Source organism: Miniopterus schreibersii (genome assembly GCF_964146895.1).
Source record: "Miniopterus schreibersii genome assembly, chromosome: 12".
NCBI lineage: Eukaryota > Metazoa > Chordata > Mammalia > Chiroptera > Miniopteridae > Miniopterus > Miniopterus schreibersii.
This window is the reverse complement of record NC_138112.1, coordinates 38,392,753-38,681,110: the sequence shown is the minus strand read 5'-3', so window position 1 is coordinate 38,681,110 and position 288,358 is coordinate 38,392,753. Positions and strand designations below refer to the sequence as shown.

Below are 288,358 nucleotides of genomic sequence, written 5' to 3'. Positions count from 1 at the left end.
ACAGGAACTTGATTATGAAAGGCCTGTGTGTATGCTAAGTGATGGGGATTTTATCTTGAGGACAGTGGGAGGCCACTTGAAGGGCTCTGGTCAGGGGCAGGATTAGATAGGCATTTGAAAAAGCTAATTTTGAATAGGAAGGCATAAAATAAGGAGAGAAAAACCAATTAAGAGTATTGTAATACTCCAGGCAAGACATGGTGAACCCCTCAAATAAAGTAACGGGAAGATATTTAGGTTATAGAATTAGTAGAACTTGGTCTCTTAAGGAGTGTGGGGAAAAGGAATCCTCAAGGATTATTCTTAGGTGATTGGTTAGATGGGCGATGTCATTAGCCAAGAATGGGTATACAAAAATAGGTTTGGAATGCCCACTCTCACACTGTGTCTATCACCCCTTAATATACACCTCTGCCCTAGCTGTAGGGGGTGGCTCTTTTAGGGCTTTGAGGCCTCATCTTTTTAATGCTACTTCTAATATGCTTTTAGGGATTGTAGTTCCTCTGAGTTTTGTCCTTTTTTGTCTTGTCTTTTTTGGGTTTGGTAACCCAATTCTGGAAAGTTTAACCTCATGAACACTAGGAAAACCTGTAAGATCCTCTCTTGTAATTGTAGTTAGGTATGATAACAACTCATCCAGGATATTGTTGGAGGAGACTTCTGGCTCCATGTTCTGCTAGGGAGCATACAAAATTCTTTTTTGGGCCCCTTTCATGTTAGAGCCCTATCCTTCAAGTGCTGTGTGCTCTACTCTCCTCCCTCAGCCCCCAAATCCACATCTGTGACCCTACTGATGGCATTGTCCACTTGGCTGGCCTTCCCCTGTAATTCACCAACGGTCCCTTAAGGCTGGTCTGTGTTTTTTTTGTTTTTTTTTTGTTTTTTTTCTGTGCTGTCCCCAGGCATAAGAGGAGGGTAGCTAACTGGTGGAGTTGTGTCTACTTTGGACAAGCTGAGGTAGCTTGAAGATTACTGTCTTTTGTCACCTAGCCAAGGAAATAACTGGTGTTCTTTCTTGGTGGAAATTCTACATGGAAGAATTTCCCAGCATTTCTTCCTTGCTTCACTGAGACATATAACAGTTACTTTTGGGTGGGGGTACCAGGCAGAAGTACAGGGCTCTGAGAAAGGCTGGTTGAGTTTCCAGGGGTGAGAATAGAGCACTGATGGGTTGGCATTTCTGTATAGAATGCTCTGCCTCATGACAATGAAAGCATGTCACCAAGCATAACTTAAGAATCTTACCCTAGCTGCTCCATTGGTGCCTAGGAGTGTATACAAGTAAGACAAATGGGAGTGTCTCTGGAAGCAGTCCCTCTAATGGGTGGACATTTAAAACACCTGGTTCTTATCGTCCAGGTTTCTGCTAAAAGGTGAATCCCTGAATTAGCTGGAGACTCTCAGAATATAGACATGAATTTGCCATGGAGATTTATTAGGTCCTTTTTCTTACCCTTGAGGGCCTCAGTAGTTATCCTAAACTAGGAAAAATAAGGTGCTCAGTTCTATGCTAGGGTTACTGTGTTCTTGGTAGAATCACCATTTGAGACCACTACCTGTTCCCATTGCACTTTTACTTCTAGGCGGAAGTTCTATGGAACTTAGAGGCCCGCAAATTTAGATTTCCCAGGGCCAGCCCAGGAGAGTGATGGTGGATGATTATCTTCCTGGATGTAACTTGGCTCGTTTGAATTCTAAATGGGGAGCTCTTAGGGCACATCTGTTTAGCCAGATGTTCTACAAAGTGCTCAATAAACTTAGCAGTTCTGGAGAGAGGGAACTGGGTCTCTCAAAGGTGTCCTACTCCTTGAATTTGTCCTACCTCCAGTGATTTATCCTGTGTGTCTCTACTCTGACTTCCCTGACAGTTTTCTGTTTAAATAAGATTGGGAGTTTTTCTTATACTCAGAGATGGTGTAGCTTTCGAATAGTTGAAGACCCCATTTACTTTCACCCTAATTTTGATCGATCTAGTCCAGGACTAACTTTTTACACTGCTGAAACCAGTTGCTCCAATACTTGGGAGGACCTTGGCTCTCATGCTTCTTCTTCCCTGGGAAGATGACCTTTGTGGTGAGCAGCCAGTCCATTTCCAATGGGGGCTATGTGCCATTAAGGCTGCTTCGAGTATGGTAGGTACTACTTTAAGATGGTCATTTTAAACTTGGTGGGCTGCCTTTTACAGGTGCTTTAAATTCACTCTCCTTCAGATCACATAATCAGAACCTGATCCTAAATTCTCGCCTCAGAAATCTGTGGCCATCTAGATTTGGTGGGATTTGTTGGATATCTGCAACTCAGATATAGTTGAGATCTGCTTGCTCCTTGAAATCTACATATTTGGCTCAAACCCCAAATTTCTCATTCTGTGGATGGAATATCCATGAAGAGGTCAAAGGTAAAGTTCAGGTTCTTTAGAAAGCTTAAAAAGCCTTTCATGATTAGCCCCTGTAACTCTTTGACCTTATTTTTACCACTAATCATTTGAACTCTGCTCTAGAGGGTATTTGCAGTTCATAAATCCTCATTTTTCATTTTCCTATCCTGCCTTTGCATATGTTCTGCCTTTAATTAGCACACTGTTCTCTCACCTACCCCACTGCTCATGAACTCACTCAGTGTTTATTAAGCACTGTTTATGTGCTAGGTATTCCTCTTCCCTCAATGTGTGAATAACTCCTACTTGCCCAGCTAGAATGTCACTCTCTTCAGGAGTGATCACCTAAGTCCTGCCTCTGACTTAGCACTTCTCTCTGCTCTCGCAGCTCTCTATACATTCAAGGAAACTTTCTTATTGCTTTCGCAATTGTGATTCTATTAGACAGTTTGTGCAAAGCACTTAACTCAGTGCCTGGCCCATAAGTAAGCACTGAATAAATGTTAGTTATTATTCTCTTTATGCTCCCATACTCATAAGCTACTCAGACCCATCTAGGTCACACTTTGTTATTTCCTCTTTAGCCCTCTTACTTTACCTACTTTGTCTTTGATGAGGGTCCAGCTGGCATCAGCTTCATCCAGTGTTAGCAGTTGGGGGGTACCAACCAACATGGTGGGATATGGGAGGGGTTGGGCAGGGCAGTGGCTGCTGCAGGAACCCCAAGCTACCCAGGGAGGTGAGGCCTGGCCTTAGGCTCTGACCTACTATCACATGAGGTCATAGAGGTCCTGCTGGGTGATGGGGCCTTTGAGTGGGGAGAGGGCAATCACTTTCCTAGCCTTACTGTCCTCTCAGCCTGAGTCCGTTCGCTTGAGTCGCCTATCCTGCTTTAGGGTAGGAAAATGCAGGTACCATTAGGGTGTGTGTGTGTGCGTGCTCGTGCCCGTGCGTGCACATGTGTAGTTCTTTAAGGAAACAGGATGAGGTCTCTCCTCCCTTCAGTAGCCTCCTTGAAACAATTTGATATGTTCTCTTGTCACCTACAGATGACTTCTTTGTGAGGTTGCATTGGGGGCCTTAAGCACATTGGAGAAGAAAAGATCAGGACTGAAACTAAGAATCCAGTAGTGGTTCTCAATCTTGGCCATACTTTGGAATTACCTGAGAACTTTAAAAATTACTGATGCCTGGCCGGGCCAGGCCACTGTGGCTCAGCTGGTTCGGCATTGTCCTGTGCACTGAAGGGTTGCTGATTTGATTCCTGGTCGGGGCACATGCCCGGGTCCTAGGCTCGATCGCCAGTGTGGGACGTGCGGGAAGCAGCCGATCAATGCTTTGCTCTCTCGCATTCATGTTTCTCTCTCTCTCCCCCTCTCCCTTCCTCTCTCTCTTAAAACATTCAATAAAAAAATTAAAAAAAAAATTACTCATGCCTGGATCCTACCCTCAGAAATTCTGATTTAATTGATCTGGGGTGTGCTTGGGCATCAGGATTTCTAAAAGCTCCTCAGGAAATTTTAATGCGCAGTCAGGGTTGAAACCTATTAACGCGTGGGTTACAGTTGCAATGAAAACCAGGTGTGTGTGTAGGAGAGTGCCATGCTGAACTGTGACAGTGTGGAGGATAAGAATCTAATTGGGGTACTGTTGCCTTAGTAACTGGAGAGAACTTTTAGGAGCCAGAATTACCCAGGTAAATTTGTGGAAATTTTTATTCGTGCTTCACTCCCTGTCTTAGCCTAATCCGTGTCTAGTAAGCACTCTCCTACGACAGCCCTAAACTGTGTATTTTCCCCTTGTGTCTCTGACTAGACATCTTAACCTGCCCTTTTGCTGGAAGAGTGGTATTTCCTAAGAAGAACCATTCTAGAGAGTCTTTCTGGTAGCTGCTCTCCCTCTCTACCCCTTATCTATCCAAAGAGCTCTCTTGAGTCCCTCTGTAGAGTCTCCTGTATGCCCAGAAAGACCCCTCATGTATGGGGTCTTCCCTGTCCTGGCTCAGCACGTGGAGCTATCCCACAAAGTCAGTAATGTCCGAGCTGGCCAAGGTAGTATGAGTGTGGAGCACAGGAAAATGTCCTACAATGGTAGCAGAGAGTGTTGCCAAGAAAAGTTTCCTAAAGGAGATGTAACTGGGCAGATATCCCTAGACAGAGCTAAGGGTGTGGGTGCCAGGTACTGGAGCAAAGGTTTGACAGTGGGCTTGAGCCGATGCTCCAGGGGAGGAATTAATATAAAATATTTGTTGAACTCTTACATGTTGGGGGCTGTGCCAAGCACTTCGAGTGCATTATCTTAGTTAATCCTTTTAGTAACCCCTTGAAGTAGGCACTATTATTTCCCCATTTTATAAGTGAATGAACAGGCTCAGAGTGGTTAAATAAATTAGTGCAAGTCTACCTGATTCCAGCTTTTACCATCAAGTGGTAAGTAGTTCCTTTTAGTGAAGGGAGAAACCAACATGTTCCTTCTGCTTGCCTGGATGTGTGATGGGAGGGGTACATGCTAGATGGAAGTGCAAAGTGGTGGAGTGAAGAGGAAATGAGTAGGATGAGAGAAGAGTTGCAATAGACCAAACCAGAAACTCCACGTTTCCTGTTGAGACAAGTGAAACCAAGTCTCTTCCTCCTAATGCCCCATTAGCACATTTTTTGTTATGGTTGACAAGGAGAGGTCATCTGGTATAGTATGGTTAGTACCTCTGTTCCCTGCAGAAAGGAATTCTGAGAGAGATACACAAGGACAAGACACAGACATGGAGCAAAACTAACAGTGGAAGGGGACAGAGATGCAGAAGTACAGAGACAATGAGAATTATTGATAAACAGGGGCAGAGAATGGAGCACATCCATATATTGAGGAAATTCCAGAATGAGAAGGGCCTGGATGAGGTAGGTGCAGAGATGATAGGCTGTTGGTAAAATTGATTGAGGATCTCTTTCGGATTTTTGTTCAAAGAGGAGGCTGAGGGGAAACTGAGTACTGATGAACTCTACACCCAGAAGCCTATATCTGTCTTGTTTTTTTGCTGTCTGATTACCATAATTCTTCAGGCTTCCTAAATTCCATACTGCCCTACCCTGACATTAAATAAGTTTGTCTTTCCTTTTGGCTCATAAAGTCTGAGACTGAAAGTTGCTGAAGGAAAACAGATGACAATTGATTTCTGAATGGAGTTGATGAGCCCAAAGGCTGGGCTGTGTGGGCCATTTTCTGCTCATGGGGTTTGCCTCCTGTGTGGCATGTTCTGGGGCTTCCCTGGGGAAAAACACAGATCATCTGCAGCATATGGAGTGACCAACTGGTAGGGACTGATTATCCAGAGAACATAAGGTTCTCAGCAACCTCTAGGGTAGGATAGAATGGTGTGGATAGCAAAGACTTTAGAGTGATAAAGAACCCTAACACATCTCTCAGGCTACAGGGGTAACTGTGTAAGTTTCTAACCCATCCCTCATTTGAAAACTTTAGGGATAGATGTGTTTTGTAATTCAGAATTTTTTAGATTTTAGAAAGGGAAAATAGTATCCTTATGTAAGACACAAAGACATGAGGCAAAACGGACTGAGAGTGCAAGGAGGAGACAGAGATGCAGAGGTATGGAGACATACCCCAGTGCCCTGTAATCAAACACATCAGTATTTCTGTAGCTAATATATGAATAGTCACACTAAGATAAATATAAATACAACTGTGAACAGTTTAGGTGACATTCTGGGCCAAAGTTATGAAAAAACTTGTTTGTTCAGAGATTTTTAAATTTTGTAATTGTAGATAAGGGGTTGTGGGTTTATAATTCTCAGATTGCTATGAGGAGCAAGAGAGTGCTGGTAAAGCCTTCTAAACGTCACATGGTAGGTAAGTATACAGTCTCAATCCAAAACAAAATACAGTGTCCAAGGGAGTGGATTTTTAGCTTGCAAGGAAGAAAGTTCTTACAATGAACAATGCACAGCTTTGGAATCAGCTGCCTTGGGGAGTTGTGCACAACCAGGGGGCGAAAGTGCCTTAGAAGAGAGGCTTCCTAAAGTGCCTTAGAAGAGAGGGTGGCAGAATTCATTGCTTACAAACATTGGCTGCCTATGATTTCCCTTTTCATGCACCAGAGGGGAAAGGCAAAAAATGGTGTGCGTGCATGTGTGACATAGGACTGTCACACACATTGTTTTACAATGTAATAAATATTGCATACATCTTTGTTCACATCTCTAATTATTTTGTCAGGATAGATTTATTGAAGAGAAACCCCGAAGAGAAGGATATGGACATCTTAAAGACCTGTGTCCCATTAAGATTAGAATTTTGTCACAATTATCTACACAGTTATTGTCTGGAGGGCTTTTTAACTCAGAACTTCGTGAAAATTACTGAGCTCACACTTGGGTTGAGGAAAAGTGTAGATTTCTTCTTCCACGTGGTTGCAGTATGACAACGCCTCTGAAAATCGTAGCTTCTGGACTATCCTTCAGTTCCTTGAAATGAGGGCCTGATGTGACCCCACATGGTCCTGTAGTTGGTGTCTACCTGCTTTTCAGCTCTGCGACCTTCTTTGTGGTATCCCATGGTGTGTGGTCCAGCTTTCTGCTGAGAGGTCAGCGTTGCATCTGAATTCAGGTCTTTATGGCTAACTCCAATACTTGTGATTGTGATAGTTTTTCTGGAGCACTTGGGTCTGCTTGTGCAGCCTGCAGCTTTTTATGACCTCATAACAGTGGCTCCCCACTTTGTGTCTGAGATTAATCTCATTCTGGACTCCATGCTGGTGTGAAAGATATTTTGTGCAATGTCCATCCTAGTGTGGAGTGGAAAGTGAATCTGCTGTTGGGCAACACCATGGCACATCCTGTTAGCATCTCTCTTCTCTGGCAGCCACAGCTATGTGAAATATTCCTATTTCATCACATTGCACCAGCACCACGTACTTCTGAGATGTTGGCCAGGACAAATGGGGTCGTCAATGAGGCTTTTATTTGGGAATCTACGTTCTTGACTGAGAATGCACAAAAGAGCAGGTTGGTAAGATACCATAGTGATTCTGAACCTCAGGCAAGCAGGCGACATGGTTACAATGATTTTCTGGGATATCAAAATTCATTTCAGTTCGACTCCTGACCCACGAAGGTACAAGCCCAGGGAGAGAACTTCTAGCCATTAACTCTTAAGACTTTGGCAGTGGAGGGGTGGGGTTAGGGGAGAAAGTGATTACACACAAGACCAAGAGGATTCTCTGATCTAAGAATATCTTAGTTTCATCAGTGTCCTGGTGAAACGGGGATCCCAGGACACATTATCCAGATCCTCAGGGTGGGGGATATGCCTGTATGACTTCTTTCCTATAGACTGGCTGAAACAGAATCTGGTCTCCAGAGTCACTGTCCCTCTTCGCGGATCCCTAGATTCAGGACCCATAGAGGGGCTTTCGTGAAGGAACATGGGCAGAATTAAGTTAAAATTATGGGGAGAGGCAAGGAGGGGAGTTTTCTTTAAGTTAAATCTTGTGTACTAGGATCCTATGATAATTCCTGATCTTATTTTCCCTGCATGGTAACACATAGCACCCTGCCTCCTGCCTCCCCTCAGGCAGGATATGTGGCTTGACTAAACGACACATTCCAGAGGTACATAGTAGGGGCTTCACAGCAAATATCTGTTGAGTGATTATGACAGTCATATGCTGATAATGGGACCAATAACATAATCCATACCTCCAGACACCAGATTCTCTGAAAGCCCTCCAGCTCCACCTCTAGGCTCCATTGTTTTCACTGCCCATTAGAACTGGCTTTTTCTGAATGTGAAGGTTTCCAGGAGCCGGTCCCTGATCTGCTTGGTGCGGGCCCCATAGATGAGAGGGTTGAGGGCAGGTGGCAGCAGCAAATAGATGTTAGAGAGAAGGATGTGCACGGGCTTGGGGACAGTGTGATGACCAAAGCGGTGTGCAAGGTAGGAGAAGAGACCAGGCACGTAGAAAGCCAGAATGACACAGATGTGGGAACTACATGTACCAAAGGCCTTAGCGCGGGCCTCCTTGGTAGGCAGCCGCAGCACAGCGTGGGCAATGAGCCCATAAGAGCCAGTGATGCCCAGAATATCCACACCTGACACTGCCAGTGAGAGCGCCAGCCCATACAAGTTGTTGGCCCGTGTGTTACCCACCACCAGCTCCACCACCGCCATATGTGCACAGTAGGCATGGTCTATAGTCTTGGCTCTGAAGTGTTCAAATCGTGCCACCAGCAAAGGGAAAGGCACAACAATAGTCACAGCTTTCAGTGCCAGTGCCAGGGCTGCGCAGCCCACACGAGCTTTGGTGACCAGGATAGGGTAGTGCAGTGGACGCCCGACTGCCACAGCACGATCACAGGCCATGGCCAGCAGCACACCAGATTCCATGGCAGTCAGCGCATGAACAAAGAACATCTGGACCAGGCAGGCAGCGTAGGGCATTGGGCGGGGCCCGAGCCACAGCACAGCCAGCAACCCTGGGGCTACTGACGTGGCCAAGCCCAGGTCTGTGGCTGCCAGTGTGGCCAGGAGTAGAAACATGGGCTGGTGCAGTGTGGAATCTACCTGTACCACTGCCAGCATTGTCCCATTGCCCAGCAGGGCCAGCAGATACATGGGCCCAAAGACTAGTGTCAGCCAGGCCTGGGCACTCCCTAGCCCTGGAATGCCAGTCAGTAGAAAGAAGGCTGGGCGTAGGAAGGTGGTGTTGAGCTGTGGAGCTTCTGCCATCCTGTGTGGGGCAAAGCTTTAAGAGTCATGGGGGCATGACTCTTGAGAGGGGAAGGACAAAGGGAGGGATTTTTGGGGTGTCACAGTGGCACAGACCTATCCATATAATATGAGGGGTGGTGCAGGGATGGGAAGATCACAGGATTATAATCTTTAGTTGGGGATTTGAATGGATAATCAAGATCATAACCCTAGCTAGGATGGGAGAATACTTTGCACCTGAAAGTTCATGAGGGTGAGGGAGAAATGGGATAGTGGTATGGGGAAGGGGGTGGTCACTGCTGTAGTGGCTGGGACAGTTAGAGCTCTTCGGTTGGAGGCCAGCTGAAAGTGGAGCTGAGATGAATGTTTTTCTTCCCCAGCATCCAAATAGTCAGTCTCAGTCTCTGGCGATGGGGAGAAAGCCAGTGCTGGGTGGGGATCAGGCCTCAGGCTGGTCCTGTCCCTGACTGTGGATCCTTAGGCACAACTCCTGGGCCTCAGCTTCCTCATGTCTACAATGGGGGTGGGCTAAAGTGTTGCTCAGCTTTAACATTCTGGGCACTAACCCTCCAAGAAGAAAGGGGAGAGTAGAGAGAAAGGGCGAACAGAAGAGGAGGTAGATGGAACCTGGAGTGAAGCTGGAAGTCTGGTGTGACAGAAGACCGTAGGTTTTGGGGATGTGGGGTGCTTACATTTTCTTTAACTTGATGCTGAAATAGTGAACTTGAACATCAGCTGGAGAGTTGAAGTTGAGCCTGGGAAGCAATGGAGAAAGGGAGAGATGGTAGCAAAAAAGGAACTTCTCTCTTTTCCTTCTTTATCATCCAGAAGGGGGTCCCACTAGAGTCTCATTCCTGGTGTGCCAGAGGGAGTGGTGACAGGGAGGAGGGAATGGCACTCAACCTGGAGAAGCAGCCATAAGAGGAAGAAGCACCTCTGGGGCTGGAGGAGTCAGGCTGAGCAGAACCGATTCCTCCAGAGCGGAGCCCACGGCAGAGGCTTATCACTGCTGAATGAACAAACAGAGGAAAAAAACAGCAGGAGACATGACCGGGGGAAAGTTCCCCTGCACAGTATGTTGGCATCTCTTTCTCGCCTAGACCGGTGCCTGTGGGGCCCTTTATGTGACTGTTCTACCTGCTTCCCTCAGGGCCCTTACCCCTCCCACCTGTGCCACATTAACTCTTCCCTGTCCTGTCTTTGCTCAGTGCCGATAGGGAGGCAGAGAAGGGGCGACAAGGAGAGAGACTGACTTAGGGGAGTAGGAAGATCTGGGAAAGGGGAACACGTCCCCTGGGAGGTCTTTGCTGCAGGGAAGACCTTGCTTTATTCTTTAATAGCATCCCCTTCGTTGTAATTACTTGTCTATCTTTTCCCTGCTAGACTGAAAGAGTTAGAGGCAGTGCTTCCTATTAGCCCCAGCATCTCCACAGTGCTCACCACAATGCCTGGCAAGCAGTTGTCTATGAATAAACATCTATTGCTTTTAATTGTGGGGCAGAAGTGCTGACCCAAACAGCATTTGCTGACTAACAGGGGCTCCTACAGTTTCGGCAGCCTTAGTGTCCATGGAGATGAGAAAGAAAGAATTAGTCGCCATCAACCACAAGTCCACTGAGTATGATTCGTTCTGTTATAACAAAACGTATCCTAAAAATCATCACCCTATGCAAGATAATGCAATAAAGAACACAGGGCTTGCAGGAAAAATGGGAGGAGGGGAACAACATTCACAAACTTCATCAGTGACATGTTTAAAAAGGAGAGTAACCTAACAAAAATGGTAGCACATGTTAAATGATTAGAAAGTACATAAATGCACCAGTAAATATGACATGTCACCTTGAAAAGACCTGGAGTTTTCCCTGTGGAAGTGAGTGTTGGAAGCAGCTTGTGAACTGTTTTTGCTAGTTGGTGCTTTTAAAGATGTTTTTAAAATTGATTTTTAGAGAGAGAGGAAGAGAGAGGGAGAGAAACTTTTTCTTTCTTTCTTTCTTTCTTTCTTTCTTTCTTTCTTTCTTTCTTTCTTTCTTTCTTTCTTTCTTTCTTTCTTTCTTTCTTTCTTTCTTTCTTTCTTTCTTTCTTTCTTTCTTTCTTTCTTTCTTTCTTTCTTTCTTTCTTTCTTTCTTTCTTTCTTTCTTTCTTTCTTTCTTTCTTTCTTTCTTTCTTTCTTTCTTTCTTTCTTTCTTTCTTCCTTCCTTCCTTCCTTCCTTCCTTCCTTCCTTCCTTCCTTCCTTCCTTCCCTCCCTCCCTCCCTCCCTCCCTCCCTCCCTCCCTCCCTCCCTCCCTCCCTCCCTCCCTCCCTCCCTCCCTCCCTTCCTTCCTTCCTTCCTTCTCTCTCTCTCTCTCTTGTTTTTTTAAATCAGGATATTTTTCCCATTGCTTTTCAGAGAGAGTGGGGGGAGTGGGGGGGGAGATCAATGTGAGAGAGACACATCAATTGGTTACCTCCCACACGTGCCCCAACTGGGGTCAGGGACTGAGCCTGCAACTGAGGTACATGCCCTTGATTGGAATCAAACCCAAAATCCTTCAGTCTAAGGGCCAACGCTCTAACCACTGAGCAAACCCAGCTCCGGCCATAGTATTTTCTTTTAATTTCTTGCATTTCTGTGGTATCAGTTGTCACTTCTCTTTCATTTCTGATTTTATTTATTTGGCTCCTCTCTTTTTCCCCCCTGATGAGTCTAGTTACAGTTTTATCAACTTTGTTTATCTTTTCAAAGAACCAGCTTGAAGAGGCATTTTTTTGACTAAGTCACTCTGATCAATATTGACTGGGGAGACCAGTGCTGAGATGATCTTCCAAAGACTTTCCTTGCAGAAGATGAGTAGTTTCCTCTAAAGGTTCTGTAGCATTTAGAAGGGACTTCTGAATTGACTACCTTTTAGAAGGTGGGGCCACCTTTCAAGAAATTAATTCCAGGAAATTCTTTTCTGAGATAATAGGTAGAGCTTTTATCTTCTCCCATTATTACCCCCCTTCCTCCAAGCTTATATTACACGGATGACTCTTATAACCAGGAAAAGTACTAATGTCATTCACAGAATCCAGAAAATATTATTAAGAACTCATTATATGCCAAGCACAGTATTCTGAATGGGGAAACAGCCTTTCTTACCATTAAATTTAAACAGCAACTAAGGGCCAGGTCCTTGAGTTTGTGTATCTGTCTCCTCTCTCCCCCACACTGGAGTATATCCTATTTTCTATCCCACAGTCTTAGAACATTGCAGCAGCCTGTAACTGATACCCTTGACTCTAATATACCTCTGTAATTTTTGTCATTTTATTTGAGAAATGGCTAATATATATACACAAAGAATAAGAACAAATGCACATGTATCAACACATCCAGAACTGACAGTTACTAACATTTTGTCCCATTTGTTTTACTTTCTTTTTAAAATAAAGGCAGTAAAAATTATAGATAAAATTCAGGTCTCTTTTATCTCCTATACTGTTCCATTTTCACCTGGAGATAATAATTATCATGACATTAGTGTATATTTCTAATTCAGTTTTTAATGTTTTTGTTAGTTGGTGCTTTTAAAGATTTTTAAAAATTGATTTTTAGAGAGAGGGAGAGAGAGAGAAACATTGATGTGAGAATGAAACATCGATTGGCTGCCTCCTGCATCCCCCTACTGGGGATGGGGCCGGAAACGGGGGCATATGCTCTGGTGGGGAATGGAACCAGCAACCTGTTGATGCACAGGAGGGCACCCAACCAACTGAGCCACACCAGCCAGGGTAAGTTGGTGCTTTTAAATATTTATATAAATTATTTCTTACTGTATACCGAAAATTGTTAAAGTTCTATTTAGGCAGAGACATAAATCTTTATCATCCCTTTAAATAGCCACATAGTTTTACAGCATGTGATAATGCCAAATCATATTTATTTACTTATTGATGGACTTAAAATTGTTTCTGTTTTTTTTTTGTTTTGTTATGTATACTTCTATTAGCATCTTTATACATGCCTTCATTTTCACATGTACGGAAGCTTCTCTAGAGTATACATCTAGAGAGGTGGAATTGTTAGGTCATAAAATGTACAAATTTTCACCGTTAGCAGATATTGTCAAATTGTTCTTCAAAATACTTGTTCCAGTTTGTATTTCCACTACCAGTTTATGACAGATCCTGTTTTTTAACACCCTTGACAACACTTTATGTTATCAGACTGTTACATTTTTGTGAATCTGATTAGTAAGAAATATTAGCCCATCATTTTAATTTACATTTTTCATATAGTTATTGGTCATTTAGATTTCCTCTTCTATAAATTGTCCGATCATTTCTTTTGCTTGTTTTTCTGTTTAGTTGCTTTTTTTCCCCTCTTGTATTTTTTGTAGACTTTCTCTGTATATTCTATATTCTAATGCTTCCTGTTGGTAATATAATTATCCAGTCTATTAATTATCTTTTAATTTTGTTTATGATGTCATTTACCTTATAGAAAATTTGAATTTTAATAAAAAGCACATCTAGGCCATATGCTTTTTGTGTGTTATTTAATAAGTCTTTTCCTTCCCTGAGGTTGTAAAAATATTATTATGTGTTTTCTTTTTATAGTGTATAGATTTTTAACATTTTTTTTTAATCCATTTGAAATTTATTTTTGTGTGTATGACATGAGGCGAGGATCTAAATTTATTTATTTTTCTTCTAAGGACACTCAGTTATTTCAGCACTTTTCTTCACTGATATGCAATTATTATACACGAAGTTCCCATATGTAACAGTTGATGGTCTATGTAGCCTCGGCATGAACTAACTATCTCTTGAGTCTAGATAATATGTTGTCACTTAGTAAAGTTTCTCATTCTGATGTTAGCTTCTTGTGCTTAGTTTGTTGTCAGTGAACCTCTCAGCTTTCTTATCTTCTTGGGGCCTCACCACAATTTCCTTGCATTTGCTTCACTTATGGTTCTAAAACATAAACTTCAAAATTTTTGTAATATAAATCATGTACTCTTGTAGAAAATATTAGAATGTAGAAACAAGGGGAAAATAAACAACACTCCTGATATCACCTCGTAGAGAGCCTACTCATTGTTAACATTTTGGTATCCATATTTCCACCTTTCTTTTTTTTTTTTTTTAAATATATCTTTATTGACTTCAGAGAGAGGACAGGAGAGGAAGAGAGAGAGAGAAACCTCAATGATGAGAGAGTCATTGATCCAGCCCACAACCTGGGCATGTGCCCTGACTGGGAATCGAACCCCGATCGCCTGGATCCTAGGTCGATGCTCAACTGCTGAGCCACTCCTGGCCGGGCTCCACGTTTCTGCTATATGTCAGCTACTTAGAGAAAAGACCAAATTATAAACTCTGTTTTTTTAAGCATTTGTCCTAACTATATATGTATCTAAAATGATATATATTAGACCTCTGCCTTAATTTTTTTTTTTTTTTTGCTGCAGGGGTTTGTTTTATGGCCCAGGATAAGGTCTGTCTTAGTAAATGTCTATGGGTGCTTGGATATAAAAAGTATATTCTGCTGTTGTTGGGTGGAGTCTTCTAGATGTTAACCAGATCCTGTTGGTTGATGGTGTTGGTCAGTGCTTCTACATCCCTGTTGATATTCTGCTTAGTAGTTCTATCAGTTGCTTATCTAGAATTTCAGCCCCCAGGAGGCTGTTGAAGTCCTAAATTATAATCATGATTTGATTTGTCTATTTTTCCTTTCAGTTCTTTCGGTTTTTTTCCTCATGTGTTTTGAGGCTCTGTTCTTTGGGGTGTACATACTTAGGATCATTATATCTTCCTGGTGAATTCATCCTTTTATCAGTATGTAATGTGTCTCCTTGTTACTAGTAATTTTGTTTGCTTTGAAGTCTACTTTAGCTAATATTAATATAGCCACTTCTGCTTTTTTTGGATGAATGTTTGCATGATATATATTTTCCCCCACCCTTTTATTTTCAACCTACTTGTATTATTTGATTTTAGGTGAATTTCCTATAAACAGCATATAGTTGGGTTATTATTATTATTATCTAATTTCTTTTAAAAAAATTAATGATATTTATTTACAAATTTTTTGAAGATCAAAGAAATATTAACCAGGACTCACACTTGGATTAAAGTAGACAGCAAAAATTAATCTCACAGATTAATTCCTTACTCTACAAAATAATCAAAATTTGAATCATGATTTTTTTCTTTACAGCAGAACTTCCTTCAACCCCTCCTTATAACAATTAGAAGAGTTAAATCTCTTCTATTTTATTAGTAACAAAGTAATAAAATATTAAAAAAATATGTTAAATATCTTATTTTACATTTTTATTATTTAAAGTGATATACAAATCATTAAAATGAAAATAGTGATTTTAGGTATCTTTTAAATCAAATAAATATAATTTTTATAAGTAGTGTTGCTAAGTTAGAGTCCCATCTCAGAGGCCACATTTATTTTTATTTTTATTTTTTGTTAATTCTCACCTGAGGATATTTTTTCCATTGCTCTTTTCAGAGAGAGTAGAAGGGAGGGAGGAGTGGGGGAGAGAGAGAAACATAGACATGAGAGAGACACATTGACTGGTTGCCTCCCTCATGCACCCTGACCTGGAGGCAGGGAGTGAACCCACAACTGAGGCAGTGTTCTTGCTGGGCAATCAAACCTGCAACCCTTTGGTGCACAGGCCCCAGAATCTCACCACTGAGTCACATCGGCCAGGGCCAGAGGCCATATTTTACAGTTTTTATGTACTATCCTGCACTGATATGTTGGAGGAAAGGGAGGAATATAGAAATTGCTCACTGCTCCAAAAAATTACCAGTTGGTTTACCCAGGGAAGCTCACTTCATTTTCAAGAAATTTCAGGTTCGTTTTTTTCATTTTTACTTTGAAATGTTAGGACTTGTTGCTTATTTAAGTCAGTCCCAGTTGGAGAACCATGTAAAAGTCTTTTAGTCACAGAGCCAAGTCAGCATGACTGTGTCACATAAATGTTGGGTATTCATTAAACACATAATGAAATTAAAACTCAAGTTATGTGACAGAGACCAGAGACCAATAAATCAACAATGTGACAGTTGGTATGAAGGAGACTGCCAGCAGTTCACCAAAATCATTCTTTCCTTCTTCTTGGGCAACTGAACAGTAATCTCTGCTTTTTAATTGGTCTATTTAGACCACTTCCAGTTAAAGTAATTATTAATATGTCAGGGCTGAAGTCTACCATTTTATTTGTTTTCTGTTTCTTCTGTGTCTCATTCCTCATATTCTGATTTCTTGCCTTTCTGTGGGTTATTTGAACATGTTTAGGATTCCTTCTTGATTTAATTATAGAGTTTTCTTTTAAATTGATTTCAGAGAGAGGAAGGGGGAGGGAGAGAGAGAGAGAAACATCAATGATGAGAGAGAGTCCTGCACACCCTGTACTGGGGATCGAGCCTGCAACCCTGGCATGTGCCCTGGCCGGGAATCAAATCGTGACCTTCAAGTTCATGGGTCAATTATCAACCACTGAGCCACACCGGCTGGATTTTCAAATATATAGTTTTTATAGTTCTCTTTGAAGTTGCTCTATTAAAATATATACATGTAACTCATAGTCCAGTTTTAGAAAAATGTGGAAACCTTGGTTCCATTTAGTTACCTTTACTCTTCTCACTTTTAAATATCATTATCTTGGTATCAGATAAGGTTATAACTTTTGTTTTAATCATTGCATGTGATATAAAAAACCATGAGAAGAATTTACCCATATTTCTGCTCCTTTCATTTCTCTTTCTTTCTGATGCTCCAAAAAAAAAATATTTTTTTTTTTTTGACAAATGCAGACAGCATGTAACTGACACTTCTTTCAAAACATAGACTATTTCCATCAAAGAAACTCCCTTCTGCTTCCTCCTACCCCAGAAGCAATCACTATTCTGATTTCTATCACCACAGGCTAGTTTTTGTCTGTTGTAGAACCTCATATAAGTAGAATCAGCCAGCTCAGCCAGCGTGGCTCAGTGGTTAAGCATCAGCCTAGGATCCAGGAGACTGAGGTTTGATTTCCGGTCAGGACACATGCCCGGGTTGCAGGCTTGATCCCCGGGGGGAGGGGGGGGTGCGGTGCAGGAGGCAGCCAGTCAATGACTCTCTCATCATTGATGTTTCTGTCTCTCTCCCTCTCCCTTCTTCTCTCTGAAATCAATAAAAATATATTAAAAACAAAAAGAATCATCCAATATGTAGCCTTTTTGTATCTGGCCTCTTTCATACACATAATAATCTTGAGTTTCATCTGTGTTGTTGCATGTTCTAGTAGTTTGTTTAATTGCTGAATAGTATTCCATTGTATGAATATATCCTATTTTATTTATCCATTTTTCTTTTATTGGACATTTGGGTTGTTTCCAGTTTTTGGCTACTATGAATTAAGCTGCTGTAATGTAAACTAATAGTGGAATTTCTGGGTTAATGTTTCTTTTTTTTTGGCCTTATTGGGTTCCTAACAACATTTTTGCTCCAAAGTTTACAAGATGAGTGGGGAAGAGTCACTCTCCTTCCAATGGTGCTAGAGCACTTTAAGTGATCACACAAAGTGTAATTTGTTTTTAATAGTGTAAACAGTTTAACCAGCCATTCATTTACTCTGTCCCTTTTTTGTTCTTGAATTTACCTTGAGTGACTGAGCTGCAGGTTTGCTTCAAAATGATCCCTCTCATCTCCCTGAGTCACAGTCCCGGACTGAACGTGAACACTTTGATATACTCACCTGCGGGCTTTTGTCTTCCCTCCTTACCAGCTACCTAGTCTCTCTAACCCTCTGTTTTCTCATCTGCCAAATGAAAAGATTAATAGAATCTTACCTCATTCGGGTGTTCTGAGAAATAAATTGAACAATTTATGTTAAACCCTAGCACAGTGACAGGGACATAGTAAAGGCTCAACAAATGTTAGCTGTTATTATTATTTTGTTGGTAGGATTTCTGCCACTGCTCCTATGCCTTGTTTTCAAATGCATTTTGTCCGGAGCTACTAATTTCCCCTAGAGTTAGTGCTCCCTCTTGGCATCAGAGGAAGGGTTTTCATTTCTCCTTTTGGTTCATTGACCCAATGCTCAGTGATCCCAGGGGTGACCCTGGCACCTGCCTCCAGAAGAAGGAAGCATGTGACTTCTCTGTCTTTAAATATAAGCACCCTCTGCGGGGCAGGAATAGTGACGCTCCTCATGCCATCATGGTCAGTCCAGTCTTCTTTCTTCTCGATCCGCTCCCCTCAGAATGAGCAAAGTTTTCAGCTCTCCTGCACCACTTCCTCGGTCCTTCAGCTCATACTGTGATGTAGGTGAGTTGAAGGGCGTTGATGGTATCAGGGGAAGGGCTTGGCAGGAGTGTGTGTGTGTGCGTGTGTGTGTGTATTTAGACATCTATATAAAGGAAAAAGCTTAGAGCTGGGAGAGAGGAAGTGGATATGTGGGAGAAAGACAGAGGATCAGTGAGACAGAGGATGAGGGAGGGATTGCAACATAACAGAACCGGGTGGGGGTATGGGCGCTGGGCGAGATGTCAGCGGGACTAGGAGGATGACACTGGTTAGAGATAGAAATGGGAATGCAGGGGGCGTCAGGAAAAGCACCAGGAAAGAGGCTTTTTAATAAAATGTCTGAGCGCATTTTAAAGAGCAGTCCAAATCCGACTGTTCCAGGACAGGAGCTATCAGTGGGGGCTGTTCATGAAAATGGCTCAGGTTTTGATCACCACCTTGATGCAACAAACAAATCTAGTAAAATATTAATTGACCAGTCCCATGGTTCATTTGTTCAAATAGTTTCTATCTACCTACAATGTGCCAGACTCTCTGCTTAGCGCTGTGAACTCCTCAGTCCCAAAGTGGGGACTCTTGAGGAAACTTTCTCTTGTTAATCTGAATTTCAGGTGTGTCTAAACTGGAAAAACCTTCCTCACACCATCTCCCGCCCTGCATACTATAGAACAGATATTGGGAAAGGAGAGGTTGTGCCTTGAAGCTGGGGTTCTCCATCATGTTTTGCCAACACATCATAAAACTATGCAGGTTATATTTACACGATACACCACCATATGCTTACTCAAATTTTGACAAAATCCCAAAACTGTTTATAGGGGGTGAAACAAATGGGTAGGTGGGAATTTTTCTTGAGATGTTTATTAATAAACTATTAAGGGTGCATCAGTGAATTAAGGGTGTCTCAGTGCCTCTGCAGTGTAGAGAAGACTGGTTTTAGATTATGAAAATATTTTACATGCTGGCTTTAAGTGCATGTGAGCAAGAGTAAGGTTATTAGAGGTATAAATTTGAATTAGCTTCAATTTATGAAAAGGGTAAACCATTTACAAATTTTGATACCTTATTTTTTGTTAGAAATAAATTTCATGTGATACATCTCACAATGAATCCTCCTACATATTGTGCTGCAAACAGAGGCCACCCTTATGGTCAGCCCATGGTAGGGGACAGGCTGTTTTATCCACTAGGGACATGGCTTCAGGGTGTGGAGCCTGCACATTTGTGGAACCTAAGAATGGTGCAAAACATGAGACCACAAGCACATGTACAAGAAAAAGGGCAAAATAAAAATAACACTTGTTGCCCAGCCGGGCGTGGCTCAGCGGTTGAGCATCGACCTAGGATCCAGACGATCGGAGTTCGATTCCCTGTCAGGGCACATGCCCGGGTTGCGGGCTGCAGCCGATCAATGACTCTCTCATCATTGATGTTTCTCTCTCTCTCTCTCCCTCTCCTTTCCTCTCTCTGAAATCATTAATATATATTAAAAAAAAAAGAATCTAAAAATAACACTTGTTTAGTTAAATGTCTAAATAATACAACTACACACACAAAAAATGTAACTGGCTCCACTCCCATGTAGTTATCTAACAATTGTATTTGATGTGGGTTGTGGGTATAATTTAATATGTTGTTTATAATGTCAAGAGAGTCTTTCAAAATTAACATTGTATAAAGACATAAAGGACCTTCCCCTAAAGAGGGAATGGACATAACCGAATAATAGGGCTGGAACTCACAGGAGGAAAAGACACTCGGTAGAAAAAGGGAAAGAAGAAAATTGAAGAAGTGACTCCATTTCTCCTTAGCCTGGACTGAATCTCTTCCTGCCATCAGTGTCTTCACTACTGAGGTTATAAAACATCATTAGAATTGTAAGCAGAGCCAGAGTTGTTTTTATGAGGATTTATATTAGGTATCTTGCATTGAGAAGTGATATGTAAAAGGAAAATGAATTTGATTTCTGATGAAGTTTTGTTTATATAAATTTGGGGCCAAGGCTTTAGAATAGAGGCAGAACAATGCTACCCATGGCCCTTCTCCATGCTTATCCCAGTAAAGCTCAGCCCCTCCTATAAATAGAAGATAAATGAATATTTAAAATATATTGTCTGGAAGAGTGCCAAATTATTAGCCCACCTGGGACCCTTACTTGTCTGAATCTGGCCCTGTCCCCTTTCCTGTACCTACCTGGAGACTCACTGCTCCCTTCCCACAGCCCATCATGCTCTGAACAAGTGCATCTGCATCGAGGCAGAAGGATGGGCTCATAATTGGGGCTTTCATTCCTTTGGATGCCTTCCTCCATGGGACCCTCTGAAAACCATTATCAGTAGGTCCATCTAGTATTTACCTGGTACCTTTATACTCCTGATTCTCTCCTATTCTCTCCATGGTCCCTTTTCTCCATGTTCCCTTCCAGATTCTTAATCACTCATTCTTTGCCTAGTCCTGGTAGCTGACAGATATTCTAGAGCTTCAGAAGCATGAAGATCTTACCTGAGTGGTGGGAAGAGCCAAGGCAGGAAGGTCTCTAGGATTAACCCTTCATAGCAGCAGGGAAACCTCAATCTTTTTGAGGGTTAAGGAACAAGTAGGCAGGGGAGGAGGGCTATGTTAATGGAGCTAGAGCGGTGTGTATTGATTTCCTATATTCAGAATAGGTTTCCTGGTGGCTCTTAAGGAAAAGGAGATCTAAACACAACCTTTAAGGAACCATCTGGGGAAGAGCCTGAGAAGTTCATGAAGAGCAGGCAACGAGTAAGGTCCTTCTCAATTTCAGTGGCTGCCCCACTCCTCACTGCCTTTAGAGCAGGTCTGAATCTGGATCAGTGTGGAGAAACATCCCTTAGGCTCCTTCTGGATTTCTACTTTGTGCTCCGCTTCCATGCACAGGGAGCCACAAGTGACAACTTATTAGGCAAGTCTCATGTGAAATGTTCAAGGAAATAGCCGGATAAATTTAATGCGATTAAGTATAATCAAGTTAAAATACAGTTTGCCTAATAGGTCTCCAGGAAGGAGATATATTGTTATGGACACAGGGCATTACAAAGTGGTTTGTCTTAAGGAAGTATTTTAAGGTTAAAATTTGAATAAGCAGAAATGGAAGGGAAGGGAAATTCCTGTAAACACAGAAGGAGCAAAGTCTTAGAGGGAGGAAAAGGGCAGCATGGGTAATGGGGCAAATGCTGCTTGTGTGGAAATGGTACAATGAGGTCAGAAAAGTAGGGTTGGGCCAAACTTTGGGGGTAGGGTGACTGGAGGCAGGTGAAGCATGGTTGATGCCGAAGTTCTACCTGCAAATGAACACGAAGGGCCAGAGGTTATTCCTACACCCAAGTGAGCGTTCTCTGGAAGGACTTTCCCCTGGAGAATCTCACAATTTAGAAATCCGTGCTGCCTTTGTGTTCTCAGCACACACTCAGAGATGCTTTCTGTTCCTGTCATTTTCAGCAGATTCATCAACTTCTAAGTCATTATAGAGGGGATCCTAAAGTTCGTCATGACCCACATCAACCTTACCATCTCCCACCCAGCAGTTTTCGTCCTACTTGGCATCCCTGGGTTGGAGGCGTATCACCATTGGCTGTCCATACCCCTCTGCCTCATGTATATCACTGCGGTCCTGGGGAACAGCATCCTGATAACGGTCATCATCAAGAGTGTTAACCTGCATGAGCCCATGTACTTTTTCCTTTCCATGCTGGCCGTCACAGACATCCTGCTGTCCACCACCACTGTACCCAAGGCCCTAGCCATCTTTTGGCTCCATGACCATGACATTGCCTTTGATGCCTGTGTCACCCAAGTTTTCTTTGTCCATGTGATGTTTGTGGGGGAGTCAGCCATCCTATTAGCTATGGCCTTTGACCGCTTTGTGGCCATTTGTGCTCCTCTGCATTATTCAACAGTGCTAACATGGCCTGTTGTGGGAAGAATCACTCTGGCCATTGTCACCCGAAGCTTCTGTATCATCTTCCCAGTGATTTTCTTGCTGAAGCGGCTGCCCTTCTGCCGGGCCAACATCATCCCCCATTCCTACTGTGAGCATATTGGAGTAGCCCGCTTAGCCTGTGCCGACATCACCGTTAATATCTGGTATGGCTTCTCAGTGCCCATTGTCATGGTCATCTTGGATGTAATCCTCATCACTGTGTCTTACTCACTGATCCTCCGAGCAGTGTTTCGTTTACCCTCCCAGGAGGCCCGGCACAAGGCTCTCAGCACTTGTGGCTCCCATCTCTGTGTCATCCTCATGTTTTATGTTCCATCCTTCTTTACCTTACTGACCCACCGCTTTGGACATAACATTCCTCGACATGTGCATATCCTGCTGGCCAATCTTTATGTGGTGGTACCACCAATGCTCAACCCCATTGTCTATGGTGTGAAGACTAAGCAGATCCGGGAGGCTGTAGCCCACCGACTCTCTGACCTCAAGGCTTGTTGCTGTGCTTCCCCTCTGGGCTGATGGCTCCCCATGAATCCCTACTCCTGGCTTCACCAAGGAGACTATGTGTGAAATATATAGATTTCCCAAGCTGAGAGGGTTTTTCCTTCTCTTCCCCATTCTCTTCCCACTTCTTCATCCTATTTCTCCTCCATTTCTCTTTTTTTCCTCTCTTCTGGCTCTTTCTCTGCCCCCTTCTCCTATTCTTTGTTTTCCTCTTCTCTTCTTGTATTCCTCCCCCACAACCCACAAATAACAACTAAGTGTTCATGCCTCCGATCGGAACATTTGGTATCCTCAGTAGACCAGATGTACTCCAGAAACACAGGGAGATGAATAGCACATAAAGTAAGTTATGCACAAATGGGTAAAAATAATTTTATATTCAATATCTGAAGGGGTTCCAGTTTTTATCCCCAAATGTGCATTTATTATTTATATAGATTCAAGTAGCTCTCCACCTGCTTCTAACAGTGGAAGGTGTTTTTGAAAAATAGCCATGCGTGCATGCCATTTAGCCACCTGGAAAAGTCCTGTTATTTCTTCAAATTTCAGTTCAAGAATTACCTTCCCTGAGAAGTGCTTCCTAATTTTTTCTAGCCAATCCAAGACTCCTATCTTTGTATGTCTATTGCATCTTGTACAAATCTCCAAATATATGTAATGAATTATAATGGGTTATTTATTTATTTGTATCCCCAATGGACTATAAACTCTTTGAAACCTGAATAGTGTGTGTCATTCATATTTGTACTCATAGTGTATTACAAAATACCTGGTACATAACAAATGTTTGAGAAGTGAATGAGAGCACAATTACCTCCCTGAAGTTAGAACATGCGTCTCTATCATGCACTGAAGTGATAATGCCAGAAGGGGAAGAGAATAAGCAAGGAATAGAGAATTTGTTTGAAGAAATAATGGCAGAAAACTTCCCTAACTTGGTGAAGGAAAAAGTCACACAAGTTCAGGAGGCACAGACAGTCCCAGGTAAGAAGAATCCAAAGAAGCCCGTGCCCACACATCATAATTAAAATGCCATGAATTCAAGACAGAGAGAGAATCTTAAAGGCAACTAGAGAAAAGCAATCTGTTACCTACAAAAGAACTCCCATAAGGCTATCAGATGAATTCTCATTAGCAACTCTACAGGCCAGAAGGGAATGGTATGAAGTATTCAAGGTAATGCAAAACAAGGATCTGAACCAAGACTACTCTATCCGGTACTCAGTTTCCTGGACCACTTAGGACATGTGAAGAGTCTGGTGTCTGTTCTTCCTGAACGTATGTACAACCTTCCTGTCAGCCAGCCTACTGTGGAGAGATTAATAACCCCTCTATGCTTATCTCATCTGTATTATCTCCCTGAAAACCTCTAGTTAGTCTACAGTCTTCTACTCGCACTGACCAGTACTATAGCCTCTGGTTAGGATGGCTGCAGGACTTTCCCATCTAGCACTGGGTATGGCTTTTCCACTCTTCCTTCCAAATCAAGAGCCCCTTCTGGCAGTGAAGCTATTGGTTTTACACCCAATATTTCCCCGGTAAAACTATCACACTGACCAAACTGCAGCTGGAGGAGGTTGTACAGGAGCAGCCTCAGGCAAGGAAGACAGAATACTATGCATCCTACCTGAAGTTTAGTAGCTGTTCATGAAAAAATGCCTCTCAATTTGTGGTTTTCCACTGGTTCATTTCTAGAGCCATGAAATGAGTATTTCTGATCATTTTCCTAATTTTACAGTTGTTTCCTGTGCAAAGGATTTATGATCTGCTCACACTGCCATATCATATTGTATTGCCTAAATTTTTTTTTTGAGGGAGGATGAGTTCATTTCTTCAACATTATGTTTAGTCAAGCATGCTCCATACTTGGGCTCCAAAGTTTATAGCCCTTTGGCTTGGAGTTAGATGCTTAGTTACTCTTCCCAGAGTATTCCCATAGAGTCAGAGGTGTGCCATCCTTAGCCATATGGAGGCCCGGAAGCAATTTACTCCTTGTAGGGTTTCCAGATAAAATATAGGACATCAAGTTAAGTTTGAATTTCAGATAAACAATGAATACTTTGTAGTATGAGTAGGTACCAAATATTGCATGACACGTAATTTTACTAAAAAATTATTTGCTATTTATGTGAAATTAAAATTTAACTGACATCTTGTATTTTTATTTGCTAATCTGGCAACTCTTCCTGTTCTTCTTTGCCATTGGGCCCAGGACGTCAGTCCTACTTCTTCCCAACGCATGCGCATACACACACACACACACACACACACACACACACACACACACACACTTTACTTACGGTGAGATTTTCCTTTAAGGGATCTTTTATGATCTTTGATGTAGATAAACCTATACTCTGTTGGGGTCACTTTCATCTACTCATCAGGGGAGGTCATATTATATTAAACTCCAAAATGAAGAGATTATGGGGCAGGTGATCTCATTACCTTTCTTCCAGAAGGCTCCTTGGCTCCAATACAAATTAGCTCCATATATAATGAGAGAGGTCAGCCTTTATCAAGCCACAAAGTAATTTATGTTACATTTATTTATGACATTCTTGTCATACACAATTTTTACTATGCTAATTATCTAGACAAAACAAAATATGCTGTCTTCACTGTTAAACAAGCCTCTGGCAATATTTAAAAAAAAAGCACAACTTGAAACTATTATGATATTTAATGTCAACTGTAATTGAAAAAATTAACTTAACTTACATACTATATATTTAACATTTTAAAGCATACAACTCAATGGTTTTTAGTACATTTATAGAGTTGTGCAACTATTACCATGACGTAATTCCAGAATATTTCCATTACCATAAAAATAAACTGTTACCCGTTAGCAGTCATTGTCATTCCCCCATGCCCAACATCCCCAGCCCCTGACAAACACTAGTCTACTTTCTGTTTCTATAGACTTGTCTTTTGTGCACACTTGATATAAATCAATTATACATGACCTTTTTTGTCTGGCTTTTTTCAATTAGCATAATGTTTTTAAGGTTCATCCATGTGTCAGTACTTATAGCATGTATCAGTACTTCATTCAGTTTTACCGCTGAATAATATTCCAGTATATGGATCTACCTCATTTTGTTTATCCATTCATCAGCTGATGGATGTTTGAGGTATTTCCATGCTTGAAACTTTTATTTATTTATTTATTTAATTTTAAAAAATTTTAATTTTAATTAAAAATATTACAAATGTCCCTTTATCTCCCCAATGACCCATTCCACCCCATCCCACCCCCCTTCCCAGTCCCCCTCTCCACCATTGTCCATGTCCTTGGGTTGAGCATATATGCATATAAATTCTTTGGTTACTCTCTCCCCCTCCACCCACCCGCCCTCCTCCCTCCCTCTGACATTCCTCAGTCTCATCTATGCTTCCATGTCATTGAATCTATTCTGTTCATCAGTTTATTAAGTTCTTTAGATTCCGCATATAAGTGAGATCATGTGATGTTTGTCTTTCTCTGCCTGGCTTATTTCACTTAGTGTAATTTTCTCCAGGTCCATCCATACTGTCCCAAAGGGTACAAGAACCTTCTTTACACATGCTTGAAACTTTTAAATGTCTATTGCTCCCATTAAAAACAATGTACATAATTCCACTTAGGCTGGAACTACCTCTCACTTATTTTCATTTACAATATTTTTATTTCTAGAGAATGTGAATGCTTGTTTATGTGTTAGCTAATACATTTTATTTCCTAATGAAAGAGGGAAACCAAATCCCAACGGGGTCTGCTGGGTTTCAAAACCAGTGCTCTTTTACAGTATCACATATTCCATGCTTTGAGTTTGTGTCACTTCTGGGACACATTCCCATCTAACCTAAACACCCTCTGGAAGCCCACTCTGAGCTCCTGGGCCCTAAGAGCATATACCATGGGGTTAAGGGCTGGGGGGATGACAATATTAAGCACATTAAGAAGAACAGGGAAGATGGGAACTGCTTTTTCTGCCAGGTGGGCTATAGACACTACAACAATGGTTATGTAGAAGAAGAAGATGATGATGAGATGGGAACTGCAGGTGCTCAGAGCTTTGACTATGGCCTCAGCAGAGTTCAGCCTCATCACAGAGTGAAAGATCAGAACATAGGAAATAAGGACCAGAGTCATGTCACTTCCACCAATGACCCAAGCCAAAGCCAACTGATAAAACTTATTAATGGTGGTGTCATCACAGGCCAAGCCAGTGACTGCTGGGTTAGAACACAGGCAGTGGTCAATTTCATTCTTGGAGCAGTAGTGTCTCTGGGCAGCCAGTACTGGCACTGGGACGGTCAACAGGACATTCCTAAACACCATGAATACTACGGCTTTGACCACAAAAGCTTTAGTAACTATGGAGGAGTATTGAAGTGGGTGGCAGATGGCTACATATCTATCCACAGCCATACAAAGAAAGATACCAGACTCCATGCTAACAAAACAGTGAATAGCATAGATTTGAGCAAAGCACTCAGGGAGGCTGATGGCCTTGGCATCCAACCAGAAGATGGCCAGAATCTTGGGCATGATGGTGGTAGCCAAGCCAATGTCCACTATAGCCAGGATACTAAGGAATTGGTACATGGGCTGGTGTAGGTTAAGCTCATGGTGAATGGTGATCACGATGAGGAGATTGGCACCAAGAGCTAAGAGGTAGAGCAGAGCCAGGGGCAGGGAGAGCCAGTGCTGCCACTCGTGAATGCCTGGGAGTCCCATCAGGATGAACCTAGACACGTGAAGTCTTGAGCTATTAGTTATACTCTGGGAGATATCCATATCTTGGGGTATCTTAATCCTTAGTGTCTGTCTGTAGATAAAGGGAAACAAGAAGGAAGCTTGGTTAAGTATTCAGCTGAGATTCATATTTAATGTAAAGATATAAGATCGACTCATAGTCCCTTTGATCATGATATTCCCCCATGTCCCTTTTGTCTGGAAAATGATCCAAAAAGAGCACTAAGCCAAAAGAAGCCTTAAAAGGAAGATTACAGCAGAAACAAAGAGAGTCAGAGAAGAGTCGTTTACTGGCTTCATGTCACTCAATGGTGTTTTCTTACATGGAGAGAGGGGGCATGGACACAAGCAGGAGACATGTTCAATCATCGTGAACAGTCTGATTTCTCCAGAGGTAAATCCTAAGGGCAGAATAGATATATTCCTTTTTGGAAGTCTTCCAGAGAAGATCAGAAGTCAGATCAGAAGTCATGATAATGGCTTTGTTTTGTATAGGGCCTCAATGTTTTCCCAAAAAACACCTTTGAAAACCTTTTTCAAATTTGAGGAAATTGAGATTCACAGAAGTTAAATGGCTTATCTGAGGTTAGAGTTTTAAGTGACGAAAGAGCTGGAGCTAAAATCTTAGTATTCTGTGTTTAGTTACTGTGTATTTTCTGTTAAACTATTGCTGATGGCTTAATACAAATGGCTCTTTTAAGGGGTAAGCTTTCCCCCCTTTTTGATGACAAAAGTTAAATTGAAAACATATTAAAATCTATATTTTTCAGTTTATTGATTTTTCACCTCTGGATTTTAGTAAGACTTCCCTAAGGGAATTATTTAAAATACATAATACTGTATTTTTAAAAAGAAATTTTAACATGTACTAGATTTAATTACCATAGAGATTTTGACATTTACATATTTAGATATTTATACTTGGGTGAAATCAATGTTCACCATATATCTTTTCATGATAGTACCTCCCCATTTGTGAAGTTTTTATTTTGATTCAGATCTTGCATGGCTGTAGAACATGTTTGAGTTATTTTATCAGAAAGAGCAAATGGGCAATATACCATGAATGAATTAGAAAATTGTCTTCAACTCAAAATCTTAATTAATATTCATTTTTCATTACTTTTAAAAAAGTTAATGGTTATTTCCAAAGAGGTAACTAATTTTATCTTTGTTCTATAGAGGAGAGAATATATTTGTATTTTTTTAAAAAAGTAAAACAATAGTTTTAGTTTCTTTTTCTATTGACTGCTGATGCTTCCTTTTGTATACAGTAAGTTCTTCTATGCACTGGGTCTAATTTATTGTTTCGTTTTCTGTCTGTGCATTGTGATGAGAGTACCATAGTGAGTAAAACACTTCTAGATTTATGAGATTTAACACACAATAGATCTTTTTTCCACTTATTATTTTACATTTAAGTTTTTAAAGCTTTTGCTAATGTTTAGACTGCAAAGATCATCTTAAATTATTTTGTGAATTTCCAAAATTTCTAAATTTAATTGGGATCCTATGAAATATAAAAATTAATTTATAAAAATTACATAAAAACATTTTTCTTTTTATTCAGCAAATCGGTGCATCTCTTCCATTTCTTAAATTTTCTTTTACATCTGTCACTAAAGAACATTATATGTTCAACATTTCACATTTTTTTTTTTTTTTTTACTACATTTAAAGTTTTTTGAGTGGAGTATTTTTCTAGAGTACAATTTCTAATTAATTGTTGCTAGTACCTAGGAAATCTGCTGATTTCTGTTATTTTGCTTTGGATTCACTTTATTATTTTATTGTCAGTTATAATAATTTTTTAGTTCATTTATTCTCTCTGATTTTTTAAAAAATAAAAATGTCAATTTGGAGCTCTCTTTTCCAAATATTATAACTCTTATGTATATTTTTATGTTGTATTTTAATCAGAAAAATGTAAAACAGTAATGATAGTAACCCATCTGATTTCTCTGTTGGTTCATTTAATAAAAATCTATTAAGTTTTACATGGAGAATGTTGTTGGCTTTGTGTTTTACAAAACAAGTTAACAATGTATTTTATATACTACAAGAGTTCCAAATCATGAAAGAACTGAGCTTCATGATTCATAAAATCCTCTTATTCTGGGAATCTTTGCTTCATAATTTAGTATGTGAGAAACATTTAGTTTGGTCATTTACTCACCAAATTTTACTGAGAGCCTCCTGTGTGCCTGATACTGTGAGAGGCAAGAGGGTTTCTTTGCACATTCCTCTGGCTGGAGAGCCCCATCTTCTCCAACGTGGCCAAGGCAGAGCTCAGCCTCATCTCTTCGGTCTCGTTCCCAGATACAGCTCTTAACCCTTGCACAGGTGAAGAGCCTGATGGAAAGTGAAGAAAGGCAAGCTGAGAGACCAAGGATAGCGAGCCAGATTCATAGACTGGACAGAGTTCGAGGGAGGTGGACGGCCTCCACGGATTCTCTCCAGTGTCCATGATGTTGGCTGGTTTACTTACTACTGTGGGAGGAGTCATGAGGCTGGTGCTTCCTTCTGGGATGCTTCTTCTCTTCTGGCTGTTGCTGTCTATGCTAGGCCTTTGGCTAAGAGCATATCCATCCCTTTCTCTACACCTCCTGGGTTTTTATTTATAAACCATATCCGTGAAATGACCTGGTCGAGGTCTGACCCTCCCTGGGCCCATCCCATGTCACTCCTCTCTCATCCAACTACCTCTAAGGCAGGTTGTTATCTCACTCCAGCAGGAAAGGTCCCCAGTGACTTTGGAGGTTTGTCTTAGTCACTTCTGGGAACACTCCTATTCAAACCTAGTCCCAGGGGGCAGGCTCACCAGACAGACAGCTCTGCCAGGTTGAAACATTGGATGAAGGTGTGTTCTCCCTTCTGACTAAGCTTGGTTTCCTCCCCACTCACTCTAGCAAGTACAGTCAGTTCTGTTACAATGTGAAACATGAGTTCTTAAAAGTTGCTGTGCTATGCAACATCCCACGTGAAAAACCACAGGATTTATGGAAAAATGGAGTTAGTCAGTGACACAGCTTGGTCAGTGATACATAAAAAGGTAGAAAACTAGTATAAACAGTAGCAGACTTTTACAATTTTAAATGGTTAAGAAACACTACTACTACAAATACTGTAATACATATAACATTTTACTTTGAAGAAGATATGCAGTTTAGCTGTGGAACCACAGAGGGTTTGCAGCTTGTAAGTTATTGTGAAGTGGTAGAAGGACCTTTATCTGAAATTAGAAAGTTGTGAAGTGAAGGAAGGTAGCTGATCAGTACTTGGAGTATGTGTGTGTGTGTGTGTGTGTGTGTATTGTATATTCCTATGCAACCTGTTTTTTTTCTTCTTCTTTTTTTCCTTTTTTTAAATTTATCTTTATTGTTGAGAGTATTACAGGTATCCCTTTTTCCCCCCCAATTGATCCCCTCCACTTCCCTCCCACCCCCTTCCCAGGCCTTCACCCCATTATTAACTGTGTCCATGGGTTATGCATATAACTTCTTTGGTTAATCTCTTCCCACCCTCCACCCCCCTTCCCTCTTTCCTCTGAAATATGACCGTCTGTTACATGCGTCAGTGTCTCTGGATCTATTTAGTTCGTCAGATTCTTTTGTTCATTAGCTTCTTCTTAAAGAAGACCCTTCAACTTTTCCTGTAGTGCTGGTCTGGTGGTGATGAACTCCTTTAGCTTTTCCTTGTCTGTGAAGCTCTTTATCTGACCTTCAGTTCTAAATGATAGCTTTGCTGAGTAGAGCAATCTTGGTTGTAGTTCCACGTTTTTCATCACTTTGAATATTTCTTGCCACTCCTTTCTGGCCTGCAAGGTTTCTGTTGAGAAATCAGCTGACAGTCGTATGGGTGCTCCCTTGTAGGTAACTGCTTTTCTCTTGCTGCTTTTAAGATTCTCTCTTTGTCTTTAACCTTTGGCATTTTAATTATGATGTGTCTTGCTGTGGGCCTCTTTGGGTTCCTCTTGTTTGGGACCCTCTGTGCTTCCTGGACTTGGAAGTCTATTTCTTTCCCCAGGTAGGGGAAGTTTTCTGTAATTATTTTTTCAAATAGGCTTTCAATTTCTTGCTCTATCTCTTCCCCTTCTGGCACCCCAATAATACGAGTGTAGGGCCTCCTGAAGTTGTCCCAGAGGCTCCTTATACTATTTTCATATTTCTGGGTTCTTTTTTCTTTTTGCTCTTCTGGTTGGGTGTTTTTTGTTTCCTCATGTTCCAAATTGCTGATTTGATTCTCAGCATCCTCTACTCTACTGTTGATTCCCTGTAAATTATTCTTCATTTCAGTTCCTGTAGCCTTCATTTGAAATTGGTACTTTATTATGTTATCGATTTTCTCAGTTCTTTCCCTAACAATCTGCTTAAACATCCTTATAACCATTATTCTGAACTCTCTATCTGTTAGCTTGCTTGGATCTATTTCATTTAGTTCCTCTTCTAGAGATTTCTTCTGTTCTTTCCTTTGTGACATTTTGGCTGCTTCCAGGTGTTTGTTTCTATGTATTAGGTAGAGCTGCTATGTCTCCTGGAATTGGTAGAGTGGCTTTGTGTAGTAGGTGTCCTGTAGGGTCCAGTGGCTCAGTCTCCCCAGTCACCTGAGCTGGGCCTTCTAGGTGCCCCCCTGTGTGGGCTGTGTGCACTGTCCTGTGGTAGTTGAGCCTTGGTTGCTGTTGGTGTCCCTGGGAGGAACTGACCCCCAGACCAGTCAGCTGTGAGGACCAGCTGCAACTACAGCCAGAGAGCTGCTGTGCTGAAGACACCCCTATGGAGCAGGATTTACTTCAGTGGAGCTTTGGTGTTCACCAAGTGCGCCCCTTGAGTGTCACTGGTGGATGTGGTAGGGTTGTAATCCAGCGTGGTCGGGTCTGACCACCAGGTGCACTGTCTCTGGGGCCTCCCGGGAGGTGCAGAATCAGCCTGTGCCAGTGCCTTGCCCAGGGCCACCCAGCCTGAGCTACTCAGCAAACCGTAGTTGGCTGCTACTTGTGCTGGGCTTGGAGGTGTCCAGGAGAGGCCAAGCTATGAGCCAGTGCAGGCTGCCCTAGTGCCAGGCCTGGGGCCACTTATCAAGCTGTATGGGGCCCGCTGCTGCTTGTTTGAGAGATTTTAGGAAAGTCCTAAGCCTGAGGCTCAAAAAGCCACTTGCATAGAAAAGCCCCTGGAAATGGCCCGGATGAGCTGCAGGTGGGGAGGGGCGGGGCCTCCGGGAATCACGGGGCGGGGCCAAAGGTGAGAGTCAGGTGCTGGCGATTCAAACATGGCGCCCGCCTGCCGGCTGTGTGCGGGGAGGACTCGCCACAGGAGCCATGGCCTCCGCCAGCTCTTCTGCCTGGGAGGAAGCCGCCCCTCCAGCTCTCGCCCAGATCTCAGGCAGGTTAGTTCCTCCCCGAGTGTCCCGGGTCCTTTCAGGCTGCTGCCCGGCGCTGGGCTCGGAGGGAGCGTCCGAGTGAGTCCGTGCCGGGCCCTTTAGAGGAGCTGCTGGGGCTCCCGCAGCCTCCGCAACCCTCAGGGACAGTCCCCGCTGGTTTCAGAGCCCGAAGGTGTGGGGACATCTCTTCCCGGTCCTGGAGCCCAGGGCTGGGGGCCTGCTGTGGGGCTGGGACCCCTCCCTCCTCTGGGAAACCTCCGCCGCCGAGATTCCCTTCCAGGTTTCAACCGCGGCACCGGGTGTCGGCCGGGGGCCTCGTCTCCCTGATTCAGCCCCGATCCGCCCGCGTCTCCGCCCCTCCTCCTGCTCTCGGTGCTTCTTCAGCTCCCTGGATGTGGGGCTTCTGTGCAGCTGGATTTCAGGAGGTTCTGAGTGATGGTGGTTCTGTGTTTTAGTTGTGATTTTGATGTGGCTGCGGGAGGCGGCGGCGGGTGCAGCTGCTATCTACGCCGCCACCTTGTTTCTCCCTATGCAACCTGTTTTGAGCTTGATGCAGTTTTCTATGTTCAGTCAGTGTTTCTACTGGCCAGAAGTGCCCAAAGGCAAATGTGAAGTTCAGTTGTGCTCAAATTGTTTCATAATATATCGGTGGTGTTGGAACATGTTTGTATGTTCAAAACAAGTGACATAGCAGAACCATCTTTTTCCTATGTCAACAGTCTTCCTCTCTCCGGTATCATGCACCTCAATATATAAAGAGTCCAAGGACTACCAACTTCAAAAATTATCTGGACTCCACACACTTCTGCCTAGGTCTTACTACAGCACTTCCCAGTTTCACTCCTATGTCCTCAGGCTCTGCCTTTCACTGACTCATCCTCTTGAAAGAGTTATCTTTCAATATAATATTTCCTTCCTCACCTTTTTAACCTATGGCATCTAAAATCTGTCCTATCAGGATGTTGAAACTGCTCTTGCTAATGACTTCCGTAATACCTAATCGAATGAGCATTGTAGTAGCTAGAGTGCCAATAGGGAACAGATGGCCCATTCAAATTAGAATAGTTAAAAAAATTCTCTTTATTGAGGTATAATTGGCATGTAATGTTATATTAGTTTCAGGTGTACAACATAATGATTCAGTATTTGTACATATTGCAAAATGACCACCAAAATAAGTCTAGTTAACATCCATCATCACATATAGTTATAAAATTTTTTTTCTTGTGATGACAACTATTAAGAATTACCCTCTCTCAGCAGATTTCAAATATGCAATGCAGTACAGTTGACCCTTGAACAACGTGGGGGTTTAAGGGTCCCAACCCCAGGGAAGTTGAAAGTCTGTGTATAACTTTTCATTCCCCCAAAACTTAAATACAGTTGTCCTTCAGTGTCCATGGGGGATTGGTTCTAGGACTCCTCCTGCCCCATAACAAAACTCTGTGGCTGCTCAGGTGCCTTATATGAAATGGAATAAAACAATGTATACAGTCAACCCTCTGCATCTTCGGATTCCCAACTGTGGATCAAAAATAGTATTTCCCTTGGATGGGAAAGCTGGGGATCTGGAGGACACACTGTATATTTATTGAAAAAAATCAGCATATAAGTGGACCCCTGCAGTTCAAATACTGCATTGTTCAAGGATCACCTGTATTATTAATGATAGCCACTGTGCCATATAATACAATCCATGACTTATTTATTTTATAACTGGAACTTTGTACCTCTTGACTCCCTTCACTTATTCCCACCTCTGCCCCTGCCTCTGGCAACCACCAATTTGTTCTCAGTATCCACAAACATGATTTTAAAAATCCCACATATAAATGAGATCATACAGTATTTATCTTTCTCTGTCTGACTTATTTCACTTAGCACAATGCCCTCAGGTCCATCCATGTTGTCACAAATGGCAAAATTTCACTCTTTTTTAAGGGTGAATAGTATTCCATTATATATACATCTCTCACATTTCCTTTATCCACTCATCTATCAATGGACACTTAATTTGTGAACATGGGGATGTGTATATATTTTCAAATTAGTGTTTTATTTTCTTTGGATAAATACCCAGAAGTGGAATTGCTGGATCATATGGTAATTCTATTTTTAATTTTTTGAAGAAACTTCATACTGTTTTTCATAGTGGCTGCATCAATTTCCATTCCTACCAACAGAGCACAAGAGTTCCCTTTATCTACAACCTTGTCAACACTGCTTATTTCTCAAATTATAATAATTTGAGAAGGGATTACTTATAAGGATGTGGTCAGTAAGAGATCCCACGTGATAGTGAAATTACCTAGGGCTAATAAGAGCACTTGTCATCGCCTCTAGACCTGAAAGGATGAGTGACTGAAATCCTGAAGTAGAGTTGGCATAGAGAGGGTTACCTTGAAAAGAGCTTGAGTTGTGAGTTGTGCTTATTCACGTCGATGCCACTATTTGTGTTGGTTTTGCTAAAATAGATGGTTGTATTTGGTGTTAAAGAAACATTGCACTAAGCAGTACGAGCAAATGGAAGTTGATTTTATTCTGACATTACTGCCAGCAATGGGGAAGAGAACACAGACCAACTGGATACCCAGTTCTGCTAAAACAAAAGGCCCAATAGGACTAAGGTAAGATGTCAGGTGCAGTGGGTTTAAGCCCTGGGGTGACCAAGTGGAAAAGTACTAAAGGACTCTAGAGGGAGGTTGATCAATGAGATGTGTCAAGCACATTGACTTATTCCTGAGATTGCACATCTCTTTGTCTATGATGAGGCCATCTGTGTTTGCTAATTGGCGCCCAAGGAAGCTAGGCTCCTACTCTCCACAGAGACTGAGAGATGGGGTATCTCCTTCAATGTTTGCGTTTCAGGAGATGGTTTCCAGGTCCTTGGGAAAGACATTTCCTGGGTTGTATAACTGGCAAGAGGTTAGGAGATGATTTACATACACTACAAAGGTCCAGAGAAACAATTTATAGTTATACATTTTCTGAAGGAAATGCTATAAGAATAGAGAGGCCAGGGGCCTATGGTCAGGACAAAACCTGTCTTAGACCAAGCCAACTTGGTCATTGGTTGGCTGATTTCCTTTCTAGTAGGCAATCTGGGGATGCTGTTGTATTTGCTTGATGCAACCTGTTGTAGGGAAGGTGTAAGGTATGCCAATAGCTTGATTTATGGTTCAAGCTTGTTCGCCATACCTCACGGGGCATGGTTGTTTTTAGCCATGTGTGTCACTGCCCTGTTTTCTGACCCAATCGCCAATATTCTGAGAACACCCGCTACTGTTGCGTCACTTTTAACCCACTTAGGACCCAGTGCTCTTAGGGGTTAGCTAAGTAATTTCTGGGAGCAGACCCGCAGAACTCTAGCTGCAGGGCCTCCTGCCAGGTGGCCACTCCTCGCCCCAGCGTCCTCAGGGATGAATTCTCGCTTGTTTGCTGAATGGGGCCCCTCCTCGGGATGCTTTTGAAGTCTCCCGATCTCCACACGTATCTTTACTCCATATGCTTTGTGAAGAGTGCCCCTGTTACCTGCCTCAGGAATGCCGCAAGCCACCCCTTTATGTGGCTTCCTCACCGTCACCTCCTACATACCTCTTACTGTCCTGCAGAGTAATTCTGTCAGCATCACACAGAAACCGCCAATGACTTCAAAATGCAAAAAATAATGGGATAATTTTAGAGCTTAATCTTACCTGAGCCCTCTCCATGTTTGTCTGTGTTTGTCAGTTCCTTCTTCTAGAACCACTTGCCTCTCTTGCCTTTCATTACATTATATTTCGGTGTTAATTTAACGGGAATAAAAAAGTAATATTGAATTTGTGTTCAGATTAAATGCTCCTTAGTGAGAGAAGTCTTCTCCGATCAGCCAACCTGAAACGGCAATCTCTGACTCTATCATTCTCTGCTTTAGTTATTGCCATGGCACAAATTGGGACATGCCATATTATGAAGTCATTTATTTGTTTTTCTTTTCTTTCGCTCACACTAAAATGTAAGCTCCCTGAGAACGTGGTTTTTGTCACTTTTGTTCACAGCACCTAGACTAGCGCTGAGCCTTAGTGGCTGTTTGCTGAAGATCAAACAGATGAGTGAATATTGAGGAGGTTGAGTTGGGGAGAAGCCTAGAGGAATTTCAAAGTGTGATGCAGGTGATCATACCCAGCGACTTTTTACCCTTTCTCATGAGTGTTGTTGTGTTCCCAGTAGTATCTGACTGTCAGAATTTCTGGCATCACTCTTTAAGCAACATGCAGGTAAATGGGAATTTTTTGAAAGCTAACTTCAAAAAATGAAATTGAAAATAAAAGTCTTGTTAATAATAATTTATGGAGATTGAATACATTATATATTTTGATCAATATGTGAAATCTATATTTTTCCCACAGCAAATACACCTACTATTTCAGCAATTTTGTAAAATAGAATATAAAGTAGATTGGGTTTTGTAATATGATGCAAGGTGAGCTGTAGTTTGCTAAAATTAAGACATATTGAGTCATAAGTTATTGTCAAGTTATAGCCAAAGAAAGTCAGAGATTTGTCAGAACATTTTAGAAATTTGCTTCTTGATTGTAAAAGAACATTTTCAGGAAAATAAGCAGTTCTGTTTGAACAGTGATTATTTACGTTCTTAAGTTTAGTAACAATACATATTTATGTACTGATAAAAAAATGTGAAATTTCAATCAAGAAGGATTTGGGAGTAATAGTGTGTTGTTCAGGACACTGAAAAAGTCTATGGAGAGAAAGAATATAGATTTCCAACGGAAGATCACTGGCAAGCATTTCTCAAGTAGGCTTCTTCTCTACAGCTGATGTTACAAGGTAGCCCAGAAAATCTATAGATACCTAAAATTACCTTCTGAAACAGAATGTCAGTCTGCTCTGGGAAAGACTGTTCTCTGTGATAGCTTTCACAAATCACCTTTTCCAAAGGAATGGTGAATCTTCTCAATGGGTTTCTTCCTGGCATTAAAAGAACTTAATGACATTGACAATATAATGGGATGAAATTTTACCTATTTTTGACTACAGACAATAAATTGGTGATGTGGTCTAAAATGGATCTTACATGATTGAGTAATAAAGGACATCTTAGTGTGGCGAGCAAAATAAAGTGGAACATTATGAACTCAGAAAAGGAGAGTTGAAAGAGGTGCGTATTGATGCTCATCAGAAAAACCCTCTTCTGAATTCAGAAGTGGACTAGAACCAACAGGTAGATGTTCTAATCCATTTCTTGAAGGAGTCTTCCTAGGTAGGTGAGATGAGTGGTTATGAGATTATTCTTGTGATGCTATGATGGGCAATAAGTAAATAAATAGATAAGTAGTCAGTGAAATCCTCTGACTTCCTTTGAATAAGCTCAAAAAATATATCTGTTTGTCAGTTGAAACAACCAGAAACATAAGACCATTGTGGGCCACTATCCAGACTGACATGAAGCTAGCAAGTGAATTCCATTGGCCCAGGAGGGTACTGATGTGTCCTGATTGATGAAATAGGCACATATTCTAGATTTTGATTTGCATTGTTGGTAATGGAAACAAATGCTTCAAATATCATCAGAGGATTAGAACAGAAAATATTTTAATTTGGACTCTGTGTTTATATATCCTCATATCAAGGGACCCATTTTACTGTTTTATACCATGAATAAAAAAGGGATTAATAAATAATCTGGAGTGATTAATCCCAATTACCCAAAGAGAAATTAAATTGCTTCTATAGAATGGAAACAAGTAGACTGTGTTGGAAACACAGGGTATTCTCTGAAGGACCTCTAAGTATTTCCATGTCCAATAGTAAAGGTTGATAGAAAACTATACCAATGAAAAAAGATGCTAAATCCTTAGCAGGATGCTAAATCTTTAGCAGGATGAGTGAGAATTCAGAGCCTTTAGGAATAAAGGTTTTGAATACTCTACCAAGCTTTGACAGAGTTGGAAGATATATAGTAGATATCAATCATGAACTTGTGAACAATTATAGACATTAAAGCTAGTAGCTATGAATGTTTTTGCTTTTTATATTTAAGCTTTTATTTCTTATGCTAACCATTTCCTTTTCTCCCTTTTCCATTGTAATTTTATAAATAAATTATTAGAAAGTGACTTTACAATTTAGTCTTTCGGTAACAGAAGATTCAGTGGGACCATGACTGAATTTAAGGAATAGGTAATACATCCAGCAATGCATACAATGACTGTTGGGACTGTGCATCTTGTTATTTTGGGAAAAAGTGAGAATTCATTTTTGTACAAAGAACAGCTTTTAAAATAGAAATGTGGAGTTGTTTTACTGTTGTATGAGAATTCAGATGTGTAGAAAAGGGTATATATGGAAGTTGAGTAGTCAAAGGTGTGAACTGTGCTGGTGATCAACTTATTGTGACTAAGCTAAAAACTCATGCTTTTTGCCTTGCTCTGTGAAAGGGGATCTGGGCCCTTTAAAAGCCTTTGTCAGCTGGAATGATGCTCAACTTTGTTAGTGGAAAAGACTGGAGAGACATTGCAAGAAGAAAGTGATGTTTTTTGTTTTTTTTTTTAAATTGAGGTGAAATTTCACATAACCTAACATTCATCATTTTAACCATTTTGAAGTGGCTTCCAGTACATTCACAATGTTGTGCAGCTCTCACTTCTAGTTACAGAAATTTTCAACACCCTCAAAAGAAGCCCTGTACCCATTAAGCAGTTGTTCCCCATTTTTCCATTCCCTTCTCCCATGGCTATCACTTATCTGCTTTCTGTCCTTATGGATTTGCCTATTTTGGACATTTAATATAAATGGAATCATAAAATATGTGTCTTTTTCTGTCTGGCTTCTCTCAGCACAATATTTTCAAGGCTCACCCCTGTTGGAGCATGTGTCAGTTCTCCTTTACTTTTCCTGGCTGGATACTATTTCATTGTATGTATACATCACGTTTGTCAATCTATTCATCAGGAGATGCACGTTTGGGTTGCTTTCATTTTTGGTATTATAATGTTGTTATTAACGTCCATGTGCAGATTTTTGTGTGGAATATGTTTTCAATTTATTTTGGGTATCTACCCCAAATTGCTGGGTATATGTAACTCTTGTTCAATCACTTAAGAAGCTGCCAGACTGTTTTCTAAACAGCTGCACCAGTTGACATTCCCACCAGCAGTGTAGAAGCTCACGGTTTCTGCTGTTGCTTTGGTCCCAGTGCTGCTTCTAAGAGGTTGTTCTCCAAGGTGAAGTCATATGCAAACCTCCTGAGGTCATTTTTCAGACCATGGTCTGGGACATTTCTGTGATATACAGGATTCAGCAGACCTATGCGTCCTGACTGACTGTCTCATGAGTGAAGTGTTTATTAAGCATCTGTTATGTGCAGAATTGTGTACTCGGCTAAGAGAAGGGACAATATGAACATGATTAAGTGTCTTTCTACTCAGAAGTGTGCATTTTTGTTAGATGTGCAAATGATAAACATTAACTTAGATTTATTTAATTGGTTATTTGAAACAACTTTCTAGGGCATTTTCTAGGGCCTTTTTCTTCTTTTCCTAGGAAGAAAGTTTACCAGCCAATTAGATGAATTTTCCCATGTGTATGTCATATCCCAAAGCACGGTAGCTGTGTATGAGAGTGTCAATGTCTGGTGGCAACCATGGCTATAGATACTTCTTTTTTACCCTCACTTACTTCTACTTATAGGAAATTCCATTATAATTTTCATATTCCTATTTCTATTAGTGAAGCTATATAGTTTTAGAGATGTTATTGGCTATGTTTTTCAAAGTTTACAATCCAAATCTACTCAGAGCTACAGCCTCTTTCTTCTTAATATTTATATGGCCTTATGAAGCTGAGGTTACTCGGTGGACAATTCTTCAGCCATCCAAGTAGCCTCTGGAAGCCCATTCTGAGCTCGTGCATCCTGAGAGCGTAGACCATGGGGTTGAGAGCAGGGGGGATGACATTGTGCAGCACGTTAAGGAGCACAGGGATAAGGGGAATCTTTTCTTCTACAAGGTGTGTGACAGATAGCACAAGGAGACCTGTGTAGAAGAAGAAGATGAGGATGAGGTGGGAGCTACAGGTGCTCAGGGCCTTGGACATCGCCTCTGCTGAGTTCAGCCTCAGCACAGTGCGAAGGATTAGAGCATAGGAAGAAAACACCAAAACCATATCACTCCCAACTACAATCCACCCTAAGAACAGTTGGTAAAATTTGTTCACAGTGATGTCATCACAAGCCAGGCTGATAACCCCCAAGTTAGAGCACAGGCAGTGGTCAATTTTGTTCTTGGAGCAGTAGAGTCTTTGGGCAGCCAGTACAGGCACTGGGATGGTCAGCAAGCCATTTCTGAGCACCATGAATCCTGTGACTTTGACCATAAAAGCTTCAGTGACTATGGAGGGATACTGAAGAGGGTGACAGATGGCTATGTATCTGTCCACTGCCATGCAGAGGAAGATACCAGATTCCATGCCAAAGAAGCAGTGGATGACATACATCTGAGTAAAACATTCAGGGAGACTGATGGCCTTGGCATCAAACCAGAAGATAGCCATAATCTTGGGCATGATGGTGGTGGCCAAGCCAATATCCACGAGTGCCAGTATGCCCAGGAAATGGTACATAGGCTCATGAAGTGTGGGCTCATGTTGGATGGTGGTCAAGATGAGGAGATTGGCAGCAAGAGCTGATAAGTATAGCAGAGCCAGGGGCAGGGAGAGCCAGTGCTGCCAGTTGTGAATGCCTGGGAGTCCCATCAAGATGAACTGTGAGACCTGGAGGCTGGAACTGTTGGTAACACTGGTGGAGGTGTCCATGGCCGAGGTTCCCTGTTCTCAGTGTCTGTCCATAAACCTGAAAAAGGAAGGAGGTTACATTTGAAAGTTCAGCTGAGGGTCCTAATTAGAGTCTCCCACCAATAAACCAGTTTCTTTTAATATGAATGACCCTCAACTTTTTTTTTTTTTTTTTTTTGGCTCCGGGAAATATTACACAGTGAAGCAATAAAGACAGCCAAAATTATTTCTAAATAGAAAGGTTAGAATAGCTATTTGTCATCACCACTTGTATGCCTAATAAGCACATCCAAATACATAAACAATAATCTAATCACCAACAGATAACAGGTATTAAGATTTGTTTTACTCACTTCCATTTTTCTGTTTTATTAAGCAGTTTTCATCATACAGAGATAATATTGTATCTGGCCTTTTTCTTCAAGCAATATGTTTTAAGACATAAAATTAGTACTCAGCAAAAATTTACTGAATGAATAAATAAGTAAACCATGACTTTCCAGTATGATTAAAAGCAATGTGGAGTCTTAATTTTAATGACTACTTTATAATCCTATATTTGACTATTTCATAAATTATTAACCAATATTTTACTTTTCAGATTATTCCCTTTGAGTAGAATTTGAAAAATGATACAAAAGTGATACATACAAAGCTCATAGCCATCTTAACATTTTTAGTAGTATTTTGATATTATTTTAAATATCATACATGTACATGTTAGAAATGTAAACATAATAAAAAATATAATCCCATGCTTTAGATCCCCAAATTCCTTTTTTTTCACTGAAGACAGCCAGTAACAATTTCTTGGGAATCCTCCCAGAGATAATTTTTGCATGGACAAGAATATATATACTAACTATTTTCCCATAAAAGACAAAATCAAATGTTAGCATACCAATCATACCTCTCTTAGCCTTTGTTTCCTTGGCTTTTCTTTTCTAGCTTCATTCTCTTGAAGACTCTTCCATATCACTATATAGATATACCTCATTGTTGTTAAGTTGCATGGTTTTCTCCCACATGGATGTCCAATATTTTTATGAGAACTTTGAGGAACATTGGTATTTCCAGTATTTCCTACTGTAAAAAAAAATTCAAAAATGCATTTGTTCATATATCTTTAAGGATATGTTTAAGTTTATCTATAGGATAATTGCCAAGAAGTGAATTGCTGGATGAAATGGCAAAAATGATTTTTACTGATTTTTTCAAATATTCTTTCCAAGAGGTTTTTCTGGTTCTGTATGATAGTAGGGCATTTCTAATACTCTTGACGTACAATGAAACGCTGCTTCATAGGTACATTCTAGTACTTTACACACCCAGAATTTGTTCATGAGGATGTCTATTTCATCATATCTACTCAATGATTGGAAATTTTAATTTAAAAAATTCGTTAACAGAATAAGTAAAAATTGAAATTTCAATTTTGGTTCACTTTTCCCTTTATTATTTATTAAACACTTTCAAAAGTTTATTTTTCTCATTTATATACTTAGTCAGTATTCTCTTCTTGCTTTATATTCAACTCTTAGTGTAGTATTAAATGAAATAATGTTTTGCAAGGGCTTAGCATGGACTCTGGCAGTATACCTTATTAATTTGCATGAGTTTCATTGTGTCTTAGAAATATTGCCTTTATCTGTTGAATTTTCTGGAAATAGTTTCTCCTATTCATTTCCATTAAAAATGTATCCTTAAAAAATTGCACATGTGGGTACACTTAAACTTTTACTTATTCATAACAAGGACACTCTTAAAATCAATTATTTCATGATTTTTAAGCTTTACATAATGTAAATAGCAGCATTTTAATAAATATTTACTTGCATTTTCTTTAAAAATTTTATTTTAAAATCAATTTTGTAACTAATTTGAGATTAGACATGGAGTGAGAAAAATCCCTAAATCAATTTCACCCACAAATAGCTAAACGATTGTTCCAGCACCATTTAGTAAAAAAGGCTTCCCCTCCCCATTAATTCACAATGTGCTTTTTTGTCAAATATTAAATACAAATACATATTCAAGGTTTATTGCTGACTGGACAGTCTTCTCTGTTTTTAGTTCCAGTACCAATTGAGTGAGTGTATTTACCTTTGGCAGGGAAGAGTCTTACTAATAATTTCAAATTATTTTTTAAATAAAAGGACTGGTTGTCATAGTTTTGAGTATAAATGTAAAACATAAATTAATTGTGTGATAACTCATTTTTACCCCACTGAATCTTTCCCTTTAGAGGTGTGTTATGCCTTTCTGTCATGGGCATTTTTGGAATTTTTTCATTACTATTACTTTTTTATCTTATTATATTTCCTGATTGGCTATTATTACTTTAAAACACCTTCTGATGATGATTATTTTTTAAAACATTTCACAAAATATGGCTATTTTATACTACCCAAAGCACACTGCTTTTTAGAAAATTCTCAGAATTTCTTTCGGTAAAAAAATGTACTATCTGTTATGAGGAGAATTTTGAGTAGAGTAAGCTCTGATTTTTATTTTCATCTTATTAAAGTGTTTATAATTTTCTAAACTACATAAAGAAGCACCGATAGACTCATAGATACAAAGAACAGACTGATAGTTGCCATGGGATTTGGGGGATGAGTGAAAAATGTGATGGGACTGAGAAGTACAGATTGGTAGTTACAAAATAGTCATGGGAATGTAAAGTAAGCATAGAATATAGGCAGTAATGTTCTAATAACTATGTATGGTACCAGGAGGGTACTGGAAATATCAGGGGGAATCTTTGTAAGTATGATTGTCTAACCACTATGCTGTACACCTGAAACTAATACAAAATAATATTGAATGTAAATGTAATCGAAAATGTTAAAAAATTAAAAAGAGAAAAAAAGAGCACTGATTGTCAACATCCTTGTCTGGGCTGGATTTTCAGTAGAGTGCCTCTCGAGCTCTCTCCAGTGGGGTGCTGGGTAATGCTTTTCAGATAAATGGTCTTCATTAGTGTTGGTGATTTGATGTCTAGTTTTAGTTCTTGATTTTATTTTTGAATCAGAAATGAGTGGCTTCAATCACTATCACTTCTCTGGGTCTTGGATCTATAATTTAAACAGAGGCTATGATGCTTCCACCATTCTGTCAGCCAACTGCCTCCCTGCTTCAGGCTTTATGACAGTTGCTTTTTCCTCTGGTAGAATTTTCTGTTCTTTCTAACTTGGCCAGAGGAGAGCTCTGTCTCATTTTCCTACTTGTTCTCCAGATCTTGGGCCTTTGTCTCTGTATAGGTGAAGATCTTGAGGGAAATGAGAGCCGGTGCTCAAAGGTTTAAACTAAGGAAGCTGACTGAGAAAGCCCAGGCTGGGGGAGAGAACCAGGACCCAGAGCCAGGAACACAGAGCAAGGAGACTGCCTCTTCCACTCACCTGGGGCCCTGGTGACCCCCTACTGGGAGGTCCTGGAGAGATCCTCTGCGAACGGAGGGAACTGCCTCTGCGGCTGCTTCTACTCTCTTGGCTGCACCTCTCTTTTATTCCATTGCTGCTGAGAATACATCTTCTCCTCTACCCCAGGGCTTGGGCTGTTGCACAGATTGGAGCCCGAGTTACCCTGGACCTTCTCTGCCACTTTCCAATACCTCCAGGAGGCTCTCTTTAATCTTTTTTCCTGTGTGCATCAAGGCTTGTTGTTTTTGTATCTCAGCTCCAAAAGGCCCCCAGTGATCTCAGGGGTGTATCCACCTCAGCTCAGGGAACAGAAGTCCTCAGCCCCAGACCCATGGGAACCACTATTAGATGGTCATCTCTGTCTTGATGAAGGCTTAGGAAGACATGTCCCTCCTCTAGTGTGAATCCCTGAACTCCTGCCCCTCCCCCCAACACATATACTTTTCTTTAGCCTTTTCAGGAACTATTTTCCTCAGTTGTGTCCTCTGTGCTTTATCTTTTACCGCTTCCTTTTCCATGAGTTCTCTCTCCCATATATAAACATAAAATGCAGATGCCTCTGCTGCTCGAAACCTATTTGTTCCTTTAGATGAACTTTGCACCCTGCTCTGTACCCATAGATGTTAAAGTCTATGTCGTCTGGCTTATGGTTGGATTTGGCTAATGGGAGGCACTGGTGGGAGTTCAGAGGGCAACAAGAAAGACAAGTTGAGGGATTTATTTCTCTGAACCTTTCCCTATCAGCCCCAGTGCCTGTGTTCCTCTCCTGAATGCCTCCTGCCCCTATCAGTTGGTTCCCTTACAGCTCTTGTCAATACAGGTCAATACTGGTAGCTGTTTCTTTCCATCGCTCCTCAGATCTGTGGGATGGCAATGGCTTTTGGAGTTGCCAGCCCAGGTATATTTCACCTTCCCCTTTTTGGTTATTATTATTATTAAACTCTTCCCATATTTTTGGAATATTCTTAATTTTACTCTCCTCTATGTCCCCTTTTGCATGTGCCATCTGTTTCTTGCTGGGACTTTGACCAAGATGCCTCCTCATCTCAAATGTCGTTCCCCCCCCCCCCCCCCCCCCCCGGTACCTTACTCCTGAATCTGCTCCTTCTCTTTCTATTCTTTTACAACTTCCTGAAACATTTCTGTATATATACAGCTCCCAACTCTTTTCCTCTTCTAAACCTATGTGAGACTCATGTGGTCCTACTAAAGCAAAATATTCCCTCTTCCGCTCTTAAATGTTTGCTAGAATTCACCAGTAAAGACTTGATCCAATTTCTTCCTTTTTACCCATTGCCACTGCTTTCTCCCAGGATTTCAGCAAGTCTTACCCACTCTAATATCACATCCTTCTTCTATGTGCAGAATACTATGAAATAACTCTGTTAAAGCTCTCGTCTATCATTGCCACTGCCCTGCTTAAACACCTGTCTTGCTATTGATTGTTGTCCTTGATCTCTTATTAACATATAGTGCTGTTTGGAAGAGTATTTAAGGCCTGTTGCAGTCTGTGTCCATCCTCCCTCTCAAACCCTGCCCTCTCCACTGCTACCTCAACATTGATTTTTTAGCTGCTTATCAACAATTCCCTACTTTTGGAATTTCAGTGTCCTTTTTAATGCTAGTGAGTCATTCTGGAATATTCTATTCCCACTCTTCAACTTTCCTCTCTAATGTTGCCTCTTTTGTGAAGCCTTCCCTGATCCCCATGGGCATAATTACATGCTCTCTCTCCAAGATGTTTCCATATTTTAAGGTGTGGCTCCAGGTCTGTGCATGTACCTCTGCTTGTCTTTTTGGTGGTGCTTTGTCTTATTTGATGTGTATCTTCCATCTTATCCTGTTTAAAATCTTTGTATTTCTTCCCACAACCTTAAGAGGAACTCAGGAGATATTTTTCCTTTGGTCTAAATGATTGATTCAAAGCCTCATTTTTTATTTATTTTTTGGTTAATCTTCACCTGAGGATATTTTTTCCACTGTGTGGAGGGGAGAGAGGGAGAAAGAGAGAGAGAGAGAGAGAGAGAGAGAGAGAGAAACATCTATGGTTACCTCCACATGTGCCCCAACCAGGGCTGGGGAAGGATCCTGGAACCCAGATATGTGTCCTTGACTGGGAATTGAACCCGTGACCCTCTGGTGAGAAGGCTGACACTCTCACCATTAAGTCACAATAGCCAGGGCAATCCAAAGCCTCTAGACAGTTTTTGGAGCTTCAGTCTCCTTTCAATCTCTTAATGTTTTGCACAATTTCTGACTTTAGAGGAGGCTTGTAGAATGTCAGTCAAGTGGTCCACATTCACACTAATGTCCCAGTTCTAGGACTTTCTTATTTTGGGGGCTTAAGTTCCTGTTTCAATGACCAGTTAACTCCCTCATTTCCTCTTGGGATGGCCTTTGTATTACTCTTGCTACCTGTATTGCCTACTTCTTCTTTCTCCACTGGGGTTCTTCATGTTAGGGTTTATAACACGAAATCAGGGTAAGGTACATAATCTTGGTTTTATGTGAAATCACACCTGCTATGTCTTCTTCCCTCTAGAACTGGGCCAGTAACCTTAGAACATGGCTCTTCTAAAAGGATGACCTGATTTTGGGTACTGACTATTCCCAATAAACCTTGTGCTATTTTCTTCCAACATCGCCCATGTTGACCTCTGTCTTTCTGATAAGGAATTGTCATTGTGAAGACACACAGGTATGACTGAGTCCTGAACTATATGAATTTGCATGTTTTTGTTCTTGTTTTCCCTTTGGCTTTATAAAACTAATCACTGGGAGTTTTTTCCTCACTGAGAGTGTCTTCCTGGATTTGAAGAGACCATGAGAAGTCATGCGTGCCACCAGTGTTTTCCTATATAAGCTGTATACACTCAATTTCTGCAATCCCTCTCAATCCAAATGCAATGTCCAGACTCTTCAGACTCTTGAATGTCCTCTCATAGATTAATCTGACACCATTTTCAAGAGTGATTTCGGTGGCTGAGATGCAAGTTAAATGTAGAGATATTGATTAAAAAGGGGAGGACTTGTGAGTTATTCACTAAGGTGAGGTAACATATGGATGACAATACCTACAAGACTCAGCCTACCATTTTGAATGACAGGGGACATTTGCTATTTTCTCCAGCCTTATTCCTCTGCCAGGTTCTCCTCACAAAGGCTCCTACTTATTAACCCACTCTTCCTCTCATGGTTTCGTCTAAGTCACAGGGGTCATTGTGGTAATGTTGTATCCTGGTTCTGGTCTTGCTGCTCCCCATCTTCTGCTTTTTCCTTCACTTTTCCTGGATCAGATCGTGGTTGGCCATCAAACCATGAGGTACCATTCCTCATTGTAGGGATCCTCTCCTTGCTTCTGGCTCTAGGATGTTGGCCCTCTCTTGACATGGCACCCTAGAGTATGCTGTTCAAAATATTCCCTGCTGGGGTTGTTCCCTGTGGCCCAATAAGAGGAACAGACCTTGTTAAACCTTTGAAGAGGAGGCAGAAGTGCTAATTGGTGTCTGGGTGATAGAAGCTTTACTTTGGATCCCTATAGGCAATGCCTGAAAAGGTGCCTATTAAATACCCCGTTTTTGAGATCTGACTGGTGGCTTAATTTCTCATCCACCTATTTATAGATCAACCAATACAGCTCTTTGGTGAGTAAAGGCTAAGAATAGGCCCAAAGAAGAGAGATACATACAGGCTCCATTGCAAATAGCTTTCCTCCAACCTTTACTGATCTGGATAATCTTATAGGTTATTTGGGGTGGAAATACATAGTCTTGATATCACTATGGAATATCAGAAATGCTGCCAATACTCTGCACATCATCGGAGGTCTATCTGGACCTTTCATGTTATACAGATCCAGGCAAGGTAGGGTTGAGGTGTGTGAGAATTCCTTTCTCCTAAGCAGGCAAACATCCTTCTAGGCCCTGCTCAGCAGTTAGTTATTTGTAAATCTGCTCCTCTTTGAAGCCCACAGGGTGAGTTATAGGGAAACATTTATGGAGGTGCCTAAATCAGTGTCCCAGACACCTTACCTCTCTTTACCCACTTCTCTGACGGAGGTAGAGGAGCTGAGCTTACTGGGGCAGACTTTTCCTTAGTATATAAGGTTATAATGAGGAACATTTGCTGGGTCCTGAGAGAATAGGTGGGACATCAGGTATAATTATTGTTTACATTGTTCTGAAGACAGTTTCCACAAGGTGGGCTGAGGCTTAAGGTCAGTCAGCTTTGAAGATAATTTGAAGCAGATGCTCAGGTGATCAGAGCCACATTTCTTGACACCCTTCACCTCCCCACCCAATTCTACATTCTGGGGGTGCTAGAGGAAATGTGTGATTGGGAGGGAAGATGGGAGCAGTGTTAGGGAGGACATAGTATTTTTGACTGGTTGCTCCAGGTTACTACTATACAGACATCTGCCCATAGGATGAATCTATCATGTTTTGTTAAATCAAATGCATTGTTTCTGAATCTCTAAATTTTCTGTTTTTCTTAAACAGGTTTCTCCTAATGCATCATTTATTTCTTATATTTAAGTGAAAAATAATACCATTTTCAGCATTTGAGAAAGAGTCGACACATTTATATCTCATGGGATTCTCACAATGATCCTGTGAAGTAGGTTTTGGTATGCTCATTTCACCTGTGAGGAAACTAAGGCTTGAAAATGGTCAGATGCCTTGCTAAAGTTGCACAGCTGACATATGGCAGAAATATTACCTGAATCAGGATCTTGACTCCTAGTCCAGAGTTTGTTCCATCACACCAGAGCTGTGGGTCCACTCAATTCTCCCATCTTCCCAGCCCTCATGCCTTCTGTCATCACAGGTCTCCTCAGTAGCTGTGGTTGAGGGTATGGGCAATAATCCCATCGTATCTTTTGGAGAGAAAAGCAAAAGGTTCTTGGCTATTTTAAAGCTGTGCTGTTTCTTTTTTCTTGGACTATGCTTCTGGACCGACTTCTGCTTCTTTCCCTCATGTCTAGAAACCTTTTCTTGTTATGGAAAGTGTGAGATCAACCCGGCTGCATCTTTTCTGCCTGGAATATAAATCACTTATGTTATGATCCAAAGTCCTCTCAGACCCTGGCTCAGGTCTCTGTGTGTCCTTGTGTTTTCCTTTCACATGAGAGAATTGTGGTCTTGGAGGTATTAGGGGGTGCTAGGTAGACATGTTAGCTATTTGATTCCTCTACTGCCTACCCTTGGCCAGAGGCCCTGAATGTTCTTCCTTGGCCCTGCAGCAGTCACTGCCAACACGGAGACAAGATGATGACTTTCTAGCTCAGGGATCAGTGGGTGTAAGTTCTTGTCTGATCCTGCTACAATATAAATCTGGGACCCTGGTCATGAATTCTTTCTAGAGTTTAGTTTTCTAACCTGCAAAATGATAATTTGGGCAGAATATGTTGGGAATCTGAATAATTTCATACATGTGGTGTAATTACTGGAGAATGGAACTAGACGAAATATCTGCCCATTTTCTCTACTGTTCTCAATAATGTGCCTGTGATACAAAATTCTTCGGTGTTTACGTAGTTTTTATTACCACAGTGCCTTGAAGGAGAGGGAGATATTGAAGTTATAAGGGACCCTGTATTCTGTAACCTGGCAGTCAAGTGAAGTTTGGAGAAGTGGGATGCCTCCAAATTAAGGAATTTTCCAGATGTTAAGATTTTGGGCAGTTTCTGATGAAGGTTAGTGATATAATACTAGGGGGCCAATGTTGATTAAATCTAGCATCAGTGTTCAGAACTTGGGAATATGAGCATGACAGGAAATATATATATATTTTTTTTATTTAACATCAGTTCCTGAGCATTTACTTAAATCTGGTTATGTGAATTGCTCCAGGTCACAAATATATTAGGATATCTAATACTGGAACTTGGTTTCTGAACTTTTTATCCAATGCTTTTCCACTGGACCAAGTTGTTTTGCCTCTTTTGTGTTTTAAGATCTTGCAGAAATATTGAACAAACTGAAAGTTATTTTTGACAACTATGGGGGAAGAGTGATGGTGACGGTGGTGTTTGTGAGACCACATATCCTGAGCTTCCAACCCTCATATCATTGAATTTAACCTGCCTTTTTCCCTTCTTTTTTTGCAGTGGCCCTTTATTCTTCTAAGTGAGATGATCACCATGATTCTTTCCAATAATTCTTATCTCTTCCCGCATACTTTCTTCTTGGCTGGCATTCCAGGACTGACTGCTGCCCACATTTGGATCTCGCTTCCCTTTTGCTTCATGTTTTTCCTGGCAGTGACTGGGAATGGTGTTCTGCTTTTTCTTATTCGAACAGAACGCTGCCTTCACCAGCCCATGTTTTTCTTTCTTGCCATGCTCTCCTTCGTTGACCTGGTTCTCTCCCTCTCCACTCTGCCCAAGATGCTGGCCATTTTCTGGTTTGGTGCTACAGCCATCAGTTCCCACTCCTGTCTTTCCCAGATGTTCTTCATCCATGCATTCTCCGCCATGGAGTCAGGGGTGCTGGTGGCCATGGCCCTGGACCGCTTTGTGGCCATCTGTAACCCGCTGCGTTATGCAACCATTCTCACCCCGGTGGCTGTGGCCAAGATCGGGGGCCTGGTGGTGCTGCGAGGTGTGGGGTTGACCATTTCCTTTCCAAGCCTGGCCCATCGGCTGCCCTACTGTGGCTCCCACACGATTGCCTATACCTACTGTGAACATATGGCGGTGGTGAAACTGGCCTGTGGGGCCACCACCGTGGATAACCTCTATGCCTTTGCAGTGGCAATCTTCCTTGGTGTGGGGGATGTGGCCTTTATTGCCTACACCTATGGGCAGATTGTGAGGACGGTAATTCATTTCTCTTCCCCTGAGGCACGTGCTAAAGCGAGCAGCACATGCACGGCTCATGTCTGTGTCATACTTTTCTTCTACGGACCAGGCTTTCTTTCTGTGGTCATGCAGCGCTTTGGCCCACCCACGGCCTCTGCTGCCAAGGTCATCCTTGCCAATCTCTACTTGCTCTTTCCCCCTGCGCTGGACCCCATTGTCTACGGGGTCAAGACCAAGCAGATCCGGGAGCGACTGTTTAAAATTCTAACCCCCAGGAGAATTGATCCCACCTGAGTATAGTTCTCATTCTCGAGACCCCAGGGGCCAGGGTGACCACCCTCTGTGGGGTGGGAGCCCCACAACTCGTGTAATTTACCTGGTGGGGACAGTGAAGGGAAAGCAAGTAAAGTTGTCCTGAGCATTTGGAAGCTGGGAACCCTCTTCTGAGGCCTGTGGTATTTAGATATTTAGATATTGTGATGGAAAATGGAGAAGGGCTGGGTATCTCAACTGATCAATCAACAAATTATTTTTTTATATTCTTTTCTTTTAAAAGCATATGATTTACTTGTGTTGACACAATAAATGTAACATGCAATGAAGAAACAATTAGGGCTTTGACCAACATGAGTCAAACAACTTAGGGGTTCAGGAAGAGATGGGGCTGGGTGCCCATTTTAAACATACGAGAACATGAGCTGCTTCCCACCACCATGAGACTGACACACAGCAAGTTTGTGGGAGCAGAGAGGTCCTCTCATCGGAAAGAATTTGGCATCACAGAAAAAGGACTCGAACACTAGGGAGATGCTTTAGAGTTTCCAGTTCATGTGAGAAACTCCTTATACAGTCATGTTCCTTCTCACTCCAGAATGGCAGCTGAATCTTTTATTTATTCCAAGCACTTTTTCAGCCTGTTTTTGAGATGAATGAGCCTCTATGTATTATGTAGTTTTATGCTCTGAGAGTAGTAATATTTCTTTTATTTCCTCACTTTTAGTCTCAGGCACAGAGACTTGAGTTCAAGTTTCTTGCGCACAACAATTATTGTTTTAACTTTTGCTTGTTTTTTGTCTTCATTCCTAACTCTTGCCCATTTTCTTCTGGTATCTACCATTGGCCCTCATTTTAATATGTTTATTCTTAAGTATTTACATGTCCTTGCAATATATGTACTGTTGATTGAGTGTGATGGATTCCTAATATAAATAAATACCCTTCTTCAGTTCCTCAGGTGTTCATGCTTCCTCTAGCCATGGGTATTTTGGGTTGTTCCTAATGGAAATGCATATTGCTATCCTTACCCTCGACATGCCTACTCATTTTGAACTTCAGTGCAAATCTTACCTCCCTGAAGATTTTCATAACTAGATCAGTCACTTGTTTTCTGAACTGAGAGCTCTGGGTATATTTATTTTATATTTGTTTTCTGAACTGAGAGCTCTGGGTATATTTGTTTTATGTAATTAATTATAAACTATGATGAAATTATTCATCATAATTTATAATTACACATGTCATGATTGGTTGAAAGATCTCTGTCTTCCGTTTCTACTAGATGGTGAGTTGTATTCTTAGTCTGCTACCTGGCACATAGTAGTCTCTCGATAAATGCTTGTTCCATAAATAGATTTCATTATTTAATGGACTGTGTCATTGTAGCTTATTTCCTCACCAGTCACATTGACATATGTGAATATGAATAAATGAATATGTAAATTTCCAAAGGGTAACACAGTAGGCACTCAATAAATTTTTATTGAGGAAATGAAATAATTTGCCACAAAATTGCTGTTGCAAAATTTGTCACAAAATTGCTGTTGCAATCACAATCACTATTAAAAACTCTTGTCGTCACTGCTGTCATCATGGCTAATACCACCTTAGTTTAGTCTTTTCAAATGGTGTAACTTCAACTGGTGGTATTTTGGACACTGCAGGTATACTAGAGGTCATGGTTACTCACAATGTAGACTCACTCTCTGTGTAGGCATAGAACAAACAGAAAACTAGCACATGTCTTCCTTTTTATTGTTTACTTGTTCTCCTTCATTATTTTCTTCCTTACCATGAGCATTTATCAGGCTCTCAGTGTGACGATGAAATGAACTTGAAAATACAGAAATTATGATAAAATGTGACAGTGCTGTGGTAGAGATTGGTTCCAAATCTTAGAGGACTAGTTCCCTATAGGAAGTAATGGGCAGGAATGAGACATGGGTTGGGTCAGGTTGAAGCGATATTATAAATGATCAGGGCTTAGAAGACAATGGGTCTGGGTTATTGGCAGGGTAGGAGGAGGGTCAGGGCTAAACTTATGGTCCTTAAGGGGAGTCTGCCTTGATCTTTCCCTAAGTAGCTCCTGCTCTGTGCCATACTCTATGATCCCATTTTTCCTCTGTTAAATATTAATCTTCAAAATTAGTAGTAAGAGGATAGCTCTTCAAAGAAAAGTCAAAAGTGGACACTTTTCAACATTTGTCTGTGCTTCATGGGTTGAAGTGGAAGAAAAATATTCAGGAGAGGGGGAGCAGCAACAAGATTGCAGAGGAAGGTTCCTCAGTGTGTGGAGGATGAGTGGTGGTTACCACCACCGGGCTTAGAGGTGTATAGGTGCTTCTGGCCAAACTAGTTTTAAATAATCTTAGTCTGAATATGTCTATTAGCATAAAATCCTGATGACGTGAGCTGCTCCTGTTGTTCAGCTCTTATTCCATGGTACTGGGAGAACTTGAAAAGAAAATGCTGCACATAAACTCTCATTTAATGCCCACAAATGCAAATGAAGCTGATGTTCTCATTATTTCCAATTATTTTTCCGATGAAAATCTTATATTCTCTACTAACAGGGGACCATTCATTTTATCACACCTCTTCTACCTCTGTTTTAGTAGTAAGTTCACTGTTTTGTTCCCAAATGTAATTTTCATTTTTTTCTTATAAAAACAGATAAGCAAACAAACAAACACAGACTAGTGCTTTTGGGGTTCATGTTATTCATATATTTTATCCACTACCTCTCCCACTTATGGATGGATATATCTCCTGGTTGCTCTCCATTAAATGATGACTTGGTCAGTATCTTGTACTGTATTTTTTGGCCACCCATGATCCTGGTGGGGACTTCAGTATGTATTCACATGAGTGACCCATTGATATTTTTAAATTCTTGATTTCTTTTCCCCCAAAGACCTCTACCTCATACCTATTCCCATGGCATATCTTTGAACCTCCTGAGAGATCACTGTATTTGTTTCACACAGGGTTCCCAGCATCTGTGCTTCACTCTTTTCTGTCCATACTCCCACTGTGGTATTTGATAATGAGATTCTGATTGTGTCTCACTCTTCTGCTTAAAATCTTCACAACTTTCCACTGCCCTTTAACATGACTTACAATGTGCATGCTAAATTTTCTGCTTACACACCAAGCTCAGTTCCTGAGTCCTGCAATCCCCAATTTCATGATGCTATCAAGTCTTTGACAATATCAAGCTCCCTTCTCTGCTGCACCAGGAGTTTTGTGTCCTCAGCACACTCCCACATCTCTCTTCACTTTTAACCCATTCTTCTATCACTGACTTAAGTTAGGGAGGGCTTCCTTGAACTCCCCAGATGGAGAAGGTTCTTCTTTTATGTGCTTTAACACATTGTAGTTTTAATTTATAACACTTATAATTGTTATTAGGTATCTATGATTACATACTTAACGTATATCATGCCATGAGCTATGATGACAAGGATCCTTTATCATATTAATTGTTTGTTTTCTCTGACATTTAGCAGAGTACTGTATAGAACAGTCAGTGACTGAGAACTACACTCAGAAAGAAAAATTTCTCAGATGATGCAGCTCTGTTTGTCCAAAAGAGAGTGACTCAGTTATAAGCTTTTGGTGGCCAACACTCAGAGCAGATGGAACAATGAACACATTTAACCACAGAGTACACTAGAATAAATTTTGGGAAGAAAAAGTAAGACTGTCACTATTTGCAGATGACATGATACTGTCTGGAAAGAACTCTAATGATTCCACCAAATAAAACTACTAGAAATCATAAATGAATTCAATAAAGTAGAAAGATACAAAATAAATATCTAGAAATAAATTGCATTTTTACTCTAATAATGAACTATCAGAAAGGGAAACAAAGAAAATAATCTCATTTACAATTGCATCAAAAAAGACCTAAGAATAAATTTAACCAAGGACATAAAAGACCTGTCCTTGGAAAATTATAAGACACTGAAGAAAGACATTGACAAAGATACAAATAAGTGGAGGCATATACCATGTTCATGGATAGGAAAAGTGAATATTATTAAAATGTCCATACTACCCAAAGCAATCTATAGATTGAATGCAATTCTTATCAAAATACCAATGGCACATTTCACTAGAACAAATATTTCAAAAATTTATATGAAATCACAAAAGACCCCGAATAGCCATAGCAATCTTGAGAAAGATGAACAAAGTTGGAGGAGCCATGCTACCTGAAATCAAACTATAGTGCAAGTTTATAGTTATCAAAACAGCGTGATACTGGTGTAAAAGCAGACATAGATCAATGGAACAGAATAGGGAGGCAAGAAATAAACTCACACCTTTATGATCCATCAATATTTGACAAAGGGGATAAGAACATACAAGGGGTAATGACAGTCTATTCAATAAATAGTGTTGGAAAAATTGTAAAGATACACGGGAAAAAAATGAAATTAGACCACCTTCTTATACCATACCCAACAATTGACTCAAAATGGATTAAAGACTTAAAAATGTTAGAATAGAAGAAAAATCCTAGAAGAAAACATAGACAGTAAAATATCAAATATTTCTTGTAGCAATATTTTTTTCTGATATATTGCCTTGGGCAAGGGAAACAACCACAAAAAATAAACAATGGGACCACATCAAACTAAAAAGTTTTTGCACAGCAAAGGAAACCATCAACAAAATGAAAAAATAATCCACTGAATGGGAGAACATATTTACCAATGATAAGGGGAACATAAGAGATTAATGTGCAAAATTATAAAGAACTTATAAAACTCAACACCAAAACATCCAATTAAAAATGGGCAAAGGACCTAAATAGATACTTCTCCAAAGAGGACATACAGATAGCCAAAAGATATATGAAAGGATCCTTAACATCACTAATCATCAGATAAATGCAAATTAAAACCATAACAAGTTATCACTTCACACCTGTCAGAATGACTATCATCAATAAATCAACAAACAAGTGTTGGTGAGGATGTGGAGAAAAGGGAACCCTAGTGCACTGTTGGTGGGAATGCAAATTGGTGCAGCCACTGTGGAAAACAGTATTGAGTTTCCTCAAAAAAATTAAAAATGGAACTTTTCTTATGCCCCAGTATATATTCTTATAAAAAAAGTTTTGGGTCTGAGTTTCACCTGTGAGAATGAGAAGTATGAGCTTATAGAGCAATGTGAGTTTTTCTAACTTGCTGAGTATAGGGTTTCCTAAGACAACCATCAGGATGTACAGGCTTAAGGGTGATGATCAATACTGGACAGATGTGGGCCTCTTGAGAAGGTGCAGGTGCCATTCCCTGCTCTGCCTATCTGCCCAATTAGCTATCCCTGGGGCAGTAGACTTAGCTCTGTGGGCCTCCAGCCAATCTGGAGGCTATGTCCAGGTGTATCTGTGTGTCCTCTGGGACCCACCATTTGGTGATAACATCTTGCCTGCCTAGTGCTTTGCCTACAGTCACCAGCCCTGATTTGGCGAAGTATTGAGAATAAACTTGCTTTTCAGAGTGAAGATGACAGAACCGGCTAGACGTTCATTATGAGATTTCAGGTGCGGAAAATGAGGTCAGGTTTGGGGCTTATGGTTTTAGGAAAGACGACTGATGGCTCACTTTCTCTGCTTATCCTATCACCCTTGTGAGGTTTGGGGTTTATGGTTTTAGGAAAGACGACTGATGGCTCACTTTCTCTGCTTATCTTATCACCCTTGTGATAAGTATTGTTTTTTGGTTATATTTTGGCTATTATGGCTCCGAGTCTTCCAATACCTCTGGTATGACACCTCTAGTGGTCTTAAGTTATGATCTCTTGTTTCAGAGTAGCTGTACTCTCCAGGTCTGACTCCTCAAAACTAACTATGTTCCATTCCCCTTAGCTTCTGCCCTTCAGATCACACATTACTGCAAGCTAACTCATGTGTCCCTGCATCTCCCGTTTATCACTGTCATAAAGTCCATGGCATTGTTAAGAAGGAGATTAAGGAGACAGGTACAGGTCACAGCCCATAGAGGAGCATCCCTGCCTGCAGTGACAGAGCCAGTGACAGAAGCGGTTAGTGGTGACCTCAGGAATCCCTAATTTCTGACACACACCCAGGATTCTGTGATAACCTCTATGGCAGAGAGATTTAACAGGGTTCTTTCAGCAGTAAGCACCCAGAATATCCCTTCAGGTGAGAAGAACTGAGAAATCAGTCCATTCCTCAGGGTCACCCTGCTGTCTGCTATGTCCTTCTCATCCCATAAGTTCAGTCAGTGTGTTTTGTAAAGTTCCCACGATTCCTGGTTGTTTCATATACTCACCTATTTATTTAAAAAAATAATCATATAGTTATTTATTTATTCAGCAAACATTACTGAGTACCAATTAGATTCCAGCACTTCTGGAACTTGCCCTGTGACTGCTGCCATAAGCAAGGCACAGTCTCTGCTCTTCAAGGACGGACACATTGATGGGTTTTCAGCACCAGGTAATCAGCGCAATGACAGGCTGGCTAAGAGATTTGATAGGAAAGAAAAGAACACATGCCATACTGCATTGCAGAATGTGGGGGCAGCTTTATAGAAGATAGCTCACTTGAACTGAATTTTTTCATGGACAAATAGGAAGGCACACCAGTTCTTTGCTAATCGTTCTTTATATTCTGTTCAGAATGCTAAATATATCTTCACTTTTTGGTCCCTGGGAATAAAGTCCCTTCTTCTTTCCTCTGAGAATCACAGAGGGATCTCTTGTTTACTTTAGTAGTTAATGCTTATTAAGCAGCTCTAGGCTTTCCCCCTAGACTCACATACACGCAGCACAGGCACTTCTGCTGCTCCCCTTCTCCCACTGTCACTTGGCTTCATTCTTCACTGCTCCTCGGACGGGGCTTCCATCAAAGCGATGAGTGGCCTGCCACAGATGCACAGCTGCTCTCTGACTTGTAAGCTGAAGAAGGAGAAGTGGCCTGAACCTTGCAATAGAAGGGGAGTAGTTAAGGAGAATTAACTTTCTCACTCTGAAGAATGTTAAGCACTAAAATGTGAATTTTTTGTAAGATTATGAGATTCTCCTGGGGTGGGGGGGTCTCAATAAAACAATTTCACTGTTACTTGGAGCTAATAGTGGTTCTGAATCTGGAAGGAAAACAAAGACTGAAGGACATATGCCTACCAGGTGTTTCAGATTTTGTAAGTGCACATTCAGAATTTTGGGGTGCTATTGTAGTTATTATTGATTTATAAAAAAGACAATTGGAGTGATCTAGTCATGCATAATTCTCAAGAACTGAGTCACTCCTGACTCTTTTTATATAAACATATATAGGTGCACTGCCCCTTTAGGTAACATGTAATTATTGCAGACTGTGCCCATCTTTTAAGACAATCATACAGAAACAAATATATTGTCTCAAGCTTTTTGTTTCAATGCCCAGGAGGTGGCTCATATGGAGAAAGCTAATCGGAGCACCTATTTAATTGGTAGTTTTTGTTAACATAGGGGTGTCAGAAACACTGAATGATCATCACATCATGATGAGACAGACATAGTAAAAGTTTGAAACAGAGATGCAGACTCATGGAGCCAAGGAGAAAAGGAAAGAGGCCAGTGATTTCATACTCAGTGACCTTTTATTATTAATGTTAATAATAGTAAGTATATTGACATAAGTTAATTGATATAAGTCTTAAAAACTTTGTATGCCAATCTCAAATGTATACTTTTCCATGAATTAAACTCACTAAAGAATTTTAACCTCAGATGTGACATGATGACATCTGCATTTCAGGAAAAACCCTCTGACTTCAGGATGGAGCATGATTGGGAAAGTAAAACAGCAAAGGCAGGGAGACCTAGGGAAACAACCCAGGTGAGAGGAGTTGGGAGTATGAACTTAGCAGTAACCTTTGGGGTTAAGAAAAAGGCGTAGATATAAGAGGGGTTAAAAATAAATTCAACAGGAACTGGTGAATAGGTTAAAGGGATGAGAGATAATTAGTTAGAATAGTTTCAAGTTTCTACATTGGGTTGGAGAGGAAGATGGTGATGTCATGCACAGACATATGGACCAAAGGAAGGGAGAGCAGGTTTGGGAAGAATAGGTGAGTTAATGCAGTTTGAATATATTGAGTGTGTAGTATAGCTATCTAGAAAGCAAATGAAAAAGTGGATTTGTGTTTCAGAAAGCTATTTGACTTAGTACATGGACATGGAAGAAATTCAAGTATATAAATAAAACCATGTGAAAGGTTGAACTTAATAAGACATAATATACAGAATGGGGAAGAGAGGGGAAGATGGAGCCCTGGAATCAATAGCATATAATGGATAGGCAGATGGAGAAGGTGCTGGGACTGGGGATACAGGAGAAACAACTGTAGAGTGCTGTATTCTGAAAACTAAGGGAGACATTTGGGGAATAACAGAATGATTTATAGTGTTGAGTAATGCCAAGAGTTAACACAGAAAATCCTTTCAAGTAGACAGTTCCAAGTTAGAAGTAATTGAATGGTAGACTTTAAACATTTCTCTAATAGCAGCATGTGCTCACTCATACCTCTAAATGAAACTAGGCCTATTCTAATCACACATGTGGGTGTCTCATCTTTAAAAAATTATCTCAAGAAAAGGAGATTTTCTTCCTTGTATCTTTATTCCCTTTATTCCCTTGTGTTGCAGTTTAAACCCCTTTCTTCTCATGAAGACGGCAGCCAGGTCTGGACAATGTGATAACCCATCAGGAATGGAGAGGTCACGATTTTGGTTTCTTTTCTCTCTTCCCTCTCTGAGCCATTCATGACGGCCCTTAGTAACTCCAGCTGGAGTCTCCTCCCTCCTTCTTTTTTCCTAATCGGCATCCCAGGTTTAGAGGAAATCCAGCACTGGATAGCACTGCCACTGGGTACCCTTTACCTCTTTGCTCTAGTGGGCAATGTCACCATCTTTTCGATCATCTGGACTGACCCATCCTTGCACCAGCCTATGTACATCTTTCTGGCTATGCTATCTGGCATTGACCTGGTCCTGGCCTCCTCCACTGCACCCAAAACGCTTGCCGTGCTCCTGGTTGGTGCCCATGAGATTGGATATACTGTCTGTCTAATCCAGATGTTCTTCATCCATGCATTCTCTTCTATGGAGTCAGGTGTACTTGTGGCCATGGCTCTGGATCGCTATGTAGCCATATGCCACCCTCTGCACCACTCTACCATCTTGCATCCAGGGGTTATAGGACGCATTGGAATGGCGGTGCTGCTGCGGGGACTAGGTCTCCTCCTCCCCTTCCCCATCCTGTTGGGGAGACTTATCTTCTGTCAGGCCACCGTCATAGACCATGTATATTGTGAACATATGGCTGTGATAAAACTTGCTTGCTCAGAAACCACAATAAACCAAACCTATGGGTTGGTAGTGGCGCTTCTTGTGGTTGGACTAGATGTGTTGGCCATTGGTTTTTCCTATGCCCTTATCCTCCAGGCAGTGCTGAAGATACCAGGGGTCGAGGCCCGATTAAAAGCCTTTAATACATGTGGGTCTCACATTTGTGTCATCCTGGTCTTCTACGTTCCTGGAATGTTTTCTTTCCTCACTCACCGTTTTGGCCACCATGTACCCCATCACGTCCATGTTCTTCTGGCCACATTCTACCTCCTTGTGCCTCCTGCACTCAATCCAATTGTCTATGGGGTGAAGACTGGGCAGATCCGCCAGCGGGTACTCAAGGTGTTCTACATAAAGGGGTAGATATTAATACATCTTAGTTATTTTTTCAGAAGCTCCTGCCAAAGACACTGCCCCTGGCTGTTCTAGGCCATATGGGTAGAAGCCACTCCACAGTGAGAAGTCCTTCTAGCCTTATTAGTCTCATGGAAAAGTAGTTCTGGGTACTTGGTTCCATGGTGAGTTAGGATGGACCTGGATAGCTGGATTTGTGAATATTTTCCGCATTCATTTTTTGCTCCTGATCCCAACATTTCCCTATTCCTTGTGATGAAGAAACTTGTGGATAGGATACATTGACTCTGTATATAGTATTTTTTTGCCTTTGTTCAGTGACTATGCAACATCATCCAGAATAAGAATGAGAATTCCCAAGCTTCGTGTGGTTTTGGTTTTAGAGTGTCCTCGAACCCTTGAATTGCTGTGAGCTCTAGGTCACTGGACTTCCTGTGTAGCAAGTGTCTCTCTCAAAGCATTTGAGATGTCCACAATGTGAGAAAACACCTTTCATTGCAATATGGCTGTAACTCATGTATTTATAATAAATTTAAGTGAGGCAAGTACTATAATAGGTTCTAGGAATAATATGTTATAATCTCTAGTTTCAAAAAAGTAAAATAAGTCTGTATTTTTAATTCATTATATTTTACTTTGTTTATATTTTTGCTTAGAGTAAAGAGAGAATAAGACCAAGTATTGAGTATATGTGTGCTTTATAAATATTAATTTAACAAAGCAAAAGTAACCATTCCATGGTTATCTAATAGCTATAAAATGGTCTACAGTCTGGTGTTTGTAAACATAGCTTTATTAATAAATGTGGAATTAGTTATGTCACTTGAAAATGGAATTTTTCTTTCTGAAATGTGGATATGGAGTGAGGTCAATTAGACCTTCCATTGCTGCTAACAGGTACTGGGTGAAAGCTTACAAGAGGATTGTCACAATTGGTGTACTGCCTCCTGTTTGTTGAATATTGCCCTAAGATTTGCCTTAACTCTTTTATGTGCCTTAAAAAACACACATTTTATTCAGTCCTGGGCCACCAACCCTGACTTAAATCTGAGACAGAAGTAAACTTGTATCTGGTTTACAACACTATAAGGGGTTGGCAAAAGTACGTTTATAGTTGTGAGTAGGCAAAACACAGAGTTTATTCTTTTTTAAAAATATATGTTTTATTGATTTTTAGAGAGAGAGGAAGGGAGAGGGATAGAGGGAAACATCAATGAGAGAGAATCATCATCGATTGGCTGCCTTCTGCACGCCCCCCACTGAGGATCAAGCCCACAACCTGGGCATCTGCCCTGACCAGGAATCGAACCAGTGACCTCTTGGTTCCTGGGTCAGTGTTCAACCTCTGAGCCACCCTGTCCGGGTCAGAGTTTATTCTTGTATTATTATTCTAATCATAACCTGTGAGACTTTTTTCATACAACTGTAAACTGACTTTTGCCCATCCATGTATTTTTTGTATTATTTGTTGCAGCCGAGCAAGCTTATAGCCTAATAAGTATATGTTTATCATCTCAGATCTTTCACATAGGCTATGTACTCTGCCTGAAGTATGTTTTTAAAATTTCCTTTTGAAAAGGTTTGTAGTTTTTGTCTAAGAATCTCTTTATTTTACCTTTATTCAAATTTACTATCAGAAGATTTGTTTTGCATCATTTTCTTACTGTTTCATTTTCTGTGTCTGCTATACATCTCATATTTCATTATATTTGTGTCTTTTCTGTTTTCCTTTGTCACTCATGCCAAACATTTATCAATATTATAAAAACATTTAAGTATTTAAACTGTATAGTCATTCCACTAAATGTTAGCACTGGCTCTTTGGATTAACCTTTTCTTGTCTTTTCTGCCAACTGAGATTTCTTTAGTTTCCACCACCTCAAAGATCCATTAAAGAGGCCATTTGAAAATATTATTACATATTTTACAAATGTCCCATTTTCCTCCATGCACTCTTCTCTCTAATGGATTAGCTTTTCTGCTTATTTAGTGGGGTCTTTCCTTTTCATTCCATTTCCCTCAAATATCATAGATTCAGACTCTTATCTATTTGTTCATATATGAGAATAAGTTTGAGTATTTGGGGTGAGTTTCCTCAGGGGCTGTGAAGGTCACATCTTCTGTGCCCAGATTGCAGGACTCTGTAGGTCATTGTTCAGGGATTTGCTGACAGGCAGAATTCCCTGCAGGCTGTCAAGAGGGAAATGAAGAAGTGGGCTGGGTTCCTTCTCTTTTGCTAAAAAAGAGAAACTTTTATACAGAGATGCTACAGTATGTTTTGTGGATCTGTGGGGCTGGCTTCCCATGTTTTTTCTCTGTTTCTAATCTGGAGAACCAACCTACTTTGGAATTGACTCTAATTCTCTCTATCTGGTCCCACTGTAATGACAGGGTTTGGAGATACAGAAGCACCTCTTTCAATTTACATAGGGAGCTGATTTCCTTGTTACTGAGTGTGAAACTGACCCAGCTTCTCTGGCAATATAAGAGCAATTACCTCCTCAATTTGCTAATGGATTTCTCTCCATTTCTGTTATTTTTTCTGTTGATTGATTCTTAGCTTGGAGTGTTCCCTGGATCTCTTAATAATATTTCCCATCTTTGCATCAAGCTTTAACTTCTCCAATTACTCTTTTGCTAGCTCATAATTCTACTTAATACCCATACGTATACATACCTATGTTGATTTGCATATTACTTCCTTTTGATTTTTCTATAAATCCAACCCAATTTTACTTATGAGTTCCAGAAATATCTGAAAGTATCTGATCCAATCTTACTATACCTCTTTATATTCTATAACTGTTATTGAATTATTCTCATTTCATTTTTTTAGTCATTAGATTTCAAACTATAATACAAAACTATAGTAATCAAAATGGTATGGTACTGGCATAAAAACAGACACATAAGTCAATGAAAAAAAAAAAAAAAAAAGAAACTCCAGAAATAAACCCATGAATATATGAATAGTTAATGACAAAGGAACCAAAAATATGCAATGGGGAAAGGACAGTCTCTTCAATGATGGTGTTTGGAAAACTGGATATCCATCTATAAAAGAATGACACTGGATCCTTATCTCATACCATAAATAATAATCAACTCAAAATGGATTCAATTCTTAAATATAAGACTTGAAATAATAAAACTCTTAAAAGAAAACATAGAGGGTAAATGTACCCGTATTATTGGCAATACTTTTTTGGATTTGACACCAAAAGCAAAGGCAACAAAGGCCAAAGTAAACAAGTGGGATTACATCAAATTAAGAACTTTCTGTCCAGTGAAGGAAACGTCAACAAAATGAAAAGGCAACCTATGGAATTAGAGAAAATATTTGCAAATCACATAACTGATGAAGGATTAATATCCAAATTATGTAAAGCAACAAACAAACAAAACCAACCAATCAAACAATCAATTGAAAGATGGGCAGAGGATCTGAATAGACATTTTTTTCCAAGGAGGCCATACAAGTGGCCAATGGGTACATGAAAAAATGCTCAACATCACCAATCATCAAGGAAATGCAACTTGAAACCACAATGAGATATCACCTCACAGCTGTTAGAATGGCTGTCATCAAGAAGAGAAAAGATAACAAGTGTTGGTGAGAATGTGGAGAAAAGTGAACCCTTTGTGAAGTGTTAGTGGGAATGTAAATCAGTGTAGTCACTATAGAAACAGTATAGAGTTTCCTTAAAACATTAAAAATAGAAATACCATGTGATTTAGCAATCCTACTTCTAGGTACACTTACAAAGGAAACAAAATCACTATCTGGACGAGATATCTGCTCCCCCATGTTCATTGCAGCATGATTTACAATAGGCATGGCCTAGAAACAACCTGTTTATCAACAAATGAATGAATAAAGAAAATATGATATATATAAAAATATTATTCAGCAATAAAAAGGAAATTCTGCCATTTATGACAACATAGGTGGACCTTAAGGGCATTTTGCTAAGTGAAATAAGTCAGACAGAGAGAGACAAATACTGCATGTTATCATTTATATGTGGAATTAAAAAAACACACAAATTCATAGAAATGGTGAACAAATTGGTGGTTGCCAGAGGTGGGGTGAGGGGGAAATGTGTGAAGGTGATCAAAAGGTATAAACTTCCAGTTAAAAGATAAAGAAGTTCTGAAGATGTTAAAAAATGATAACTTGGAGAGAGAGAGGAAGAAAATCATTTTTTCAGTCCAACATTTGAATCAGAATTATCACCGTTTTAGTTAACTTTTGCGATGTTACTTACATCGTATATATCTTCCATGCTAGACTTCAGGCTCCAGGAAAGTAGGAGTCTTACACATTTCACTTATTTCTCAATACTACATGCCTGAGTTATTGCCCAATGCAACAAACACCAGCAATAATTATTTGTGATACTGACTTCAATTGTTGCACAAACTTGATACTTCTACAGTGAGTGCTCCTTTTTCCCTTTTATTAATTTTTAGTGTGATTTTCTGTTTGGGCTAGGAGGTCAGATCTTCAATCTTAGAATTAGATGCTCCTCATTGGACAGAGACAGGGTGTTTCTTTGAGAGAATGCTCAGGAGTGTTGTTGGAGATTAAAAGTGCAGAGTCTCACTCTTTATCTTGTCTGCATCCCTGGCAGTAGAGAATACCCACAAGGAATTAAAGAGGGATCAAAGTAATAATGGTTCAAACCTAATAAATTTCATAGGCACAGAGATAAGTCGTGATTGGAAAATATAGGTGGGACCAGAGGACAAAGAGGAGGCCTTCAATTTTATCCCCTAAATTTTAGGTCTTAGGATACCGTCCTTTCCCCAGCCTAACTGGATATGGTAAGATTTGATTTGAAAATTCTGCTCCAAGTACACATACCCATCATCTGCAGGCAGGATGCCGGATCCCCCAAAGGGAAGCGGTAGTAGAATGGAAAATGCAAAAAAGAGAATGGTGGTCTCCAGGTTCTTCTCTAGGGAAAAGATTATGGGCAGGTGACTTTATGATATTTGAAAACGAAGCAAAAGCGACTCCACTGGTATTCTTACAGATCCTCCAGGGAGGAAGTGAAATAGAAAGGTTGGAACATTTTTCCTACTCTTGATCTGCAATAACCCCACCCGCTGCTCCCAACAACCCCTGAGCAATTGTATTAGTGACCCTTCTTCCCATATGAAGAAGCAAGGAAGGGAGAAAAGCCTCCCTCTGCGGAAGTGGGAGTGAAAGGAACCAGATTCTTTTCTAATAGGCAGCATGCAGGCTCCTCTCACAGCCTGAGGATGAGATTGACAGTGTTACTTGGGGGTTGAAAAATATGGGGAGGGACAGGGCACTTTTCTGAATGTTTATGCATCCAGTGCCACCCTTCATGGCTTCTTGAGTAGCATGCTGGGTCTTGAGTAGTTCATATTAAGAAAGCAAGTTTTATTTAATTAACAATGGGAAGCTACCGATACCATAATGTAATGTAATTACTATAGTGGAATCTTGGTAAGGGCAGGGACCTTAACCACTTTATTCACCTTTTTATCTCTGGGACTATTCTAGTGCTGAACATATGGTTGATAATAAATATTTATTAAATGACTGGGGTTTGCATAGGGTTAATCAGCTGCCCAAATTCATGCAGATATCAAATAGCTGAGTTGAATTCAGGCTTCGTAAAGAAATTCTGGAAAGGTTCAATACAACATTTTGGGATGTTGAAAGAGTTATGTCATGTTTGAGAGGATGTTCTGTTGAGTCAAGCAGAAAAAGTCAGTTTCGAATCCTGTTCCCCACTTCTCAACTACTAGCCCCCAGCAGCACCAGGACATAAGGTAAGATGGAAGTTCCCATGAGATCCAGCTCATCAGCAGCCACGTCCCAGTATCCCAAACTACTACTGTTCCCAGCTGGTGTGAAGATGGGGGTGGGGCAGTCTGAGGAACTGGCTGCAGATTACAAAACCCTCTAGATTTTTTTCATCAGAGCCAAGGAAGCAGTTCAGGTTCTGGTTTCTGGGTGCAGGCAGCTGACTCCTTGGGCAGGGACCCAATCTGTTGCATCCTCGGTGAGTTCCAGGGCTAAGGGTGGGAAGTGACCCTGTGCTGAGCCCAAGGCAGCCAGGTCACTAGGACACTCATTCTTATATTGGTCACCCCAGGATTAAAGAAGAAAGAGGCCATGAGGGGTGGCACTGGATGATGAACATTCAGAAATCCTAGTTTCCTCCTAGAAGAAAATGATTTATAATTTCAAAAACTTCATATATTTAAATACAAGGGGTCCCATATTTTCTATGGCTGGGAGTTTCATGCAAGTACATGACTGAAATCCATCTGGCTTGCCCAGAAAACATGTCTAGGGATTCCAGAGAGAGAAAGGATGGTGATGGAACAGGGACAGTTTTGGAGTTTAATATAACCTTGTACACCAAGGCCCATGGGACTCAGGGAGAGAGCTGGTGAGGAAATTTGGTTATTGCCTTTCCCCAACATGTTCCAGCAGAGTAGTGTTAATGAGAGAGAAAGTCTCTTCTGATTATTATACAGGACTCATGTTCAACAGAAACACATTTTTTTCCCTGTGATTGTCTCTTAGTGGTCTTAGTTTTTATCTCTTCCTCTTGAAAGTACTCATACATGTGGAAGGCATCACATGCCCTTACTTTACCAAATTGTTTCTCATGATTAGTTTTTTTTTTAAAAATATGTTTTTATTAAGTTCAAAGAGAGGAAGGGAGAGGGAGAGAGAGAGATAGAAACATCGATAAGAGAGAAACATCAATCAGCTGCCTCCTGCGGGCTCGCTACTGGGGATGGAGCTCGAAACCTGGGCATGTGCCCTGTCTGGGAGTCAAACCATGACCTCCTTGTTCATGAAATGATGCTCAACCAACTTAGCCACACCGGTGGGGCCTCAGGATGAGTTTTGAGGTCCTGTTTATCCTGGCCACCTTCTTCTATGACATACAGTTTCAAAAATGTTCCTTAAATGAAAGTGCAGCAGTGAACTGGACACAATATTCTAAGCATGGTTGAATCTCAGAAAGGCAGAATAGAAGAGTCACCACTTTCTCTCTAATCCTCATTGCATCTTTTAGTAGAAAGCAAGTCCCTAATAGTTCTTATTAACAGAATGTACAAAAACTTTGCCTCATAGTCATGCCAGTACTTCCACCTGACACTACATCCAGGCACCTGACCCCTTTTTCGCTGAACCTAACTTTTAATACTCTTCTTTCTTATCTTGTATCACACACACTCTCCTTAGTGAGATCCGGGTAGCAGAAGGATGAGCTTAATTAGAATAGTTTTCTGCAATGCCAGGAAGAAATGAGGACAGAGGAGGGTTGGATGGGTTGGAGGCTGGAATCTGTGAAGCATGATCATGGATAGGCACTACTTACGGGCTGGAAAAAGAACAAAGAGCTAAGAAAGAGATCTTCTGGGGATGGTAGAATAGAACAAAGAAAGACAGTGAGTAAAAGGTAAGAAATAAGGACAGGAATGGTTGAAAGTATAATCTATGCCCTGATCGTTTCCAATTCTTTACCTTTGACTTCAGGTTTTCAAATAAATCCCAGCACTTTTCTGCAACAATTCATAAACTCAATATATCAAAATTGAATGAATCATCTCTGCCTTTACAACGAATACCAAGTCTTTTCAAAGCCTGTTTTCTATGTTGTAAAGTTTATTTAGTCATTTCATCCAGAAGAGACAATATAATTTTAAAATTTCTACCCTCTTTATATAAAACTACTCAGTGTAATGTCTGTTTATATGCCAGTATATTTATGCCTCTAAAAGATGGCCCTTTTCTACACCCTCAGATCCATTCCAGAGCCATCTATTTACACACTGATCACTTCTCAACTGAACTATTGAACCTCCCTGTTGTTTGTATCCTCTTAGATATCCTTTGCCTCTTTCGGTTTCTTAAGTTTTTAGTGTAAAAAGAAGAGGAAGAAGAGATAGAGATTTGTTATCTTTGTTTGAAACCACAATTAGGGTATTTACACCAAATGGAGATGTGGGATAGATGTAGAAATGTTTTAAGATTTGAGACACTTGAGCATCTTGAATATCCATAGGAAGGACCTAGGAAAGGATAGCTTGAATACATAGAAAATTGACTGGATAGCCCTGGCTAGTGTGGTCAGTGGATTGAGCATTGTCCTGTGCACCAGAAGGTCATCTGTTAGATTCTTGGTCAGAGCACATACCTGGTTTGCAGGATTGATCCCCAGTAGGGGGCTTGCAGGAGGCAGCCGATCCATGTTTCTTTTTCACATCGATGTTTCTCTCTCTCTCCCTTCCTCTCTCTCTCAAAACTCAATTAAAAAAAAATATTAGAAAATTGACTGGATAATTACTAGGTCAAAATTCCTGAGAAGATCAGGGTAGGCTCCAAACCAGAGGTGGAGGGATTGGAATTAAGAGGAGGGGTAGAACCTCAAGTTGACAAGATGCAAAGAAGAGAGTGAGGGTAGAGGTACCAATGAACTTATGAGTGTGTTATTGGAAATGGAGGAACTTGCATCTGTAGCCTCCCCTGTCTTTGTGGAGCAGTTGGAGAGGTCATCTACTTAGAGGGTTTAGCATTTGAAAAAAATTTATAAAATTAGAAAAATTGATTAGAATGGGTGGATCAATTAGAGGTTGTTATATTGAATATGCCTATTAAGTGCTTGTTTAAGGTTCATGGTCATCAGTGTTAATGAAAACAGCTTGCCTGTGAACATAACTTTCTATAGGACCTTTGAACTACAACTTGTGCAGGCCTGAATGAAGTATGTCCAGGATGGTCTGTGCTAGAGGTACAATAAGTCAGAATGAGAGGGGAGCTTGGGGGACCCTCTTTATATTTAATTAATGTTTACATCTATTTTTTAAGTTTTTATCATAGGATTGAGAATATCATTTATATAATAAATTTCCCATCTCAATTTTACTTTGGTGTATAATAAAAAGTGAGGAAAAACTAACTTTTGCCACCATCTAAGAAATTATGCCAGCAAAACTTACTGAATAACATACAAATACAGGTTTATGACATATTTATTAATTCTGATTTATTCTGTAACTAGTGAGCATTTCTGGTCTATGAGATCTATAATTAGTCATTTTGCTTTGTCACTATCACAGGTCAGTATCCCTGCTGATGGACCTGAGGCCAAACCAGCTACAAAATGTTATAGCTTTACAGTATATTTTAATAAAGTAATTCTTCTCATTACTTTTTTTCTAAACCTTGTGGCTAGTCTGTACTTTTCATTTTTCCAAATTAAAATTTGAAACCATTAGCCAAGCCCTCCACCATCATATTTATCTTCACTCAAGTTGGCCTTTGCTTGGGATTGTTGATCTAGATTTCATCAGTTTTCTGGATGAGTATGTGTTAGCAAATATTTTCATATCTTTATTTCCTACTGACCTAATTCATGTATCTCATCATACATAAACCCAGGTGACAGGTCCTCATCTTAGGATTTATCTCATGACATTATCCAGCAACTACTCCACTGCTCCAGTCTCCGAATTCCTCCTCATCTGCTTCCCTAACTACCAGAGCTGGCAGCACTGGCTGTCCCTGCCCCTCAGCCTCCTCTTCCTCCTGGCCATGGTGGCCAACACCACCATCCTGATCACCATTTGGCTGGAGGCCTCCCTGCACGAGCCCATGTACTACCTGCTCAGCCTCCTCTCTCTGCTGGACATCGTGCTCTGCCTCACTGTCATCCCCAAGGTCCTGGCCATCTTCTGGTTTGACCTCAGGTCCATCAGCTTCTCCGCCTGCTTCCTCCAGATGTTCATCATGAACAGTTTCCTCCCAATGGAGTCCTGCACTTTCATGGTCATGGCCTATGACCGCTATGTGGCCATCTGCCACCCATTACGATACCCATCCATCATCACTAACGGATTTGTGGTCAAGGCTGGTATCTTCATTGTCACACGAAATACTGTTCTCTGTGCACCCATTCCTATTCTCACTGCCCAGCTGCGTTACTGTGGAAAAAATGTCATTGAGAACTGCATCTGTGCCAACCTGTCTGTGTCCAGGCTCTCCTGTGACAATTTCACCCTGAACAGACTCTACCAGTTTGTGGCTGGTTGGACCTTACTGGGCTCAGATTTCACCCTCATCTTCCTCTCTTACACCTTCATTCTAAGAGCTGTGCTTAGGTTCAAGGCTGAGGGTGCCGCAGTCAAAGCCCTGAGCACGTGTGGCTCCCACTTCACCCTCACCCTCTTCTTCAGCAGCATCCTGCTGGTGGTGGTGTTGACAAATGTGTCCAGAGAGAGGGTCCCCATGGACATCCTGATCCTGCTCAATGTCCTTCATCACCTCATACCCCCTGCCTTGAACCCTATTGTTTATGGGTTTCGAACCAAAGAGTTAAAGAAAGGGTTTCTGAAGTTGCTACAGAGGAGGCATTAAATACACAGAGGGGACTCTCTACAGAAACACCTATTACTATTTCCTCTGTTTCTATTTCAGCATTTATGATTTCAGACAGTAAAATAATGCTTGGGTAGTGAATATTTTCTACCTTCTTTCTGTCCCTCCTATATCAGGAATTACTATAGATCTCTTAGTACCCAACCGAAATTCATTTTCCTAGTTCAGGTAACTAGCATTCTTAGATATCTAACTTTGTGTCTAGACACTTATGAATGTAAATCATCTTACCGTCATAATTCTGTAGGGTGGGGATTAGTATTCTATTTTATACATTAGAAAACAAAACCTTATGGAGAAATGTTAACAAAAGCTCCATGTGGTGGGTGCTGGGCATCAACTCAAATGCAAGTGTCTCTGACTGCCCAGCCTTTCCACGACACAGTGCTCCTTCCTCAGGCACAGTTGAAACCAGCTCTGCTCTTCAGGCCATGATCTCTGTGTTGTCTTTGTGAACCTGTTGCTGTCACTAGGCATCTTCTCTCTAGACCTTCCCTCTTCAGAGTCAGGAAGAACTAAGCAGAGAGATCACCACCTTTTCCCAGTCATGAATGTTCAGGCTTCTTTTACAAATAATAATATTCATAATAGTACCAGTCTATGCCCAGCAGATGCCACACACATCTTAAAACTCTTTATAGTAAAACCAGGACACTGAGGACCCAAGTGGAGGTAGAGGTGGGGAATGAGAAGACCAGTAATGTGGGAGGCTGTAAAACTGACTGTGGTGGTATAAGAGACATTCTCTTTACTCAAAATTGTGCCCCATATGGCCTGGAGCTTCATTCAAGAGCCTCAGATAAGGGGAGGATAAGTATGGCATGTAGTTAAACTTCTGGATGTCACAATCTGGTGAACATGGATGAGGAAACATAATATATTATTACAGCTGGTCGGCAGTGGTGTCATTATTTATATCAGCATGTCAACAAAAGAACATTCAAACCTATAGAAAAATTTTATGAGTTTGAGCCAAAATTTTGAGGACATGCCAGAAGCAAGATCTCAAGGGACTGAGAAAATACTCTGAAGGATGGCGGTTTTGCAATTTATTTTATACATTTAGAATCAAAGGAGTGGATGTAAGGAAGGTGCATGAAATCCATTGGTGGTAGGTTAAGGAGGTGGGAGAAAACAAAGCAGGGACATTTCTAGGATTGGATAGAAAGTAAAATGGAGAGATTTTCTTTCTTACATTGGTGGGTACAGAGTAGTTAACATTTAACATTTACAGTAAATAGAGTATGTGAGCAACAAGAAAATGAGGAATTTCAGGGCCATAGTGTTCCACCAGGTACCTTGCCAGGTGGTTATGCCCACCAGGGGTTTGGAAAAGATAACGCTGGCATTTCAAAGGCCTGTTATCCTAGATGCATAAGAACAATGGCCAGGGTTCTCTTAAGGTAAAGGTTGACCTTTGCTAAGGAAGCTATGGGCCTGGGATGTGACTACCCAACCATGACCTGCCCAGTTAGGAATTTGTGATCAGACCATCCCGTGTGGTTACTTTTGGCCGCTGCACTTGTTGGGCTTGCCATGTAGCCCGTTGAGCTTCTCAGGCTTATTATAGAGCCTCTTTTTTTTTGTTCACAGGTAGGAAATTTAGGGCTCAGGCTCATCTAGTAACCTAACCTAGCCATAATTTTTACTTCCAAAATTCCATGGACAAAAGCAAGGGCCACCCTATTAAGAGGTCCTTAAACACTGATTCTGGTGAGTAGATTCCACAATTACAAAAGTCATTTGGAATGTAAGAGTACTAATTTTTTGTTTTCAACAAATATGATCTTCTTTGTTTTTGAAATGCTTCTTGACTGGTAAATTGCAAATACTGGATGAAAAGTTACATACTATATGGCATTAGAGCATAACAAAAGTGTAGGGAAAAGTGTAAACCTGGGGAGCTGCTTAATTCCTTTAATTGCAAAAGGCACAAAAGAGTGATTAGGAAGTATTTTAAAGGAATTTCTTTGAAGAATGAGAGAGAGGGAGAGAAAGATGACTATATTTTCATGCCGACACTCTGTGGGTTTGTCATCTCCAGTCTTTGATAACTCAAGTAATGTTGGCATAAAGCTCTCTTCTTATGGGTGAAGACAGAGACTGGGTTTCCCAGAGCTAAGCATAATTAACCTGGAGGCCTGGTCATGCCACTGTCCTTGCTTAACCCTGTGAAAAAAACTGTCTTAGTTACATGTTCTTCCCTGAGAACACTCATATTAATTCTAAGAACACATCTTAATGTCACCACACACAAGGAGGAAAACTTAGATAGACTCTTCACTTAAAAATAAACCTAGGTGCTGTCTTAATCTTGAAGATGCTGAAGAAGTCACATCTCACTTGATTTTCCATTTCTGTATAGCACTGCCTTTCTCCACTCCTAAAATTTATTTTCTTCAAATTCCTTAGATATATTCTGGAGTCCCCAAATCACTCTGACCTCAGGTTCCCCTAGAGGTGTATTTCCTTTTATTGTAGTGCATAGTCCTCCTAAGATACTGAGACTTCAACTGTAAATAAGATCTCTCCTGTTTTACTGTGAGGAGGGTAGGGGGCTTGTGCAGTCACAAGTCCAACCCTGAGCCCAGGGAGGAGTCAGAGTTGGATGGTGCTTTCATCTGCTTGTCCAGTATAAAGTTTGTCAAGATGGAACAACAGAAGTAGGTATATCCTCTCACTTGAAACAACAGCAAAATTACAGGACAAAATGTAAAACAATGATTCTGAAGATAGTGGATAGGAGGCAATAGAGGACAATGATCCCTGAGAGATGAGAAACAAATGAGGTGAGATCATATGGTATTTGTCTTTCTCTGACTAGCTTATTTCACTTAGCACAATAATCTCCAGACCCACCCATGCTGTTGCAAAGGGTAAGATTTCCTTCTTTTTTACAGCTGCATAGTATTCCCTGAGTGTCTCAGGGAAGAACATGTAACTAAGACAGTTTTTTATCTACTCATCTACTGATGGGCACTTGGGCTGTTTCCAAATCTTAGCTATTATAAATAATCCTGCAGTGAACATAAGGATGCATATATTCTTCCTGATTGGTATTTCGGGATTCTTAGTATATATTTCCAGAAGTGAGATCACTGGGTCAAAAGTAGTTCCATTTTTAATTTTTTGAGAAAACTCCATACTGTTTTCCACAGTGGCTGCACCAGTCTGCACCAACAGTGCACTAGGGTTGCCTTTTCTCCATATCCTCACTAGCACTTGTTTGTTGAATCTAATGAACAAAACAAACTGATGAACAAAATAGAAATAGAGGCATAGATACATGGAACAGACTGACAGCTGTTAGAGGGAGGGGGGTAGAGGAGCTAGATGGAAGAAGGTGAAGGCATGAAGCAAAAAACCATTTATATATAACACATGGACACAGACAACAGTGTGGTGATAGCCAGAGGGACAGGGGAGGGGGAGGATTGTTGGAGGTGGGCAAAGTTGGGGGGGGAATGGAAACAGAAAGCGACTTTTCTTGGGGCGATGGGCGCATGATGTAATGTGCAGATGATGTTTTGTTTAGTTGTACACTTGAAATCTGTATGGTTTTGTGAACCAATGTCACCTCAATACATTCAATAAAAAAAGAAGCAAATGAAGTGAGTCCTGTTTACTGAAGAAAGATTGTTGCAGCTTATTGGAGAGATTCCAGGCCATGTGAAAGGCAAGGAGAACTCAGTTACAGCCTGAGAGTCCTACTGTGGTAAGGAGATGGACATGGGGGTCAGGGGGGCCAAGGCAGCTAGAGTTCAGAGAGGATAGAGTATTGATAAAAAGAAGTTTCCAAAGATCTGCAGAGGGGCCTCCGGTATTCAGCATAGTACAGGCTGGTGCTTGCATTTGCAAAACTATTCAAAAATATTTGAGGAAACAAAACCAAAAACAATAACTCACTTAATCACATAAGGAGCTCTGGAATGGCCCTTGTCAGAGTTGTCTAAATTGAAGCATGCCAGACAGGCCTTTTTTCTGTCTAGTGAGCTAGCCTTTGGATGGGAATTGCCTCAGGGAGGAAGTGTAACTTTGGAGGAGGCACTCCCCTTTGCCGAGGGCAATGCACCAAGAGGACTGCAGTTGAATACCTGTATCAATGTAAAGTGGAAAGTCCTGACCAACACAGTAAGTCAAAAAAGAAAGGAGAGTTTTAAGGATCAGAATAAAAATGGTTAAACTGTCGTTATCTTCATATGATATAATCATAAAAAATAAGTAGATTTTTAAAATTAGTTACATGTTCAGTAAGATGTTCAGCTATAAGATGAACTTAAAAAAATCAAGTTTTCTTTATACCAGCAAAAATTATCTAAAGATATTAGAAATTAACATATCATTTGCAGTAGGAAAAAACTTCTTAATATGTAGAAATTGGCATCATAACAAACACACAAGATCTTCAAGGAACTACTTTAAAATTATACTTAAAGTATTTAAGTAAAGATCTGCTTAAATGCAGAGATAAACCGTGTACATAAAAAGGAAAGAACATTTTAGAGACATCAGTTCTCCCTGATTTAATTGACAAATTCAATGTACTTTCAAGAAACATTCCAGCAAGATTTTCAGAGGAACATTTGTTACAGTTATCCTAAAATGTATACGGAAGGTGAAAGTTTCACCAAATGGAAGAGAGTTTTTAAAAAGATTTGAGTCACACCATAGCAGATAATAAAACATACTGTGAACTCATAGTATATAAAGCAGTGGTGCTTAGCATACAGGTCTGGGACATAATGAAAAGTTTATAACAGACAAATGTATATGAGTTAAATTGATTTGGGATAATGTCATTTACATATATATGCATAACTCCATTGAGGCAGCAGACTGCTGCAATTACACAATCCCAATCTTGATATATATGTAAAAAGCATAGATGAAAAGTACACAACAGATTGTTTATACCAGTCCTTTCTGGTGGGTGAGATTTTGTTGGACTTCAAATGACAATATATAATTTGAATGTTAGCCTGTCATTGTATTATTTTATAATCAGAGGAAAAAATTAAAAGCTTCTATTCATCGGCCTGTATTGTTCAGAGTGAGAATTCAAAAGATGAGTATTAGACTGGTGAGAAAAACACATCAGTGTTTATGAGAAGAAAACCAATGTAAGAAGTCAATGAATTCAGGTGCACGTTTAAAGGTCACCAGCTAGGAACTCACGGAGAAACAAAAAGTAAGGATGGAAGGAGCAGGCACTACAAAGCAGTCCTTTCACTCCCTATTGGCTTGATTGTAGCATCCCTTTTGAAATTTCAGTTTTGGCCACCAGTCTGCTCTGGGGCTATCTTCATACAGCCCTATTGCTTTCCAGGGGCATCACTCCCAGCACAAGTGAATAGAGCTGTGTTACTAAGTTCCAGCAGAAAAGGCTCCTGTCCAGCTTGCCCACTGAGTTGTTATCTCTTTGTTCTCCTCGTATCCATTACGGATGGGCCCAATTCCCCCTTGCAGTATAAAGGGACAGGAAGCTCCAGCGAGGCAGCAGACAGCTACAGTTACACCAACCCCAAACACATTTATAAAAGGGCACCAGGAAAATAAGTTTCTGCCCATAAGTTTTTAATGTAAGGTAGCTTTCAGGCAGTAACGTCTGCAGGTGGATCAGATGAGACAAAGAAATTAAATTATTACCTAAGCAAAAAATTTCATATATCAAATTATTTCTCTGTTAAACGTATTTTTTGCCTGAAGTCTAAACCTCTCCCAGATTCCTCTCAGATTAATTCTTTATTTAAGTAATTATACTATATGTATCTCCTCCTATAATTATTAATTCATCTATATGCTTTTACTTCTCATTAGAATGTCATTTACAATGGAAGTCTCATTGCTGGGAAAACTGGAATTGGTTGAATACTTAGTTCAGCCTGTTCTCAAAACTTAACTTGTCTTGTGTAAACTCCCGTTTTCTGACTTGTCTAATTTTTGTGGTTGATGCACTTCTAGACTTTAGATTTGAAAATCCTCTTTTCTGACTAACTTCCTGCTCAAATTTTCAACTATTCTTAGTAAAGTACAATTGTTGGGCATCAAGACTACAAGGCTGTTGACAGAACCCACTCTATACCCTATTCATCTCTGTTGTCCTGACTTCATTCCTTGTCTAGCTTAGGTTCTATCAAGCACCTTTCTTTCAACTCCCCATCCTCTTGTCTCCAGCCAGGTTAAATATTACATAGAATTTCCTTCCAAAGTTTTCCTACAACTCATTGCCATGCTTTTATATAATCCATTTCATAAACCTGAAATACACCACCCACAGTTATAAGTCTTCCACATGCATCAAAACTCAACTAAGGTGTTGGCAGCTTTAGGAAGTCTTTTCTTTTCTTCTCAGGCTGATTTAGGAAATTTTATTTTGTACCCCCTTATCACTCTGCTCATAAGACTATCAATTAATTTATCTTACAAATATTATTGGACAAGACTTCATGCCAAGCACTGTGCCAATGGCCCTTACTGTCATGGCATGGAATGTCTAATTGAACTTGGGGGGAAACATATTTAACTAAATTATCACACTAATGTATAATTCTAAACTGTGAGGGTGAAACAAAATACTATAAAAATATAAAATAGGAGACCTTGATGTTGTCTGGAGAGGGTTAGAGGAAACCTCCCAGAGAAGACAATATTTGAACTGAGATGTAAAGGAAGAATAGAAAGTAAGTGGGTGCATGTGAGGAAGCATAAGGTGCACAGTCTTCCAGGAGAAGTGGGAGCAGAAGAGCTGAAAGGACAGTATGACTGGAGCTCAAGAGGCAAGAGAGAGAGGGGTGTCAGATGAGGAAGGAGTTTAATGACATATGACCTTCTAGTCATTCACTCATTTACTTATTTATTAAGTAATTTATTCAATGACCCAGGAACACCTACGAAGGAATCTACTTATACACTGTTCCTATTGTGATGAAAAACCCCCAACAGGCATAGTTTCTTCTCTCATGAACTTGTGATCTAATGTAGTTCAAGTTAAGCCTTCTGTTTTATTCCATCAACAATGGGGAACCAGTGACATATTTTAAGCAGATGAGTGGCAAGACCAGATTTATATTTTAAAATGTTTCTCTAATTTCAATGTAGAGAATGATTTTATAATGAAACCTAGAGTGCATTAAAAGGCAATTTCATTATTTCATTCAAGAGATAATGGTACTTTAGTCTTGGATGGTGATTGTGGAGAAAGAGAAGTGAGTAGACTCAAGAGATAATTAAAAGGAAAATTTGACTGGTCTGGATGGTGGGTTTGTAATGGGTGGTAGGTGAAGGATATGTTCAAATTTCTAGTCTTTAGCTTGTGGAATAGTCCAGATCTATATGCTATTCACTGAGATAGGAGAAAAAGACCAGGTTTGGCAGAAAAATCTTGAGTTAATTTTGGACTCGGTGAGTTTTGGATATCTTTGAGAGACCCAAGTTGATATGTCAAGTAGGCTTTTAAAGAATTCTAGGTTAGAGGTATAATTTAGTAATCATCAGCATAGAGATGGTAATTGTCTGCAGATACAGAGCAGAGAAAAGAGGTGGAAGAAAGAGCAGAACAGACTAGCGCAGATGAGAAAAGAAAATCACAGAGAACTCAGGGTTGAATCTCGAAACTGAAGTCAAGGTAGTAGGTGAAAAACAAGTCAGAGAAAATTGTAATGTCAATTAAACAGAAGAGAATGTTTCAAGAAAGAGGAGTTGATCAGTTGTTTCAGCGAAATTCAACAATCTACACATAATTGTTTGAGAGCAATTCTGTGGAAACTAATAGAGAAGGAAGCCACATAGAAGTGAGCTGTGGAACGGACACGCACTGAGACAACGGAGACCGTAAATATAACAGTGTTTGTGAGAAGTCTGGGTGTGGAGGAAAGGAGAGGAAGAAAGAGCTGAAAGGCAAAAAAGGCTTTAAAGTTTTTATATTTAAAGATGAAAGATACTGGAGAATGTTTGAAAGACAGGGCAGGTTCAACAAGGAAGGAATTATGACTCAAACTCGGGGAGCTAGAACGCACCACTGATGGCACAAATACAGGCTAAGCGGGCTAGGGTTCAACGTAGAGATGGGAGGCTTGACATTTTGAGGATGGACAGATTCTGTTTTAATGGGAGTAAACAAGGAAAGGATGGGGAAATGTGCAAGTAGGGTTGTAAGTTTTTTCTTAGGAAGCTGAAGAAAATATCACCGGGCACATTCTCCTTTCTCTGTGAGACAGTAGGTGATGTCACCTCCCAACAGGAGGATTCAAAGGCTGAAAAGAATGAAGATGTTTTGAAAAGGGCCTTGGCCAGAGGGGGGACTTGATCAGGAAAGCTTTGCAGGATGGACAGGCAATATTGAGGACCCACTTAAAGTTGGTAACCATACATTTAAAGTAAAATCAGCCTTTCTTGTTTTAGGCTTATTCCAAGAGCACTGGGGTAGTCAGGTGCGGGTCTTGAAAAAGAAATGGTTATATTAAAATAAAATTGAGATTTTAGCTAAGGATGGATTTAATCAATTTTATATTCTGTTCTCTTCTAGAATACCGTGAGTTTGGGGAAGGGATCCAACAAAATTATCCATCTCAACTTATATTGGTGTAGGGTAGTAGGTGAGGACCTAAATAGATCTGTCCCCACCCCCGAAATGTCAAAAATGATCTCAAATCATCTATTAAAAAATTTAAAAGAACACCCATCAGAACACTGCTTCTTATTCACCATAGGTGAGATGCCTCCTTCATCAGATATGAGATTACTGTAAAAACTAGATGTGTTTTTAGCTGAACTCCTTTATACTCTAACACTGTGTGTTCTTTACACTGGTACCATGCAGACCTAACTTGTTGCACATTTTTAATGTTGTGAGATTACCCTTTATTATCCTTTTTTAAATCTAGTTTTTCTTTTTTCACTGATTCAGTTTTATTCATGGACCATAGCATTATTTGTCAAGTCTCACCACTCTCCTGAAAGGAAAAAGAAAAAATTCTTTTGAGAGGAAGTGACATACCTTTTTGTCTATATTCAGATCTCTCAAAAGGGTAAACTGTCTTCACCTTCCTTTTAAACTACTCACTCTTTGTCTAATTTAAATGGCATATTTCCAAAAAGATATGTAGGTGGATGTGCAGATAACATTTTGAATATTAAACATTCCTGATTACTTCATTAAAAACAAAATAAAATAAAATAAAATATTGACTGGAATTGGCCTTATTTGGGAAGTCTCCTATATATAATTAGCTTTCTAAAAAGTAAGTGAGAAGGATATTTTTGAAGCCAATTAAAAAAAATTACCTCTTATATCTGCCCATACAAATAGTTAAGAGAAGCTTTCTCAGCTTAATATGCATTCAGTGGCCTCACCCAGCAACTGCTCCACTGCTCCAGTCTCCGAATTCCTCCTCATCTGCTTCCCTAACTACCAGAGCTGGTAGCACTGGCTGTCCCTGCCCCTCAGACTCCCCTTCCTGCTGGCCATGGCGGCCAACACTACTGTCCCGATCACCATCCGGCTGGAGGCCTCCCTGCACGAGCCCATGTACTACCTGCTCAGCCTCCTCTCTCTGCTGGACATCGTGCTCTGCCTCACTGTCATCCCCAAGGTCCTGGCCATCTTCTGGTTTGACCTCAGGTCCATCAGCTTCTCCGCCTGCTTCCTCCAGATGTTCATCATGAACAGTTTCCTCCCCATGGAGTCCTGCACTTTCATGGTCATGGCCTATGACCGCTATGTGGCCATCTGCCACCCATTACGATACCCATCCATCATCACTAATGGATTTGTGGTCAAGGCTGGTGTCTTCATTGTCACACGAAATACTGTTCTCTGTGCACCCATTCCTATTCTCACTGCCCAGCTCCGTTACTGTGGAAAAAATGTCATTGAGAACTGCATCTGTGCCAACCTGTCTGTGTCCAGGCTCTCCTGTGACAATTTCACCCTGAACAGACTCTACCAGTTTGTGGCTGGTTGGACCTTACTGGGCTCAGATTTCACCCTCATCTTCCTCTCTTACACCTTCATTCTAAGAGCTGTGCTTAGGTTCAAGGCCGAGGGGGCTGCAGTCAAAGCCCTGAGCATGTGTGGCTCCCACTTCACCCTCACCCTCTTCTTCAGCAGCATCCTGCTGGTGGTGATGTTGACAAATGTGTCCAGAGAGAGGGTCCCCATGGACATCCTGATCCTGCTCAATGTCCTTTCATCACCTCATACCCCCTGCCTTGAACCCTATTGCTTATGGGGCCCAGACCAAAGAGATAAAACAAGGAATTCAGAGACTGCTGCACAGAGGGATGGGAATATGTAGCAAAGGTTTCTAAGTCCTTTCCCCTTTCTTCTCAGTGACTTTGCCCAGGCAGCAATGTAGAGAGATGCCTGTGAGGAATATTTATTACATACATGAAGGCTCACTTCATAACTGTCCCAGACACCTTCCTTTTTTTGTCTTTGCCTGGTTCAGGTGGAGGTAGGCATGAGGGAGAAACACATATTTCTTGAGTAACTGCTTTGAGCCTAGGCAATTATATTTAGTTAATTTAATCTTCACAACATCCCTGCAGGCATCATTACTCACATTTAATGTAGTGAAAAAAATGCTTTTAAGAGAGGTAACCAACAAAGATCACATATCTGGAAAGCAATAGAGATAAAAATCCAGCTATTGAGTCTCGGCTATTTCTACAGAAATGTTCCTTCAAGTACAAATAAAGCTGGGGACCAGGCTTCCACCTTATTGTCCTCCGGCCTGTGATTATCCTTCTGGCTGTTGATATGTATTTCTTGCCTGTATGTACCTCCTTGAGGGTCAGGGTGTTCTCAGAGAAAGCAGAGTCCTGCCCCACAAAGCACCTGCAGGACAGCAGGAGAAGAGTGTTTGCAATAATATAGGGCAATGACAGCTTCTAATCTACCCTATATAACCTCATCACTTTCAGGGAGTCTTGGAAATTAGGATACAGGTGGAGAGAGAGGATACCAATGGGGTGGAAAATGGAGAAACTGACCAGTACAGTGGGTTGGCCACTTCCCCTATATGCTTGAGCTACACATGCAGTGAACTGAACATCAAGTCTCATTTGATCGGTTGACTCTGCCCAAGAGCTCCAGCTGAAGGTGGGAAGACATGGCATAGTGTCTGGTTTCTGGACAACAGTGGGCAAGTCAGGAGAAAATATATCGCACCATTATCTTTAGAAAATTTAATGTAAGCCATTGGCTAAGTGGGTATTAGAGACTTGAAACCAAATAAAGGGGGATGGAGCAACACAAAGATAGTACCTGCAGGAAGAACCTTACATTTAGGAAGAGATTGGGTCATTAGAACATAGGATCCATTGAACTGACTGGGTCTCAGTACTCTGAGGATGGGCTCTGACCCTACTGGTACTGAGTCACAGGAACTCAGAAAAGGTACCCTTAGAGCTGGGGCTGCAGCCTCTGAGGAGAAACTCTATCCTGCTGCCGTTGGTACCTCCGAGGGAGTTCAGTGAGGCTGATTTGATTCTGGGAGTTCTAAAACTCAAACCCAAACCCAAACCAAACCCAAACTCGTTCAACTAACCAGGCAACCACCAGCCAGCTAAACAACCAACCAACAAATCCTGGAGACTGCAATCTACCCCACTTCCAGTATGATGAGTCATTGCTAAGGGATACTGACAAGACAGGAACAGACAGGAAAGAACAAGTGTCCCCTCCCCTACTTCAACCTTCCAGTTTTTTTCTGTTGCTCTCTGTGGGTGCAAACTAAGGGGGGTTAGGCTGACAGAGAAGAGTCTCAGAGTTGAACCTTAGCATCACAAAGCAGAGTGTGGATGGAGGGTTTAGGGCTGAGAGATAGGAGTTAATGACAGCACAGCTCCTCTGGGTTGAATCTGAAAGCTTATGATGACAGGAGGGACAGCTGTAGCAGCACCCGGCAGTGCAGGATGCCTCCCAGAGAACTGGAGACAGAATCAGGTCCTCCAGTGAAGGTAGGTGAAGAGGCATGATGTAATGTCACAGGGGCAACTTTCATAGCTATGAAAAAATTTTGCATTAAGGTCGCAGTAGGAATAGAGATTGACTACCCCACACTAGCAGTTAGGTAGAGTAACTGCAACTCCCTGCTGGTGTGGGCTCTAGGTATTCCAAAGCCACACTCAATAACAGCAGGGAAGAAAATGACACCCATTCACCTACAAGAAGGGCTTCTTAATATTCTTACATTCTTGGTATTGGCTCTCATTTCCTCAAGCCAGAGCCACAGGTGTGACTTGGTGTTTGTCTTTTAAAGAAGAGATTTCTCTAGTAGGGTTTCTCTCCGTTTCCTGGCTGCTAGAAGAGTTTTACCCACCACCATCTTCCTATTGTCCTTCAGAGGACAGGATGGTCAACTTCAACACTCATTGTCTAAAATGATACTAATAATCTGTGTCCTCATATACTGATATAATGATAGTAATTGTAATGAAATAAAAAGCTCAAAAATGTCTTGAGTACTTGCAAACTATCAGTGTCTGTGCATGATAATCTTTAATTTTCATAAGAGCCTTCTGTGGATGATTATAAAGTGAATTTTTAAAAAAATCTAGCAGAAAGGATTGAATTAATAGAAATATGATACATACAGTCAGATGATATTTTCAAACATTTGGTCCGCTCTGCTGGTCTCTCTAGGAGTGCTTTCTCTAACTCTGCTGTGGTTTCACCCAGGTACAAACCCAGAAGGGGCTCGAAGAGGAGTCTAGATCTAACATCTAGATCTTAGTTCCTGAACCAGGCTTCTCTAGATTAATGCAACTGGTCAACATAATTATGAGAAGTTTACTCAAAGTGGGTATACACAGGAATAGAAACTACCAACTTTGCCTGGGTCCAGCCCCAGTGGTCCAGGGGTCCCCAAAGGTGTGGATGGCGTGGGAGAAAAATGACAGAAGGACACGGAGACAGCGTTCAGAGCATCAGGACAATCAGCTTCTCCCTTTATTGCCTTGTTACAACTATATTTATACTATTTGGTTTTATTGCTGGGTAAACAACATGACATCGTGCTATGTTCCGGTTTCTGTTTTGGCCTTTCACAGTTAATGAATATACCTTCTTATCTGACCTTTTAAAGAATTTACATCTGTTTAGGTATGTTAATTTTAGTCTTACCTATTGTTTATATTTCTACAGGCTATTCTACAGGTTAATCTCTAGTTTGTTATTTATATTCTGAAGTTACTATTTTATTGCTCTACCACATAGCTAAGAGGAGAATAACTAAGCCAGCTTTCCTATGTGAAGGTTATGCGAGTCCTAAGGAAGGGCTCTGGAGCTTGCGCGTGACTGTTTTCAGCCATGGTGACTGACCGCCTGCCTGGCACCTGCCTTGGTCTCTCGCTCACATTCCCTGCAGCAGTCCGTCCTCACTGTAATATCCTGTGTATGATAAGGGTTCAGGTGTAGATTGAAATAATCTCTTTCCTAGGCTGCTCTTTCCTTGTGGGGATTCCCAGAGTTTTCCATTAATATAAACATCCCCCAGTAATACATTCCTTGTAGGAACTCCCTGGTGGCCTCCCTGTGGAATCCCCTGCATCGCGAGTCAGCAGGGCTCGGACCCAGGCCTCTCCCCCCATGGGGAACTTCCTGTGGTAATGGGCCTAACAAGTCCTAAGCTTTCTGCTGACAGTCTGGGTTCCTCATGAGCGGCACATGATTTTCCTGTACTCCTTGAGGCTTTTACTGAATCATTGTCTTTTCCAATTCTATCCTACTCCCCTGCTAGGGAAAAGTTTCCAGCGAGGGCAGTGTCCTTTTCTGGTGCAGTGACTCGGGTAAGGACACAGAGTGTCAGGAAGGGGAACAAGCATGGGAAGAGGGACCTGCCATACGCCAAGTCCCATGGAGACTGGCTGTGCAGATGTTTCCTCCTTGAAGGACTGTGTCAAGCAGCAAGGATGGAACGGCTTCCGGCACAACTTGGAATTTGTAAAGGATGTGAAGACCAACACACCAGTTGTCATTCCTCATAGTAACTAGCACAATTGTGGCTCATCGAGGGGGCTCAGCAAACACTCCCTTACTTAGGATCTTGAAGTGGCTAAATGAAGACCTGACAAATAATGTTTGCAATGGATCTCTTGTTCCATAGTTGTAGAGCCTTAAATATAAGGGACAAGCCACATACATAAGTTTCTGCTCTGGTTCTGAGGATAGAGGTTAAGAGGACCACTGGTTTTCACAGAATGGTTAAGCCCAGTGCAGGTGGTTCAAAAAACTGATCATGATGGTCCTAAGACAGGTTTTGGGGTGGGTCCATACCAGGTAAAGTTGATGGGGGAACAGGATTACTCAAAGAGCCAGATATTGAAGGGCAAACACACTCTGCCATAAAGTTCACATCGCATTAAAAAATAAGCTTAGTAGAAATCTTTGAACACTGTCTTGAGTATACAATGAACTATAATAAACTACAGGCATTTTAAATTGGTGGGGTATGAAAGGTACAAACTGCCAGTTAGAAGACAACTATTGAGGATGTAATTTACAACATGATGACCATAGTTAGTGCTGCTGTATGGTATATTTGTAAGCTGAGTAAATCCTAAAAGTTCTTATCACAAGGAAAAAAACATTTTTCTTTTTCTTTTTTGTATCTATATGAAATGCTGGATATTAACTAAACTAATTGTGGTAATCATTTCACAATAAATGTAAGTCAAGTCATTATGCTGTGCACCTTAAACTTATAAAATGTGGTATATCAGTTACATCTCAATGAAACTGAAAGAAAAAAATAAATTGAAGGGGTACAGATGTTTTGTCAGTTAAACTAAGAAAATCTGTAGAGTCACTTTGCTAATAAAGGCTGAACATGGTCCATTTGTACTAATTGGGTGTGTTAAGAACATGAGGAAGGGGGGAGGAGTGGCTTACTAATAGCCACTCACCTCACTGGCTGGTTTGCAAGCTAGTCACATTTATATGAGTAATTTGCAATGAACATAGAGGCTTTTGAGAAAGAATATCTGTAACCACTGTACGCTGCTATTCAGGAACAGAGAAGATTTAAATCAAGACTCAGTGGGAAGAGAGAGCAACAAGTCCCCCAGAATTAAATATCTGGAGGAAAAAGGGAGTTTGTGTTGGTGACCATTGCTCAAAACAAAGGCCTAAATATCATTGAGAGAACAAAGCTATGTTTTCTACGTATCAGAAAATAGAATCAGGGAGCCTCTTAGTACATAGTCATTCTGGAACTCTATTCTGCTTTGGGATGTATTCTAAACATATGGAATTAGAGAGTCAGTGTTGAACATCAAGGCTGTGCAGCAGAAACACCAAGGCTTTGCTGCCAGGACGGAATAAAAACCTCATTGCTGGGAAGTTAACAGTGCCCCCTTGGGGCTACCAGTGGGAATAGCAGCACTGGAGGGAAGGCAGTTCTCAGCCTCTGCCTGGTATTTGAAAGGGTCTGACAACTCTATTGAGAAAACTCCTGAGAGCTCCAATACTTAGGGGAAGGGGGAGTGGGTAACTTCAAGAAGAACGTGCTGTACTTCCTGCACATAAGGCACAAAGGGGTCTGAATGATTAATTTAAAAATAAAAGGGATACAACAATTCACACTTTGATTTTCTTTTCTTCAGTGACATTGAAGAGTCAATACCAGCAATGGTATGAATCAAGTACTCGTAAAGGTAGAAAGCATCTTGGTATTTAATAAGATGCTGTATTAGTATTTGGCTAAGGACTATATACAGTAATAACATTTATTTATTTTTTTTTTTACCTACTCAACCAAAAATAAGTCATCGAGTGTTTTATGTGTGAACATAGTAGTGATCAGCATAGGTAGTTACCAAGAGGTAAACTACTTTCAGAAAGATTATGGTCAAAATAGCCCATGAAGGATCATCATTCCCAATTTTGCAGATTAGGCAATTCAGCAAAAGATAAATTACTAATGGTCATTCAAACTATTAGGGACTAGAGTCAAGAGTGAGAAATTAGGCATGTTTGCTAGCTGAATCCATTTTTCTTATTACATTGTCTAGGGTTTGAGCTACATTTTTAGACTTCAGCTGGGTAGCTTTGTAGTTTTCTGAAGTTGTACATACTACAGATTACAGATAGCAAAAGCACTGCACATAAAAACTCATCATATATTGAATTAGACACTGCAAATGAAGTTAGTTACTACAAGGAAGATATCACAGTACATTAACTTGATAAAAGTTCACTACTCATCCATACCCTATTCCAATGCATGGGGGCTTTGCTTCCCATCAACATTTAGAGACCTGTGCTTCTTCCATATGTGGGTCCTCCATGTCCAACGGTGCTTCTGAATCTGGCTTCATACAAGCAAAGGGAGGGAATGTGTAGAAAATTTTAAGGGCTCAATCTGCAGAGATTTATATCGTTTTATCTATCATTCCACTTGCCACACTCTTCATGTAGATCCAACTGCCTACAGGAGAGGCTAGGTCACTGAATATTCCTTAAGAGAAATAATCAGAGAGACTCTTGCATGTAAAATATATGTAACTGCTTCCCAAGCAGACTATCCGAGTTCTCATCTAGTCCCTGTGGGCAGCACATAGTCCAAGGTCTCTGGGGGTGCGTTGTCTTCTCTACCAGGTCCAGATGCGATTCTTCTTGGACCAGTCATCTTCTCCCTCCCACCACATATTTTATGGTAAAGCAGACACTGGGGACCAGCCATAAAGGTTCCCAGGTGGAAGTGAAGCTTGGAATTCATTTAGGAATCATTTGTTAATGGAAATGCTGGAATACTTTGGGGGCAGGCATCACAACATTTTTACTTTGTGATAGTCTGGTAAGTTCCCTGATTAGACACTGATTATGTTCTCTGGGAGGAACTCTCCTGGCCATTGTTTTCTTTGTTCCTCTGTTCTGCCTTTGTGGGGGATGTACCTTCTTCAAAGTCCCTGATTGACATTAGTGAATCAGGCATTGCAGCACGTGACTTCATTTGCAGACACAACAATGGGAGCCCGCTTCCTGTTGTAAAATATTAGGATCAATGATTGTTTCGACTCTTAATCAAAAACCTTCTTTAAAAACCAAGCCCATGTTTCTTTGGCAACGAATCCCCTCAAAAAACCTAACAGGTTTCGATCTATTTATGTTAGGTCAGTTCCACGTGCAGTAATCACGCTGTAGTGTAAACACTTGACAGTTACCTTTTGTGATTGTAATATAAGTGCTTGTCATTAAGCTTTTGATTGCTAAGGCATCCACTTCAAAGACAAAAGACGTCCATCTCAAACTCATTGGTACTTACACAACTAGATAAAGAACCATCCATTAAACTAGCCATTTTAGAAAGCTCTGGTTGACCTAGTTGACTGACCTTTTGCTTGATCCCACGTTTTCTTTCCTGCACCTAATTTCCACTCCTGTGTTTTAAAGTCACCAATAAAGAGTGATACAGTGAAACCTTGGGCAGGCTCCTCACCCTCAATTCCAATAAAGGCAGAACCCCAGGATTGTTCTCTTTCTCTTTTTTCCTGTACCCTTGACCTCGCTGTGTGGCCCTGGGTGTACTCTGTAGCCTGCAAGACTTGTGAGTAATAAACCTTATTTTTTCAGTTTCCTGGTGATTGTAGCTGAGGTGCATCTTGTAATCAGAATAAGAACTACAAGGGCTGCTCCAGCCTCAATAGTGGCCCCAGCTGGTGAAATGTCTGTGGGCTTTCTGCACAGGTGAGTGTCCCTGGGCATTTCTAGCCAATAACATTGCTATCTGTAGGCTGAGAGTCACACAAAACACACACCAGAAAAATTTTCTTAGGCATAATTAAAAAAAAAAAATTATTGTCTTTTTTCTTTCCCCGTGCCACTTCTTTCCTATATAATGGCCTCTATCTGAGGCTATCAGACTTGAGTTGGACAGCTATGCATGTAATGTCATCTCTTCTCAGGGCTGATTTCTGAGTCTTTGTTACTCAAAGACATTCTGGATCTTTCTCTTAACCTTTGATCTCCCAAGCAGTAGGACCATTCTTTGAGACTCCATATTATGGACTTTGTTATCGTTAATTTCTGCTTGAAAACTTTCTGCTGAGCTCATCTATTCATCACAAAAACTTGTCAAATGGAATCAGCAATTGCAAACACACATGATTTTTTTGAATTTTTCCCATCATTTCCCCTGGGGCTACCACTTAGCAGGTATGTCAGCTTTCTTAGTTATGTGATCTTTCTAGTATTGGATGCCAGTTTTCTGACTGTCTGCAGCCTTAGTCATGATAACTTGCCAGTTGTTGAAACAAACAATTCCAATTTGTCAGTTGTTCAACACACTACAATTTTACTTTTTAATGACATCCAGTCCAATGCATGTGGAAAGGGGAAGCTCTCCTCCATGCAGTCATTCAGGGACCTAGCCTCCTTCGTTTTGTGGTTCCACCATTCTCTAGGGCTTCGTGTCTTCCAGTGGATTATCTGTAATTTCCCAAAGGTGGGGGAAGAGAGAGAGAGTGTGTGTAGAGGACATCAAGGAGGTTGTAAAAACCATATGCCTGAAAGAGGAGAATGCCATTTCCTTGACCAGGCTTAGATTTATAGCCCCACCTAATTGCAGGTGAGCCTGGAAAATGTAATTTTTTCTCTGTGTCTGGTAACCTTAGCCTTTCTATATCACTTGTATACATTGATTGTCAACTGAAATCCAAGTTGTAAAGTGGGAAGAGTGAGAAGTGGAAGGAGGACCTCTGGAGATTTGGTGGCTCTCCTGGTCTCTCTGAGAGACACTGTCAACCCTGGATCCTGGTCAGCTTCTTGTTTGCCTCCTCCAGATGCCTTATTAAGTAGCTCATCAGGTTTTATTTTAGATTCATAAGAGAGAGAGGCAGGGGCCCCTTTTAGATCCCTCCTCTGTTTTCCAGTCCTCCTCCTCATCTGTAGTAGAAGGAAGAGGGAGCCACTGTGTGGAGCATTGATAAGCTGCATCTCAGGCATAGAAGTTCAGTGGGTGAGGTGCAGGGATTTGAATTCCTCCCCAGAGCCAGTCCTTAGCTCAAGACTGTCCAAATATATTCCTGAAAACTTCTTTGACATTCTGATGTGATGATGTCAGGAGTCTGGTATTTGATTCAAACAAGCAATGATTTTCTGCACAGCCTTTGAGTTTATGCAGAATTAGTGGTGTGTCAGGAGATACTATCCCTAATGTGGCTGGGAAGAGGGACTCAGTACTCTAGGGAAAAACAGAACTTGGTGGATTTTCTCAACAAAGTTGCTATATTTATTGCATTTACTTAGGTGTCTATAATAGGAAAACACCTCGTACTGTTTCAGAAAGAGATGTTTTTCTTAGACCTACACTTACCCTTGAAAAGTAAATATTGATTTGTCTGTAGATTGAGCCAAAAGAGGGATTCTTATGGGTCCATGTATCTTGTGTCCTTACAGCTGAGGTGAGACCAGTCTCCTTGATTGCTCAGCTAAGCTGCTGACTTAAGGGAAGTCTGAGGAACTCTGTACATTACATTTATCTGGTCAATTAATATGTCAACTACAACTTACTTCTGAGATTATAAGAATTTTTTTCTTTTCATTTCTTTTTCCTGTTGCTGGTTAAATACTGCCTTGCTTCGTATCATCAACTTCACTTTCCTTTTGTACCATAGTCCGTTTTCTTAGGGAAAATGGATTGCCTAGTACACCAACATAATAAACACATTGCAATCACCACTATGCTTCATTCTTCCTGGTCTCCACTGACTGATAGTTTGATCAATATGCTTAAATGCTTTACTTGATAAGTAGACATTAAATCTATTGCTGTAATGGGAATATTTATCAGTTTCTACAACAAAGTGGTTTTCATTTTAAATGCTCACATGAGTGGATCTTCGGCATCCTGCCCAAATGCACTCAGGCTCCCTGCCTGGGCTGCCTGAGCACCTGTCAGAAGGGCTGACAAGACTTCCTGCTGGATGTCATCAAAGCCTGTCCTCAGTGCCGTCTATTCCAGCTACATTATCCCCCACAAATCCTGGGTGAGCAAGGGGGCTGAGAAGGAGCAACTCATCAGGAACTTCAAGGCTCGGACCAGCCAGCCGATGCCGGTTCTTCATGCAGGAGAATGGTGGCTGTCACTTCAAGTCTGACTGCATTTACCTGCACCAGCTCCTGGATAAGGCCCATCCTCTAATCTTCCTTGCCCTGAGAGTATGCAGCTGGCCTCTGGGAATTAGGTGCTAGGCACAACAGGGTTGCTAAGGGACTCTGAGCTAGAGGACTAAGGTTCAGGGATTGTGCCCTGGTCATGGCCTTCTGGAGTTTAGAAATCTTGCTGGATCCCAGCAGTTCTTACCTTGGCTTCCTGTAACCAGGATCAACTCTATGGGTGATGGGGAGGAGGGTCAGGGTTTGCTAGGTGGTAGGTCCTTTTCCCTTTGAGGTTTGGCGGGGGGTGAAAATAGCCAAAGCCCTCCACCTTTTCCCCAGAGGTGGAGGGCTCTGGGGAAAGAGGAAGGGTTCTCACCCTCTTGCTAGGGACTTGAATTTTAGCTTTGCCCTTTGGTAGAAGGATTCTGAAAGAAAACCAATAAAATGGACCTATGCCAAAAAAATTGTCTGATATAAGTTATAACAACTATGTTTACAGTGGTTAAAGAAACAAAAGATGGAGTCCAAAAGCATGAGAAAGGAGCTTTATTTGCAGGTAATACAATTTTCTTCCTAAAATATTGACAAAATAGTCTGAAAAAAATTGCTATTAACAAAACCTTCAGTGTTGGCAACTAAAATCCCAGATATATCTTAGACAATAAAAACCAGTTAAGGACATAATATCTAAAACACACAGAGTAACAGTCACAAGCATACATATATGTATGCACTATTGAGGATTATCGAGAAAACATGATCACAGGTTGACCAACAAGCTCGACCTGGGCAGTCAAAGGCTCCTCATCCCTCCTTCTGTCCTTGGGATGTACATTCCGCCCACCATTCACACACTAAAAGCTGTTTCAAGGACACAGCCTTAAGAGTAAAGTGCTGTCGAGATCATCCGGACAGTGTATGTCCAGTGGAGGACTCTATAAGAACATTTTAAGATTCTAGCAGGCAATGCAGAGTTCTATTTATCTAGTGGTCACCCAAGTATGTAAGTTCCCTTGCTTATTAAACCTACCACCTGCAAATCTGCAGTGGTCTGTCTCTTTCTTTGTTCTCTCCTTGACCTCCATATAAGGGACCAGTTTCAGATTTCACCCAGAGAAGTCCTGAGGTTGCAAACTAATACATACATACACATATACATATATACATACATATAGATATAAATGTGTGTATGTATATATATATATTCTCATTGGCTGTAGGAAAATAATGGCTGCCTGAGTCTGAGTCTCACTCCCAAAGAAGCCATAATATCAGAAGGAATGTAAATAAAACCACATTGGCCCACTCTCTCGACATTAATGGAAGACAGAGACTGGCACAAATTCTTTTAAGGAGAGAAAAGGAATTACAGTTGTCACTAACTGTAGGTTCAGAGTGTAGGTAGAGGGAAGTTTAAAAGGTTAAGTGGAAAAGAGGAGAGGGTGTGGAAGAAAGATACATAGCACAAATAAAATCTCCAGAAATAAAAAATCTACACTAAATTCTAAAATATCAAACAAAGGTCAGGGATGTCATTGAAACAACACTGGCTCCAAGAAAGTGGCTTCAAAGTGAAGTGGACCAGAGGTGATGACATTGCTTCTGGGGAAGTAGGAGATAACTGAGGAAAAAGATTCCTCTTTAGAGATGTGGTAATAAAAAGAAAAGAGGAAATGAAGGGAGGGGGGGGACTCAAGATCCTAAAGAAATAAAAGAAGATCACAGACAGGGCAACCTCTCCTGCTCTCCCAGCAGTGTTATTAGTCTTTAAATAAACTGATCTTCATGGTGACAGGAAAAGGGTATACTTGAACTGGGAACTCGATCAGCAAAACTGTGAGAAATAGGAAAAGTCAGTTCAAATCTATACAATGCTACAATAAGGAGTAAATGAAATCACACTATATACAAAAATTAGCTCAAGATATATTTAAAACCTAAATGTGAGAGAGAAAACTCTTGGGAGAAAACATAGGGGTAAGTCTTTATGACTTTGGATTAGGCGATGATTTCTCAATTACAAGAAACTAATAAAACAGAATAATGCATTACAAAAGACTGACAAAGCTGAGTCGAGAATTGGTCAAATGGAGCTAAAGTTGAAGAAGGCCCAGTATACCCCTAACTGGAATATAGAAAATAGGGGAAGAGGAATATTCAAAGGGATAATTGCTAAATTATATTCAGATTCAAGAAGCTTAATTAATCATAGGCAGAATAATTTTTTAAAAAATCTACACACACCTGCTAACATTCTAAAACCCCAAAGGCAAAATGTTCTGAAAAGACCCAGAGAGGTGATAAATCACTTACAAAGAAAGAGCAATTTTACTGACAACATTCTCAACAGCAACAATAGATGCGAGATAGCTGTGGAGATCCATACATATGCACAAAAATACATGTGTGTGTGTATTTTTATATATTACATGTTACATATATATTATATATGAAATATACAGCAGGTCCTTAAGTAACGTCATTTTTTTCAACATTGTTTCATTATAATGGTGATGAGGGAAATATTTGCTCTGGCCTAGGCCACTGTCTGTGTGGAGTTGGTACACTCTCCCCATGTCTGCATGAAAATGTTTTCTCCGGGTATTCCAGCTTCCTCTCACATTCCCAAGATGTGCATGTTAGATGCATTGATGTGCCTAAATTGTCCCATCAGTGTGTGTGTGTGTGTGTGTGTGTGTGTGTGTGTGTGTGTGTGTGTGTGTGTGAGTGTGCCCATGAGCTGCTGAGGCAAGCTCTGGTACCCCCGACCCTGAACTGGAATAAGTGGGTTGGAAAAGAACGATCTTACTTGTTTCTGTTAATCTTTCTTAAAGGTATGTATAGCTCATATTTATTTCAATGTTTAATATAAGTAGCATTTTGGGTCTTTATTTAAAAAGTCTGGTCATTTTTTTGTGACCGGAAATATGCTGTAGAAACTTGTCTCTTGTTTATATCAATTAGCCCGTGGTAAAATTAGTTTTGTTATATGTCATTTCACTTGAGCCTCCAGTTGTTCCTTTGCCACATCCCCATGATCTGAGAGTGGAGAGGGGTTGTTTATTTATAAGAAACCCTGAGGACCAGAATATTTTGCCCAGTGTAAACTACATGTTCTAGCAGCATACATTTATTGAATGATGATTGACTCATGTAATAGTTTTCTTCACTGAGCATGTTGATCGACTTTATTTGATGCTGCCAAGGTCTTTGCTGCTTTACTCAGAACCTCCAGGTAGCAAGGTAGAGGTAAGGCAGGAGGGGAGTTAGTACTTGGAGGGAGTGGGATTACAGCTGTGAGTAGGAAAGTGTAAGACCTAGAGTCAGACTCCACTTGCTCTCCTCTCTCCAGGATTCCTGTGCCCAAAGCACAAAATATCTTAACTTTAGCATAAATACCTCTGTCCTAAGAATCATCTGGAGACCTTCACAGGCGAGGCTATTTTCCAGGTCCTACTGTGCATCAATGCACAGTGGTGGTTATATGGCTGACAATCCCACTGTTTTCCCAAGGAATCAATGTTTTAAGTGTTGCTCTGTGGAAGGTGAGTATTGTTAACAGTTGCATTTTCTACAACTCAACTTAGGAAACAGAATTTAGACAAAAAACAGCAATAAGGGTTAAATTTAGACATGAGATCATGTGTGTAAACAAGGCCACTCCCAGGGATTTGCTTGGGTCTGGACTAATGACGTTCCCATTGCAGGAGAATGTTCCCTGCCACCCTCAGTTGTCCTTTGAGATGTATGCTCCTTTGATTGCTGGAAATGTTCCCCTACCACCTCCCTCTACAGACTTACAGGGCTGAGGATAGTTTATTCCGTTCTTACCCACAGGTCTACCCAGAGAAACTCTTCCTGAGGAGATCCTCATCACTCAATTTCCCCCATTCTTTTCCCAGAGTTTCTTTTTCTTTATTTAGACTCCCCAGAGCCTTTGATCTCTTCCCTCACACTATTCACAATGCTGAATTTAGCTTTTTATAATATATTCTCTTGAGAAATAGACCACAGAGATTCAGGGTACAGGTGCCTAACAAGGGCACATGTCCTGTGAGTAATGGGGAGGGAAAGGGGGCATAGTAGAGCCAGGGCCCATAAAAACAGCCTCTAGAGCCCTTGGAGGGTCCGGTTTAGGTGCTTTTTCCAACAGCCAGAAACAGCAGTGGTGCAGTCTTCTGAAGATGGTGAGACTGAAGTTAGGTCCAGGAAAATTATGAAGAAGGGGAATTAGGGAGCCTGGTATATACAGGAGATGGAACTCTTTCAATAGGGTGTAAATGCCAAAGCTGCCAAGATACTTAGATCCTTGTATAAGAGTGAGTGGCACAGACTGACCTAAAACTGTTATTTTGTTCAGAGCTGAGACTGTGGTAATAAAGGGTTGTGGGTCAAAAACTCCTGTAAGCTCAAAGATTCCCACCCATATCATGGCTAGGAGGTCAAGGCTCTGTGTCTGGTTGGGTCAGAATCCTTCTTTCTGCACTAGTCTAAATTCATCTGTGAGCCAAGGTGATCACTCCTTTTCTAGGCCATCATAGCTGGGCTTAGATCTTCTGTTGTAATTTTGGTTAATTCAGTACTTGTCTGACCTTCCCAGACTGTCAATATTTTATAATAAGAGACTATGCTTTGCTCATTAGTGCTTAGAACAAGGGACCATTACAACAACTTCTTTGTGACTATCAGCCTGTGAATGCAAACGAATGCATTGGAGTATTGTCGGTCAAAACAATGCCCAGGTAGCCAACAATCCCTCATTTCCCAGATCAGGAGGCCTCAGTTTTACTGAGTAGAATGTAGTCAGAGAGGAAAAGATGTCCTAGCTATAAAGGAATTTAAAAGTGACTATAAAATAGAGCTGGAAATGTATTACTGCCCAAGAGAATATATCTGTGCTATGGGTGGCCCGAAAAGGACATTTCTTCTCTATATCAGTGAAAGGATCTCTTTTAAAGATCTTTAAAACACGGTTTAAAGATCCTCGGTGACATTCTTGCTTCCAGTCTCTCTCTGCCCCCTCAACCTTTCTTACTTTAAATTCTATAGTCCTCCCACCCCTCAAATACACTCTTTCTTCCCAGCTTGCATGGCCTTTGTTCAGATTGTAATCACTTCTCCTTTGGACTATTCAGGACTCTACAAAAAGTGAGTCCCTACCTTCTGTGTGATTCCCCTTAGTCCCATCTATAAGACATCACCTCCCTGTTTCAAATCTTCTGTGGTCCCTTACAGTGAACAAGACATCTACTGCTACCAGGTGGACCTCACATGGCTGCATGTACCACTACGTACCTCGGATCATTGTCTCCTGACACTCTGCCCACCTACTTCCTTCCACCAAAGAACTAGGATCAACCAGCCCCTACACTTCATAACTAACCACTACTGAACGTCTGACTAGGCAGGCCTTTCTTCTCTTACCATCCCCTATAAGGATAGTTCTTTTCCCTCAGGTGAATGTTGCCTCTTTTTCCCCCCTTCTTTGATGCTCTCAGCTTGCTATGTCTCCAAGCCTAACAGGACCTCAAAATCGGATAGCCCTTTTCCCTCCCAACAACACTACCTTAAACTTAAATATCAAGTATTTATTTTATAAAGGGGAAAACTAGGTATTGTGGAGTTTGAGTGGATATCAGGGCCGTAAAATAAGTTTAAGAGCAAGATTTGGAATTTATCTCAGGCAAACTTTTTAACCACAGCACATTGCTTTATTTAACTGTACTTCTGTCCCTTTCCCACTGTTTGTAAGATCATCTTTATGAGACCCACATCTACACTGCAGAATAAGTGTCTCTTTTTCAATTTTTCTCTATTTAGTTCTCAGAAGAATTTTGCTAAACCCAGACTGCACATTAGTATGCCTAACATTACGACCAGGTACAGGGAAGGCACTGACTATTTTCTCTCTTGTTCAAGTAGATCAGGTCACTCTGAGGAGCCAGAATTTGAGATTATTGGAAAGGAGGGTATGTTTTCAGAAAGGTAGGTACGTTTTTATCCCTATTTCTCTGATTCACAGTAAGGGTTATTTTTCTAATAACATATAAAACTGCAAGACAGAACTGATATATACTTGTCCCTTCTCCAGTTTTAACCACTAAAACTTGGTTTCTTAAAGCCCCACAATGGGTGGAAAGGTGTGTGTGTGTGTGTGCACTTGCACTGTTTTAGAAGTATGGGATATTCAAAATGAAAGTCGTTGAAGGTAAGAAGGATCTTACTTTCTTTGGCACCTGGAGTCTGACACTTTCTCACACACACTTCACCCTCCTAGAGGGGACCATCAGAGGGAATGGGTGAGCAGGACCAGTAATCCCAACTATACTGATTATATGCCTCCTAGGCTCACTCTCCACCTGCCATGAATCCTTGGCCTTTTCCTGATTCTTTGATGTGACAGCCATAATAACTGTGATGCTTCTTAGTACTTGGCCATGCTGCGCTTTGTTTAGCAGCGAGGGAAATAAGACAATACTAACTAGAGAAACACCTTGAATCAAGGCCGATGGGTTTACAGAACATAGATTCCACAGGCTAGGAAAACTAGATCCTGGCCACAAGGAATCATAGGTAATTTTGCTTACCAGGTACACTAAATGGGTTCCTATGTAGGTTTATAAACCTACACTCATGCACTAGCTTCCATTCTGCCTCTGGTGAACCTCCTTCTGTATCTCTCAGTACTGACTGTGTCTGTCACCACAATAGGAAATTCACAGTCCCCTTTAAAGGATCCAAACTGAAAGAGACACTCTTGAACCTTCACAGAGATAAACAACAGAAAATAATCCAGTGAGAGAATGAGAAACACCATGTCTTTAAACTGAAATCTTCTTTTTAAAGAAAGAAATCACTGTCTTTGGGTGGGGTCAAGGGCTGCTCTACCTCCAACCCAGTATTTCCTGATGAGTGAAAATATAGAATCCTCATGTCGGACTCTGCCCAATTGTATGGAGTCAGGTAACAGAGCTCTCTATACAGCTATCCTTTTTTACACTGAAGGAAGGGCTCAGTTAGGTAATTGTTCCGGTTGAGTCTAAATCTTGTGTGGTGGCTGGAAGCACAGATACTGGAGTCAGATTCCCTGGTTCTTCACCACTTATTGGCTCTCTGACTTTGTTCAAACTACTCTGCTCCCGTTTTCCTGTATCTTTTCATTATCTATGAAATTAGTATAACAGTACTAATTATGCCTAAGGATTTTTTAAAACTATAAAGTGAGATTGTGAAGATAAACAGTCTGCATAATGCCTAGCACATGACAAGTGTTCAGTTAAATGTCAGAGATGACTGTTGATGATTTAATACTCTGTTGGAGCAGGGATATTCTGAAAACAAACTAAATGTATAACAAGGGTATTGGTTAAATAAATTTGGCACATTTGTCAGAAAAAAATGAAATAAAAAGTAAATAAAATCTCCAGTGTGACAGGTTAAGAGCCCCAGTGGAAACTGAGCTCTACTGCACCTAGAACATATACTTTCAACACTGATATATTCTGTTCTACCGTTCAAGGGACTCCTAATTTCTAGTTTGTACAGGATTCTTTACATGACATCACCCAGCAACTACTCCACTGTTCCAGTCTCCGAATTCCTCCTCATCTGCTTCCCTAACTACCAGAGCTGGCAGCACTGGCTGTCCCTGCCCCTCAGCCTCCTCTTCCTCCTGGCCATGGTGGCCAATGTCACCCTCCTGATCACCATCCGGCTGGAGGCCTCTCTGCACCAGCCCATGTACTACCTGCTCAGCCTCCTCTCTCTGCTGGACATCGTGCTCTGCCTCACTGTCATCCCCAAGGTCCTGGCCATCTTCTGGTTTGACCTCAGGTCCATCAGCTTCTCCGCCTGCTTCCTCCAGATGTTCATCATGAACAGTTTCCTGACCATGGAGTCCTGCACTTTCATGGTCATGGCCTATGACCGCTATGTGGCCATCTGCCACCCACTACGATACCCATCCATCATCACGGATCAGTTTGTGGCTGGGGCTGCCATGTTCGTTGTAGCCCGAAATGCCCTCTTTTCTCTTCCTGTTCCAATCCTTTCTTCCAGACTCAGATACTGTGCAGAGAACATCATCAAGAACTGCATCTGCACTAACCTGTCTGTGTCCAACCTCTCCTGTGATGACATCACCTTCAACCGGCTCTACCAGTTTGTGGCTGGCTGGACCTTACTGGGCTCTGACCTCATCCTTATTGTCCTCTCCTACTCCTTCATCCTGAAGGCTGTGCTCAGGATCAAGGCCGAGGGGGCTGCGGCCAAGGCCCTGAGCACCTGTGGTTCCCACTTAACACTCACCCTCTTCTTCAGCACAGTCCTGCTGGTTCTGGTCATCACCAACCTGGCCAGAAAGAGAATCCCCCCGGATGTCCCCATCCTGCTCAACATCCTGCACCACCTGATCCCCCCAGCTCTGAACCCCATTGTTTATGGTGTGAGAACCAAGGAGATCAAGCAGGGAATCCAGAAATTGCTGAGGAGGTTGTAAGAGGTAAAAAGGATCAGGTCCATCTTTAGAATTGTTAATGAAGTTCAGGAATTATTTTTATGTTGAAAAGGAAATTTCACTTATAATCGTGGAATGAGTTCTGATTCTTCTTTTCCATAATACCTCAGACAATATGGAAACATTCTTCTGTGACTCTTTGTTTCCTGTTGCTTCAAAGGAAACCTCCCTTTCCTGGATTTTCTGGCTACTTGGGGGAATATCCTAGACCAAGTCCTCAACCAAGGTCTTGCCGAGCCTTAGCAAAACGGAGTGGGAATGGAGTGTTTGGCGGCTAAGGAAAGAAACTTTATTCAATGGCTTTAAAAGATCTGCCTGTTCTCTGAATTGCAAAGGACACAGATACCACTTCTGTCTCCTGATTCAGCATGGCCTTTGTGTTGTGAATTGTTTCTTGGGCTGAAGTATACACATTTACCCCAAAACTTAGGCTCTTGAGGTTGCATGTTTTCCCCTTGAACATCTCTGACTCTTTCTCCAGCTCCTATGGCAGACATGCCATCTTCTGGTTCCTGGAGACTCCCAGATTCTGCTAAGATTTTCTGTCTGTGAAAAGTTTCTAGGTACAGCATTTCCTAATTTTTCTTTCTTTCTACTAGGATGTTCTTTCTTCAGTTTTTTGTCTGTTAAGGAGATTGACAGCTTTTTAGCTTTTTGGGGAGATCGGTGAAGGGGTTGTATCCTTTAAGTGTTATATGTTTGCTTTTTTTCATTATCTTCATCTTCATGACTTTAAAATCTTTACTTTGTTCCATCTCATCAGCCTATAAGGACCTTAGAACTTTTGATACAATTTTTAACAATGACTCTGACCTGTCCTTTCTAGACACACATCAGCTGTCCTTTTCATCCCCTCTATTGCTCTCTTTGTTTCAGCCTCCTTCCCAAGCTGTGGCTTGTTGTCAACAGTGCTTCAGGCAAGGAAGCCCTATGGTTTGATTTTCACAGATAAGTGTGTTTCACTCTTTTTCAATTCCTTTTGTAATAATGTCACACATTAGTCCAATATTTCCAAGATATATTTTGCAGTAGCAACCTGTCTCCTTTGAAGATGATAATTGTTTCCTGTTCAGCATTTTTCCAAACATCATTTGAATAATTTTTCCAATTGGATTATCCTACTTTTTTTTTTTGTATTGAAGCTTATGTTTGTTGGATGACTTTAATTGAAATTTGATGTTTCTATAGTATTTTTCCTTTTGTGTGTCATTTTATTTTTTATTTTTCTAGTTTTATTAAATATAATTGACACACAGCATTGTATTAGTTTAAGGTACATGTGCCCTGGCCAGGAATCAAACCCCAATCATCCTGGATCCTAGGTCGATGCTCAATCGCTAAGCCATGCCTGGCTGGGCAGAAATGATTCTTAATTAATCTTGATAATAGAGGGGGAAAAAGTGGCATGGAATATTCCCAATTTTTATGAAGACCCGTCTGTGATCCTGTTACATCCTATATTCAATGACCCGTAATCTCTCAATCTCTCTCTCTCTCTCTCTCTCTCTCTCTCTCTCTCTCTCACACACACACACACACACACACACACACACACTTCAAATAGAGTTGAGCCCAGCCTGCGTGGCTCAGCGGTTGAGCTTTGGCACAGGAACCAAGAGGTCACTGGTTTTTTTCCAGGTCAGGGGACATGCCCAAGTTGCAGGCTCGATCCCCAGTCTACATTCAGAATGTAGCCGATCGATGATGTTTCTCTCCCATTGATGTGTCTGTCTTTCTACCCCTCTCCCTCTCTTTCTCTCTAAAAATCAATAAAAACATATTTAAAAAAACAAATAGAGTTAAATTACCAACCACATTCCTATATGTTTTTTATTATCAACAGTGGACCATAAAATATTGATCAGAAGAACAATAAATAATATTTATTGCCAATTTTCATTTTTCCTCTTCATTCTTCCACCCATATATACAACGCAGATGTTATGTATCAAACACATCATACACTGATGACTCCCAAATATTTATAAGCAGCCTATCTGGCCTTTCCTGAGTTTCAGGCATATATATCTAATTATGTATTTGACATGGCCACTGGATATTAATTTGCTTTGGTGAATATCTAGGAGTGGAATTGTTGAATAACAGTGGAGATGTATTTTTCACGTCATAAGAAATATGCCAGCCCGACCGGGCATGGCTCAGCAGTTGAGCATCGACCTAGGATCCAGGCGATCAGGGTTCGATTCCCAGTCAGGGAACATGCCCAGGTTGTGGGCTCGATCCCCAGTCGGGGGCATGCAGGAGGCAGCCGATCAATGACTCTCATCATTGATGTTTCTGTCTCTCTCCCTCTCCTTTCCTCTGTCTGAAATCAATAAAGATATATTTAAAAAATATATATATATATATGCCAAAGAGTGTTCCAGAGCAGTTGTAGATTTCGCATACCTACCACCGATGTAGGAGAGTTTCAGTTATTCCACATCTTCTTTAGTATATTAAAATGTCATTCATTTTCCCTTTAGTCATTCAAAGAGAATAAAATGAACTCATTTGGGGATATTCATTTTCATTTCTCTGCTAACTAATGTTGAGAATCTTTTCATTTGCTATTGATCACTTGTATATCTCCTATAAAAGTGTCTGTTCATCTTTTTTTTTCTCTTTCTAATTGGCTTTTTGTATTCTTATTGCTGATTTTTAAATTCTATTTAACTTTATTTTCATAACACATTATCTGGAGTAACCTAATTATTTTTGCAAGCTTATTATTTCTTGCTAATTTAGAATGTGAGTTATGAAAAAAAAAAGACTGTTTCTTTAGCATCACCATGTATCTTAGGTATTCCCACATGTAACACCAGCTATAAAGTAAATAGTAAATATTAAATAAATAAACACTTGAAACATTTCTGCCTCAGAAAGACTTAGAGGACACAAGACACCTGGACTTTCATTAGAATAACATTGTGTTCCCCTAAGAACTAAATTTTAGCTGTTTAATTAAATGGATTTCTTGCTATCATAATTTAAGGACATGCTGCACTTATTTCAATATTTAATTATAATTTATTATTTAATATTTTAATTACAAACATCTTATTTCTTAGAGTCTGAATACTTGCATGTGTACATTTAAAGGCTATAATAAGACCTATAGAAAAACATCTTTTCAATTTTGTTCACTCTATTCTTTGCAAAAGTGTTTAACCTCTAGAACCCTCAATTTTAGTATCATCTATGAACAACTTCTACATTTGAGAGCTTTTCTGATACACTAATGATGTCCATTTGGGAGGCTTTGCTAAATGTCATTTAGCCCAGAAAGTGAGCAATCTAAATGGAAATGAGTGACAGAGTGAGGTCAGTGAGACTGTAATTTCTAAGTAGCATAGAAGAAAATACATAAGAGAAAAACCCCATTAGTCACCAAGTGCATGTTCCAGGCCTGTACCATGAGGGACATGCTTGGAAACAGCGCGATGTGCTGACAGATTTCCAAGGAAGGCAAATTTGCTTAGGGATATCATCAATCTCTAGAGCTTTTTTCATGGTGGATTTATACAAGTCATAAACCCTACATGGCTCAGAACAAGTTGCTCTGCTGCTCTGTTCCAAATGCCCTGTTACGTGTTGGATATTAGTTATCTTGGTTATTGGTCATCTTGATTGAGTTCCATGTCTGTGAAGCATTAGCATACTTCAAGTCAATCTAAAAGGACTCAACTTGGCTATCATCTCAAAATTTGGGGCAACTGAACGTTGGGTCCCTGCACATAATCACCATTTTTGCTAGCTGAATATTTTCATCGGGGGCAACTCTGATGCTCACTGAACATTTATTTGTACAAGAATAAGAGTCTCAACAATTTTATCTTAGAACATAGCTAAACAAGCAGAATTCACATCAGCACAGCTGCATGAAATGAGGTGCCTCTTTAGCAGTATTTAGTATTCTCTCAAGACCCATGTATGGGCTAATGTTGCTCTCATTCCTGTGTTTATGTGATTAAACAACCCTTCCCCATCTGTGTGAATATTTTTATAACTAGGTATAATTGAGTAACACTCAAGTCCTGCTTTCTTTCCTAAGGGTTCTTCTACCTCTTATAGGTGTCTTTGTTGTTGTTTATATTCCCCCCCCCATTGGTTTTTAAAGAGAGTGGAAGGGAGTGAGGAGGGGAAGAGAGAGAGGGAGAAACATCGATGTATATTGATGTGAGAGAGACACCTTGATTGCTTTCCTTCCACACACACCTGGGGTGGGCATCAAACCTGCAACTGAGGTACGTGCCCTGGACCAGAAATCAAACCTGAGAACCTTCAGTTGAGGGTTGATGCTCTAACCATTGAGCCAAACCAGTCAGGGCTCTTGTAGGTGTCTTTGGATACTTCTATTCTAATCATGACATTCATGGAATGTTTGTTATTCGGATGTCAACATATTTCCCCTTTTCAAATGTTGTACTTGGATAAAAGTAACATCTATAAAAGAGATTTGTTGAAGTTCATTATGGGTGTTTTTCATACTAAAAGTGAGAAAATAAGAGCACCTGTCACTATTTTTAGGTAGCAAATAAACACTGAAAAAAGGAACTAATATGAACAGATTTACCTCTGACAATCATTAATAATCATCTAAATGTTTTAAATCTCACTGTGATGAAATTTTACTTTAACATACAAAACAAAGCATTTAAACCCATAAGATTTAGATCCCCTTTGAGGTCAATTGTTTTTAGGAGTATGTATGTCAATGAGAAGTAAACTCCTGCTTTTGATGTAGAAACCTTGGGAGAGATAAACTGGTGAGAAACAAATCCCCTTCTATGGTGGCAGGAGAGCGGGAAAAGCACTCTAAGAAGCTTGACACTGTTGTTGTTTTGTGTTCTGCTTATTTATGTGACACTTTGGGACTGAGTTTGACTTCTCAGATTTTATATTGTACAGGCAACTGAACTGCTGAGTCATGATTGAAGAAACACAATTATAATTTCCATGTGATGACATCCATCCCAAGGAAAAACACCAAGACATTGTGATGAAGAGAGGGATTTGGAGGACATGAGTGATATGGGTAATGACATCACTACACTTTTCTTTGCATAAGGACCAATAAATTAGGCTCTTTTAAAAGGCCAGTGTTGAGTGCTTATTTGGATCTCAGCCTATAATGGTAACTTACAGAAGAAAGAATTACAACAGATTTGTTTGACAGAATAATGCCCACCCTAAATTATGTTCATGCCCCAGTCCCATTGACAACATCCAAACTGCTTAATTACTTTGTTTTAATTAAATTAAATTAAATATTTTATAATAAATTTTAATGTAGTTGGGCATAAATATAGAGCATATAGGAGCATAAACATATAGAAAATCTATGACTCCCTGTACAACACATTTATGAGATATTCGTTTTCACCTAAAGACATTTGATATGTTACCTCTGAGACAGGCTCTTTTCTCTATCTCTGCTTCTTTAGTTACCTGAGAAAGCTTTGAGAGCAGAGAGACTCATTCACTGTTATGGTATTTATCACAACATAGCTCTTCAGAGATTGTAAATATTTTTAACATGAAATAAAACAAAATATGATATTGTCTTAATGACAGTAAGGATCCTGTTATTTGTAGAGTCACATGCATGGAAGTTTTAGTGTTTTATAAACTCACTGATGTCCAAAAACTGGGCTTCAGTGGGAATGGGAGCTTAACGCATGTTCTTCCTGCTAAGAATTTGTGTTTGATTCAATATGAGCTTCATATCTACTCCTTGCAGAACTGATGCCAACAACCTTATTCATCAATTAAGATAAACAAATAAAATTCTCTCGTATTATGTTCCATATCTCAGTGAATAGCACCAACATTCACTTATTTGCCATCCACAGAATCTGGAAATTACACATGACTTATTACTCTCTTTCATCCCCCAAATCACATCAAATAGTGTTCCCTGCCAATTTATGTTATATACCATTGCCTTGCCATCTCCATTATCATTTATTTAGATCAGGCTAGCAATATCTCTCTCAGCTTACTTCAAACTCTTACCTGCCTCTTCAATCCATTCTCCATTGTAACATTACAAAAGTCCCTCTAAAATGTCACTAAAATCACACGATTGCTGAGACTGTAGTAGAACATCAAGTTTGAAATGTATGTTGGATAGGAAAACAAGATGTCAGGAATCTGGTGAGTTCTGTATCTGGAGCTTTATAAACCTTTTATAATTTTTCACTCCAGGGTCTTCTGCTGAGTATTAAGTCAGAGAAGTGATGCCGTGTATCTCCGTCACCTGAAAAAATGACATGAATGGGATTGGAGTCTTGAGTTGAATGGAAAAATTGGCCAGCAACCATGATGATGGCCTATCACAACACCACCCAATTCCATCCTTCCTCCTTTGTCCTTTTGGGGATTCCAGGCCTGGAAAACCTTCATATCTAGATTGGTTTTCCCTTTTGTGCTGTATATCTGATTGCCCTCCTGGGGAACGTTATAATCCTGTTTATAATTCAGGCTGAGCCTAGTCTCCATCAGCTCATGTTTTACTTCCTGGCCATGTTGGCCTTCACTGACATAAGCCTGTCCACTGCCACCATCCCCAAGATGCCGGGTATCTTCTGGTTCAATTTAAGGGAAATTCTTTTTGGTGCCTGTCTTGCACAGATGTTCATGATTCATCTGTGCACTGGCCTGGAGTCTGGGGTATTGACAGCCATGGCCATAGACCCCTATGCTGCTATATGCAATCCCCTTAGATATACCATGACCCTCACCAACAAGGTGGTGGCCACTCTAGGTATAGTCATGATAGTGAGATCTTTGGTCTTTGTCATCCCTTTTGTGTTTCTCATCTTGCTCTTGCCATTCTGTGGTGCCCGGATCATTCCCCACACTTACTGTGAGCACATGGGCCTTGCCCGTCTTTCCTGTGCCAGTATCAGGGCCAACAATCTGTTTGGAATGGTTGCCTTATCTGTGGGATTCATTGACCTTATTGTAATTGGTTTCTCCTATGGGAAGATACTCCACACAGTGTTCCGTGTACCGTCGTGGAATGCCCGGTTCAAGGCTCTCAACACCTGTGGTTCCCATGTCTGTGTCATGCTCATCTTCTACATTCCAGCGTTTTTCTCTTTTCTTACCCATCGCTTTGGTCATAACATCCCTGGCTATATTCATATATTTCTGGTCAATCGATATATGGTTGTTCCACCTGCACTCAACCCTGTTATCTGTGGGGTCAGGACAAAGCAGATCCGGGAGCAGAGTCCTAAGAATTCTTAACCCTAAAAATGTTTGATCCTCAGCTGCCCCAGTCATGGTGATATGTATGATATTGATAAATATTATATATGCGTGTATTTGTGTTTGGAATGTTTGTATTCTAAACACTCAAGCACTTTGCATTATACCTGTGCTTTAGCCCTACTGACTTTCTGAACCAACTTGAAAAAAGCTTTGCTAGAGACACCAATTACTACCTTCCCGCCCTCATCACATGTCCATAGCCACTGCCCCACTATACAGCGGTGGCGTATGTGTCATTCAACCCTACTTTCCACACCTGATTAAACTTGCCAAAGGTTGGCTTGATTTAACAAGATTAGCTGGATTTTTAAATTTCTATAAGGCCATTTGAAATTTGAAATCTAAGAGAATTAATAAGTTCTTTAGTGCCAAAAGACTTGTCATGTATAAATTATGTTATGTGTGATTTCTGTACAAAAAAATTCTCTATTGAGGGGACTTAGGGTGTCTGTACAACTTTCTAAAAGAAAATAACTAGGAAGGTAACCTCATTCCCTTAGCAAGTATGTCTTACCTTAATATTCTTTTAAGTCTGGCCTCTAGTGCTCCTGGAATACTGCCTAATGATCCACATACCTCGATAACCATAGAGGTAAATTTTAAATCAAAAGAGACCCCCAAAATATCTCAGATGTCTCTCCAGCATATTTGCAGGGATTTTATGTAATGTAACCTGCTTCTGGCACCATTATTAAAATGATGGCCTCCGAATCAAATCAGGAGATAACTGGAGTAGTAGACAGATCCAGGTGATGATCAAAACGATTGGAAAGATATTGTCATAACTTCTGTCCCTCATTGTTTGAAAACTTTCTCAAGGCTTTCATTCCCTGACCCTTGAGCCCTGCCCCAACCACAAGTCTAGCAGGCTCCCACCGCCAGAGGGCGCTCCCGGGCACTCTCCCAGGTGCTGGCAGCAGGAATGTGCCGGTGTGTCATCCAAGTGCAGAAGGGACAGCGACAGGGCACTGCCCGCGTCTGTCTGCTACAGCCTGTCCCTGTATTGGTAATGTCTTCTCATTCTCTGTGTTTGTTAGCTCTGTCCTGTCACTAGTTCTTTAAGATGTGGCCTGTCACAATTCCTAAGGAAGCATTTAAGATAGGAAGACACATTCCTGCAGTTTGTGCAGAGACTCTAATAACTTTCTTTCCCTCTCTCCTTTATCGTCGTCTAGATTCTGCTCAGAGGCAGTCAGCACTTTCAGAAGTCACTGCTTCTAGCTGCCTCCTCTTCCCTCACTCATGCTCTGAGCGGGGCATTAATGCGAACCACTCAGGTCTGCATGTGCTAAATGCCTTGGGGGGAATTCATGTGCTTTCTCCCCAGACTTTGCCTCCGATGTTCCAGTCCTCCTAACTTTCTTTATACCAAGCTAATGGCCAGATGCACTGCTCAGAGCTCTGTCTCCATCTTTGTGGTTCTCCCAGGATTAAGGCTATATTGCGCAAACTGCCTTTTTAGTTTGTGCATAGTGAGCTGATTCATTCATTACCAGGACTGAGCTTTTCCCTCTCCCTTTATTTGGTCATAGGGAGCCTCCCTGAGGCCATCGTGTGAGGAGAGAGAAAGGTATTCATGCAAATGAGTTAGGCAAAATGAGGTCTGGGACAACTGATTATGTTACTCTAGGCAACCCCCCAATACTAGTCTCTTGACAGAATGGGTTGCTGCTTTGCCTGCGCAGCTCCACTGCTTCTTGCTTCAGACAGTTGGAGCTGTGCTTTGAATGGTGGCTGGTTCTCTGCTGCATTCTTTGCTGCAGACTCTATGGATTTACTCTGGGGCTCATATTTTGACTTGTCAGAGACTCTCCCCCAGCCAGTTTCTTCATCTACCGCTAAGGCCAGGAGCACCACTGTATCTCCCACATCCTGTAGTCTGAGAAACAGGATGCCTGACCCTCAGCTTAAACTTGCTACAGAGTTCTCCCTTGCTCTTGGTCCCAATAAAAATTGTCAGCCTTCAATGCCACCAGATAAATAAAACATGCATTAGACCAGAATTCTCAAGGGCGTCAAAATGATCCAGGTTGTTTCAGTAGTATTGTGACAAAGAGAATAAAGGTAAAAGTAGCCTATAAAAAGACCTTGTATGCCTGCTGCTGCCTACCCTAGTTGACTGAAAACTGTTTTCTTGATAGGGTTAACTGAAAAGAACACATCAGCGAGAACAATATTCATGTAGTAAATACTAGACACCTTGAGTGTTTTAGTAAAGATGCCCCATTTGGCACAGCAGTTGCTATTGGGGCTACAATATTTTTGATTGAATACATGAACGTATAACCAAACATAACAAAATAGAGCCTAGTGTATTGTTTGAAAATTGGGACGGACATTAAAACTGTTAGGACGTTCACACAGCAAAAGGTGTATGTTTTGTAGTAAGCAGCTAGAAATAAGCAGTCATCTTGAATTTTTATATTAAAAGTGTCACAAGAATAGGGCTTCTTGAAGACATTTCACTTAAGTAGAACTATTGGTCATTGACATTAAGAGATTAGGGAGCTGACCGGAGTGTTTTATAGTTACCACAAACTATCAGTATAAAAGTGCACATAATTGGTTTATGTATGTTTTTTATTAATATGTTCCTGGAAAATTAGAGCTTGGTACCCATTGACATTTTGCTTAAACCCTCTTACCCTAAGGCTTTGCTTTTGTATAATTAATAAATAATAATTAATACTTTTGTTTCCTAAGTATCACATTCTACTCATTCAACTGGCACAGGGATGATCAACTCTGAGACTCTACCTATCCTTCAGGGGCAATATTGACCTCTTAAGGATCGCAGAATGTGAAGAGCTAAGAGGAAAGCTTTCTCCTTCAGGGATACAAAAATGCTGGGCTTTTGAGTCTCTGGCCCCATTAGGGCCAGTGAGGCAGTCTTTCCCTGGGGAAGCTCAAGCATAAACTCTACTTTCTGAAAGCCAGAGTGTAACAGATTCAGACAGAGCCAGAAATAGCCCTTCCTGGCTGAGATCACTGTCTCCGTCGAGTAAGTCTGACTCCATCAGAATAGGAAGGCACTAAGCCACCACTATGACGTTGGCACCTGGCTGGAGCAGGGACTGTGGTGGGACTAAAGCTGGGGTTGCAACTGGAAAAGCTGTAGGGTTGAAGTTGAGGATAGGAGCTTGAAGGGAAAGTGGGGGAGAGAAATAGCATAGGGCCAGATGGAGATGATGCTGAAGCTGAGCCCAGACTTCTGTGTGCTCTGGGGAGGGTCTGCAGCAGAGTGTCAAGAGGGAGATCTCTTGAAGAGCCTTTGTTGAACTCTTATGGGAATATGGGGGAGAATGCAGGTTTGGAAGGGACAGAGGGTTCCCAGTCACACACCTTTGGTTATCATTACTAAGAAATTTTCACTGGTCTGCTTTTACTGCCTTCCTTTATTTCCTAAAAGTACCTGTTTCCCTTTCTGCTCCTTACTTCCTATTTACATCCAATCTCTTCTGTTTTGATTTCAGTTTTCTCTTTTTCTATCTTCTCTCCACCATCTGTTTTCTGGGCATGTTTGCTTCTGTTCTCCCCACTCTCCACTCACTGTCTCAGTCTGTCTTCCACTGGTTAGGTTTAGATTCACTCCACTGTGCACAGCTTCCTCCAGACCAACAGAGGTCCCCAGGGCAAGCAAGCTTAGAGCACTGTGTTCCACTCAATCACTTTCTCTGCTCCTTTCATCATTATTACCACTCCTTACCCTTCTCTTGCCTCCAGGTCCTATTGAACAGGTTGAACATCAGACCCAATAATTTTTCAAGACTAACACAAATTCCTATTCACCTTCTCTATACTTTTAATTTAGTGTCCAAATAGGTTTTTGAGAAAAGTCTCTGCACAGATGTGGCTCCTGTAGACACCAGAAGCAACAATCTTTATAGGTCAGATCACTGAGAAGGTCTGCTTGTGAAATAGCCCCTTAGGGATAATGATTTTTGCCTCAGGAAGGCCATATGCAGACTCCCTGTAACAATAAAACATTTTGTTAAGCTGGACAAAGAAACTTAACAATTGAGGAAAAGAAGGCAGAATGTTATAAATATAGGGTGTTAGGAGAAGCATGAGGCTACTGTGAGATAAAGGTACCCACCAAAAAAGTGGCCAAGAATTCTATGGCTAGTGTGCAGCTTTTACCAGGGCCCTGGCACACACTGATTCTTCTGATTGTAACAGTCATGTTGACCTTTAAGGTCTTCTCCTTGACTTTGGTATCTGAAGTTAGACCATGAAATCAAGGTTACACACTTAGATATACCTAAGTATGCATTTATTTTTATTTATCTCATTGAGATTCATTGGAATTCTTGAATTTAGTTATTGATGAAGAGTTAGGAACTCTTCTGCAAAGTTCCTAAATCTCTACCCCATTCTCTCTCCCCTTCCATCTGGAACTCTGACCATATATAAATTAGACATCAGCACCCTATCCTCTATTTCTGTTATACTTTCTTCAGTATTTCCATTGTAAAATTTTCTCTCCACCTTCATTCTGAGTAGATTCTTCTGAGTCAGATTCTGTTATCTATTGTGTTTGTGAACTTTTACTCATGATGTTTTTCTTAAAAAAATTTTTTTTTTCCTGCAAGTAACCCTACATTCAGAAGTGTCTATGTCGAAGATCTCTGAGGCCTGAGATAAAAGTTAGTTGCTTCAAAAAGGATAAGGTTTGCTTCTTTCATCTGTGTTTCATCTTATATTTTTCTGGGGCCACTACAATTTAAGATAACTTTGAATTCCTCTTGGAGCCAAACAGTTGATGTGAACTCAAGCTACAAAGTCACATGAGGACCAGGTTTTACAGGGATAAATTCTCTTCTATATAACAAATTTTGAGGCAGTAAGTTTTCTTTGAATTCAGGTGGTGGTGAGGGGTGGAGATGAAAAAGTGGGTTTATTTCTATCACCTTCATTCAAGATACAGTGCTGTAAAGTCTTATCTAGGTGGGGATCACCTAATAGATATGGCACCTGCTGAAGTCTGGATTTTATCTCCTGTCCTTGGGCTCTATTAGGTAATGAAAACTGGTGCTTCAGTTCATATAATGCCACAAATACCCTCAGGTTGAAAGCCAACATTAATGTTTGATTTTCCTGTCTGGATGTCACTCAATCTGTAGCCCAGTGATTCTTGCTTTTGCCTGCTTGTGGATGCATTCAAGGCATTCAATTATACATATTAGTATAGCTATAGGTAAGGCTATTGGTTGCATAGAGACATAGACTAACCATAGATATATGATTGTTATTTATCTTCATCAGGAGATTTGCTGTATGTACCCAGTTCATCATGCCTCTGGGGGCCTTCATCTTTTACTTCCTTAAAAACTTGGTTGTGGATGCCATAGCCTTTAAAATGTATATCTGCACATTTAATAAATTTAAACTGGGGTGTTCTCTTTGATTTTATGTTTCATTAAAATAACATTTGATCCTTAAATAATTTTTGATCCATTAAATATTCACCAAGCAAACACATTAAAAAAATATACTCACACAGGAGAAACTATAAGATGAAACATGGATGAAAGAACAATAAGAAAACATTATTTTACATATTCGACAAATATTTTTTAGCCACCTCTTATGTGTTAAAAATGTGCTAGGCACAAGGGACGTGGGGTAGATGAGACGGGTAGTGTCCTTTATCCTCATGGATCGTACAAGCTAAGTACGTAGAATTCAGAATCTACAGGAGAATTAACTTCTTTCTTCTTCAGCTGCTCACAGACATCTACCTCACTAAAGTCGCTGCCAATGCTGCCTGATAGCAACAGCTCTCTCTCTGCTGAAGTCTCTGACTTCCTCCTGAGTTGTTTTGTCAGGTCCCCCAGCTGGCAGCTCTGGCTGTCCCTGCCCCTCAGCCTCCTCTTCCTCCTGGCCATGGGGGCCAATGGTATTCTTCTGATCACCATCTGGCTGGAGACCTCTCTTCACGAGCCCATGTACTACCTGCTCAGCCTCCTCTCTCTGCTGGACATCGTGCTCTGTCTCACCGTCATCCCCAAGGTCCTGGCCATCTTCTGGTTTGACCTCAGGCCCATCAGCTTCTTTGCCTGCTTCCTCCAGATGTTCATCATGAATTGCTTCCTTGCCATGGAGTCCTGCACATTCATGATCATGGCCTATGACCGCTATGTGGCCATCTGCCACCCACTACAATATGCATCCATCGTCACGGATCAGTTTGTAGCTAAGGCTGCCATTTTTATTTTGGCCAGGAGTGTCCTTATGACAGTGCCTATCCCCATTCTCTCTGCCCAACTCCATTCTTGTGGGAGAACTGTCATTGAGAACTGCATCTGTGCCAATATGTCAGTCTCCAGGCTCTCCTGTGATGACATCACCATCAATCGTCTCTACCAGTTTGCTGGAGGCTGGACACTGCTGGGGTCTGACCTCATCCTCATCTTCCTCTCCTACACCTTCATACTTCGAGCTGTGCTGAGACTCAAGGCAGTGGGTGCTGTGGCCAAGGCCCTAAGCACATGTGGCTCCCACTTCATTCTTATCCTGTTCTTCAGCACCATCCTTCTGGTCTTCGTGCTCACTCATGTGGCCAAGAAGAAAGTCTCCCCTAATGTTCCAGTCTTGCTCAATGTCCTTCACCATGTCATTCCTGCAGCCCTCAACCCCATTGTCTATGGGGTGCGAACCCGGGAGATCAAGCAAGGAATCCAGAGGCTACTGAAGAAAGGATGGTAATAAGGACAACTAGATCTCTGAACTCTTAAAAGAGAAAGACTTAAAAATCAGGGAATGGGAAATTAGGTTGAAACTCCTAGCTCAGAGACATAAGTTCCAGGAGAAAAGTAATTTTAATTCTGAAACAACTTCTTGACTCTATTCCTCCCTTTTAAACTCCAATGCTTCCCTCTAAAAGTCTGATATTTCTATAACTTAAAATTTTCCCCAATCTTTATACTCTGTTTAGTCTAAAATGTGAGAACTCAAGAGTATGAATTCTATAGTGGAGAAGTAAACTACACTTAATATTGTATTTACTATTTCTCTACATATAATTAAAAATAACTATAGATATAAATGTCTATGCCTGCAACTTACTATTATTATTGTTGTTGTTGCTGTTGTTATTAATCTAGTTGCATAATGTAGTTGTGAAAAACCACAGTATTTTAAATGTCAGGCCTGAATACTGAAAAGTTGCTGAAGTCCATAAGATCTCTTTCACTTACCATCAACCAAACCAATAACTTTTTTCTCCTATTCTTGATGAAACAAACTTGCATCTTGTCAGGTACAACTCTCAAAAGGGTATAGCTCTTGCAAGAATTGCTCACATGTGGAGAAATGAGATTTACTGGGTATAGGAGATGGAATTATAGAAAGTCTGTTCCTCAATGTCTTCACAGCATTGTCTGCGTTGGAAACCTCCCCTTCAGTACTCAGTGTGTGATGTGTATATGTAGGGCTCTGCTTTGGTGTACTAATGTCACAGTATCAGAAGATGACATTGAAATATACTAGGACATATTATTAACTAAAGAAAGACTTTCTAAGCAACTTCTCTGGTACAGGAACTTGGTTAGAGCCCCAGGGCATGAAGAGGCACAGAACAAAATTTCAATTATTGAGGAACTCATGTGCTATTTAGGCAGATTATAAAGCAATCTAGACCCTTTAATATTGAAAGAGTGTTTTCCTACACATAGAAGAAAGTATAAAGAAATGAGGTACAAATAAATACAGGGAGTGACTTGCAAAAGAGAAAAGGCCCGATATGGTGAGTTACAAGTTCTGCAGTCTAGGCCCTGCACAACCACAAATAAGATGCATGACAGGAAGAAATCAGCAGCCTCGCTGAGTTTCAGAGTCTTCATCTGTTACATGAAGACAGTCAACTAGTTATTTTAAAGCATATTTCTAGTTTCAAGGTCTATAAAACCATGTCCTTCCTCAAGACGGGCATCACGCACATTGAGTCTCTTTTTCATACTTCTCTTTTTTAAAAATAATTTTTTATTTTTAAATTACAGTTTGCATACAATATTATATTAGTTTCAGGTGTACAATGCAGCAATTGGACATTTATACAATTTACAACATGATCACTCCAATAAATCTAGTACTCATCTGACACCATACATAATTATTACCATATTATTGACTATATTCCCTATGCTGTACTTTAGATCCCCATGACTATTTTGTAACTACCAATTTGTACTTCTGAATCCCTTCCCCCTTTTCACACATCTCTCAACCCCCTCTCATCTGGCAGCCATCAAAATGTTCTCTGTATCTATGAGCTTTTTTCTGTTTTATTTGTTTGTTTATTTTGTTTTTATTTTATTTTTTAATTGATTTTAGAGATAGAGAGAAAAGGAGAGGGAGAGAGAGAAACATCAATCAGTTGTCTCTTGTAGGTGTTTCGGGGATCGAACCCACAACCTGGGCATGTGCCCTGATTGGAAAATCAAACCTCGACCTTTCAGTGCACAGGATGACACTCCAACCACCTGAGCAACACTGGCCAGGCCATTTTTATCTTGTTTTTTAGATACCACATGTAAGTGAAATCCTATGATATTTGTCTTTCTATGACTGATTTATTTAACTTAACATAGCACCCTCTAGGTCTATTTGTTTGTTGCAGATGGCAAGATTTCATTCTTTTTTATGGCTGAGTCATATTCCTTATTTATATGTACCACATTTTCTTTATCCATTGGCCTATTGATGGGCACTTATGTTACTTCCACATCTTGGCTATTGTAAATAATGCTCCAGTGAATATATGGATGCATGTGTGTTTTCAAATTAGTGTTCTGGGTTTCTTTGGATACATACCCAGAAGTGGAATTGCTGGATTCTTCTTTGTCTCTGTTATAGCCTTTGTTTTAAAGTCTAGTTTGCCACAACAGCTTTTTTTGTTTTGTTTCCATTTTCATGAAATGTCTTATTTTTATCTCTTTACTTTCAATCTGTGTGTGTCTGTCAGTCTGAACCATACTTTTCCCCTTTAAGCACAGGTGTAGACACTTCTCACATTCTCTCATGACAGGTGAAACTAAATGGGAAATTTGAACAGTGTATCAAGGTCAACTTCTAAATACCACAATTTATGACTTTGTTCACAGGCCAAACTCCAAGTATACCTGAAAGATGATTTACACATTCACATCATGTATGGGTCTCAGCCTATATTCACCTGCCCAGAATAAGCTAATGGTCCTTCCTAATGGAGGGCTCCACATATGTTTACTTCTTGGCCCAACAGATGGGAGGCCCAATAGTCAAAACATTTCCCTCTTAAAAATCTAAGTTACTCTATTTGAGTCTTCATCTTGTCTTTAGGATTGACATGTTCCTGAGGATTACTGATGTGGGAAATATCAGTTTCATACAAGGGAAGTCTTACTAGACTCCAAATTATGGGTTCCTGCCTTCTGACCTCAAAACAAAAACGAGTCAAAGTCCACTATCAGTAGTTTCCAAAGTCTGTGCCATTTAACTTGAGTTAAAATATTAGTTAAATCACTGATCTGTTTAAGGTATAGTGTTCTATGCTTTGTGTTTCTTTAATCCTCTATCCAGTAATGAAAATAATTCAATCTTGAACTTCTGATGGTCTTTAGTTTCATAACTGTTGGACTCCTATTATTATCTGCTTGAAAATAAAAATGCATTTGTATCATCCTAATAATAAACAATAATGTCAGGTAATATTATGTTCAAATTTTGTTTATATGATACACTATGACATAGACCAGTATAATCAACTAAAATCTCACTCTTGCAAATAACAATATTTCAGAAGGTCTTAATTCCCCATACTTATAACTAAGTATCAGTGAGAAGGATTCTCACAATAAAAATATGATATAGTTCTAAAGCAAATTTAATCAACTACTGTTATAAAATAGATAATGCTTGCAACTTCTAAATGGTATTTACCAGCATCTTTCCATTAATGCTCTAAAAATTATGAGGTTTAATAGTGACTCACATCAACTTATCTCAAAACAAACACATATTTTTACAAATAAAAAGGCGGAATGAAACTTACATGAAATGACTTCCTAGAGCTGAGGAACTTATCACAAGCTATTTTTACTAAAAGATAATTTTGAAATTTTTTGCATTATAAACATGTCTGCATTGTTTGTCTACTAATTTTTAAAGTGTAGTGAGATAAATTCTGGCTTACTTATAAATTGTATGCCCCATTTCTATGTGAAAAACACAATAAAGAACAATAGTGGCTATATCCCACTCATGATATGTGATAAAAATTAAGATTTTCTTCAGATTGATATAAAACTCAGGAAAATGGATAGAAAAAGCAAGTTAGCCCTGGCCAGTGGCTTAGTTGGTTGGAGTGCCATCCTCTACACTAAAAGGTTGTGGGTTTGATTCCCCATCAGGGCACATACAGGAGGCAACCAGTCTATGTTTCTCTCTCTCTCTCTCCCTTCCTCTCTCTCTAAAATGAATAAAAACATATCCTTGGGTGAGGATTTAAAAAAAGAAAAGAACAAGCAAGTTAAATGAACAAAAAAGTTGACTCTAAAAGAATGAACCGTAATAATAAATAAAATCTCTCATTTGTGTCTGCTTAACCAGAAAGAGAAAAGGAAACCAGAGAATTTGGGTGAATTATGACTTCTTTGCATTAAAATAATGAGAGTGCAGAATATAAAATATTAGAAAACAAGGCAAAAAGATTAAAATAGCAAAAGTCTTATTGATTAGCTTTATGCATGTCAAAAAGACCCAAGTCCTGTAGTGACCGGACTGAGGCTAAAGATGAGCCATATGTCCAGGAAGGTGTTATTTTTAATTAGCTTTTATTAGTGAATAAAAAATAATAGTAACATTATGGTAAGCAATGGTTGTTTGTGTTAAGAAATTAAGTTTAAATCTTACCTTAAACAGATTTCCTAATTTTATACATCAGTATTTAAAATTGCTGATTTTAATTTTTAAGAAAAATTTAGAGAAGACATAAGATATATAGACTGCTTTAGAATCTAACTTTCAAAAAGAAACAAAAATAGGGAATATGACCCTTTGAAGTATGGAACAACTATCCAGATATTGTTAAAATGAAGAATTTGTTGGTAATTTTCACATTACTAGGAATTAGGAACTTGTCTCCTATCACTATTAAGTGCATCAGGTGGATATCTTAGAAGACATTCCAACCAATACTGGAGATTGATGTAAGAATATATTTCAGTATGTCCACAGGGCATAGCAGTGGCTCTGCACACTAAACTTTGGAACCATTTTTTTTTTCTTTATTTAATATGTATTCAACACCTAATATGTGCCAGATACATTAAGATCTAGGAATTGAAGATAGGGTCATGAGCAAAAAAGACAAGATGCTTGCAATCCAGGTACTTTTTAAGGGGAACTCAATTTTAGGGAAATTTAATTATTAAATGGGTAAATAAATAATAAATAAAAAAAGAAAAAGAGATGGCATAATGTGTTTGAGTGATCTGAAATAGGAGAAGGCCATTTTGGATGTAATTATAGGGGAGGTGCTCTCTACAGAGGTGACTTTTGAATTGAGATTATGAATGCTGAGAAGTTTGAACTATAGGGTAAGACTTTCCAATCAGATGGAGCAATAAATACAGAGGCCTTAGCTGAGGACAAAAAGAAGCCCAAGAAGTAGTGGACATTCCTGTAGTGGGTGGGAAACAACCTTGGGGAGACAAAATCAGAAGTCAAGCCCATGGCCATGGAGAGATCTGACTGCAAGTAGCAGAACCTCAGGTTCCAAACAGGCAAAGAATTGGCTATCATCCTAGAACTGGCGGAGGACTGCAGGTTAATGTAGAGCAATAGAATGGGAACTCAGGCCAGAATCAAAGCAGGGACTGAATCTTACAAACTAGAGACATAGAAAAGAAGAGGCTGGGGTTTAAAGGCCAGACCCTATCATCATAATGTTACTAGAGAGGAAATGATACAACACAAAGATGTTATATCTTGGATACGTTTAATTGGAATGATGCTCAACACTAAAGCATTCCCTTCAAGTATTGGTTGATTGCATAATTGCATCGGCATTACTCCTACGCTGGATGTCCCTGGAGGCAGGTCTGAGCCAAATGGTAGAAGATCATTGAATATGGCTGGGGTAGCTGTAAATAAAGGAGAGCTAAAGCAATTACCCCTCTCGATATACTTTACCAGGGATTCAAAGGTCTTGGATAAAGCAGGGTGGGTAGGGTGGGGTAGGGCAAATTCAGCCTGGGTTTTGTTTTTTCTATAGACTAAATATTTAATATTTAATAAAAATGCATTCATCTTTTTATTTTTTATTGGAGTATAATTGACATATAAAATTATATTAGTTTCATGTGTGCAACATAATGATTAGATAATTGCATATATTGTGAAACAACACAATAAGACTAGTTAACATCCATTATTATACATGGTTACAATTGTGTTTTTTATGATGAGAACTTTTAAGATCTACTCTCTTAACAACTATCAAATATGCAATGCAGTATTTAACTATAGTCACCATGCTGTACATTACATTCCATGCCTTATTTTTTTAATAACTGAAAGTTTATACCTTTTGAACTCTTAAATCATTTTGCCCACCTCCCACCTCCTGCCTCTGGCAACCAACAATCCAATCCATTCTCTGTACCTGTGAGCTCAGTGTTTGGTTTTCATTTTGTTTTTCAGATTCCACATGTAAGTGAGATCGTATGGCATTTGTTTTTCCCTGACTTATTTTACTTAACAAAATGACCACACGCTCCATCAATATTGTTGCAAATGGCAAGATTTCCTTCTTTCTATCGTTGAAGGATATTCCATTGGGGTGGTAAGGGTCAGCATTGTGACAGTGGCTGAGAAAGGTTTAAGTTCTAGATGAGGGTAACAGCATGGATGCCATGCTATGTTCCTTGTGGCATTCAGATGAAACCGTCACTAATACATGCCCAGACTTCTATAATCCCGGATCTTTAGCTCTCACCTCTTAATAGTGGTACTTGAGTAGCTTGATAATTCCTTGCTTGATTTCCTGGGTTCGTACTCCATAAACAATGGGGTTCAGGGCTGGTGGGATAAGGTGATGCAAGACATTGAGAAGAATGGGTACCTCTGAGGGCACCTTCTGTCCCGCCTTGTTTGTGAAGATGAAGACCAGCAGCAATGTATAGAAGAACAGTATAAGAATGAGATGGGAACCGCAAGTACTCAGAGCCTTGGTGGCCGCACCCGCTGACTGCAGACGCATAACCGCACTCAGGATGCAGCAGTAAGACAGCAAGGTGAGCACCAGGTCGGAGCCCAGGAGGCACCAAACACTCACAAACTGGTAGAGCTTGTTTAGGTGAATATCCCCACAGGAGAGCTGTGCCACGGAAATGTTGGCACAGATGCAGTTCTCCACCACATTGCTGGCACAGTAGTTGAGCCTGGCAGCCAGAACTGGTGTGGGCAGTGTAGCCAGAAAATTTCGCAAGACAATAAAAATGGCTGCCTTAATGACGAATTGTTCAGTGATGAGGGACTGGTAGCGCAGCGGGTGGCAGATGGCCACGTAGCGGTCATAGGCCATGACCAGAAAGGTGGAGGACTCCATGGGAAGGAATGTATTCATGATGAACATCTGCAGGAAGCAGCCGGCGAAGCTGATGGGCTTCATGTTGAACCAGAAGATGAGCAGGACCTGCCAGAATCATTATTCTCAAAAACTGTGCAAACATTTCTACCCTAGGGTGCGTATCCTTGGAAAGCCCTCAGATGGTTTCAACCATCCGTATTCCCAAACCACAGCCCCATAAACCCAACTGAGACAGTATCCTTTCTTCAAGTACCTTCTTTGTGAGCCCCAATCTTCAGAATCTGATTTTATACCCTTTTCTATCCATCTATAGAGCACACTTTTTGCTTAAAAATGTTTATTTATACCCTGTCTTGTCTTCATCTTTAAAGTTTTTACCTAAACCTCAGCTGACACATCTGCCCACCTAAATGTATCACAAGACATTAAACCCAGTAATCCAATATTTATATTTAAACACCCTCAACCTCTCCATACTCATAAGAAACATTTTCCAATTATGTTTCTTATTTCAGTATATGACATAAACATACAACCAGTTACATCTTAGAAAGTAAATTCTAGAGGCCTTGGGTGTAAGGGTGGGATCATTCATAGTCAAGAAGAATCACACTAGAAGTTAAAAGAAGGACAAAAGTTGGAATATCACAGATTCAGACACTGAGAGAGGGCCTGTCATTTGGGAAATAATAAAACCTTAGAAAAACATGGACAGTGAGAATGAGAGGGGGCATATCTTAGCTTTGATAGACCTAATGTGATGGTGCAGGCTATTCACTGAGTATTTTCCTTTAGGTGTAAGAGGATTTACAGCAGACAAGAAACAAAAACCAAAAACAGGAAAGATGATTGCCTGCCTGAGAGTGAACTATGGGAGCACTGACCTTGGGGATGACCGTGAGGCAGAGGATGACATCCAGCAGGGAGAGGATGGCAAGCAGGTAGTACATGGGCTCATGCAGTGATGCTTCCTGCCAGATTGCTAGTAATAACATAAAGTTGGCCCCAAGGGCCAAAACCAGGAGGGGAGCCAGGGCTACGGATAGCCAGTGCTGTGTGTCCTGCATTCCTGGGAAGCAGATCATCAAGAATTCATTCACCTGGGTCCCTGTGTTGTTGAGAGATAATACCATGACTGGCAGGGGGCCTGGAACTGGCTGAAAGAAAAGACACATGAACTTAGGATTTGATTATTTCATTAAAAACCTCTTAACAAGCTATCTACTTCCATTCTAGGCTGTAAAGTTCATCCACAATTCTATTGGCACAAAATCTGTCTAACATGTAAATTGCATCACATCAGTCCATGTTAAAACAATATTTCCTTAGTATTCATAACTTTACGAATAAAGAATAAGTTCCTTCATGTGAGTATGTTCCAACTGCACAAACATAGACTCAGCCACCTATTGAACATACTTTGCTTGGCCTCATCTCTGTGTTTTTGCATGTGTCATATCCTTTTTATAGAATCAACTCTCTTGCCCTCCAGTAACTAAGTTCTGCTTGTCCCATTCTATCTGTACCAGGAGTTACACCTCTTACAAATGTTTTTTCTTCTTACACTTATATACATACATACTTTCTTTATGATCCTTAAATACCCTGATCATGCTGTTATCAAAGCATTAATAAAACTTTCTATACTCATTGTTTTCTAATTGTTTCCCAAAATGTCTGTGCTCCATCTGCCAGCAATGGAATCTTACCTTTATATTACAGCACAGAGAAAAACACACTGCACATGGTGCCATAATAGGCACTCAATAAGTATAGTGCAGATACATGGGCTGACAGATTGTTGAAAGCATCATAAGGCCCTTGACAAATTTAATTTAGCATCTCCATATCTTGCTCTACTATAAACCTTCAGCATTCTTGCTTAATACTCGGTAAAAAGCTGAACAAAGCAGAATTGGATAAAAAATAATTTAGCGATGAGAAAAAAATGTGACCTTGTGGTAGAACAATAAATACAAAAGACACCTGTGCAGTATCTTATTTGCATTTGTATATGTATTTGGTAAGTAACTGCTTAAAAAAATAAAACTCACTATGTGTCCCTGGAAAAGGAGGAAAAATAAGGAAGGGAGGGTTCTAAGACAAGGGGAGAACAGAAGGAATACTTAGGCATGCCCGAAGCAATGATGCCACACAGACAGCAGCGTCAGTTCTCTGAGCATCTTCTTAACCACCCAGGGTCCTGTGGGGAAGAGGCTGCCAGGTTCTTCTGTGCTCTCCTGAGGCAGAGGGAAGAGCATCTCCTACAGATGGAAGTTTTGGACATACGGTTGGGGCACACCTGGACACAGAAAGTGTCCCAATCAAGGTGGAGAGTTGTTTCATTTTTCCCCTCAAATGTGTACTGTGGGCTTCTCATCAGGATTTTCTTTTACCTAGACCAGTGAGGGGTTAGGAAGCGTGAGGATGCATCGAATCACCTGGAATTCTTGTTGAAACACAGGCTGCTGAACACAACCCTCAGTTACTAATTTTGAACATCTGGAGGGCAAGCTCAAAAATTTGCCTTTCTAACAAATTCCCAGTAATGCTGATGTTGCTTTTCTGGGAATAATACTTTGAGAATGACAGAGCTACACCCAACTATGATTATTAACCTAACCACTGACTTAGACTAACCCTAATTCAAGACTGCTACCACATTTCAGCCAGGCCTTGCCACAGCTCTGCTCAGCTTCAGATACCACATGCTTTTCTCATGATCTGTAGTTATTTAAGCACATTTTTGGCCAATCTCTGGTGTCCCAATTTAAAAGTTATCTTCCACACATGGACTCTGGGAATTCTGTAGGTTCCTTTTGTAGGGGTTCATCTCTCTGCCTGGATCCATAGTTCTTAACCACCTCTCCTAGGAGGACCAAAGCACATTAAGGTCTAGGACAAGGTTTCATTCATTTTTCTTTGTGACAGTTGGCACAAATTCAGACACTTACAATATGTCTATATCAATCAAAATAGGAATACTCTCTGGTCAACCTTCCTGCCAGAGACAGACCTGAGCTGACCTACTGTGAGCTCAGCTGACCCACACTCTAATTGGCTCATGCTCTTTTGATATCAGTTGTCTTCAGGGTCTTCATAAACTCACATCTGAGGGTCCAATAACATTCTCTAAAATAAACAAAGAATTAAGTCAGGGACCAAACATAAAGTGTAACTTATGCTTGGCTTTCCACTGTATTGTTCCCAAAATACTTACAGAGAAAGTCTGCTCAAACAGCAGTTTGGTCATCCAACTGCTTTCAGGCAATGTGTGCCTCCTCACTGGCCTTTTATTGGTGGCTTTAGTCCCTGGACAACTTTATGAAGATGCCATCTCTTTAAAAGCCACTCTCCTGTGGCTGAAAACATGAAGAATTGGTTTGGGAATCCTGCTCCCACGAGCTCTGGTGTCCCTACAGGCACATACACGTTTCCAATGGAAAAAGATAGATTTCTGCGTCTAAACTGAGGTGAAGTGAAAGAGAGTTGATCAGATTATTGTTTCTCTTCAGATGTCTGAGAGTTATGTAAACAGATATATTATTTGTAATAAAAATGAATACCACTCAGAGACTTGGAGAATGTATTTAAAGAGATCCTTTAAGAAGACAAATGTCATTAGACTTATGGAATGACTTCAACTTACATATTAGCCGCATTCTAGAAGAACTGTTTTTAAAATAAGTACTTTATGATGATTTATCACTAATTTTTATTAAGTTTTAGAAATATATTCACATATAGAAAATATGTCACTTAAGGAAAACAGTTATATGGAATCCTGAGCAGTAATTTAAAGTGCATACATTTAAAGGGGTTGAAATATAGGTGAAAGAAGGAGACAAAATGTCAGGTGGTGAGCACACTATAGAGTAGACAGATGCTATATTATGAAGCTGTACACCTGAAATTTATATAATGTTAATGTCACCCCAATAAGTTTTTTTAGCAAAGGAAGAAATAATACAGTTTATAAAGATACCAAATTTCTTGAAAAATAAATTATTTTGAACAAAGCACTTATTAAAAATAAATCTATTTTATGTTTTAATAGTTTGTTTTTCATAATCATTTGCTTTGCTACAGCATTATTTATTAAACCGATTTGTGCAAATGGTGGAGGTTTTATTGAATGATATACTAAGAAAAAGAATTTTTTTTTCTAGAAAACCACAATTGAAGAATATATTTTTGACCTCAAGGAAAACAGAACTCTAAAATTTTATTTGTTTCTGTGACTAAGACGTCCGTACTGACTATAAGAACACCTCTAACTACATTTATATTAAAGAAATATTACATAAAACATCCCTTTCTGATTATTAGAATAACTGCTCTATATTTTTAAAAGAAGAGGCACGTTTCGACGCGAAAAAAAGGGTCATTGTTACACTTTTTCTGTGCCTTTTGTTTCAGCAGGCTTGGCCAGCTGGAATTAGGTGTCCGCTGCAGAATGCTGAGGCCCGCTCGCAGTCAACAGTCGATCTCCCTCCTGCAGCCCTTCCCCAGCTCCCCGCCCGTTCCCACCCCGTTTCTCCGATTCTGCCAGCGCGTCCTATTCTTGAGGTTCCCGCTGCGGCTCTTTCCCCCCCCTTCTGGCCCGGCTGTCGCCTCCCGTTGTTTGTCAAGCGCCGGTGGCTCCCTGCCCTTCCTCGGACCCTGCTGATCTGAGCTGGGCTCAGAGGCACCGCTGACCAGCCCGGGCGCCCCCGGGCAGGCCTCCCGGTCCGGCGCCTCCCGCTGAGGGTCCACCAGCTCGGGGGGCTGGGGGGGCTGGGGCCCCGCTGCCCGGGCGGGCGGCCGCGCATCCCCTGGGCCAGGCTCCCCTCTTTTTCCCGAGGCCTGCGCTGGCGGCCGGGCCCCGTCAGGGCCACGCGGTAAAAGCGGCCCCTCCCCAAACGCTCCTTCCCCGCGAGCGGAGCAGCGGCGCCGGCCTCCTGCTGCGCGGCGGGGCCCGGGGCGGGGCCCGGGGCTGCCGAGTCCGGCCGGGGCTGCGCGCGGGCCGGGCGTCGCCAAGGGCGGGCCTCCCCGCGGATCCGGCCCGAAGGTGTCGCCGAATTGTGTCTTTATCACCGCGGCCAACCCGCAGGGGGGCACGGCTGCTCAACAATTTTTTTCTGTTGCTTATGAAAAATCTCCTGTAAGGGTCTTAGCGAGGATGGCATCTGCGTTTCCCTCTTCTACGGATCTTTACCGACTGTGCCGTTTCAGCGACGGATCCCGTTTTCCTTGGGGCAGCGGCAGCCGCCAAGTTCAAGAGCGGGCGGCGCCGAGGCCCCGGGCGGGTGGAGGAGCCGCGGGCGCCCGCGGACCGGCGACACCGCGCCCTCCCGACGCCGCAGGAACGCCCCGCCGAGAAAACGTTCCAGGAATCCATAATAAAATAGTCACAAAATCTCTAAGAAGTGCGCACATTTAGTTAGACTGCAATGCGTCAAGGTTCCAAGTGTTTATTCTACGGTTATCACCAAAATAATAGTAAAAAAAGTTGGCATAAAAATTGGATACATCCTAAATAAGGCAAGAAGCCAGAGGGAGGGAATGTAAAGTAGGTGAGTTAAAATACAAATAATAGGCGGGTGTGGAAGAGGGCATAGAGGAATCAATGATGGCGGAAAAAATAAAATAAAATAATACAAATAATAAGATGGTAGCTATAAGGCAATCAGCGGCTGCATTATGTAAATAGGCCAAGTGTTCCAAGTAAAAGACAAAGGCTAGCAGATGGAATATGTTCATGCTGCTTACAGAAGGTACGCTTTAAATATAAGCACCTAGGACGGCTGAAAACAAATAGGAAAAAAATATATGATGGAAAGACTAACCAGGGAAATATCAGGTATACTACTCCGAATGCAAATGTGAAGGCGGGAAGCATGACTCGGGATAGAGACATTTTATAATGATGAAGTGATCATAAAAACTTTAGTGCTATCAAGTCTGCATGCTCTTAAATGAAGCGTGGCTAAAATTATTAAAGCTGATACTGGAATTTTAATTCACCATAAAGTGCTTCCACATGGGCCTTGGGACAAAACTGCAAAGTGAGAGGAACTTTTTATTCTTTATCTTTAGGCATGGTTGTATTTTTTTAACTTAGATTTATTGGGGTAACAATGGTTAATATAAACATATAAGTTTCGGGTGTGAGTTTCTGTGTTACAAGATCTGTATATTGCTCTGTGTGCCCACCACCCAAAGTCGTATCTTCTCCCGAGAGGAACTTTATAAAAATCCTGAACAGAAGCAGAGGTTTTTTCTCTCCCAGGTGCAAGATGCTACTTCTTTGTCGTTGGTGGAATTTGAGCAAATGTTGGATGCCTATTTACCAAATATTTTTTAGTGGGAATTCCAAGAGGACAAGAGATTTGAAAAGACTCAGAATCCCTACTGATATGAAATCCTAGGTATCCAGAAACAATAAAAGTGATGGCTAATGTGGACAATCTACCAAGTATTTTCATGTGCTTCAAGAAGTAAATTGTAGAGAACCAAAACTTTCTAATTAAAAAATGAAATAGCAAATAGTAGCATGACAAATTATAGAGATAAGTGTAGTGAATCTACACACATGTGCCCCTCACTGGCTGACATGAGAGTCTATTTTTTTCTGTTCTCTGTTCAGGGACAGCCTGTACTCTTTCATTGTGAACAGCAGTGTTTTAGTCTAAATCGATTTCAACTGGTCTGCTAGCCAGCTGCCAACATCTGAAATGAGGCAACAGCACTAAGATTTTAATAGGTGACTTAGGACAAGAAACAACTGAGGAAGCCACAGCATAACACTATGAGCTTCAAATAAGGGAAGGGTTTTATGAGAGAGTGATGAGCAATAATCAAGAAATTGCACTGGGGACTGAGAATGACACACGGGGCAGGGCATCTCTGAAGTGCACTGTGTATAAAATAATGAAGAACATCTTCTGAAGATGTTAGAGAGGAGGTGCACATAGGAAAATAATAGGATTAATTTCCACGTATAAGTTATTTGCATGGGTTAAGCTCTGGTTGAAAAGCTTTTCATAAATTAGTTTATCCAACACTCTGATAAATCACATAATAACATGGCAATCGTAACTCTTCTTTAATGAGAAAACTAGAGCTCAGATTGGTGTGTCAAAAGCGTCAAAAGTTACACATCTAATCAGTGGCCAAATTGGTGTATCTGGGATCTCAATAAAAGTAATTTTTACCTCATTCCAAGATAAGCAGTCTTAGGTTTTATGGTATATGAAATCGCACTGAACTGCGACTTATACAAGACTTTTTGTAAGGTGCTTTGCAGAATACATTATATTAACGACTTGATCTTTTCCCTAAGAAGTTTTCAGGGGAAATAAGAAACAAGTTGTGCATGTATGAATTACTCACTTTTATTAAACAAAAAGCTACAATATATAAATAATTGTATTCACAACTCTAAAGTATGTAAAGTTAAGAAGACAAATGAAACTCCTCATCTCAGAGGTATTTATAATATAGTATCAGAAGGAGATGTATACACATAACTCAATATGGTCAGATTGATTCCAGTGGGGTGAACAAAGGAAGGGGTTTTGGAGCAGGTAGACTTTAAATTGAGGCTTGTAGAATAAACATAGCTTGCCAAATAAAGTCGCTGGCATTGGTTTTTTATGTGGAAGAAGATACTTGAGCATAGAGTTTAAGAAAAAAATATTGAAGGACCTAATCTGAACATAATGAGCTAGGAGCAACTGGGGCGTGGTTGACTAGAAGAGCGTTGAAGAAGAGTGTTTTGTACTTCGGTTAGGATCAGTCTGTAGAGTTGTAAAACAGAGAAGAGAGTGAGTAGAGCAAAGTTATTACTTTGATGAAAGGCAATATCATAAAAATGATGTTATTTTATAAGTTCCCCAAGAATGGCTAGCTTCATCATAGATTAGCTACATTAGAGGACATTCTCAAATGACTCTCACATATGAAGCTCTCAGTATCCAAAAAGGGGCCTAGTTACCAATGTAAATTGATTTCAGGAAATATTGGTCAATAGCCAAGTCTCCACCATTTTCAGGGCATGGTCAGTAAGGGAGCTGCAAAAAATAAAACAAACTGATCTTCATTCAAATAAGCCACCAATCCAAAGGCCCAGAGGTCATAGAAATTATGTTGTCACCAGCACAGGATATGAAGATTGACACAATAGGGATGAAAATAGGCTAAGAAGTAAATTTAAGTATATATATATAAGATAAGCAGGACAGAGTGGGATGCAGATGATGACTGAAATCTGATAGAAATTGCAGGTAGGATCATATGAATGCAGAAGTTGGTAAAGAACATCTGTAAAAAACCCTCTTTCACTTAAACAAAGCACACATACACAACTGAGTCATCCTAAAATTTATTTAAGATTTTTTTTTTTTTAAAAGGAAAAAGCTATAGGAAATTTATACTACAGAGAAGTGCCATTAGATAAATATATAGACAGGATCTTGCAGGGCTAGAGGAGGCAATGGATGACACACGCCATTCACTCCACTGTAAGAATCCAAGGTCTGGAGTGAACTTTCTGTGTCCACAAGAGACCCACTCATGGCACAAAACCAATTTGATCTGTAGATCAGATCCCAGGTAGAACCCAGAGATATAATATATATCTAAATATTAAGCAATTGAGGAAATTGAGAGGCATTAAAAGTGATTAGACTACCATTTGTTCTTTATTTGAAAAACAATAGCACTCTAATTAAACTCTCGTGATTATGTGCCAGGGTCCAGTCCCAGTGGTCCAGGGGTCACCAAAGGTGTGGACAGTGTCGGCAAAGAATGACAAAAGGATACGGAGACAGCGTTCAGAGCATCGGGACAATCAGCTTCTCCCTTTATTGCCTTGTTACAACTGTCTTTATACTATTTGATTTTGTTGCTGGTTAAACAACATGACATCATGCTTTGTTCCGGTTTCTGTCTTGGCCTTTCACAGTTAATGAATATACCTTCTTATCTGACCTTTTAAAGAATTTACATCTGTTTAGGTATGTTAATTTTAGTCGTACCTATTGTTTATATTTCTATAGGCTATTCTACAGGTTAATCTCTAGTTTGTTATTTATATTCTGAAGTTACTATTTTATTGCTCTACCACATAGCTAAGAGGAGAATAACTAAGCCAGCTTTTCTTATGCAAAGGTTATGCGAGTCCTAAGGAAGGGCTCTGGAGCCTGCGCTGATTGTCTTTAGCCATGGTGACTGACCGCCCTGGCCTTGGTCTCTCGCTCACATTCCCTGCAGCAGTCCGTCCTCACTGTAATATCCTGTGTATGATAAGGGTTCAAGTGTAGATTGAAATAATCTCTTTCCTAGGCTGCTCTTTCCTTGTGGGGATTCCCAGAGTTTTCCATTAATATAAACATCCCCCAGTAATACATTCCTTGTGGGAACTCCCTGGTGGCCTCCCTGTGGAATCCCCTGCGACGAGAGTCAGCAGGGCCCGGACCCAGGCCTCTCCCCCGGTGGGGAACTTCCTGCGGTAATGGGCCTAACAAGTCCTAAGCTTTCTGCTGACAGTCTGGGTTCCTCATGAGCGGCACATGATTTTCCTGTACTCCTTTGGGCTTTTACTGAATCATTGTCTTTTCCAGTCCCATCCGACTCCCCTGCTAGGGAAAAGTTTCCAGCGAGGGCAATGCCCTTTTCTGGTGCAGTGACTCGGGGAAGGACACAGAGCGTCAGGAAGGGGAACAAGCATGGGAAGAGGGACCTGCCATATGCCAAGTCCCATGGAGATTGGCTGTGCAGATGTCTCCTCCTTGAAGGACTGTGTCAAGCAGCAAGGATGGAATGGCTTCGGGCAATTATAGCTTGACAAATCCCTTTCACATAGATGAGGCCAGGAAAAACTTCCAGGTAATTCCAGAAAGCAAAAAACAGCCAGTGCCATAGAAAACAGGAGGTAAAATATGAATAGGCCCAAAATAGACTGAAACATTGGAGAAAGAAAAATCCATACGTATTCCTACAGTAATCATCTAAATTTTCTATTCATCATGAAAATTATTCCCCATTATCAGTTTCTGTTTCCAAAGTCAAATCTCATTTATTTTAGTTCTTACAGCCTCCTCAGCAATTTCTGGATTCCCTGCTTGATCTCCTTGGTTCTCACACCATAAACAATGGGGTTCAGAGCTGGGGGGATCAGGTGGTGCAGGATGTTGAGCAGGATGGGGACATCCGGGGGGATTCTCTTTCTGGCCAGGTTGGTGATGACCAGAACCAGCAGGACTGTGCTGAAGAAGAGGGTGAGTGTTAAGTGGGAACCACAGGTGCTCAGGGCCTTGGCCGCAGCCCCCTCGGCCTTGATCCTGAGCACAGCCTTCAGGATGAAGGAGTAGGAGAGGACAATAAGGATGAGGTCAGAGCCCAGTAAGGTCCAGCCAGCCACAAACTGGTAGAGCCGGTTGAAGGTGATGTCATCACAGGAGAGTTTGGACACAGACAGGTTAGTGCAGATGCAGTTCTTGATGATGTTCTCTGCACAGTATCTGAGTCTGGAAGAAAGGATTGGAACAGGAAGAAAAAACAGGGCATTTCGGGCTACAACGAACATGGCAGCCCTAGCCACAAATTGATCCGTGATGATGGATGGGTATCGTAGTGGGTGGCAGATGGCCACATAGCGGTCATAGGCCATGACCATGAATGTGCAGGACTCCATGGCAAGGAAGCAATTCATAATAAACATCTGGATGAAGCAGGCAGAGAAGCTGATGGACCTGAGGTCAAACCAGAAGATGGCCAGGACCTTGGGGATGACAGTGAGGCAGAGCACGATGTCCAGCAGAGAGAGGAGGCTGAGCAGGTAGTACATGGGCTGGTGCAGAGAGGCCTCCAGCCGGATGGTGATCAGGAGGGTGACATTGGCCGCCATGGCCAGGAGGAAGAGGAGACTGAGGGGCAGGGACAGCCAGTGCTGCCAGCTTTGGTAGTTAGGGAAGCAGATGAGGAGGAATTCGGAGACTGGAGCAGTGGAGTGGTTGCTGGGTGATGTCATGTAAAGAATCCTGTACAAACTAGGAAGTCAGAGTCCCTTAAAATGAGAACGGAATAAATCACCATTGAAAGTATATGTTCTAGAGGCAGTTGAACTCAATTTCCATTGGGGTTCTTAACCTGTCCCAATGGAATTTTTAAATCATCATCATCATCAATCATCACTGACATTTAACTGAACACTTGTCATGTGCTAGGCATTATGCAGAATGTTTATATTCACAATCTCACTTTATACTTTTAAAAAACACTTAAGAGTAATTAATATTGTTATAGTAATTTCACAAATAATGAAGGGGTACAGGTAAAAGAATGCAGAATAGTATGAACAAAATCAAAGAACCAGTAAGTGGTGAAGAACCAGGGAATCTAACTCTAGTGTCCATGGTTCCAGTCACCACACAAGATTTAGACTCAACCAGAATAATTACCTATCTGAGCCCTTCTTTCCTTCAGTGTAAAAAGGATAGCTGTATAGAGAGCTCTGTTACCTGACTCAATACAATTGGGCAGAGTCCGACATGAGGATTCTATATTTTCACTCATCAGGAAATACTGGGTTAGAGGTAGGGCAGCCCTTAACCTCGCCCAAAGACAGTGATTTCTTTCTTTAAAAAGAAGATTTCAGTTTAAAGACATGGTATTTCTCATTCTCACTGGATTATTTGCTGTTGTTTATCTTTGTGAAGGTTCAAGAGTGTCTCCTTCAGTTTGGGTCCTTTAGAAGGGACTGTGAATTTCCTATTCAGGAGGAGGTTCACTGAAGGCAGAATGGAAGCTAGCTAGTGAGTGTAGGCTTATAAACCCACATAGGAATCCATTTACCTGGTAAGTAAAATTGTCTATGATTTTTTTTGAGCCAGGATCCAATTTCCTAACCTACGGATTCAATGTTCTATAAACTTACCTGCTTTAATTCCAGTTGTTTCTCTAGTTGGTACTGTCTTATTTTCCTCACTGCTAAACAAAGAGCAGAGTGGCCAAGTGCTAGGAAGGGTAATAGTAATGGCTGTCACGGCAAAGGAATAGGAAAAAAACCAGGGAGTTATGTCAGGAGGGAAGGGTGAGCCCAGGAGCCATATAATTGGTACAGTTGTGATTACTGGCCCTGCTCACCCATGTTATCTGATAGTCTGCTCTAGGAGGTGAAGTGTGAATGAGAAGATATGAGACTCTAGCTGCTAGAGAACATAAGATTCAAAGACTTTCATTTTGGATATCCAGACTTTCCAAATACAGTACCAACACTCTCACACACACACATACACACATATGCAGTCACATATACACACACATGTAGGACTTTAAGAAACCAAGGACTCAGGGGTTCTAACAGGGGAAAGAATAGTTATGTATCAGATCTGTCCTGTAGCTTCATATGTGATTAGGAAAATGACTTTCAGTGTGAATCAGAGAAATAGAAAGAATAAACAACATACCTACGTTTATTGAAAAAGTTTCTCCTTTCCAGTAACCTCAGTTCTGAATCTTCAGAGTGACTCCACCTATTTGAACAAGCTAGAAAATAGTAAGTCCCTTCTTCATACCTGGTCTTAATGTTAGATATATTAATGCGCAGCATGAATTTAGAAAAATTTCTGAGAACTTAATAAATAGAAGAAAATTGAAGAAAAAAAAAAAAGAAGCCCTTATAATGCAGTATAGATGTGGCTCTCATAAAGATGATCTTACAAACAGTGGGAAAGGGACAGAAGTACAGTTAAATAAAGCAATGTGTTGTGGTTAAAAAGTTTGCCTGAGATAAATTCCAAATCTTGCTCTTAAACTTATTTTATGACCCTGATATCCACTCAAACTCCACAATACCTAGTTTTCCCCTTTATAAAATAAATACTTGATATTTAAGTTTAAGGTGGTGTTGTTGGGAGGGAAAAGGGCTATCCGATTTTGAGGTCCTGTTAGGCTTGGAGACATAGCAAGCTGAGAGCATCAGAGAAGGGGGGAAAAAGAGGCAACATTCACCTGAGGGAAAAGAACTATCCTTATAGGGGATGGTAAGAGAAGAAAGGCCTGCCTAGTCAGACGTTCAGTAGTGGTTAGTTATGAAGTGTAGGGGCTGGTTGATCCTAGTTCTTTGGTGGAAGGAGGTAGGAGGGCAGAGTGTCAGGAGACAATGATCCGAGGTACGTAGTGGTACATGCAGCCATGTGAGGTCCACCTGGTAGCAGTAGATGTCTTGTTCACTGTAAGGGACCACAGAAGATTTGAAACAGGGAGGTGATGTCTTATAGATGGGAATAAGGGGAATCACACAGAAGGTAGGGACTCATTTTTGTAGAGTCCTGAATAGTCCAAAGGAGAAGTGATTACAATCTGAACAAAGGCCATGCAAGCTGAGAAGAAAAAGGGCATTTGAGGGGTGGGAGGACTATAGAATTGAAAGTAAGAAAGGTTGAGGGGGCAGAGGGAGACGAGTCAAGAATGTCACCAAAGATCTTTGAACTGATACAGGGAAGAATTATCCTTTTCAGACCTACTATAGCACAGATATTTTCTCTTGGGCAGTAATATACTTTCTGCTTTGTTTTAGAGTCCCTTTAAAATTTCTTAATAGCTGGGTCCATTTTTACTCTCTCTTTGTATTCTACTCAGTGAAACTGAGGCTTCCTGATTAGAGAAATGAGGGGTTGTTGGCTATCTGGCCATTGTTTTGATCTTCAGTTCTCCAATTCTATCAGTTTGTATTTATGGACTAGTATTCATAAAGGGGTTCTTGTTTTAAGCATTGATGAACAATGCAGGGCCTCTGACATAAGATACTGGCAGCGTGAAAATGTCATAAAAGTACTGAATTAACCAAAATTGCAACAGAAGATCCAAGCCCAGCTATGATGGCCTAGAAAAGGAGTGATCACCTTGGCTCACAGGTGATTTTAGACTGGTGCAGAAAGGAAGATTCTGACCCAACCATACACAGAGCCTTGATCTCCTAGCCATAATATGGGTGGGAGTCTTTGAGCCTACAGAAGTTTTGGACACACAACCCTTTATTATCACAGAATGACTCAGCCTTAGCTCTGAATGAAATAACAGATTTAGGTCAGTTTGTTCCTCTCACCCCTGTATCAGGATCTAAGTATTTTGGCAGCTTTCACATCTATACCAGGCCCCATTGAGAAATCCATTTCCTGGACATACCAGGTTCTACCTCTCATCATTATCTCCTTCACCATAATTTTCCTTATCCCAACTTGAAACTCACCATCTTGAGAATGCTGCACCACTGCTGTTTTTGGCTGTTGGAAAAAGCACCTAAACCGGACCCTCCAAGGGCTCTAGAGGCTGTTTTTATGGGCCCTGGCTCTACTATGCCCTCTTTCCCTCCCCATTACTCACAGGACATGTGCCCTTGTTAGGCACCTGTACCCTGAATCTCTGTGGTCTATTTCTCAAGAGAATATATTATAAAAAGCTAAATTCAGCATTGTGAATAGTGTGAGGGAAGAGATCAAAGGCTCTGGGGAGTCTAAATAAAGAAAAAGAAACTCTGGGAAAAGAATGGGGGAAATTGAGTGATGAGGATCTCCTCAGGAAGAGTTTCTCTGGGTAGACCTGTGGGTAAGAACAGAATGAACTATCCTCAGCCCTGTAAGTCTGTAGAGAGAAGTGGTAGGGGAACATCTCCAGCAATCAAAGGAGCATACATCTCAAAGGACAACTGAGGGTGGCAGGGAATACTTTCCCTCTGAGCTCTTTCCCTGCAATGGGAACATCATTAGTCCGGACCCAGGCAAATCCCTGGGAGTGACCTTGTTTACTATACACGGTCTCATGTCTAAATTTTACCTTTGTGGCTGTGTGGCTTTGTTTGTTTGTTTTTTGGTCTAAACTCTGTTTCCTAAGTAGAGTTGTAGAAAATGCAACTGTTAACAATACTCACCTTCCACAGAGCAACACTTAGCATTGATTCCTTGGAAAAACAGTAGAATTGTCACCAGTATAGCCACCAATCTGAATTGATGTGCAATAGGACCTGGAAAGTAGCCTCTTCTGTGAAGGTCTCCAGACGATTGTTAGGACAGAGGTATTTATGCTAAAGTTAGGATATTTTTTGCTTTGGGCACAGGAATCCTGGAGAGAGGAGAGGAAGCGAAGTCTGGTTTTAGCTCTTACACTTTCCTACTCACAATAGCAAGGCAGAGATGTAGATGGAATGTAATCCCATTCCCTCAGTGTACTAACTCCTCTCCTGCCTTACCTCTACCTTGCTACCTAGAGGTCCTGGGTGAAGCATCAAAGACCTTGGCAGCAACAAATATAGTTGATTGACATTTCAATGAAGAAAACTATTACATGAGTCAATCATCATTCAATAAAGTATGTTTCTAGAGTATGCAATTTACACTGGGTAAAAAAAATATCGTTGTCTCCAGGATTTCTTATAAATAAATAATTCTTCCCCACTCTCAAATCATAGGGATATGCCAGAGACAGCTGGAGGCTTAAGTTTGAACACTTGTCCTACCATTTCCTGATTAGTTCTCCTTGGACAGCTTCATAATCTCTCAGAAGCACTATATTCTCATCTTAAATATGAGGATATTGAACCATATGACTGAGGGAAGTTAAAAGAATAAAATTGCTTTTATGTTTTCTTTTTTTTTTTTAAAGACACAAGTTTTCTTTAATTATTTTTTGGGGGGGAAGGGATACCACACTTTTACCCAATTTAGAGAAACATTTTTATCAGCACAGAGGTCTTTTTTTTTCTTCTTTTTTTTAACACTTATCATGCCATGAATTCATAGAGAATGGGTTCCAGCAGCTCAGTCCCCTGTCAATTGGTTCTCACAAAGTGTGCTTCCCTGGGTGGAGCAGGCCAATGCTTTAGTTGAACCCAGGTACCTTTCTCTTTGGCTTCCTTCTTTTTCTGATCATTTTCCTTCACACGTTTCAGAAAGCTATCTCGGCTCTTAGAGCGCTTAATATGCTCAATACGTACATGAATTCTCTTGGCAAGAATCTAGCCCTTAACTTGTTCGTTCACAACAATGCCTACTGCATGCTGGGTGACATTGTAGTCTCTTCCAGTTTTGCCACGGTAACATTGTGGGGCATTCCTTTTTCAACAGCGCCCGTTCCCTTGATGTCTACAATATCACCTTTCTTGTAGATTCGCAAGCATGTGACTGAAGGAACAACTCCATGTTTTCTAAAAGGTCTAGAGAACATAGAGCGGGTGCCTCTCTTCTTTCCCTTTGTGTTGGTCATTTTGGCTAATTACTGGCAGATAGCAGTTCCAGCCTAAAAGAAGCTGCTTTTACTTTTTCACTGAACAAACATTATGACCCTATTTTGTACAAAGTGCTATACTAAAGATTAGACAGCTTTTTTTTAGTGACAATTTAGTTGGGTAAAAATTTGAATATTGACAAGTATTTTATATGCATATTAATTGAATAATATAATATTATAAAATATAAAGTCCTTACTTGACATCATTGATCGGTTCTTGGAAACTGTGACTTTAAGCAAAATGACATATACTGAAACTAATTTTTCCATAGGTAATTGATATAAACAAGACTTTAATTCCTATGGCATATTTCCAGTCATAGAAACATCACCAAACGTCTAATTAAAGACCATAAACAAGTCTTATATTAAACATTGACAAGATGTGAGCTATACGACATTTAATGAAGATTGGTAGTGTGGTGAAGGCCTGGGGTTGGTGAGGAGTGGAGGGGGGAAATGGGGTAAAAAAAAAAGGGGACATCTGTAATACTTTCAACAATAAAGATAAATTAAAGCATAAAAAAAGAAAGAGGTAAGATAATTCTTTTCCAACCCATTTATTCCAGATCAGGGTCAGGGTTGGCCTGAGCTTATCCCAGAAGCTCAGGTTGCAGGGTGGGAACCATTCTTTGAAAAGCTAGACTACATTTTTTTCCTCATCAACATTATAATGAAACAGCATTATCTGAGGACCTGCTGTATATGTTATATATAATATATATTTGTAACATATAAATATGTACACACACATGTATATGTATATGTGTGTATGTGTATATATATCTCCACAGCTTTCTGATATCTACTGTCACTGTTGAGAATATACTGTGAGTAAAATTGCTGTTCCTTTGTAAGTAATGTATTACCTCTCTGGGCCTATTCAGAACATTTTGTCTTTGGGGTTTTAGAAAGTTAGCAAATGTGTATAGGTTTTTAAAAAATCTATTCTGCTTATAATTAACTAAGCTTCTTGAATGTGACTATAATCCAGCCATTATCCCTTTGAATGTTCCTCCGCTCCTGGTTTTTATGTATATTTTTGTACAAATTCAGTTATGGGTATATTGGGCCTGCTTGTTCAATTCTCTTTATCTTTTCACCTTTATTTCACATTCCGTTCTCTTTCAAATTGTACTGCTTTTAGAGGAAGCCTTTCAACTTTAGCTCCATTTGAGCTGTGAGTCTCTAAGGAGCCCCAAGCACTGGGATAATCTGGAGCTGGAGACTTCACTTCATACCTGTGAATGCACTAGAATTGGATCTGGTAAACTAAATCTACATATGCTGGAAGTAACCACCACACTAGAAGTACATTTGTTTATTTCCAAATCTTTTAATGGTTTACAAGATGCAAAGATTTTCACAACAGTTTTTTTGAGTTCACAGTGTCAAGTTAATATTGCTTTATAGCATTTTATTGGCAGGGATACTGAAGCTGAAGGTGTTCTAAGTGAAATTCTCAGGTAAATGTTCTAGTCAAGGCCAAAGCCTGAATTTGAACCTGGATCTTTGGACTCCTATTTAATTTCTTTGACCACTGTATCCTGCTTGGTTTTCACAAAATCCCACATCATTTTCAAAGCATGAACTCCAGCTTCTGACATGTGAATGAAGAGAACCTCTACGTGAAAGGAAATTATTTGAAGCAGTTATTTTAAGGCACAACTTTTTGGAAACCTTTTTCTCCCTTTAAACACTTAGTATTATCAATGGAGTTCAAGTGTGAGATATTTTTTTGTACTTTTCTTGTGGCAAAGTAGAGGGATTGTTTTGGAATTTTTGAGCTATGCCTTGCAAAGGGTATACAAATTATGAGGAATGGGGGAAATGTCATGTGATTGGCTTGTGTGGGAATGCCAGAGAGTTTAATAAAAATGTTTCAGTATTCTGTTTTGATCTCATTGTTTTAATGAACTATTGTGGAAGATGCTCCTGGGACAAAATGTCAGTAACATTTAGGGTTAAACATCCTTAGCACACGCTCTCTTATCTGTTTTGTTCTGACCCCATAGATTACAGGATTAAGAGCAGGGGGAATAATCACGTACAGATTGGCCAGAAGTATGTGGATGTAATGAGGGATGTTGTGACCAAAGCGATGTGCCATGAAGGAGAAGAGGGCAGGCAGGTAGAAAGCTAACATGACACAGACATGGGAGCCACAGGTGCTGAGAGCCTTGAGCCGGGCATCCCAGGATGGGAGGCGAAAGACTGCTCGGAGGATTTGAACATAGGAAAATCCAATCACAGAAAGGTCAATGTATCCCACTGAGAAAGCAGTCAAGCCATAGATAACATTGACCCTAATACTGGCACAAGCTAATTTTGCTAAGCCCATGTGTTCACAATAGGTGTGGGGAATAATCCGCACACCACAGAAAGGCAACCTCAGGATGAGAAATATGAAAGGAGTCACAAACACTAGAGTCCTGACTATAATGACTATGCCTAGGATGGCTATCACTTTATTGGTGAGGATCATGCTATATCTCAGGGGGTTGCAGATGGCAATATAGCGATCTATGGCCATGACTGTCAGCACCACAGACTCCAGGCCAGTGCATATATGGATAGTGTACATTTGTGTGATGCAAGCACCAAATACAATGTCTCTGAGATTGAACCAGAAGATGCCCAGCATCTTGGGAATTGTGGCTGTGGACAGGCCAAGATCAGTGCAGGCCAACATGGCCAGGAAATAAAACATGGGTTGGTGGAGGCTGCGTTCAGTCTGGATCACAAAGAGGATAGTACTGTTCCCCAGGAGCGCTATTAGATACACTGCAAAGAAGGGGAAGCCGATCCAGATGTGCACATCTTCCAGCCCTGGAATGCCCATCAGAAGGAAGGAAGGAGGGTGGAACTGGGTATTGTTGGGATGCAGCATATCGGTGCAAACTGGTTATAGACAAATTTCTTGCAGAAGTTTTCTTGCTTCCAGTGAGGTAACCCAACCTCCTTCATAGCATGTTGCCTGTTTTCTGGAGAAACAGAAAAGCCATCCTTTAATTCCATAGTACAGCAGAAGAGACCTAGAGAGGGAATAGGAGGCACTGTTAAAATTACACTCTTACTTCAAAGTATTTGCTTCACCTATGTAGAAAACCATGCAGAAAATACTCAAATACAATAATTTTGCACTTCTCATGTCTTCCCTTCAGTCTCTAAGGAAAAACTCGTATATTGCATTAAATTCTCAAACATCTGTTGTTAATTATACCTGTTAAATAGGATGTTAAGCATAAACAAGTGGTGTGTGTGTGTGTGTGTGTGTGCATGCATGTGTATGTCTGTGTGTTTGTGTGTAAAATATTACTGGACTGAGACTGAGGTGGAGACTGTGACTCAGCTGGTCTGATGGTTGAAGGGAATGATACAATCCAGCAAAGCATGAAAAATTTAAAAAATTCTATGTGGGAGAGAACCCAGTAAAAGTGAAGGATTGAATAGCTGGTGTTTGGATCTGAGCTAAGAAATGGAATTAAGATCTTTAGACACATTGGGAGACTATTATATAATTTCAGCAAAACAATGGTCTCTCTTCGAACTACAAAGTCATATGTTATATGTTCATGGGGAATGCTTTCCTGAGGAAGTGCTAACCAAATTGATAGCTGAAGGATGAGAATCCACTAAGAAGTGGAAGAAGGAATTGACAGAGAAAATATTTCTAATTAATAGGAATAGGGAGTGCAAAGACTGGGTGCAAAGTAGGCACTCACGAAGCCCTGTGGTTAATTTTAAGTTATTTTATCTTTATCCTAGAAACAATGGGAAGAAACTGTGGGACTTTAAGCTGTAGTGTAGCATGATCAAATTTGCATTCCAAAAATATCACTCTGGCCCAGCCGGGCATGGCTCAAAGGTTGAGCGTCCACCTAGGATCCAGACGATCAGGGTTCGATTCCCGGTCAGGGCGCATGCCCAGGTTGTGGGCTTGATCCCCAGTTGGGGGCGTGCAGGAGGAAGCCGATCAATGACTCTCTCATCATTGATGTTTCTATCTCTCTCTCCCTCTCCTTTCCTCTCTCTGAAATCAATAAAGATATATTTAAAAAAAAACCCCAACCCCCCCCCAAATATCACTCTGTTTGCGCTGTAAAAAGTATATTAAAGGCAGGAGGTGCATTTGTAGTCAGATCATTTAGGTTATCACAGGTATGCAGGTTGAAGACAATGTTATCTTGTACTGTGCTGTTAGTGACTGATTGGAGCAGGTCAACTTTTTAAGATTTTAATAGTATTAATCTTCAGAAAAACCAACCAAATCTATTTTTCTACTCTGTCACAACTACTGAGTTAATTAAGATGTGTGTAATCTTTTATCTTAATGTTTTCTATAATTCTTTTCTCTTCATCAGTGGCCCTCAACATTTTTTCTTTTGTAAACATGTGACTGACCAATACAGGGTGGGGCAAAAGTAGGTTTCCAGTTGTGAATATGCAAAACACAGAGTTTATTCTTGTATTATTATTTATTTATTGTATTATTTTCCATTTCAACAAATTTAAACCTACTTTTGCCCCACCCTGTATAATCCCACTAATAAAATGTGATTGAGAAGCAGTGATTCCACCCTAAGAAAAAGGGGCAGAAGGCTCTGTGCAGAACTAGGGAACAAGGACTGAGGGTTTATACATAGTTTGAGAAGTCCTTGTAGTGGCACTTAGGGTGGGCAGGGGGCTGGAGGTTATTAACATAGTCGGATTTTTTATATTATTCCTGCAATAAAAGGTTAACTTTATGTATCAAGGTCTTAAAATCATATAGATTTTTACATGTTCTAATAACTGCTCCCAATGACTTAAGTTTTCCTTCTTCTATATTTAGAATCACCTGCAAACCTACCACCATCTGCCCTCATCTGTTATTTTATAGAAGTTTCCAGTTATTGATCTTTAATTCATTTGACCCATATTTATAGGTTGCTTACTATCTGCTGAGTACTGCTCTAAATGCAGGCAAGCAGCACGGATTGAGTCAAAGCCCCCAACCTTATGAAGTCTAAAGTCTAGTCATATGCCAGTAGTTTTCTTGTTAGCCTCACACAAGGTTTCCACTGTCATAGTAATTATTTAAACTTTTTAACAGTCTTTCTAGGGAAACTTTTAAAAAACTGTTGTGATATTCTAATTATATTACAAATTCAGATTGCTCCTGGACAATAAGCTTATTGTCATTGGCAAAATGTATTGTCCATCTAAGGCATTGCCTCTGTGGCCACCACTATCATTACTGTGACCACTGTTGATGTAGTCATCTTCACCTTTTGTCTGTTTAATAATTTTTTTCTGTTTAATAAACACTTCCATGTATATTTCCTAAGTTTGCTTTCACCATAGCTCTCTGAGGCTCTCTCTTCCTCTCCCTTTCTGAACCTCTCTCTTCCCTTTCAGACACTCAATTCCTGGGGTAAACCGAGCTTCTCCCAGGGACTGGCTTCCATCCTTTGCAGCAGAAATGGATAAGCTCTTTACCCAGGTTCCCAAGTTTCCCATCTCTCCACCCTCTGTGTCCCATTTCTAAATATACTTTACTTTCTCCCACTAGGATGCTGGTGCCCAGTGTGAGAAGTTCTCCTCTGAGGTGACAAATCCAGAGGAAGTAGGGAAGAAAAGACCTCATTTGTGCCAGCTGATGGGGGTTGCCATGGTTATTTCTCCTCGTGTTTGCAAACAACACTCTTTGTTCATATGTTTGTATCTGTATGTTCCTGGGTTTGTTGACACGTGTTTATTTAACACAGTGAATGCTGTGCTGTGCTCTTCCATGTTAGCAAATGACATGTGGCTATGAATTCAGTTATTGTCGACACAACTCCAGTCTTTCTCTTTTGCTACATTGCTTGGAGACGGCCCTATCTGAAGACTCTGGCTGAGTCACAGAGCTCCATCACCCCCAAGAATCACTTTAGTTACTCTCACTGTGAACCTTCTTCCAGCATAATCAGGAGCTGACTCACTTACCTCTGCTCAGCATCTGAGAAATCGTTTGTGAAGAACTGGATGCCACAGACTGCAACCTGCAAGCGACTGAGTTCTTAACAGAGCCAAGGAGTTATACTGAACTCTAGTCTAGTCTCCTGGGAAGGGCCCCCACACAGCGGGTTGTGTCCCTGGCCTTGGAGTAATGGGACAGAAAATTTCCATATCCCTGAAGATCAAGTTCTGTGATTTCTGGTTAAAAATACCTTCTGGTTATAGATGATTTGGAATTTGCATCCCCCATGAGTAACCTCCCCAGATAGGTCCCAGGAACCCAGTCAGTCAGAGGCACAATGGCCAACACTTTAAACCTCACTGTGGTACCAGGTGAACAGTTTGCTTTGGAAAGACAGGCAGTGAACACAGGGCAATAGCCCTGTAGGAAGAACAGTATATCCTCAAAGTCAGCTCAGAAATATATGCACATTTAGTAAATAGCAGAGCCAGAATTCTAATGCAGGTTTCCAAACCCTGAGCTATATGTTTTAAGAACTACATTTGATAATTTTTTTAATGAGGATATAGTGCTTTGAACACTATGTATAATATTAATAGAAACACGAAAATAAATATATGTTTACACAAAGGAAAACAGCTTATCATACATACTAAGAACATGTCCTTTTTGTCCACCTATTTCTCCTGTGATTTTGGCCAATTTAGAGAGAGAAACACTGAGTTGAGAGAGATACATCAATCGGTTGCTCCCTTATGAACTCTGACCAGGAACCCTCAACTTGAGTATGTGCCCTTACTGGGAATCAAACCCATGTCTTTTAGCATATGGGACGATGCTCCAACCAATTGAGCCACCCTGGCCAAGGCTAACTTGCCATTCTAAGCCTTGATTTTTCTCACAGGCAAAATGAGAAAAATTATATTGGCTTGTGGGATTGTGTCAATGATGTAACAGGATAACATTTAGAAAGTGCTCAGCAATTGTTTATTATAAATTAATAAATAAACACTGGCTATTATTATAATAATTGTATGGCATTACCTCTGAAGTCAACATTATTGGGTCAGATAAATTTATTTATTTATTTTTAAAATTTATCTTTATTGTTGAAAGTACTTCAGATATCCCCGTTTTTCTCCATTGATCCCCTCCACCCCGCAAACATCCCCCTCTCCCCCCAGGCCTTCACCACAGTATTGTCTGTGTCCATGGGTTATGCATATATGCATACAAGTTCTTTGATTAATCTCTCCCACCCCCACCTTCCCACTGAGATTCATCAGTTTGTTCCCTGTTTCCATGTCTCAGGATCTGTTTGTTCCTCAGTCTGTTTTGTTTATTAGATTTCACACATGAGTGAGATCATGTAAAACTGAATCAGAAAGAATCAGAAAACCTGAATAGGCTAATAATAACTGATGAAATTGAAGCAGTAATAAAAAAAACTCCCAGCAAACAAAAGCCCTGGTCCAGGTGGCTTCATAGGGGAGCTCTTTAATTCTTTAAGTTGTAGGGTTAGATAGTTTACTAAAAAGTTTCCTTGTTTTTTGAGGTAGGCCTGCAGTGCTATGAACTCCCCTCTTAGGACTGCTTTTGTTGTGTCCCATAGATTTTGGGTTGTTGTATGTTCATTTTCATTTGTTTCTGGGAAGTTTTTGATTTCTTTCTTGAATTTATTGGTAACCCATTCATTGTTTAATAATATGCTACTTAGCCTCCATGTATTTGAATGTTTTTGAGTGTTTTTACTGTAGTTGACTTATAACTTCGTGTCCTGTGATCTGAAGTGCTGGATATGATTTCAATCTTCTTGAGCTTGTAGAGACTAATTTTGTGTCCTAACATGTGGTCTATCTTTGAGAATGACCCATGTGCACTTGAGAGGAATGTATATTTTGCATATTTGGGGTAAAATGTTCTGTAAATATCAGTTAAATTCATGTGATCTAGTGTGCCATTTAGTCACTGTTTCTGTGTTGACTTTTTGTCTGGAAGATCTATCTAGTGAAGTCAGTAGGGTGTTAAAGTCCATGACTATTACTGTATTGTTGTTGACCTCTCCCTTAAAGTGCTTAAGGTTATTATTGATAGGTCCTCATTTATTGCCATTTTAATTCTTTATGCCTATGTTTCTCTCTCTATTTCTTATTATTACAGCAGTCCCTTTAACATTTCCTGCAATGCTGGTTTGCTGGGGATAAACTCCTTTAGCTTTTTTTTTTTTTAATCTGGGAACTGCTTTATTTCAACATCTATTTTGAATGATAGCCTGTAGAGCTTCTGATGAGAGGTCAGCTCACACCTTATGGGAGCTCCTTTGTAAGTAACAGGTTGCTTTTCTTTTGCTGCCTTTATTATTCTCTCTTTGTTTTGAATTTTTTGCATTTTAATTATGATGTGTCTGGGCGTGGGCCTCTTTGGATTCTTCTTGCTTGGGACTCTCTGTGCCTCCTGAATTTGTATGACTTTTTCCTTTACCAGGTTAGGGAAGTTTTCTGCCATTATTTCTTCAAACAGGTTCTCTAACTCTTGCTTACTTTTGAACTCCTCTGGTACAGCTATGATGTAAATATTGTTATGTTTCATATTTTCCCACAGCTCCCTTAGACTATCCTCCCTTTTTAATTGTTTTTTCTTTATAGATCTTTGATTGAGTGATTTTTTTCTACTGTCTTCTAATTCACTGATCTAATTCTCAGCTTCCTCTAACCTGCTGTTTTATTTCTTCCAATGTATTCTTTATTTCTGCTGTGTCATTCTTAATTTCCTTCCTACTTTCCACATCTCTTTTCATGCTGTTGAGCATCCTTACAATCAGTATTCTGAGGTCTGTATCTGATAGATTGCTTATCTCCATTTCATTTAGCTCTTTTTCTGGAGACTTCTCTTGTTCTTTCATTTGAGGTTTGTTTTTTTGTCTCCCCATTTTGACTGCCTATTTGAGTTTGTTTCTATGTGTTAGGTAGGCCAGCTAGGACTCACAGTTTTTTGGAATGTCTCCTGGTGCAGGCCAATGTCAGATGCTGTTTGTGACTGGCCTTGAGTACCCTGTTTGGAGCTATCAACAACCCACAGCTTGAGGTCCCCTCTGTTGGGGCTGAGTGCATTTGGGCAAGACCAAGACGCATACTAAAGTCTGCTTTTCCAAGGCCCGAGTCCAGAAGCAGATCAGGCAAAGACTCAAAGGGCTCTGAAGTCTGCCTCTGCCTGCAGGCTGATTAATCTGATTCTCTTAATGAGTCTCAGTCTGTGGAAATACCACAGGGTGAGGTGGCTGATTGTTATCGGTCTCTTTATGAGCCTCAGGCTTTGGAAACTCCAAGGGGTAGGGGAGAGGTTTTACTGCAGGGTGGTCAATTGCTCCCCCTCAGGCAAAAGCTGCTTGGAAGGTAAATGTCTGCCTCTGCAGTATGGGGGAATGACTCAGGACAGGAATTCAGAGTGCCCTCTGATCTCATCTACCCTAGATTCTCCTCACACATCTCCAATCCACTCTGCCCTCCCTCTGCTGGAGCCCAAGGTGAGTGGCTGTACGTGAAACTTTGTATGTTGGCTTTTTAAGAGGGTGCCTGCATTTCCAGTCATCTCTCCCTGGCACATAGAAACCCTGCTGCTTTTCACATCCAGATATTATGTGGGCACCTATCTCAGTTCTGGTCCTCTTGGCTAGGAAGCCCAGCCTCGGGTTTAGTCCCAGAGTTTTCACTGGGAACCCCCACATCTGAGATTTCCCTCTGGACCTTCAGCTGCTGCCTGTGAAGGCCAGCCAGCCCTCTCATGCCTCTACACTTCCTACCAGTCTCTGTGGTCTCCACTTTTCCTCCTTGGTTATGAGGTTGCTCTCCAACTCATCTTCAGTTGCAGTTGATTATTCAGGATGGTTTTTCTATATTTTAGATGTCATTATAGTTTGGTTCTGGGAGAATGTCAGAGTAGCTTCCACTCAGTCCTCCGACACCTTTAATCCTCTCCAGATAACTTAAATTTAAATCTCCTTCCTGTGGTTCAATAGCTGAGTGATGTTGAACACACACCTTAATTTCTCGGAGGCTCATGTTACCTCTAGAGATTCACAAGGGTAATGAAAATGACAATTCACACTTCATATGTTTTTTTCTCCAAATTAACTGAGATAATGCATTTAATTAAAATAGCAGCATTTGAAAATAGAGCCAAGCTATTATTAAAATGGATATCATCTTTATTATTTATTTGAAACAGATTTGTTTTGTGTGTGTGGATTTTGAATAGAAACACTCTAGTTACTTTTTAGTTCACTAGATTGCTCATATAAACAACTCTTTTTAAAATATATTTTTTATTGATTTCAAAAGAGGGAGAAGGTTAGAGAGATAGAAACACCAATGATGAGAGAGAATCATTGATTGGCTGCCTCCTGCACACCTCTCACTGGGGACAGAGCCTGCAACCTGGGCATGCGCACTGATTGGGAATTGAACCAGGATTGAACTGTGATCTCCTGGATCCTGGATTGATGCTCCACCACTGAACCACTCTAGCCAGGCTAAAGGACTCTTATTTATTCAAGAAATGTATTTAGCTTCACCACTAGATGTCAGTAATGCTCATATGACAAGCAAACATTCCTTGATTCAACCTACATTTACCAAGCTTCTGCCATGAGTTAGACAACACACTAATTAGGTGCTCAATGAATATAAGCTAAATCAATACCTATTTTCTGTAGAGTCTTCTGTTTAAACTTAATTGTACTTTATATAAAAATATACCATACATAATATATGATGTGTACACAAGCATTTGTGTACATACATATGTGTGTGTACATACGCATTATATATAATTTTACTGGTGTTATTGTTTACCTTCGTCATAGGCAGTTTTATCTTTGAACTCCAATTTCTCAAAGGCTTTAAACTACACTCAAATATATCTCAAAGTAGCTAATTTTGTAGTTATTGGGAAAGACTAATACAGACTTCGCAGAAGGTTTAAAAATGGCTACTAAGTTCTGAAACCACAATCAACATTATTAGTCACCAGGAAAATGAAAATTAATACTAGAATGAGATACTGGTTGTTATGCACTAGAGGAGCTAAAACCTGGAACAAAAAGTTTTGTGAGGTCACTGACCATTTGACTAAAAAAATGTATTACAAAACTCATGGACCTATGTGATAAATAATAATTTATTAATGAAGATTTAGGATAATGGGTAGAAAAGAATTAATTACATATTTGATTGTTTTCCAATCACTGTACATAAAGATTCTTTCTAGTGTTCAGGCATTTTTTCTTTTCTGTTTAGTTTCATAAACATGTTTATTTTTTTTATTGTCAAATTATCCTGCTACAATAGAAGCTACTAATACTGTTGTTACTTATATTGCCATGGCTTTTCAGAACAATATAGGTCATCTTGCCTCTAGCATTTCCAAATTCCATGTATTATTAGGTCACTATTCCTTCAGGGTTTAAACTGACCGAGAGAATCCATATGGAGAAAGGGGGAGAGTTTGCACCCTTTCCCACCAGTCATTCTAGTCCCAAAACACGGCTGCCTGTAGAATATCTTTCTTTTCCATTTGTCCAGTTACGTGGGGGGTGGGTGAGTAGAGTAGGCGGCAAAGGTAGTTTGGCTTTATCTGTCAACCCTAAACCACTTTCAATAAAAATGAAAAATTTGGCTATTGTTATTCAATATAATAGAAAATTTAAGACAGAGCTCAGATTAAATATGGGTAGTATGTGAATATATTTTCCCAATCTTTACACAGAACTATTATTTATGTTCAAATATCTTTACAACTCACTCTCGGATCTGCTTGGTCCTGACTCCATAGATGACTGGATTAAAGGCAGGTGGGACAAGCGCATATACATTAGCGAAAAGAATGTGGATATAATGGGGAATGTTCTGACCAAAGCAGTGTGTCATAAAAGAAAAAAAATGCTGGTGTGTAAAAGCACAGCATAACACAGACATGTGAACCACAGGTATTGAGAGCCTTTAGTCGGGCTTCCTGAGAGGGAAGGCAGAAAACAGCTTAAAGGATAAGTACATAAGAAGAGGCAATCAGGATCACATCTACAATGATATTAGAATCACCATTAGCCCGTAAGTAATGTTGACCTTGATAGATGAACAGGCCAACTTGACAAGACCTATGTGCTCACAGTATATATAAAGGATGATGTAATGTCACAGAAGGGCAGCCTCAGAATGAGAAATACAAATGGAGTCACAAGGAGTAAATTTTTTCCAACAACAACAGAGACTAAGATACTGACGGTTTTATTGGTGAGGATCATTGTGTACTGGAGAGGCTTGCAGATGGTAACAAAGTGGTCATAAGTCATGGCAACCAGTAGAACTGTCCTCATGCCTGCAAACATGTGGATAAAGACCATCTGAGCTAGGCAATTCCCAAAGCTGATTTCTTGGAGGTTGAACCAGAAGATGCCCAGCATTTTGGGGATGGTGGATGTGGAGAGTCCCTGGTCAATCATAGACAACATGGCCAGGAAGCAGAACATGGGCTGGTGGAGACTGTGTTCAGTCTTGATCACAAAGAAAAGGGTGATGTTCCCCACAAGGGTGATCAGGTACACAATACAGAGAAAGAAAGTGGGATGGAACTGTGTATCATTGATAGAAGGCATTCTCTTAGCAAGTGTCAATGAATTCCTGTTAAGGAGTAGGATCTCACTTTCTTTAAGATCTTTTCAAGGTCCTGGAAAGATGTGAAAGCCTCTAATCAGTACACTGGAGACAATGGCAGAAGCAATTAATTTATAAACATTAGAGATTCTCTTTTTTCCAGAGAATAATTGACCAGCTTTCTCAATACACGTTATTGTTTTAAGCTTCATTGTAGGCAACATTGTCCATGGCTTTATTTTTTATACTATCTGAGATATTTGAAGGGACTGAGGATATTTCAAAAAGTAGGGTATACTTTCATTTTCTGGCATTTCCTTTCATTCCTTTTCCACGTGGCCACTTTGTTACTTTTGGGAAATTACTATACCCAGTGGTTCTTAAAGTGCAGTAAGGTGTTAAAGAATCCTAAATCTAAATGAGAATATTCCATTTATACCATTGTTTATGTTTTGATATAATATAAATGTAGGGATTTGCTTCATGGATCTGAGACATTCATGTGACATAAGGGAGTTTACTCTTTTTAATGCTTTCTAATCTTATGGGATGGTTTGGTTTTTAATCCCATATCTTCAGACTTCTGTTTATTCTGAGATTCCCTGACGTTCTTACAGCAAATCACCCTTGGCTTATCAGCTAAATTATGTCCATCTTTATTACAACATATAACACCAATTAACATACAAAAATCACACCCATGTCCTAAATTTTTGTTTACCTTCAGGTACGAATGATCAAATATCTCCCAAATTTAAGTGACACTGAAATTAAAATTTTGTGAATGAATCTTCTCCAATCCCTGAAAGTAATAAAGAAAATTATTTTAATTTTTGTGAGTCCCTAGGATGTTGTACAACTCTGCAGCATCTAACATGACAGGATTTCATTTATGGATTTATCTATTGTCTAACAGAAATGTTGCTGTTGGGGGACAAAAAACCAGGGGATATTTATTTTAATATCCCAATACTGCCATCTGAACGTATGGTGCCCCATTTTTAAGAATTTAGCTGTTGAATAGAATCAGGATTTGTATAAGTGTGTGTTTGTTTGTGTGTGTGTGTGTGTGTGTGTGTGTGTGTATGACAGAGAGAGAGGAGGAAGAAGAGAGAGAGAAAAGAGAAATTCTGCATATTACTTGTCGGTATATCACTGTGCTCACCTGCTGAGGTCTGTTCCAAACCCATATGCTCTGTGTGTTTTTAAGAAGGGAATGGGGAGCTACTGTCCCTTCTATTCTCATTTACTTCTCCTCTTCTTTGTAGTATCTCATCTACCCTGCCCATGCATCCTGACCTTTCTAGTATTTCTTCTCCCAGTCCTCACTTAGAGTAATATCACAACGTAAGCCCAGGTGCTTAAAAATGGTGACCAGAGACCCTTCAAGCTTCTGGGTCCCAAGTTTGTCATGTTACACGGAGAACATCTTTATAGTGAAGTGAGAGTATCCCTAAGTCTAGGCATGTTTCCAAATCCCCAAGCTTAGCCTTCAGAGTTCTCTGGGCATAAACATGGGATCACGGGTCATTAAGTTCATCTAACTCTTTGTTCCTCCCTAGTGCATCTGCAGAAAAACGTCACCATACCAGATATAACTGTGCAGCTCGGGAGAGATGTCTCATGAGCTATTAGGAAGGGAAATATCCTGAAGGGAAAGAGACCTGTATGGGGGATGATGTTGATTCTCTCCTCTTCAGAAGCCACACAAGTTTTAAGTCCATCCTATGAAACTTCAAAGTGTGACTTCTTAGGAAGCTGTCCTTAGCAACTCTTTTGCTTTGTTTATTATAAATAAGTAAATCCTGATGCAGTTGAGCATCGTTACAACTATAGTTTCAAAAGATGAAGACCCCTGAAATGGACACATTAGACTCTGGGGCAGCAACTCCATTTTTTGAGTGTTTATACCTGTAGATAATAGTATCATTTTTCTTCCAACCCAGCAAGATTATCCTTTCCAATCTATAATTAATGATAAACAGTGTCTTTGGAGGAGCGCTTTCCTGTGTTCTAGCTCTTCTGGCAGAAGGTGAAGAAAACTCCACATTCTCGTGAGAAAACAATCCAGGTAGAGCTCAAGGTCTAGAGTTTTCTTAGTCTCCCTTCCTGCATGATGATGGAGACCTGTTAGTATCAGGACATGCAATAGATCATGGTTTTCCTGAGTATAGACAGAAAAAGACTGAGGGACAATTGAATACATTAGACAATCAATTTTTAAACATTTATTTTTGATTATAGTTGACATACAATATTATATTAGTTTCATGTGTATGACATAGTGATTCACCATTTATATACCTTATGAAGTGATCATTACAATAAGTCTAGTAATCATCTGTCACCATACATAGTTATTACAATATTATTGACTGTATTATGCTGTAAATCACATCCCCATGACTTATTTTATAACTGAAAATTTATACTTCATCTCCTTTTCTTTTCTAGTTTTTATTTTTTATCTTCTAAGTTCAGACAACTTTGAATTGTTATGAGAGAGAAGATAATGTTGTCTAAAGTCCAAAAAAAATTTCTGGTTCCATCTGATATGTTCTCATTTTCATTATTTCTTTTTGATTAATGAGAAGTTTACTCCCTAGTCTCTAGTCAGTCCCTCATGGTGGACATCCTCCCCACTGTATCAGCATTTATCTTTGCAAATCAAGTCTGACACATCTCTTAAATTCCTTCCTATGACCTCCATTTCTCCATTGCATACAACAGATTTTATATAATAAAGTACAAACACCATTGTTGTCAAAGTCTTGGAAGTGGGTAAGGGGGTGATAGCATAAATGGGGGACATCTGTAATGACGTCAACAATAAAAAACTCTTTAAAATGTTAATTCTATTCATGACTCTTTAAAACATTACCCTGTATTTGATGATCAAAAGCTCTACTTCTGAAATAACTACTGCTCATTTCCACTTTCCTTCAACTCTGCCTCAGTTACCATGTCCTCCGTGATGGTATTCTGTATGAATCAGCTAGATCTGACGTCTATGACTCTTGTATTTTCATATCAGTGTGTACTGCGATCATAACATGCACATTTTTTCCCTTTGGTTTAGTGTTTCTGCCTTTCTCATTTTTTTCTGTTTTTTATTTTGGTAGAATACACATAACATACAATTTACTATCTTAACCATTTTTAAGGGTACAGTTAGTTCAGTAGTATTAAGTACATTAATATTGTTATGCATCTGTAACCACCATCCATCTCCAGAACTTTTTTATTTTTTGAAAACTGAAACTCTATACCCATTTAACTCCCCATTTATATAAACAGCAACATTTTCTATTCTGATAAAATATGCATAACATAAAAGTTACCATTTTAACTATTTTAAAGTTTACAATTCAATGGCATTTAGTACATTCACAATATTGTGCAACTATCACCAGTATCTAGTTTCATAATATTTTCATCACTCCAAAAGGAAATCCAGTACTCATTAAGCAGTGACTCCTCATTCTCCCTGGAGACCACTAATCTGATTTCAGCCTCTATGAATTTATTCTGAATATTTCATATAAATGTAATCACATATATGTGGCCTTTTGCCCTTAGCTTCTTTCACTTAGCATAATGTTTTTTAGTTGTATTCTTGTTATAGCATATATCAGTACTTCATTTCTTTTTATGGCCAATCAATATTTTATTGTCAGGATAGATCATTTTTGTTTATATGTCAGTTGGTGGACATTTGGGTTGTTTCCATACTTTGGCTATTGTCGATAGTGCTGCTGTGAACATCCCTGTAAAATATGTGTTTGAACATCTGTTTTCATTTCCTTTAGGTATATGCACCAAGAAGCAGAATTTTTGGATCACATGGTAATTCTATACTTAACTTTTTGAAGAAGTGTTTTCCACAGTGGCTGCATCAATTTACATTTCCACCAGCAATATATGAGGGCCCCCATTTCTCCACAACCTCTCTAACACTGTTTATTTTTTATTATTTTCAATGAAAACCATCTTAATGGGTGCCAAATAGCATCTAATTGACTTTTGACTTACATTTCTCCAATAACTAATGATCTTAAGTGTCCCATCCTTCCATGGGCATTACAGCCTTTTGTACATCTTTAAAGAAATATCTATTCAATTCTTTGTTCATTTTTTGAGATGTCTGTCTTTACTTTGTTAAACTATAATATTTCTTTATTTTGGTGACTATAATCAGACATACAATTTTCAAATTGTCTCCCATTCTCTGTCTTAACACTCTCTTGATAGTGTCATTTGATTCACAAAAGTTTTTAATTCTGATAGAGTTCAATTTATGTATTTTTCTTTTATTGCTTTACTTTTGTTGTCCAATATAAGAAATCATTGCCAAATTTGAAGCCATGAAGACTTACCCCTATGTTTTATTCTGAGTTTCATTTTTTCGGTGATTTTATTTAGGTCTTTGATCCATTTTGAGTTATTTTTTGTATGTGGTATGAATTAAGGCTCCAACTTTATTCTTTTTATGTGGCTATACAATTGTCCCAGCACCATTTTAAGGATATTATTCTTTTCCCCATTAAAAGGTCATGGCACCCTTGTAAAAAATCAACTGACTATGATTGTGAGCCTATCAGGAGGTAGGGCAAGGGAGGAAGAACAAGATGGGGGCGCAGGTAACCGGGGCACCCGCCTCCTCCCGCAACCGCATCAGAATTACAACTAAAACACAGAACCACCATCACTCGGAGCCTCCTGAAATCTAGCTGAACAGAAGCCCTTCAACCGGGGAGCTGAAGAAGCACTGAGACCGGCAAGAGGGGCGGAGACGCGGGCGGATCGGGCTGAATCACAGAGACGCGGCCACAGGCCCACACCCGGCGCCGCGGTTGAAGCCCGGGAGGGAATCTTGGCGGCAGAGGTTTCCCGGAGGAGGGAGGGGGGAGGAAAGAGGAGGCAGGGCTCCCAGCCCCACATCCGGCTCCCTGCCCAGGGCTCCAGGCCGGGAAGAGACGTCCCCACAACTCCGGGCTGTGAAACCAGCGGGGACTGTGGCTGAGGGTCGCGGAGGCTGCGGGAGCCCCAGCAGCTCCTCCTAAAGGGCCCGGCACGGACTCACTCGGACGCTCCCTCTGAGCCCAGCGCCGGGCAGCAGCCTGAAAGGACCCGGGACACTCGGGGAGGAACTAACCTGCCTAAAATTGGGGCAAGAGGTGGAGGGGTGGCTTTATCTCACACAGAAGAGCAGGCAGGCGCCATATTTGAATCGCCAGCACCAGACTCCCACCTTTGGCCCCGCCCCGTGACTCCCAGAGGCCCGTCCCGTCCCCACCTGCAGCTCATCCGGGCCATTTCCAGGGGCTTTTCTGTGCAAGTAGCTTCTCGAGCCTCATGCTTAGGACTTTCCTAAAATCTCTCAAATAAGCAGCAGCGGGCCCCATACAGCTTGATAAGTGGCCCCAGGCCTGGCACTAGCGGCAGCTGCATTGGCTCATAGCTGGGCCTCTCCTGGACACCTCCAAGCCCAGCACAAGGAGCAGCCAACTACGGTTTGCTGTGTAGCTCAGGCTGGGTGGCCCTGGGCAAGGCACTGGCGGAGGCTGACTTTGCACCTCCCGGGAGGCCCCAGAGACAGTGCACCTGGTGGTCAAACTTGACCATGCTGGATTACAACCCTACCACATCCACGAGTGACACACTCAAGGGGCGCACTTGGTGAACACCAAAGCTCCACTGAAGTAAATCCTGCTCCATAGGGGTGTCTCCAGCACAGCAGCTCTTTGGTTGTAGTTGCAGCTGGTCCTCACAGCTGATTGGCCTGGGGGTCAGTTCCTCCCAGGGACGCCAACAGCAACCAAGGCTCAACTACAACAGGACAATGCACACAGCCCACACAGGGAAGCACCTAGAAGGCCCAGCTCAGGTGACTGGGGAGGCTGAGCCACTGGACCCTACAGGACACCTACTACACAAAGCCACTCTACAGATTCCAGGAGACATAGCAGCTCTACCTAATACACAGAAACAAACACCTGGAAGCAGCCAAAATGCGGACGCAAAGAAACATGTCACAAAGGAAAGAACAGAAGAAATCTCCAGAAGAGGAACTAAACGAAATAGAACCAAGCAAGCTACTAGATACAGAGTTCAGAATTATGGTTATAAGGATGTTCAAGGATATTAGTAAGACTATTAAGAAAACAAGTGAGACCATTGGTGACATAATAAAGTACGTCAGAAATGAAGGCTACACAAACTGAAATGAAGAATAATTTACAGAGAATGAAGAGTAGAGTAGAGGATGCTGAGAATCAAATCAGCAATTTGGAACATGAGGAAACAAAACACATCCAATCAGAAGAGCAAAAAGAAAAAAGAATCCAGAAATATGGAGATAGTATAAGGAGACTCTGGGACAACTTCAAGAGGCCCAACATTCGTATTATCTCTTCCCAGAAGGGGAAGAGATAGAGCAAGAAATTGAAAACCTATTTGAAATAATTATAGAAAACTTCCCCTACCTGGGGAAAGAAATAGACTTCCAAGTCCAGGAAGCACAGAGGGTTCCAAACAAAAGGAACCCAAAGAGGCTCACACCAAGACACATCATAATTAAAATGCCAAAGGTTAAAGACAAAGAGAGAATCTTAAAAGCAGCAAGAGAAAAGCAGTTACCTACAAGGGAGCACCCATACAACTGTCAGCTGATTGCTCAACAGAAACTTTGCAGGCCAGAAGGGAGTGGCAAGAAATAGTCAAAGTGATGAAAAACATGGAACTGCAACCAAGGTTACTCTATCCAGCAAAGCTATCATTTAGAATTGAAGGTCAGATAAAGAGCATCTCAGACAAGGAAAAGCTAAAGGAGTTCATCACCACCAGACCAGCACTATAGGAAATGTTGAAGGGTCTTCTTTAAGAAGAAGCTAATGAACAAAAGAATCTGACAAACTAAGTGGATCCAGAGACATTGACACATGCAATAGATGGTCATATCCCAGAGGGAAGGGAAAGGGGGGTGGAGGGTGGGAAGAGATTAACCAAAGAAGTTATATGCATATATGCTTAACCCATGGACACAATCAATAATGAGGTGAAAGCCTGGGGAGGGGGTGGGAGTGAGGTGGAGGGGGTCAATTGGGGGGAAAAATAGGACACCTATAATACTTTCATCAATAAAGATAAATGAATTTAAAAAAATCAATTGACCATAAACATGTGTATTGATATCTCAAGCCACAATCTTACCCCATTCAGCTGAAAGTTTATTGTTATGCCTGTACACCTTTTTTGAACACTGTTGCTTTGTAATAAGTTTTGAAATAAGGAAATGCTAGTCTTTCAACTTTGTTTTTCAGTTTCAAGATTGTCTTGGTTATCCAGGGCCTCTTGTTAATTCCATATGAATTTTCGAATCAGCTTTTCCCTTTTTGCAGAAAAGGAAATTGGAATTTTGATAAGGACTGCATTTGAGTATATAGGTCACTTTGGAAAGTGTTGCCAATAGCATTAAGTCTTCTAACCCATGAACATAGAATGGCTTTCCATTTATTTAAACCTTTTAAAAATTCCTTCAGCAATGTTTTGTAGCTTTTAATGTACACATTTTGCACTTCCTTGGTTAATTTTATTCCCAAATATTTTATTATTTTTGATGCAGTTGTAAATAAAATTGTTTTCTCAATTTCCTTTTCAGATTGATTATTGCTAGTATAGAGAAATACAACTGATTTCTATATGTTGATCTTGTATTGTGTAATAAACAATTTTATTGAATTTGTTTATTAGCTCTAATAGATTTTTTGTGGCTTCTTTATAATTTTCTATGAATAAGTATGTGCCGTCCACAAACAGAGATAGTTTACTTTTTCTTTACTAATTTGAATGACTTTTTCTTGCCTAATTGCTCTGGCTAGAACTTCCAATACAATGTTAAATAGCAAAGTGAGAGCAGACATCTTTTCCTGTCTGTGATCTTAGGAAGAAAGTTTTCAGTCTTACCACTGAATATGATATGAGCTGTAGTTTTTATCCATAAATGCCCTTAATCATGTTATAGAAGTTTTCTTATATTCCTAGTTTGTTGAGTGTTTTATCCTAAAGTGGTGCTAGATTTTGTCAATCAGTTTTTTTTTTGTTTGTTTGTTTGTTTATCATCATGTGTGTTTTCCCCTTCATTTTATTAATGTTGTATAATGCATCCATTGATTCTCTTATCTTGAACAAATCTTGTTTCCTGGGATAAATCACACTTGGTCATGGTGTATATTCTTTTTAATATGCTATTGGATTTGGTTTGCTAGTATTTTGTTGAGAATTTTTGTGTATATTCATAGGTATACTTTTTTCTTATTAAAAATATGTACATTCTGCAACATAAAAACAACCCCAACTGTGTGTGTGTGAAATGACTTTTTGAATTAACCATATGTTTTCTAGTAGAATGAGCCACATTCTGTATTTTAATATTATTACCTCAAAGTCAGCCAGAGGTGACAGATTAGGGATTTCTCAGGTCTTCACTGGGCCCATGCATAGTCATTTACATGTGTGGCTTTCTAGTTTAGGAATATTTCCGAGCTTTGAAATACTCTCTGTAGTCAAATCATTCCCCAATTTTGCCTTTAAGTTTTTTGGTCAGTCTCTTGTTAGCTCCAACTCTTATCCAGCTTCAAGAAGCTGCGGTGTTAAACAATTTCTATCGATTGTTTTGACTAATAGCCCAGGGAAAAGGCTGTTCACAGTGAGTGAGTTTAGAGTCAGGTCAAATAAAGATGCACCCTGTGAGAGGGAATTTCCTGAGAGCCTCCAGGTAGGTTAAATAATGACAGTTCTCTGGGACCGTATCTTTAAGTTCCCATCCCAGGGGAAGAGGGGTTGTAAGAAAAATATAAGCACCTTTTATTCAACATAATAAATTACATGACCCGAGAAAATGCGAGGGAGCTTTCTAGAGACTTAGAAACCAAGGTAAGTAACATTATAAAAAATAGCAAAGGGGTATATGCTTATACAAATACAGTAGGGAGAGGTGGAAGAAAAGTGAAAATAAGGAAAACAAGATGAAGAGAGAATGCACACGCCTAAGCTCCTGAAGCTACACTTTTACCTACATGTATTTATAGCTTATGACCATGCATAATCTCACACACGAAACCAAAGAGTGAAAGCCAGTATGGAAGGAGATGAACCAATATATCCTCTATCAATGTAGGTATTGTTTCTGACACTGTGTGCAGGTGCACAAATGTGAATAGCAAAAGGGCAAGGACTAGTTTTCTCTATTTTCTACAACTGTGTTAGGTATAGTAAAGTAATTTAATAAATGCTTTGAATGATAAATTCATGAATAAGTGAATCATGAAGCATGACCCTGAGGGATAGACTTTTGTGGCTCAGTTGGTTGGAGCTTTGTCCTATACACCAAAAGGTGCTGGGTTCGATTCCCAGTCAGGGCACATACCCAGGTTGTGGGTTTGATCCCCAATCAGGGCTGGGCGGAGGTGGGGGGCAACTGATAGATGCTTCTTTCTTATGTCAATGTTTCCTTCTCTCTCTCCACCCCTTACTCTCTCTAAAAGCAACAAAAAAGAAGCAAAAACAAATACACGAAAAATACGACCTAGGGCTATGATGGTGAAGCATCTGATGGCAGGATGGCCACAAGACTGCAGATTAAGCAAGGATGAGAGGGAAAATATATATTATGTCTTCTCCTTATGATCTTCAGTTACTGGAAATGAGAATGTGGGTATTTGGCATGTAATAGAGGTTTGTGGAGGCTGGTGGAATAAGGTAGAGTAAGAAGATGGCACATTGAGGAAACGACTGCTGGATAGTTGGATATAATCCCATGTAGCACTTAAGAGTTCGGAGGTCAAATGAGGGGCTGGGATTCAGTCTTAATTTTGGACCCAGCAGAGATGGGGAGATGTAGGAATATATGTTGAATTAACAGGTCAGTATACACTATAGAATGATTAGTGATGGTTGCTTCATAAATGTTCTCTCAGAAAGGAAGGAGGCCCCAATTTTCAAGCCCTCCTAGAAAATCCACAGAAATAAATGGGATGAGTTGATTTTCTTGGGATGTAGCCCTATTTTATTTAAAAAATTTCCACTGTATGAAGCCACAAGAGTGACCAGGACACTAGACAAGAGTCTGGTCATCAGTCTACTGAATTTCTGGATAAGGTCAATGAGAGTATGATGGAATCCCTTTTTATGTCTCTACTGGTTGCTGTGCTTTTATTTTCACTTTGTCCTTGCTCTCCACTCCATCTAGAATAAAATTTATTTTTGTCTTTGGCTGAAGGATTATTCTGTGAGTCTTAGCATTAGCTTAACCTCTTCCCTGGAAGTTTTCTCAACCCCCCTCTTCACCTACAACATCCTGTGCATCCTCTGACATAGCACAGGCAATAAAATTTTCAAATTTCATCTTTAGAATTTTATCTCCCTTACTATTCAGTCATCTTCTTGAGGGTATGTGACAAGTTTTATTCAAAATTATACTCAAATTGCCAAATCAATGCTGGTACATAGAGGAATCACCTCTCCAGTTAACTTATATATTCTCCACTAATGAAAGGCAAAATACTATCTTTGATATTTTCACATTACAAAATTGAGAATTTTAGCTGTCTCCTCTCCAACCCTAGCAGTCCAAGTTTATACACACACACACACACACACACACACACACACACAGAGGCATATACACAATATATATTTCCTGAGAGAATTTTCCAAGTTGCAAAATTATCTCTCCTTTTTGCTACTCTTGATAGGTTTCAAATGGGCACAGTTAGAAAGTCATTTGCTTTGGCATGAGTTTAAAGTAGGATGTATTTACTTTCAGATGCATTTATCTCTGATGGAAGGCTCCCAACTCTGATTTCCCCCAATATCTAACTATTCTTAAATTTGAATCAAAGCTTTCTGCACAATCGCAAACATCATGTTCAATCACTTCCACATTTTCTTATGACTAGTTTTTCTTAAATAAATTATACAGAAATTAATTTCTCCCTGTTTGCTTCAAATGTTTAACTTACTATAAGTAAGCTCAGAATTTCCACATGTTCTGATGAGTGCCATAACACAAAATCACTTGATAATCCCTTCTCCTATGTTACTGTCAGGAAGACATCCATAAAGACATGAAGCTAAAATAGAATCTCGGTAGGAACTAAATTTTAGGATATCCTAAATGCTTCTGCCATTTCCCCATGAATAGAAGGTGAAGATGTACTTGAAAGTTGCCTAGCCCAGCATATTTAGTCTTCCTTCCCAGCCAGCTGACTTATATCTGGACAGTTTCTTTATTGGATGTGATTACTTATGCACTCTCTAAATGATAGGCTTGTCTAGATTAAAATAATCTCGCAATTCATGTTTCATCATAACTGCAAAATATTCTTTGTCAAGTATCTTCTTGTTTTTATCCATTTTCCTAAATCTGATGGGTAATTTTTTTCCAGAAACTATGACATGAACGAAGTTGTTTATTTTATAAAATATGACATTGAAATTGCTTGCTGTCCTGTCTCTTCTTAGTCAATACATCTATTTTTAAACTTTTAAAGTTGAGAACTTTATGTGGCAGAATATTTTTTCAGGCATATGAATAAACAAAGATAAACTGTTTATTCTTCTCTAAGGACCAGACCATCTAGTATTCAGAGACACATATAAAAATGCACAAACACGTACACACACATGCACACAGTAATCTGCACTCTACATTTTGGGGTTTTTAGGTTTCCTGATAGGGGAATAGTTCAGATTACTAATACCAGAGAAATCTTTATGAACATTAAGCAAAAATATGTGGAATACTCTCAGATACACAGACTCTGGAATTTATTCTTTCCATTTCTTTTCTGGCTGTCTTCCAGAGTTTAAATTTCCATTATGCAGAGGATATTCTTCTGCCTTCTCTTCTTTATATCAGACTTTTTAAAAAAAATTAGGAAAAGTGGTAGCATGCCAGGCTGGCTTTATTCCTATGCCATATGATGCTCAGGAGAGGCAAGTAGAATATGAACAGTTTATTTAATCTCTCATCCTTTAAAATAAAAAATTTTTAAATCCTCACCTGAGGATATGTTTACTTATTTGAGAGAGAGAGAGAGAGAAACATCGATGTGAGAGAGAGACATGGATCAGTTGCCTCCCATTCGTGCCCCGACCAGGGACTGAAACTGCAACCTGTGATCTGACCAGGAATCGAACCCGTAATTTTTTTGTTGTATGGACGATGCCCCAACCAACTGAGCACCCAAACAGGGCTCCTTTCCTTTTTTAAAGACTTGAAATATAACTGGCCCATCACATTAGGTAAGTTCAAAGCGTAGAACATGTTGATTTGATAAATTTCTATATCACACTATGATTACCACCATAGTTTTAGCTATCATTTCTATCACATCACATAATTGTAATTTCTTTTTTTGTGATCAGAACATTTAAGGTTTAGTTCCTCAGCAGTTTTGAAGTTTATAACAGCGTTGGTGATGAAAATCATTAGTTAACCGCCTTTCTGAATAGGAACAAAAGGAGATTAAAATGTTCTTTAGTGTTTTTTCAGGAATCTGGACAAATAAATAAAAGGAGCAGGAATCACTAATGGGAAATCCATAGCTGTCTCTTATATGCACAGCAGCTAACAGTGGCAGAAAAGATGTCTATGCCTAATGACACCTGGTCCCATCCTTCTGCATTCCTTTTGCTGGGCATCCCAGGGCTGGAAAAAGTGCACGTCTGGATTGGATTCCCCTTTCTCTTTGTGTACCTTGTTGCGCTCTTGGGAAATGCTGCTCTCCTCTTTGTGATCCAGACTGAGCGCAGTCTCCATGAGCCCATGTACTGCTTCCTGGCCATGTTGGACTCCATCGACCTGGGCCTCTCCACAGCCACCATCCCCCAAATGCTGGGGATTTTCTGGTTCAACCTCAGGAATATACCTTTCGAAAGCTGCCTTTCCCAGATGTTCTTCATCCACTTCTTCACTGCCATGGAGAGCATTGTGTTGGTGGCCATGGCCTTTGACCGCTACGTTGCCATCTGTAAACCCCTTCGGTATACCATGATCCTCACCAGCAAGGTTATCGGCATTATTGCGGGTATTTCCATTCTGCGGAGCCTGTACATGGTGGTCCCACTGGTGTTTCTCCTCCTGAGGCTGCCCTTCTGTGAGCATCGTGTCATCCCTCATACCTACTGCGAGCACATGGGCATTGCCCGTCTGGCCTGTGCCAGCATCAAAGTGAATATAATGTTTGGCCTTGGCAACATTTCTCTCTTATTATTGGATGTGCTCCTAATTATTTTCTCCTATGCGAGGATCCTCTATGCCGTCTTTTGCCTGCCTTCCTGGGAGGCCCGACTCAAAGCCCTCAACACCTGTGGGTCCCACATTGGTGTTATCTTAGCCTTTTTCACACCTGCCTTTTTCTCTTTCTTGACACACCGCTTTGGCCACAATATTCCCCTATATATCCACATTTTCTTAGCCAATCTATACGTGGTTGTTCCACCAGCCCTCAATCCTGTAATCTATGGGGTCAGAACCAAGCAGATTAGGGAACGAATTTTGAGAATTTTTTTTTAAAATATGGTAAAACATTGGTGGTTTTAGAATGTCTTATTGTTCATATTTTCTCTATATGCTTATTAGAGGGAGTTAAAAGGGAGGGAGGGAACAAAGCAATAATCCTTTGAGTTTAAGGATAATAATGAATTTATTGATGATATTATAATTTTAAGGTTTTCATCTTTTACAAAGGCTTATATTTATATTGTTTGATAATCAAGATCACCTTATAATGTAGATACTACTATACTCACAAGTTTTCAGATGAAAATTTGATATTTAGGATTGTTATATGATTCATCTGAAAATCTAGCTGCTAGTGGGAGGTAGATTATTAAATAGGATAGTTTTAAAATTGGACCACTTCCTGAATCACCAGAAGAAATATGAAAGTAGCAGAATAAAATTTGCTCAGGGATTGTAGAAAATTTTGGTGACAGGATTCCTGAAATAATAACAATGACTTATTTAACTCATTAGCATATACATATTCTAAATAATTTATGTTAACACATCTATTTGTGTTAACACATCTAATTTATGTTAACACATCTATTTCTTATGTGAATTCTATGATGTGGTTACACTTAACATTTGCATTTTTCATATGTGCGGACTGTGGATCAGTAAATTCTCCATAACAAATTATGATCAAGATTTTGGCTCCTGGCACCTAGAGAAAGAGAAAAAGGCATTCATTTAGAAATAAAAAAGAGAGCAGGAAACAATCATGCATAATTATAAAAGATATATTCATTACATCAATATTAATGAAATTCTACATGTGTTAAGTTGTATGTGGCTGTTTGGTGAAAGGCAAACAAAAAGGCAGAATCCTATGTCATAAGAAACTTATGGTGGAAGAGTTAGGCTATTAAGGCTAAAAACATTATGCTATAGAATTGCATATTAAATTATATTTGGGAGGAACATTTTAGAAACTTTGTAATAATATTCAATAAATATTTCAAATACTGGGCCAATATGTCGAAGATAGCCACATAAAACTAGAAATATATTTGATTTCACTTTCTAAAATAATCTTATGGAAAGTTATTGACCTAGTCCATAAATGAGGTTTTATTTGAAACTATATTCAAGAGAGTCTGCCAGAGTTATGTTATCTTTTTTACTTCGCTTAAAACTTCTTATTTTTTTTATCAGTTTATGATCACGGAAATTCTACTGCCTTTAAAATCTTGTGGTTAAATCTAGCAACATATTGTAAATAGGACAGCATAGATATCAATATATCATATTTGCTTAAAGTATCCATAGGCTACAGTTTATTTTTCTATTTAGAAAATCTAATAGACCAAAATCTAATAAACAGACATCAGAGAAATTAATTAAGGCAAGCTAGCCTGTATATTCAGACTCCTAACTCGAGATAAGGTAAGAAAGCTTCAGTCATCAAAACAGACAGAAAAGGAGCTTAGCTATCAGTACCTTCACAAACAAAAACAATATAACATTCAGATATAAGTAAATGTGAAAATTAATGACATTTTACAGCAACTCGAGTCTTTGGATAAAATAATCACAGTAAGAAAAAACTGAAGACTTTTGAGGACAAATATACAACTTTCAGATATGTGTTTTAGTAATCAAAGGATGAAAATTAAAAATATTTGTTGGGCCCAGTTGAGCGTGGCTCAGCTGTTGAGCATCGACCTAGGATCCAGGAGATCGGGGTTCGATTCGGGTCAGGGCACATGCCCGGGTTGCAGGCTCGATCCCTAGTTGGGGGCGTGTGGGAGGCAGCCGATCAATGACTCTCTCATCATTGATGTTCCTATCTCTCTCTCTCCCTCTCCCTTCCTCTCTGAAATCAATAAAGATATATTTGAAAATAAATAAATAGACAAATAAATAAATAAATTTAAAAAAACGTTGGAAACACTTAAGTTAGACACTACTTGTGCTTACTGACATTTCCAGTTTTCTCTTTCTTTCAGGGACATTGGAGAATTATATGGCCAGCCTTTTGCAGTTAAACTTGTCCATGGGACTTGCTATGGCAAATAAAATATTTGTAGAAGTAACCTGACCAGTGTCGATTCTGAGAGGAAACAGTTAAGAGTGCTGATGTGCTTCTCTATTTTCTTTCCTCCTGCTCTTGTATACCTTGAGGCTTTTATTAAGATTCCATGTCCTGGAATTCTGGTGCCTTCATCAGAATAGATCCCTGAGTAACAATAGAGCTCTTCCTCACCACCAAAACCTGTATTAGTTATGTAGTATAAACAAGAATGAAACCTTTGTTTCTTTTAATATGCTAAAATTTGGGATGAGATGGGGGTGGGTGTTAGTTACTTCAGCACAATCCAGGCTATCTTGAATAATATCACACTCATAGACAGAATACACGCACACACACACACACACACACACACATATATATATTCTGTCAGCTGTTTATATATATATACATATATATGTATATATATCTCTTAGAATAGCCAGTGTTTTCCTGAAGAACAAATACTTACACTGCCAGAATACTTACACTGCCAGAAAACAAGAAATTCTAAAAAATTATGTGTTTCAAGTGTACAGTTCTATAATACATCATCTGTATATTGTATTATGTGTTCATCATATTTAATCAAATATGCCATTAACAGAGAGATAGGCAAGCCAAATGATGTATTAGAGAATATTCAGAGGATTCCTATAATTCAATAAGAAAAAGGAACACCACACATAGAAAAATTAGCAAAGAACTTGTATGGAGATTTCACAAAGGAGTATATCCAAATTTCTAATGAATATGAAAAGATGCTCTACTTTCTTAATTATAAGGGAAATACATTTAAAGTCCTTAAGCAGTTCTACTACATATTGACCAGAATGAATAAAATGAAAAATGTTTAGTAGCAAATATGTTGGAGCAACTAGACTCTTCATTCATTTCTGGTGAAAAGGCAAATTGGTAAAACCATTTTAGAAAACTGTTCGGCAGTATCTCAGAAAACTAATCGTGTGCATGTCTGTGACCCCAATTTCTGCTCCTAGGAATATACCCAACAAAAGCATTGCATAAAGCCGTCTGAAGATACACTGATGACCACAGAGGCACTATATGCAATAATCAGTAATTGATACAGCTCAAATGTACATTAATAATAGAAATTGTAAAAAAGTGTGATATATTTAAACAATAAAATACTGTGCAGCAATGAGAATGAACAAACTATAAGTATAAACAACAAGTGAGTCAGACTGAAAAATATTATGTATATATATCCCTATTTATTTTAAGGTAAAAAACGGAGTGTTAACACAAGAGCTGAACTGTCAAATCAAATTCACATAAACAAATACCAATGATTTATCCTTACCAGGATGTCTAGTTATTAGTATTTTTACAAGGGGAATTAACTAGAGTAATTGTTTTTTTGGGGGCCACCCAGGGAGGAAAGAAAAAATGGTTTCATGTCTGCTGTTAATTCTTTGCTTCCTTTCAGGCAACCAAAGTCTATGGTGTTAAAAGTCAGGATTGGGATTATTTTTGCACGTAGTAGTAACTGGGTGCTGATATGAAATGGCTTCTGAATTACTAGCAATATTGTTTTTAAAAAAATCTATTTGATGTTGGTACTTAGTGAAAATGTGTTAATGTAAACTCAGTGTTTAATGCATTTTCCTAGAAGTCTGTTACACTTTAATATAAAATATATTAAAATATATCTCAAGAGATAACAGAAAACTTAAAGGTAACAACTAAAAGTACAAAACTTTTAGAAGACCACATAAAAGAAAAACTTTGTAGCTTTGGCTAATGCTAAGTTTTCTTAGCTATAACACCAAAGATGCTATTTTTAAAAGAAAAAAAAAGGTGAATTGGACTTTCTTAAAATACAAGAATTTCTGTTCTTTAAAAGACACTATTTAGGGAAGAAAAAGACAAATCACAGACTGGGAGAAAATATTTTCAAAGCACACATGTGATGAAAGACTCGTATCTAGAATATATAACAAATTCTCAAACACAATAATAAGAGAACTCAGTTTAAAAAATGGGCAAGTGATCTGAACAGGCATTTTACCAAAGAAAATTATATCGATGGCAAATAAACACATAAAAAATTGCTCAGCATCATTTGACTTTAGGGAAATGCAAACTTAAGATACAATGAGGCAGCACAGCAAGCTATTAGAATGGTTTAGAAACCGCTGAGAATGCCAATTACTGTGGACCCACCGCTACTCTCATACATGGGAAATATCAGGGTTCTCTAGCCAACAACCACCAGGAACACATTTGTAGTAGAATAAGTACGGTTTGTTACTTGATACAACGGGGGATACCACATGCAGTGATGAAATGTTAGGAGGCTCAATGAGAATGTTTGAGAAAGGGTTTGATGATGACTTTGGACTTGTTTTGGGGATGTTCCTCAGATGCAGGTGGTTTTTTAAAAAGGCTAATTTGTATATTGGGTATCTTCATAATATTTATATATAAAAAGTGAGAGGAATGGAGTGGAGGCTAAAGCTATATTTGATAAAAATAGCCAGTCACTCATATTTGGTAGGAGGATACTTTTTGGAGGGCAGTATTTTGTTTTTCCTCTTTGCTCAGGCATGATTATGGCAGTCTTTTAAAATATATATATCTATGTCTTTATTGATTTCAGAGAGAGGAAGGGAGAGGAAGAGAGAAATAGAAACAGTGATGAGAGAGAGTCATTGATCGGCTGCCTGCTGCATGCCCCCTAACTGGGGATCAAGCCCTCAACCCAGGCATGTGTCCTGACCCGGAATTGAACCGTGACCTCCTGGTTCATGGGTCCACGCTCAACCGCTGAGCCACACTGGCTGGGCAGGACGGGTCTTGTTTTTACTTCACTACATCATCATGAACACAAAGTGGCCTTGTCTGATGCTCATATTTTGTGAAATTGTATGTGTCCAGTGGGCATCATAATGGTCAAGATGTTGGTTCCAGGCCAGCTATCAGCTGACAGCTGTTACAGCTGCTTTTTCCCTTTCTCAAAAGAAAGTCATTCTCCTCTGATTCTGTACTACGGTCTAGACTGGAAAAACTAAGACAATCCTCTTTCTAGATAATGATCATGTGATTATTTTAAAAATATATTTTTATTGATTTTAGAGAGAGAGGAAGGGAGAGAGGGAGATAGAAACATCCATAAGAAACATCCATTGGCTGCCTCCTGCACGCCCCCTACTGGGGATCGAGTCTGCAACTGGGGCATTTAACCTGATGGGGGATCGAACCAGTGACCTCTAGGTGCATGGGATGATGCTTGACCAACTGAGCCACACTGGCCAGGGCCCATGTAACTATTTATTTAGCTACTCACCTTTCATCTATTTGGTATGGGTTAGGAGGATGGATCTTATTTGAGTTTAAATACATCTGGTTTATGGCAGCTGCTTCTGAACTAACCTGCTCAGTGTCGTGCAGACGAATAAGTCTGATCTCAGAGAGAGGTACCCCTTTATTCAGCACTGCAGAATACCTGATGGAGTGTATTTCTGGTCTTAATGCGGTTCTTGAGCTTTTGCTGTTCATTCTAAGTAGGGGTAAAAATCTAGAGAGAGAAAATAAGGATGTCCTAGGTGGGCGACATACAGAATAAGGCTGCTTTGCAGCAATTCTCTTCCTACTTCCTGTCTTAGTTTACTCCTCTCCTACATGGAAGCCTACTGAATTCACTACAAGTCTAAGGCTTTAAGTGTACAAATCCATGATCAACATCTGTATATATTGTATTGTGTGCCCACCGTTTTCCTAAGATGACGGCTTTTGACCAGGAGTTAAAATTAATAATTACCTACTTATTCAGTCGTTCATTAACAAATGTTTTGTAGTAGCTGTCGTGCTGGAGAAATAATGATGAACAATACAACTTTGTAACTCTGCAAGAAGTTTACAATGAAATGGAAACTCAGGCATTGGTCAAGTACAAACGCAGAGAGCTATGGAGTAGAATAAGAGGGTCCTGGAGAATATTAGGAGCTGATACACTGAGTTCAGTGAAGGTCTCTCTGAAGATGGGTGTCTAAGGTGCAGACCTGGAGGATTAACAGCAGGATGATGCTGGTTCTTCTTTTCTTTTTCTCACATCTGTTTTGGGGATCCTTTCAACAGGTACATTCCTAAGTGTAAAGGTTTTATCTTTCTTACTTTTCTCTCACAGGGTCATGCATCTTTCATTCTTTTTTCTTTTTTTAAAATATATCTTCATTAATTTCAGAGAGAGGAAAGGAGAGGGAGAGAGAGAGATAGAAACATCAATGATGAGAGAGTCATTGATCGAGCCCACAACCTGGGCATGTGCCCTGACCCGGAATCGAACCCCGATCTCCTGGACCCTAGGTCGACGCTCAACCGCTGAGCCACGCCCGGCGGGGCCATCTTTTATTTTTAAAATCTTCTACTTTGATTTTCTAAATTCTCAAATGCATTGTGTATTATGCAATGTCTCTACTTCCCTTGCTTCTAGGAAAAGGTCATGTCTCTCATTATTACTATTTCATCTCCTTCAATGGGCTATTCTTTATGGTTTATAATGAAGAACTTACTCATTTTTGGTCCCCTGTTCTTTAAAAGTGTGAATTTAGACCAATTATATTAGTAAAATATACAAAAGGTAGTAGAGAATAAGAAAAAGTTAATTGGGAAGAGACCTAGGGCTACAGATTATGAGGGCAACATAGCTCAAGAAACTGAATAAAAGGCTAAATGCTTGAGACTAAACAGAAGACCATTGAATAAATACATTTGGACAGAACCCTCAGAATACCAGGTGAGAGACCTTGGTGACTATAACAGAGCAGCTTCATTTTGAGGATGGAGACATGCACCTGTGACCCACATACACAAAAAATCCACTTATTTAGGAACCAGAATCTGTCCTATTTTTCTCATGAGGCTGATGTGGGTAGAAAGTGATATAATTTGCTAAAATTTTCTTATGAAATTGAAATAATATTAAATGCTGATATAAACTATATTTTTACAGTTGTTCTCTTCCTTTTAATAACAATGACAACAACAACAACAATATCCATGGTCCCCCATTTAGTAATAAAGTTGGAAATAAAGTGGATCATTTAGAAATGAAGTGAGGCCAAATCATCTGCTATGAAGAACAGGGGAAATAAATGGGGAGCCGGAAAAGTTCAGTCACTGCCTTAAGCCTGAGGAAGTCTCTCTAAAAATGGTGGTTTCATATTTAAGATTAACTTTGTTGCACTGAATTTTGTAAAATCAGTGGCTTTGTAAGACAAGGTCCTTGTTTCAAAGAACAAAGCAAATATCTTCATCCACTGATGAGAAAAATAAAAAGTAGAAACACAAATTAAGAAGGAGAGAGAAAAAAAAAAAGCTTAGATTTTAATGAAAGTTATAGTGTTGGTAAACCAAAATGTTCATTAACGGAGATGTTAAAAAACCGAGGTACCACTGTATAGCCTTTTATTATGTTAAGGTATGTTCCTTGTATATCCACTTTGTTGAGAGTTTTAATCATAAAAGGATGTTGAGTTTTTTAAATGCTTTTTCTGAAACTACTGAGATAATCATGTTATTTTTATCCTTAATTTTGTTTATGCGGTGTTTCATGTTGATTGACTTGTGGATATTGAACCATCCTTGCATCCCTGGAATATATCTTCCTGGATCATGGTGTATGATCTTTTTAATGAATTGCTGAATTTGGTTTTCTACTATTTATTATTATTATTATTATTAGTGATTTTAGGGAGAGGAAGAAAGAGAGAAAAAGGGGAGAAAAACATCAATGTGAGAGAGAAACACTGACCAGTTGCCTTCTGCATGCACCCTTACTGGGGATCGAACTCGCAACCTGAATATGTGCCCTGACTGGAAATTGAACCTGCCACCTTTTGGTGTATGGGATGTCACTCCAACTAACTGAGCCACTGGCCAGGGCTGGTTTGCTAAAATTTTTTTTTTTTTTGTAGTGACTTTATTAGGTTTTAGTAGCAAGGTAATGCTGGCCTTGTAGAATGAGTTTGGGAGTTTTTTCTCCTCTTTAATTTTTTTGGAATAGCTTGAGAAGCATAGGTATTAATTCTTTTTTGAATATTTGGTAGAATTCACTAGTGAAGATGTCTGGTCCTGAACTTTTTTTGTTGGCAGTTTTAAATTACTGATTCAATTTCATTTCTACTAATTGGTCTGTTCAGATTTTCTGTTTCTTCCTGATTTAATCTGGAAAGATTATATATTTCTAGGAATTTGCCCATTTCTTCTAGGTTGTCCAATTATTTGTGTATACTTGATCATAGTATTATCTTATAATTCTTTGTATTTCTGTGGTGCTGATTGTCAGTTCTCCTCTGTCATTTCTGATTTTAATTATTTGTGCCTTTTTTTAAAAAAATAAGACTATCTAAAGATTTATCTATTTTGTTCATCTTTTCAAAGAACCACCTCTTTGTTTTGTTAATGCTTTCTATTGCTTTTTAATCTTTATTTCATTTACTTTCACTCTAATCTTTATTATTTCCTTCCTTCTACTCATTTTGGGCTTTGTTTGTTCTTTTTGTAGTTTTTTTAAGTGTAAGTTTAGATTGTTTGAGATTTTTCTTGTTTCTTGAGGTAGGCTTGCATTGCTATAAATTTTCCTCTTAGAAACGTTTTTGTTGTGTCCCAAATATTTTGGATTATTGTGTTTTCATTTTTATTTGTATTAAGATATTTTTTTATTTCCTTCTTGATTTCTTTGTTAATCCATTAATTGCCAAGTGGGAGTTTCTCTTCTTTTTTTGCCTATCCCCAAGAATTAAAAAAAAATCCTCACCTGAAGATATGTTCATTGATTTTTAGAGAGAGGGGAAGGGAGAGAAGGGAGGAGAGAAAGAGAGAGAGAGAGAGAGAGATCCATCCATTGGTTGCCTCCCACATGCCCACAACCTAGGTGCCCTGACCTGGCAATCAAATCCACAACCTTCTTGGTGTACAAGACAATGCTCCAACTAACTGAGCCACCCAGCCAGGGCTGATTCCTAACTCTTAATGATTGTTTTGTTTGATTATTAATCTTTGTTGTTGATTTTTTTTCTCTGTCTTTCCCCATGACCCCCCTCACCCAAAAGAGGAAAGCTAAGATATTCCTTGGATAACACCCAGATTCACAACTTCTCTTCTTTTTTTTTCTTGGCAAGAGTTCCAGGGTTGGAAGCAATTTGCATTTGGATTGGCTTTCTCTTTGTTCTGTATATTGATTGTCTTTATGGAAGATATTCTTCTTTATTTATTTTTTAGTGTTTTTTAAAAAATTTATTATTGTTGAAAGTATTACAGATGTCCTCCTTTTTCCCCCTTTCTCCCCCTCCACCCAGCTCCTGCCCCACCTCAGGCCTTCACCACACTATTGTCTGTGTCCCTGGACTATGCATATAAGCATATAAATTCTTTGATTAATCTCTCCCCACCCCCCATTCTCCTTGCCTCTGAGATCTGTCAGTCTGTTTCATGCTTCCATGTCTCTGGACCTATTTTGTTCATAAGTTTATTTTGTTCATGAGATTCCACATATAAGTGAGATGATGTGATATTTGTCTTTCTCTGACTGGCTTATTTCACTTAGCATAATAATCTCCAGGTCCATCCATGCTTCTCAAAGGGTATGACCAATAATATGACCTAAATAATACCTCAGAAAATGAAATGAATGAATACTCATACTAATAATTTAATCAACGCTTTTGGCTGCTTAACTGGTAACATTACAATTATATTTTTAGATGTAAAATCATGAAGTTCCCAACCTGATGAAATGGAAAAAGCAGAACTCTTAGACATGTCTTGAATGAAATGTAGATTATTAAAAAAAAACACACCCCAAACCATTTAGCCAATAATTAAAATTGGGAGATTTCACAAAGCATCTAAATATAGCTTGTCTTAACAGATACTAAAAAATTTTTCAACACTGGGCCCATGATATTCCATGGCAACAGTGTGCTTGAATGCTTAAATTGAATAAAGTTTGTCTTTTACAGAGAGGACATGCTTGCTCTGCATCGCCACAGCTTCCTCTTCTTATGCACTATGCATACATTGACACCAGGCCTGTAACCCTCATTCTGTTACCTGTTTGTTTTCATTATACATATGAGTCTATAAATTCCTATGTAAAACCCAAAATCTATGAGGGATAGGTATGTTACCTCTTTTTTCTGCATTCTCTTCTTTGGCAGATTTTTACACAAAATAAACATTTCATAATATATACTTGCAAATATTTCAGAAAATCTATACATTAGAAGACTCATTTTTAATTCCATTTTACTCACATCTTTTACAAATGTCACCTCATTCCTTTTTTATCCCCAACTCCCCAGCAATATGTCTATTTTATGATTTATTTGTCTTGGGTAAGGACAACCTTGTCTCCAAGTAAAAATTTGACCACACCTTCTCGAATCTGTTTGGTTTTGACTCCATAAACAATTGGGTTCATTGTAGGGGGCAGGAGCAGGTAAAGGTTGGCCACAATGATGTGTATGTGGTGAGGGATACTGTGTCCTCCAAAACGGTGGGTGAAAAAAGTGAAAAAAGCTGGGACATAGGTGATCACAATGGCACAGATATGAGATGTACAGGTGCTGAAGGCTTTATGACGAGCATCTGCAGATGACAGGCTCACAACAGCTCGCAATATCATCGTGTAAGACAGGGAAATACAGCAGATGTCAAACACACCAATAAAGAGAGCAACCATCAGGCCATAAATAGAATTGATCTTGAAATTGCCGCAGGACACCTTGGCCACAGACATGTGGTCACAGTAGGTATGGGGAATGAAGTTGCCCCGGCAATAGGGCAGGCGCTTGGTGAGGAACGTGAATGGGATGATGAGCATCATGCCCCTCAGAATGGTGGCAAGACTGGCCTTGGCAATGACAGGGTTGGTGAGGATGGTGGAATAATGCAAAGGGTAGCAGATGGCCACATAGCGGTCCAGGGCCATGAGCATAAGCACCCCAGACTCCATCCCTGTCAGCATGTGGACAAAAAACATCTGGGCCAGGCAGGCATTAAAGTCAATTTCCTTGAGGTTGAACCAGAATATACACAGCATATTGGGGACAGTGGTGGTACACAAGGTGACATCTGTGAAGGAGAGCAGGGCCAGGAAGTAGTACATGGGCCGGTGCAGGGCCTCCTCATGGTTGATGAGGTAGATGAGCCCAGAGTTCCCCAGGATAGCGATGATGTACATGAAGCAGAATGGCAGGGAGATCCAGATGTGTACAGCTTCCAGACCAGGAATCCCGTTCAAAATAAAGAATTTGGGGGTCAGGCTGGAGCTGTTGGCTCCAGACATAATGGCTGACAGGAGTTGGGCATTTTACTTTTCTTAAAAATGATAGTTTCCTGGATGAAGAAGTGATTCAAAGGTGAGTAGAGGGCTTGGAAACTACATGCAAAACAAACAAACATACAAAAACCCCCAATAATATTTTGAATGAGAAGTGATTAAGTTCCCTTGGAGTCACGTCGTCAAATTGTATATTTCATCTCTGGTTCTTATCTAGTATGTAATATTGACAGGTTGTTTAGCCGTTTTATGCCTCAGTTTTCTCAATCTAAAATGGGGATAATATACATCTGTAATATTTTGAACAATAAAAATAAAAAAATAAAATAAAATGGGGAGAATAAGCGTGCCAAGCTCAGAAAGTTTCCAGATTATTCAATAAGATAATTTACGTGATATGTTAAAACTGTGTATAGTACATAGTGAATACTCAGTAAACATTAGCAGTAATACTGCTGTCGTCATTACTTTACCTCACTTTAAAGCATCCCAAGCAATCAAACTTACCTTTATTAATATATCAAGGAAATTCAAATGAAGCCACTCAACCCTGCTGTAACTCAAGTGCCATCGTGTACTTTACGGTGGGAAAGGTGGTATGAGATTTTGAAAATTGTAGTTATATAGGGTTATTGAAAAGTGAGCTTTAGAGAGAAAATGCTAGTTACTAGGGACTCCAAGAGACTAAAAAATATTCTCACATCTTAGACAGAAAAAATTATAAATGTCTCAACCTTGGAATGAAATCCAAGGACATCTTTTCCAGTTAAATCCCTGAAAGGCTCCTGCTGGTCTAGGTAACTAAGCACGTGGACACTGGAACTTCTGCAATGAGAACTGGTGTGCATGAGATACCACCTCTAATGTCTACCTCTTTCTAAGGTAGCCAGAGGGCACTAGAGCCACAAGACTGAAAAGAAAAGACCAGGATATTAGCGTATCAGAGGAGGAAGAATTTTTGTCTCTGCACATCTGGCTTCTAAACTAAAACTGATCATGCATCATGGAAGGCTCTCAGGCTCTTCCAAGCGTCAACGCCATATAACTAAACAATTGTTCTATACTCAAATCATGAGCCAACAGACAGACAAACTCAGGGCCAGTCTTTTTCCCCTCTCAGTAAATGATTTCTCTTTACACCTTCCCTGCCAGTTATTTCTCAAAGATGCATATGAATTCTGCTATTAGACATATTCAAAAGAAGGAAAATGAAATAGATGAGTGTCTGCTCTTTGAAAATATGAGAGCCGAGCTTTATTGCATGCTTATTTATAGAGACATGGACATTCAGACTCTATGAGTTTCCTATACTAACTAGCTGTATGGACTTGAACAAGACTTAACCTTACTTTTTACAATTTTTGTGACTTTTGAAGGGAGGGGCAGGATTAGTGAGAGTTAATCCTCCAAGTGGTACCTGGCATCTAGTAGGTAATTAATGCATGTTATCTATTATAATAATAGATAATAATTGCCAAATTTTATGCTAAATCATATTTATTTAACAGATCTTTATTGATTGTCTTTCACATGCTAGATATCATTCTAGTTTGTAGAAATACATTAATGTACCAAACAGACAGAATCCCCTACACTCATGGAGCTAATATTTCAATGGGGGTTGAATCCTGTATTCAAATTTACAAAAATTCCATGGACATATGTTATTATCATCATTTTATATGTGAGGAAATGTAATTCCAGGGTGAATCAATAAAATGCCTAAGTCTACAAATTTTAAAAACTGGTAGAACCATGATTCAAATTGTGACTTTGAAGCCATGGGTTTCATCAACTTATACCTGTTGTCCTAACTTACTGATTCTAATTTTGATATATAACTGCATAAACTGAGCATAACTAGCTTAAACAAATCATGATGGGATAGGAGAAAACGTATTTTTAAATAGTATCGTAGGGAAGATATAGGACAAATGTGTAAAGTGGCAGGGAGTTAGTCTTTAGCTAAGGGAGCTCTCACACAGAGAAAACCTATCTGTGAGAGAGGACCTATCTATGAGATAGTTGCAGTCGTTTTCCTGGACTTGCTCATATAGACAGAGTTATATGGAAGGATTTCTATAAGGAAGCCCCTTCCAGAAATTCCTCTCAATACTTTCTAGGATTCAAGTGTAATCTTCCATTACTTGTCCACAAAAACCATTTTTACTAAAAGCTGTTCTGAATATAGATATTCATGAATTCAGGAATAACCCTCTTTTTCCCCATCTTGTTGGAGTCCACTATTGTCTAGACTTCTTTATCTTAGTTAAATTATGAGGTAATTTAAAATTTATTTCACAATTCAGGGAACACTGCTTTTCTTCTTAGTCCCACCAATGGTCATCTATTCTGGTTGGAGTAAAGAAGAATTACTGCACTTCCAATCAACCACATCTCAAACACTTGTATTTCTTGTACTACAAGCTTTATTTACATTTGGAGAAAATACAATTTTTTGGGAACCATCCAAACTCACCTCAGTGTTGGCAGAGACCAGACTCATGGGCATGGCTGAAACTCCTGAGCATCAAAGAGTTCTGCAACAACCAGATTCCACCTCTGCATTGCATTTCTGTACTCTTTGAGGGTTCCCCGGACATGAGTGTCTACATTTGATTGGATCTGCACACTAGATGTCTCAGAAGGCTCTGGTGAGAGTAAATAACCCTTGGGATTTTGAGATTATTTCTATATTTATCAACTTTTTAAGCAAGAGTAAAAATACAAAACAATAAGAGTATTAATGTTAGATATCTTTCCCCAGGTATGTATTCTGATGAAGTTCTGATAGTCATAAGAATTATTTTTCATTAATCTTGATTTATAAAATAATGGTCTAAATATATAATCAGAAAACCCCCAAAATGTATTAAGACACTTATAATAGCAACCTTAACTGTCCCATCGTCCCGAATATATATATATGTGTGTGTATGTGTGTGTGTGTGTTCAATGCATGTAAACCATCTAGTGAAATGAGGCCAAAAATGCTAAGAAATGAACATAATTGAAACTGTAATTATTGCAGATTGATTATGTACACAGAAAAACTAAATGAAATCTATAAATAAATCATTAGTCCTTAAATTATTTTCCTTAAAATTACTGCTATTTGTTCTTTCTCATCAAACCATGTCTTCTTGTACAAAATTCAGATTGTAGTAACCTCTCGTGAATTTTCTTTATTCCCTCTCTTCCTTTTACTTCTTACCCTTCTTTGCTCTTCTTTCTTCTTGACTTCCCTCTTTTATGACCCCCAAACTCCCAGCTTTCACTGCAACCAGAGTTCCTACTACTAACCGAGGTTGTATTTTACCCTTAGGAGCTATACTTAGGAGAATGCCCCACTCCACACACACAACTCTTCCTGCACAGCACCTCTCCACCTCCTGGCAACACTTTGCACCCTCAAACCCATACCCATTTGTCTACAAACTCTTTATTCCCTACTGCTGTCTAGGGGTGTAGGGTGTATTTGGGTGCATAGATATAACATTAGTTGGAAAAATAAATCTGTGCCTTGCCCATCTAACATAAAATTACCCAAAATATAGATAGGTTTGCACAATTGTCCAGTTTCTACAGATATTAATTGCTCCAAAGGAATCAAGGGAGAATCTCAGACTAATGGGGAACCTCTTGCCTATTGACTAAAATAGTTTGATTTCTGATCTCAGATATAAAAATGTTAAATTCAAAATTCTCATCTCTGATTCTCACCCCACAAAAGCCATCCTTGTGCAATCTTGTTAGCTTTTCTATAAGACTGCCTTGGAAATAGTTTTAGGTTTTTTGTTCTTTGTGTTGTTGTTTTTTTAAAGACAGGCTATGTCTATGGTATTTTTAATCTCAGGGAAAAGTAAATTTGCCATTCACTGATGAGCCAGAACTCAGGGAAAGAGTGAGATAAGATTCCCGTTATGTATTTTGACTTAATATTGCCATGTAGTAAAGCATAAAACACAACTGTTAGAGACTTTAGAGAGGGTCATGTGGAATGCTCACTGGACTTTGTGTCCTCTCATTTTTACAGTCTTGTTTTGTTGTTTCATTTTCCTTATCTCTGTACATCTACACATATGACCAGTCTGAGATGGTTGTCCAAATGGTTCTAGAGACTCTGCGGGAGCAAAATAATTTTCACCAGCTTTGGTATTACCTTGTAATTTCCTTCCACTTCCTTTCCTTTGGAAATATTAATATCTCATAGTTTGAAAGGAAATATGATTTAGCTAAATTGAAATGTGAGCATCTTTGTACTTGATACCTTGATTGGCTCTAGATCTAATCAAATGGTGTGAGGTGGATGTGAGAGGGTTGGGCGTTTCCCCCAAGCCCACTGAGCTCTGCCTTGGTTTCTAGGGCAGGGGAGAAAATTTGAAATGAAGTGTCTGCCACCATTTTTTCCAGCCCTCATATCTCCTTTTCTTCTCTTCTCTTCCTCCCCTCCCTTCCCCTCCCCTCCCTTCCCCTCCCCTCCCTTCCCCTCCCCTCCCTTCCCCTCCCCTCCCTTTCTCTCCCCTCCCCTCCCTTCTCTTCCCTTCCTCTTTTCTTTTCTTTTCTTTTCTTTTCTTTTCTTTTCTTTTCTTTTCTTTTCTTTTCTTTTCTCTTCTCTTCTCTTCTCTTCTCTTCTCTTCTCTTCTCTTCTCTTCTCTTCTCTTCTCTTCTCTTCTCTTTTCTCTTTTCTTTCTTTTCTTTTCTTTTCTTTTCTTTTCTTTTCTTTTCTTTTCTTTTCTTTTCTTTTCTTTTCTTTTCTTTTCTTTTCTTTTCTTTTCTTTTCTTTTCTTTTCTTTTCTTTTCTTTTTTCTTTTCCCCCTCCCCTCCCCTCCCCTCCCCTCCCCTCCCCTCCCCTCCCCTCCCCTCCCCTCCCCTCCCCTCCCCTCCCCTCCCCTCCCCTCCCCTCCCCTCCCCTCCCCTCCCCTCCCCTCCCCTCCTCTCCTCTCTCCTCTCCTTCCCTCTTTCTTTTCTTTTTTTCTTTTTCTCCCTGCTTCATTCTCTCTCTCTTCCTATGAATACTGAGTAGAATTTTTTCCCATCATCACCTACCTTATAATGATTTTTAAATTTCTCCATGATTCTGGCCTGCTGGCTCTAATTCAGTTGTCTTAGTTTTTAGAGTTGTGTGTTTTTCTCCCCATGAAATCCATTTTTGAGTTTGTAATGGAAAAGATGACAAAATTAGTTGGAGATTGTTACTCAAATAAATTTTATTTTTATTGGACTTTATTTCTCCAGATTTTTAAGTTTATGTTCCAATTTTACCTTGTTACTTATGCTGTTGTTATTGCCTCCCACACTCCTTCCACGCAGCATAAGACTATTAACATATAATATTTAAATTGTAATCTTAATGTTCTGAGATTAATACAATCTTGCTATTTTTGTAGCTAATATTCTTTATCTATAAAATGAAGATAACTACAGCTACCCCATAGTTTGGAAGTAAAAGCTTAATGACATTATATATGAAGCATTATTGTAATATCTGACAAAATATGTTTAAAAAGGGCAGTTTAGAAAAAGTAATTTCTTAATTTGTTTGCTACTGTTTTGGTGTGGTTTAAATGAGAAAACCTGATGAACAAAATCTACCAAATCCAAAACATAAATCCAAGAGATAGCAACTGTAATGATTATATGTTTATAATTTACATGACATAGAGGCATTTTATAATCTAAGAATTTTTATTTTATTTTATTTTTAAAAATTTTTATTGAATTTATTAGGATGATATTGCTTAGTAAAATTATATAGGTTTCAGGTGTACAGTTTTATAATACATCATCTGTATATTGTATTGTGTGTTGAGTACCACAAGTCAAGTCTTCTTTTATCACCATTTATCCCCCCTTTACCCTGTTCTACTTCCCCCAACCTCCTTTCCTACTTGTGATAACCATACTGTTATCTGTGTCTATGAGGGTTTTTTTCCCCTAAATCCCTTCACCTTTTTCATTCAGCCCTGCAATACCCATCCCCTCTCACAGCCATCAGCCTATTTTCTGTATTTATGTGTCTGATTCTATTTTGTTTGATTATTTTGTTCATTAGATTCAACATGTAAGTGAAATCATATGGTATTTGTCTTTCTATAAGTGGCTTATTTCATTTAGCATAATACTCTCCAGGTCCATCCATGCTGTCGCAAAAGGTAAGACTTTTTTCTTATGGCTGAGTAGTATTCTACTGTACAAAAGTACCACAGCTTTTATATCCACTCATCCAACTATTTTTTTTAAAACAGGGTTTGCTTCCAACATGTGAAAATTATACTGCAAAAATACATGGTGTAACTAATATATTTCACAGTAGTTTGACTATGTGTAACATGATATTAAAATATATTTTTCATATTAGCCAATAAGAATATAATCTTAATCAATATAACTAATATTTCTACCTACATATCTATTTGTATCCAAACCTGATCATGTTCTATTACTCCTCTCAGGTATGTTCTTATTTTTTTTCACTTTTCATTCAATCTTGCTATTTTTGCATACCACATTTATCATCCCACTTCCATTTTTTTCTGTTATTTCCAGAAATGTAAATAAAGTACTCCTTTCTTCATTGTGCCTGAGCACTCAACTGTTTCTGCTTCTATATTAAAGTCAAGTAAAGTAGTCAAGCCCAGGCATCCTTGATTACCAAATTATATAAACTTTATTCAGGTCTCCTTTCCACTATTTATAGATCCTTTCCTCAGACAGCTGTCAAATAGTATCCACTATGCCTTTCAAAATTCTGCTTCAAATTAACTCCATGGAGTAGTTCCCAGATTATGACAAACTCCAGTGATCTTATTTCCTCCAGCTCCATTTGTATGTTCACTTGTATATTCATAGGAATCCAAATGACTACATGAGTAACAGATGGCAGAGATAAATGAGCAGACAAGGATTTTTTCTGAAGTGATACAAGTATCACATAAATATGAAATTAAAAGGACCTCTGGAATTCAGCACGGATGTTCTGCGGAAGTGTTTCTTGCTTCCCTGTAACACATAGGAACAGTTTGCGATGTGCCTTCCCCAATCACCTGGTGACTCCCAAGGTTATCTGATTTTCTTTATTCTTTCCTATGTACTCCTCCCCAGTGCCAGGAGCAATTGAGTTTATTTGAAGTTGAATATCCTAACTATTCCACTCTCTGTCCATTTCACAGGGTTTAACTAAAGTCAAACAGTGTGAAAAATATAATTATTTCGTCTATATTTTCTATCTAATTAGAGGTCTTAGATTAAAAACTGTGTGATTGTTGCATAAATTTTATAACACAATATTGACGTGTTTTCTCCTGACCTCGTGGTTGAATTTTGCATTTACCCTTCTTCCTCTATAACTTTTGTCTTTATCTTTATGCTAAATTCAGAATTCTGCTCTCATCGATTTATCTCAAACACAGAATATCTTTCTCTCTAAAGAACAATTTGATAACTCCTTCACGGATCTGCCTGGTCTTCACTCCATAGACAATTGGACTCAAGGTGGGAGGCAGCAACAGGTAGAGGCTGGCTATGAAAACGTGGACGTGGTGCGGTGTGGTGGTCCCCCGAAGCGGTGAGTGAAGAAGTTGAAGGCTGGGACATAGGTGATGACAATATGTGTGATGTACGTGTGCTGAAGGCTTTGTGTCGGGCATCTGCAGGTGACAGATTGAGTACAGCACGAATAATCATGGTGCAGGACAAGGAGATACAGATCATATCAAACCCTCCAATCAACATGGCAGCTATGAGACCATAGATAGCATTAATCTTGATGTTGCCACAGGATAATTTGGCCACAGACATATGGTCACAGTAGGTGTGGTGGCTGAGGTTGCCCCTGCAGTAAGGAAGACGCTTGATCAGGAAAGTAAATGGGATCATGACTAACACACTTCGAGAGAACGTGGCAAGCCCGACCTTGGTAACTGTGGTGTTGGTAAGGATGGTGGAGTAGCGTAGAGGGGAGCCAATGGCCGCGTAGCGATCCAGGGCCATAAGCATGAGCACCCCGGACTCCATGCCTGTCAGCATATGGATGAAAAACATTTGCACAGGACAGGCATTGAAGTCAATCTCTTTGAGACTAAGCCAAAAGATACATAACATATTGGGGACAAATGAAGTACACCCATTTACATCTGTAAGCGACAGCAAGGCTAGGAAGTAATACATGGGTCGGTGCAGGGCCTCCTCGTGTCTGATGAGGTAGATAAGCCCACAGTTCCCCACAACAGCAATGATGTACATGAAGCAGAACGGCAAGGAGATCCAGATGTGTGCAGCTTCCAGCCCGGGAATCCCACTGAGGATGAAGTATCTTGGTGTGAGACTGGTACTGTTGGCTCCATGCATAATGGTCAGTTGCAAAGATGTTACCTTTCCTACTAAGAAAGGTGTCCTAGGCAGGAAGATAGTCGTGGTTTTATTTTCAGCCAGAGACAAAAGATGAACAAGTATTTTTTGCACACTATAAGTAATAATTTCAGGAGAAAAATCATCTTTTTGTACGCAGACTGGGTTCTTTGATACTACCTAGGGTCTTGAGTCTATTCCTGAATCAAAAGAATGTAAACATAGTGCAAACATAGTAACAAAGCGCTGGTTTTACTTACTTTTATACTGTACTATAAACTCTGTCTATATGTACTTGCTTAAATTCCCAGGCCAGTCACTAATACTTGCTTTTGCCCCCTTGACTAATTTCCAAATTATGGACTTTGTTTAAATAACACCGATACTCTTCATTCCTCACACAATTTTCCTTCTTCCAAGAAGTCTTTTCAGATGTGTCCACTGGGTTACAGCCAATCACATTATGTGAGCACCTATTGATTGCACACAGGTATTATGGGCTGAGGATGATATATCTACAAGTCTAAACCTTGCAAGTCTGGATTTTCAGAGTCAGAATAATCAAGGACAGAAGATTTGATAGGCTAAAAATTTATATATTAAGTGCAACTTAACAAAACATGGCCATGTGCATTTTGCATTATACCTCTAATTGTTTCTTGCTGGTAAACTTGAAAGATTTTAGTATTTATGTTTTACCAATGACATTGTTGAGCTCTAATTAGTTCTCATAGTTTCTATTAATTTTCTCAAGTCTCTCTGTAGATAAGCATGGCCTATGTCTCTAAATGTTTGTAATTTTTATGTCTTCTTTTGGTGTATTATTTTTAGCCCCCAAAAGACTATGAAAGTTTATATTGAATAAGATGGAACCTTCATTAATTAATTATTATTATTATTTCTGAGAACACTTAGCTTTCCGCATTTCTTCTATATTCTGGGACAAGGATCTAGTCAGAAAGCTTTTTTTTGAAAGACTCCAGGACCTTTTTATTTTTGTTTTGAGAAAATTCTTCTTTCTCCTATTTCTAAAAGTCTTTCCTTAGCTATTGTTTGTTTGAGACCATGAACTTGAATCACTCATTTTACACAAAGCATGATATTACATATTTTATAGAATTTTCAAAAATTATTTTATAAATTCTCTTGTTATATTTTATTTTTCCTCCCATATAATAGCCTTCTCCAAAGTTTTAATTCTCATTGCTTCTCTTTTCTCTCTCTCTCTCTTTTTTTTTGGAGGTGGGCATGATGATTTAGCCTAGGTTTTCTATATGTGTTTTTTAAAAATCATTGATTTTAAACAGTAGATAACTTTTCAAATGATGCTATAGAAACAATATCAACACATAAAAGAGATAAAAGTAAATTTTTCTAGAAAACAGGAAAAGATTAGTACTGACTTTAGAAAGCAATTTGCTCAACTGTAAAATGCTTCTAACACTAAGTGGAATAAACCATGGAGATTTTCACCGCAGCCTGAAACACAACAAACAAAATATATAGTACAGTCACAGTATTGTTAGTATTATTACTGTTATTTTGTTTCACAAAGTAAATGTAAGTAAAACCATGACTAGCCACCCTTTAAACCTCCAGTATTCTTACATCTCTCTCAGAGCAAAAGCCACAGTTTTGTTTGCAACATCCTGCACAATTAGTATCCTTTCCAATCTCTGAATGTGTCTCCCACCACTCGAACTCTGACCCTCTCAGTCTATTCATACCTACTGGAGGTTTTTCAATCTCAGCAAACATGTGCACAACTCAGAGCATTTCCACTTGCTATTACCCCTACTCATATTGTCCTTTCCCATGGCACATATCTTCAACAGTTCCGTCTCATCTCAGTGTCAACTCCGAAGTAAGGCCTCTTATCTCCCAATTTAAAATTGCAACCCCCAACCCCTGCCAATCTTGGCATAACATCTCCCTTTCCAGATTTTCCTTACTCTACTGCCATTAGTATTGCCTGTGGTCCTGCCAGGGATTTCTGTCTATTTTGTGCACTGTTATATCTCTTGCACTTAAAATAACGACTGCTATAAGAAAAAAGTTGTATAATGAATGAATGAATTTGAAAAACCTTCTTTTTGGTTGGTCTTCTTACTTATACATAAATACCATAACAAATCAGTGTGCATATTGAAAAATAAGAGTGCATTAGGGGAAGGCAAACATGATTACAAAGAATCTTAAAGGTTAAAAAAAATGAAATTAGAGATATTTAGAATTAGGATGAGTACACAAATTAGATGCAAATCATTGCCTTTTATTTTTTACATGCTATGGGCATACATATGATGAACAGGAAAAGCTATAGAAATGTAGATTTGGGTTCAAGGAATGTTATTGATTCATGAAGAAAGAAATCTCTAGTAAGATAACAAGGTTACTATCATTGAATGTGTCATGAATCACGGTCACTGGGATTCTTTCTAACTCCTGTACTAATTAATTGTCATTGTCTCTTCCAGAGGAAAACTCCTCTATCTATGGAGAGCAGAGAAATATTTCTATTATTGTCAGAAATATGCTTGCCTGTAACATTCTCCCTGTGTCCTGTCACATCAGCTCATGGAGTCTCCTTCCTCCAGTGCCCAAACTACATTGAATATTTTCCCCCTTCTTCTTCCCTCTTTTTAAGGCAGTTTGTCATGCCCCTTGGTTTCAGAAGTCTAAAGAGTGACATAATCCAGTTTTCCTTATTCCACCACCCTCTGACTCAAATGCCCCCTATTTAGCTGCAATTTTTCTGTGCACCATATATTTTTTCCTTCTGTCACCCAAACTCACCCTGATGCCAGATGTTTTAAAATTTCTATTCATGATGATATTGCTCAGAAAAATTGCACAGTATTATTTGGGAGCCCCTATTTAACAACACTTAGTGACTTCTCTAGGGATTTCCTGAGCAAAAGGGGAATGAATATTTGTTAGAGCTTCACAGATAAATGTCCCATAGGTCTCTGATGGGAGAGGAGGTAAACTTAGCTTTGTTGAAATTAGATCTATATTTAAAATATATTTGAGCAGGGAGAAAATAGCCTCAATAATTATCCTCAAATTTTAACAACTTTTTCCCCCCAGAATAAATACATGAACTGTGTGTGATATCTATTGAAGTATAAACTGGGAATTTCATCTGACTTCTCAGGATGCTTCAATTTTGTTTTATAACTTTTGTCATAGCTTTATCTGCATAGCATGTATAGGTCTCAAAGCTCTCTAAAAAAATTTAATAAAAAATTTTGAAATCATCTATACTAGAAACTTATTAAAATATACTTTTTTTAATAAGGTTGAATGGTATGTATATTTGAAATATTGCACTGTTAAATGCATTGTTTCCCCATTTCTGCTCCTTTCTACCTCAGTAGATATACAGTTTTCTTTAAAGCTATAAATTTTTTGGTTGATCTTGACCAAGTCTAAGGAAACATAGAAGATTAGATTGAAATTCTTTCAGTAGTGAAGGGATTTGGGGGAAGGAAGCAGAGAACATCATGACAATAATTTAATATCGTCCCTTGTGTATGTAGAAGTGAGTGCAGGCTATGTTGGAAGGTGAAAACAGTAAGAAGGAATCTGGTGAAATGGTACATCTTTCTTCTAGAACAGGCAACTGTAATGGGCAGAACCCAGGAAATCTAGATTTATTTATTTATTTTTGCAGTGAATGAAACCACTCACCAAAGCACATAAAATGAAACAAAACTAACTCTATACAACAGAGCTTCTACCCATAGTGAATCTTCAATTATTCAAAATCCAGGAGGTAAATCTTCATTCCAGATCAGACACTTACAATAAATGAAAAGCTTAGACGAAAGCTTTCCTCTTGAAATATGCTGAGTTTCAATATTACTAGCATTAGGAGCAATAGTAATTAAATGACATAAATAGTAAACTAGCAGATGGCAGACATGCTCCAAGTTCCTCAAGGTAGAAAATCTTTGAATGACATATACTTGCTTAAAATCTTGTTTGCTTTTTGTCTGTTTTTCTAATTAAAAACTATATTAAGCAAGTATGCATGCTTATAAATATTATGCATATATTACATAATATATTCTTATGACATAATACATAAGTGTGAAAGGTGAAATGAAGTGTTTATCTACATATACTTCTTAGTATCAGCTGAAAGAGTACAGAAATATGTGCCAAGATGTCTAGTAAAGACTATTCCTTCATGTCTATCAGTGGACCTAGAAAGGAAGAAATGAAATGGATAAGAGGGCCACTTGATAAGAGGGAATTAGAAACTTCTTTGTTTTTCCTGTCTTATAACTAAAAACAAACAGGGTTAGTATTATTATATGTATAATCATATGAATATTGAGTATGAACGTATATTACTTTACAGCAAAGTCAAGATTGTATTTCCCTCTGTATTGGTCCAATGTCACCATCCTTACTGTTTTATTGCAGGAAAATATTTTCAGCATCAATATGTTTCAGTAATACCTGATAATATATTTCACCCATAAAACAATGGAAGGATGTCTATAAAAAATAAGCAAGCAGACAATTAGAAATTAACTTTTATTCATATGTATAACAGAAAAGTATGAATGATACCAAAATATCTAAGGTTTTAATTTTCTTTTTCTTGACAAGGATTATCTGGTATAAATAATTAAAGTGATTTGAATAAGCTGATCTGAATTGATGTGTAAGTCACAGGGAATTTGTCCTTTTGAAAAATTTATTTGTATGAGATATAATTGACATATAACATTGTGTAAATTCAAGGTATAAAACCTGTGTTGATTTGATGCATTTATATATTGCAATGTGTTTACCACCGTAGTGTTAGCTAACACCTCTATCAGGTCACATAATTATCTTCTTTTGTGTGTGGTGAGAATAATTAAGTTCTAATCTCTCAGCAACTTTGAAGTTTATAATACAGCATTGCTGCCTATAATCATTATGCTGTGCATTAGATCTCCAGGACTTATTTATCTATTAGCTCCAAGTTTGTACCCCTAAACAACACATACCCAGTACCCCACTCCCAGCTTCTGATAACCACCATTCTACTCTCTGTTTTAATAAGTTTGGCTTTTTATAAAATTTCAAATATAAGTGATATAATACAATATTTGTCCTCTATCTGACTTATCTCACTTAGCATAATCCTCAAGTTCTATCCATGTTGTCACAAATAACAAGATTTCCTTTTTTTCTCATGACTAATTAACATTCTGTTGTGTGTGTGTGTATAAGTAGAAGCATTCAGTGATAAAATAAACTGTGAATTATGATTCCATGTTTTTTCTTTTTTCAACTTTATTTTTGTTGTTTACACTATTAGACAAAGATATCTCCATTTAAAAAAAAATTACATATGCATGGAAATAGAAACACACAAAATCCTAATAACAGGTATTTGTTAGTATCAGAAGTATGTATTATATAAAAATGTTTTTATTATTACATTTTTCTCTTTGGAATATTTATTTTTATGAGGCATAATTCGTGTAATAGTTGTGTAATATGAGGGCAATGCTTAAGAATGCAGAATAACAAATAACTAAACACTTGTAAAATCACACACATATATGAATTTTGCCTTATTTTTAATTGCCATGAATTCATTGTCAAATTATGAAAGTTAAAGTGCAATAATGTTCGAAGAGTATAAGTGATGCTGTGTCTTTTTCGTCTTTGCTTTATCTTATTAGGGTGTTTATATGTTCATGTTCAAAATCCTTTTTGGTATAATAGGTGTAAAATAAATTCCTCAAAAGAGGAAAAAAATTAGATAAGAATTTTCAACTTCTAATCCTAATGGTGGTGTACCTGTAACATGGAAATTACTTTCTGGACTGCCCTCATTTGGGGGCCAGCTATGGTTGGGGGTTTTATTTTGTCACCTAAATACTTATATGAAGCTTTGAACCGTGTTTTCCCTTTGGATTCTGTGGTCCCTGGGGGCTCTTAAACTGTGTTTTACATTGAGATTTGGGAGCCTCGAGGATATGAGATTATTATGAAATTATGCGTGTTTCCTGTGGGAAGTCAGCTAGACTAAGCACTTCTGATTTAAGGTTTATAAGGTGAAAACAGGGTGCTCCCATTATATACATTCCTGGGCCTTCTCCCTGGCATGAGCACCTTCCATATTTCTTCTTGTCAGGAGCTATATTGTGGGTAAGGTAATGCTTTTCAGATGCTTTGATTCTAGGCTTATTGTGTGACAAAGCCTAGTCTTGTTCCATTCTGCCTGTGTCATCATAGGGGTCAAGGGCATGGCTGTACAGAGGATGCTGGTGATTTCTTAGCTGGGAGGAATTAAGATGAACATGTTATTCTGCATTCAAAGCCAAGACAATGCCAGCAAGGGATATGTGCTCTTGTATGGGCAAGGGAAAAGCTAGATGCTCTCCAAATCTCCTTTAGAGTATAGATAATTCTTCCTTTTATATTCATTCATCTTTACAAATATATTGTATAATGGCAGTGACATAGAATTAGACAATAAAATCTTTACAATGTCTCAGATCAGGAAAAGATAAATAGGTCCATTCTTTTCCCTCCAAGTGACTAGTCCACCCTTCCCAAGCCCCTTTCTTTTCTTCAATTCAGTAACATAACTTAAAATCAACCAATCTTACTCTGAGTTACTTCTTTTAAAATACAGGTTCCGTCCTCACTCATGCAGTAAAATAGGTGGCAGATTTGGTCTATCTACTAAAACAGTTCACAAATCAGTAAAGATATATAATAAGTATACAAATATTTCTAGCACAAGTCCCCAGTTCATCATCATTATGAAAAATGGAGAAAATATGAAGGCAACAGAGAAGGACTTTCAAGTAGAAAACCTGGTGTGGCTTGAGAGAAGGGGATGTGCTTCACCAGTTTTCAGTGTAGAGAGCACAGAATTCCATATTTGTTGGCAAGCTACTGAACATACTGAATCTTGCTTGGATAAAATGGTTATGATAATATTGAACTGGTTGAATCATTATAGGAATGTAATTAAATTCATAAATAAATTTAAATAATAAATAGGTAAATATATTTAAATAAGTAAGTACAGACAACCAAAGAGTATTGCTGATGAGTACTTTTTTGTTTTTGTTTTTGTTTTTGTTTTTTGTATAGGAATATGGGTAAATATTTGAGTTGGTATGCACGTTGGCTATTTATGTACAAGGTAAATCTAAAAGAAGTAGAGCAGAGGCATAAAAAGTCCTTATGCTAAGTGCCAAAGGGTTCATTCCCTGGCACATGGTGAAGGATTAGTGGAATTTTAGAAAAATTAACAAGTGGTTCTTGTCCGTTTCTGTCTGATTTATTTTGATTAGTATGCTATTTTCAGGGCCCATCCATGTTGATGCAAATGGCAGTATGTCGTTCTTTTCTTATAGCTGAGTCGTATTCCATTGTATATATGTTCCACATCTTCTTTATCTAACCATCCATCAAAGGACACAAAAGAGAAAGCAACAGATGAATGAACAAACTCATAAACACAGACAACAGTGTGGTGGTTGCCAGAGGGAAAGGGGGGCAGGGGAGGTAAAAGAGGGTGAGGGGGTGAATCAAACATATAGCGATGAAAGGAGGCTAGACTTTGGGTGGTGAGCACACCGTGCAATATACAGATGATGTGTTATAAGATTGTACACTTGAAACTTATATAATCTTATTAACCGATGTCATCCCAATAAGCAATAAAAATTAGCAAATAGAATTGTTTACCTATAGTTAGAGCCCGCATACTTGAAATATTCAGGCTCGGTGATAACACTATGTGTCCCCTTCAAAAAATTAAATTGGACACTTCAGGAAAAACATTTCAGAACAACTACAACAAAAAATGATGAAACACTTCCAGAGAATCTAGAACTCTTTTCTGAATCCAGCTTTTTATCTCTCTCCAGGGCGTCAGGGAGAGGATTATTCAAATGATTAATAAGATTTTATTCTGTGTCCCAGCCCCTAAATTCCTCTAAAAATATGCTATCCTAGGCCATCTCTAGAGAAGCACGGCATGGAAGTGAGAAGGAAGTGAAAAGGCAAACCTATGTGGCCTTGCTGGGTGCCAAGCAGTACCTGATTCATCCTAATTTTTCTGGGCACTGGAATCAAGGGGTAATCTAAAGGAGCCTGTTTTGTGTTTTAAACAGCCAGAGGCAACAATGGGTACTGCACATACTTTGTGTCAAGTGGCTGCCCAGTGTGGGATGGGGAAGCAGCAGAAGGAGCAGTGAGACCCCCATCACTGTACTTTCCATCAGATCCTGGAGGCTAAGACACATGGATCAGGTAATGGAAGCTACTGTCATCAAGGAGGAAAGAGACACTGTGATTAATATGAGGTGGTACAGTGTGGCATAACTTGGTGTGGTATGCTTTTTGTAGTGTAGTATTGCTTTGTTTCTTTCATTAAAAAAGGCTCAATGTAAGACTGAAAGAAGACCTTGAGGTGGACTTCTCCTCCTGTGCTTTAGTCATTACTGTATTTCCAATACTTTCCTGTATTCTGTCTCCTTCTCTTCCCCAGAACCACAGGCAAAAATAAGGAAGTGGGGGGAGGTTGAGGGTAAGTCTGAATGGTACGGGTAACCAAATTACCATCCCCTTTGAAAGAGAAAGTATAAATCATCCCATATAACTTCTGGAAGTTGGCTGAAATACTGGGCAAGGAGAAATTATAAGAAGCAGGAGCTGTAGAGGTCTCAAGTTAGAAACACTAATCCTCGTATTCCTCCAGAGGGGGAAAAAACCCCAAACAAATAAACACAAAAACAAACAAATGAGAAAATAAATCACTGATCCACTATTTGTTAGCCTTTATAAAGGATTGATTTTAGCTAAACAGATGTGAAGTCTGAGCTAGAAAAACCTGGATTTCACTCTGAATTAACCATTAATAGCTTTGGGAAAGCAAATTAAACATCCTGTCCCTGAATCAGGGAATTTAGTGACCATAGCTTACCCTGAACTCTGGAATACATAGTGCTCTTTAAAGGAAGTGACATTCTACTTTGGAGGTCAAAGACTTATCATGATGAATATATGACAGAGTGACTTTCAAATAGGGGAAATAAATTGAGCAAAGCCAATGTAGTATTAAAGTATATGTAATATTTGGGTATTGGCAAATAGTCCAGCAAAATTTAAGCATGGAATGCTAGGATGCAGTTTATCATTCAAAGCAGGAAGTTTTGGATGCTCAGGAAATGGAAAAAATGAAATGAGAAAGAATTTAGATAAGATTAAATTTTTTAAAAAATGTATCTTTATTGATTTCAGAGAGAGGAAGGGAGAAGGAGAGAGAGAGATAGAAACATCAATGATGAGAGAGTCATTGGTCAGCTGCCTCCTGCAGGCCCCCTATTGGGGATGGAGCCTGACCAGGAACTGAACCTCGATCTCCTGGATCATAGGTCCATGCTCCAGGCCAGGTCGGGCAGCCTTGCCGGGCAGACTAAATTTTTCTTTATTGAATGCCATGCCAAGAATTATAGAAAGACATTGAAGATTATTAAGTAGTGGATTAAAATGTCTTCAAAATGATACTATAAGACAAAACTGATTTAAAAAGAGGCAAAGCAAATAAATAGATGGATGTAGCTAGGTGGTCTTTAAAAGACAATAAAGTGGTGATAGAAAGGAAGGCCTGAATTAGAAATATTTCTGGATTAAAAATAGACATTTTTTCTTATCTGAGAGCAGAGTACAGATAATAGACATGCTGAGGTGACCTGGTTAAGTTAAGAACCAAGACACTTTAACCTATAAAGAAATTATAACCAAGATGAGGTAGAGGAATACCTGAGATTATCACAAATATGCTGGTAAATCATGTGGTAGATGATGGCGCTATTATCCAAAAAACAACAGAATATGCTTCTCCCAAATTGTGTAAAGACAAAAGACATGGAAAGAAAATATATGACCTCATTGACTTTGGCTGATTACAGGGTATTTGAGAAAGGGAGATTTCTTATTTTTTCTCTTTCATGGGACATTCAAGTTAGATTGAACTTCTTGGCCACTGTTTGTGCATCTCATATTCATATAGCATCTACACTTGCATTTTGAGTTAGTATATCCAATTCACCAGGATACTAAACTGGGTGTAACATCAACTCCTGATTATTTTTCAGAACTCTTTCAGGTGCTTATCATTAGCTTTACATTATATGTGAGTGACTGAGGCTTCAAAAATGAAGTCATACAATTGGTAAGAAAGAGCTGAAATTTGAACACGATCTTATTTGGTATAAGTAACTATAATCTCCTCATTACACATTGCCACACAAAATGTCATAAATAAATTTCAGGCCATCCTTCACACAATTATAACTTGCTATCATAAGCAATATACTCTGTTAAGCTAAGATCTAGAGTAGAGACATTGCATGAATGTTAGAGTCATATAAGAATATCATTTCTGTCCCCGAATCTAATTTTGTACCATTCAAAATTATTGGATATCTCTGTGCCTCAGTTTCTTTTTCTATTTGATGATAACAAACAATTACAACTCTGTAATCATGACTTTAAAAATTACATTTAGACTGTTCATAAAACTTTTAAAATATTATGTGTAATATAGTATTATTCAATAATTTGTGTTTTCTTAGTCACTATTATTCAAAATTGTTAGTACCATTATAAATGTAATTTTATCCCAAATTTGTTTGCATTCTCAAGGATGATTTGAATTAAATTTCTTCTTAATTTCTTCTCAGAATAAAGACTTCTGGAAAACTAACATTCATCTATTGAATTAGTTATGCTGGCTTCCAACAATTCATATGTGGCTCCAAAATCTTTTATTCTTAATGGAATTCCTGGTCTGGAAAGAGTACATGTATGGATCTCCCTCCCATTCTGCACAATGTATATCATTTCCCTTGTGGGAAACCTTGGCCTTGTGTACCTCATTCACCACGAGGAGTCCTTACATCGTCCAATGTATTTCTTTCTGGCCATGCTCTCCCTCATTGACCTCTCTACCTGCACCACCACTCTACCCAATGCACTCTGCATCTTCTGGTTTAATCTCAAGGAAATTAACTTCAATTCTTGCTTAGTTCAGATGTTCTTTGTCCATGGGTTCACAGGTGTGGAGTCCGGTGTGCTCATGCTCATGGCCCTGGACCGCTACGTGGCTATTTGCTACCCATTGCGTTATGCTACCATACTCACCAACCCTATCATTGTCAAGGCTGGGCTTGCCACCTTCTTGAGGGGTGTGCTGCTAATGATTCCTTTTCCATTCTTGGTCAAGCGTTTGCCCTTCTGCCAAAGCAACATTATCTCCCATACATATTGCGACCACATGTCAGTAGTGAAGTTATCCTGTGCCAGCATCAAGGTCAATGTCATTTATGGTCTGATGGTTGCCCTCCTGATTGGAGTATTTGACATCTGCTGTATATCTGTGTCTTACACCATGATCCTCCGGGCAGTGGTCAGCCTTTCATCAGCAGATGCTCAGCAGAAGGCCTTCAGCACCTGTACTGCCCATATATCTGCCATTATCATCACCTATGTTCCAGCATTCTTCACTTTCTTTACCCACCGTTTTGGAGGACACACTATTCCCCCTTCTCTTCACATTATTGTGGCTAATCTTTATCTTCTTCTTCCTCCAACTCTGAACCCCATTGTTTATGGGATAAAGACAAAACAGATCCGTGACAGTGTCATAAAGCTCTTCCAGGGTGAGAAAGGTGCAAGTATTCAGGACAATTGAAATTAGATAGAAGAAAAATGAATGAAAAACAACAAAAAAGAAACTCATGAATGACATCACACATTTACTCATGTGTGGTATCATATATTTCCTGTGATCTATCTCAGATGTATGTTTTCTGCAACTATAGTGGGGAAATTTATAGCTATTTCTGGATTTATATACTGGCGACTTTCCCTTATTTTTTCTCCATCACCAGTTTAATCAGGTCATTGATATGGGGTCACTACAGCTTAACACTAATGTATTCATATAAGATATTTTATTGAACTTTTGAGAGAGTCCTTAAATGTCTCATCTATTTTGTAAGCTTCCTTATAGATATAAAATGAAATAGCTTCTCATGTAGGACATTCCAGCCTGGGCAGTCTTTGAAGCTAAAATTCAGCTTATAAATTATGCTGACAATATATAAGTAAAAATGGCAGTTATTAATTTTAAAAGAGAATGGAACTTAGTAGAAATCATGTTGTATAAAAAGCTGCGCAGGCTACTTTACTCAAGAAATAAAGAAAATGTATAATATATAGGTTAGTCCTCAAAAACAATAAAGGCAATATTTGACTCAAAAGAACTTTACTGTTTCTGAATATTGATTTATTTTTCTTCAGTTACTTATTGATAACAGAGTTTTTTCTTTATTATATAAAATTACTTATCAAGAATACCCATGGACACTTACAGAAATAGTTCTTACAACTACCAGGTGTGTGAAGATGTCTTGGATATAGCGTCTCCACTATAATCTCTCAGTTCAAAAATATCTCTTTACTGGATCACTGATCATCAGTGATCTGTGTCTAGTTTCCTCCACTTTTACCTCTGGAACATCTAATGCAACACTTGAGGTGTTGTTCATGTACTCCTGGGGGCCTCAAGACCATTTGGGGAATCTATAAAGTCACAAAAATATGTTTTATGGTAACATAGTAGATTTATTATAGCTATTTTTAAATCAATGAATAAACACTTTGGAGTCTCATCAAGAATTTGAACAGGCAGGCTTCTGGTCAAAATGGCAGAGTAGGTAAATGCTGTGTTCGCTTCCTCCCTTGACCACATCAAAATTACAATTAAACCATAAAACAACAATCATTGAGAACTATCTAAAGTTTAGCTGAACAGAAGTCCTATAACTACAGAAGAAGCCATGGTGGGACTGGTAGGAGGGATGGAGATGAGAAAAGGTACGATCCCTTACCCACGTGTGGCAATTAAAAATCAGGAGGGATATCTTAGCTGAGGAGGTGCCACCCTGAGGAGCACGGGGTCCCAGTCCCGCACCAGGCTTCCAGACCAGGATTCCAGTGTCAGGAGGAGAAGTCCCCATAACTTTTGGCTGTGAAAAGCAGTGAAGGTTGTGCTGAGTGAGGCAGAAAGCTGCTGAGACCCAGGTATTTCTCTTAAAGGGCCCATGCTCAGATTTACGCGGATTTACTCACTCTGAGCTCTGGTGTTGGGGCAGCAGCTTGAAAGGTGCCAGGGAAATACAAGAAGGAACTAAATTGCCTGGCTTCAGGGTGAAGGCTGGAGGGGCGACGTTCTCTCAGACAGAAGTGCTGACATAGCCACTGTACCTTTGTTGACCACTCCCCTGACAGCCTACGTCTGCAGGCCGGCTGCGTCCATCAACCTAGTTAGCACAGTTCACTCTGCCCTGTGAACCCCACCTTGAGACCCCACCCTTGGGCCTACCCAAGCTGCTTCCAGGGGATTTCCTACACTAACTGCTTGTCTCGGCTCATGCTGCCTATCTTTCTTAAAATTTGTCATAGGTTCATAAACTCCAAACAAGCATTGTCTGGCCTTAGCGTTACCTATACCTCTTGCTAAGCAGCTCCAAGTGGGGCACTAGTGGCAGCCGGCCTCAGGTCACTGCGTAACCTCTCCCAGGCACCTCCAAGTCCAGCACGAACAGCAACCATCTGAGGAATACTTTGTAACTCAAACCAAGTGGCCCCAAGCAGGACATAGGCCGCAGCGGACCTTGACATGCACCAGAGTCAGAAGTACTCGTTTAGAACTTATGCTATGGATCTGTTTTTACGATAAAATGCTATTGACAACTATTGTAAGAATTAAGAAGGCGCTCTAAAAATGCAAACAAAGATATTTGACTGGTTTTAGGGCAAGCCTGTACCTGAGTTAACTAGTTGATTAACAAAAATATGAATTATCTCTTAAATAGCAACACATTATGCTAGCTGTATCCCTAATTCCTACTAATATCGATAACCTTGAATATATAAAAAATTTCCAGGTAGATAGGATATTAATAAAGGATTGACTGAAGAAAAGCCAATCCCCGCATTTATCTATATATTGTCACCTTTACACTCCCAGGAAGAAGATTAGAGAACTTTATACCAGGACCACAATAATATTTTACCCTTATAAAACTGCTTTTACTGAATGTTCTTATTTTGGTTATTTCCTTGGTCTTACAAAGTACACCATATAAAACAAACAGTGACAATTATTTTTATTATAGCGGGGCTATTGGGGATGTCATCAATTATAACCATGTGACGCATGGGCTATGAGTAACGCAAAATAACGCAGCTCTCATCTTGGTGTCAGGGATGTTGGACCTCCCCAGAACAACTTGTTTTGATGCAACTTTTATAAAACTAATTTACAATTCTTACTTTTTGTAGCCAAAATGGGTGAAGAAAAAATTGAATCCCAATTGTAGCAATATTTAAGAAAAAATAGTATTCATTTCTGTTCGTGAGTTTTTATAGATTACATTTTATTGCTCACTTTTCATTTAGAACCTATTTCCACCAATTCCTATTTTTTCCAATTTAGTTGACAAAGTATCCACAGCAATCTATGTCAATTCAATGTTAAATCTGTGTCCAGGTAAATTAACAAAATATAGTAAATAAAAAACAGATTTGAATTGGCTCTAAGATGACTTAGAGAAAGCCCCAAATAATGTTGGATTGAATAAGGAGGATGACTTTAAGTAGATAAAACCTCCATGGAAAAAAATGAGCAGTCTGGGATAGAAGAATAATAGCCTTAAAAAATGACAAGAAATTTATTCCTGAGCATGACCAAGGTATTTTGGTTATGATCATCGAGGATCTTTTAAGGATTGTGCAGTCATGGTACTGGAGACATGAAAAACAGTTCTGAATATTTTTCATTCATAATGTTTGCTATATATTTTAAATATTAATTTAATCACTTTTCTTTTTATGTTTCATTTATAGCCACTGATTCATTATACTACCTGAAAAGCTGCCACTGTCTATATGCTCCTTTGTTCTGCCATTTTCAACATCTGAAGGATATAGTAGATAAATATGTGAAGAAAGTACATAAGTGAACAACTTCTCCATGTTAGTTGCTATTGACGTGTGGCTTAAGAACCTTATATAAACCCTGCTTGAGCTCCATGTCCTTTTTTTTTTTTTTTTTTTTAATATGTCTTTATTGATTTTAGAGAGAGGAAAGGAGAGGGAGAGAGAGATAGAAACATCAATGAAGAGAGAGTTATTGATCTGCTGCCTTCTGCATGACCCTCACTGGGAATTGTGCCTGTAACCCAGGCATGTGCCCTGACCAGGAATTGAACAGCAATCTCCTGGATCATGGTCAATGCTCAGCCTCTGAGCCACGCTGGCCAGGCTGAGCTCCTTGTTCTTGAGTGCATACACCATGGGGTTGAGAGCAGGAGAAATGACATGGTTTGTACTGGAAAAATGTGAACTGTCATTGCTGCACTATGGGCGATGGAAATAAAAGTACAGCTGCATAGACGAGTAAGATTAGGATGAGTTGGGCTGTGCAGATACTTAGGGCCTTGGATGTAGCTTCTACTGAGTTCAGCTTCAGCAACCAGTGAAGTGGCAAAGCATATGACAAAATAATCAAACCCAGATACACACCATGAGTGTCCAGGTGAGAAGAAGCTGGTAGATGTTGTTGATTGTCTTATTATCATAGGATAGACTAGTGACACTGATGTCAGAGCTCAGACAATGTTCTGTTTTTTTCTGCCATCAGTAGTGTCTCTGAGCAACCAATATAGGCCCTGGGATAGTAGTTATGATGTTTCTGAGTACCATGGACACAGTTACTTTGACCACAAAAGATTCAGTAATTATTGATGGATAACATAGTGGTCGACAAATGGCTACATATCTATCTATTGCCATGCAGGCAAAGATACCTGACTCCATGGCCATAAAACATTGTATGACATACATCTTCAGAAAGCACTTGGGGAGACTGATGGCCTTAGCATGGAACAATAAGATGGCCAATATCTTGGGCATGATAGTGGTAGCCAGGCCCAGGTCACCACAGCCAGGATGCCCAGGAAGTGGTACATAGGCTGGTTCAGTTTTATCTCTTGCTTGATGATGATCACAATAAGGGTGTTGTTACTGAGACCTAAGAGGTACAGCAGAGCCAGGGGCAGAGAGAGCCAGCGTTGCCAGCAAAGAATGCCTGGGAATCCCAACAGAGTGAACTCAGAAATCTGGAACATGGAGATGGTGAAAGCTCTGAGATTCTGGAACATCCTTCACTAAGAGGAAAAACATTCAAGTTTACTTTCTTAAGACTATCGATGGCAGTATTTTAAAGGAGTTAGCTAGGTTCTTGGTATTGAAGTGGTAGGAGTTCGTCATCATTCCTTGTTCTCATCCTACCACTAATATTTATAGAATATATATTATAAAACTGGAATTGTGGTGGCACATTCCATATGTTAATTCAGTTAAACACTAAACCCCCATTAGGCAGGTTATATGATTATCCCTGTGACGTAATTAAGGAAAACAACTTTATAGGAATCAAGATCTTGCTTTTTCTCCTCCATCTTGCAAGTTGTGGAAGCTGGGCTTCAAGTTTGGCTTTGTTAATGGGCTGGTTTTCTTATAGACGAAATTCAAGACTCAGAGTCGAGGTTTTTAATCATGAAGTCTTTTTAGGTAACAGATCAGGTTATAGAAATATATGAAAAAGAAGTCCGTTTAAAATAAAAGTCTTTTAAAAAAATCAAAGTCCTTTACGTAAGGAATTGAAAATTTGTGAAGTATTCAGAAATGTGTTTTAATTTTTATTAAAATATATAAGGTCAGTTAGTATGTCCATTTTATAGTGATAAAGTGATTTACAAAATACTAATGACATATCTAAATCCAAGGAACTATAAAGAGAGAAAAATATTGTTTGGAAATCTCAGTATTTTTAAATCCAGTTGTTTCTGGTTTTGTGTATCTTTCCCCTATTTGGACATATTTTTGCTTCATGGAACAGTCTAAATAGTCACATTATAATTAACAAAGCAGAAGTGAAAACAAAACATAAAAAAAGAAACCAAACTAATGAGTTTGAAATCAATATTTTGTGCATAACTCTGCTAAAATCAAATCACTCTATATCTAAGACACTTATATGTGGAATCTAAAGAACAAAATAAACTGATGAACAAAATACATCCAGTGACATAGAAGCATGGAACAGACTGAAGAATCTCAGAAGGAAGGTGGAGGTGGGTAGGTGGGTGGGGGAGAGATTAACCAAAGAATTTATATGCATAAATGCATAAACCATGGACACAGACAATAGTGTGGTGAAGGCCTGGGTGGGGGTGGATATGGGGTAGAAGGGGTCAATGGAGAAAAAATGGGACATCTGTAATATTATGTCATCTGTCACATTTCCAGCAAGCCCACAGGAGAGGAATCAAGCTCATCCCACAGTAGAAACAATCAACCATAGATTAATAACACTTTTGAAGAAGGAAAAAGAGTCCAAGCCAGAAAGGACAGGCCCAGTCAGGCTTTCTTCTTGTTTTCTCTCTGGTTTTCTTTAGTTCCCTCAGTTTTCCCAGGAATAATTGCTGCTTCAAGCTTTCCCAGCATAATTGCCACAATTCGTATTGTGTTCAGGTATAAATAAATCATTTTTGCAAACTATCTTGCCAGAGATAAAAGGAAAACAAAATAATTATTAAAGGTGGATAATATTTTATAGCATGTGAACTCTGCTTCTGTATCTCAATGCCATTCAAATCAGATGAAAAAAAAAATCATTCTAAAATCTCAGCCAAAAGTAAGTTTGTGCAATCACAGCTCATAGGGCTAATGTTGCCTCAGGCCCTTTCACAATCTGATATTTATCTTGTCAATTAAATGATTAATCATTAAACATGTTGCTGAATGATTTTTCTGTTGTTATATGCTTGTGGTGGTTTCAGTATCTACGCTTGGTATTCATTTCAGATAGGCAGCGCTGTGTCCCTCAGCCATCACAGCTTCTGCAAGGTTTTTTATGGTCCCCCACTTACAGAAAAGGTGCTTCCTATACAATCCTGAGTTTTTTCTTTTTCTGAAAGTTGTGCTCATTATTTCAACTTCTGATATGTCCCAGCTTCCTCAGTGCTTGCTATTGAATTATTCAGTGGACTTGAGCCTTTCTTATTATTTATCATATGAGGTATCACATTCTGGAGGTTTTTTTTTTGGTTTTTTTTTTAATTTACTGTAGTTTAAATCTTTTAAGTATTCTTTAAATAGTGGTTATGTGGCCTTAAGTATAGGTATCTTTTTCACTAAATTCTCCCTTCATACATTAGCTCTATAGTTTGATGAATAACCAGAGAATCTTTCTGTTTTCAAAGCTCATGCCTCTTAAAATATTGACCACTATATCTCTAATCAATGTCAAGAAGTGATAAACAATATCCTCTGAATTTAATGAATTCCCATATCTGGGCACAAGATTTGAGTTCCACAAGCTGTTCCAAGCACTTACTCACCACTTCTTTCTGGGCTCCCAGAGAAACTGCCTTGCAGAGGTCTATAGCCAAAGATTTCCAATATAAAACTGGCTGTGATAACTATAACCACTAACAGAACATTCTCAGAATTGTCTCTGTAAGCGATTCTTCTCAGACACTGGAATTAGCTGAGACAAGCAGGACAGTTGGCCCTAGGAGTTTTCACAAGTGTGAAATTATTTAAAATGCATATCAACCTTATAACTTTAGGAACTTCCCATTTTTCTTTTTCTTCTGAAATTTCTCTGGGAATTGGAGATTATGATTCTCATCCATATTTTCCATTTCAAAAGGAAGCAACAAGTCATGTTGCCCAAATGTAAGGTTTCGGCAGCAGGGATAATAAAAGAATGAGTCTAGATACAGTTTTGTACTTTCCATATCCCTTCTCACTCCCCACAAATAATCTTCACTTCTCACTTCCTTTTAAACACACGATACAAATACACACTCACATAGATACACAACTGGACTTGCCTTAGCAAAGTGGTGGGCAAGTTATTGTTTTATTGTTTGTTCTTGTGTTGTCTCCATCAGAAAACATTTTACCCCATTTTACATTGTTTGGTGTGTGTTGTTGTTTAGCATGCCTTTGCATACATTACCACATATACTTTTCCCAACTACCATGTCAGGTATGGAAAGCAGATGTCATTATTTTCCTTTCATAAGGGATAAATGCCTTGCTTTGGAATCAGTGAGAGCAAGTAGGTCTCCTGTGTCTTACCACTGTATTCAAAGGATTGCCAATATGACAATTTCTACCACTAGCCAGTTAAGTAGATGCAGGAACTGCATCTACTTAACCTGTTTTTATCATACCTACCACTGCTAGATGATCAGCCAGGTTTCTGACTATGGGCAATGGTTATGGATTCTTTCCTCCAGCACACATGTTTGGTCACTTTTTCCCGAAACTCTTTGGTTTTCACTCCATAGATAATAGGATTGAGCATTGGAGGTATAAGGAAGTAGAGGTTGCCAAGAATGGTGTGAATGTGGGGTGGAATCCCCCGACCAAAGCGGTGAGTGAGGAAAGAGAAAAGCGAGGGAGTGTAAGAGATAAGCATGACACAGATGTGTGTGGTGCAGGTGTTGACTGCTTTGTGATGGGCTTCCTTAGAAGACAGCCGCATTACAGCCCGGATGATTAGCACATAAGATGAGGCAATAGCTGAGATATCTAGCCCAACAACCAACAAGGCCACCACCAGACCATATATCCTATTGACTGTGGTGTCCACACATACCATCTTCACTACAGCCATGTGCTCACAGTAGGTGGTGGGGATGACACGATTGGCATGAAAGGGCATCTGCTGAAGGAGAATGGGCATGGGCAGAATGAACAGGATGGCTCTCACTAAACTTACCAGGCCAATGAGCCCAATGCGACTATTGGACAGGATGGTGGCATAGCGCAGGGGCTCACAGATGGCTACATAGCGGTCAAAGGCCATGGTCATTAGGATGGCAGACTGCAAGGCAGAGATGGAATGGATGAAGAACAGCTGGACCAGGCAACCCTCATAGCTAATCTTGCTCAGGCCAAACCAGAAGATGCAGAGCACCTTGGGAATGGTGGTTGTGGACATGCCCAGGTCTGTGAGGGCCAACATGGAGAGGAGCAGGAACATAGGCTTGTGCAGGGAGCGCTCCGTGGAGATGGTGAAGAGGATGGTGCAGTTCCCGAGGACGGTGAGGAAGTACATGGAGGAGAAGGGGATAGATATCCATTTGTGTCTGTTCTCCATCCCAGGAATGCCTTGGAGAATGAAGAAAGAAGGGTGGCCCTGGGAGGCATTGCAAGTAGTCATGGTGGAGCTCTGGTGACGTACCTGAGAGGAACGATGAAAAAACTGCATCAGCATCAGTTTAAATAAAAGTCAAGATTCTCAAAGTGGAAAACAAAAGTTGGAATATTAACATACATAAAAATAATTCTGAGATCACGGCAGCATGGTAGTACAGTGTGATATTACAGCATTAATATCTCAAAAAATGCATTTTGATAATGTTTTATAAAGGACAAACTGATTCATTATTCATTAACAAAATAAATATTACATATAGAAAATATATTAATAAATGAATGTGTATCTTCTTAAAGAATATAACTTGAAGTATGTGAAACAAAAATGGACAAAAATACAAAGAGAAATTGACAAAATATTACATACGCTTCTCAGCAGCCAAAGATCTAAAAGGTCAACAAGAGTTTTTATAAAAATAAGAAAACTTAAAAGTTTATAACAGAAATTTTTCATCCACAAATTAAAGAATACACATTCAGAGAAGATGTGGGACTTGTGAAGACCTTTTTAATGTGAACTGTGCACTGATGACTGAAATGAAGCAGGTGGTGGGGTTTTGAGCTCCTGAACCTCAGAGAATAGGCTACCAGAATGTGAATACAAAGCCTGCCCTCACTTAGAATCACTTACCTGAATGTGAGGTGATGTGAGAGAGGGATGCTGGTGTCAGACACCCTCAAAAGTGTGTGTATTGGACATCTTCAAAAGTGGGACATCTGTAATACTTTCAACAATAAAGATAAATTTTAAAAATGTGTGTTTAGAGGTGTCCACATGTGTGTAGGTAGATCTTAGTAAATATTCATGTGGCTCTTGGAGAGCACACTCATGGCCTTGCATCTCTCCTTTTCTCAGTTTTGGGCACCCAGAACCCATAGTGTAGCCCTTTAAGTAACCTACATAAGGGCTCCCAAGGGTGCCCAGAATTAGCTCTTTGCTACATCTTCCTTCCCCAAACACACATATAAGGCATGTCTACAATTATGTGTAATATTGACCCTGGAGGTTGCCCTGAGCTCCCAGGAGATAAGGCTGATTGACTTTAAGGAATCTAGGAATGTTTCAGACTTTGACAGTCTTGGAGGAACCTGAGGAGAGAGACGGTGAAGTCACAGCTGGTTATGGAAACTGTTCAGGGCCTGGGAATTTGGGTATTCCAGAGGCCCTCATTCCCAAGTGAGAACCAGGAATGGATTAACTCCATGGAAGGAGTAGTCATGTTCATGGAGGCATAAGGCATAACCCCTGTTGTTCTTAGCAACCTCAAGGTCGGTCTATCTCTAGCCTCTTTTTGAGTTTCGGGCTCTAACCTTTTGCCCAGGCCAATGGCTTTGCTCCTGACATTTCCCAGCCCATTTACTTCAATTCATGGCCCACTCCCATCCACAGCCTCTCACACCTCAGAGTCTCCTCAACTTCTGGGACCAGATGTTGCTTTTTTAGTTCAGAGGAGTCAAGTTATTAAAGTTTGTCAAAGAGTATTTTGCTAAGTTTATTCATAATGTACAATACAGAATAAAACAGTCACAAAATTATGCAAACACTAAACAGAAGCAGGACTCAGAGAGCCAGATTCTAAATCCTGATGTAGTACAAGTTCTGCCCAGACAAGTCCTGTAGGGACTTTGTTCAGAGTTAGGTGTCAGTAAGAGGGAAGCCACGGTAGAGGAAAGTAAGTGGCAGAATAAATGGCCTGGGACAATCAATACATCAGCAGAAAGGGCCAGAGAGGGGCGAGTACAGATACACCTTGCTTATGGACACACCCACACAGCTTCCCCTGCAGAAATAACAACATGCTCTAATAGTGCAGGAATCTTGGCCACAGTCATCTTTTCTATCTGTCCCAAGGTGGTCCTGAAGGGTGAAAATGACAGGCAGCAAGCAAAAATATACTCTCAAATTATGGACAGGTTGTAACTCTTTGCCTCAGCTCATGGAAAGAGGGCCTAGAATCAAGACAAATCAGACAATAATGATTATTTCTCTGTAAGAAAAAATAAGTCTCTTAATATAAACATTTTTTATCTTTGCTCCAATAATACCTTTTACTCTTTGTTGCTACAAATATCGCATTCTATTGTAATTACCTTACTTCTTCTCTCCCTAGATTGTGAGTTTCCTGATTGGGCACTGTTCCTTATGCACTTAATATACCTGGTATATAGCTGTTCCTTAATACATAGTTTTGAATGAATGCTCAACTACAAGAATAAATAAATGATCCGTGTTTCTAAAGTTCTTGGGAAAGGGTTACACTCTTCAGACAGTAGATTAGGGATTTCCAAGGACTGCATTGAGGTAGGAATGGGGAGTTACAACTTAATGGTTTCAAAGTTGCTATTGGTGGTGATGAAAGGTTTGTAAATAGATAGTTGTGATGGTTGCCAATATAATGGGTTGAAATGCCAATTTATGTTATGTGTATTTTATAATAGTACAATAAAAAATTTGGTCTCTGTTAATATGACCCTTTTTCTTCAGACAACACATTGCAAACTAAGTCAACTCTGTGTGGGCTGAATCTCAGACCTAAGAAAAAAAAAGAGGTCTGAATCCTGAAGTTGAAAAGTGAAGTGAATTCCTTAGAAGATTGAGAGTGCTTGGTAATAACCTACGATGAAGTATTGACTCTGAAGATTAATGTATTGTATAGGTGGGTAGACTGGTTACTTGCTTTTATTTCTTTCAAGGTATTCAAAAGCAAACAAGAAAACATACAAAAAACCCAGTTCTTGTAAAGCATGCAGGCCAGTAGTTTGGAGAAAGATACTTGTCAACTCTGACTTTCCTAGGATACCCTAAATAACAATATCCGGAAATGCTGTGCTCGGGAAATTCTTATATACCCAAAGGGCTGTTAACTAAATGAGGTAAACAAAAGGTCAGACTGAGTCCATAGTAGGCCAAAAATAATTTATATATAAGGCTTATTACTTTTAGAATATCAGGAAAAATGCAAAGGTCATTTGTCATGAGGTGATTAGCTACAAAGGATCATCTTTGAAGTTATTCCTTTAGAGCCCGGCCAGGCATGGCTCAGCGGTTGAACAAGAATCTAGGATCCAGGAGATTGAGGTTCGATTCCAGGTCAGGGCATATGCCTGGGTTGCAGGCTCAATCCCCATTCGGGGGCGTGCAGGAGGCAGCTGATCAATGACGACTCTCTCATCACTGATGTTTCAACTGTCTCTATCCCTCTCCCTTCCTCGCTCTGAAATCAATAAAGATATTAAAAAAAAAAAATTGAAGTCATTCCTTTAGGAAGTTGTGCTATGGTTTTCCTATTGATACTTGTGCTTCCACACTTCTCACAATAAGACACCCAGAGGTCATCTTCCTCTATTTTAAACCTAAACCCAAATCCAGAGGATCATGGAGTCTCACAGCCATCTTTAGTCTAGGGTTGACAGTCTTACTGTAAATACACTTGGTATAACAAAGTGCTATCAATCAATCAATCAATTAATCAATCAATGTATGTGTGTGTATGTATGGATTCTCAATTTCCTGAAGTTATAAGTAAATAGTTATTTTATAAACACTCTTCCCCTACTTCTAGCACATGAGATTTCTGTACAATCAGAGAATAAATATTTTTGGCTCTTACTTTCGAATGTACCACATTGCCTCCTGACCTTTCCTTAAGAAGATTCAAGACCCAAAAGCCCGTTTATAAGGCATATAATAGTCTACAGGAAAATGGTATTCCTGTAAACTATTGGTCAAGTATAAATAAGTTGTTCTAAATACTTCAAAAACTCTCAGAAAACACATACTGGTTGGCTTGGACTAGCAGAAGCAGCGACCTCTAGTCCAAGGAAAAGAGGTGCTGGAGAAGGTGGAAGATTAATTAAATTTTTTTCCCTTGGTCTTTGGGGTATGGAGAGAGGATAGTTACCTCCTCCACATAAAAAAGCTAAATATTCTCAGGCGGATCTGTTTGGTGTTAATGCCATAGACCAGGGGGTTGAGAACGGGAGGCACAAGAAGATAGAGATTTGCAAGTATAATGTGGACATGAGGAGGTACTTGGTGGCCAAAGCGGTGGGTAAAAAAGGAAAAAAAGGCAGGGATATAGAAGACAAGAATTACACAAATGTGGGCTCCGCAAGTGCTAAATGCTCGGAATTGGGCATCCTTAGAGGGCAGACGCAGCACAGCCTGCAGGATCAAGCTGTACGAGGTGGTGATGAGGATCACATCCATGCCAGTGACTGAAAGTGCCACAGTGAGACCATAAATGGTGTTGGGCTTGATGCTGGCACAGGCCAGCTTGGCAATGCCCATGTGCTCACAGTAGGTGTGGGGGATGATGTGATGTCCACAGAAGGGTAAGCGTTCAATGAGGATGACGAAAGGGAAAACAAAGAGAAGACCACGGACCACACAGGCCAGACCAATCTTCCCAATCACCGCGGCATTGAGGATGGATGTATAATGAAGTGGACGGCAGATAGCCACATAGCGGTCAAAAGCCATGGCCAGCAGAACAGCTGACTCTGTGGCAAAGACGGCATGAACAAAAAACATTTGGGTGAGGCAGCCATAGTAGGATATTATGTGGGACCTATACCAGAATATTGTTAGCATTTTGGGCAATGTGGTTGAACAGAGTACCAAGTCAGTGATGGCAAGCAGGCACAGGAAGAGGTACATTGGCTCATGTAGAGTTCTATCTGTCATGATGATGTACAAGATGGTACTGTTGCCAACCAGAGCAAGGATATACAGGGAGCAGAAGGGGATGGCAACCCAAACATGCTGGTCTTGCATCCCAGGGATTCCAAGTAGAATAAATGTGGAAGGGTGGAAGGCAGTGTCATTGGGGGCAGATGCAGACATCATAATGATGCAGAGAACAGAAGGCTTTCTCTTCCTAAAAGTGGTTAGAAAATGAAAGAAAGTCATCTCGATGCCGCTTATTCTTCCTATGTACTCATTCAATTTCTTGCCTTTCATTCCCAGCAATTCTATTCTAATTCATCCTTTCCTTATTTTTTGCCTGGTTTATTAAAATAGCTATGTAAAATAAATAAATAAAATAAAATAGCTATGTAACTAATATGTCCACTTCCAGGGTTTCCCCCTTCCAGTGACACTCTATATTGCTGCCTAAATATTCTAGCATGTGAATATAGTCAGCTAAAATACAAATATAACCTCTCACAGTGTACACAATGCAGTCTATTTTGCATTAACCATCTCTGGTCTACACTCCAAAACTTTCCATTATGCTCTGGGCCCTGGGACACTGGCCTACATCAACAGACTCCCCTACTCTCTCACTTCTGGTTGGATTTGGCAATAGGAAACACCAACAGGAGATTGGAGGAAGATTGGGGATTTATTCCTTCAGCTCCTTCTTGTCAGTATGGCTGCAAGGGGCTATATCTCTCTGTAAACTTCCTTCTCTGGTTTGGTTTCCAGTGGTTACCATATTCTACTCTTCTCCTTTTAGTCCAAGGGTTTAACAGTGCCTGTTGTCACTAACCCAGGGACTTCACAAGCACTTGCAATTTCTCTGTGTGGACTCACACTTTTGCTAATGGTTTCTGTATCACACTGTACTCAAGTTACTTAACTTGAGCATGCAATCTGCTTCCCCTACTGTCTTGATAAAATGGCATGCAAAGCTCTTCTTGATCTTGTTCTTGTTTTTGGCCAACCATCTAGCATTATTTACCACCACATTCCACTACATGCTTCATGTTCAAGCCATATGCAAGTCATATCTAATTTTGGACATTTTGAAATATCCTGAAGCATGTTTTATCACACTTGAATATCTTTTCAGGTGGTGGTTTGTTTGTTTTTGGTGTCTGGATTTTTTTTTTTGCACAAGATGGCTGTCCTTATTCGGTCACCTGCCAAGGTGCTAACAGTCATTCAAAACCCAGCAGAATATATCTTCCTATGAAGCCCTTCTAAGATCCCTTCTGCTGTAGTGTGAGAACTATGCATCTTCAGCATACTCTCCTTAGGAAATAGAAACTTGTTTTATAATTATGTGTATGTCTCTTGCTTATTACACTATGAAATTTCTGCATCTCACTTATTTCTCAATATTCAGCATCAATGCCTTTTATGCATTAGGACAATAAATAATATTTAACAAGTAAATGAATAAAGAATTGAATGCTGCAATTGAAAATATTTTAAACACATTTAGGTAAATGGCCATGGGTGTAAATGGTATTTCTTCTTGGGAGCCTTCCTTTCGATCAGACAAGATCTCCTCTCACAAGACCTACAATGCCCATTATGTTTTTTCACTCCATATACTCCAAGAGGTGCTCCTTTATAAATTCTTTAATACATTTCTAATCTAATCTAATCTAATCTAATCTAATCTAATCTAATCTAATCTAATCTAATCTAATTTATATAATACATTTTTGTCTGCTTTCTTGATTGGCCACGTGCATTAGTTTAATTGTAAAACATAATTGCCTTAGTCTCTTTTATCTACTTTAAAGTGTGAGCCCTGATATGACAGGTCAGGCCACGAGCCACACAGGTGTGTGTTCCAGGAAATCTTCAAGATGAAGCATGCCATGGGAAGGGAAGAAGAAATAAAGAGACTGGGGGCTCAGAGGGAAGTTAATCAGAGTCTGTTTCTCGGAGTGATGAGTCCATGAATTAAAGATTATGCCAATAGGAAAGAAGAAAAGAGAGAAAACATTATTTTTCCTTGGAGCCATTTTACCTTGAGAGATTCCTGTAAGTGAAGTCAAAATCATCATTCTTACCTTATTGAAGTTCAGTCTTTGTGACTCAAACACCCTCGTATTTAGAAGAGACATCAATGTTAAATTCATTCACTTGTTCTCATCTCAAAAGAATTTTAGGATATGGAAACACCTAAAATAGTATAAAAATACTATAATAATTAAAAAGAATATTTTTCTTCAGTTCTCTATTCATCTACAATTGCATTGTTAAAATACCAAATCATTTTATTAATTGCAATACTGTATTCATTTCTCATATTGCAAGTTTACTACTTTAAGTGAACAGTTACTATAGCTATAAATTGTATAGATAATAATACTATTATAAATATTAATTACTAATAAAATTATTATTTTGTTTGAATTTTAAAACTAAACAGTAGTTTCTTGCCAATTCTATTATAATTTTGTATATCCTTAAAAATTCAGAAATCAAGTTAGAAAAAAAAAGATTGATTGTAAACATATCAATGTTCATAGTGGAAAAATGTAAATATTTTTTATTTCTATCTTGGAAATACTTGACATTTTTAAACAATATATTAATCAGTAGAATATAATGTTTTCATACAGTTTGGAAATAAGTTACAAGGCATATATAGTTCAATAATTATGTGATGTTTGACTCCTAAATGTGTTATCTTGAAAAGTGGACACCTGGCAGTTGCTTGTTCAAATCTAGTGACAGAGAGTATGTATGTTTTTGAGGCAGCCATTCTCAATGTCAGACCCTCTGAGTCTGAGAATGTTTTCCTTTCATTAAGTCAATGTCTGTAAACACAATCCTCATCAAACAATCATGGTTCTCCTTTAATGTCTTAGGCCTTTATTTTATGAACACTATTATCCTTTGTAATGCTGCTCTTTTATTTAATTACTTCGTAAAAAACAAACAAACTTTATTGAGAGTCTACTATGTATCAGTCATTCTTCTGGATATTTTCTATATATTGAAGAGTAAGAACATGCATATTCCATGATACTTTAAGCTCATCTAATGAGAAGACATAATTAATCAAATAATCTCCAATATATGTGTTAAAATGTTACATTGATATACCCTATGAAGAAATGTTACATAAGTCAGTACCTACTCAGAGATAGAGACTCCATAAAAGAAGCCACAGGCATGAGTCTGTGTGGCCACTAAGAATGAAGGAATGTGTATCTTATTTCTGCTAAAGAAAAAACATTGATTAGGCTGTTCAGTTGGCAGTCACACGATTTTTTCCTGAAAAAGATAAACAGAACCTGGGGATACTGTAGCAGGAATTCAGAACTTGGAGGCTTCTGAGTTTTCTACTCATGAAATTACAGGAGAAAATTAGGAAATTAGATTTGGAGGGTTCAAGCTGCACTCAGACACTAGGGAAACTAAAAATCATAGTCTTTCTAAGGGCTCTGTGAAAGTTCTAGGTACTCAAAAACAAGGTCACTCTCTAACAAATTTATGTAGCTTTCCTCTCATCAGGCTGCCCTGACCAGTATAAGTGAGAATAAGATGCAGCTAGTCTCGAGAAACTCTGACCTCATCAATATTTTTAAGAAGGCTGCTCCTGGATATCTATTTGACTGGTGTGTCTTGAAACCATAAGGAAAGTGGCAAGAGGCTAAAATCTCTAACTGCAGCAGAAAATACTTAGGTGCACAGAAAATAAGAACATATTGATGATAAATGTTGGTATGCAATAAGGTTAGCTAAGTACCTTAAGAAGTCAAGGAACTGTACCTCCTCTATTAGAGAGCTGGGGATAATCTGAGATGATCTCCAAAATAGCCAAGGACATCAAAATCTTTCTGTGATTATCATCTCTCTCGATCTTTCCTTACCTCTGCTCCTGGTTTTCAGAACTATCTGTAACCCTAATTCTCTGTTCATCTCATTTATTCAATACTCACCCCAGCCTCAGTGGTCAGCAGCACTAGAAAAAACTTGATCCAGCACAAGTAGCCTGGTTCTTAGATCTGAGATTTGCTCCCACTTATTTCCACCCTCCTAAGGATTTTTGGCCCAGAGAGGCTGTGATTGGCTCAGAGCACCAATGGTCTCAGGTGCTAAAAGTGGAGGTGAATTTTTAAATAAGATCTCTGGGGAGACACATCAGTCATACCAGTCTTCTCTTAAAGGCTGGGCATTTTTTAAGACAGGAGAAGGGTTAAAAATTGTGAATAAGACTTTAAGGTGGGAGTCAAAACTTGAAAGAAAATGTCCACATGGGAGATCTACATTCGTTAATCAGCATTATCACATTAATAATTAAAGCTCTGAGGTTAAATGAGATTTTTTTAAAAAAAAGTGAATATATTTAAAGAGCACCAAAAACTAATCCCCAATGAGATTACATGACAAGGAAAAGCTAGTGAAAGACACAAGTAAGGAATGGCTGTGAGGTCCGAGGAAAAACCACTGCAGCCAAATAAAGAAAGTAGCTCAAAAAAGAGGAAATTGTCAGCTATATAAAGTACTGATGATAAATCAATGAATAAGAAGACTGAGACCCCTCTTTTTAGCAATTGCAGTCATTATTGACCTTGACAAGGACAGACTTGTGCAGTGGTAATATTTAAGTAGGAGTGAGGTAAAGACACAATGGGAGGGAAGAGTTAGAACTCGTATATACAGACAACTCTTCACAGGAGTTGTGATGCAAAAGAAACTAGAGAAAGGGCTAAAAACTAAAAGGAACCATGGCAAAAAAATTAATTTTAAGGTTAGAGAAATGCTATTAACTTTCTATATTGATGGAGAAAGATCCAATATAGAGAGAAAATTCATCATTAAAGAATGAAGAGGTAGTTGTTGAGATGGTTGCTTTAAGTAGGCATTAGACAATGGAGTTTAGAGTCAAGTGAAGAGCTGGATCTTGGCATCCATAGTAACCAGAGGGAAAGTAGATTTGAAGGTGTGGATGTAGATAGGTGGATAGGTATAATTGAGGATGTCTGTGGAAGTTTTCTCCTTTTTGCCTCTGTGTCTCCAGGCAAGAAAAAGCAAGGTCACCTATGACTGAGAATGATGACAGGAAAGAAGGCACTAGAGGTTTGAGGAGAGAAAAGAAGGTATAAAATAATCATCTAAAGAATGTGAGATGAAATGGAAAGAGAAATGTAATATAATTGCCATGAGACACAAAATGTAGGTGATTATATATCCCAATTTGCTCAGGAAAAGTCCCAACTTATATTTGTTGTCTAAGTAAAATTACTAATAGTTTCCCTTTTTATTCTCAAATTATATGCTATCTAACTAAACATGTTCTTGAGTTTGATAATCCTAACTTTAAAATATGATGTTAGCACATTTCCAAGTTTTATTCACTGGCAACAGGAAAAAATGAGTGAAAAGTTAGAGAGAGTTGCTGAAAAGGCACAATAAAGTGTGCATGAGTGTACACACATGGTGTATTTATGTTTGTGTCACCAAGGGAGAAGAGAGAGAGAAATGGAGAGGGGAAAATTTGTATTAAACAGTAATTCTAAGAATGAGCCATAAAATTAATGTTGGTAAGGAGGAGAAATAAAAAAAATGAGGAAATGTTAAAAAAGTAATAGGGTTAGTTTATTATCAATACAAATTCTAAGGTCCAAGGAATTAAGAAGATTTGGTAATGGTGAAGATCTTTGGAGAAAAACTTAAGAGTACAGAGAATCAAATAGTTTTGGTTATTGACTATTGCATCACAAAATTACCCCAAAATGCAGTGGTTTAAAACATTTTATGATTATCTTTTATGATTCTATAGATTTGCTGGGATCAGATGGGCAGTTGTCATTTGAAGTCTCTCTTATGCTGCTGCAGTTGATTTGGGATGAAAGTGTAGTCATCTCTAAGGTTGACTAATTGATGAAACTCATTCTAGCTATTAACTAGGAGCTCAGACAGGAAGTCAACCACATGAACTCTCCATGTGGCCTGGGAATCTCACAGTATCGTGGCTGTGTTCTAGGTAGTGTCCAAAAAAAACCCCAAATGCCCAAAGACACCAATGAGGAAGACATAAGCTTCTTATAATCTAGTTTTAAATATCCTGATATGTCATCTGTTGCATTCTTTTTCTCAGGGAAGTTGCTAAGGCCAGTCCAGATAAAAGGGAATAGAATTAGATGGCACCTCCTGTGGGAGTGACAAGATCATATTGCAGAAAAATATATAGGATGCAAGATATTATTTTGGTCATCTTTGGGAAATAAAACCTGAAAACACTCCACCCTCTGGCCAGAATAATGCATATATCCTCCTATATGCAAAATAAATTCACCTCTTCCCTAAGATCCTAAAGTCTCATTCTCATTATGTGTTTAGTTCAAAGTCCAGGATCTCAGCCTCTAAATCAGGGCAAAGGGTGAATAGGGCTCACTGGGTTCAGTTCCTTGAATACAGCTTCTTGAATGTGGTTTCTCTCCATTTGAAGACCTGTATAGTAAAGAAATGAGAAAGAAATTAACTGTTTGCATGCAGTGATGACACAGAGATAGAATAATTGCAAAGATACTCATTTGTGAAATATTGAGAGTCATATTATCCTCACTAACTAGTCCATTAAAGATTCTAAAATACAGCCAGAGATGTATGGCCAGTTTCTCAATAAGAACCCAATCCTGCTCCCTGGGAATGATTCTCTATGGCTCTTAGCTACAACTTCTGAGCAATTGACTCCACACTCTATGTCATACTTGTTTCTCAGTGAGAAGCAATCTGTGTTTACATCTGAGTACATTTCTCTGCCTGCTTCCTGCCTAATGAAGTTGAAGATCCAAAAGTCTCTTTTCATTTTGCACTAACTCTGTTCCTTTTAGTCCAAATTAATGGTGCTTATATCTGTACATTTATCTTAAAAACTGTGAGTTTTATATAAATATTTTGGGGTTTACTTCATCACATAAAAAGTACACCCAAAGATATCTTCCAATTTGCCCCCTGTCTGATTTTGGCTGGAGTTGTGATTATCTGGAAATTTTCTTTAAGATTCTTAGAAGCTTCTTTTTCTAATTGAAAAGATTTATTAGGCATACCCTCAAATAGTTCTCTACTCTTATTTCTTTGACATTTGGAGAGGCTAGGGGACATCTTTTTTTTTTTTTTTTTTTTTTTTGAACACATCCAGCCATGGCTCCTTTGTATTTACTCTAAATTCTGCTTGAGCACCAAATAATTTAATTTTAGCTCATATCTCTTTATCTGTATCTTATATGTGGTGTAAAATTAATGTTGATACTTTCAGTACTCTGCCTCAAAATCTCCTTGTCCAAATACATCAGTTAATTAGGTATCATTTTCATATTACTGCAAGCTATGTTATTGCCAAAGTTTCTACAACTGTATAATACTCATACATTTTTCTGCAGCCTCCAATGATAATTTCCTTACTGTCTTTCAAGTCTTTATCAACAACTTCTTCAAGTCCCCCTTAGATTCTGCCTGCTGCTTATTCCAAAGTTATTATGTTTCAGGTTTTTACTACACCAACACCCCACTTCTTGTTACCAATTTCTGCATTATTTATCTATTGCTATAACTAATCATCCCCAATTTTATTGGCTTTAAACAGTCAATTGTTATTACTTAACATGGTTCTATAGATTGGTTTCAATCAGTTCGGTGGTTCTCTCTCTCAGTCTCTCATGCATTGCAGTGTGATGTCAGTTGAAGCTACAGATATCTAAAGTCTCAACTGGAATGGATGTTTACTATGGTTCACAGACATAACTGGCACTTGATGCTGACTGTTGGCTGGGATTTCAATTGGGGCCATTCACCAGAATATTTAGACATGGCTTCTCCATGTTGCTTGGGATTCTCATAGTGAAGTAGCTGGGTTTCAACAGGGAGCATGCCAAGATCAAGCCTTCCAAGAGACCTAGGCAGAAACTGAAAAGATTTTTATGTCACTTCCACTGAACTCTTTGTCAAGAAATTCCTAAGACCAGCACAGATTCAATAGAAGTATAATTAGACTCCAACTGTTAATGTGGGAATGGTAAGTTTGCACTGTAGAAAAGCATGGAAGATGGAATATATTATTGTGGTCATCTTTGGAAAACACAATCTATCACACCAACTTATTAAAGGGTAATCTATGTGGGCATTAAAATCACCCATAATCATGGCAAGAATTTTTGTGTGTGCCAGAAGCCAAAATTCTTTAAAGGAAGAAGAATGACCCAGGCTGAGAAGATTATTGCAATATACAGATATATTTGATAATATATTTGATGATACTAAATTTAAAATTGCAGAGTTTTCAGATGGAGTATTAATACTAGGAAAGAAGCAGTTATGTGAAACATAAAGGAGAGTTATATTATTTTCAGTCCCAGGAAATTACTGTAAGCATAAAGTCAATGGGTTGTTAAAAAACCAGGACTTTTCTGATTTGAAGAGAGCTAAGATTTCTTAGGTATCAGAATTGCCTAAAGAACTATTAAGTTACACAGTGGTTCATTGAAGTAGGATAGAGCTTGAAACTTCCCATTTATACAACGTTCCCCAAGTGACTGTGATACGTAGCAAAATTTGAGAACTGCTTTCTTAGATTAATAATTTTCATGGCTGATTTTTTTAAAAAAAATTATCTTTACTTTTGAAAGTATTACAGGTGTCCAGTTTTCCCCCCCAATTGACCCCCTCCACCTCACTCCCACCCCCTCCCCAGGCATTCACCCCGTTATTGTCTGTGTCCATGGGTTATGCACATATGCATATAACTTCTTTGGTTAACCTCTTCCCACCCTCCATCGCCCTTCCCTCTTCCCTCTGAAAAATGATTGTCTGTTGCATGCATCAATATCTCTGGATCTATTTAGTTCATCAGATCCTTTTGTTCATTAGCTTCTTCTTAAAGAAGACCCTTCAACATTTCCTGTAGTGCTGGTCTGGTGGTGATGAACTCCTTTAGCTTTATCATATCTGTGAAGCTCTTTATCTGACCTTCAGTTCTAAATGATAGCTTTGCTGGGTAGAGCAATCTTGGCTGTAGTTCCATGTTTTTCATCACTTTGACTATTTCTTGCCACTCCCTTCTGGCTGCAAAGTTTCTGTTGAAAAATCAGCTGACAGTCATATGGGTGTTCCCTTGTAGGTAACTAATTGCTTTTCTCTTGCTGCTTTTAGGATTCTCTCCTTGTCTTTAACCTTTGGCATTTTAATTATGATGTGTTTTGGTGTGGGCATCTTTGGGTTCCTCTTGTTTTGGACCCTCTGTGTTTCCTGGACTTGTAAGTCTATTTCTTTTCCCCAGGGAAAGTTTTCTGTCATTATTTTTTCAAATAGGTTTTCACTTTCTTTCTCTATTTCTTCCCCTTCTGGCACCCCAATAATATGAATGTTGGGCCACTTGAAGTTGTCTCAGAGGCTCCTTACACTATCTTCATATTTCTGGATTCTTTTTTCTTTTTGCACTTCTGGTTGAGTGTTTTTTTGTTTCCTCATGTTCCAAATTGCTGATTTGATTCTCAGCATCCTCTACTCTACTGTTGACTCCTTATAAATTATTCTTCATTTCAGTTTGTGTAGCCTTCATTTCAAATTGGTACTTTATGTTATCGATGGTCCCAGTTGTTTTCGTAATACTCTTACTTATATGCTTGAACATCCTTATAACCAAAATTCTGAACTCTGCATCTGTTAGCTTGCTTGGTTCTAGTTCATTTAGTTCCTTTTCTGGAGATTTCTTCTGTTCTTTCCTTTGTGACATGTTTCTTTGCCTCCACATTTTGGCTGCTTCCAGGTGTTTGTTTCTATGTATTAGGTAGAGCTGCTATGTCTCCTGGAATGTGTAGAGTGGCTTTGTGTAGTAGGTGTCCTGTAGGGTCCAGTGGCTCAGCCTCCCCAGTCGCTTGAGCTGGGCCTTCTAGGTGCTCCCCTGTGTGGGCTGTGTGCACTGTCTGGCTGTAGTTGAGCTTTGGTTGCCTTTGGCATCACTGGGAGGAATTGACCCCCAGGCCAATCAGCTGTGAGGACCAGCTGTAACTACAGTCAAAGAGATGCTGTGCTGGAAACATCCCTATGGAGCAGGATTTACTTCAGTGGGGCTTTGATGTTCACCAAGTGTGCCCCTTGAGCGTGTCACTCGTGGGTGTGGTAAGGTTGTAATCCAGTGTGGTCGAGTCTGACCACCAGGTGCACTGTCTCTGGGGCCTCCTGGGAAGTGCATAGTCAGCCTGTGCCAGTGCCTTGCCCAGGGCCACCCAGCATGAGCTACACAGCAAACTGTAGTTGGCTGCTACTTGTGCTGGGCTTGGAGGTGTCCAGGAGAGGCCAAGCTATGAGCCAGTGCAGGCTGCCACTAGTGCCAGGCCTGGGGCCACTTAACAAGCCATATGGTGCACGCTGCTGCTTGTTTGAGAGATTTTAGGAAAGTCCTAAGCATAAGGATCGAGAGGCCACTTGCACAGAAAAGCCACTGGAAATGGCCTGGATGAGCTGCAGGTGGGGAGGGGCGGGGCCTCCGGGAATCAGGGGGCGGGGCCAAAGGTGGGAGTCAGGTGCTGGCGATTCAAATATGGCGCCTGCCTGCCAGCTCTGGGGGGAGGACTTGCCAAAGGAGCCATGGCCTCTGCCAGCTCTTCTGTCTGGAAGGAAGCTGCCCCTCCACCTCTCGCCTGGATTTCAGGCAGGTTAGTCCCTCCCCGAGTGTCCCAGGTCCTTTCAGGCTGCTGCGCGGCGCTGGGCTCAGAGGGAGCGCGACTGAATGAGTCTGTGCCGGGCCCTTTAGAGGAGCTGCTGGGGCTCCTGCAGCCTCCGCGACCCTCAGCCACAGTCCCCGCTGGTTTCACAGCCCGGAGTTTTGAGGATTTTTCTTCCCGGACCTGAAGCCCTGGGCTGGGGGGCCCAGTGTGGGGCTGGGACCCCTCACCCCGGGAAACGTCCGCCATAGAGATTGCCTCCTGGGTTTGAACTGCGGCACCGGAATCCAGCCCCGACCCGCCCACGTCTCCGCCCCTCCTCCCGGTCTCAGTGCTTCTTCAGTTCCCTGGTTGTAGGGCTTCTGTGCAGCTGGATCTCAGGAGGCTCTGAGTGATGGTGGTTTTGTGTTTTAGTTGTAATTTTGATGTGGTTGCGGGAGGTGGCGGGTGCAGCTGTTACCTACGCGCCATCTTGTTTCTTCTCTTCATGGCTGATTTTTTTTTTAAAATAAATCTTTGTTAATTTCAGAGAGAGGAAGGGAGAGGGAGAGAGAGAGGCAGAAACATCAATGATGAGAGAGTCACTGATCGGCTGCCTCCTGCACTCCCCGGACTGAGGATCGAGCCCGCAACCCGGGCATGTGCCCTGACCGGGAACCGAACCCCAATCGCCTGCATCCTAGGTAATGCTGAACCGCTGAGCCACGCCCGGCCGGGCGTTGGCTGATTTTTAAAATAGGGCAATCATTTGCTGTCAGCTTTACACATTTGCATCTGGAAAATGTTCTGCAAAGGTATCCCAAATCATTAGAACTTTACTCATATCTTTTAACCTGTTTTTAAGAATAATATTCTGTCCACATTATATATAATCAAAATCCTTTTCCTTAGGATTGAAAATACATCTCCAAATAAGATACAAATTTTCCTCTAATTGATCTTTTCAGGCAGACTTAATCATTAACTTTTTTGTCACTTCTCTTGACGTCTACCTCCTTATCACGTTTCATTGATCCTATAACACACAAAGCATTTCTGGGATTTCATATGTATTTAAGTTGTCATTGCAGAGATTCTAGCTTTTTAAAAGATGAAAAGCATTCCAAAATCAACATAATTACCTGTTTCCTTTCCCAAACTCTAAGTCTCATGTCACTGTGTCCTTTTAAGGAAGAAGAGTAGAACGATTTTCTCCCGAATCTGCTTTGTCTTCACCCCATAAATGATTGGATTGAGTGCAGGAGGAATGGCCACATAGAGGTTGGCAAGTAGTATGTGGAACGAGTGAGGAACATTGTGACCAAAACGATGGGTGAGGACAGAGAACATGGCTGGTATGTAGAATATAAGAATAACACATACATGGGAACCACATGTATTAAGGGCTTTTTGTCTGGCATCCCGGAATGGAAGATTAAAGGTAGCACGAAGGATGAGAGTGTAGGAGATGCCAATGAAGATCAGGTCTGACGTAATCGTCATTACAGGCACAGCAAAGCCATACCAGATGTTGATGGAGATGTCCCCGCAGGCGAGTTGGGCAATACCTATGTGTTCACAGTATGTGTGGGGAATGATGAGTGTTCGGCAAAAAGGCAGCCGCTTTAATAGGAACACACATGGGAAGATAATACAAAAGCTCCTGCTGACAATAGCCATTACAATCTTAGTAATAATCTGACGGGTGAGGATAGTGGTATATCTTAGGGGGAAGCAAATAGCAACATAGCGATCAAATGCCATGGCCAGGAGGGTGGCAGAATCCATGGCAAAGCTGTAGTGGAGAAAAAACATCTGAGTAAGGCATCCAGGAAAGGTGATTTCCTGAGGACCTAGCCAGAAGATGCTGAATGTTTTGGGCACACAAGTATTAGAGAGGATGAGATCGGTAGTAGCCAACATGGAGAGAAAAAAGAACATGGGCTTATGAAGACTGCGTTCCATGGAAATAATGTAGAGAAGAACACTGTTGCCCGCAAGGGCCACAAAGTAGAAAATAAAGAAAGGGATTCCGATCCAGACGTGGAACTGCTCCAGCCCTGGGATTCCCAGTAGGATGAATGGGCCTGGATTGAAGCTGCTCAAGTTGAATGTGGCCATCATGATCTTGGAATGGGTGTGTCTCATAGACTGAAAATAAAAGTCATGGCTGATTGTTACAATAATCTACAATATCACCTCCTCACTTTCAGCTCTGGAAAGTGATAAACTGTCTGTTCCTCCTCTCTTTATTTATAAATATCTGCCAAACTTTTAGTCACAATTTTAAGTCATAATGAAAGTGGTATCAAAATAATTTTTCCCCAGAGACACAAGTCATATAACTTTGAATTTAGTCCTGCCTAGCTACAAGCAACCCAGGAAGTTTTCTAAGAAAAGATGTGCTAAAATAACATTAGGCAGAGGAATGATTTCTAGTCAGGGATTTGGAGCAGGCTTCAGTGTGCAGTCCCAGCCCTGGTGAACTGGGATAACAACCGCAGGGCCACAAGCGGCTAAACAAAAGCAGGCTCGATGTCCAAAGTCAAAGCAGACCATGCACTTTCCTTTCTTCTTTCCTCTCCACACTGGAACATCATTCATGTTACAGAAAAGTTCACCAATGTAAAAATATCCTTTCCTAAAACCTAAGGTTTAGGTGGCTTAATCTGCCACTTCAGATATTCCCAGATTGGAAAAGTTTTTACCAAGACACCTTCTCCAATAACTTACTATGTCAGATTTGTCTTAGAGAAAGAATAAAACCCTCCTCCCAACCCCCAGAGAAGACAATCCCAGCAGGGAGAGCCCAGCCCCCTGGCAACATTATGCAAGGACATTCTTGCCTGTGTCTAAACAAGATAATGACTCATTCTTGTGAGATTTCATTGAAACAGTTGAGCCTTCCTTCCAAAACTTTTCTATTTTTTGACATGATTCACAAATCTTTTTCACCAACTTCAAAAGTAAGACATTTTGTGAGGGTTGGGATCCTGTCATGCTCTATCCATGTCTGCTGCTTTCTGGTTTAGTCTTCACTAGGGTGATACTCCCCAAATGCCATGACTTTACCTGTGACTCCTATGTTGAAGATTCTGAAGTTTAAAATTTTCAAAAACATCCTTCTCTCTCCAGCTTTGGAGCTAGTTACCTTATGCCTCAGTTTGGAACCAGTTATCTTATTCCTGCCACCTTTACTTAGAAATCCCACAGGTGCATCCAACTCCCTCCTTCCAAATGGAGCCTGGCCTAGACAGTTTAATCAAACAAAGCTTTTTATTTTTAAAGAGCAGATAACTCATGTAGGGTACAATTGATTTCTGAACATATAGGAAACTTGAAAATTTTCTAGGTATATTTCCAAGGCTGTTATAGCTATTTTGTAAAACCTAAGTATACTCAATTCATCAAATAACATTTTTAAGTCTTAACATGTGCCCAAATGGAATGGGAACTCATTGTTTTGTAAACAAGTAATAAAGTATGGTAATATCTATAGTAAGGTAGATAATGGCAGCCTGCATTAGTGTAGCAGAAGAAATTTCATAAATCGACTTCAGAGATGTAAGAAGACAGAATTGGTAGGATTTTGTCAATCAAAAGAGGGATTATGAAAGGAAGAATAGCAATAGGTGTTGAATCAGCAAACTCTTCAATCTTCATGAACTTTAAGCCAATTTGTTCTGTTCTGTTTTGCTTCTATTTTGTTTCCTGATTTTGGAAAATAATTTTAAAGAAAGAATACTCAAAATATGCCTATTTGTTTACTATCTACTAAAGTAAGCAAATGAACATTAACTTGAAGACACATTACCTGGTGGTATGAATAGAACCATATCTATAGATCTCTTGCTAGTATACCTCATAGCTGAAGAATTTGCATACAACTCAAGGTTCTTTATCTAACCAGACCCCATGTCATTATTAACACCATTATTAGCATATAGTATCTAGATGCCACTTCAAAGACATTTAATGATTTCCTTCGTTCAATCTTAAACAAGTATTATATTAACTAACACCAGACCCCAGATGAGAATAAGTGGCAGAGGCCACATGGTCCTTTCCCATGTTGAAAGCAAGATAACTTTAGTGCACCAAATATGTCATCTCCAATTTGACCTTCAGCTTCTGGGAATCCTTTTGTTTGAATTCTTTTCCACTTGCATTTGATTTTGACTGTTTCTTCAGGTTATTTCATTTCTCTCTTCCTCTAGCTAACTTCCCTTTATCTCCAGTACACCCCAAGCTTTCCTAAACAATGTCGAAATTAGGTAATGTTTCCAGGCACACTCCTGACACTCTACATTATGCAATCAGAGTGCTTACCACACTATATTTATTTTTATTTACTTAACTTTCTCACTTAATAAATGGTAAATGGTAAGAGGAAAGGTGTCAAGTTTGCTTATTTTATTGTTCTATTCCTAGAACAGTGTCTGCTTCAAATTGTCCAATAAATACTTGTTGAATAAATGAGTGACAGAGAGTCCGTTGGACTTCTCACTGATTAATTTGATTATCCAAATAGTATTGTGAAGACAATTTACTCATGTTCCTTATCCTACCATTAAACTACCCCTCCCTTAATCTGGTGCCCTCACAGCCTGCCATAATAACACAAGATAGGCTGCTATCCTTCAACTCTGGAAAATGGAAGATCTGGAAAAGCATGAAAACTTGTTTCCCATATTTAAATACTTCCAAACTAGATGAAGATGCCCCACCAAACAAACCTAGGAAATCCAGAGACACTAGACATTCCTGAAAAATGTTCTGGAAGAAAGGACAAAGCTAGATGTGAGAAAATGAGTGGCACCTTCCTCACTCACCTTCAAAGTTCTATATACAACAAAAAGGCTCATGGCTTCACATCACCATTCTTTGTTGAAACTTCTCAGTTGTTTCTCACTGTACATTCTCTTTCATCTTCTAGCACTGTCTCTATCTTTGATTACAGAATCCTGAATAGGATTTTTGTCTTTAACAGGCATTCTACTCCCATCTTATTTGCTGGTCTCTGATTGATTGCTGAGCATATTTCTCCTTTCACCAAAGACTGGGAATATTGTAATAACATGTTCTATATCTCTACATGTTTCATCTTCCCCAGAACTAAACACAGGATTGGTCCTTCAGTAATATCTTGATCATGAAGCATGGTAGCCCACACACTGCACTTATTTCTTCTTTTTTAAATGTTAAGTGTCTTTGTGAAGATCTCTCCTCTGCCCCTTTTAGGGAAAAAAATAGCCATTGTTTGTCCATGGGTCACAGAAGGACTGTTGTAAGACCCAATCCAGAAAGCAACTGTTTATCTTCCTTATGTATTTGTGCTTCTCCAAGGTTGTGGAGGTTGAGTGGATATCTTAGTGCTTGCCCCTATCATCCCAAAAGAACAACAGGACACTCATTCATAAATGCACTCACAAATTCAAACCCATGTTTACACATATAAGATAACCCGAAATTCTCAGAGGTGGCAAAACAAATTTTAATCTCCAGATTGCTAGCTGAGTCTGGTATAGCTAATCTTAAATTAATCTTTAATTTTTTGTTTTACATCATTAGCATTTGCAAAATTAAGCTCCTAATAGACACAGGATCTATATTCAAAGTTCTAGTCTTGGCCTTTCCAATTTCCTGGAGCCCACTTTCTTCTCACCTCCCTTTCTCTTCTCCACCAGATCCATTTCTCATCAGCTCCACTCCCTATTCACTTTAGTCTTTAAGAGTTGTATGTTGCTCACCACCCGCATGTACCTTGGAGGTCCTGGTCCTGGAAATGTTTTGTAAAGACAGGGTAAGGACCAGAGAGTGTAGAAATACAGCAGGCAAAAAGCAGATCAAAGAACAAAAGAAACAGTCCTAGGGTCAGTAAGGACAGATGCAGGAACAAAAATGACAGACATAGGATCATGCTCACAGTAGGGAAGAGCAAACATAGAGCCAGGCGTGGAGTGGAAATGTAGTTCCCTTGTTTTCTCTAGGGATTTGAGACAAGTTAGAACAGAGGACCTCTGAACCAGAGGGACCCATGGGCTTCAGGTCCCATGATCCCAAGTCAGTCTAGGACATGAGCAAGGATTCAACCAATTAACATTTTCCCAGTTTAGGAACTGACACCTCCACTCATATTAGTGGTGGCTTGGGAACTGTGGAATCCAGGATGGTAGCATACTTGAGTGTCAACAGGGTCTTGATATGGCTTGATCAGTAATTTGATTTTTACAAAAACAAACTCTGGCAAGAATCAGCTCTACCATATCTCCAGGTATGGTATAGAGCTCTTAAAACTTCTGTGCAGACGGTTTTATTTTCTTCTGAATTCCTGGCAGAGCTTATTTTATAGTGAATAATTAACGAATGTCTGTGGAATGAAATGAATCTGCTTTTAACCTTAGATAACAAAAGTTCGGAGACATTTCTCACTGTCACTGCCACTTCCCCCCTTCAGGTGTGAAAAGGCCTTTCTTTTCAGATCCTTATTTCTATGTTCAGTCTTGTTTGGCAGTTCTCTTCATCTTTCTTCCATGGTGAATCGTCACTAATTTTGTGTTCAGTCCATTACTTAGAATACAGGCTAGTAACTTATTTGTGTGGGGCAAATCTCTAACAAAAAGTACATGCAGGTCTGAAAACCATAGATAGTCTGCCTGGGTACAGTATCATCCATTCAACAGGAAAACCCTTGATACAACCTTTTATTGGTTTAATGAAAAAGTCTGTTTTCAATGCCTGGTGACCAAATATCTGGGATTTATCCTTTGTTTTACTCATCTCTTCCTCTGTGCTCTAAAAAAAAGTACTTAACTGCTTTTGAAAATCAATTTCTGTATTTATGAAAAGGGAATAATAACTTGGAAGCATTTAATTTAAAGAAGAACTCTGAGGAATGAGTGGTGAAACAACTATTAACTTACTGTAGAGAAAATAAGACCCTAGGACTCTCCATAATTTTCTCTCTGGTTAAATAGACTTACAAATCCAGGTAGCTTCCCATCATGTAAAAGAGATATTTTATTGATTAATTAAAAGTCATATGTTTCAATTCTTACAATCAGAAAATATTTATCGCATGCTTATTATGAATCAGGAGCTTTGCAGGTGACAGGAATGCAATGGCAGACAAGGCAGACAGTAACCTGGCCTTTGATGGCATAAGAAAGGGAATAAACAACTACGTATACAAGCAATCATCTAATTAAAGTTGTGATAAGTCCTGAAATAAAATAGTACACTGTGTAATGAGAATGTATGTAGGAGATACTAATCCATATACAGGATGAAAGAAGAAATATATGAGGCAGGATTGTTATTTGAAGCTTAAATAACAATTGCCAAGCAAAAAATAAAGAGAGGGCAATTGTGGAAGAGACAAAAAATTTTTTTGATGCATTTGAGAAATTGAAACTAGGCAAGTATAGTGTCATTAACAGCAGTATCAGTCAGCCCTGTGGGGTCATTTTCTCCAAATTCCCACAAATACAAAGGTAACTTCATTAAGATTCCTGGGATATTTTTTTCAACTAAGTATGTAGAATAGACAGTTGAGTTTAGGACAAGTTTAGTTTAGGATAAATAAGACAATGACAAAAATAATATACTAGGGAATCTAAGCTGGATAGAGAAAGAAGAAAGAAAAAAGTTAAAGATGGCATGGAGGAAAGGGTTTCTGAGGAAGGTTGAATATGCCTGAAACCTTTTTGGGAACGTGGTGTGCCAGGTATTTTCATAAGACAGGGTATAAGAATATGCCTAGGACTAAGTTTGCACTTTAAGGAACTCACAATATAGGTGTAGATGGATAAATCCATAAGCAGATATGTATAGAATTATTAGAAGAGTGGCATGAGTAAAGCAGTACCTGCATGTGTATCTCCTGAACTGCCTAAAGTTATCACAGACATTAAAGAAAATGTCCACACACACAGCATCTTATCTCATGATGCAAATTTTACTCTTCATATCTTGTTACCTGATGTCTAGTAGGCTCTGACTCTCAGTGACCCTATGAATGAGAGAACAGCTGCATCTTAGGAGTTTCAAGGTGAGAAAGATGAAGAAGAAGGAGAAAAGAAGATGCAGCAGTGGTTTACCATTGCCTTCGGCTGCAGAGGGTGTGGGTCTAACCCACATGTGTTTGGGTCCCTGGAGTTGCACGTCACCAAACGCCTACAAAATATAAGTGCACTTTATTTCTTACTTCCAAGTAATTTAATGTGTTCACTTTGATTAAAAGTATGGCTTCTTTCCAGTGGAGACTTTAGGAAATAGTTGTTTTTATCTTGGGATAGTGTCTTAAGAGAAACATAGATGGCTTCCGCCTAACTAAACCCAATATATACTCTACCCACACCAAGTTTTATTTTTTGTAAAGTAACAAGACACTTAGTAAGACAACACAAAAAAGAATATGACTTTGCCATTACTTGCTCAAAGAGTCAGGGGAGTGCAAATGAAGTGAAAATAACATAAATGAATTGTAAATAAATGTAAATTAAGTGCAAGGCTCTGGGTCTCATGGAAGATTGTACTTTTGATTTGTCCTCCATTCCCTGCAGTGATCCTAAGAACAGTACTTATGTACGATCTTGAAAACAATGAAATTATTGAAGAATTTCAAGGCACAAAGTGACAAATCCTGTAAATTGTAAAATGATCACTCTGGCTTTTATAGAGTGAGTAGATTGAATGGAGCAGGGTTGAACTCCTTTAAAAAGATGACTTTCAAATGCTCTCCTAGAGACTTTTTTTTTTTTTAAATATATCTTTATTGATTTCAGAGAGAGGACAAGAGGAGAGAGAGAGAGAGAAACATCAATGATGAGAGAGTAATTGATGCAACACGGGCATGTGCCCTGACTGAGAATCGAACCCTGATGGCCTGGATCCTAGGTCGATGCTCAACTGCTGAGCCACGCCCAGCAGGGCTCCTAGAGACTTTTAATAGATAAGGGCCCAGACAAGCTTTGGTGGCCACGATAAAGCTGAAAATGGGATATATTTATCTACTGGGATGACTTATAAGCACCTCAGAATCAAATATTTAACTCAAATATTGAGTTAATTTTGTTAGAGGGTGACATAGGATAAATCAAGGAGAAGCCACAGGTTTCTGGCTTTGAAATTCATGTTTGTGGTGGTGCCACTTACCTTAAAGGAAGATGGAGAAGGAAGGTCACTTTTTATGAAGAAAGTTAGTGTGTTTCCAGGTCAGTTTTAGAGAAATTAAGTTTGAAAGCTTTGTGAGCCATTCAAGTGAGTAAATATTCAGGAGGCAAATCGATAAAGCATTCAGAATCAGGCAAACCTAGTTTTAGATCCTGAATCTACTAATTGTCTCTCTGTAATCTTTATGTTTCAGTTTCCTCACCTGTGAAATGAATTTACTAACATTGCCCTCTCATAATTATTTTAATAAGATATATTAATACTTGCAAAATATGGACCAAAGGTAATAAAACTTTCCTTGGAGCATGCAACTGAAAAAATATACAAAAGATAATCAACTCTAAGTAATCTGAGATGGGTAGGAGAGAAGTAAAGCATGTAAAGGACACAGGAGGAAAAGTTAATAATGCATAGAATCAGGCCTGAATTGTGAAGCAGTAAGTTTGATAGTTGCAGTAGAGAGAATTGACAGCTAGTTAAATAGGAAAGGCAAGAGGCTTTTCCTTTAATTCAGAAGCTGAGAAACACAGGGATGAGCTGCATGTTAGGAAATATCTAACCTTCAAATGTCCCAAAATCAGCAATAGGAAAAATGTAAACCTTAGTCTTAGTGCTCTTCTAAACCCATCTTCACCTTCTCTATACAAATGGGAAGAAAACTAAACCAAGGAAACCCTTGATTTTCTACAAGTCTCAAAGATTTCCTTTCTCCCATCTTACTCCTGCCTATATTTTGCACATGGGTAGAACTCTAAAATTTCAAATTAATAAGAGTTACAGCTCTATTTTTATTTATTTTTAATTGTGTCATTTAAAAAAATTATTTTTATTGTTGAGTATTACAGACGTCCCCCATTTTCTCTCTTTTGCCCCCCCCCATCTGGCTCCCACCCCACCCCAGGCCTTTTTTTTTTATGTCTTTCTATGTTATATAAAATTTCACCTAATCAATTTTACCTAAATTTTGCCTTCAGTGGCCTTCCCCACTCATTGTGTTTTCTTCAAAGAGAAAAGGAGAATAAATTTGTCCTGAATCTGCTTGGTCTTCACTCCATAAACAACAGGATTTAGAGCAGGAGGAATGGCCACATAGAGATTGGCAAATAAGATGAGCATGTTTCGAGGGACACTGTGCCCAAAGCGATGAGCAAGGATGGAGAAGAAGGCAGGTGTATAAAACATGAGGATAACACAGACATGAGAGCCACAGGTGCTGAGGGCCTTTTGGCGGGCACCCTGGGATGAGAGGTGAAAGACAGCACAGAGGATGAAGGTATAGGAAACAGCAATAAAGATCACATCTGAGATAACAGTCATGAGAGGCACAGCAAATCCGTACCAGATGTTGATTGAGATATCAGCAGAGGAAAGCCGAGCAACCCCTATATGCTCACAGTATGTGTGTGGGATGATACGTGTTCTGCAGAAGGGTAACCTTTTCAGCAGAAAAACATCTGGCAGGATGACAAAGAAGCTCCTCACAACAATGCTCACCACAAGCTTGAGGATCACCTGCGGAGTCAGGATTGTGGTGTATCTCAAGGGGAAGCAGATGGCCACATAGCGATCAAATGCCATGGCCAATAGAATGGCTGAGTCCACCACGAAGCTGAAGTGGAGGAAGAACATCTGGGTAAGACAGCCAGAGAAGGTTATTTCCTGGGAGCCAAGCCAGAGGTTACTGAGTAGTTTGGGCACTGTGGCAGTGGACAAGACAAGGTCTGTGGTAGCCAGCATAGAGAGGAAGAAAAACATGGGTTCGTGGAGGCTGTGCTCAACTGCAATGAGGCGGATGAGGGTGCAGTTGCCCACAATAGCCACAACATAGATGACACAAAAGGGAATCCCGATCCACATGTGGAACTTCTCCAGGCCGGGGATTCCAACAAGGATAAAAGAACTAGGGTTGTAACAGCTCAAGTTGTACATGGTCTCTTCAGTCTGGGACCCGCTGGTTTCTCAGCCCTGAGGAGAAATCAGCTGTCAGAATGGGCTATGAAGGACAACTCCACTCTGCTGCTGCACATGGTTGAGGACTGCAGCTGTCACATTCAGGGATCCTACATGAGAAGTACCTCCTGTCCCTTACAAGAGTTGGCTCCTATAGAATTGACTTGTTATTGCCCTCTTTTATTTACCATTAGCACTTCATTTATTGATATATATTTTCAATAAACCATAGGAAATGGTTATTTTTGTAGGTGAGCAATTTCATGTAATTAAACCTAAATAACTGTCTCCCTTTCTTAAAGTAGATTATGTAGAATAGGCCCAGGTTCAAATGGAAAAAATATATGTATGAAGAGAAGAAAGACGTGTGTGTGAGGGAAGGAAAGAGAGAGAGGAGAAAGAGACTAAACGTATTAAATGGGAGAGTAGCTGACCTTTATAGAGGAAATATTATGTTTCAGACAATGGATTTGATAAAAAATAAGCTGAAGAGTTTCAATAAAGCAGTAGAAAAAAAAAAAAAGAATGAAAAGGGAAGGAAAACAAACGACAGATTCCAGTGCTGTGGGTGATGTTGGAGCTTTTTTCACATGTTATTAAAATATTAGGATAGATGCTTCAGATTAGGATAGATGCTTACTGGGATGTGAATATTAGAGAATGCATCTACCACAAAAGGCACAGGGACAAGAGAGCAGCATTCCCCTGACTCAGGCAGAGAGCAGTGAGCTCAGAAGATGATTTATGGCTTCAGAGACAATGCCCTCAACCTTGGAGGATTTCTGTTCCTTAGCATTAGTAGGGGAGATAGCTCTACCCATTAGTCATATTGGCAATGCCTCCATAACAGATATTAGCCAGTGTGACCTTGCTTAGACAAAGTCAAACAGAGCAGATCCCCATCTTGTAGAGAAGAAATAAAGAATAATTAAGTTTTGCCCCAATGTTTTCATTTGTAGTCTGTAGTACTTGCAACTCATCTTTGGGAATCTCTAGCTTTGCACTAAATAGAACCTACCTTTGGAGATGACTTTTGCATTGAAAATATTCTTTGAGATTTAACTCCATTGTGTGGTCTACTTTATAAGTACTTTTGAGAAGGGGATGGATAATGGTGATACTAGGGAGAGAAAAAATGGAGAATTCCTTGGACCAGTTTTGGAGAGGTTTAGCTCTTACTCTCTCCAACAAATTTACAAAGTCATCAAAAAGTCTTTACGAAAAGGAAGTAGATTTTGTGGATAAGTCATAACAGCTCTATATTATTGCATCTGACAAGAATCTGTAGTTTTGAGCACAAGGGGGGAAGACTGGATTGAGACATAAGATTTGTGCTATCTTTGCCAGAACCCCAGTCAAAGCTTAACATAGTGAGCTTCTGTCATTCAGGGAATGGTTTTTTCTTTGCCAGAGTCCTTAACTAGCCAAAGTGAACAAAGCATCTAACTAGGAGGAATGTAACTAGCTCACACTGTCCAGAGACAGTCCTTGCCTCACGTCCCAACCCCCTACTCCCACATCCATAAGAATAGATAGTCTAAGTTATATCTCCAGATTTGATACAGACTAAACTCCTACAGGCACTGAACTTGTTAGAGTAATGATAACAGAGTTAATGAAATCTTCCCTAAAAGGATGGTGACATCACCTCCTGTGGCATAAAAGGCAGGTAAAAGAGAAAGTCCCAAAGGTCTCTATAATTTAGGCTGGAGTGCAAGTCTGTCTCTTGGAACACAGACTCACTGCCTCTTGACAAGAAGCACATTTCCTCAGGGTCACTGGGAATACATTTAAAGAGGAAAAAAATAAACCAATTATTAAAACAACAGTGGGGAAGTGTGTCAAAGGAAACATCCAAACCAAGATCTGCTGTCTCAGTCACAACTTATTCTGACCTCAATTCTTTTACCCCAAAAGCTCTTCTTTTCTGCTGAATTCCCTTCTGTATTCATGGTCACTTCAGTTGGTCTACACTTGAAATCAATAGTTTTCTGCCAGGATCTGTTATCTTATTATGGAACCATTGCTGTCAGAAGGACTCCCTCCTCCAGAGTCACATTTTCAAGGGCACAGACCCTGCTTGGCCACTGAGTAACTGCAAGGCTACCTTATTTGATAAATCATTGAGCCAGTGAAGGGTTTTCCTTTTCTCTAATTGACTGTAGTTTTCTACTCACCAAAGTCTGTCTTCTGTCTCTTGCCTTACAGGAGTAGTGGGAACTGTCTATTTAAATAGAAACAAGTAAAATTTTAGGCTGGGAGAAGTTCTGTAAGAGGTAAAATGAAAACATTTATGCAATTCCTTGTATTCCTAAGAGATAAACTCAGATCACATGGGGCCCTCCATTTCCTGTTCCTAGATAAGGGATGAAGTCAACCATATTAACTCCTTTCCCTTGAGATGCAAAGTAGCCGGGTGGTTTTAGTAGGCTGTGGAAATTGGGTCGCTAGGAGACTCACTCCTGGCAATTCAGACACAGTCGGGTGAGACAAACTCTCAGAGGCCGAAGTATATTTCTTGTATTTGAGGTATTCTTTAATTATTCTATTTGCATAAACTTGCTCCAATACTGAAAAATACAATTAAAAATTTCTAGTCTTGATATTGAAAGGGCCTCTAATTTTTACTTCAAATATTTCTTAGCTGTTTTTTTACTTTGCATTGCCATGCAAGTTTTATAAGCATTTCTCAATTTACACACACACACACTTACACATTTTTATTTTGTTTGCATTGAATCTATATATTAGTATGAAAACACCTGATGTTTATAAGACAGTATATTTCTATTATAAATATATGCCTCCATTAATGTAGCCTTATTTTAATTTCCTCAATAATTGGTTAAAACATTAACTTGAAAAATATGTCTCCTGCATGTTTATTGCAGCATTATTTACAATAGCCAAGATATGGAAACAACTTCTTCTGAGGCTCTTTCAATGGCTAAACTTAATGGCAACCAGCAAGTGGTGGCAGGTCTCCGGGTGCCTTCAGCCTTTTGCTGACCTGCCCCAGGCCAAGTACTGTTGGCAGCCAGTCTCATTACACAGCTTGACCCAACTTACAATGCAATGAGACCCAGCACAGTCAGCTAATAACTGTGGATGGCTTTGTATCTCCTAACAGGTAGCCCAGGGCTGGTCACAGACAGTACCTGACATTGACCTGCAACAGAATCTGCCACAATTCTGTATACAATGAAAATATTCATAATAAAGACAAAATAAAGACTTTTTTAGTAAATAAAAACTATAACAATTGTAGCCAAAAGGTCAGAAAAAAGGAAATGAAAGTGTGGTAAAAAAGTTTTTGTACTGTATGTATAAAATAATATAATAATATTATTTGAAGGTAGATAGAGATAAGGAGACTAAGATATTTCTGTATTCAGCACTACAAAAACCACATGAATTAATGAAAAGACCTGAGACCTCTGAGAACATCTTTGAGAGCACAGGTGCTAGTTGCAACATATCATGTTTATTCTAGCTTTCCTAGACTATATTAAACACCAAAAAGGAACAAGTGTTCCACATTAAATAGAAATAAAATTGCATGAGTGTGTTAAAGATGAACTCTTGGCATAATGGCATTGTTGGCAGAAAGATAATTAATGTTTATTCATCTGCTGAGGGCTTTTTCCTCAAACCTTGAAGACTTGGGCATTGTTTCACTGCTAAGAGAGCCTTGGATAATAGCCTCCTGCAGTCTTATGAATGCAGAGGCCAGAGGAAGCTCAAAGGGGAAGGGCTAGGAGTGAAAAAGTACTGAGCACTGAGTCAGAGTGGAGAAAATGTCTTCAAGCTTTCCCCAAGAGACCTCCAAATGGAGGGCTTGGGCTAGGAACATGACTGCCAAAGAGCATGGCCTGAGACTGCCATTCTCCTGAGACAACAATGCACTGGCTGTGCACCAAGTCTGGTGTGGGAAGGTAGCTTTGCCCTGCGAGGTCTGCTCTGTGAGGTAAAGCTTTTTGTAATAGCCAATGGTTGGACCTAAAAAATTATATGTACATTGTCAGCCTAAAGCTGGACTCTTCAACTCCACCTTAATTTTTCGGGACCTGAGCTAGAAATATAGGCTATGCCATCATGAAGCTGAATGGGTGAAATTTAAGGGGTTATGTCAAGAACAGGGTAATGAGTCTGAGGCAATGTTGGACTAAGGCCACGATCAAGATCACTCCAAGTAGAACAAGACCTGACTGAACTACTGAATGTAGCCATGAGTCTCAGCAGTCATCAAGTCAGAAAAAGATGTCCCATAGCTGCTTAGGGTCTACTCTAGAGAGCTAGGAGGCTTTCTCCTTGTTTCTATATGAATCCCATTTATCGGGTTGAAGGCATTATTAATTCAGAAACAACACAGGTCTGGCCATAGTAGAGCTGAACCTCACCTGTAGCCTTGTGGGGTGGCTGAGGCAATGTTACGATAGTCAGGGTACACATACAGAGTATAACCCCAGGGGCACATGTGGTTCCCCAGAAACAAACTGTACAATGTGAGGGCACTCCAAGCAGGATGTATACCAATCAGACAGCAGGTGAACAGAGCTCCCAATGTGGTCTCCACCCTGGGGTTCACAGACCAGATGACATTAATTCATATAGTTCTTGGTTTTAGAACAGCCACAGGCACTGTTTCTCTGAGATATCCGTGTTTCAGCCTGATGAGTGTGGATAACATCTATAAGTATCTCTGTGGCCTCAAGGCAACGACTCCCCAAAAGGTCACCTGTCATTTATGCCCGTGTGATCAAGCTTTCCACCACCTTGGAATCCTGTTTCATTAAAGGTGAGGAAGTTAGGAATTTCTGGAGACAATATGGAATGAGAAGATAATACTTGGCCAAAGAGCACTTTTTCCCCCCTAGCTCTTAACATGATTGGGGAAGGGTTGGAAATAAAAATGCAATAAGACATGGGGACCCCCACACAGTTCTGAATAATCATCCATTGCATAGAATATGCCCCTCCTATCTCATTGGAACAATGGGCTTTTCTCTTTGTTCTTTGGAACTTTCAAGTCACTGCGAATATGGAGGGATGACCTGGGCAACAAAACACCTTCACCATTGTTAAGAAATTCTGCAATTATACTTCTGAATCTTATTGTATCACTGTGAATACGTTTTTTTAAAACTGAGCAAACAGTTAACATTTAAATTCAACTCCAATGAAATATAATTACTCAAAAAAAAAAAAGACCAAGAAGCTAAAAATAATTTTTTACAATGAGCTATAATTTAAAGAAAATTGTATTTATTTCATCGTTATTTTATTTCTTAAAACAAAGCAAGGGTAATAATGTTGAAAATAAACTAATAGGTACTCTTAAAATCATTTATTTCAGTCACAGTGAGAAGCAAACCAAACATGAATATACAGCATACTTATTATTCCTTAAGTGCTAGAAATGACAGAAATATTCAAAGCATTCTGTTGCTTCATTTTCACAATACATCAGTTAAGTTTCATTACTTTTTTACAAATGAGAAATGGAATCCCATACAATTTAGATTATTTGATTAAGAATAAAATTCTCACAGTCTCACACATACACACACACACACACACACACACACACACACACACACACGCTTGTCTATCACTAGCAGAGCTGGAGTACTCTAGACAGCAGCACAGAGGTATCTGGGATCTGAAACATGAGACTTCAGTAAAAATCCCCCTAGTGCCCCCAATGGTAGAAACCTGTTTCATGGGACACCTACACAACTTATATTTCTCAGTAATTAGTAGAGAGAAGGTTTATTGAGACATCTACATGTTTTATACTTAATGACATTATTTTTCTCATAATGATCCTAACTATACAGTGGTTTTTATACCAAGATTATGTTAAGAAAATAAAGTCAGCATTCAAGTATTTTATTAAAGGTTACATGGCATGTATTTAGAGAGACTGGACTTTAACTCAGACACTCTGGACATAAATCTTCCCCTTAGTAGATATTATTTATGATATTTTCTCCTTTGCTCCTTGATGACTAAGGAACATCATGGATAAACTGAAACACCCCTGAAGAATCATTCTGTAGGGAATGGCTCCTATGTAAGTTCTTGAATACTATGCAAAAGTTGTTGAAAAGCTTTCCTTATTCCTCTCAGTGGCAGAGATGTCACCCCTATACTGGTGTTTTTTTATGAGGCATTAGACATTTTGCTTCTGATTATAGAAAATGGTTAATAAAAATTATCTACTAATGCAAACAAGACACTGGGAAAAATATGACACAAGGCAACTTGTACACTCTATTGTTCAATGAAGGATGTTGAAATGGAAAAAAGAAAAGAGGCTGCTAAGCTTAGTGCATTAGATGCACCCAAGGCCAGAGGCACTACATAGAAGTGGGTGAGGGTGTAAGAGGTTTAAGAGCTTGAAGAACATAATGTCATAGGGCCAGTACATTTCATAGGATTGAAATATGGAAAACATTCCCCAGAAAAGGAACATGCAGAGAATTTATAGATGAGAAACCCATTGTTTGTGACATTCAAAAATGAGAGAGTGCCAGCGTTGTAGTCTAGGAAAACCCCAACACGACGGGGAGGAACGGTCAGAGTGAGCGTACGAGGAGAGGGGAGGTTGTAGGGCCAGGAATTGTAGGTGGCAGAATCCACAAAAGCCTTATATTCAAACTGATTCTGTAACCCTATAACCCAGTAGCCAAGTTGAGGTTGATATTTAGAGTACCCTTGTTGAAAACTGTTACGTTTTGCACAATATACCCCCAAGATCCAGGCACGTTTCTCTGACACATCTATCTCCCAGTAATGTTTCCCTGATGGAATAAACCGTGAGCCCAAGACATCACAATCCTGATAATCGTTTTCCGGAAGAGTATCAGTTGTGCTCCAACGTAACACTTTCACTTGTCTCTGATCCAAAGAAATAGCAACATCTGGATTATTCTCGGGAAGGCTCAGGGTAAAGTGAACTGTAGAAAAATTATAGGGTTGGGTGAGGAATGTACCTTTATTGTGACACTGGAGAGGGATCTTGAGAATAACTTAAGTGGGAAGAACTTGGTTTGGTTCTTGAGGAGAGGTATAATACTGCAGAAATATAATGTATATGTGGGTGTTGGGAGGGAAAACATGGGTCTTAACACATGAAACCTAGTAGAAAATGTAAAATTCTGAAAGAAGGTGAGGACAGGATGACTTCATGATACTGTGATTTCTCCTTACCCCAGTATTGTCGTGCATCTGTCAGTTCTGAAATGATAAAAATCCATAATATTAAATACAAACAAAGGAGTCATAACTAAAATCTATTTCCTCTCCAGATCACAGGAAAGGCTGGGGTCTATGAGAGATAGTACACAGGAAAAGGAGAGGTAAGCAAGGTAGCTGGCCACTCCCTGTTAAATAGGCCCATATCAACATATAATATCCATCTTCCTTTGTCTCCTCTGTCCACACCCAGAAAAGGAATCCTCCTCCTTCTTTAACCCCCAGCATCCCAAGACTCTCCCAGCCACCCACTTGCTTTCACATTTCTCACCCATAAACGCTTGCAGCATTTTCAGGTCAGGAACTCTGATCACTGTCCTTTGTTCCTTGGAGAGAGCTTTTGGCTTCCTCAGAATGAAGGTCTGACTCCTAGGGGTGACAAAAATTGAACCCCACACCTCTGAATTTTTGTCTCTCCAAAACCACTGATTTCTATGTATTCATCCCATTGAGCACTTGAGCCCCCTTCCATGTAGAACCTGAGAAAGGAGAGAGTAGACTCCTGACCTTAGAGCCAGAAGAAATGTGCTCATGTCCACCCTTACAGTATAGTCTATTTGATCTCAGGAAGGCCTTGACCTCTCAGAAGCAGTTTATTCCTCCCACAGTTATAACTAACCTCTAACTCTCTATCTCCTAAAATCATAAAATTATATTCAATGATTTTTTTTTTTTTTCTTTCCCCAAAAGGAAAAGTCACTGCGATGATGTGGAGGGATATTAGATGAAAGTGAGGTTGCAGAGGCTGGTGGTTTGAGATATATCGAGTGTGGGAACGCTGTCTGGAGAGGACCAAGGCCTTTAATGTCTGCTCCCCAGTAAGGAGGCCGTCAGAATAACACCTGAGATTTCCAGTACTCTGGGAAACATGGTAACACTTGGAAAAGAAGTCATTATGAACACCACACTAAAATTTCATGTGTTTGAAGAGCTTGATGCAGCCAAGTAGGTGTGCAAATTTAGACACAAGGGTGCTATCCTGTCATTCTGGCTTCAGAAGGACATGATCAAGAGAGATCAATTGTTTGCACCAGGGACAAAATATTCTTTGCAATTCAGTCTGTTTTTAGAAAATAAGGAGAACTGTATAGGAGAACCTGGTCTCTTCTATTCCCAGGGGAGAAATTTAACTGTAAAAGTCTCATATCCAATTCTGGGTGCTTGGCAGGTAAAGAAGAAACAACCTACCCACAATGGATCAAACATCTAGGACATACGGGAACCTGAGTTAGACTCAGGCACACTGGGTGGATAAAATTTATGAAGGTACAGGGGTCTGATACCGCAACACTTTATCCCTACTTGCTACTGACCCAAACTCTGCAACTTCTCCCCACCTGAACTCTGTATCATACTATGGTTATAGAACACTAAAACCATGATATGTGAACAGAAATTTAAGATAAAACTACACCACAATTCTCTTGCCCTGAGCAATATTTTATTCTAATTAATCACCAGATAACTTAAATGGCTTTAAACCTCTTTCACAGGCCAAAAGGAACATCTCCAGTCTCCCACACATACCTTTTTATGATGCTTTTCACATCCTAGGGAGGAAAGAGAAAACATAAGTCAAGAAGTAATAAGCTCGAGAGAAACAAGGTGGCGGTGTAGGTAACAGCTGCACCCCCCGCCTCCCGCAACCACATCAAAATCACAACTAAAACACAGAACCATCACTCAGGGCCTCCTGAGATCCAGCTGCACAGAAGCCCCACAACCAGGGAACTGAAGAAGCACCGAGACCAGGAGGAGAGGCGGAGACGCGGGCGGGTCGGGGCTGGATCCTGGAGATGCGGCCGCGGGCCCACACCCGGCGCCGCGGGTTAAAACCAGGAGGGCATCTCGATGGTGGGGTTTCCCGAAGGAGGGAGGGGTCCCAGCCCCACAGCAGGCCCCCAGCTCAGGGCTCCAGGGCCGGGAAGAGAAATCCTCAAAACTCCAACCTGTGAAACCAGCGGGGACTGTCTCTGAGGGTCACGGAGGCTGAGGAGCCCCAGCAGCTCCTCTAAAGGGCCCGGCACAGACTCACTCGGACGCTCCCTCCGAGCCCAGCGCCGGGCAGCAGCCTGAAAGGACCTGGGACACTCGGGGAGGAACTAACCTGCCTGAAATCCAGGCGAGAGCTGGAGGGCGGCTTCCTCCCAGGCAGAAGGGCTGGCGGAGGCCATGGCTCCTTTGGCGAGTCCTCCCCCAAGAGCTGGCAGGCAGGCGCCATGTTTGAATCGCCAGCACCTGACTCCCACCTTTGGCCCCGCCCCGTGATTCCCGGAGGCCCCGCCCCTCCCCACCTGCAGCTCATCCAGGCCATTTCCAGTGGCTTTTCTGTGCAAGTGGCCTCTCTAGCCTCACGCTTAGGACTTTCCTAAAATCTCTCAAACAAGCAACAGCGTGCACCATACCGATTGGTAAGTGGCCTCAGCCTGGCACTAGGGCAGCCTGCATTGGCTCATAGCTTGGCCTCTCCTGGACACCTCCAAGCCCAGCACAAGGAGCAGCCAACTACAGTTTGCTGTGTAGCTCATGCTGGGTGGCCCTGGGCAAGGCACTGGCACAGGCTGACTTTGCACTTCCCGGGAGGCCCAGAGACAGTGCACCTGGTGGTCAGACTCAACCACACTGGATTACAACCCTACCACACCCATGAGTGACACACTCAAGGGGTGCACTTGGTGAACACCAAAGCCCCACTGAAGTAAATCTTGCTCTATAGGGATGTTTCCAGCACAGCAGCTCTTTGACTGTAGTTGCAGCTGGTCCTCACAGCCGATTGACCTGGGGGTCAATTCCTCCCAGTGATGCCAACAGCAACCAAGGCTCAACTACAACAGGACAGTGCACACAGCCCACACAGGGGAGCACCTAGAAGGCCCAGCTCAGGTGACTGGGGAGGCTGAGCCACTGGACCCTACAGGACACCTACTACACAAAGTCATTCTACACATTCCAGGAGACATAGCAGCTCTACCTAATACATAGAAACAAACACCAGGAAGCAGCCAAAATGTGGAGGCAAAGAAACATGTCACAAAGGAAAGAATAGAAGAAATCTCCAGAAAAGGAATTAAATGAAATAGAACCAAGCAAGCTAACAGATGCAGAGTTCAGAATTTTGGTTATAAGAATGGTCAAAGATATTAGTAAGACTATTACAAAAACAAGTGAGATCATTGATGACCTAATAAAATACCTATCAGAAATGAAGGCTACACAAACTGAAATGAAGAATAATTTACAGAGAATCAAGAGTAGAGTAGAGGATGCTGAAAATCAAATCAGCAATTTGGAAAATGAGGAAACAAAAAGCACAACCCAACCAGAAGTGCAAAAAGAAAAAAGAATCCAGAAATATGAAGATAGTGTAAGGAGTGTCTGGGACAACTTCAAGCAGCCCAACATTTGTATTATTGGGAGGCCAGAAGGAGAAGCGAGCAAGAAATTAAAAACCTATTTGAAAAAATAATTACAGAAAACTTCCCCTACCGGGGGACTTACAAGTCCAGGAAGCACAGAGTGTCCCAAACAAGAGGAACCCAAAGAGTTCCACAGCAAGACATGTCATAATTAAAATCCCAAAGGTTAAAGACAAAGAGAGAATCTTAAATGCAGCAAGAGAAAAGCAATTAGTTACTTACAAGGGAGCACCCATATGACTGTCAGCTGATTTCTCAACAGAAACCTTGCAGGCCAGAAGGGAGTGGCAAGAAATATTCAAAATGATGAAAAGCAAGAACCTACAACCAAGATTACTCTACCTCCCAAAGCTATCATTTAGATTTGAAGGTCAGATAAAGAGCTTTTCAGACAAGAAAAGCTAAAGGAGTTCATCACCACCAGACCAGCACTACAGGAAATGTTGAAGGATCTTCTTTAAGAAGAAGCTAATGAACAAAAGAACCTGACAAACTAAGTGGATCCAGAGACATTGACGAGTGCAACAGACGGTCATATCTCAGAGGGAAGAGGGAGGGGGGTGGAGAGTGGGAGGAGATCGACCAAAGAAGTTATATGCATATATGCATAACCCATGGACATGGACAGTGACAGGGTGAAGGCCTGGGGAGGGGGTGGGAGCGAGGTGTGGGGAGGCGTCAATTGGGGGGGGAAATGGGACATCTGTAGTGCTTTCAACAATAAAGATAAATTAAAAAAATAAAAATAAAATATTTTGGGGGATTTTTATAAATAAATAAATAAATAAATAAGTAAGTAAATAAATAAATAAAATAAAAAGCTTAAAAAGAAAAAGAGAAGTAATAAGCTCTCCTCACTTACATAGCTTCATCACATCCCCATCACTGTCTGTGTGGTGAGAATAGAGATGGTCCCAATGTAATACAGATGGTCTGAATGTGAAAACCAAAAATTAAAGACCTAGGTGAATTATTTCAGAAGACTCATGTGAAGTTGTCAGGTTTTCTAATATATAGAAATAACTTTGACCCTTGTAGAAGCCAAGCTTGAGCTTCCAGTACCTGCAGATGAGATATATTAAGTAGGAAATCATGAGGCCCATGGTATTTTCTCCATGGTCATAAGGCTTCTCATGAGATGATTTGAATAATTCATGGTTTGTTCATTTACTCAACATGAGTCTAAAATAATGCACTATTACTTGTCAAGCATTATGCCCTAACTGGGAGAAGCAAAGATGAGTAGTTATAGTATTCCTCAAGAAGTTTACCTGGTTTCTGCTGAGGGTACAAGCAAACACATGTATTAATGTTGGAATTTCTCAAGTCTTAGCCCATTTTATACACTATCTATAATTAACCTCATCCATTCCCTAAATTCAACACACACAAGTGCAATTGATTTCAGTCTATATTTACTCAATTTTGTCTTTTAAATTCAGGTTAATATAATCCCTAATAAAGAACCCAGCGGAATCGTTAACTTAGAATGTCTCAAATGCACCTTATACTTCATTAACCAAACTGTCTCCCCCCTTATACGCCTTTGTCCATGTTATCAATATCCACTCAACCACTATCCTAAACACTACAATATTTACTGCATTTCAGTCTCTAACAAGACAGTTTAGTTCACATCATTAACTGTTTTTAGTTGTCTGAATTTCTTTATTATTACAGATTTACTTCCTTGAACAGATATGTACCAATACATTTGATCTCCTTTATCTCAGACTAACTTCTTCCATGACACCAAAAACTAGGCCCACGACTGGGTCTACACATGCAAAAAAATTGCTTTGCTCTCTGCATTAGGGTTTTTTTTTTTGTATATGACAAAAAACAATTAAAAGTAGATGAAGTAGAGAAAAGGAATTTGGGGGACAGTTGTAACTCTAATCAAAGCTTAATTCTGAAGCTCAGACACTGTCATCAGCATCTGGTCTATGTCATTCTCCATATTCTATTCATGCCTACTATATTGACTTTATGCTCAGTTCATGAAGGAAACATGAATCTCCTTGTATAAGTTCCCCAAAATAGAGAACTTGTCTTCCCAGTTATATAAAATAATTCTGAGGCCTGCATGGCATTCTCCTGCATTGAATCAAGTGCCTATATTAAAAGCATCACTCTGTTGTTGCTGGAATAATATAAAGTGATGTTGAAGCAACTCTCCTAGATACTAAAGCTCCAGCTGGCACCATTATTCCTTGTTGAGCTCTTCCTCTACACAGCCTGCAGACACAGGCAAGAAACAAATCTGATTCTCAATTAACAACACTCTGGACCCACCCTGGTGATACTGAGACCCCACCACACCCAGTTCAAACCTCTGGCCGAATCTCTTTCTAAGCCACACAGGTGGCTGGCAGTCCATGCAGCAGACTTCCCTAAAATTTCTCAAAGGTCTGCAGACACCAAACAGGCAGTGGCTGACATCATCATGCCCTTTACCTCTTACTAAGTGGCCCCAGTCAGGTAGTAGTTGCAGCTGACCATAGTTAACAGCATAGGCCCCCCCCAAGGTACCTCCAAGCCCAGCACTGGCAACCAGAAACACAGATGACTTTGTAACTCCTACCAGGTGGTGCTGTACCAGACACAGGGAGTGGCTGACCTTGACCTACACCATAGCTCCTCCAAGAAGCCCCACAACTAACACACTTGGTAGCCAGCTTCAGACCATACGAAAGTACCACCAAATTAGCACCATAAATGACACACCCAAAGGGTAACTCAGAAGGCACTAGATACCCTCTAAAGTGAATCTGTTGCAAAAAGTCAGTCTCTGTACAACAGCTTGTTCACTGTGGTCAATGCCATTCCTATCAGCCACTTAGACTGAGGATCAATCAAGGCTCAACTATAGAAGGAGAGAATACAAAACCCACACAGGGACACTCCCGGAGCATATGGCTCAGGTGAACAGGGAAACTGTACCACAGGTCCCTGTATACATAAGGACATCTTATACATAAGGCCACTCTGTCAAGATTAGAAAATGTGGAGATATAACTAATACATAAAAATAAACAGCAGCCAAAGTGAGGAGACAAAGAAGCTTGTCCCAAATGAAAGATCAGGACAAACTTCAGAAAAATAACTAAACAAAATGGAGGCAAGCAGTTTGCCAGATACAGAATTCTAAACACTGGTTACAAGGATGCTCAGTGAACTTATGGAAGAATAGATGATCTCAGGAGAACTTCAACAAAGAGATAGAAAATATAAAAAAGGAGACAGAAAGCATAAAAAGACCCAGTAAGAAATGAAGAATGCAAAGAGAGAATGTTAAAAGCAGCAAGAGAAAAGCAGTTAGTTACCTATAAGGTGGCTCCCATAAGGCTGTCTGCTGATTTCTCAACCAAAACTTTGCAGGCCAGAAGGGACTGGCATGAAATATTCAAAGTGATATAAAGCAAGGGCCTACAACCTAGATTACTCCACCCAGCAAAGCTAGCATTTGGAATTAAAGGAGACATAAAGAGCTACCCAGATTTAAAAAAAAAAAAAAAAAAGCTGAAAGAATTCCTCATTACCAAACCAGTATTACAAGAAGTGTTAAAAGGACTTAAGAAGAAGAATAAAATAAAATAAAATATATAAATAAATAAAATTATCAGGAATGTAAATGACATGGCCAACATTATCAACCAACTCAAACCAACTGGCATCTACAGACCCGTTCACCCAATGAATACGCAATACATATTCTTTTTAAATTCATATAAAAATTTTTTGACATACAATAGTTTAGGCCATAAAGCAAGTGTCAATACATTTAAAAGATTGAACTAATAATATACATGTTTCCTGACTAGAAAAGAATTACAGACAATAATACAGTGAAAGCCTGGGGGGGAGGAGGGGGATGGTCAATGGGGAGAGAAAAGGGGACATCTGTAATATTTTCAACAACAAAGGTAAATTTAAAGAAAAAAATCACCAACTGCTTATAAATTAAATAACATAGTTGGAAATATCACAAGGTTTAACAAAAAAAACACACAAAATTTGAAATTAAGTGGAATAGAATAAAAATAGCAAATAAATAACCAGAAAATATGGAAAATAGCTGAAACAATGCATTTATATCATTAAAAACTATAACACAAAAGGCTGTGTCAAATCAATGGTCTAAACTTCCACTTTAAGAAACTAGGAAAAGAACAGCAAGTTAACATAATAAACAAACACACACACACATTCCTGTATGCATGTGCACATACACATGGGAGAGCAAAATTCAATAAGGAAAGGTTAAAAATAAATAAATAAATACATACATAAATGATTTATTCTTGAAAATCATTAAAAAAATTAACCAAATATAATGAAACTGACCAAAAAAACACACAAACAGAAACAAAACAAAACAGAAATCACCAAAATCAGGAATAAAAGAGGGTCCATTACTATAACTACTGTAGAAATGAAAGATTCTAAACAGTTATAATAACTAATTTCATGTTTACATATCTGACAACTTAGAACAGACAAATTTCTACAGAAATTTACATTATCAAAAACCGACTCAAGAAATGTAAAAAATCCTAAGAAAACTTAATAGAAGTAAAAAAAGAAAAATTTTTAAACTTGCCAAAAAACAAAAGACCAGAGTGAGACGGTTTCACTGGTGAATCTATTGAATAATTGAAAAATAAATAATACCAATCCTTCACAATTGTTTATTCAGAAAATTGAAAAGAGAAAAATCTCAACTTTTTCTATGAATATAAAAAAACCCAAAAAACTCTTGGATCATGAAGAGGTATCTGAAAAATGATGTAGGCTAGATCACAGATACGGGGCCTACAGAATATAATTGGACACAGTCATTTTTGCATTATAATTGATACATTAATAAAAATGAGATTTTCCTGAGTCTATCATGCATTTAACGATTCCCATGACCTCTGAAATAGATGCAGGGAAGGGTTACTGTAAGACCAAAGGAAACTCAGTGTCACCACCACAAACAGCACAGCCACACAGCAGAGGAGGAAACTTAGCCTTCATTTTCCTCAAGTTCAGATGCTGGGCCTTATTCCCAAGTCTTACCTGCAGCATCTCTACTGTGGACCCCTGCAAGCGATGCTCCAGATCTGAGATGAGATCTGTCAACAGCTGGCCCTGCTGGACCAGCTCACTCTCAGCCTGAGCCAGGTCATCGAGATTATCTCCCTCCTCCTTCTCCAGCCTTTGCAGCTCCTTCTGTTCCTCACTGTCCAGGATTCCTCTCAGTTGCTTATAATAATACTGGACAAATTTGTTCCCATTTTGTATTTTATTCTTCAGGAACAAGAAAGAGAGAGAGGAACTCAGGTTATCAAGCAGAGACTGAGAGCAAGAAAAAGAAGTATTTCATTTGGAAGTTCTCATGGGGAAGGGAGATGGAAGCAGAGGAGCAATTCTTGGGGAGGCTCATTTTTCTTATTATTTCCTTTTCATCACATTAAAAAATAATGCCTTTATGTCTGTATCATTGAGGTCAACCATGAATCAAAACTGAACACCTGAGTGTGGATCAGCTCTCACACAGCTGCCCAGGGCAGTCATGCCTCCCTGGATTACTCTTGACCCCACCCCCACCCTCTGCTTAATATTGATCACAAGGGACAGAGCCATGAGCCATTGGCTGTTGTCTTCCCCTGGAAGAGTTAAAGGCTCAAAATAATGACAGAAGTGAACACAGAATACGCTACCCATCCTCACCAGAGACTCTCTCTATGAGAATAACTAACCTACAAATATCTGTGTCACATTGTGACATGTTCATTTTCAGCCGTACCTCTATCAGTGAAAGAATACAGAATGACTATTTAATGAATCTGGACATACAGACCCTCAGGAAACAAGGATGGGGGCTCCTTGTAACAACCAAGATGCTGCCCCGATTCCTTTCTAACTTCCCCAGGAAGAGTCTCCTCCTACCTTCCAGGAAGTTCTCTGCTCTCTGATGTCAGATCCCCACTCCTCAGCTTTCTGCTGCTCCCCGCTCAGCCTGTCCACAGTGGCCTGGAGATTCTCCTGTGAGAGAGGAATCACACCAGGGTCAAACCATGGGCTTTTTCAGCATCAGAAGACAGGATAAATGGAGAAGAACACAGATTCTCTCTGAAGAGACTAGAGTTTACAGAAACTGTGAAATAACGATTAGAATATGACATTTGAAGGAAATCTGATGTGATGAATGTGTTCTTTAAGACTCAAGTGACAGAAGTCACTATTCCCATGTCAAGAGAAGACTGATTCTCTTTGTCCTAGAAGAAAAAACTTGATCCTGTAGTAAAAAACAAAGCTTAGGTCTCCATTCACCCAGCTCCCCAGTTACCCCTTCTGTCCAACAGGACAATGCCAGATTTGCTTGGGCCAAACCTCCATGTATAAGGACAAGGTAAAAAAATATCTACTTCTGGTTAAAGTATGCTCTTCATTTATGTGGAATGCACAGAAATGTCCTTCAGGCCTTGGAAGGTGAGCACAGGAAGAAATGTTATCATAGGCCTCAGGGTTATGGTGGCAAAGTAATTAGAGTCAAATGCAAAGTTGAGATTTCCTATCAAATACTATTTTCTGCCCTGTCTTTTCTCCGTCTTAGTCTGTTACCTTGTACTCCTGTGCAACCTCCTCCATGAGGAATGTGGGGTGGCCACGGTGCTCTTGAGACCGCTCGCAGAGCCAGCAAATGATCTTCTCATCCTCCTTACAGAAGAGCAGAAGTTTCTCCCCATGACGCTCACAGAGATCTCTCTTTAGCTCCTCCTCTGTATTCAACTTGACCTTCCTAAGGGCCTCCACTATGCTGGCCACGTGCCGATTAGGCCGCAGGTTCCCAGACTGGTAAGTGATTCGGCACACAGGGCAGCTGCTCTCTCCTTCTTGGCCAATCATGGACTGCCTGCTGTTTGCAGTGATGCAGGCTTGGCAGAAGCTGTGCCCACAGTCCAGGCTCAGGGGTTCTGTCAGGAGCTCTAGGCAGATGGGGCAGGTCACCTCCTCCTTTATTTCCACCAAGATTTCTGAAGCCATTGCAGCTGCTCCTCTGCTCCTACCTATCCTGATCTGAGGCTCCTCTTGCTCACGAATCTCTGCCTGATTGGAAAGGGAAAAAGGGAGCGGAGTAAGAATGGCAGGAATATATGTTGTTAATTGTGTAAAAATCAAGGACAGGGGCAAGAACAAATATAAAAGGACAAAAAGCAAAAATTAGACAAGGAAAGGAACATGGGGACCTGGAAAAAAGGACTTTTCATAACAATTTTAAATACTTTTAGTTCATCTGACATGACAAATTCCATTTTTATCTGTGCAGTGGTTATTATTGTGCTTTACTTTTACTGAACAAATCGATGACCTGAGGCCTTTTATACCAAGACCTTTGTGTGACCCAACATCTCTCGGTTTCTTCTTTCCTATGCCAAACACATCCTCAGTGATAAAAGCACAAAACCACTTATGGGCCTGGGCTTTTATACCTGCTCTTCTGTCAGCAGGCAGTGCTGGCTCTGATATCAGTAGGACTCACTCTCATCCTTCAGTTGACTCTCTCCTTACATGTTCATTTATCAGAAAGACCTGCTCTGACTTGCTTATTTACAGTGTAACCATTGACATTGTTTGCTGTATGTTTGAAATGATTTCTCTTATTATTATGACATAATATGTGACAATGTGTTTGTGTCTGTATTTGTGTAAATGGCTAGTCCAAACCCTTTACCAGATGTGTACATGAAGTTAGTGAGTGACTTACAAAGATCACTTATTTTCAAAGAGTTGCGATGAACCTAATGTATTCATGGCCCCCCTTCAGAGGTCTATTCCTACCTTACAGAGTTAATCAAAGACAAAACAAGTAACGTGGTAAGCTCTGGGGAGTCTTGTGTTGATATCTAATAAAATTTCATGTCTGCTTGGAAATATGCCAAGGACACTGATAGGAGCCTAAAGGTATGTATGTATGTTGATGGTGGGGAGGAAGATAGCATAAACATACTCATAGGATCACATAAGTCACATATCTGAAAAAATAGAAAAGCAAGTGAAATACATATCAATTTTGGGAAAGAAATCTCAGAGCATTAGATAAGATCATTCAACTAATTTTTTATCACTATGAATTACATGCTAACAACTGAACTAATACCCATAAACACAAAAAAGAATCTAAATGTAGTGTAAACCACTATGATCCTGACATTCACCTGGAAGGTAACAGTAAATTAAGTCATCAGTCATATATACACAAACAAGCTGAGGTGACAAACACTACTAAGGAAGTGTGCATGTTGTTGGGAAATCAAATAATGGGGCCAGATAAAGGATTGTCCAGCAATTCAGAGTTGCAGACATAAGGGTTGAACTGAAAGCTGAGGAAGATGAAGGACACAAGGCATACAGGAGAGAAAAAATTTTATTAGGTAAAAGAAATGACCTGTTCATGGAAGATGTACCACCTTGTCTGAGACTGGAAATGCCAGTGTGGCAGGTGTGAGAAAACTGGGAGGCCTTTGGTATCACATGAGCCTGAAGTGACCATGACATATGGCACTTTCCCAGTTATGCATCATTTAGGGACTCTTTTCCAGGAGCAAAAGAAATTATCCAAGTTTTCCCCTCAGAAAACAGGGGGGATATAATTAGCTTTGTCCTTGGTTCGTGGTATGTTGGATGGATCCAGTGTGGAATTGGGAAGATGAGTAGGATGAATGACAGTTGCCCAGGGGAGAGATGATGACAGCTTTCGGGGCAAGGAGGTGAAGGACATGGAGAGCAGGCGACGAGTGAGACATAGGGTGAGGTAAGAGAAAAGGGTTGCCAATTAGATTAAATACCTGAGAAGAAAGGGCTAACATCAGGCCTGGGCCCTTTCTTCCTGTTAAGGTAATATTGGCTAATTCTTCTGATAAGTTGGGGTTTTGATTTAGTTTTCTGGAAAACTTATGAGGCTACAATAAAGGGGAAGCTCAGCTGCCTTCAAGGCCACATTGTTGATAGATAAATTAGCCTGATGAGGAAAGTGCATTTGGACTTAGGAGGACTCATATAGACATCAAATCCCAGTTAATAAGCTTAGAATTTATTTTTCATAAGGGGATTGTGACTTTCATAACCATCTGTGTCTCTTTTAAGCCCTTGGATGCTGTGTTTATGGGCTTTCACAAGGTAATTTGCCTGCTGTAGATTTGCTTACATAATCTGTGGTGGTTTCACATATATCCACTAAGTCTGACTGTTTAAAAGGCTGAGATAACAGGAATAAAGTACATTCTACATCACTGTGAAGACTATCACTAAGAGCTCACCTAAGGCACCCATGTTGGCATGCTCTGTCTTGTCCTGTAAACTCAGATAGGGTAAGTGACCCTGGAAGTTCATATCTATCAGGTCACATTGATGGTAATCACCATCCACATCGGAAATGGTGCTGGTGGTCAGTCAGAGAGGGTCTCACAGTGGTGACACAGTGAAGCTCATTCTCCCACCTGGACTCAATATGTCCCTGTGGCCACAACTAGGCTCAGGAGTTCTCTCAGGAATTCCAAGTAAATGGGACTATGAAGCAATAAACAAAGAAAGAAAAGATCGCAGTAGATATTCATGTCTTGATGGTTGCCAAACTTTGATGGTAAAGAAAGATCTCCAGCATGAGATAAGTTTTCCCTTTGCTCTGTGTTCAGGAGGGAAAAGTTATAAAGGCTGCATGGAGATGAATTTAGACCCACTAACACTGTCCAGTGGTGCCTTGTTCATCATACATGAAGGGAACCTGATAAAGTGCATTCCAGCTAATGGTCCAGATAGTGAAAACAGCCCAGAGGCCTTATGCAGTTAGCCCCTGGCTGCAGAGACTGTGGTCCAGATCACGCTCTGATGAACAGCAACAGCAGAGGTAGATGCTGTGTTGGGATAGTATCATTTGATATCTACTCCTATTTTATGACTCTAGCATGATCCAAGCATGAGGTAAGAGCCTCCGATTCTTTCTGAACTCATCCAAGATCCAATCAGTCCTGAGACCCACCAGGAGCCTATGGAGAAGGGAGGAGCAGAGCATGCATTCTGCCTTGGAGTGCAGAATTTATTTTTAAGGTGGGGCTACAAGGAGCCAAAGTCAAAGCAACTGCTGCCACAGGACACAGAAGAGGGAAGTTCAGAGGAGCTTGAGCCCTCACACATGGAGGATGATGCCAGCACTACTTAAGCGGTGACCCAGGACTGCACAGCAGGCAGGGAGATAGATATGGGAACATGAGTGGTATCTGTGCTGGAGGGATATCAGAAATGCCAAGCTCGTCCTTGAGGACCTAGGGGTTTGTGCCTCACCTCAGGGGACCTGCGCCAGAGAGCTGAGCCCACAAAATGTCTGCCTTCAAAAACCAATAGGCTCATGCCCAGGAGAACCTTAGGGGCGTAGGGCACAGGAGATTCCTCCCTTAAGGGTCCCTGCACAGGAGTTAAAGGACTTACAGGACTTGCCCCAGGACCTGGCCCAAAAGCAAAAGTTTGAGAATGACAATGTAAGAAACACTGAGACTTACAGAAAATTTTTGTGGCTTTACTTGAGCCAAATTGTGGACAATTGCCAGTAAGTGAAATCTCAAAGGATTGAGATAATGCTCCCAAGAATGGCAGTTTTGCACCTTATTTTAAACATTATAATCAAAAGAGAAGATGCAGGTAGGTTACATGAAATTCATTGGTGATAGAATAGGGAGGTGGGAGAAAGCATAGTAGGGAAACCTCTGGGATTAGATGAAAAGTAAAATGATGGACACATATATCTTTTTACACAAGTTGGTACTGGATAGTTAAGAGTAAACAATTAACATGATAACCATAACATTGAGAGGATTTAGGGCCTCTGCCCTCCTGCATTGGGTGTGCCCTGAGGGATCAAGAAAAAGAAAGTTACCCTGACATTCCGAAGTCACGTTATTGTAGATGCAAAAAGCAATAGACAGGCTCAGTTAAGGTAAAGACTAACTTTTGTCAGGGAAGATTCTAGCCTAGGACATGACTACTCACCATAAACTGCTTTTAGCTTAAAAGTTTTAATTTCAGACTACCGTTTGTGGTTACTTTATTTCTGACTTTTCAAGGCTTCCACACAGGCCTTTTCTGAGCTGGTCAGGATAGCATGTGGCCCCTTTTTGACCACAAGAAGTGCCTAGGCCATGTGTGAAGGAGATCCGTCTGCTACAGGAGGAGTGGAAGCCTGTTGGACTCTCACCTAAGCAGAGACCTTGCTACCTTGCTAGCACCGGGCTGCATCTCCCTGTAACCTGTCAGCACTCCTGGGCGCACCCACCCCATCCCCCTGCTGCAGCGGCGCTGCCAGAGCTGACTGGGGAGGGCCCCCACCCCACTCCCCTGGGAGGACAGTCACCCCTGCCCCACCTCCCGAGACTCTACTGGAGCCGCCTCTGCCACCACGGCCCCAACCGAGCCATAGGACCTGGCAGCCCTCACAGGGGACACCCTTTGAGTCCTTGGCTCTGGTGGCTGGGGTGGGAGGAGCTGTGTTTCCCAGCCCCAAGGTCTGAAACAATGGAAGACACAGTTCTGGGCGGGCTAGCACCGCCCAGGCACTGCTCAGAGAGGAGAGGGAAACTCACCCCCAAGCTTCCAGGGAAAAGGACTTTTCACTTGTTCTGGTGTTCCAGCCTGGGGGACGTGGTCAGGATTCACTCTCCAAACAGGAGCCTGATGTACTCAAAGAGGATCCGCAGGAGCAGAGTGAGAGTGAAAATGAAAGTTAAATTCTTAGGGGAGGGGCAGGAAAGGAGAATATCTACGGACCAATCGAAATTCTTCTCAAGGACCCCAGGGAAATTCCAAGGCTTTGTGCCTGGGTCAGAGAGACCAGTGACTACATTCTTTTTTGCTTCTTTTTTTTTTTTTTTTGTCTTCATGTATCTTTTTTTTAAGGTATCTTTATTGTTGAAAATATTACAGATGTCCCCCTTTTTCCCCATTGACCCCTTCCACCCTGCACCCACTCCCTGCCCCAGGCCTATTATCTGTGTCCATGGGTTATACATATATGCATATAAATTCTTTGGTTAATCTCTCCACCCACCCCTCAGATCTGCTCTCTGAAGCAGATCTCATGGCTCTCAAAGTAATTCATCCTTTGTGAGACAGGACAAGCAGAAAAGGCTAACTGAAACAGAGTTAAATAGCAGTTTTCAGTCATTTAGCAAACCAAGATGCCGAGCAGTTTGCAGCCACCTGGTGAATCCTGTCTTCCCTAAACCAGGGACACTTAAAAGTAAATGATTTGCAATTCTCCCAACCAGAGGGTAAATAGCTTAAATCACCCTACTCAGGGAGACACATGGAAGAAGTCCAGTTAGTGCCGTTGACCAACCACACCCAAGGACAGATGACGTTAAGAGAATAAACCTCATTTTGGTACATCAGCCTAAAGCTGATGAATATTCTATTGAGATCCTCCCCTAAGACCTCCACTGAAAGCCCAGCCTTTAAAACCCCTCAAAACTAAGGTCTAGCATGCTCTCTCCTTCCCAGGAGCACGACCAAGCCTTCCCCCACCCTATTTTTCTTTCCTCACAAGCGTGCATCTCCTAAACTGCAAGGGACCCCAGGAGGCTTGCAATTTAGGCAGCAGTAGTTTGTCCCAGATAAATCCCCTGAACCTGTCCCTAAAGCCCCATTTTCTCTGACTTCTTAGTGACCCAAAGCAGACCATCTTAGGCTCAGTTCCCCAGGCTTTTCTTCTTTCACTGACCACAGCTGTAATAAACACCCTCTAAAATTCACCTGGGCTCATTTGTGTGAAAATTTTCCTGCAGGAAGTCAAGAACCCACACACTACCAGTTGACCCTAGGCAGACCCTCCAAGGGCCAGGTCCCCTTTCTGGTAACCCCTCCGGTTAAATCATGCTCCATATCATCTATAAAGGTGTCAGTGTAAAGAACTTTTCCTTTGGGTTTCTTTACTCAGGTACTTTTTCTGTAAGTTGTTTCATACTTTGAACTGGAAGCCTCGACATTCCAGGGGACAAAAACCTAGGAGTATCCTGGGAGAGATACCTGTTGAATAATTCCACAGAGAACAAGTCTTTCTTAATGAGTTATGGCTTCAGTCATTTCAGCAACAGGGTGACAGGAAAACAGAGATCAAAGGGAGTGTGGATAAGAATCAGTTTCCCACAGTGCCTATGAGAGAGTTGTGTGTGTGTGTGTGTGTGTGTGTGTGTGTGTGTGTGAGTGTGTGTAAGTGTGTGTAGTGGGAGGGAGGGGGAGAGAGAATCAGAGAGAGAGAGGGAGAGACTGGATGTATCTATCTTGGAATCCCTCTCCCGCCACAGGTCTTCCAGAAATGGAGCACTGAAGACTTTCTTGTGAGACAGGGACCAGAGCAGACCCTGGCCAAGTAGCCTAGTGTTCCTGTTTCTCTTGGCTAATAAGTAGGTTGGGAATAGTGGGAAATGAAAATACCAAAGACACGTGCTGCAAGACACTCACTCCTGTAGCATTTGCCCTACTATCTCACTAGAGGAGAGGCTTTCCTCACTCCTGAGGACAACTGCAGCCTTTCAGCTCCCTGGCAAGAGCGAGGCTGACCAGGAAAGGGAAACACTGACCGACATACGCCATTGCTGACGGAGCCCATGCAGAACTCCTGGCCCTGCCTCTATCGCTGTAAGTCACAACGTGAACCAACACCTGAAAGATGGAGATACACCTGGGCATCAGAGGAAAGGGTTTCTAATGAAAGAGAATTACTATGGAAATAGAATAGAATGTCAAGTCACTTTTATCTAGTACATTCACTTAGATTAAAGAAGCTATTTCAGTACTTCAAATAAAAGAGTAGGTAGCTACGAAAAAGAAAAAACTTTCTTTATAATAAAAAGTAATTACTAAATTTACAATACAGTACAGTTAACAATAGGCAGAGTGTTATACAGTAGATCTCTAGGACTTATTCATCTTGCAAAACTGAAAGTTTAAACTTGTTGAACTGCAACACCTTAAAATTTTAATTGGTTAGATCTCATAGGAAGTGCTTTTACTACAATGAAGAAAAAGACAATGTGATTGATAGCAGACTGATAAGAAATTCAAAGAAAATGTTTAGATAAAGTAAATTACAACCTAGAATTTTTATACTAGAAAGTTAACTATAAGATAAAATGTGTTTGAAAATTTAAGAAACAGGATATTTATTATGCAAAAAGGTGAGATTAAAAATGATGTCTCCTTCATTAATCAAGTTAATCTATTTCAGAGCACAACAAAGGAACTAGTATTTGAAGTAGATTAATATTCATTCCTAACATTCACTATTTCAAATCAGAGAGAAAATGAATCGACACCAATCTGGACCACTGCTTACGTGCTAGGAAATGAGAAATTTAGTGCAAACTTTCAATTTTTCAATTCCCACAATATTCCCATCATGCTCTTATATTTTCATTTCCAATGAGAAACTAAATCCAATTTAATTTAATATAATATATACCAGTAGGTAGTAATATCAGTATGATTATGAAATTCTGAATTCAAAGTCAAGGCTCTTAACTGTCCAGTGTTCACTCTCTACAACATGTCATTTGCAAGCGTACCCTAGTCTTTAAGTATTGAGCTTGGTTTTAACCATTACTATGAGCAGCTCCTGCTTCATTAATACCTACATGGATTGAGCACATCAATCACTATCTCTTGGCACCTAAGATTTTCCCATGATGCTCCAGGCTCCCTGTGTAAATCAGCATCTCCTGGGCTTTCCCTCCTACCCCACATCCTAGGGAATTTGGCACCTATATTTTCTTGGGAAGTGAACTATACAAAAAGGGCACTGGAGTTGGAGAAACAGAGACCCAGTTCTAATCTTGTCTCCTCCCTCCTCCATGGGACATACTTCATAACTTTACAAAGTCTTTCAACTCCCTGAAGGAATTCTTTCTATTACAATATTTTAAAATTGTAACTTGGATAAAGATATTCTCTATGTATTGAAACATGCCTGTGTGTGTGTGTGTGTGTGTGTGTGTGTGTAAGTATAAGTGTGCTTGTACATACCTTTCCCAGGCTGAGTACTCTCCTTTTCATTCTGTTGGGAAAACTTCTTAGGCCTTAGTATCTTCATGTGGGCTCTATGCAGTTAGCTGCCCTAATTTGCAATGGACGCTTCTCCAAGAAAACTTCCTTAGTATCCTGGGTAAGTCTATTCTGCACCATAATTTGAAACTGATTTTAAAAGTAAGGAAAACAAAAGTGCATGGGATGGTATATAAGGTGTAATACTCTGATGTTTCACCACAAGGAAAAGTCCTGAGCACCAAGAGGCTGTCCCTAATCAGAGCAGCTGTCCGCAGACACGGCTCCCTCTGCTGGACATTTCTTGGAAACTCATACTTCTGGGTTTTCTGACCCATTCCCAATAAAGGGCCTTAAAACAGTCCCAGCCTCAGTGTAAAAAGTTCTGTAACAGAAGATTGGAACTGGAGTGGTCTTGACAGCAGAGTCTGGGAACTTGACAAATGAGACTTCAGTAGAATCATTTTCTGTTCCTCTGAAAGGCACAAATCCGTTGCACTGGACACTGACACACCTTATACTTTTCAGGGATCATGAGAGCAAATATTTATTATATTGTGCAGGACCCTTAAATGGGTGCTTTACATTGAGTGACAATTTCACACAAAGATCTTAAGAGTTAAATGCAGTTTAAAATCCAATTTTATTTTATGAGAGGAAACAAAAATGTATCCATCGTTACACACCTTGTAAGAGAAGAGACAAGATTCAAACTCAATCACTCTGAACATAAAGTTTTCACTCTGGGTACATATATTACTTTTTGGTTTTTCCCCCTAAACTCTCTGAACAACCTGCTGTATGCTGGGCGACAAACAGGCATACACTCAAATACTCCTTAGTTGTTGTTGGGGGCTGGGGGTGATTATGGAATGTCCTAAAGTTATGGTTGCTGCCTCTTCAAGTTAGGGATAAAGGAAAATATGGAGAAATGGGAGGGCAGAGATATTATACCAATACTTCTCTGTTTTTAGGAGGGATTAGATGGCTTTTGCTGATAATGCAGAAAGGGGCAACTGAGCAAGTAAGCTTCTCTTCTAATCTAAGAATCAAGACGTGATCTGAAGAAGGGAGACAGCAAGGGAGAGAAGGTCTGGATGGAGCAGTGAGCTCGGGTGAAGAAGACGAGCCCCACGGTCACTGCACAGAAGTGGGTGGGGGAAGGAGAAGGTTCAGGAGCTTGGTGGGCACAGAGTCATGGGAACGGGACAGTTCCAAGGATTGAAATAGGGATAAACAGTCTGAGAAAAGCGACATTTAGAGAATTTATAGATGAGTGACCCATGGTTTGTGACATTAAAAAATGAGACAGTGCCTGCTTCATAGTCTAGGAAAACCCCAACCCGACGGGGAGGAGCAGCCATGGAAAGCGTCAGGACCCTGGGATCAGCGGTGGAAGAGTCCTCGAAGGCACTGTACTCGGATTCATTGTGCAGCCCTACAACCCAGTAGCCATTTTCAGGTTTGAATCTGGAGTAAACATTTGGATAATTTACGTTTGGGTTGAAAACAAACCCAGAGCTGCTTTTTCTGTTGAGGTTACTTGTGTTACTGTGTACCCCCAGGATCCAAGCTGTCTTCCCAGACACATCAACTTCCCAGTAGTATTTTCCTGAGGAGAAATTTTTGCTTCCCAAGACATCCAAAGCAGAAAAGTTACACGGATATACATTCCTAAACATAAAATCGTCCCCCATTGTCACTTGTTTTTGATCCGCAGAAATGACAACGTTCGAAAGGGCACTGAGTGGATTCATCGTCAGGTCCACTGTAGGAGAAACGACTCAGTCAGGTGAAATAAATATGGCATGTGCGTCTTGTGACATTGTGAGGAAGAATATTGAGAATTAACCGGGAGGAACATGAGTGAATGGGTCAGTGGTGAGTAGATCAGTTAAGAAATGTTGTATGTATGCATGTTTGGGTGGAACACGTGTAACTAAGATCATGGGCCCTAATAGTAACCACAGCTTCTGAAAAGGGATCAGAACATGGTGAAGTGAAGAACCTGTAACTTCTTACCCCAGTAGCTTTGGACTCCTGTCAGCTCTGAAATGACAAAAGTTTAAAGGATGTTGTTAGAAGCAAAGGAGGAAACTCTGATACCTGTCTTTTCTCTTGAGTGGGAACAGGGGAGGGAAAGCCTGTGAGGCTGTCAACTGGTGAAGGTGGACACCTGGCCATTCCTACTTTGATATGTGCACACCTTCAGCACAGGGTATCTATCTCTTTTTGTGAGGCCTACCTCCTCTCTTTTATCCTCAGATAGAAACAGCATCCACTCCCCCTATGAGAATTCCCCCTGTACACCCTTCCCCTGCCTCTCCTCACCTTTAAACTCTTGCAGCATCCTACTCAGATCTGGTAATCGGAATGCACTCTTTAGTTTCTTGGGAAAAACTTTTGGCTTCTTCAAGGTCCAGGACTCGCTTCTAGGGAAGACAAAACAATGATCGCCCATACTTCTTACCTTGTGTCTCTCCAAGACCTGTGTCTCTCTCGCCTTTCACTCCACTGACGCCTTCTCGCTCAAATCTAATTCACTGAAGAACCTGACGGAGGCTCAGGTGAGAGCCCTGACACTGCAACCAGAAAAAAATGTCTTCATGCCTACCTTTCTACTTAACCTCTATGTGACCTTGGGAAGGACTTCTCATGAAGCTCATGTTCTTCCTTCCAAAATGGAATAACTAACCACACACTCGCTACCTCTTAAAAATAATACACTATTAGATGAAATAATGGTACCTTTGAAAGTTGTTTGGTGCCTGTAATTAAATATATTTCACATATGGAGAAGTCACTGCCATCTCAGTGGTGCCTCCAGGAAGAGGCCGGAGATGACAGTCCCCAGGCAGATGTTTAGTAGTGAGGCTTTAGAACCTGGCTCCCGAGACCTTGAGGTTACCTTGTGTGGGGCTTCTGTACTGAAACCTGAAGTGTGTTCTAAGTCTATTATTTCATTGCAGGTGCGGAGTATAACACAAAAAGTCAAATTCTCTGGGGAATCATTACAAATATTTGGGAAAAGAGAAGTGAAGACATCCAAATTAATAGTGGTCTGGATTTCATGTGCTTGATCCTGCCAAGTGGGTAGGCAACTTTAGACAAAGAAAGCCATTTTTCCTACAATTTGCTAACATATGTAAACAAAAAGAGATTTATTATTGGCACCAGGGCTAAAGCCATTATTCCCTGAGACTTGAGCCTTTTATTTATTTATATTTATTATTTATTTATTTGTTTATGTATTTGTTTGTTTGTTTATTTATTTATTTATATTTTATTTATCATTTACTTGTTTATTGCAATCCAAAAATATCACCTAGAAAGACCTTGTTCCTTCAATTCCCTGGAAGAAATGTAAATGTAAATAAGAAACTATCCTTGTGGAAAATTTGGGGGCCTGGCAGATAAAGAGGACAAGATCTTCCCTGTGAAAAGACTGGCGTCTGTGAAGTGTAGGAGCAAGAGCTGAGGCAGAGACTAAGGTTTGACTAAAATGAGTGAAGTCTGACACGGCAACCTCTTATTTCGAATGCTTTATTGTTCCTAACTCTGTGACCTCCCACCACCCACATCCTCTATGGTTAATAGTTTCACCTGTCATCAGCAGTTTGAAACAATGTATTCCCAAGTTTCCCAGGTCTGATTTTTAAAAAATTATGATTGAGTCAAGATTACTCTTATAGCTATAGTTCTGTCATCACACTAAAAAGGACCATGCCTGGTCAGGCACACATACCTTCTTATGATGTTAATCATATCCTGGGGAGAAAAGAGAAAACATAAGTCAAGTGTAAGACTGCCAGGTTTAGAAAATTAAAATGGCTGGTTAAAATTTAATTTTGGATAAATCGCAAATATGTTTTAGTATAAGCTTGACCTCTGCAGTAAATATTTAAGATACTCTTCTGCTCAAAAAGTGATGTGTTATTTATCTGAAATTCAAATTTAACTACACATTCCTTAGTTTGTCTGGCAACCCTGGAAGGCGTGATAAGCCCTCCTACCTTTCAAAGTTGTACTCACCTTCCTCCTCACACCCCTAGCACCCATCGATATGGCATGAATAAATAGATGGTCAGACTGAATAGATGGGGGACAAACTGTAGAGATAAGACATAGACCAACCATCCCAGAGGACTCATGTGTGGATGTTAGAAAGACGCTTCCAGGATCTGGAGACAGAATATATTTAAAAGGAAGAGAGAAGTCCTACTATTTCTTTAATAGTCTGCTATTCATGGGAAGACCTCCTTAATTCATTATGGTTTTATTTATTTTCTAGTGGCAAAAAAAAAAAAAAAAAAAAGGTAAATTTCTTTGTCAGACATCATTCCAGGCTCTGGGGAGTCAAAGATGTATAATTAATAATTAAAGTCCTCAGAACATATATTTTCTTTTGCTCTAGGAACAAGCAAGCTAACACTTCAGGCAAATGTCTCTCCAGCCTCCCTCTGCTCACTCTATATACCTTCTACACACGACCTGACAGGAATCTCATCAGTGGTGTAAGTATGAAAGAAGCCACAGAAACCAGCAGCAAAGAAAGTCTAAAATGTAATTGACTGTTTCCCAGCCACTTACATTCCATGGTCCAGAGTGGTGTTAATATCCACTTCCTCACTGTCTTAAAAAGTATATCTTGCCCGGCCGGCCATGGCTCAGCAGTTGAGCATCGACCTAGGATCCAGGCGATCGGAGTTCGATTCCAGGTCAGGGCACATGCCCGGGTTGCGGGCTCGATCCCCAGCAGGGGGCGTGCAGGAGGCAGCCGATCAATGACTCCCTCATCATTGATGTTTCTATCTCTCTCTCCCTCTCCCATACTCTCTCTGAAATCAATAAAGATATGTATATTTTAAAAAAGTATATCTTACCCTGAATACCAGTATTGTATTAAGCCAGTCCAGTCCGTATCCTAAGCTTCTTTTAGCCATCTTCTCTTCTCCATCATAGCATTATTTGCCTTATTTCTTTGAAGAAAAATACTCCAATACATTTGTTTCTCCCTCTTTAGTCTAAACCCTTTCATATCAACAAAGCAGTGGCCTCTATATGGCTGTACTGCCTCAAAAACGTTTACTCTGTATTAGGTTTTCGTTGTTATTGTACATGACAAAAACCCAACTAAAACTGGCTTAAATTTAAAAGAAAAAAGAGAAACTCAGGGAACAAGTAGAACTTTTCTATTAGCTAGATTTTTAGGGAAAATCTTGTCATCAGCATCAGTTCTTTCTTTTCAAAATTCTGTATTCTAACTGCTATACAGATTTTCTTTTCATTCTCTATATAACATCAACATAAACATCCTTGTTTAAATGACAATTCCTAATATATCACCTAGCAGAAAAGAGAATTTCTCTTTCTAGTCATAACAATAAAATTCTTAGGCATACAAATCATTGCCTGGAATGGGTCAGGTACATATCTTAAGTAATTACTGCATCATTGGTAAACCTATAGGAATTAAATGTGTTGATTTACCTAGATTGAGAGACATATACATCCCTGGTGCTATTGATTTTATCAGTCCTAACCAACTACATGGACTGATGGTAGAGTTGGTTCCTCGAAGGGTAATTCAAGAGGTGTTTACCAAAAGAAGAAAAAGATAGACAAACAACTGTCCTATACAGTCCATTTCTTAGCTGACTGCCATCTCCTCATGCTATAAAAATCCCAGCAGATTTTAATAAAAATTAACAATATATACAACACTTTTAATAGGAAATTCAGTGGACCTAGTACAGTGTTTCTGGCTCAGGTCATTGCAGTGGTGTCTGCCACTTGCTTTGTAGCTGGGTGAGCAGCATCTCTGGCCTCTATCCACTAGGTGGCAGCACAATTCTCCAAAGGATCCATGGGCAGAGGTGCTTAAAATGGTCTCCACAGAGAACTATACTGACTTAGAAGAGAACTGCTTTGAAATGGAATTGAATAGAAATATTTCACTAGTTTTCAAACAATTTCGAAAAAAAAGTTGGAAGATTACCCTATCCAATTTCAAAATTTTCTATGAAACCATGGTATCAGTGCAAAAATATAGAGATTCATATAAAAGAGTGATAATCCAGAAACATAATAGAACAAACTGAGTTTTGACAAAGATTCCAAAATAATTCAGTGGAGGAAGGGAGAGTTTCCCCCCTCCCCCACCCAAATGTTGAACTTATTTGTACAAGGTTTAACAACTCAATATATTTACTACAAATCTTTGAATTGTATACTTACAATGGGTAGTTTTAAGATTTTGTATGTAATTTACACCTCAAAAATAAGTTTTTTAAGGAAGAATTAAAGATCCAGCAGTTGGAAATTGATTACTTCAGTATTAGAACCAAAACTCTGAAATTCTTGTTCAGCTAACCAAAAAGAATGGCAAGAAGTCAAGCAGAGAAAATCTGAGATTTCCTGAATTTCCCAATATGTATCATAGCTTAAGATCAGTCATGCAGTTAATTCCAAGGGAAAACATTTTCACACTAGGTTCAATCCCTACATTAAGTCTCCATATTTCCCCCCATCCTTCCGTACCCAGCACCCGTGCACACACACACATACACACATAAGCATGCACACATAGCCATACATTCTCACCCTCATGCAGGTACAATTACATTTGCCATTGCTTAACAAAACAACAGCAATATCTAACATAAAGAGAGATGTGAGTCATTTGACTAAGCTTAGTGAAGAAATGCATAGAAAACTATAAGAAATCTCTCAATTTTTCACACAGCATCTCATAAAATAATTATGTGAATTACTCTTGTCATTTGGGCATTGAATTTTCACAATGACCCATGAAATGAATGACAGAGAAGGAGCATGGAGGGGTCAAAGGAACCTTTTAATGAGGAAGAAAGTGCAGGGACCCACAGGGGAAGGAAACGTCATCTCTGTGTTTTCCCCAGATCTCGTATATAGGGGCTCTGTCCCAAGTCTTACCGGCAGCGTGCGTACAGATGATTCATAGTTGTGACACTGGAGACCTGAGACGAGCTCCCTCATGTATTGCCTCTGCTGGGCCACCTGGTCTTTAGCCATGGCCAAGTTATCCAGCACGTGCACTTGGTCGTCCTCCAGCTGAAACAGCTCCCTTCGCTCCTCTCTGTCCAGAATGCCTCTCATTTCCTCAAACCCTTTCTGAATCCTCTCTCTCTCTGTCTGCATATGATTCTTTGGGGATGAGAAGAGAAAGAGTCAGTCAGTCTGTCTACCTGACAGCCTACTTTTCATGGGTCTTGGGAGCCAAGACAAGAACTATTTCCCTCAGGCACTTAGGAAGTAAAAGGGAATGAGCCATTCCTGGGAAAGCCATTTTTCTTACTATTTTCCCTTAAGCTGCTCCCAAAGCGATTCATTCATATCTACTTTCTCCAGGCCCCCCAGGAGACACCATGTGCTACTTGGATGAGGCTTGGATTGCAGACGCCTGTCTTGGATAATTACACCACACTGCATGTGAAACCCCTCCACCCATATCTCCAAAACAGGGAACCCTGGGCCTTCCTTAACATTTCTTCTGAAAGTATCAGAGCCTCCGACTTGATGATGGAAATGGGACATGGGGTTCATGAATCACTTTTACATTGCTCCTCTCTATGTCTTTGCCTCCAAATAGTTGCTTTCACTTGGGAATGTCTATTCCGTGGCTTCCAACCCTCGGCAGGGAAGGAATTGAATGAGGAGGACTAGTCACATGTCTTCTGGACGCTTTAATTCTGGGGAAACAAGGAGGAAGGGGCCTCCTTGTGACTGGACAAGGTGCTGCCCAGGTCCCTGTTTCAGAACCCCTGCAGGAATACTGCGTTTTTACCTTCCAGGTGGCTCTCTCATCATCGATCTTCTCTTCCAGCTTCTCGGCTTCCTGCTGCTCCTGCGTCAGTCTGTCTAGAGCTGCCTGGAGCCTCTCCTGTGAGAAAGGAGTCACCAAAGTGAAGCTATGAGTTTTCTCAGCACCTGGATACAGGATAAATGGAGGAGAAATCAGGCTCATCTCAGAAGACACTACAGTTTTAGAAATGAAACCGGCAATGAGAGCCAAGAATGCAGACAGGGATCTGAGGAGGTAAATGTGGTCTTTATCCCTGGGTGATGCAGGCTTCCACCCTTTTATCAGGAGTAGCTTACATCTCTCTTTTCCTAGAGGAAGAACTGATCCTGCAGCAAGAAAAGTCCTTTCTTCTCATGGACAGTTTTCCCAGATTTAACCAGCCATGTTCTGAAAATCCCGCCTGCTCACGGGGGCAATCAGAACTTATCTTGGGAAGCAACTCTCGCTCATGCAACTTGTCTTTGCTAAGATCGTATAGTCTATGCTTATTCTTGAGGAAAATGAATGAATGGCACAGGAATTGTTTTCAGGCCTCAGAAGCTGAGCCATATGTCTGAAAGAGAAGGTAGCACTCAGTTCTATGATGATGAGGGAAATAAATAGGATTAAACTGCACATTTCACTTCAGGTAACATTCTGGCTGATATTTCCACACTCTGGGGCCTACCTGACATTCTTGGACCACCTCCTCCACAGGGCATATTTGGTGACCTTGGTGCTCCTGGACACAACTGCTGCAAATAGCCTTTTCATCCTCATTACAGAAGAGATAGCAATTTCCCCCGTGGTGCTCACAGAGATCTCTCCTCTGCCACTGGTGTGAACTCATATTGATTCCCTTGATTTTCTCCACTATGCTGGCCAGCTGCCTATTAGGCCGGAGGTTCCAAGGCTCGTAACTGCTCTGGCACACAGGACAGCGGCATTGCCCTCCTAAGAGGCCCACTGACTGGCTGTTGGTGGTGATGCAGGCTTGGCAGAAGCTGTGGCCGCAGTCCAGGCTCAAGGGTTCTGTCAGGAGCTGCTGGCAGATGGGGCAGGTCACGTCCTCCTCTATGTTCGCTCGTGATGAAGTATCCATTGCCGTGCTCCCCTGGCTTCTTCCTGTGCTGACTCCAGAGGCCCTTCTTGCCCACCGACTCCTGCAAGGCTGGGATTAGTGACGGGGGCAAGATAGGAAAGGCTGGAATAGAAAGGGTACTGATTGTGCAGAGATTTAGAACAGAACAAACCATTAATATTCAATAAAGAAAGGGAAAGAGAGAGAGAAGGAGAGTAGTCAGTGACAAAATGAAAAGGGCCCTGCTTTGTAATAATTTCAAACACTTTCCTCTTAGCTTATGTCACATGACAAATTTCACTCCATCAAGGCAATGATTGCTGTTTTCTCTTCTTCTGCTGGATAGAAAGACAAATTGAGCTTTGTTTCACCTGGCGTTAATCTTTTCTATTCTTCCCTATTCTCAAACACATCCAACATGTTAAATACATTAACCCCACTGCAGCCCTCCGGGATTTTACACTTGCTCTTCTCTCTGCGTGACTTACTCTAGTAAGTTTCATTGAGTTATATTTACATCACATGTGTTCATTTTCAGAGTACAATAATTTCTAGAAAATTTATTAAACGGAACAACTATCACCACCAATTTTAAAACATTTCTAATCTTTGAAAACAAACCTAATGCCGTTAGCTGTCACCCACATTTTGACCCTGAGCCTCAGGTCACCATTAATCTTTCTTGATTTTTATAGAATTACCATTACTGATCAATTCATAACAGCAAAAATATAATATATGATCTTTCCTGTCTGAGTTCTTTCACTTCACATGCAGTCATTGAGGTTTCTCTCTCTTGCTTTTCTTTCCCATTTTAAAAAAACAACACATAATCTTGACATTAAAAGCACCAAACCCACTACTATCTGAGAGATTCCACACTTGTTTGTCTCTGCTTGGAAAGATCTTCTCCCTGATGTCAGCATGACTCCTCCTTACATTTTATGCAGCCTCCGCCTCACATGTCCTCTTTTCAGAATGACCTGCCCGTACTATCACTGGCTGTTCATTTGCTATATTTTTCTTATTTTTACTCCCTAGTGTATAACATCTGTCTATAACCGCCTACCTCTTCTTCTTAAAAAGTAGTTCATGCAAGAATTCATCACTGTTTAGTTCACTGATGTGTCCTCAGCACCTAGAACAGTGCATCACACAGAAGCACAATGCACAATGTTTGATGAATATATAAAACTAGAAACTTCCCACTCCCCATCTCTCCATAGATGATTAGACTTTTTAAATCAGCTTTTCATCTTTTCTCTTGTTAATTAGTAGTTGTCTAATAGCTGAGAAGTGTTTACCTGCTAACACTCCTGTCCCACACAGAGCCTTCCAAGCCCTCAAACTCATTCCCCAGAGACACCTACAGAAGCAACAAACACCACGATAGAGATGACATTTGATCACCAACAATTTTATAACCACTTATAATTTAGACATTACATTGATCTATTTATTTCTTTTTTTAAAAATAGTTTATTTATTTTTTAAAAAATGTATCTTTATTGATTTCAGAGAGAGGAAAGGAGAGGGAGAGAGAGACAGAAACATCAATGATGAGAGAGTCATTGATCAAGCCCACAATCCCGGCATGTGCTCAGACCAGGAATCGAACCCTGATCGCCTGGATCCTAGGTCGACGCTCAACCGCTGAGCCACGCTCGACCAGGTGATCTATTTATTTCTTATAGAAATATTTTTGACAGGAGTACTCCCTTCTTAGATTAAGAAGTACAAATTGGTAGTCACAAAATAGTCACAAAAAAGTACAGCATAGGAAATATAGTGAATAATATTGTAATTATGTATGGTGCAGGTGGGTACTTGAAATTCTGGGAGGGGGGCACTTTGTAAAGTATATGATTGTCTAGCCACTATTTTGTACATCTGAAACTAATACAAAATGATATTGAATATCAACTGTAATTGAAAAGTAAAATAAAATAATAAAGAAAGGTAAATTTAAAAAATAAAAAAACAGGCTCTTTCCTTCAGAAGTATAAATAAAATCAATGAATTACAGAGGTCAAGGTCATTCTTTTAAAATAGGTGGAGTCAGTGGGAAACATGTGTTCCTCAATGTTGTCAATCAGTGTTCTCTCCACTACTGCACAGCTTTAAAGAAAAACAGATGGAGGTTGAAAGAACTAGATTGATACCCAATGCTATTGGGGTGTTAAAACAAAAAAAGCAAGACCATCTGAATACTTCTGTGGAGTTTTGTGTCTGTAGATATTGGGCCTTTACCTTGGCCTGGACATAAGGCAATGTGTCCACAGTCACCTGAAGATTTGTGTTTTCAGGAGGAAGAGATATGTCATATACTCAGGATCACACACATGATGGAGACCTGAGAAACATAAGTTCCAATGAGGCATCTGTCATCATGAGAGAAAAGACTCAATGTTAAGGAAGGTCATCCACTGGGGAGGTAAACTCTGTCTTGTTCCAAGCACAGTAAGTACTATTATGAGTTGAATTGTGTCCTCCTAAAAGATATTGAAGTCTAACCCTAGAATGTGTGAGTGTAACTTTATTCAGAAATAGTGTGTTTGTAGGTGAACATGTTAAAATGATATCATTAGGGTGGGCCTTAATCCAACATGGCTGGGTCCTTAGAGAAAGGGGACATTTGTGCACAGACATGCACACATGGAGAGTGCCATATGAATACAGGAGCGGAGATCTGGCTGATTCAACTATACAACAAGGAATGCCAAGAAATGCCAGCCAACTAGCAGAAGCCAGCAGAGAGGCATGGAACACATCTTACCCTCACAGCCCTGAGAGGTACCAACCCTGCCAAAATCATTGCTGTTATGTTTCCAGCCTCCAGAACTGTGACAATAAATTTCAGTTAAACCACCTCATTTGTAGTATGCTTTGTGTGGCAATCCTAGAAAACTAACACAAGTGCTTATTTTTCCTTTATTTATTGTATTCTATTATTGGAGAAGGATCATACCACTGAATCCCTCCCACTTAACACAGACAGGCACACGCAGAGACAGACAGATAGAGACAAAATGTATTCTCTGTCTTGGGGATGGTACAATATAGGAGTTTTTACAGAGTAAGGTAAGGGCCAACTAGGTCCTGAGTTTTCCCTCTCACTATATCCTAATTGTCCTCACAGAGGCTTTCTGTATCTGTGCAGTGCACACAAGAAAAACGAGTGTTTCCACAATGTTGAGAAAGTTCTATGAGGGGTTTAGCCAACATCCTTGAAACCTCTCCTGTACCCTGGGTCAGGAACTGCCAATGAGAAGGTGAACCTGTCCTTGGCACCCAGACTCCTGGGAACACCCCCCCTTCCTCTGTATTCAGAGTCCTTTCTTCCCCTCACCTCCTTCTAGCCCAGGGTGTAACCTGCCCCACATTAATGAACCTCCCCCCAAGAGTTCTAGCTCTCAGGTCAATTTGTTTCAAAGAAGTCATTTGGTAACAGGAGCCATGTTCACAAAGCTGCCCCCAGTTCATCCCTGTCTCTCACAGTCGGTTCAGCAGAAAACCCTGCGGCACTCTCTTCACATCAGGCCCCATCCAGCTGAGTCTTCTACCTGGATTCCAGGAATAGTTTCCCCACCAGTCTTCCTGATACAGTCACTGGTCTCACACAGTCTGCTCTCATCTCCGTTCACCATCAGGCAGAGGGAATTTTTAAAGCACATATTAGCCTCGTCACTCCTCTGCTCAGGTGCACCCCTTCATTGAGTTGATCTCTATCACGGCCTAGTTAGGTCCACATTACACATCCCCTTCTATTGTCTCACCCTCTCAGCCCGCCTTCCCACCAACTCACATTTGCCATCTTAATGTTCCTTAATCACTCAGGACAAAAAAACATCATTTCCTTGAAGACTCTACTCAAAATCACCTTCTCACACTGAGACCTAACCTGAAATTTATTTAAATTTGCAAAGCCCTTAACCAGGGCTCTATAGATACCTGTCCTATGGTAGCCCGTTTGGTTTATTATTGTTGCTGTCTCTTTGTTTTACATTTATACCATAGCAATTTCCATCTTGTTTTATACCACCTTACTCTTACTGCTTGTTTACTTTCTCTCCCCATACCAAAATATCATTTTTTGTAGGTACTCAGTATTTATTGTACTTTCAATAGAAGTTAATACAGTTTTCTTTTTATCATGGCTGTATGCATTTGGTCTTGTGAGTTTAATATTTTTAAAAATTCAAAATTTATAAAAACACATTTTCTCCTTTTGGGTGGGACCTGCAGTAGCCCATGAGAATTCAGTTAATACACATCAATGTTGACCTTGTCCGAGTATAAGACACGGACTCATGATCTCTGAAAAGGGGGAGGGAAGGAAAGTACACATCACACCAGAATCTTTGTAACAGAGCGATGAAGGTGCTAACTGCTCAAAGGTGAGATTAAGACGGAGTTCCTTCTGAAAAATTACCAACTCCTTTTCTTAGCTCCATGCAAGGGAAAAGCGAGTAAAGGGTTAAGGTAGTAACAGTGGAAGGGTGTGTTTAATATGATGCAGAACATGTTCTAAATCAAGAGAGGACACGTGAAAGTCATGGGGTGCACTGAGATAAGAGTGAGCTGTGGCTCTCAGGGGAGAACAAATTCCCTGTTCCTGGACCTCCAGTGAGACAAGTGGCCGCATGGGAGCTACAGAGATGGGCAGCAAACTGGTCATTCAGCTTCTTCCATGGGGCTGGCCAAAGGATGGCACATTTATCAGGAGTTTGTGTATAGCTTTGCAGAAGTCACCAAGACAAGAGTAAAAAGGTCAGCAATAAGAAGATCTGCTCACACCCGGCAGGGATGGCTCAGTGGCTGAGTGTTGATCTATGAAACAGGAGGTCTGGGTTCAATTCTGGGGCAGGGCTCAGTCCCCAGTGAGGGATCGTGCAGGAGACAGCTGATTAATGACTTTCTCATCATTAATATTTCTGTCTCTCTCTCCCTCTCACTTTGTCTCTCTGAAATCAATTAAAAAAAAAATTGAAAAAGAGGGTCTGCTCCCTGGCAGAGCCCCTAAATCCCATCTCTCCCACATGCATTCTGATAAGAGCTCTCACTTCTGCTGGCCTTCCACCGGGAGCTTGGGCTTTATGAAGAGGGAGAACAGGGCTTCATCTCACAGGCTGCACTAGAGAAAAGGAGGAAGGGATTTTCTATCTGGAAAAAAACCCAAAAAAACCCTATTCTGGTTCACGTTGGCAAGGTAGAGAGTCAAAACTACAGAGTAGGAAAATGATGAGTGTAACTCAGCCTGGAAAAATAATGGTCCCTCCAAGAAACACATAAGACTCTTTGCTCTTTTAAACCTTCCTTCTATAAAAGTCACTCTTCCTCCGGACTCAGTGTTCCTCTTTTCTGCCACCTCAGCAGAAACACCTACAAGCAGAGTAGCTTCAGAACCGCAGTTAGAGGCATGAAACTCATTCAATCTGTTCCCCCAGAGCCTCCTGCGCCTTGTGCTCAGAAACTGTTCAACTCACCTTCAGGAGAAGTGCGGGAGTCTTAACTCAGTGGAGATCAGCTGTAGGTCTGGCCAAGATTCACTCACCAAACCAAATAGACCAGCTCTCCACAGAGAAGTTCCCCAAAAAGGGAGGAGTGAGAAATGAAAGTTAAGCTCATAGAAGCGGAAATGAAACTTAGGAAGCAGAATAGAAACTTAAGAACAATAACAATGGGAAGCCACCAAGGGGGAAATTAATGCTTCACTACGTTCTAGGACCTGAGCCAGGACCAGCCCTCAATCACTGTGTTTTTAATCTCTTTCTCAGATTATTCTAGCAAGAACATGTGAATAAGATGAATACGAAATCCTACCACACATTCTACAGCTTGCCTGAGTACTCAGAATTTCAACTCCATTGTGTAACTATTCGTGAAGCTTGTCCTAGATTCCTGTCCTAAACTACTTACTAGGGATAAAATCATGTTCCAGAAAGTGTGGGCACCTGCCCTTTGTCCTGCAGAGTGTGATGGGAGAGATAATCAGAGACAAAGCTCTATTAATTTGAGCTGAGAGGTAGCAGCTGTCCTGGTGAAAGATAAAAATGAAATTTTAGAAAAGAGCCTTTACTGTGAGCCTATTGAGAAAACTTTTCTACACCACCATTGAATCTTAGGAGTCCACCAGTTAACTTCCAGTTTTTGTTCCTGACCTAGGCAGGCCAGTTGAGAAAGCCCTCCAGACATCATGTGGTATAACTGTGGCAGTGACAGTCACCAACAACTAGGGGGCAGGCAGAGCGTGGAGGTTAACAGATGGTGCTCTTCAAGTGGAGTCTTTCTCTGGGTGACACTCACACCTCCATAATCTTCCTCTTTTCCCACTTCCCGTGGCAAACGTTTGGCCCTTTTTACACCATCAATCAAAAGCAGAACTGAAAATTTTTTTAAAATTAAAAATAACAATAAATTAAAAAGGAGGTACAACTAATGCATGGCATAGTTCTATAATAAAAATAGAATAACAATAAAATAAAAATAGGTAAAATTTTTTAAAAAGCAGAACTGAAACATCTCTATTTTCTCTACATGTTTTCATGCCCTGTTATCAATCTTGTTCTTCTGAGAACATATTTCAGATGCTGCACCTACAGGCTGGTGGAAGCTCCAGACAAGGGCCCCTGACTGACAAGACTGCAGAGCCCTGCAGTCTTCACACATTAAATCATATGAGACATGAAAGGCGACTGAAAGGTCGATTTTTCCTAATTAAAGCACAGATATTTTGGTATTGTTTGTAACCGGCAGTTGAGTAAGCTAACTCTTTTTGATTCACATGCCTGTAAAGCAAGAACTGGAATTTATGTAAGCATAATTGCTTAGCCATATTGTCAGTTACAATTTCAAGGATATGAATGAAGTAATTTTTATTTTTTTACCATCCTCCCACCACCAAAGCTTTTGGCGAGTGTTTGCAAACTAACATCCTGTTTTCAGTGTTTTTGTGCTATTATTTTTGTTGCTGTCAATGCCTGTAATTTATTTACTTATTTAAATTTATCTTTACTGTTGAAAGTATGACAAATGTTCGCTTTTCTCCTCCATCGATCCCCTCCACCCCACACCCCTCCTCCCAGGCCTTAACCACTCTATTGCCTGTGCCCATGGGTTATGCATATATGCATATAAGTTCTTAGGTTAATCCCTCCCTGCCTGCCCACTCACCCCTACCTCCCCTCTGAGATTTGTCAATATGTTCTGTGCTTCTGTGTTTCTGGATCTATTAAGTTCTTCGGTTTATTTTGTTCATTAGATTCCACATGTGAGTGAGATAATGTGATACTTGCCTGTCTGACTGGCCTATTTCGCTTAGCATAATACTTTCCAAGTCCCGCCATGCTGTCTCATAGGGTAAGGGATCCTTCTTTTTTACAACTGCATAGTATTCCATGATGTAAATGTGCGAGAAGATTCAAGGGTATGAATGAAGTTATTTCTAACAGCATATAAACTCATGATGCTTTGCAAGTGTTCAGATAATCATGTAAATTTTGCACTGATTGCATTCTGAGAGCTGGCATTTTCTCCTTTATCAGCTTTGTCATCACATATACTATTATTGAGTATCCCACTTCATCTGGCCCTGCACCCAAGAGCAGTGAGATTTATGAAGGCAAGAAGGGACTTTCCTTATGTTATTTTTTATTGTGTCAGATTTATATATAAAATTTTGTATATGGGGATTGATATTTAAATAGAAACAAAGTTACATTGCTATGGATGTAATTTTAATGACATTAAGCATGCTGATGATAATCACAGTTCTGATCTATTGGTGGTGTCGCTGTCAAAATAATTGCTGTGTTCATAATCAAATTCTGGTATTGTTAGCATTTATGTAAACTCCTTTGATATATTTTAACCAACAATTCTTCTGATATTCTGTTCCTAAGATGTACTCAGACACTTACCTCAAAGCCTGTTGTTTATCTACACCACTGCACTCTAACCACAGTACTTCTTGTGCCCTGTGTTGTTGTTTTTCAGTTCATTAGAGAAGGACTGGTTTTTCTTTTGTTTCTAAAAACTTGCACCACACTGGAAAAGGAAGGCTGACCTGGGCAACAAAACACTTACCTACACTATTGTTAAGAAATCCCCCAATTATTACTTCTTACACTTACTGTATTCTTGGGAATGATAAATTTTTAAAGCAAGGCAAACAGAACTGAAGTTAAAATTTAATTTCAATGACATATTTGCCACCAAAAAATGAAAAGAAAATTAGACTAGAAAGCTGTATAGAAACATTTGTTTTACAATCAGCTAAAATTTAAAGAAAGTTGTAATTCTCTCATCAAGTTATTTTATTTTTTAAAACAAAGCAAGGGTAATAATGTTGAAAGTAAACTAATAGGTATTCTTAAATCATTTATTTTAGTCACAGTGAAAGGGAAACCAAAAATGAATATACAGCATACTTATTGCTCCTTATGTGCTAGAAATGACAGAAGTTATTCAAAGCATTCTATTGTTTAATTTTCACAATAATACATCAGGTAAATTTCATATATATATATATATTTACAAATGTGAAACTGAATCCTCTAGAATTTGCTTTACTTGATCAGGGCTGATATGTAGTAACACCAGAATTATAATAAAATTCTCAATGTCTCACACACACACACACACACACACACACACACACACACACACAGGCAGGGCTGATATGTAGTAACACCAGAATTATAATAAAATTCTCACTGTCTCACACACACACACACACACACACACACACACACACACACACACAGGCTTATGTGTCACTAGGAGAGCTGGAGTAGTCTTGATAGCAGCACAGAGGTATCTGGGATCTGAAACATGAGACTTCTGTAAAAACCACCCTAGTGCTTCTATGAGTACAAACCTGCTTCATGAGACACTTTTCACAGCTTATATTCCTCAGTAATTAGTAGAGGAAATGTTTATTCAGTTGAGACACTTACATGTTATACACTTAATAGCAGTTTTCTTCTCACAGTGATCTTAACAATGGTGCTGTTTCATTACCAGGGTTATTTAAAGAAAATAACATCAGAGTTCAGGCATTCTACTCCAGGTTCACTGTGTGTATTTGGAGAGACTGGACTTGAACTCAGACACTGTGGACACAAAACTTCCACTCTTAGTACATATTATTTATGATATTTTCTCCTTCACACCTTGATAACTAACGAACTTCATGGGGTAAAGAGTAGTGCATGACTTCTACACAAGTTCTTCAGTAATATACAAAAGTTGTTGAAAAGCTTCCCTTCATGTTCTCAGTCAGAGGCAGAGGAAATGGGTTTGTAAAAATTGGTAGAGATGTTACCTTCATACATGTCTTTTTTTTTTTTTTTTATGATGCAATAGTCCTTTTCTTTGGGATTACAGAAAATGAAAAATTAGGCTTCTCTGTTAATGCAAAGAAGATATTGGGGAAAATATGACATGAGGCAAATTGTACATCCTATTGATGAAGGAAGGCTGTTCAAATAGAAATAAAAAGGTAGCAAGGAAAAGATGGTGAGAATGGTGCAGGTTAGCTCAATGCATTAGACGCACCCAATAGGAGTGGGTGGGGGAGTGAGAGGTTTAAGAGCTTGGAGAACACAGTGTCATCGGGGCAGTACATTTCATAGGATTGAAATACGGAAACATTTTCCCAGAAAAGGAACATGCAGAGAATTTATAGATGAGAAAACCATGGTTAGTGATGTTAAAAAATGAGACAGTGCCAGCATCGTACTCTAGGAAAACCCCAACACGATGGGGAGGAACAGTCAGGGTGAAGGTTAAGGTGGAGGGATCGGAGGAGGGAGAATCCACAAAAGCCTTATATTTAGAATGATTCTCTAACCCTATAACCCAGTAGCCGTTTTTAGGCTGATATCTAGAGCAAACATGTTGACGATTGTTACCTCGTCTTACAAAATCCTTCCTATTGGAGTCAGGGGGGTTTTCTTCACATACCCCCAAAACCCAGGCATATTTCTCTGACACATCTACCTCCCAGTAATGTTTCCCTGATGTCATAGGGCGTGATCCCAGGACACCATAATCCTCATAATCGCCTTTCTGATACAAAAAAAGTGTTCTCAAATAAAAGGCAGGTCTCACTTGTTTCCAGTCCGCAGAAATGATAACATTTGCTTTATCCGTAGGAGGATCCAGGGTCACGTGTACTGTCGAAAAAACACAGGGTTGGGTGAGGAATATCATGCAGCTTTATTTGTGACATTGTAAGACAGATCTTGAGAATAGAATGAGTGGGAACCGGAAAGAACTTGGTTCGGTTCTTGAGGAGCAGTATAAAGCTGCAGAAATATAATATGTATGTGTGTATTGGGAAGGAAAACACGCATCTTAACACACTAGATCTAGTAGAAAGTATAAAATTCTAACAGAAGGTGAAGACAAGGAGGCTTCATGATACTGTGATTTCTCCTTACCCCAGTAGCGTCGCGCATCTGTCAGTTCTGTAATGACAAAAATTGATAACATTAAATATAGGCAAAATAATCTATAATTAAAATCTATTTCTTTCCAATCAGGGAAAACTGGTGTCTACATAAGGTAGTACATGTAAGAATGAGAGGTGACCAAGACAGCTTCCTAATCCCTGTTGAATATGCCCAGAATACCCATCAGCACATAACACCCATCTTCCTTTGTCTCCTCTGTCCACATCTAGAAACTGAAATGTAACTCCCACCAAAACAAAATCCTCAGTCACCCACTTGCTCTAGCATTCCTCACCATTAAAGGCTGGCAGCACCTTGCTCAGGTAAGGATCTTGGAACACTCTCACTTGTTTCTTGGGGAGAGTTTTTGGCTTCTTCAGAGTGAAGGTCTTACTCCTAGGGATGACAAAAAAAAAAAAAAATCCCCACACCTCTGAATTTTTGTTTCCCCAAAACCACTGATTTTTATCTATTCACCACTTTGAGCACTTGACACCCCTTCCATGGACCCCTGGGAAAGGAGAGAGTGGACTCCTGACCTTGAAGCCAAAAAGAAAGGTGCTCAGTCCACTTTCCCAGTTAACCAGTGTGTGCCCTTGGGAAGGCGTTGACCTCTCAGGAGTAGTTTATTCTTCTCAAAATGATAACTATCCTCTCCCTGTCTAAGTCCTAAAAATCATATGAAATTATATGCAATAATTGTTTTCTTTAAAGTGCATAATTTGGTACCATGAAATAAATTAAAATGAGGAAAAGTCATGACTTCTCTATGGATGTAGGTTCCTTGGAATATGATAAGAAAATGAGGTTGCAGAAAGTGGCTCCTGGTGGTTTGAGGTATATCAAGTGTGGGAATACTGCCTGGGGAAGACCAAGACCTTTAAACTCCACTTCCCAGCAGGGAGGCCTCCACAACAACATCTGAGATTTCATGTTCTCTGGGAAAAAATATAACACTTGGAAAAGAAGACATTATGAACACTATACTAGCAGTAGTCTGAAGAGACAGATGTAGGCAAGTAGGTGTCCAAATTTTAGAAACAAGATCATGCCCTTCCATCCTGGCTTCAAAAGTACATGACTAAAGTGGATCAGTTGTTTGCCCCAGAGTCAAAATATTCCTTGATATTCAAGTCCATTTTTGGAAAATACAGAGATGCATATAGAAGGACCTGGTCGTTTCTATTCCCAGAGCAGAAATTTAAATATAAAGGTGTTTCAAATTCTGGGTGCTTATGAGGTAAAAGAGACATGATATTCCCATGATAAATTCATCACCTATGAAATGAGGAAATCAGAGTTAGATACAGGCATGCTGAGTGAATAAAATTTATAGTCACATGGGTCTGATACTGCAATATCTTATCCTTAACTACTACTGACCCAAACTCTGCAACTTACCTCCAAGTAATTCCTTATCATAAAGTCTGGGTCACTCTAAACAGATATAGAACACTCAAACCATGGTATATGAACAGATATTTAAGATAAAACTATATCCAAAATTTTCTGCCCTGAACAATATTTTATTCTAATTAAACAACAGGTAACTTTAAAAGCTTTAAACCACTTTTCACAGCACAAAAAAGCATTGTTGGTCTTCCACACGTACCTTTCGATAATGCCATTCACATCCTAGGGAGGAAAGAAAAAACAGTCAAAAAGTAATAAGCTCTCTTTACTTCCAAAGCTTCATCACATCCCTACACCCCCTGATCTGGTGGAAATAGAGGTTGTCCCAAGGTGAGAGTAAAAAAATAAAGACAAGACCCAGGTCAACCATTTCAGAAGACTCATTTAAAAGTTGTCAGTTTCCCTAAAATACAGAAACAACTTTGACACTTGTGGAAGTGCAGCTTGAACTCCCAGTACCCGGATATGGGACGTTTATGAGGAAAGCATGAGGCCGTGATATTTTCCCCATGTTTGTAAGGCTCCTCGTGAGATGATTTGAATAACTCGTGGTTTGTGCATTTATTCAACACAAATGTAAAGTGATGTACCAATACTTGTCAAGCATTATGCCATAATTGGAAGAATCAAAGATGAGTAGTTATAGTATTCCTCAAGAAGTTTTCCTGGCTTATGTTGAGTGTACAAGCAAACACATGTATTAATGTAGGTGTTTCTCAAAGCTCTCCTCTTGTTTCACCCACTATCTATAATTGATCTTATCCACACCCTTAAAAACAACACTCACATAGGTGTAATTTATTTCCAAGTCTTTATATTTACTCAATTTTGTCTCTTAAATGCAGGTTAATATAATCCCTAGAAAAGAAGCCACAGGAACCAGTAATTTAGGATGTTTACTATGTTACTTACAATACAGCAAACAAATTACTTCTTCTTTTCTACACCTCTGTCCACATTATCTATATACACTCAATCACTGTTCTGAACACTACGATATTTACTGCATTTCAGTTTCTAGCAAGACAGTTTAGTTCATATCGTTAACTGTTTTTAGTCTTCTGAACTTTATCATCACAGGTTTATTTCTTTGAACAAATATGCACAAATAGATTTGGTCTTTATTTCAGAATAACTTTTTCCATGACACCAAAAACTAGGCCAGCCACTGGGTCTACACACACACACACACACACCACTTTACTCTCTGTATTAGGGCCTTTTTGTTGTATATGACAAAAAACAACAACAATTAAAAGTGGAAGAAGAGAAAAGAAATTTAGGGGACAGTTATAACTTTAATCAAAGCTTAATTCTGAAGCTCAAACATTGTCATCAGGAACAGGTCTATTTCATTCTCTAAATCCTACTTCTTCCCTCTATATTGACTGTATCCTCAGTTCACGAAGGAAACATAAATCTCCCCATATAAATCCTCCCTCCAAAATAGAAGTTGTCTTTCCAGTTTTATCAAATAATTCTAAGGCCTGCATGGCATTGGCTTACATTGGATTAAGTACCCATATCAAAAGTATCACTGTGTTGTTGCTGAAATAACATAAAACAATGTTGGAGGCAAGTATCCATATTTTACCGGAATTAATTTAGTATCAGTCTTCAATAGATCATGATAAAACAGGATGCATATTTTAATTACAAGAGCAACCACCACAAAATTAAAAAACAGTAAAATAAAATTTCATACTAGAAATATCTCTTTAACTCAAAAGAAGCCAGTCAATGAGAAAGAGAACAATGAAAATTGCAGGTGACTTACAGAAACTAATAACACAATTAAATTAAATAGAGCTACACTGACAATTGCATTAAATGTTATTTTTTAATCTACCAATTAAAGGCAGAGATTGTTGGAGTAGACAAAAAGCAATTTCAATTATTGCTATCTACAAGGGACACATTTTGGATTCAAAGACACGAATATGAAAAAAAGTAAAAAGAGCCTCTTGGTCAAAATGATGGACTAGGTAAATGTTGTGCTCATCTCCTCCCACATCAAAATTATAACTAAATTATAGAATAACCACCCTTGAGAACCACATGGTTACAAGTTGAACAGAACTCCTATAAGTAAGGATATAAAGAATAAGGTACCTGGACCCGGTAGGAGGGTTGGAGTCAAAACTGGCTGGTACCACACCCACGTGTAAAGATTAAGAAATAGAATCACTACTCAGTCTGAGGGGCAATCCAGCCCACCAATGTGGCAACAGCAATCAAGGCTCAACTACAACAAGAGAGCACACACAGCCCAAACAGTGGACACCCCTAGAGCACCTGGTTAAGATGAACACAAAAATTGCATCACTGGGCCCCCAAAGACACCTACTACATAAGGCCACTCTACTGAGACTGAGAGATGTGGCAGATATCGAGAATACATAAATATAAGAAGACAGCCAAAATGAGGAGACAAAGAAACATATCCCAAATGAAAGATCAAGACAAAATTACAGAAAAATGACTAAACAAAATGGAGGTGTGCAATCTACCAGATGCAGAATTCTAAACACTGGTTATAAGGATGCTCAATGAACTTAGAGGAAGAATAGATGATCTCACTGAGAACTTCAACAAAGAGACAGAAACCATGAAAAGGAGATAGAAAGCATAAAAAAAACTCAGTGAGAAATGAAAAATACAAAGAGAGAATCTGAAAAGCAGCAAGAGAAAAACAGTTAGTTACCTAGAAGGGGGCTTTCATAGACTACCAACTGATTTCTCAACCAAAACTTTGCAGGCCAAGAGGGAGTGGCATGAAATATTCAAAGTGATGAAAACCAAGGACCTGTACAACCTAGACTACTCTACCCAGCAAGGCTATTATTTAGAATTGAAGGAGATGTAAAGAGTTTCCCAGATAAGAAAAAGCTGGAAGTTCATCACCTCCAAACCATTATTACTAGAAATGTTAAAGAGATTTAAGAAAAAGAAAAAATTATAAAAAATATAAATGAGAAATTATCACAATGTAGAAGACATAGCCAACATTATCAACCAGCTCGGCTATCTGGCATCTATAGGCCCTTTCACTCAATGAAAGCAAAATACACATTCTTTCCAAATTCATATAAAAATTTTGGACATACTATATTTTAGTCCATAAAGCAAGTGTCAATATATTTAAAAGATTGAAATAATAAAACATATGTGTTCTGATTAGAAAAGAATTAAATTGAAACTACACAGCAGAAGAAAAAGTAAAAAAATCACCTAGTGTCTGTAAATTAAACACAGTTTCAAATATTTCAAAGGTTAAGATAAAAATAAAAAAGAAAATTTGAAAATAAGTTGAATTGAATCAAAAGAACAAGTAAGTAATCCAAAAGTATGGAATATAGCTAAAACAATGCATTTGTATTGATAAGAAGTATAGCAAAAAAAAAAATTGTGTCAAATCAGTGTTCAAAATTCCCACTTTAAGAAACTAGAAAAAGAACAAATTAAACACAATGCACACAGACACATATATACACATACATACACTCATGCATACATGTGCATTTACACATACACACAGAAAGAAAACTAAATAAATGAGAGCAGAAATGTGATATAGAAAGGTTAAAAATAAAGAAATCAATAAAACAATAAAGTTTATTCTTGAAAAATATCAATAAAAGTAGCCAAACATAAATAATTGTACAAAAAAAGCAAATCACCAAAATCAGGAATAAAAGAGGTGACATTACTATGAGTAGTGCAGAACTGAAAGAGATTCTAAAATATTATAATGATTAACTTCATGTTTACAAATCTGAGAAAGAATGGACAAATTTCAGCAAAAATGTATGTTATTAAAACCTGACTCCAGAAATGAAAAAATGCTAAGAAAACCTAATACAAATAAAAACAAAATATTTTAAACCTTTCCAAAAAGCAAGGCCCAGAATGAGATGGCTTCACTAGTGAATCTATTGAATAATTAAAGAATAAATAATACCGATCCTTCACAATTGTTTATTCAGAAAATACAAGAAAAGGAGAAAAATCTCAACTCTATGAAGAATAAACAAAGCAAAACAAAAACTCTTAGAACATGAACAGATATCTGAAATATGTTCTAGGCTAGATCACAGATATAGGGGCCTACAGAATATAATTGGACACAAAGGATCTTCCTTCCACAGCCAAATTTTTGCACTACAATTGATACATAAATAGAAATCAAATTTTCCCTTCTTTATTGTGCATTGAATTATTCCTATAAACTCTGAAACAGATGCAGGGAAGGGTTACTGCAAGACCAAAGGAAACTCAGTGTCACCACCACAAACAGCACAGCCACACAGCAGAGGAGGAAACTTAGCCTTCATTTTCTCAAGTTCAGATGCTGGGCCTTATTCCCAAGTATTACCTGCAGCATCTCTGCTGTGGACCCCTGCAAGCGATGCTCCAGATCTGAGATGAGATCTGTCAACAGCTGGCCCTCCTGGACCAGCTCACTCTCAGCCTGAGCCAAGTCCTTGAGATCATCTCTCTCTTCTTCCTCCAGCTTTTGCAGCTCCTTCTGCTCCTCAGTGTCCAAGATTCCTCTCAGATGTTCAAAATAATCCTGGACACGTTTTCTCTCTTTTTGTACTTGATTCTTCAGGAAAGGAAAAGAGAGAGAGGGACTCAGGTTATCAGATAGAGACTGGGAGCAACAAAAAGAAGTACTTGATTTGGAAGTTCTCACAAGAAAGGGGATGGAAACAGAGGAGCAATTCTTGGAGAGGCTGATTTTTCCTCTTCATCACATTCCTAAATAATGGCCTCCAATCTGCATCATTGAGGCCAACCCTGAACCCAAACTGGACACCTGGGTGCTGGCGTAGCTCACATAGCTGCCCAGGGCAGTCATACCTCCCTGCATTACTCCTGACCCCACTCCCACCCTCTGCCTAATGTTGAACACCAGGGACAGAGCCATGAGCCACTGGCTATTGTCTTCCCCTGGAAGAGTTAAATGCTCAAAATAATGACAGAAATGAACACAGAATTCACTACCCACCCTCACCAGAGAGTCTCTCTATGAGAATAACTAACCTACAAATATCTGTGTTAATTTGTGAGAGGTTCATTTTCAGCACCACCCCTATCTGGGAAAGAATACAGAATGGTTAATTAATGACTCAGGACACACAGACCCTCAGGAAACAAGGAGGAAGGGGGCTAAAACCCAAGGTCCTGTCCAGGTTTTTGTCTAATTCCCTCAGGAAGAGTTTCCTCCTACCTGTCGGAAATTACTCTCTTTTCTGATGTCAGATCCCCACTTCTTGGCTTTCTTCTGCTCCCCCCTCAGCCTGTCCAGGTCCGCCTGGAGCTTATCCTGTGAGAGAGGAATCACACCAGGGTAAAAAATGGGCTTTCTCGGCATCAGAAGAGAAGAATTCAGGCTGATCTCTGAAGAGACCAGAGTTTACAGGAACTGTGAAACAACAATTAGAATGTATGACTTGAGTTCAGCTGGCGTGGCTCAGCGGTTGAGCATCGACATAAGATCCAGGAGATCTCAGTTCGATTCCTGGTCAGGGCACATGCCTGGGTTGCAGGCTCCATTCCCAGTGGGAGACGTGCAAGAGGCAGCCGATCAATTACTTTCTCATCATTGATGTTTCTAACTCTCTCTCCCTCTCCTTTTCTCTCTCTGAAATTAATATATATATACATATATATATACATACATATATATGTATATATATACATATATATATATATATATATATATATATATATATATATATATATAAAAGAATGTATGACTTAAAAGAAATCTGATGTGGTGAATGTGTTCTTTAAGTCTCAGGTGATAGAATTCACCATTCCCATGTCAAGAAACCTGATCCTTTACTAAGGAAAGAACTTAGGTCTCAAGCCACCCAGCTGTCCAGTTACCCCTCCTGTTCAAAGGAGTAATGACAGATTGATTGGCTTGGGCACCAAACCTCTACCTATTAGCACCAGGTATAAAAATATCTACTTCTGGTTTAGAGTCTGCTCATCATTTATGTGGAATGCACAAAAATGTCCTGCAGGCCTTGGAAGGTGAGCATAGGAAGAAATGTGATCACAGGCCTCAGCCTATGGTGGAAAGGTAATTAGAGTCACATGCAAAGTTAAGATTTCCCATCAAGAATAATTTTCTGCCCTGTGTTTCCTCCATCCTGGTCTGTTACCTTGTAATCCTGGGCAGCTTCCTCCTTGATGAGTACTTTGTGACCTCGGTGCTCTTGAGACCGCTCACAAACGAAGCAAATCAACTTCCCATGCTCTTCACAGAAGAAATGGAGTTTCTCTCCATGGTGCACACAGAGATCTCTCTTTCGCTCCTCCTCTGTGCTCAGCTTGACTCTTTGAAGTGTCTTGACTATATTAGACAATTTCCAACTAGGCTGCAGTTTCTCAGGCTGGTAAATGATCCGACACACAGGGCAGCTGCTCTCTCCTTCTTGGCCAATCATGGACTGCCTGCTGTTTGCAGTGATGCAGGCTTGGCAGAAGCTGTGCCCACAGCCCAGGCTCAGTGGTTCTGTCAGGAGCTCCAGGCAGATGGGGCAGGTCACCTCTTCCTTTATTTCCTCCAAGATTTCTGAAGCCATTGCAGCTGCTCCTCTGCTCCTATCTGTTCGTTTCTGAGGCTCCTCTTGGTCACAGATTCCTGACTGATGGGAAAGGTTAAAAGAGGGCAGAGTAAGAAAGGTAGGAATAAAATAATACTAACTGTGTAGAAATCAAGGAGGGGCCAGAAACAAATATTGAAGGACAAAAACAAAAACAAAAAAGGTAGGAAAACAAAAAAGGAGCTTGGTAAAAAGGACTTCTCATAACAATTTTAAATGCTTTTAGTTTATCTGACATGACAGATTTTACTTTTATTTGTGCAGTGTTTGTTATTGTTTTTTACTCTTACTGAACAGAAGGATGACCTGCCGCCTTTTATACCAAGATTCTTGTGTGACCCAATATCTCTCCCACTTCTTTCCTATGCCAAACACATCCTCAGTATAAAAGTATCAAACCACTTATGGGTCTGGGCTTTTATACCTGCTCTTCTGTCAACAGGCAATGCTGGCCCTGATATCAGTAGGACTCACTCTCATCCTTCAGTTGACTCTCTCCTTACATGTTCATTTATCAGAAAGATCTGCTCTGATTTGCTTGTTTACAATGTAACCATTGACATTGTTTGCTGTATGTTTGAAATGATTTCTCTTATTATTATAACATAATATGTGACAATGTGTTTGTGTAAATGGCTAGAGCAAACCCTTTACCAGATGCGTACATAAAGTTAGTGAGTCACTTACAAAGATCATTTATTTTCAATACAGAGTTGTGATGAACCTAATATATTCAGGGCACCCCTTCAGAGGTCTAATCCTACCTTACAGAGTTAATCAAAGATGAAACAGGTAACTTAGGTGATTCTGGGGAATCTTGTGTTGATAAATGGTAAAATTTCACTTTGGCCTAGAAATATTCCAAAGACACTGATAGAAGACTAAATGTGTGTATGTATGTGGATGGTGGGATGGAAGATACCATAAATATACTCATAGGATTGCACAAGTTGCATATCTGAAAAAATAGGAATAGAGATAAAATGGATATAAATCTCAACTATTATGAAAGATCATTCACTATTTTTAATGACTATGAATTACATGCTATCAATTAAACTAATACCCATAAACACAAAGATGACTCTAAACAGAGTTTAAACCACTATGGCCCTGTCCTTCACCTGGGAAGTAGCAGTAAATTAAATCACCAGCCTCAAGCTGGTATGAAAAACACTATTAGAGAAGTGTGCATGTTGTTGGGGAATTCAAGTAACGGGGGCAAATAAATGGTTGTCCAGCAATTCAAGCTTGAAAATATAAGGGTTGAACTGAAAAGTGAAGAAAATGAAGGACAGAAGGCATACAGGAGAGAAAAGATTTATTAGGTAAAGGAAATGACCTGTTCATGGAAGATGTACCACCTTGTCTGAGATTGAAAATGACAGTGTGGCAGGTGTGAGAAAACTGGGAGGCCTTTGGTATCACATGAGCCTGAAGTGACCATGACATATGGCACTTTCCCAGTTATGCATCATTTAGGGACTCTTTTCCAGGAGCAAAAGAAATTATCCAAGTTTTCCACTCAGAGAACAGGGGGGGATATAATTAGCTTTGTCCTTGGTTCGTGGTATGTTGGATGGATCCAGTGTGGAATTGGGAAGATGAGTAGAATGAATGCAAAGTTGCCCAGGGGAGAGATGATGACAGCTTTCGGGGCAAGGAGGTGAAGGACATGGAGAGCAGGCAAGACATAGGGTGAGGTAAGAGAAAAGATTGGCAGTTAAATATCTGAGAAGAAACTGTCAATATCAGCCCTGGGCTCTTTCTTCCTGTAAAGGTAATATTGGCTAACTCTTCTCATAAACTGGGTTTCTATTTCGTATTTTCCTGGAAAACTCATGAGGCTACAATAAAGGAGAGCTCAGCTGCCTTCAAGGCCACATTGTTGTTAGAAAAATTAGCCTGATGAGAAAAGTGCATTTAAATTTAGGAGGACTCATATAAACATCATATACCAGTTAAAAAGCTTAGATTTTACTTTTCATCTGAGACTGTGACTTTCATATTCACCTATGTCTCCTGTAGGCCCTTGGATGCTGCCCTTATGGGCTTTCACAAGGTAATTAGCACTTTGTAGCTTGAGGTTTACAAAACCAATGGTGATTTCACATACAACCACTAAGTCTGGCTTCTTAAAAGGCTGAGATAACAGGAGTAAAGTACCTTCTATAGCACTGTGAAGACTACCACTAAGAGCTCACCTAAGGCACCCATGTTGGCATGCTCTGTCTTGTCCTGTAAACTCAGATAGGGTAAGTGACCCTGGAAGTTTATATCTATCAGGTCACATCGATGGTAATCACCATCCACATCGGAAATGGTGCTGGTGGTCAGTCAGAGAGGGTCTCACAGTGGTGACACAGTGAAGCTCATTCTCCCACCTGGACTCAATATAGCCCTGTGGCCACAACTAAGCTCAAGAGTTCTCTCAGGAACTCCAAGTAAATGGGACTATGAAGCAATAAACAAAGAAAGAAAAGATCGCAATAGATATTCATGTCTTGATGGTTGCCAAACTTTGATGGTAAAGAAAGATCTCCAGTATGAGATAAGTTTTCCCTTTGCTCTGTGTTCAGGAGGGAAAAGTTATAAAGGCTGCATGGAGATGAATTTAGACCCACTAACACTGTCCAGTGGTGCCTTGTTCATCATACATGAAGGGAACCTGATAAGGAATGAGACCGAAGGAGAATGGAAGTGCATTCCAGCTAATGGTCCAGATAGTGAAAACAGCCCAGAGGCCTTATGCAGTTAGCCCCTGGCTGCAGAGACTGTGGTCCAGATCATGCTCTGATGAACAGCGACAGCAGAGGTAGATGCTGTGTTGGGATAGTATCATTTGATATCTACTCCTATGTTATGACTCTAGCATGATCCAAGCATGAGTTAAGAGCCTCCGATTCTTTCTGAATTCATCCAAGATCCAATCAGTCCTGAGACCCACCAGGAGCCTATGGAGAAGGGAGGAGCAGAGCATGCATTCTGCCTTGGGGTGCAGAATTTATTTTTAAGGTGGGGCTACAAGGAGCTAAAGTCAAAGCAGTTGCTGCCACAGGACACAGAAGAGGGAAGTTCAGAGGAGCTTGAGCTCTCACACATGGAGGATGACGCCAGCACTACTTAAGCGGTGACCCAGGACTGCACAGCAGGCAGGGATATAGATATGGGAACATGAGTGGTATCTGTGCTGGAGGGATATCAGAAATGCCAAGCCCGTCCTTGAGGACCTAGGGGTCTGTGCCCCACATCAGGCTCCCTAATCCTGAGGACCTGCCCCAGAGAGCTGAGCCCACAAAATGTCTGCCTTCAAAAACCAATAGGCTTATGCCCAGAAGAACCCTACGGGTGTAGAGCACAGGAGATTCCTCTCTTAAGGGCTCCTGCTTAGGACTTAAAGGACTACAGGAGTTGCCCCAAGAGCCAGTGCAAAAGCATAAGTTCAAGAATGTCAATGTAAGAAATACTGGTGAAGGAGACCCATCTCCTGCAATGGGGGTGGAAGCCTGTTGGACTTTCACTTGAGTCAGTGACTCCAGACGGGGGTTGGGGTGTGTGTGTGGGGGTGTTGTTTTGGTGCTCCACCCCCTGCATGGCCAGAGCAGGGCTGCAAGTCCCTCTAACTTGTCAGCACTCCTAGGTACTCCTGCTCCATTCCTGTGCTACGGCTGGGTAACTGACAGGGGAGGGCCCTGGCCCTAGTCCCCTCTCAGGAACATCACCCCTGCCCCACCTTCTTGACTCTACTGAAGCTGCCTCTGCCACCAAGGTCCCAACCAAGCCATAGGACCATGGCAGCCCTCACAGGGAATTCCCCTTGAGCCCCTGCTCTGGTGGCTGGGGTGGGAGGGGCTCTGTTTCCCAGTCCCAAGGTCAGAAACAATGGAAGACACAGTTCTTGGCAGGCTAGCACCGCCCAGGCACTGCTCAGAGAGGAGAGGGAAACTCACCTCCAAGCTTCCAGGGAAAAGGCCTTTTCACTTGTTCTGGTGTTCCAGCCTGGGGGACACACGTGGTCAGGATTCACTCTCCAAACCAGGAGCCTGACATACTCAAAGAGGATCCCGGAGGGCAGAGTGAAAATGAAAGTGAAATTCTTAAGGGAAGGGCAGGAAAGGAGAAAAATCTATGGGCCAATGGGAGGCCTTCTCAAGGGCCCCAGGGAAATTTCAAGGCTTTGTGCATGAGTCAGAAGTGCCAGACTACATTCTTAACCCTATCTCAGTTCTGCTCCCTGAAGTTGTTCTCATGGCTCTCAAAGTAACTCATCCTTTGGAGAACTAGGCTTACCTGAGCTGTGCAATTTCACACACATCAACCTCATTTTGCCCCCTTACAAATGAGGTGTCATGAGGGGGAAATAAAATACCTCCTTTACCACAGTGAGGAACCACACTGAAGGCTCACCTGAGGCAGTGATACTGGCA

At 39.9% G+C, this 288,358-nt stretch overlaps 20 protein-coding genes and 3 pseudogenes across 24 annotated transcripts in view; 8 read left to right on the top strand and 15 right to left on the bottom strand.

Moving 5' to 3' along the window:
• The window catches only part of LOC308565699 (uncharacterized protein C11orf42), a 4,927-nt gene extending 1,794 nt beyond the window's left edge, over positions 1-3,133 (bottom strand). The window contains exon 1 of the mRNA XM_081155195.1: positions 2,980-3,133. Coding sequence (XP_081011321.1) covers positions 2,980-3,051 — 72 coding nt within the window. The 5' untranslated portion in view covers positions 3,052-3,133. The remainder of the gene's footprint in view (positions 1-2,979) is intronic.
• FHIP1B (FHF complex subunit HOOK interacting protein 1B) overlaps positions 1-3,781 on the top strand; it is a 28,540-nt gene extending 24,759 nt beyond the window's left edge. For both annotated transcript variants that reach the window (XM_081155193.1, XM_081155194.1), the window contains exon 13: positions 3,427-3,781. In XM_081155193.1, the coding sequence (XP_081011319.1) occupies positions 3,427-3,461 (35 nt within the window). In that variant the 3' untranslated portion in view covers positions 3,462-3,781. The remainder of the gene's footprint in view (positions 1-3,426) is intronic.
• A 4,040-nt stretch (positions 3,782-7,821) lies between these two features.
• Positions 7,822-9,115, bottom strand: OR52W1 (olfactory receptor family 52 subfamily W member 1; the record flags this gene model as incomplete). Its single annotated transcript, XM_081154401.1, has 1 exon — positions 7,822-9,115. One exon carries the CDS (start codon positions 9,113-9,115, stop codon positions 8,153-8,155), a length of 963 nt encoding a protein of 320 aa, XP_081010527.1. The 3' UTR covers positions 7,822-8,152.
• A 12,771-nt stretch (positions 9,116-21,886) lies between these two features.
• LOC308565529 (uncharacterized protein) lies at positions 21,887-61,982 on the top strand (the record flags this gene model as incomplete). The annotated part of the gene is made up of 5 exons (XM_081154858.1): positions 21,887-22,825; positions 26,823-27,442; positions 41,177-41,573; positions 45,014-45,162; positions 60,980-61,982. 5 exons carry the CDS (start codon positions 21,887-21,889, stop codon positions 61,980-61,982), a joined length of 3,108 nt encoding a protein of 1,035 aa, XP_081010984.1.
• On the bottom strand, positions 26,661-27,626 carry OR56B4 (olfactory receptor family 56 subfamily B member 4; the record flags this gene model as incomplete). Its single annotated transcript, XM_081153932.1, has 1 exon — positions 26,661-27,626. One exon carries the CDS (start codon positions 27,624-27,626, stop codon positions 26,661-26,663), a length of 966 nt encoding a protein of 321 aa, XP_081010058.1.
• LOC308565125 (olfactory receptor 52K1-like) lies at positions 51,306-52,268 on the top strand (the record flags this gene model as incomplete). Its single annotated transcript, XM_081153935.1, has 1 exon — positions 51,306-52,268. The coding sequence occupies one exon, from the start codon at positions 51,306-51,308 to the stop codon at positions 52,266-52,268; it is 963 nt and encodes a 320-aa protein (XP_081010061.1).
• A 9,463-nt stretch (positions 61,983-71,445) lies between the features above and the next one.
• LOC308565528 (uncharacterized protein) lies at positions 71,446-82,719 on the top strand (the record flags this gene model as incomplete). The annotated part of the gene is given in 5 exon segments (XM_081154857.1): positions 71,446-72,383; positions 72,575-72,579; positions 81,754-81,830; positions 81,834-82,598; positions 82,600-82,719. Coding segments are annotated over 5 exon segments (1,905 nt in total).
• Positions 82,720-100,052: 17,333 nt separating this feature from the next.
• LOC308565184 (olfactory receptor 56A4-like) lies at positions 100,053-101,009 on the top strand (the record flags this gene model as incomplete). The annotated part of the gene is made up of 1 exon (XM_081153995.1): positions 100,053-101,009. Exon 1 carries the CDS (start codon positions 100,068-100,070, stop codon positions 101,007-101,009), a length of 942 nt encoding a protein of 313 aa, XP_081010121.1. The 5' UTR covers positions 100,053-100,067.
• Positions 101,010-107,354: 6,345 nt separating this feature from the next.
• Positions 107,355-164,320, top strand: LOC308565527 (uncharacterized protein; the record flags this gene model as incomplete). The annotated part of the gene is given in 6 exon segments (XM_081154856.1): positions 107,355-107,438; positions 107,442-108,263; positions 108,265-108,294; positions 131,951-132,143; positions 132,552-132,826; positions 163,370-164,320. Coding segments are annotated over 6 exon segments (2,355 nt in total).
• Positions 114,069-115,016, top strand: LOC308565143 (olfactory receptor 56A3; the record flags this gene model as incomplete). Its single annotated transcript, XM_081153956.1, has 1 exon — positions 114,069-115,016. One exon carries the CDS (start codon positions 114,069-114,071, stop codon positions 115,014-115,016), a length of 948 nt encoding a protein of 315 aa, XP_081010082.1.
• LOC308565185 (olfactory receptor 56A4) lies at positions 131,954-132,910 on the bottom strand (the record flags this gene model as incomplete). The annotated part of the gene is made up of 1 exon (XM_081153996.1): positions 131,954-132,910. The coding sequence occupies exon 1, from the start codon at positions 132,893-132,895 to the stop codon at positions 131,954-131,956; it is 942 nt and encodes a 313-aa protein (XP_081010122.1). The 5' UTR covers positions 132,896-132,910.
• Positions 137,645-138,126, bottom strand: LOC308565178 (large ribosomal subunit protein eL21 pseudogene; annotated as a pseudogene). Its single transcript has one exon. The product of its transcript is annotated as a large ribosomal subunit protein eL21 pseudogene (transcript).
• LOC308565163 (olfactory receptor 52E5) lies at positions 140,099-141,040 on the bottom strand (the record flags this gene model as incomplete). The annotated part of the gene is made up of 1 exon (XM_081153974.1): positions 140,099-141,040. The coding sequence occupies one exon, from the start codon at positions 141,038-141,040 to the stop codon at positions 140,099-140,101; it is 942 nt and encodes a 313-aa protein (XP_081010100.1).
• Positions 164,321-174,669: 10,349 nt separating the features above from the next.
• LOC308565120 (olfactory receptor 52N2) lies at positions 174,670-175,635 on the bottom strand (the record flags this gene model as incomplete). Its single annotated transcript, XM_081153930.1, has 1 exon — positions 174,670-175,635. The coding sequence occupies one exon, from the start codon at positions 175,633-175,635 to the stop codon at positions 174,670-174,672; it is 966 nt and encodes a 321-aa protein (XP_081010056.1).
• A 7,391-nt stretch (positions 175,636-183,026) lies between these two features.
• Positions 183,027-183,978, bottom strand: LOC308565135 (olfactory receptor 52N2-like; annotated as a pseudogene). Its single transcript has one exon. The product of its transcript is annotated as an olfactory receptor 52N2-like (transcript).
• A 10,765-nt stretch (positions 183,979-194,743) lies between these two features.
• On the top strand, positions 194,744-195,709 carry LOC308565526 (olfactory receptor 52N5; the record flags this gene model as incomplete). The annotated part of the gene is made up of 1 exon (XM_081154855.1): positions 194,744-195,709. One exon carries the CDS (start codon positions 194,744-194,746, stop codon positions 195,707-195,709), a length of 966 nt encoding a protein of 321 aa, XP_081010981.1.
• A 1,310-nt stretch (positions 195,710-197,019) lies between these two features.
• LOC308565525 (olfactory receptor 56B2-like) lies at positions 197,020-200,246 on the bottom strand (annotated as a pseudogene). Its single transcript has 2 exons — positions 199,284-200,246; positions 197,020-197,111 (listed from the first exon to the last, which is right to left on the bottom strand). The product of its transcript is annotated as an olfactory receptor 56B2-like (transcript).
• Positions 200,247-203,350: 3,104 nt separating this feature from the next.
• Positions 203,351-204,328, bottom strand: LOC308565524 (olfactory receptor 52E4-like; the record flags this gene model as incomplete). The annotated part of the gene is made up of 1 exon (XM_081154854.1): positions 203,351-204,328. One exon carries the CDS (start codon positions 204,326-204,328, stop codon positions 203,351-203,353), a length of 978 nt encoding a protein of 325 aa, XP_081010980.1.
• Positions 204,329-208,222: 3,894 nt separating this feature from the next.
• LOC308565113 (olfactory receptor 52D1-like) lies at positions 208,223-209,236 on the bottom strand (the record flags this gene model as incomplete). Its single annotated transcript, XM_081153923.1, has 1 exon — positions 208,223-209,236. The coding sequence occupies one exon, from the start codon at positions 209,234-209,236 to the stop codon at positions 208,223-208,225; it is 1,014 nt and encodes a 337-aa protein (XP_081010049.1).
• Positions 209,237-220,836: 11,600 nt separating this feature from the next.
• LOC308565140 (olfactory receptor 52H1-like) lies at positions 220,837-221,787 on the bottom strand (the record flags this gene model as incomplete). The annotated part of the gene is made up of 1 exon (XM_081153953.1): positions 220,837-221,787. One exon carries the CDS (start codon positions 221,785-221,787, stop codon positions 220,837-220,839), a length of 951 nt encoding a protein of 316 aa, XP_081010079.1.
• Positions 221,788-229,824: 8,037 nt separating this feature from the next.
• On the bottom strand, positions 229,825-230,766 carry LOC308565160 (olfactory receptor 52H1-like; the record flags this gene model as incomplete). Its single annotated transcript, XM_081153973.1, has 1 exon — positions 229,825-230,766. One exon carries the CDS (start codon positions 230,764-230,766, stop codon positions 229,825-229,827), a length of 942 nt encoding a protein of 313 aa, XP_081010099.1.
• A 5,271-nt stretch (positions 230,767-236,037) lies between these two features.
• On the bottom strand, positions 236,038-253,207 carry LOC308565108 (tripartite motif-containing protein 5-like). Its single transcript, XM_081153913.1, has 8 exons — positions 253,085-253,207; positions 248,076-248,561; positions 247,401-247,496; positions 246,528-246,758; positions 239,575-239,597; positions 238,319-238,416; positions 238,003-238,029; positions 236,038-237,749 (listed from the first exon to the last, which is right to left on the bottom strand). The coding sequence occupies exons 2-8, from the start codon at positions 248,496-248,498 to the stop codon at positions 237,181-237,183; spliced, it is 1,467 nt and encodes a 488-aa protein (XP_081010039.1). The 5' UTR covers positions 248,499-248,561; positions 253,085-253,207; the 3' UTR covers positions 236,038-237,180.
• Positions 253,208-257,063: 3,856 nt separating this feature from the next.
• Positions 257,064-288,022, bottom strand: LOC308565523 (uncharacterized protein). Its single transcript, XM_081154853.1, has 15 exons — positions 287,882-288,022; positions 283,488-283,973; positions 282,545-282,640; positions 281,687-281,917; positions 277,511-277,533; positions 276,194-276,294; positions 275,887-275,913; positions 275,063-275,619; positions 265,049-265,531; positions 264,364-264,459; positions 263,493-263,723; positions 260,284-260,306; positions 258,870-258,970; positions 258,561-258,587; positions 257,064-258,306 (listed from the first exon to the last, which is right to left on the bottom strand). The coding sequence occupies exons 2-15, from the start codon at positions 283,908-283,910 to the stop codon at positions 257,711-257,713; spliced, it is 3,015 nt and encodes a 1,004-aa protein (XP_081010979.1). The 5' UTR covers positions 283,911-283,973; positions 287,882-288,022; the 3' UTR covers positions 257,064-257,710.
• Positions 288,023-288,358: the final 336 nt, after the last annotated feature.

Coding starts and splice junctions, on each gene's coding strand:
- LOC308565108 (XM_081153913.1), bottom strand. CDS start 248,498: ATGGCTTCAGAAATCTTGGTGGAAATAAAGGAGGAGGTGACCTGCCCC. Junction 247,497..248,075: donor AGGTTGCACAGGAGTACAAG/GTAACAGACTAA, acceptor CCTCTCTCACAG/GAGAATCTCCAGGCCACTGT. Junction 238,417..239,574: donor GTGAAAAGCATCATAAAAAG/GTATGTGTGGGA, acceptor TGTCACCCCTAG/GAGTCAGACCTTCATTCTGA.
- LOC308565523 (XM_081154853.1), bottom strand. CDS start 283,910: ATGGCTTCAGAAATCTTGGAGGAAATAAAGGAAGAGGTGACCTGCCCC. Junction 275,620..275,886: donor AGATGCGCGACGCTACTGGG/GTAAGGAGAAAT, acceptor TTTTTTCGACAG/TACACGTGACCCTGGATCCT. Junction 265,532..275,062: donor TCAATCCTATGAAATGTACT/GCCCCGATGACA, acceptor CACTAATCCCAG/CCTTGCAGGAGTCGGTGGGC.